The following is a 288,358-nucleotide window of genomic DNA, read 5'->3' as shown; positions in this document are numbered from 1 at the left end:
GTATCATTTTTATCGGGAGACTTGGGGGAACGCTGGGTGGAAGGAAATTTGTAGCTCCTCTCAGATTCCAGAACTTTCTGCCACAGAAATGTGAGGAACATGTGTTTTTTTAGCCAAATTTTGAGGTTTGCAAAGGATTCTGGGTAACAGAACCTCGTCCGAGCCACACAAGTCACCCCTCCTTGGATTCCCCTAGGTCTCTAGTTTTCAGAAATGCATAGGTTTGGTAGGTTTCCCTAGGTGGCGGCTGAGCTAGAGGCCAAAATCTACAGGTAGTCACTTTGCTAAAAACAGCTCTGTTTTCTGTGATATGTCCACGTTGTGTTTTGGGGCATATCCTGTCGCGGGCGCTAGGCCTACCCACACAAGTGAGGTATCATTTTTATCGGGAGACGTGGGGGAACGCTGGGTGGAAGGAAATTTGTAGCTCCTCTCAGATTCCAGAACTTTCTGCCACAGAAATGTGAGGAACATGTGTTTTTTTAGCCAAATTTTGAGGTTTGCAAAGGATTCTGGGTAACAGAACCTGGTCCGAGCCCCGCAAGTCACCCCTCCTTGGATTCCCCTAGGTCTCTAGTTTTCAGAAATGCACAGGTTTGGTAGGTTTCCCTAGGTGCCGGCTGAGCTAGAGGCCAAAATCTACAGGTAGGCACTTCGCAAAAAACACCTCTGTTTTTTTCCAAAATTTAGGATGTGTCCACGTTGCGCTTTGGGGTGTTTCCTGTCGCCGGCGCTAGGCCTACCCACGCAAGTGAGGTATCATTTTTATCGGGAGACGTGGGGGAACACTGGGTGGAAGGAAATTAGTAGCTCCTCTCAGATTCCAGAACTTTCTGCCACAGAAATGTGAGGAACATGTGTTTTTTTAGCCAAATTTTGAGGTTTGCAAAGGATTCTGGGTAACAGAACCTGTTCCGAGCCCCGCAAGTCACCCCTCCTTGGATCCCCCTAGGTCTCTAGTTTTCAGAAATGCACAGGTTTGGTAGGTTTCCCTAGGTGGCGGCTGAGCTAGAGGCCAAAATCTACAGGTAGTCACTTTGCTAAAAACAGCTCTGTTTTCTGTGATATGTCCACGTTGTGTTTTGGGGCATATCCTGTCGCGGGAGCTAGGCCTACCCACACAAGTGAGGTATCATTTTTATCGGGAGACGTGGGGGAACACTGGGTGGAAGGAAATTTGTGGCTCCTCTCAGATTCCAGAACTTTCTGCCACAGAAATGTGAGGAACATGTGTTTTTTTAGCCAAATTTTGAGGTTTGCAAAGGATTCTGGGTAACAGAACCTGGTCCGAGCACCGCAAGTCACCCCTCCTTGGATCTCCCTAGGTCTCTAGTTTTCAGAAATGCACAGGTTTGGTAGGTTTCCCTAGGTGGCGGCTGAGCTAGAGGCCAAAATCTACAGGTAGTCACTTTGCTAAAAACAGCTCTGTTTTCTGTGATATGTCCACGTTGTGTTTTGGGGCATATCCTGTCGCGGGCGCTAGGCCTACCCACACAAGTGAGGTATCATTTTTATCGGGAGACGTGTGGGAATGCTGGGTGGAAGGAAATTTGTAGCTCCTCTCAGATTCCAGAACTTTCTGCCACAGAAATGTGGGGAACATGTGTTATTTTAGCCAAATTTTGAGGTTTGCAAAGGATTCTGGGTAACAGAACCTGGTCCGAGCCCCGCAAGTCACCCCTCCTTGGATTCCCCTAGGTCTCTAGTTTTCAGAAATGCACAGGTTTGGTAGGTTTCCCTAGGTGCCGGCTGAGCTAGAGGCCAAAATCTACAGGTAGGCACTTCGCAAAAAACACCTCTGTTTTTTTCCAAAATTTAGGATGTGTCCACGTTGCGCTTTGGGGTGTTTCCTGTCGCCGGCGCTAGGCCTACCCACGCAAGTGAGGTATCATTTTTATCGGGAGACTTGGGGGAACGCTGGGTGGAAGGAAATTTGTAGCTCCTCTCAGATTCCAGAACTTTCTGCCACAGAAATGTGAGGGACATGTGTTTTTTTAGCCAAATTTTGAGGTTTGCAAAGGATTCTGGGTAACAGAACCTGGTCCGAGCCCCGCAAGTCACCCCTCCTTGGATCCCCCTAGGTCTCTAGTTTTCAGAAATGCACAGGTTTGGTAGGTTTCCCTAGGTGGCGGCTGAGCTAGAGGCCAAAATCTACAGGTAGTCACTTTGCTAAAAACAGCTCTGTTTTCTGTGATATGTCCACGTTGTGTTTTGGGGCATATCCTGTCGCGGGCGCTAGGCCTACCCACACAAGTGAGGTATCATTTTTATCGGGAGACGTGGGGGAACGCTGGGTGGAAGGAAATTTGTGGCTCCTCTCAGATTCCAGAACTTTCTGCCACAGAAATGTGAGGAACATGTGTTTTTTTAGCCAAATTTTGAGGTTTGCAAAGGATTCTGGGTAACAGAACCTGGTCCGAGCCCCGCAAGTCACCCCTCCTTGGATCCCCCTAGGTCTCTAGTTTTCAGAAATGCACAGGTTTGGTAGGTTTCCCTAGGTGGCGGCTGAGCTAGAGGCCAAAATCTACAGGTAGTCACTTTGCTAAAACAGCTCTGTTTTCTGTGATATGTCCACGTTGTGTTTTGGGGCATATCCTGTCGCGGGTGCTAGGCCTACCCACACAAGTGAGGTATCATTTTTATCGGGAGACGTGGGGGAACGCTGGGTGGAAGGAAATTTGTGGCTCCTCTCAGATTCCAGAACTTTCTGCCACAGAAATGTGAGGAACATGTGTTTTTTTAGCCAAATTTTGAGGTTTGCAAAGGATTCTGGGTAACAGAACCTGGTCCGAGCCCCGCAAGTCACCCCTCCTTGGATCCCCCTAGGTCTCTAGTTTTCAGAAATGCACAGGTTTGGTAGGTTTCCCTAGGTGGCGGCTGAGCTAGAGGCCAAAATCTACAGGTAGTCACTTTGCTAAAAACAGCTCTGTTTTCTGTGATATGTCCACGTTGTGTTTTGGGGCATATCCTGTCGCGGGCGCTAGGCCTACCCACACAAGTGAGGTATCATTTTTATCAGGAGACGTGGGGGAACGCTGGGTGGAAGGAAATTTGTAGCTCCTCTCAGATTCCAGAACTTTCTGCCACAGAAATGTGAGGAACATGTGTTTTTTTAGCCAAATTTTGAGGTTTGCAAAGGATTCTGGGTAACAGAACCTGGTCCGAGCCCCGCAAGTCACCCCTCCTTGGATTCCCCTAGGTCTCTAGTTTTCAGAAATGCACAGGTTTGGTAGGTTTCCCTAGGTGCCGGCTGAGCTAGAGGCCAAAATCTACAGGTAGGCACTTCGCAAAAAAAACCTCTGTTTTTTCCCAAAATTTAGGATGTGTCCACGTTGCGCTTTGGGGTGTTTCCTGTCGCCGGCGCTAGGCCTACCCACGCAAGTGAGGTATCATTTTTATCGGGAGACTTGGGGGAACGCTGGGTGGAAGGAAATTTGTAGCTCCTCTCAGATTCCAGAACTTTCTGCCACAGAAATGTGAGGGACATGTGTTTTTTTAGCCAAATGTTGAGGTTTGCAAAGGATTCTGGGTAACAGAACCTGGTCCGAGCCCCGCAAGTCACCCCTCCTTGGATCCCCCTAGGTCTCTAGTTTTCAGAAATGCACAGGTTTGGTAGGTTTCCCCAGGTGGCGGCTGAGCTAGAGGCCAAAATCTACAGGTAGTCACTTTGCTAAAAACAGCTCTGTTTTCTGTGATATGTCCACGTTGTGTTTTGGGGCATATCCTGTCGCGGGCGCTAGGCCTACCCACACAAGTGAGGTATCATTTTTATCGGGAGACGTGGGGGAACGCTGGGTGGAAGGAAATTTGTGGCTCCTCTCAGATTCCAGAACTTTCTGCCACAGAAATGTGAGGAACATGTGTTTTTTTAGCCAAATTTTGAGGTTTGCAAAGGATTCTGGGTAACAGAACCTGGTCCGAGCCCCGCAAGTCACCCCTCCTTGGATCCCCCTAGGTCTCTAGTTTTCAGAAATGCACAGGTTTGGTAGGTTTCCCTAGGTGGCGGCTGAGCTAGAGGCCAAAATCTACAGGTAGTCACTTTGCTAAAAACAGCTCTGTTTTCTGTGATATGTCCACGTTGTGTTTTGGGGCATATCCTGTCGCGGGCGCTAGGCCTACCCACACAAGTGAGGTATCATTTTTATCGGGAGACGTGGGGGAACGCTGGGTGGAAGGAAATTTGTAGCTCCTCTCAGATTCCAGAACTTTCTGCCACAGAAATGTGAGGAACATGTGTTTTTTTAGCCAAATTTTGAGGTTTGCAAAGGATTCTGGGTAACAGAACCTGGTCCGAGCCCCGCAAGTCACCCCTCCTTGGATTCCCCTAGGTCTCTAGTTTTCAGAAATGCACAGGTTTGGTAGGTTTCCCTAGGTGCCGGCTGAGCTAGAGGCCAAAATCTACAGGTAGGCACTTCGCAAAAAACACCTCTGTTTTTTCCCAAAATTTAGGATGTGTCCACGTTGCGCTTTGGGGTGTTTCCTGTCGCCGGCGCTAGGCCTACCCACGCAAGTGAGGTATCATTTTTATCGGGAGACTTGGGGGAACGCTGGGTGGAAGGAAATTTGTAGCTCCTCTCAGATTCCAGAACTTTCTGCCACAGAAATGTGAGGAACATGTGTTTTTTTAGCCAAATTTTGAGGTTTGCAAAGGATTCTGGGTAACAGAACCTCGTCCGAGCCACACAAGTCACCCCTCCTTGGATTCCCCTAGGTCTCTAGTTTTCAGAAATGCATAGGTTTGGTAGGTTTCCCTAGGTGGCGGCTGAGCTAGAGGCCAAAATCTACAGGTAGTCACTTTGCTAAAAACAGCTCTGTTTTCTGTGATATGTCCACGTTGTGTTTTGGGGCATATCCTGTCGCGGGCGCTAGGCCTACCCACACAAGTGAGGTATCATTTTTATCGGGAGACGTGGGGGAACGCTGGGTGGAAGGAAATTTGTAGCTCCTCTCAGATTCCAGAACTTTCTGCCACAGAAATGTGAGGAACATGTGTTTTTTTAGCCAAATTTTGAGGTTTGCAAAGGATTCTGGGTAACAGAACCTGGTCCGAGCCCCGCAAGTCACCCCTCCTTGGATTCCCCTAGGTCTCTAGTTTTCAGAAATGCACAGGTTTGGTAGGTTTCCCTAGGTGCCGGCTGAGCTAGAGGCCAAAATCTACAGGTAGGCACTTCGCAAAAAACACCTCTGTTTTTTTCCAAAATTTAGGATGTGTCCACGTTGCGCTTTGGGGTGTTTCCTGTCGCCGGCGCTAGGCCTACCCACGCAAGTGAGGTATCATTTTTATCGGGAGACGTGGGGGAACACTGGGTGGAAGGAAATTAGTAGCTCCTCTCAGATTCCAGAACTTTCTGCCACAGAAATGTGAGGAACATGTGTTTTTTTAGCCAAATTTTGAGGTTTGCAAAGGATTCTGGGTAACAGAACCTGTTCCGAGCCCCGCAAGTCACCCCTCCTTGGATCCCCCTAGGTCTCTAGTTTTCAGAAATGCACAGGTTTGGTAGGTTTCCCTAGGTGGCGGCTGAGCTAGAGGCCAAAATCTACAGGTAGTCACTTTGCTAAAAACAGCTCTGTTTTCTGTGATATGTCCACGTTGTGTTTTGGGGCATATCCTGTCGCGGGAGCTAGGCCTACCCACACAAGTGAGGTATAATTTTTATCGGGAGACGTGGGGGAACACTGGGTGGAAGGAAATTTGTGGCTCCTCTCAGATTCCAGAACTTTCTGCCACAGAAATGTGAGGAACATGTGTTTTTTTTGCCAAATTTTGAGGTTTGCAAAGGATTCTGGGTAACAGAACCTGGTCCGAGCACCGCAAGTCACCCCTCCTTGGATCTCCCTAGGTCTCTAGTTTTCAGAAATGCACAGGTTTGGTAGGTTTCCCTAGGTGGCGGCTGAGCTAGAGGCCAAAATCTACAGGTAGTCACTTTGCTAAAAACAGCTCTGTTTTCTGTGATATGTCCACGTTGTGTTTTGGGGCATATCCTGTCGCGGGCGCTAGGCCTACCCACACAAGTGAGGTATCATTTTTATCGGGAGACGTGGGGGAATGCTGGGTGGAAGGAAATTTGTAGCTCCTCTCAGATTCCAGAACTTTCTGCCACAGAAATGTGGGGAACATGTGTTATTTTAGCCAAATTTTGAGGTTTGCAAAGGATTCTGGGTAACAGAACCTGGTCCGAGCCCCGCAAGTCACCCCTCCTTGGATTCCCCTAGGTCTCTAGTTTTCAGAAATGCACAGGTTTGGTAGGTTTCCCTAGGTGCCGGCTGAGCTAGAGGCCAAAATCTACAGGTAGGCACTTCGCAAAAAACACCTCTGTTTTTTTCCAAAATTTAGGATGTGTCCACGTTGCGCTTTGGGGTGTTTCCTGTCGCCGGCGCTAGGCCTACCCACGCAAGTGAGGTATCATTTTTATCGGGAGACTTGGGGGAACGCTGGGTGGAAGGAAATTTGTAGCTCCTCTCAGATTCCAGAACTTTCTGCCACAGAAATGTGAGGGACATGTGTTTTTTTAGCCAAATTTTGAGGTTTGCAAAGGATTCTGGGTAACAGAACCTGGTCCGAGCCCCGCAAGTCACCCCTCCTTGGATCCCCCTAGGTCTCTAGTTTTCAGAAATGCACAGGTTTGGTAGGTTTCCCTAGGTGGCGGCTGAGCTAGAGGCCAAAATCTACAGGTAGTCACTTTGCTAAAAACAGCTCTGTTTTCTGTGATATGTCCACGTTGTGTTTTGGGGCATATCCTGTCGCGGGCGCTAGGCCTACCCACACAAGTGAGGTATCATTTTTATCGGGAGACGTGGGGGAACGCTGGGTGGAAGGAAATTTGTGGCTCCTCTCAGATTCCAGAACTTTCTGCCACAGAAATGTGAGGAACATGTGTTTTTTTAGCCAAATTTTGAGGTTTGCAAAGGATTCTGGGTAACAGAACCTGGTCCGAGCCCCGCAAGTCACCCCTCCTTGGATCCCCCTAGGTCTCTAGTTTTCAGAAATGCACAGGTTTGGTAGGTTTCCCTAGGTGGCGGCTGAGCTAGAGGCCAAAATCTACAGGTAGTCACTTTGCTAAAAACAGCTCTGTTTTCTGTGATATGTCCACGTTGTGTTTTGGGGCATATCCTGTCGCGGGCGCTAGGCCTACCCACACAAGTGAGGTATCATTTTTATCAGGAGACGTGGGGGAACGCTGGGTGGAAGGAAATTTGTAGCTCCTCTCAGATTCCAGAACTTTCTGCCACAGAAATGTGAGGAACATGTGTTTTTTTAGCCAAATTTTGAGGTTTGCAAAGGATTCTGGGTAACAGAACCTGGTCCGAGCCCCGCAAGTCACCCCTCCTTGGATTCCCCTAGGTCTCTAGTTTTCAGAAATGCACAGGTTTGGTAGGTTTCCCTAGGTGCCGGCTGAGCTAGAGGCCAAAATCTACAGGTAGGCACTTCGCAAAAAAAACCTCTGTTTTTTCCCAAAATTTAGGATGTGTCCACGTTGCGCTTTGGGGTGTTTCCTGTCGCCGGCGCTAGGCCTACCCACGCAAGTGAGGTATCATTTTTATCGGGAGACTTGGGGGAACGCTGGGTGGAAGGAAATTTGTAGCTCCTCTCAGATTCCAGAACTTTCTGCCACAGAAATGTGAGGAACATGTGTTTTTTTAGCCAAATTTTGAGGTTTGCAAAGGATTCTGGGTAACAGAACCTCGTCCGAGCCACACAAGTCACCCCTCCTTGGATTCCCCTAGGTCTCTAGTTTTCAGAAATGCATAGGTTTGGTAGGTTTCCCTAGGTGGCGGCTGAGCTAGAGGCCAAAATCTACAGGTAGTCACTTTGCTAAAAACAGCTCTGTTTTCTGTGATATGTCCACGTTGTGTTTTGGGGCATATCCTGTCGCGGGCGCTAGGCCTACCCACACAAGTGAGGTATCATTTTTATCGGGAGACGTGGGGGAACGCTGGGTGGAAGGAAATTTGTAGCTCCTCTCAGATTCCAGAACTTTCTGCCACAGAAATGTGAGGAACATGTGTTTTTTTAGCCAAATTTTGAGGTTTGCAAAGGATTCTGGGTAACAGAACCTGGTCCGAGCCCCGCAAGTCACCCCTCCTTGGATTCCCCTAGGTCTCTAGTTTTCAGAAATGCACAGGTTTGGTAGGTTTCCCTAGGTGCCGGCTGAGCTAGAGGCCAAAATCTACAGGTAGGCTCTTCGCAAAAAACACCTCTGTTTTTTTCCAAAATTTAGGATGTGTCCACGTTGCGCTTTGGGGTGTTTCCTGTCGCCGGCGCTAGGCCTACCCACGCAAGTGAGGTATCATTTTTATCGGGAGACTTGGGGGAACGCTGGGTGGAAGGAAATTTGTAGCTCCTCTCAGATTCCAGAACTTTCTGCCACAGAAATGTGAGGGACATGTGTTTTTTTAGCCAAATTTTGAGGTTTGCAAAGGATTCTGGGTAACAGAACCTGGTCCGAGCCCCGCAAGTCACCCCTCCTTGGATCCCCCTAGGTCTCTAGTTTTCAGAAATGCACAGGTTTGGTAGGTTTCCCCAGGTGGCGGCTGAGCTAGAGGCCAAAATCTACAGGTAGTCACTTTGCTAAAAACAGCTCTGTTTTCTGTGATATGTCCACGTTGTGTTTTGGGGCATATCCTGTCGCGGGCGCTAGGCCTACCCACACAAGTGAGGTATCATTTTTATCGGGAGACGTGGGGGAACGCTGGGTGGAAGGAAATTTGTGGCTCCTCTCAGATTCCAGAACTTTCTGCCACAGAAATGTGAGGAACATGTGTTTTTTTAGCCAAATTTTGAGGTTTGCAAAGGATTCTGGGTAACAGAACCTGGTCCGAGCCCCGCAAGTCACCCCTCCTTGGATCCCCCTAGGTCTCTAGTTTTCAGAAATGCACAGGTTTGGTAGGTTTCCCTAGGTGGCGGCTGAGCTAGAGGCCAAAATCTACAGGTAGTCACTTTGCTAAAAACAGCTCTGTTTTCTGTGATATGTCCACGTTGTGTTTTGGGGCATATCCTGTCGCGGGCGCTAGGCCTACCCACACAAGTGAGGTATCATTTTTATCGGGAGACGTGGGGGAACGCTGGGTGGAAGGAAATTTGTAGCTCCTCTCAGATTCCAGAACTTTCTGCCACAGAAATGTGAGGAACATGTGTTTTTTTAGCCAAATTTTGAGGTTTGCAAAGGATTCTGGGTAACAGAACCTGGTCCGAGCCCCGCAAGTCACCCCTCCTTGGATCCCCCTAGGTCTCTAGTTTTCAGAAATGCACAGGTTTGGTAGGTTTCCTTAGGTGGCGGCTGAGCTAGAGGCCAAAATCTACAGGTAGTCACTTTGCTAAAAACAGCTCTGTTTTCTGTGATATGTCCACGTTGTGTTTTGGGGCATATCCTGTCGCGGGCGCTAGGCCTACCCACACAAGTGAGGTATCATTTTTATCGGGAGACGTGGGGGAACGCTGGGTGGAAGGAAATTTGTAGCTCCTCTCAGATTCCAGAACTTTCTGCCACAGGAATGTGAGGAACATGTGTTTTTTTAGCCAAATTTTGAGGTTTGCAAAGGATTCTGGGTAACAGAACCTGGTCCGAGCCCCGCAAGTCACCCCTCCTTGGATTCCCCTAGGTCTCTAGTTTTCAGAAATGCACAGGTTTGGTAGGTTTCCCTAGGTGCCGGCTGAGCTAGAGGCCAAAATCTACAGGTAGGCACTTCGCAAAAAACACCTCTGTTTTTTCCCAAAATTTAGGATGTGTCCACGTTGCGCTTTGGGGTGTTTCCTGTCGCCGGCGCTAGGCCTACCCACGCAAGTGAGGTATCATTTTTATCGGGAGACTTGGGGGAACGCTGGGTGGAAGGAAATTTGTAGCTCCTCTCAGATTCCAGAACTTTCTGCCACAGAAATGTGAGGAACATGTGTTTTTTTAGCCAAATTTTGAGGTTTGCAAAGGATTCTGGGTAACAGAACCTCGTCCGAGCCACACAAGTCACCCCTCCTTGGATTCCCCTAGGTCTCTAGTTTTCAGAAATGCATAGGTTTGGTAGGTTTCCCTAGGTGGCGGCTGAGCTAGAGGCCAAAATCTACAGGTAGTCACTTTGCTAAAAACAGCTCTGTTTTCTGTGATATGTCCACGTTGTGTTTTGGGGCATATCCTGTCGCGGGCGCTAGGCCTACCCACACAAGTGAGGTATCATTTTTATCGGGAGACGTGGGGGAACGCTGGGTGGAAGGAAATTTGTAGCTCCTCTCAGATTCCAGAACTTTCTGCCACAGAAATGTGAGGAACATGTGTTTTTTTAGCCAAATTTTGAGGTTTGCAAAGGATTCTGGGTAACAGAACCTGGTCCGAGCCCCGCAAGTCACCCCTCCTTGGATTCCCCTAGGTCTCTAGTTTTCAGAAATGCACAGGTTTGGTAGGTTTCCCTAGGTGCCGGCTGAGCTAGAGGCCAAAATCTACAGGTAGGCACTTCGCAAAAAACACCTCTGTTTTTTTCCAAAATTTAGGATGTGTCCACGTTGCGCTTTGGGGTGTTTCCTGTCGCCGGCGCTAGGCCTACCCACGCAAGTGAGGTATCATTTTTATCGGGAGACGTGGGGGAACACTGGGTGGAAGGAAATTTGTAGCTCCTCTCAGATTCCAGAACTTTCTGCCACAGAAATGTGAGGAACATGTGTTTTTTTAGCCAAATTTTGAGGTTTGCAAAGGATTCTGGGTAACAGAACCTCGTCCAAGCCACACAAGTCACCCCTCCTTGGATTCCCCTAGGTCTCTAGTTTTCAGAAATGCATAGGTTTGGTAGGTTTCCCTAGGTGGCGGCTGAGCTAGAGGCCAAAATCTACAGGTAGTCACTTTGCTAAAAACAGCTCTGTTTTCTGTGATATGTCCACGTTGTGTTTTGGGGCATATCCTGTCGCGGGCGCTAGGCCTACCCACACAAGTGAGGTATCATTTTTATCGGGAGACGTGGGGGAACGCTGGGTGGAAGGAAATTTGTGGCTCCTCTCAGATTCCAGAACTTTCTGCCACAGAAATGTGAGGGACATGTGTTTTTTTAGCCAAATTTTGAGGTTTGCAAAGGATTCTGGGTAACAGAACCTGGTCCGAGCCCCGCAAGTCACCCCTCCTTGGATCCCTCTAGGTCTCTAGTTTTCAGAAATGCACAGGTTTGGTAGGTTTCCCTAGGTGGCGGCTGAGCTAGAGGCCAAAATCTACAGGTAGTCACTTTGCTAAAAACAGCTCTGTTTTCTGTGATATGTCCACGTTGTGTTTTGGGGCATATCCTGTCGCGGGCGCTAGGCCTACCCACACAAGTGAGGTATCATTTTTATCGGGATACGTGGGGGAACGCTAGGTGGAAGGAAATTTGTGGCTCCTCTCAGATTCCAGAACTTTCTGCCACAGAAATGTGAGGAACATGTGTTTTTTTAGCCAAATTTTGAGGTTTGCAAAGGATTCTGGGTAACCGAACCTGGTCCGAGCCACACAAGTCACCCCTCCTTGGATTCTTCTAGGTCTCTAGTTTTCAGAAATGCACAGGTATGGTAGGTTTCCCTAGGTGGCGGCTGAGCTAGAGGCCAAAATCTACAGGTAGTCACTATGCTAAAAACAGCTCTGTTTTCTGTGATGTGTCCAGGTTGTGTTTTGGGGCATATCCTGTCGTGGGCGCTAGGCCTACCCACACAAGTGAGGTATCATTTTTATCGGGAGACGTGGGGGAATGCTGGGTGGAAGGAAATTTGTCGCTCCTCTCAGATTCCAGAACTTTCTGCCACAGAAATGTGAGGAACATGTGTTTTTTTAGCCAAATTTTGAGGTTTGCAAAGGATTCTGGGTAACAGAACCTGGTCCGAGCCACACAAGTCACCCCTCCTTGGATTCCCCTAGGTCTCTAGTTGTCAGAAATGCACAGGTTTCGTAGGTTTCCCTAGGTGCCGGCTGAGCTAGAGGCCAAAATCTACAGGTAGTCACTTTGCTAAAAACAGCTCTGTTTTCTGTGATGTGTCCACGTTGTGTTTTGGGGCATATCCTGTCGCGGGCGCTAGGCCTACCCAAACAAGTGAGGTATCATTTTTATCGGGAGACTTGGGGGAACATAGAATAGCAAAACAAGTGTTAGTGCCCCTTGTCTTTCTCTACATTTATTCCTTCCAAATATAGGGGTGTGTGTAAAAAAGACATCTATTTGAGAAATTCCATGTAATTCACGTGCTACTATGGTCACCCCGGAATTCAGAGATGTGCAAATAACCACTGCTCCTCAACACCTTATCTTGTGCCCTTTTTGGAAATGCAAAGGTTTTCTTGATAGCTATTTTTTACTCCTTATATTTCAGCAAATGAATTACTGTATACCCGGTATAGAATGAAAACGCACTGCAGGGTGCAGCTCATTTATTGGCTCTGGGTTCCTCGGGTTCTTGATGAACCTACAAACCCTATATATCCCCGCAACCAGAGGAGTCCAGCAGACGTAACGGTATATTGCTTTCGATAATCTGACATTGCAGGGAAAAGTTACAGAGTAAAAAGTAGAGAAAAATTGATGTTTTTTTCACCTCAATTTCAATATTTTTCTTTTTCAGCTGTTATTTTCTGTAGGAAACCCTTGTAGGATCTACACAAATGACCCCTTGCTGAATTCAGAATTTTGTCTACTTTTCAGAAATGTTTAGGTTTCTGGGATCCAGCATTGGTTTCATGACCATTCCGGTCACTGACTGGAAGGAGGCTGAAAGCACAAAAAATTGCACAAATGGGGTATGCCCCAGTAAAATGCCAAAATTGTGTTGAAGAATTGGGTTTTCGGATTCAAGTCTGCCTGTTCCTGAAAGCTGGGAAGCTGCTGAGTTTAGCACCGCAAACCCTTTGTTGATGCCATTTTCAGGGGAAAAACCACAAGCCTTCTTCTGCAGCCCCTTTTTCCAATTTTTTTAAAAAAAATGAAATTTTCAGTGTATTTTGGCCAATTTCTTGGCCTCCTTCAGGGGACCCCACAAAGTCTGGGTACCTTTAGAATCGCTAGGATGTTGGAAAAAAAGGACGCAAATTTGGCTTGGTTAGCTTATGTGGACAAAAAGTTATGAGGGCCTAAGCGCGAACTGCCCCAAATAGGCAAAAAAAGGCCTGGCACAGGAGGGGGAAAAGGCCTGGCAGCGAAGTGGTTAAACGAAATGAAAGCGAAACACAATGCTATTTATCTTACTGGCATCCTGTTATTTGTTGTCGTTTTCTACAATACTATATATTCTTGAACGTGCACACACAGAAAGAAACAAGCAGACACGCACACCCAAAGCATTCCACACAGTCCTCCTTAAAGTGCCATGATTCTCTCTCTTTCATTCGCTTTTCTCTCACACAAAGACACACACATACCAGCAGGCACACATACATAAGCAGACCCTCGTTCAAGAGACTCAGGTGGGATCAAAGCCATTTTAAACTTTCCTCCCATGGCTTTCTTAGTTGTCACTGTCAGCGGGGCTGCCTCAATTCCTGTGTTTACACAAAAGCACACGAGTGTGTAAATGTGATTGACAGCACAGGGTCTGAATGGACCCTGTTCTGTCAAACGCAGCATGATCGTGAATACCCAGACATTAGGCACATAATCCCGTCAGTTTAGGGCGACAGAAGCACCTTCGCTGTCAGAGGCGGGTTCAACTCTGACAGCCTAGTGCTCACCAGCACTAGCAGCTAATGAGCCTACCTTTCATGAGTACTGGCACTCTCCTTGGCAGCAGAGAAGTGCCGGTACTCAGAGTGAAAAAAATAAGAAGTGCCGGTACTCAGAGTGAAAAAAATAAGAAGTGCCGGTACTCAGTACCTGTGAGTACCGGCCCATTTAAAGAACTGGTTTAACCGAGAAACGATGAACCAACTGTCAGCTTTAAAAAAACACAAAAAAAAAAAACACACAGCTCTGAACTAAGTTATTTGAATAACAGGAGCCAATGTAATCTACAGACAGATGCAGCTCTTGCTTTTTTGCTTTTAAGTACATAACAGCAAAAGAAGATAAAATACCTCACCATCGAAAGAAAAACGTCTAGCAGAATTGAACATTTCACCTACAGCACAAACCCACATAAGTGTGTCAGTCCACACATGGCATCAGGCTGAAAAGGAAACTAGCAGCGTGCAGGGCATCCATTATTAAATGAGTGATTGGAATTAAAAAAAAAACGCCACCAACATTACAACATGATAATCTACCTCAATTTAGCGAGGCTTCTTCTGAACACGAAACTTCAAAATGGAAACCACCAGCTGGACCTATGTACTCAGACAACAGATATGTCTCAAAGTTCCACACACATAGGCATATATTAAAACAAATGGATATAAAAACTGTCTGTATTATTCAACTAGCCATGGGTGAGGTGATCCAGTCAATGCGCCTTGATGCCGACCAGTAAGGACATCCCAGTTTTCTCAAAGACAAGAGAGGAACCCTAGGAAGGCATTACATCAAGTGAAGTTTGCAAGGTTTACAGCAAATCCTGCTCATTGCAAATTTGGCAAATCTGAGCTCCAGTTACAAGAACACATTCTGGGAGAAAATTATGTAACCAAAGTTCAGAAACTTCGAGGTCTTTTAGAAATATTAATGCCTGCATATGTGTGAGAAGTGTGATCGCTTGTGGTCGTGGCAAGTTTCTGCTCACGCTACTGTCGAATTATGTTTATTTCGGATTAAGCACGTCCATATAAGCATCATCAAATATAAAACATTAAAAGCAGAAAATCTAAAACAAGCAAAAGCCACAAAGTGCCTATCAATAATAACACCTTTGCTGATAAAGGCATTTGCTGAACAGCACCGCATAAAATCGTTACTATTAAGTACAAGGAAGCAGATGCAATAAGCAATATTACTTAATATAGATTGAATAAAGTGCAACAAGCTAGGGTCACAAAACTAAGTGGTTGCAAAAGCTAACGTTCAAGGTATGCCACCTAAACTACGACCATTTACATTATCGAGGCTTTATGTCTGATAGTCCACATCCAACTCAAAGACTTTGCAACAGCACATGCATACAAAGGTCTAGAATCAGACCTTAAAAGTATTTAGGGCCTGATTATGACCTTGGTGGATAGGATACTCCGTGACAAACGTGACGGATATCCCGTCCGCCATATTACAAGTTCCATTATGTCCCATGGAACTTGTAATACGGGGGGGGGGATATCTGTCTCGTTTGTCACGGAGTATCCCATCCGCCAAGGTCATAATCAGGACCTTAGTGCCCTTATGTAGTTCCTTACTCCTAGGGATCAACAGACTGGCCTAATCCAGATCTTTCTCAGGCGAGAGTATACTGTGCAAACAAAATGGTGAGCTACATTTTCTTTATGTTTTTTTACAACTCCAACAAATCAGTGAGTACCCTATTTACGTTACCCAGTTAGCAGTTAATGTCTTGAGTGGTAAGGAGCCTAACCTGAACTGGATATATAATTTCCTATCAACAGGACTGGTAATATAGTACAGGTATTTTTCAGCACTCTTGTGCTTTTTTCAGCATCCTTTTGAGCCACCCAGTGCCAATACAATTTCTTGATTTGTTCTTTAGAAGGAATCAGCCCAGGGTCTGTGGACTCCCAGAGCCTCAACAGGCTTAGGGAAGGCACCTCCTTTCTGATGGTCTTACACCACTCAGTTATGTAAAACCCATCTAGCCTGATTGCATCCTGGAGGGCCTCTGAATAATTAGCTAGTTCGGGGATGGTTTTAAGTATCTGCTAAAACAAGATAGGCCTGAGCCTTGCTTTGTCAGCGATTGGCTTTCTACCCATATCGAGGTCGAGTGGATATGAGGGTGTGTTAGGAGGAAGAGGGACCAGGGTACTATTAATAATAAACTTATGTTCAGATTTAATCATATCAGAGAGATTGCTAAACCCCCATATTTCTGCATCATACAACACCGCTGCCACTGCTTTAGAATCATAAATCTGCATTGGGGGCATTAGTGGGTTTGCTATGTGAGGCATGATGCTCCTTCAGGATGGAATCTGTTATTTGCTTGTGTTTGAGGGTTTCTTTGTCTATGTGATGTTTTCATGACATTCTATGTGAAAGTTTGATACTCACATACTCAAAAGCATCCACCGTTCCTGTTCCTCTCCACCAATAAATATTTTCCCTCTAGATGATTTATGCACGTTTATTGACAAAAAAATAGTTTTAGTTGTATTGACCTCGAGACCTGGTGCTGAACAAAACTCCTCAAAATTAGATAACGTTTTAAGGCCTTTGGTGTTCAGGAGAAAAGCAAATTGTCAGCAGCGAATAGTAAAGTACAAACCTTCGTGTTGGCCAGGGATGAGTGTAAGGAAACGCCTCCTTGGCATGGTTACCCCCTGACTTTTTGCCTTTGCTGATGCTATGTTTTGAATTGAAAGTGTGCTGAGGCCTGCTAACCAGGCCCCAGCACCAGTGTTCTTTCCCTAACCTGTACTTTTGTTTTACACAATTGGCACACCCTGGCATCCAGGTAAGTCCCTTGTAACTGGTACCCTTGGTACCAAGGGCCCTGATGCCAGGGAAGGTCTCTAAGGGCTGCAGCATAGCTTATGCCACCCTGGGGACCCCTCACTCAGCACAGACACACTGCTTGCCAGCTTGTGTGTGCTGGTGAGAACAAAACGAGTAAGTCGACATGGCACTCCCCTCAGTGTGCCATGCCAACCTCACACTGCCTATGCAGTATAGATAAGTCACCCCTCTAGCAGGCCTTACAGCCCTAAGGCAGGGTGCACTATACCATAGGTGAGGGCACCAGTGCATGAGCACTGTGCCCCTACAGTGTCTAAGCAAAACCTTAGACATTGTAAGTGCAGGGTAGCCATAAGAGTATATGGTCTGGGAGTCTGTCAAACACGAACTCCACAGCACCATAATGGCTACACTGAAAACTGGGAAGTTTGGTATCAAACTTCTCAGCACAATAAATGCACACTGATGCCAGTGTACATTTTATTGTAAACTACGCCCCAGAGGGCACCTTAGAGGTGCCCCCTGAAACTTAAACCAACTACCCGTGTAGGCTGACTGGTTCTAGCAGCCTGCCACACTCGAGACATGTTGCTGGCCACATGGGGAGAGTGCCTCTGTCACTCTGTGGCCTGTAACAAAGCCTGCACTGGGTGGAGATGCTATCACCTCCCCCAGGCAGGAGCTGTAACACCTGGCGGTGAGCCTCAAAGGCTTACCCCCTTTGTTCCAGCACCACAGGGCACTCCAGCTAGTGGAGTTGCCCGCCCCCTCCGGCCACGGCCCCACTTTTGGCGGCAAGGCCGGAGCAGATAATGAGAATAACAAGGAGGAGTCACTGACCAGTCAGGACAGCCCCTAAGGTGTCCTGAGCTGAAGTAACTCTAACTTTTAGAAATCCTCCATCTTGCAGATGGAGGATTCCCCCAATAGGGATAGGATTGTGGCCCCCTCCCCTTGGGAGGAGGCACAAAGAGGGTGTACCCACCCTCAGGGCTAGTAGCCATTGGCTACTAACCCCCCAGACCTAAACACGCCCTTAAATTTAGTATTTAAGGGCTCCCCTGAACCTAAGAATTTAGATTCCTGAAACTACAAGAAGAAGAGGACTGCTGAGCTGAAAGACCCCTGCAGAAGAAGCCAAGAAGACACCAACTGCTTTGGCCCCAGTCCTACTGGCCTGTCTCCTGCCTTCTAAAGAAACCTGCTCCAGGGACGCTTTCCCAAGGACCAGCGACCTCTGAATCCTCAGAGGACTGCCCTGCTTCAAGAAAGACAAGAAACTCCCGAGGACAGCGGCCCTGCTGCAAAAAAACTGCTACTTTGTTACAGAGGAGCAGATTTAAAGACCCCTGCAATCCCCGCAAGAAGCGTGAGACTTGCAACACTGCACCCGGCGACCCCGACTCGACTGGTGGAGAACCAACACCTCAGGGAGGACCCTCCGGCGACTCCGAGACTGTGAGTAACCAAAGTTGTCCCCCCTGAGCCCCCACAGCGACGCCTGCAGAGGGAATCCCGAGGCTCCCCCTGACCGCGACTGCCTGACTCTAAAATCCCGATGGCTGGAACAGACCCTGCACCCGCAGCCCCCAGCTCCTGAAGGAACGGAACTTCAGTGCAGGAGTGACCCCCAGGAGGCCCTCTCCATTGCCCAGGTGGTGGCTACCCCGAGGAGCCCCCCCTTGCCTGCCTGCATCGCTGAAGAGACCCCTTGGTCTCCCATTGATTTACATTGGAAACCCGACGCGTGTTTGCACAGTGCACCCGGCCGCCCCAGTGCCGCCGAGGGTGTACTTTTTGTGTGAGCTTGTGTCCCCTCCGGTGCCCTACAAAACCCCCCTGGTCTGCCCTCCGAAGACACGGGTACTTACCTTCTGGCAGACCGGAACCGGGGCACCCCCTTCTCTCCATTGAAGCCTATGCGTTTTGGGCACCACTTTGAACTCTGCACCTGACCGGCCCTGAGCTGCTGGTGTGGTGACTTTGGGGTTGCTCTGAACCCCCAACAGTGGGCTACCTTGGACCCAAACTTGAACCCCGTAGGTGGTGTACTTACCTACAAAACCTAACAATACTTTACCTCCCCCAGGAACTGTGAAAATTGCACTGTGTCCACTTTTAAAACAGCTATTTGTGTTGTATGTGAAAAGTATATATGCTACTGTAATTATTCAAAGTTCCTAAAGTACTTACATGCAATACCTTTCAAATGAGATATTACATGTAGAATTTGAACCTGTGGTTCTTAAAATAAACTAAGAAAAGATATTTTTCTATAACAAAACCTATTGGCTGGATTTGTCTCTGAGTGAGTGTTCCTCATTTATTGCCTGTGTGTATGTACAACAAATGCTTAACACTACTCCTTTGATAAGCCTACTGCTCGACCACACTACCACAAAATAGAGCATTAGTATTATCTCTTTTTGCCACTATCTTACCTCTAAGGGGAACCCTTGGACTCTGTGCATACTATTCCTTACTTTGAAATAGTGCATACAGAGCCAACTTCCTACATTGGTGGATCAGCGGTGGGGTACAAGACTTTGCATTTGCTGGACTACTCAGCCAATACCTGATCACACGACAAATTCCAAAAATTGTCATTAGAAATTGATTTTTGCAATTTGAGCTATTTTTCTAAATTTTTAAAAGTCCTGCTAGGGCCTTGTGTTAGTCCCTGTTAGCATTTATTTTAGAGTTTAAAAGTTTGGTAAAAGTTTGAATTAGATTCTAGAACTAGTTTTTAGATTCTTAAAAAGTATTCCAACTTTTAGAAGCATAATGTCTAGTACAGATGTGAATGTGGTGGAACTCAACACCACACCTTACCTCCATCTTAAGATGAGGGAGCTAAGGTCACTCTGTAAAATAAAGAAAATAGCAATGGGCCCCAGACCTTCCAAACTACAGCTCCAGGAGCTGTTGGCAGAGTTTGAAAAGGCCAACCCCTCTGAGGATGGCAACACAGAGGATGATGATAGTGACTTGGAGGGAGATTCCCCCCTACCAGTCCTATTTAGGGAGAACAGGGCCTCTCAAGCCCTGACTCCAAACATAATAGTCAGAGATGCTGCTTCCCTCACAGGAGGGACCAACATCTCTGAAATCACTGAGGATAACTCCAGTGAAGAGGACATCCAGTTAGCCAGGATGGCCAAAAGATTGGCTTTGGAAAAACAGATCCTAGCCATAGAAAGGGAAAGACAAGAGATGGGCCTAGGACCCATCAATGGTGGCAGCAATATAACTAGGGTCAGAGATTCTCCTGACATGTTGAAAATCCCTAAAGGGATTGTAACTAAATATGAAGATGGTGATGACATCACCAAATGGTTCACAGCTTTTGAGAGGGCTTGTGTAACCAGAAAAGTGAACAAATCTCACTGGGGTGCTCTCCTTTGGGAAATGTTCACAGGAAAGTGTAGGGATAGACTCCTCACACTCTCTGGAAAAGATGCAGAATCTTATGACCTCATGAAGGGTACCCTCTGACCTGTTTTTGGTCCAGAGCTCGCCCCCCACGTCCGCAGCACCAACCTGCTGTCTCCTGCCTCTGACCCCCGCCCACGCTGCTGCTAGCGTGTTCGAGGCCCTCCTCCACCCGCAGGCTTCCTCCTGCGCCTCATCCCTGGTGTCTAGTGGGCTCTAGTAAGCTTCACTTGACCCATGTGCCGCTTTCCGCCGTCCAGTAAGTGTTTCTATTTTTTCAGCGCCTTGCCTCCTTGCTCTTCTGCCCCGGTCGTGCCCCTTCTGATTGTGCCACTTTTCGCCGTCTTGTAAGTGCTTTCTATTGTTTTTTTCAAGCGCCTTGCTTCCTGCGCATCTGCCCCCGTTGTGCCCCTCTGATTGCTGTACCCCGACTGTATTTTGTGCCATTAGTGTATTTTTGTGACTGTTTTTTTCAATTTGTGCCCGACTTGTTTCTGCCTTGCTTTTCTTGTTTTCGCCACTTGTGCGCTCCCCCTTGCAGTCCTCTCCCTGCTGCTGCCTCCCTGCGGCCCGCCCCCCTCGTGCCCCCATTCGCCGCTCCCTCCTGCCTCCCGCCTCCCAGCTGCTCCTCCCTCCCCCCTACCCCCTCCCTTCTTAATGGCTGGCGCTGCGCGTCGCGAGTGAGCGACCTCTGACCTGTTTTTGGTCCAGAGCTCGCCCCCCACGTCCGCAGCACCAACCTGCTGTCTCCTGCCTCTGACCCCCGCCCACGCTGCTGCTAGCGTGTTCGAGGCCCTCCTCCACCCGCAGGCATCCTCCTGCGCCTCATCCCTGGTGTCTAGTGGGCTCTAGTAAGCTTCACTTGACCCGTGTGCCGCTTTCTGCCGTCCAGTAAGTGTTTCTATTTTTTCAGCGCCTTGCCTCCTTGCGCTTGTGCCCCCGTCGTGCCCCTTCTGATTGTGCCACTTTTCGCCGTCTTGTAAGTGCTTTCTATTGTTTTTTTCAAGCGCCTTGCTTCCTGCGCATCTGCCCCCGTTGTGCCCCTCAGATTGCTGTACCCCGACTGTATTTTGTGCCATTAGTGTATTTTTGTGACTGTTTTTTTTCAATTTGTGCCCGACTTGTTTCTGCCTTGTTTTTCTTGTTTTCGCCCCTTGTGCGCTCCCCCTTGCAGTCCTCTCCCTGCCGCTGCCTCCCTGAGGCCCGCCCCCCTCGCGCCCCCATTCGCCGCTCCCTCCCGCCTCCCGCCTCCCAGCTGCTCCCCCCTCCCTTCTTAATGGCTGGCGCTGCGCGTCGCGAGTGAGCGACCTCTGACCTGTTTTTGGTCCAGAGCTCGCCCCCCACGTCCGCAGCACCAACCTGCTGTCTCCTGCCTCTGACCCCCGCCCACGTTGCTGCTAGCGTGTTCGAGGCCCTCCTCCACCCGCAGGCATCCTCCTGCGCCTCATCCCTGGTGTCTAGTGGGCTCTAGTAAGCTTCACTTGACCCGTGTGCCGCTTTCCGCCGTCCAGTAAGTGTTTCTATTTTTTCAGCGCCTTGCCTCCTTGCGCTTCTGCCCCCGTCGTGCCCCTTCTGATTGTGCCACTTTTCGCCGTCTTGTAAGTGCTTTCTATTGTTTTTTTCGAGCGCCTTGCTTCCTGCGCATCTGCCCCCGTTGTGCCCCTCTGATTGCTGTACCCCGACTGTATTTTGTGCCATTAGTGTATTTTTGTGACTGTTTTTTTCAATTTGTGCCCGACTTGTTTCTGCCTTGTTTTTCTTGTTTTCGCCCCTTGTGCGCTCCCCCTTGCAGTCCTCTCCCTGCCACTGCCTCCCTGCGGCCCGCCCCCCTCACGCCCCCATTCGCCGCTCCCTCCCACCTCCCAGCTGCTCTTCCCTCCCCCCTCCCTTCTTAATGGCTGGCGCTGCGCGTCGCGAGTGAGCGACCTCTGACCTGTTTTTGGTCCAGAGCTCGCCCCCCACGTCCGCAGCACCAACCTGCTGTCTCCTGCCTCTGACCCCCGCCCACGCTGCTGCTAGCGTGTTCGAGGCCCTCCTCCACCCGCAGGCATCCTCCTGCGCCTCATCCCTGGTGTCTAGTGGGCTCTAGTAAGCTTCACTTGACCCGTGTGCCGCTTTCCGCCGTCCAGTAAGTGTTTCTATTTTTTCAGCGCCTTGCCTCCTTGCGCTTCTGCCCCCGTCGTGCCCCTTCTGATTGTGCCACTTTTCGCCGTCTTGTAAGTGCTTTCTATTGTTTGTTTCAAGAGCCTTGCTTCCTGCGCATCTGCCCCCGTTGTGCCCCTCTCATTGCTGTACCCCGACTGTATTTTGTGCCATTAGTGTATTTTTGTGACTGTTTTTTTCAATTTGTGCCCGACTTGTTTCTGCCTTGTTTTTCTTGTTTTCGCCCCTTGTGCGCTCCCCCTTGCAGTCCTCTCCCTGTCGCTGCCTCCCTGCGGCCCGCCCCCCTCGCGCCCCTATTCGCCGCTCCCTCCCGCCTCCCAGCTGCTCTTCCCTCCCCCCTCCCTTCTTAATGGCTGGCGCTGCGCGTCGCGAGTGAGCGACCTCTGACCTGTTTTTGGTCCAGAGCTCGCCCCCCACGTCTGCAGCACCAACCTGCTGTCTCCTGCCTCTGACCCCCGCCCACGCTGCTGCTAGCGTGTTCGAGGCCCTCCTCCACCCGCAGGCATCCTCCTGCACCTCATCCCTGGTGTCCAGTGGGCTCTAGTAAGCTTCACTTGACCCGTGTGCCGCTTTCCGCCGTCCAGTGTTTCTATTTTTTCAGCGCCTTGCCTCCTTGCGCTTCTGCCCCCGTCGTGCCCCTTCTGATTGTGCCACTTTTCGCCGTCTTGTAAGTGCTTTCTATTGTTTTTTTCAAGCGCCTTGCTTCCTGCGCATCTGCCCCCGTTGTGCCCCTCTGATTGCTGTACCCCGACTGTATTGTGTGCCATTAGTGTATTTTTGTGACTGTTTTTTTCAATTTTTGCCCGACTTGTTTCTGCCTTGTTTTTCTTGTTTTCGCCCCTTGTGCGCTCCCCCTGGCAGTCCTCTCCCTGCCGCTGCCTCCCTGCGGCCCGCCCCCCTCGCGCCCCATTTGCCGCTCCCTCCCACCTCCCGCCTCCCAGCTGCTCCTCCCTCCCCCCTCCCTTCTTAATGGCTGGCGCTGCGCATCCACGCGCCGGAGGCGCGCCAGAGGCAAGCCCGTCTGCGCCCGTCCGCGCCTGGACCACGCCCAGCGCCACCCCCCCCTGGCCCTCACGCCCCCCGCACCCCATGCCTTCGCTACTCGGCCAGCGAACTCCTCGCCCTCAACCCTGGCCCCTCCTCAGAGTGCTTCCTGGCCACCCCGAAGCACACCAAAGGACCTTTTTCCTGCCGCACCTGCAACTTCACCTGCAACAAAACAACGAAACCAGCAACAACCAACACAAACCACTTGCACTGCATCCTCCTCAACACACGCTCCGCACGAAAGCACGCCATCGAACTCTGGGACCTGCTCGACACCACCGCCCCAGACGTAGCCTTCCTGACCGAAACCTGGTGGAACGACTCCTCGGCCCCTGACATCGCCATCGCCATCCCTGACGGCTACAAGATCACCAGAAGAGATCGCACCAACGGAATCGGCGGAGAAATAGCCATCGCCCACAAATCTACCCTTAAGATCCACACCCACACGGACGACACCCTCAAGACAGCCGAACACCTCCACTTCCAGATTCACACAGACCCCAACACTACCCTCAGAGGAACCCTCATATACCGCTCTCCAGGACCTAGAGCCCTCTTCAGCGACGCTGTCTCCGACCTCGCAAGCACCCACGCCCTCGCCTCTTCAGACTACATCCTCCTGGGAGACCTAAACTTCCACTTGGAGAACAAGAATGACGTCAATACAGCATCGCTGACCACCAACTTCTCCAACCTCGGACTCCGTCAGCTGGTCAACACTCCCACCCACATTGCCGGCCACACCCTTGACCCATTCTTCCCTTCAAGCAACCACATCTCTTTCAGCCACACCTCCGAACTCCACTGGACCGACCATCACTGCGTCCATTTCTCCTTCAAGAAAAACACCGAACACCACCGCACTCCTCTCCCGCGCACCGCCGCTGGGGAAAAGTCACCGAAGATCAACTTACCAACACCCTCGCCAAAAACCCACCACCCGACCCCACCGACCCGGACTCCGCCGCCATCAACCTCCAACAATGGATCCTCGACTGCGCCAACATCCTAGCCCCGCTCAAAAAACCCACCGCCAACCAAGAAAAGAAAAAACCAGCCTGGTTCACAGACGAACTAACCACCTCCAAACGCACCTGCCAGAAACTCAAGAAAAAATGGATCCTCGAGCGCACACCCGAGAACCTCGCTACCCTCAAGGAAGCCAACCGTGAACACCACCAACGGATCCGACTCGCGAAGCGCTCCCACTTCACAGAACGCCTCAACAACAACGCTCACGACTGCAAGGAACTCTTCGGCATCGTGAAGGAACTCGCCAACCCCAACGCCATTGTCAACGACATCCCTCCATCCCAGAAACTCTGCGACGATCTCTCCACCTTCTTCTACCAGAAAATTGCAGCCATCCACGACAGCTTCAACACCTCACCTCCGCCAGACCCCACCCCCAACAACTCCTCCCACGCCGACCACATCACCACCTGGACCCAAGTAGATGACGCCGAAACCCTAAAAACCATGAACTCCATCCACTCAGGATCTCCCTCTGACCCCTGCCCACATCACGTGTTCAACAAAGCCGACGTCACCATCGCCCCCGCACTCCGAAAGATCATCAACCTCTCCTTCAACACCGCTACCTTCCCGGACAGCTGGAAGCACGCAGAAATCCAACCCCTCCTCAAGAAACCTAAGGCTGACCTCAACGATCTCAAAAACTTCAGACCGATCTCCCTCCTCCCTTTCCCAGTGAAAGTCATCGAGAAGATCGTCAACGCACAGCTCGCCCACTACCTAGAAGACAACTCCATCCTTCACCCCTCCCAATCTGGCTTCAGACGAAACCACAGCACAGAGACTGCACTCCTCGCCGCCACAGATGACATCAGACTACAAATGGACAACGGCGAAACCTCAGCCCTGATCCTCCTAGACCTATCAGCCGCCTTCGATACAGTCTGCCACCGCACCCTACTAACCCGCTTACACAAAGCCGGCATCCAAGAAAAGGCCCTCAAATGGATCTCCTCCTTTCTCTCCGGCAGAACCCAGAGGGTCCGACTCTCACCTTTCCGCTCCAATGCCACCAACCTCATCTGCGGCGTACCCCAAGGCTCCTCACTAAGCCCAACGCTGTTCAACGTTCTACATGGCCCCCCTCGCACAACTGGCCCGCCAGCACAACCTCAGCATCCTCACCTACGCCGACGACACCCAACTCGTCCTCTCCCTGACCAAAGATCCTCTCACCGCTAAAGCCAACCTCCACGAGGGACTGAAATCCATCACCGAGTGGATGAACAACAGCCGCCTGAAACTCAACTCCAACAAGACGGAAGTCCTCATCCTCGGGCGCACCCCCTCGGCCTGGAACGACTCGTGGTGGCCCATCGCCCTGGGCCCCCCACCCACCCCAGCCAGCCACGCACAAAATCTCGGCTTCATCCTCGACTCCACCCTCACCATGTCCAAACAGGTCAACGCAGTCTCATCCTCCTGTTTTAACACCCTCCGAATGCTCCGCAGGATCTTCAAGTGGATTCCTACAGGAACCAGAAAGACAGTGACCCAAGCCCTCGTCAGTAGCAGACTCGACTACGGCAACGCTCTCTACACAGGCATCCCAACAAAAGACATCAAACGACTCCAACGCATCCAGAACGCATCCGCCCGCCTGATCCTCGACATACCCCGCCGATGTCACATCTCCCCTCACCTGAAGGACCTCCACTGGCTCCCCGTGGACAAGAGGATCACCTTTAAACTCCTCACCCACGCACACAAGGCTCTACACGACACCGGACCCGCCTACCTGAACACCAAACTCAACTTCTACGTTCCCTCACGTCAACTACGCTCTGCCAACCTTGCCCTCGCCATCGTCCCCCGAATCCAGCGCAAGACCTCTGGCGGCAGATCCTTCTCCTACCTCGCCACCAAAACCTGGAACTCACTCCCGACCTCACTACGCCAGACCCAGGACCTCCTCATCTTCAGGAGACTCCTCAAGACATGGCTCTTCGAACGATAGCAGCACCCCCCGCCCCCCCTAGCGCCTCGAAACCCTAACGGGTACATAGCGCGCTTTATAAATTATTGATTGATTGATTGATTGATTGAGGGCTTTGGATTCTCCACTGAGGAGTATAGGATTAGATTCAGGGGGGCTCAAAAATCCTCGAGCCAGACCTGGGTTGACTTTGTAGACTACTCAGTAAAAACACTAGATGGTTGGATTCAAGGCAGTGGTGTAAGTAATTATGATGGGCTGAACAATTTATTTGTGAAAGAACACCTGTTAAGTAATTGTTTCAATGATAAACTGCATCAGCATCTGGTAGACCTAGGACCAATTTCTCCCCAAGAATTGGGAAAGAAGGCGGACCATTGGGTCAAGACTATGGTGTCCAAGACTTCCACAGGGGGTGACCAAAAGAAAGGGGTCACAAAACCTCCCCAGGGGAAGGGTGGTGAGACAGCCAAAAACATAAATAGTAAAGAGTCTTCTACAGGCCCCCAAAAACCTGCACAGGAGGGTCGGCGCAGAGCCTCTTCACAAAACAATTTTGGGTACAAGGGTAAAAACTTTGATCCCAAAAAGGCCTGGTGTCGTAGCTGTAATCAGCCTGGACACCAAACTGGAGACAAGGCCTGTCCCAAGAAAACAACCACTTCTAACTCCACTCCAGCTAACACTGGAATGGCTAGTCTACAAGTGGGATCAACAGTGTGCCCAGAGCAAATCAGGTGTCACACTGAAGCTACATTAGTCTCTGACGGTGGGGTGGATTTAGCCACACTGGCTGCCTGGCCTCCTAACATGCAAAAATACAGGCAGCAGCTCTTAATTAATGGGACAATTGTAGAAGGCCTGAGGGATACAGGTGCCAGTGTCACCATGGTGACAGAGAAACTGGTTTCCCCTGGTCAATACCTGGCTGGACAAACGTATCCAGTCACCAACGCTGACAATCAGACTAAAGTACATCCCATGGCTATGGTAACTTTAGAGTGGGGAGGGGTCAATGGCCTGAAACAGGTGGTGGTCTCCTCAAATATCCCAGTAGACTGTTTGCTTGGAAATGACCTGGAGTCCTCAGCATGGGCTGAGGTAGAACTGAAAACCCATGCAGCCATGCTGGGTATCCCTGAACTGGTGTGTGTTAAGACAAGGGCACAGTGCAAGGCACAGGGTGAACAAGTAGAGCTGGAGTCTGGAAAAAGGGCCCAGCCTACCAAGAGGAAAGGAAAGTCAGCTGGGAAACCAGCTGCAACACAACAACAAAAAGAGAACCTCTCTTCTCAGGAAGAAGTTCTGCCCTCTGAGGGAACTGAGCCTATGGAGTTAGAACCTTATCAGGTTGAGCTCTTAGGCCCAGGGGGACCCTCAAGGGAGCAGTTGTGTAAGGGGCAAGAAACCTGTCCCTCTCTTGAAGGCCTTAGGCAGCAAGCTGCTGAAGAGTCCAATGGCAAGAAAACTGGAACACATAGGGTCAATTGGGAAGATGGGCTCCTGTACACTGAGGCAAGAGATCCCAAACCTGGTGGCACTAGGAGAGTGGTAGTGCCTCAGGCGTTCAGAGAGTTCATACTGACCTTAGCCCATGATATTCCCCTTGCTGGGCATTTGGGACAAACCAAGACGTGGGAGAGGTTAGTCAACCACTTCTACTGGCCCAACATGTCCCAGAAAGTTAAGGAGTTTTGTGTCTCCTGTACCACCTGTCAAGCCAGTGATAAAACAGGTGGACATCCAAAGGCCCCCCTCATTCCACTTCCAGTGGTGGGGGTCCCCTTTGAAAGAGTGGGTGTGGACATAGTGGGTCCACTCGAACCTCCCACAGCCTCAGGAAATATGTGCATACTAGTAGTAGTGGATCATGCTACTAGGTATCCTGAAGCTATTCCCCTTAGGTCGACTACTGCCCCTGCAGTAGCCAAGGCCCTCATTGGTGTCTTTACCAGAGTGGGTTTCCCTAAGGAGGTGGTGTCTGACAGAGGTACCAACTTCATGTCAGCATACCTGAAACACATGTGGAATGAGTGTGGAGTGACTTATAAATTCACTACACCCTATCATCCACAAACTAATGGCCTTGTTGAGAGATTCAACAAGACATTAAAGGGCATGATCATGGGGCTCCCAGAAAAACTCAAAAGGAGATGGGATGTCCTCCTGCCATGTCTGCTCTTCGCTTACAGAGAGGTGCCTCAGAAGGGAGTAGGATTCTCACCCTTTGAACTTCTGTTTGGCCACCCTGTAAGGGGACCACTAGCTCTTGTGAAAGAAGGCTGGGAGAGGCCTCTTCATGAGCCTAAACAAGACATAGTGGACTATGTACTTGGCCTTCGCTCAAGGATGGCAGAGTACATGGAAAAGGCAAGTAAAAACCTTGAGGCCAGCCAACAGCTCCAGATGTTTTGGTATGACCAAAAGGCTGCACTGGTTGAATTTCAACCAGGGCAGAAAGTCTGGGTTCTGGAGCCTGTGGCTCCCAGGGCACTTCAGGACAAATGGAGTGGCCCTTACCCAGTGCTAGAGAGGAAGAGTCAGGTCACCTACCTGGTGGACCTGGGCACTAGCAGGAGCCCCAAGAGGGTGATCCACGTGAACCGCCTTAAGCTCTTCCATGACAGGGCTGATGTGAATCTGTTGATGAACCTCTCCCTGATCTTCTCTCATCAAACCCTAAAGATGGCTCAGTTGATGGAGTGATCTACTCAGACACCCTCTCTGGCCAACAGCAATCTGATTGTAGGAGGGTCCTGCAACAGTTTGCTGAGCTCTTTTCCCTAACCCCTGGTCAGACACACCTGTGTACCCATGATGTGGACACAGGAGACAGCATGCCTGTCAAAAACAAAATATTCAGACAGTCTGATCAAGTTAAGGAAAGCATCAAGGTGGAAGTCCACAAGATGCTGGAATTGGGAGTAATTGAGCACTCTGACAGCCCCTGGGCTAGCCCAGTGGTCTTAGTCCCCAAACCTCACACCCAAGGTGGAAAGAGAGAGATGAGGTTTTGTGTGGACTACAGAGGACTTAATTCTGTCACCAAGACAGATGCCCATCCCATTCCTAGAGCTGATGAGCTGATAGACAAATTAGGTGCTGCCAAATTCTTAAGTACCTTTGACTTAACAGCAGGGTACTGGCAAATCAAAATGGCACCTGGAGCAAAAGAAAAGACAGCATTCTCTACACCTGATGGGCATTATCAGTTCACTGTGATGCCCTTTGGTTTAAAGAATGCCCCTGCCACCTTCCAAAGGTTGGTGAATCAAGTCCTTGCTGGCTTGGAGTCGTTTAGTGCAGCTTATCTTGATGATATTGCTGTCTTTAGCTCCAACTGGCAGGATCACCTGGTCCACCTGAAGAAGGTTTTGAAGGCTCTGCAATCAGCAGGCCTCTCTATCAAGGCATCCAAATGCCAGATAGGGCAGGGAACTGTGGTTTACTTGGGACACCTTGTAGGTGGAGGCCAAGTTCAGCCACTCCAGCCCAAGATCCAGACTATTCTGGACTGGGCAGGTCCAAAAACCCAGACTCAAGTCAGGGCATTCCTTGGCTTGACTGGGTACTATAAGAGGTTTGTGAAGGGATATGGATCCATTGTGACAGCCCTCACAGAACTCACCTCCAAGAAAATGCCCAAGAAGGTAAACTGGACTGTAGAATGCCAACAGGCCTTTGACACCCTGAAACAAGCAATGTGCACAGCACCAGTTCTAAAAGCTCCAGATTACTCCAAGCAGTTCATTGTGCAGACAGATGCCTCTGAACATGGGATAGGTGCAGTTTTGTCCCAAACAAATGATGATGGCCTTGACCAGCCTGTTGCTTTCATTAGCAGGAGGTTACTCCCCAGGGAGCAGCGTTGGAGTGCCACTGAGAGGGAGGCCTTTGCTGTGGTTTGGTCCCTGAAGAAGCTGAGACCATACCTCTTTGGTACTCACTTCCTAGTTCAAACTGACCACAGACCTCTCAGATGGCTGATGCAAATGAAAGGTGAAAATCCAAAACTGTTGAGGTGGTCCATCTCCCTACAGGGAATGGACTTTATAGTGGAACACAGACCTGGGACTGCCCATGCCAATGCAGATGGCCTTTCCAGGTTCTTCCACTTAGAAAATGAAGACTCTCTTGGGAAAGGTTAGTCTCATCCTCTTTCGTTTGGGGGGGGGGTTGTGTAAGGAAACGCCTCCTTGGCATGGTTACCCCTTGACTTTTTGCCTTTGCTGATGCTATGTTTTGAATTGAAAGTGTGCTGAGCCTGCTAACCAGGCCCCAGCACCAGTGTTCTTTCCCTAACCTTTACACAATTGGCACACCCTGGCATCCAGGTAAGTCCCTTGTAACTGGTACCCCTGGTACCAAGGGCCCTGATGCCAGGGAAGGTCTCTAAGGGCTGCAGCATAGCTTATGCCACCCTGGGGACCCCTCACTCAGCACAGTCACACTGCTTGCCAGCTTGTGTGTGCTGGTGAGAACAAAACGAGTAAGTCGACATGGCACTCCCCTCAGGGTGCCATGCCAACCTCACACTGCCTATGCAGTATAGATAAGTCACCACTCTAGCAGGCCTTACAGCCCTAAGGCAGGGTGCACTATACCATAGGTGAGGGCACCAGTGCATGAGCACTGTGCCCCTACAGTGTCTAAGCAAAACCTTAGACATTGTAAGTGCAGGGTAGCCATAAGAGTATCTGGTCTGGGAGTCTGTCAAACACGAACTCCACAGCACCATAATGGCTACACTGATGCCAGTGTACATTTTATTGTAAACTACGCTCCAGAGGGCACCTTAGAGGTGCCCCCTGAAACTTAAACCAACTACCCGTGTAGGCTGACTGGTTCTAGCAGCCTGCCACACTCGAGACATGTTGCTGGCCACATGGGGAGAGTGCCTTTGTCACTCTGTGGCCTGTAACAAAGCCTGCACTGGGTGGAGATGCTATCACCTCCCCCAGGCAGGAGCTGTAACATCTGGCAGTGAGCCTCAAAGACTTACCCCCTTTGTTCCAGCACCACAGGGCACTCCAGCTAGTGGAGTTGCCCGCCCCCTCCGGCCACGGCCCCACTTTTGGCGGCAAGGCCGGAGAAGATAATGAGAATAACAAGGAGGAGTCACTGACCAGTCAGGACAGCCCCTAAGGTGTCCTGAGCTGAAGTAACTCTAACTTTTAGAAATCCTCCATCTTGCAGATGGAGGATTCCCCCAATAGGGATAGGATTGTGACCCCCTCCCCTTGGGAGGAGGCACAAAGAGGGTGTGCCCACCCTCAGGGCTAGTAGCCATTGGCTACTAACCCCCCAGACCTAAACACGCCCTTAAATTTAGTATTTAAGGGCTCCCCTGAACCTAAGAATTTAGATTCCTGAAATTACAAGAAGAAGAGGACTGCTGAGCTGAAAGACCCCTGCAGAATAAGAAAAGAAGACACCAACTGCTTTGGCCCCAGTCCTACCGGCCTGTCTCCTGCCTTCTAAAGAAACCTGCTCCAGCGACGCTTTCCCAAGGACCAGCGACCTCTGAATCCTCAGAGGACTGCCCTGCTTCAAGAAAGACAAGAAACTCCCGAGGACAGCAGCCCTGCTCCAAAAAGACTGCTACTTTGTTACAGAGGAGCAGATTTAAAGACCCCTGCAAACACCCCGCAAGAAGCGTGAGACTTGCAACACTGCACCCGGCGACCCCGACTCGACTGGTGGAGAACCAACACCTCAGGGAGGACCCTCCGGCGACTCCGAGACTGTGAGTAACCAAAGTTGTCCCCCCTGAGCCCTCACAGCGACACCTGCAGAGGGAATCCCGAGGCTCCCCCTGACCGCGACTGCCTGACTCTAAAATCCCGACGGCTGGAACAGACCCTGCACCCGCAGCCCCCAGCTCCTGAAGGAACGGAACTTCAGTGCAGGAGTGACCCCCAGGAGGCCCTCTCCCTTGCCCAGGTGGTGGCTACCCCGAGGAGCCCCCCCTTGCCTGCCTGCATCGCTGAAGAGACCCCTTGGTCTCCCATTGATTTACATTGGAAACCCGACGCGTGTTTGCACACTGCACCCGGCCGCCCCAGTGCCGCCGAGGGTGTACTTTTTGTGTGAGCTTGTGTCCCCCCCGGTGCCCTACAAAACCCCCCTGGTCTGCCCTCCGAAGACGCGGGTACTTACCTGCTGGCAGACCGGAACCGGGGCACCCCCTTCTCTCCATTGAAGCCTATGCGTTTTGGGCACCACTTTGAACTCTGCACCTGACCGGCCCTGAGCTGCTGGTGTGGTGACTTTGGGGTTGCTCTGAACCCCCAACGGTGGGCTACCTTGGACCCAAACTTGAACCCCGTAGGTGGTGTACTTACACCTCCCCCAGGAACTGTGAAAATTGCACTGAGTCCACTTTTAAAACAGCTATTTGTGTTTTATGTGAAAAGTATATATGCTACTGTAATTATTCAAAGTTTCTAAAGTACTTACCTGCAATACCTTTCAAATGAGATATTACATGTAGAATTTGAACCTGTGGTTCTTAACTAAGAAAAGATATTTGTCTATAACAAAACCTATTGGCTGGATTTGTCTCTGAGTGTGTGTTCCTCATTTATTGCCTGTGTGTATGTACAACAAATGCTTAACACTACTCCTTTGATAAGCCTACTGCTCGACCACACTACCACAAAATAGAGCATTAGTATTATCTCTTTTTGCCACTATCTTACCTCTAAGGGGAACCCTTGGACTCTGTGCATACTATTCCTTACTTTGAAATAGTGCATACAGAGCCAACTTCCTACAATGAGGCATCAGCGGGTACAGTAGAAAGAAAATGCACTACCTCGTTCAGCCAAAGGGAAAACAGGGTAGGAGCAAGAACACATCCCTGTCGGACAGTGGGCGACAGTGATTGGGTTTGTAAGCTGGCCCTGCTCCCCAATGTACTCTGGCATAATTGCCCTCAAGGAGCCGAACGATGATTGATATTATATAAGGGGGCATTCCCATCTGGGGTAACACTTGCCAAAGCTTTTGCCCGGGGACCAAATCAAACACAGTCTTCAGGTCGACGAAGGCCACATATAACTGTCCCTTGCCAATTAGCACTGTTTTCCAATACAGTAGGAGAAAATAAAAAAAACCTGAACAACAGTGTTTATTTTCTCCCTGAAGCCTGCTTGGAATGATGATATTTTTTGTTGTTTTCAATTCTACTTTCCACGACCATGTCCTCAACACATTGCCATAATCATAGACCAATCAAAATGTATTCAATACGGCTCTTGTGGTGAAGTTTATGGCAGGTAGCTGACTACTTTCCAAGTGACTTCTACCATTTGCTGACCTTAACCCATATTCTAAGGTAAGTGCTTTCAGCTGCAGAGCTGCTTGGGTCCACTTTTTAACTCGGGAAAGGTCAAGATGGGGAATAGCCCATCTTTCATCTTCCTCACAAACCAGCTTCATATCTTCCCTATCCAAGGGTTCAAATGTGGTGTTGAAATTGCCTACTACAATGATACATGCTGGACATTTCCTGGATTCCCAAAAAATGTTCTAACTTTTGTACTGTATCCGAGGACTTGCCTCCTTTCATCCTCCTCACATATATATTGTAAATTTCAACTGTTGGGTTCTTAGCAGTACTTGGAAATAATCCTACAATATCAGGGGAATCTATCTCGATTTTTTTCTATTTTGCAGTTGGCAGAAAGCCTCACCCAAACTGCTATGCTCCAGAACACTGCCCTCACAAATTTGTTATGGCAGGAATAAAAAAAAAGTTTAAACAACCATCTCTAAATACTGTGGATGTACACCACGTCTCCTGGAATAGGCAGATATCAAACCCATTGACAAAGAAGTTCCAATCAGATAAACTCACTTTGGAAATGAAACCTGACACATTCCAGGAGACAAAAGAAACCCAATCAGAGTCTACTCTATTCAGTCTATCATTCGGCCCACTATACTGTTTGCAGGGAGTGGAGAAAGGATTAAATAAGGTAAGAAGCAGGGTAGGTTGCCGTCACGGAACTGGATCAAATCTGTTAAATTAAGGGGGTCATTCTGACCCTGGCGGTAAAATCCGCCAGGGCCAACGACCGCGGGAGCACCGCCAACAGGCTGGCGGTGCTCCCATGGGCATTCTGACCGCGGCGGTACAGCCGCAGTCAGAAACGGAAAACCGGCGGTGTACCGCCGGTTTCCCGCTGCCCTGGGGAATCCTCCATGGTGGCGCAGCTTGCTGCGCCGCCATGGGGATTCTGACCCCCATACCGCCATGGAACAGGATGGCGGTATGGGGTGTCGTGGGGCCCCTGGGGGCCCCTGCAGTGCCCATGCCAATGGCATGGGCACTGCAGGGGCCCCGGTAACAGGGCCCCACAAAGATTTTCAGTGTCTGCCATGCAGATGAACTCTCCAAATTCGGAGCCGGCATCCTCATGGAAGGGTGTTTCCCGCTGGGCTGGCGGGCGGCCTTCTGGCGGTCGCCCGCCAGCCCAGCGGGAAACCCAGAATACCCGCGGCGGGCTTCCGCCGCCGGCCGGGGTCAGAATGACCCCCTAAAACTCTTATTGGGGGCTTATAGTTCTTTGCAATGGTTCCCCAGATGCATGCCTGGCCACAGGGGGGGAAATGGTCTCAACATTGTCAGTCTAGGTATCCCAGGGTAGAACTTGTGTCTGGATGAAAGTGTGCCACAAGGTTCAAGTTAGGTACATGCATGGCAATCCCTCAGTACTAGAAATGAATTGGAGAATCATTAGGGAACAAGTTCTTACTTCAATCGCAACTAAGCGGTCAGCCATTCTTCTGTTTGCAAGTGTAATCTCTACCAGATCAAATCTGGATCTGCGAACAGAATGTCTTTTAACACTAACAATATCCTCCCTAATGACAGGCTCGCAATCACTAACATGGCAGATCCAATGAATTACCTTATTTTTTTTAGTAAGTCTTTGCATTCATAACTCAAGTACGTCTTGAGTTTGGGGACATTTATCATAGAAAGATGCGGAGTAAGGGTGTAATTCCTCTGATTGTTAAATACCTCTGGAGCCCCCCCTTCAGGCGAGTGCATTGCAGTGCCCACTTCCCATCAGCCTGCTTTCATGTGAACTGAAGCCTGATCTAAGTGGCTGCCATACACCACTAGTGCCCAGGTGTCTGTTCTCCGGCCTACTACTGGATAATGAATGGGGCCCTCACTGGTCTTTGTGCCGGTCCTCCAGATTCCCTTGGATTAATACGTCTTGCTTTTGGCCTCTCGCAGACACTCTCCTCCAACCTTCCCGTATTGGTGCTAATTATTTCTACTGTTGCCCCCAGTAGCCGTTTCACCAAACCTGATCATTTTAAGACCATCGTTTTGAGGACTTCTATTTCTTCTTTAATATTTCGGACTGACCCCAGTAGAATATTAAAGTGAGGTGGCATTAGTCACTAAACAGACTGTGATCACCCTGCATTGGTGTAATTTCGCATGTAGCAGAAATCTCCACAACCGTTTGCCGAGGCCCAAACCTCTTACTACATGTAACAATGGGTACCAGAGGAATGTCCCGCGAGTGATCTGTGGGGAGTGATTCTTCTGGACGGGCTAGAGGGCCTATTTCGCTAGAAATTAGATCCATGTGGGGATCGTTGCTAGCTACTTTCTTTTTGAACATGCTAGATAGTGTTCGCACAGCAGGTTTCGGTTTCTTAGCTAATCCTTTCTCGGTCTTGTATTGTGGACTTTTCTTGCCAATAATCGATTCCAACTTCTCAATCAAAAAATCAATGTAATTTAAGGTGCAATTATTCGCTTTCTTCATTGCTTTGCTGTGCTTGGACATTCTCTGAGTGGCTTCCAAACATTACGTTTCCCCGTACAGTCTCTTTAGCATCTTTATGCACAGTATATCAACATGACCTTAAAGAGGTATGAATGTTTAGCTTGATCGTGGCACACTTCAATTACAAAAGCATTCACACACAAAGGCACACTGGGTAAAGGATCTTGAACAGTAAGCTCGATATGTATCGCTAAAATAACAACATAATATACAAGCCTTTTTGTGCAGTAAAGCAGATGATATATGCAGGGGCAGCTCCTCCACTAAGGCAGAGGAGCGCCGACCCGCTGCTTTTAAGCAGAAGGGGAAGGAAAAATAAAATGATAATAACGAAGCGTTATTGTCATTTTAATTTTCCTGGTAGGTGGGCTAGGCAGGGCAGAGGGGGCCGCTAGAGGGCTGAGTGGAGTGCACTATAAGCGCGCATGTCTGGGCTCGAAAGAGATATCTAGTGTCACCAACACACGTTTACCGTAAGTAGTTACAATTTGTAGAATGATTTGCAGAACCGTATAAAATGGGTGTAGGGCTCCTCCTAGCACAAGGAAGAGTAAGGTGCACACGCTCCTCCCAAAGTGCAGCTGAACCATACACAGCCCTTAAAACCTTCTCTTGGATTAAACTCACTGCAAATCCCAGAGCCAGGGGAAAATGGTGTGCCTAGAAAGAGCGAGGATATCCATATGATAGGGACAGGCAGGTTCAAGAAGCAGAGCCAAGAGGGGTGGCCCTGCCCCTACGGGAGCAGGACGGGCCTTGCCCTGGGACGGCCCACGCAGCATGCCCTCTCAATGCGCTGCATAGCTCTGGAAGGAACAGCAGCTGCAAGCGATGAAGGGTCTGCCTCCTGTGGCCCACGGAATCCCGGGAACATAGTCCCAACCAACAGTGCTCATACTACATAAATGACTGTTGGGTCTGGCCCTTTTTGCAGGGTCTCCCACCAGATTTTTGCTTGCTGTTGCTGAACCAGTATTTACTAGCATTAGAACCCTGTGTATTTTTCCCTGTTAACCAGTGATAAAGTGTTTGTGCTCTCTCTCTCTAAAACCTGATACAATTGGCATTTACCGGATTGGTGCAATTAATGTCCACATAATTTCCTTGTAAATGGTGCTACAAGTACACAGGGACTGTACATTAAATGTTACTAGTGGGCCTGCAGCCCTCTTTGGGCCTCCCACTTAAGTAGCCTTTTAAAGCATGTCTGAGGCCTGCTACTGCAGCTTGTAGTTCAGTTTCAAACTGTCATTTCGACCTGGCACAATAAACATTTTGTCAGGCCTAAACCTTCCTTTTTAATACATATAAGTCACCCCAAAGGTAGACCCTAGAGGCTCATAGGGCAGGACATGTGGTTTTAAGTTTAACATTTTCTGGTAGTGAAATAATCCTAAAGTTGTTTTTCACTACTGTCGTCTTTCTGTCCTATTGACCAACACAGAGTTACCTTAATACATTCAATAAGTGATAACTTTTGATTAGGAGCAGATAATGCTATGGTGTTTACACTCAAATTATTGTAATTTAAAACTCGATTTAGTGGTAAAGTCAGATTTTAAGTCACAATTCTGAAAATGCCACTTTTAGAAAGTTGCCATTTTCTTGTCCTAACCATTTGTGCCTTCTTCCAGAGTCCTGGGCCACATGCCTGTGAATGGTTCTGATGTTGAGCTTTGTGTATTCCTCCTAAATAGTGAGACAAAGAGGGATTTGATGTGGGCAGGATGAGCCATCCTGCCCGGATGGCTGAGGGTGGAGCTGTGCCTTGCCCCTCTCCACTTTAAAGGGCTTGCCTCCTGCAAACCCAAAGGAACCTGACACTAGTTTTGTCACCCCAGACCTCTTGAAGACTTGACAGGGGAAGAGAAGAACTTTCAAGAACCGGATGTGGGGGTAGTATAGGGATCTCCCCACTTCAGAGGCTGGGAAGAGGTATAAAAACGGGATTACTAGAACCACTGATCAGTACACACCTGGACCTGTGGACATTACAAAAGAAGGACGACCTTGCTCCTCATAGGACTGCCTGCTGCTTGAGACCTTCCTTGCTCTCTGAGAAGGAAGCCCTGCTCCCTTCATCCCATGCTAACCTGAGTGACTTTAAGGGTCAGTTGGCTGACCTATCTGAACTACAGGGTTACAACAAGCTTCAGAGGCCTCCCTGCAACTGGCCAGCTGACCTGCTGTGCTGGGCCTGCCTGAGCCCTGTTGGCCTCTTCTGGAATGAGTTCCTTATCCCCAAGAGGTGCTTCCCCAGGTATTGGACACTTGGCTGGCATCAGTTAAGAGCCTCCTGTGAAGACAGGTGAAATTCTGAAGTTTTGGGCTCTTTGCAACTGCAAACCGGCCCATTCACGTCAGAACTCTGCCGCACTGAAGAACACCAATATAAAGCTTCAGTAAACCTGACTCTGCACTACGGTGACAGCCGCCATTCTGAGATCTGCACTTTGCGCTACAGAAAAACAACAAGCTGCAGTGATGCAAAGCTACAGCAACAACAGCCCGCAAAGTCAAGCTTGTCCTTCGTATTACATTGACTAACATCTGACACACTCTCACTGGTCCTTGCAGCTTCCTCCACCGCAAATGGAACTCTTCGCAATTGACTTAGGGAAGGTAACTTTTTTAGCAAGACTAGCCTGGTCCCTGAATCCAGCCCACAGTCCATCATGGTCAGCCTGAACTTGTGACTTCCCCCAGTCTAGCACAGCAAGTTGACAGTTGTTTCTAGGCGCTATATCTCCTTAAAACTATAAAACTGAATATTTCTGGTTATACTGATTAGCTTTTTGTCATTCTGGTATCATTTTTATTATTAAAACATGCTCTGGATTTTTCTTGTCTTGTATGTGTTTCCTATATTACTGTTTGTGTGCTGTACTAGTACTTTACACTTTGCCTCTAAGTTAAGCCCAGCTACTTTGTGCCAAGCTACTGTGAGCGCGTCTGGCCTTATTGGGTCTTTTATAATTAGTTGATAAGGGGACGCCTTAGAGGTTCGATGGACCTTTTGACTATGCTTAGAGGAATCTCACCACCATAAGTGAAAACACTGTGCATGAAAAGATCAACATTATCACAAAATACGCAAAATCATTCTGTTATCAAAGACTTGAGTCAGTAATCTTCCCTCACCATGACCCATTTGGCCATGAAGAACCACACCTTTTTATTAAAAGTAGAAAGTTTATTTCTCTATATTAACAATGTTAACAATACGTATATTAGTCTCAATACCAGTTGATAAACATAAATGAATAACACTGGCTGACCAAATCTTCTAAAGAACCTCAATTTAACTAAAGCATTAATAATTAAGCCTTCAAGCGTTATGGTACAAATCAATAGTAACAATAACTGCACAATAGAAATGACATACATCTGGTCTCAGCAGGTGAACAAGATAAATTCTCAATTAGTAACATTCATCAGCATTTGGATTTCTCACTCCCCCACTAATTAGAATAGCACGTTTGGACTTCATGCAAAAACAATTTGTCAAAGTTAATTTGGAAAACATTTGACTATGGCTCTATCAAAATAGTGGTTGGTAGCTAGAAAGCAATGAACAAAACCTACAACAAAGATAATAACATTCTGTGATACCGCTCCTTATATGGATCGGCAAGCTGCAATTCTCTTCGTCAGTTGGACATCCGTCTGGTCAGTGTCAACAGGGGGACAGTGAAAGGAATGGCTCAGCCACATTGGGGCTCTAAGTTAGCAGAACAAATACACAGGCATTAAACTAAGGAATCAGCTTTTCAGACTCAGAAGAAAAAATGTGGAACACACGGTGCTCCACAAAAGGACTGTAACAGGAATTGGAAGATGGGGTTCAAAGGAATCGGGATAAGAACTCGAAGGCATCAGGAAAGGGTCTGATTTGTCTGAAAACGATCAGGGTAAATTAAACTCCCATGAAGTATCTTCTTACAATGCATTGGTCAGCGAATCATATGTTTACAGTTAGCCCAATGGAAATTAATGTCTATATCTAAGATATAGCTAAACAGTTTTTGACACATTGATGATTGGCTCCTCTCCTTCGGTTCCCATCATCTGGCTCATCAGGTATCTTCTTTGTTGCCGTCCATACTCTAGTCAGTGCGTCTAATGTTGAACCATGGGAACATCGATGTCTCATGCTTCAAGCTTACATTTGTATCTTTTCTAGTACAATATGATTCTACACATGGTTCTCATGAGAAGGTAAAAGACATCTGCAAATCATTTGGTCAGCACAGTGTGAACAATGGAGTTAGAAATTCTTTGGTCAGTCATTTCCCACTATTTTATTAAACATTGCAGTTTGACATTAGACCTCGCAGACTAGGCCCAAACATTGCCAATTTGTGGCCTATAGTTAACAAATCAACAACATGGCATAAATCTGTTAAGGTGATACACTAGTACATTTTTCTCTACCTATGCACTATGAATAATAATAATATGCATTCACTAAAACATTTATGTATTTTATGGCGACCACTCAAGTGGGTACATTTTCCAAGTCACACATTATTTTCAATGTTAGCATAATTCCATACAAATTCTTAACCCCTAATAAATGAAAATCATTAGTAGTTAATTATGCTCTCACAATCCCTCCTCTGATGATTAAATATGTCATAACACTTTATACCATTTTATACAAAATTTTGGTTTATCAAAATGTTGAATCCCTGCAATTATTTATTTCCTTTCCCTGTTTTGAGTTTTCTCTAAAGTACCTTTACATTTCAATTTCTTCCCTCCTCTGATCATTTTTCAGCTCCTTCATTTTAATCACACGGTACAATTTATAAATTCCCCTGCTCCAATTAAGCAAATCACAATAACCAATATTATCTGTACTATTTTCAGAATTATACCTTTCCCTAGGTTGCCTACCCAATTTCCCACAGAAGCAAAACCTTTTCCCAAACTCCAGGTTCCTTCAATTCTGTTAAATCAGAGCTAGTACTGGTAGGTTGTTAATAAGGTCTCTAATTTCTTTACTTTTGTTCGGTATATATGTGCAACAATGTTGCGTTTTTACTAACTTGAAAACTCCGCCCTCTTTTGCTAAAAGGATGTCTAATGCAACGTGGTTCTGAAGAGTCATAGATCTAACCGCAGCCATTTCTGTATTCATTACGATCACAGCTCCTGAAAAACTAGTCAACATGTCATCCACAATAGTAGACAACTTTCTAATTTTCACTGAATTCAAATTAACTCCCACTGAGTGAATCATTGCTCCAAATCTCCAACTACGCTATCATAGAATTCTGTCTTTGGTCTAGCATGCTATAACCCTTTCTGGTTCTCAAGCTGATAAATCTTTGGGAAGACTGTCCCCAAGTAACATGTGCCATAACATCCCCTTGGAAGACGGTAATATGCATTTGGTCCACAAATGTAATAACCCCCTGGAATTGCTGGGTCTTGTCCATTTAACATAAAAGTCTATTTACTTTGGAAAAGGAACACATGTCTACATTCACTCATTCCCACAAACAGTGTTGTCAGTTCCAGAGTTAGGCCTATATAAACAAAGCTTCCCTACATGTTGCACATCTAAAGCTAATTTCCTTTGTGTTTTGATATTATTAAATGCATAGTCATTACTAGATGTCCTTTTTTAACTTCTCCTTCAGTGTCTTTCTCCAATCATCAGTCTGATCTAAGAAGCTTTTTTCTACTGGTGTTAGCAAGCATATCAAGTTGTTGCCGTGGGTATAAGCGTCCCAAATGTTAACGCAGGCTTAAAGAATCTTCTCACTAGTTCTAAATTATTCTCTTTAGCTACTCTACTCTAAAACTTAATCATAGGAACAAATGAAAACAATACATCATGATTTGAAAAGAAATATTGAATACACTCCTTGTTATAGACTCTTGTTAGTAAAAGACTGCAACTAATCCCGTACGTTAGTGGCAGACTATGATAAGTAACTCCTCCTTTTACTAATGAAGGAATTTGCATGCACACATAACACTCACATTTATCGTCTCAACATATTAATTTAATAAGCGATAGAAGACATTGGAAGAAAGATCTCCTTGTGAATGATCTAAATGTAGATATTTCTCATCCCTCTTAAACTTTTATAATTCTGTAAGTGTAGTAGCTGTCTCTAAAGCAATAGCATTATTAACCATAGTCCTCTCAATAAGACTCACACTCACAATCAATATCAAACATGCTACCAGGCAATCGATCACTAAGCCTATACCTATGTACCTACAGTATCTACTCTCTCTAACTTGCTTATTAGGGGAGTTCATGGTCTGTAAAGAATTAGAAAGTAAAAAAATAAAAATTATAGCTATGCAGCAAAAAGCAAACCGAAAATCTTTAATCTTTTGTAGAAGTTATTTACAACTTTCAGTCTTTTCTTCCAGAGTTTTTTTGGTCAAAATAGGTATGTTTTTCAAAATTGGCAATTGAACAAAATCAATCTAGAAGCTTGTCAAGTCAGGTTGTTTCAAAAGTCTCTTCCGGTTTTCAATAGTTTCTTTGCACTTCTCTTAGTTTCACAAATTTTACAAAGTTCAGTTTATTGATCCTCTTCACGTGCCAAAATATTGACGGGAATTTCTCAATCAAAACAAAAAGACGAACGTTTCCTTTGCCATTAATTTGTCGTTGTATACGCCCATTCAGCACCTGCGTACCTTCTGTTTGCAATTCTCTTTCTTTTCATTCTTCGATCTCCATTTAGCTCTCCATCACTCAAATCTTCTTTTCTTGTGGTGTCTACTTCTTCTTCAATTGTTGATACTGTGATTGATTCTTTCCTCTTGGTTTGTGATTTCGGACACTTATCTCCTTTCACTGGACCCCTGGTCCATGCCCTTTTTAGTGTTGGACTCTCAACTTCTTCTAATTCTGCAGGGTTGTGACTTGATGTACCTGCGTTTTCTGTTGGAGGAGTCAGATCGTTTTGAGTTTTACCTGCCTCAACTCTTTCCACTTCTTCAGAGCCTGTTACTTGCACTGTTTGTCTTTCAAAATCGTTTGCTTCTGGGAGAGCCCTCCTCTGACTAGACTTTCCTGCTGTTTCATATGAGGTTGATTCTAAAATTTTGCTAAACAGTCTTTCACACATTGATGATTGGCTCCTCTTCTTTAGTTCCCATCGTCCGGCTCGTCAGGTATCTTCTTTGTTGCCATCCATACTTTAGTCATTGCGTCCATTGTTGTAACCTGGGAACATCGCTTCAAGTTAACATTTGTATCTTTTCCAGTACAACATGATTCTACACGCAGTTCTCATGAGAAAGTAAAAGACATCTGCAACTGCAAATAGTTTGGTCAGCACAGTATGAACAATGCAGTTAGAAATTCTTTGGTCAGTCATTTCCCACTATTTTATTAAACATTGCAGTTTGACATTAGGACTTGCAGACCAGGCCCAAACCTTGCCAATTTATGGTTTGTAGTTAACAAATCAACTACATGACATAAATCTGTTAATGTGATACACTAGTACATTTTTTTGTACCTGTGCACTATGAATAATAATAATATTCATTCACTAAAAACATTTACGTATTTTATGACGACCACTCAAGTGGGGATATTTTCCAAGTCGCACATTATTTTCTATGTTAGCAGAATTTCATACAAATTCTTAACCCATAATAAATGAAAATCATTAGTAGTTAATTCAGCTCTCATACTACCAGAGGCTTAAAAACAGGTTATTTAATGACTTTTGTGATTTACCCTGGCAAAGATTGTGGTTGTTGCTTCAGTGGGGTTTTGCAAACTACTCAGCCAATAACCCGATTTCTTACAACTATGCTACAACAAGCACTACTCAGGAGGAATTTCCCAAGCAATGACACAAGTTAAACATTTTAGGAATAATAACCATGGAAAAAACACACAACAATCTAATCTAACTCTGCACAGATCACTCATGGTTGATGTCAGCACAGTTGGTTGAGTAGAATTCCTGCAATGCACAAGTCTAGAAGCGACAAAATCATCTCGTACACCATCCAACAGAGTATATATATTTGCAGCCAACAGAAGCTTTCACCTAAGAGGGTCATGATATATTCCTTCATGGAAAGTCACTCATGGTCATAAGTGATCACCATGCTCCCCTGATCACTGATGGAAATCCAAAAGCCAAAACACCACCTAACGTTGAGAGCCCAGAGATCAGTTTGGTTTGGTACAACTTAAGAAACGTTTCTAAGGCAACCGGCTAGTTACATGGAGAGACATCCTTTGCCATTAAGTTATTACCATTCAAATAGCACCCACCACAGTCAAAGAAATATGTTGTGATTTTATTGTAATTTAGTGACATTTTTATAGTGTTTTCCTCCCCTTGTAAGGCCCAAAGTGTTTTCCAGGTGGACCAACGAGTATCTATTCTTTTGTTATACATTGTTGCAAGAGTGTTCATCGTGGTGTTGCCTAGGAATGACAGATATCAGTGGCAAGGGTGAAGATTAGATGTGTGTTCCAATTGTAGTGTAGCAGGCAAGGTACAACACAAAATTGCATGTGTTGTAGTAACAATGGTGAGTACATTAACCATACCAGAATATGCCCACTAGAAATTTCTATGTGAGAAAAAAAGGTACTGCAGCATGAAGAACTTTTTGATGCTGGCCAGTCTTACATCATAGTCCAAAAGGGCTAACACCAACAACCAATCAACACTGCTCATGGGCCACAAAGAAAGCAACAACAGCATCTCTCTGGCTTCATCATTAGAAGTCTTTAAAGGCAAATGTGATGTCTCAGATCTTCAAAGCATCTTTACGGCCTGCACTACAATGAATGCCAGAATTACCCAGTGCAGTGTAGCAATGGTTTCCTACTGACCTCTCAGGTCGGGAAAATTCATGGTTGTGGCCACAGATGAACATCTAATGTTTCCGTTGTTAGTACTGATAACATGAACAGCCTCTTTGGATTTCATTCACAATTTAGGTAACCCTTCAATTTCTTTCCTTTTTACTTAAGGTCTAAGTCAATCACAATTTAGGTAACCCTTCCATTTCTTTCCTTTTTACTTAAGGTCTAAGTGCTTTGAATATTGCAAGGGTTAAGAATCAATGTAAAAAACTGTACCAATACACATTTTGTACTCCTCTTTTAATAAAGCAAGGTGTTGTAGTTTGACTCTTGCTCTAGACAAGACTGCTGGTTTAAGGATGACAGTACTTATGTTTGTAGGCGACTATGCCAATCCTACAACAAGTCACAACTGCCGTCCCAATCCTCCCAGCTCACAAGCAGAACTTCAACAAAAACCCAAACAGTAGAAGGTGATTTGTGGCTGACTTTAGGCATGGACTCAAGAGTGTGACATCTCAGGGAGTGTCGTGGTTAAATGGAGATTATCCCTTTCTCACATAAACACCATGTCTCAATCAAACACAGGAAAGAAGATGAAGTAAAGTTGCAATAGGTTTTATTTAGCAAAACTGCAATCTGCGATACGTTGCATGGGCTGCAATGATTAGGATAATGAACAGTGCAAGAAACAGAATGGTAAAGACAAGAGTCATTATAACAAAGACCCCCACCATCTTGCAATATAATGTGATGACATGGTGTGTAATATGTCCTAATAACCTAGCATAATGAGCCTAACCTCTAACCTAAAAGAGAGCTAAGTGTGATATCAAATCAAGTCAAATCATTAACATTTATAAAGCGCGCTACTCACCCGTGCGGGTCTCAAGGCGCTAGGGGAAAAAGGGGGGGTTATCGCTGCTCGAACAGCCAGGTCTTTAGGAGTCTCCGGAAAGCGGAGTGGTCCTGGGTGGTCCTGAGGCTGGTGGGGAGGGAGTTCCAGGTCTTGGCCGCCAGGAAGGAGAAAGATCTCCCACCCGCCGTGGAGCGGCGGATGCGAGGGACAGCAGCGAGTGCGAGGCCAGAGGAGCGGAGGAGGTGGGTGGGGACGTAGAAGCTGAGACGTCTGTTGAGGTATTCCGGTCCCTTGTCGTGGAGGGCTTTGTGTGCGTGGGTGAGAAGTCGGAAGGTGATCCTTTTGCTGACTGGGAGCCAGTGCAGGTGTCTCAGGTGTGCAGAGATGTGGCTGCTGCGGGGTATGTCGAGGATGAGGCGGGCCGAGGCGTTTTGAATGCGTTGCAGGTGATTTTGGAGTTTGGCTGTGGTCCCGGCGTAGAGGGTGTTGCCGTAGTCCAGGCGGCTCGTGACGAGGGCGTGGGTCACGGTTTTTCTGGTGTCGGCGGGGATCCAGCGGAAGATCTTGCGGAGCATGCGGAGGGTGAGGAAGCAGGCGGAGGACACGGCGTTGACTTGCTTGGTCATGGTGAGAAGAGGGTCCAAGATGAAGCCGAGGTTGCGGGCGTGGTCTGTGGGGGTCGGTGCGGTGCCGAGGGCCGTGGGCCACCAGGAGTCGTCCCAGGCGGACGGGGTGTTGCCGAGGATGAGGACTTCCGTTTTTTCAGAGTTCAGCTTTAGGCGGCTGAGCCTCATCCAATCTGCGACGTCCTTCATACCCTCTTGTAGGTTGGTCTTGGCGCTGGCGGGGTCCTTGGTGAGGGAGAGTATAAGTTGGGTGTCATCGGCGTAGGAGGTGATGATGATGTCGTGCTTGCGTACGATGTTGGCGAGGGGGCTCATGTAGACATTGAAGAGTGTCGGGCTGAGTGATGAGCCTTGGGGTACGCCGCAGATGATCTCTGTGGGTTCTGAGCGAAACGGAGGGAGGTAAACTCTTTGGGAACGGTTTGAGAGGAAGGAGGCGATCCAGTCCAGGGCCTGGCCTTGGATTCCGGTGGAGCGGAGGCGGGTGATTAGGGTGCGGTGACAGACGGTGTCAAAGGCAGCCGAGAGGTCGAGCAGAATGAGGGCGACTGTTTCACCGTTGTCCATCAGGGTTCTGATGTCGTCAGTGACTGAGATGAGGGCGGTTTCAGTGCTGTGGTTGGTTCGGAATCCGGTTTGTGAGGGGTCGAGCACGTTGTTGTCTTCCAGGAAGGTGGTCAGCTGTTTGTTGACGGTCTTCTCTATTACTTTGGCTGGGAAAGGCAGAAGAGAGATGGGGCGGAAGTTTTTCAGGTCGCTCGGGTCAGCCGTAGGTTTCTTTAGTAGGGCGTTGACTTCGGCGTGTTTCCAGCATTCGGGGAAGGTAGCAGAAGAAACAGAAGAGTTGATGACGGTCTGGAGGTGTGGGGCGATGATGTCGTCGGCTTTGTTAAAGATGAAGTGCGGGCAGGGGTCCGAAGGGGCGCCGGAGTGGATAGAGTTTATGATGGATTTGGTTTCTTCCGTGTTGATGTGGGACCAGTTGTTGAGGGTGATGGCCGTGGATGCCGGTTCGGTGGTGTTTGGTTGGGTCTGGTGTCCGAAGCTGTCGTGGAGGTCGCTAATCTTGCGATGGAAGAAAGTGGCGAGGGATTCGCACAGATCCTGTGAGGGCGTGACGGCGTTGGTGTTGGCGCTGGGGTTGGAGAACTCCTTGACGATGCTGAAGAGTTCTCTGCTGTTGTGTCTGTTTTTGTCCAGTCTGTCGGTGAAAAAGTTCCTTTTGGCGGCGCGGATCAGGTGGTGGTGTTCGCGGGTTGATAAACCTAATCTGCCAATTCCATGTCCATGAGAAGAGCCCCCCAACCCTCGTTACCTTGGAATGAAGTCTCTAGCTCAGACTCCGTAGGGACAAGAAGACTGGGTCAGTGTCAAGGCGATGTGCAGCAGTGATGGCATCTGGTCGGAACCCCTCTTACTATCTGTTTAAGTGAGGACTATTTATACAGATCTGCTTGGACCCCCTGACATAGATCTGTTCCCAAACAATAGATAACAAGACATGCCTGGGACGGTGATTTATATTAACAATTCCCTCGAAAGCGTGAAGAGGGAAAGTACCTAATGTGAACAACTACAGTTTGTGTATCTTTGTCGCTTCATATTGACGCCTTAGCGCAGTGGCACTGATAACGCAAAACTAAAACATGGGCCTAACTAAAACAAAGCAGCCACCTTAAAAGATTTAATTTAATAAATGTGCTAAAACAGAGCAAGCTAACTAGGGTAAAAGTCACTAGGTGATGGGGACACGAGTCTGCAATCCAAAGGCTAAGCTAACTCCTGTATCCCATTAAAACAAACTAGGATTTACTACAAAGGTCGAGTGGAGCACTGCTGGGTCTAGTGACTTCTTACTTGACCCATATATCTAGTAAAAAAAAAATATTTTTCAGAAAACGTAAATAGATAGTTTAGAAAAAAAAATTAAGCACACAAAAAATTAAAATGGCATGAAACACGTAAGCACAATGTTAAGTACTCAAAAAGAGAAGGTAACTGATTATTTAGAATGATATACATAAAGACTTATTTAAAGTAACCATCTAAAACATAATTCTATTAGAATGTTTACAGATGTTCTACATGGCTTGGGGATTTATTGTCTTAAGTTTTTCAGAAGTTTTTAAATGCCTTTAATAGAACTATAATTCATTTGATAAAATATCTTTATGGGTTTCCTATTCTAGCAAAATCCATTAAAAAAACAAATTAGTGAGATTACAAAACAAGATAATTTGCTAATTCCATTACATTTCTTTTTTATTAAAGTACAATTTAAATTAAATCCATTAATTTAATATATGTTGTCATTTTTAATGCTGGTATCAGAATAGTGGCACTGGTTATGTTTCGACGTACTTTAACTACATAACAAATACTCAGTTTCAGATTAAGGGCTTGATGAAGGGGGTTGAGTGATAGAGGTTGAAGTAACTAAATAGACTTGGTTTGTGGACCAAAGAACTGAGGAGAGCAGGACCGACAAAGAGTTGTGCACATCTAAAAGAATAATCTATGTACAAAACTCACAAAAAACACTTGCCATGGAGGAATGGATGAATGAACACACAAGTTATAAAATGATATTATGTAGGAGAACCGAAAAGTGGGCAAATGTGAGGCATGTTTAGCCAAGAATGCAGGCACATTTACCTCAATGATTAAAAAAAAAAAAAGAAATTAAGTCACCCTTCACCTTAGCCCTATGAGTGGAGTGTGTGTCACGTTTATTTTCTCTGATTCCTTAGCACACCACCAATATCAAAACGAAAAGTATGTTATCTGCAATTGAGACTCTATGCAGGATTCAGAATATGAAGAGACGAAAAACATTCTACCTTATCCATAAGGTACCATATTGCTAAATGCAAGGCTATATTCCAAATGTTGTACCTGGCCCTTTTTACATGGTCATCCCTAAACTTTTTGCCTTCCCCCTCCTATGTTTTCTGACCTCTTGTTGTTGGCTCTAGGACTCTGGGCACTTTATCACTGCTGATCAGTGCTTAAGTGCAGGTGATATCCCTTATAAAGGTCATATGATTAGCTTACACCTAATTGGCACACTTAATTTACCTATAAGTCCATTGTACAGTGGTATCCCTATGCCCAGGGCCTGTAAATTAAATGCTACTAGTGGGCCTGCAGCGCAGCTTGTGCCACCCACAGAAGTAGCCTTTCAATCTTGTCATAGGCCTGCTAGTGCAGGGTCTGCATGCGTAGTTTACTGCCACAGGGACCTGCCATCTAAATTTACTTGCCAGGCCTGGAACCTTTACTACAATTAAGTCACCCCTAAGTTAGGCCCTACCTAACCCTATGAGCAGGGTGCCTTTGCATGTAGAAGGCAAGATATGTGCCTGGTTGTGTGGACTGTCCTGGTAGTGACAAACAGCCTATTTGGTTTCTCACTGCTGTGAGTGCTGCCTTGCTCATAGGATTGCATTGGAAATGCCCTACCTTAAATCTAGAAGGTATTGTCTGATCTATGAGGGGTAGCATAGGCATGTTTGATATGGTTGTAATGGTAGTGAGAAATGCTGCTTACTGGTGTAGGTTGATTTTTTATTACCTTTATAGAAATGCTACTTTTAGAAACTGGGCATTTCTTTGTGCTTATGACTCTGGTGTTTTGCCACCACGTCTGGGGCAGAGTGACAGCTGGGCTTTGTGCAAACTTTTCAGACATCCTGTAGGGAGGGTGGAGGTGTCACAGAGGTGCATCTACATATTGAATGGTCTTCCTGGGCTGAGAGAAGGAGAGGCGGGGCACACCTGCATTTGTAAAGGCTGTGCCCTGACCTCACACAAAGGGCTTGTTTACCCCTCTCCCCCACCCACTGATGTCTGGAGCCTGTGCTGGGGGAGAGAAGGGACATTCCTAGAACAAGTTAGGACTGGTTGGAACCTTTTCTCCCCCATTTGTAAAAGCTTGTGTAAATCTGAGTATAAGTACAGGGGGTTTTCCCCATTTTGGAGAGTCACTAATTGACTACTAAACTGGACACAGGATGCTTTCCAGGACTCACAAGGAACCACCTTGGACTGCTGCAGTTGTGCTGATCTGTGACCTGCTGGGTCACTAGGAGGAACTGCCACTGACTGCAACTCTTTGTGCTGGCCTACTTGTTGGGCCCTGCTGCCCTGTGCTCCCTCTCACTGTCTCCAGGGGCTGGGTGCTGAGGCCCCTGTTTCCTGCTTTGCAGCGCTATCCGAGCGCTGCATTCTCTGCTTCCCCAGCATAAGGGAAGCACAGTGTTCTGTTTGCTTCAATAGCGCAATATTTGATTGCTCCTAGGTTGGAGTATAGCACAGGAAGAGCGCTGATGGTTGTGCCTTTTTCTTCTACTTGAAGCATGCAAAGAGCGCTGTTTTAAATTTCCTGGCAGAGTGTGGAATCACCGCCATGACACGGGTTGATCATAAGAAACGAAGCCAGGAGCGATCATGCTGCGTGGAGTGACCCTGGTACAAGGAGAGCTGTGTAGTGCTCCCCGGGGTTGTCCGAGGGTGTCGATTCCTCACGAGGAAAGGGGGGGCCCTGGAGGGCTCCTGGCATATGGCCTCATTGACGCGGCGCCCGAAACAGAGAGGAAGCAGTCGCACTACACTATTGCGAGCAACTGCCGGGCCGTCTCTTTCCAGTTCAGAAGTGAGCAGCTGGCCTGCAGGAGTAGGGAGTGGGGGGTCCCCCCAAAGTAGGACTCCCTTTCCATTTAGGAGTAGATATAGCAGGCCGGGGTATCAACCTTCAAGAGAGGTCCCCAGTCTTTCCAACGGTAACCCTGCATTGCCACAGGTATCGGAGCATAGCAGATTGGGACACGGACATCCCCGTTTTCGCCCCCATCATTCCTTGTTGTGGCACATGGGGTGGACGGCAGATCGTATTCACATGCCTTTTTAATGCCTTTTATGATACTGTCTTGGCCTATGATTATGTGCCTATTGAGCCATGTGCATTCTTGGTGAGGTGTCATCTTATGCTCATCCATGATAAGGTTTTGGCAGTTATGATCATATGTTTTACCATGATACATGGATTCTAATGACAATGTTTACCTGACTACTACTTGTGTTGCAGAATAACCAGTAACCTCTGTGTTTTATATGACTACTGCTGGCTTTTGCAGATTACTAGTAACTGAGTAATTTCCAACAACTGCTTGTGTAGCAGGGTATTACTGACATGTTGTGTTTGGTCTAATAATATTTGGTACAATACAGTTTATTTTTATATAACTTGGTGTTGTGTTTCTATTGTGGTGTAAGTAGTGCATCATGTGTGTTGTGTGTGCTTTGAAATCACTTTACACATTGCCTCTTGGATAGGCCTGACTGCTCGTGCCAAGCTACCAAAGGGGTAAGAGCAGGGGTTATCCTGGGTGTGTGACTCCCTCCCCCTGACTAGAGTGGGTGGGTTCTGCCTGGATTAGGTGCATACCCTAGCTAACCAGAAATACAATTTCTAACGCCCAAGTTCTTCTACTGTTTTATGGTGTACCAAAGATGTGTCTTTTTTGCATAACCAAATGATAGAAAGCTTCACACAACCCCCATTTTCTAGTTGAAAACTTGGCACAGCTTACCACATCTACTTTACTGATCAGGCACCTAAATCGTTATTAATGCTATTGTAAACTATTTCTAAATAGCATCAGTCACCATAGTTTCTTGGTGCTACAAGAATAGGAATTCACACGAGGGCACATGGAATTGTCTGTATCTGCTTGCTAAAGAGATATGTCTTCAGATCCTTTTTACCCATCAAGAAAAGGGACTCCATGTAAATATGGGGGAACAGAATGCAGCTATGAGGAGGCTCTGCCACCCACTGTGACCAATTTAACAGGTGAAATGAACAGGCTTGGTTTATATCACTTGAATTCGGATGCAAAGAATCTATGAGATTTTTTTCATAGTTGGTACTATGAATGATTAACGGAACCTTGAACATTTTTCTTAAGTGGAAGCCAATGCAAGGCTTCACGGTTACATGAAATATGGTCAAACATACATTCAGCATTTTAAACTAGGGGCTGCCACACACATAGCCTGTTGCCATAATCTAGGAGACTGTGTTAGGGCTTCTATGATTGTGTTTACGGAAATGCAGATCCAGTAAAAGTAGAACACCTCTCAGTGGAAAAATCAGGTATAATAACAATACAGCCATCTGTGTTTCTAACACAGTTCCAAGCTTTTTCTCATCTTTAGAAGGCAAAGGACACCGTCCCATCGATGAAGGAATGAGACAAGCATCACGATCACGTAGTAGAGAGGTGAGGAGTCGTTGTTCCAGTGAAACTAAATTCAATTTAGGTATCGTCCATATACATGTAAAACGTTTTATGAAGTAAATGTAAAAATGTTTGATTATCATTAAAAAAAGAAAGGCAGATAGGACTGGGCCCTCGAGGACAAACATCTCAAAAAGTAAGGATTAGATTTCAATAGTAGGAAGGCAATCTTTTTGAGCTCTATCAAATTGGAATCCATTTAACTAATCAAGGGTAGTATCTCTTATACTAGCTTAAGTACACCTCATAAACCAGGAGCTTGTGGTTGACGGTGTTGAATGTTGCAGACAGGTGTAACAGATCTTGCACTCTTGGCCATCAAATTCATGCCTTAATGAGATCCATCAGTGAGAAAACCACCAAGTTATTCCTTACGGCAGGGCGGAAGCCCATCTAAATAAGTGTCAAACAGATTGTTGTTTTCAACAAAAGATTGTGTTTGAATGGCTACTACAGTTCCCATGAGCTGAGCATTAAATAGAAGTAGTGGGATAAGCCAGAACTTGCTGGGATACCTACCTCACCTGCTTATCGTGGCAAATAGTGGGACCCACAGAGCCTCCAACTTCATAATGCTTTTCCATCTTAAGTACATCAAAATGGTATTTCAGTATGATGAGGGACTAGTCAAAGAACTACAGAGCGGACTCAGATAGTCACATAGCCCCACCTCACAGCTATCAGGATATAGGGGACATCATATGCGAAGAACACTTTACCAATAGAACCATCATGGCTCTCAACAGCTTCCAATGCCTTGGCGCACTAGGAACTAGCTAACTGTCCTCATAATTGTAGACAGTGTCAGACCTTTGCCAAAAACGTGTCATCTCAATTTCAGACAATTGCTATTAGAAGATCAGGTTACCATCAATTAACATATTTTTCTATTAATCCGCTGCCTCACTGTCCGTACGTGAGGTGCAGAGCGTCCACCTCACCGCCAAAGGAGCCACTATTCATAGTAGAAATCACTGCTTCTGTCTGGAAGACCATGTTCACAATCTCCTTCCATTTGGAAAGTCCTTGAAAATAATGCTGTTCCAACACTTTCTTCCCTTCATTAAGGCCATGCTTTACACGGTAGCTCCAGACAGTGCTTTGAGAACAGCTGAGCAATGGGCACCCTTCCAAACCCTTAAATAAATCCCAGTTTCAGACTGTAAGTTTGTTTCAAAGGCTCATGAGTTTGAAACGTAAACAAATATGGTATCATATTTAATATTTCTTTTAATGAATACATTACTATGTGCTAAAACGACTGCATAAGATGCCATCTGCACTTTTTCACTGAATCTATAATGAAATGAAAAATGAAAATGTACATAAAACACAACATATGTTAATGTGATTTGACTTGGGTTCATTAGGGAAACATTCTTCATTATTCCGGGCATGACTTGATTCTACCAAATGTCAATATCACAGTCTTCTTTCATAGTCTTACTGCAGTCCCTTTTCATAGTTTATTAAGTGCTTTAGAAGAATACCAAAGATCTATGTACAAATAACAATAAAGGGCAGAAGGCATACATAATCTACTATGTCCCAGATGCCTCTAATTTCTATGGAAAATGTATGACCAATTTAAGTTGGCCATGTCTATTCCTTCACCTAAATTGGGCGTGCTGTAATCTGAAAAAAACTTTGAAAAACTCTCATTGTGCTGGTCAGCACCAAGTGTCTCAGTGAAGGAATCATTATCAATAGGAGCAAATCCTTGCAGTTCACCAAGATCGTGGTCAGGGTCCTCTGGTTCAGATGTTGTAGGAATACTGTCGGGAAAGCCAAGGCTAATATATCCCAGACTCTCATCATTTGGAGACTTAAGCAAACTAAAATCTAACACATCATCTTCCACTTTTGGAGGGGTTATGCCGGGCAGCAAAGAAAGCAGCATAGAAGTTGGTGAAAGTACTGTTGCTGCATGTTTGCATGGTGTGGATGTTGACACTCCTTCGGGGACGGCCATCTGGCTGGGCGTTTTAGAAGGAGAGATTAAAACATTCACATAACTTGACTGATTAGTTGGGCTTGAATTCATAGGACTCATTACATTCAAATTGGTTTCTGAAGATGGGCAGCCAATGTGGCGCTGGTGGCACGATCGAGGTTTCCTAGTTCTTCTGTATTCATGTCTCCGGGCCCTGTATCCCTTCCAACGCTTAGAAACAATCCTTTGTGGTTCAGTGACTTTCCAAGTAGTGGCTTCCAAAACAGACGTTTCTTTGACTGGCTGAACAAAACGTTCTGGGTAAACATTTTGATTTTGGAGCAGAAACGGAAGCTACAAGAAAAACAATAGCAATTCAATATTAAACATCATATGGAATTCTTATAAAGTATACTTGCATGCCCTTATTCCCATATCTTGAACTATTTCTATATTTTGCATTTGTGTTCTTGAAATATTTCAAGAGGGTTATGAATATACATGCTATATTCAACTTAAGAGACTCTGAAATTAAGTTACTATACCCACCACCTTGACCACAAGGATGTGAATGGTTCAACTATTTGTGATATTCATTTCAGACTGGAGATTACCACAACAAATATAAATCACACACACTCATCACAACAATAGTGTCAAATATCAAATAAAACAGAATACATTTCCATATAATAAAAATAATACTGAGAATAATCTATATTACAAAAAATGGGGTATCCTCATTACAGCATAGACAAGGAGAGAACTCTGCTACACCACACTCCAGCTGAGTACCAGAGAGAGGAAGAAATACAAGGAATGTACAAAGATATACAGGGAGTTGTATGAGACAGAAAGATCAAGTGGTAAAAGTTAAATTCTGGGAGCAGAAGGAAGAAGTACAGAAAAGTGTATAAGTCAGAAGAATCGAAAAGGCAGCATAGGAAAAGAGCTAAAAGAGCAAAGGCGAACCATAGAAGGAACCAGGCACACCTCCTCTCCTTCACAGGCTCGAACAATCTTGTACTGAATAACAGAGCAAACGTAATGTGACCAATGGACCTTAAGTGCCTCTATTGGATTAGATATTGGAATAGATAGGTATAGGACCTTCTTAACACATTTAGACCCCCAAGAGCACAGCCAACTATTTTAGTGTTGCCTGTGGGTTAGACACCGACTCCAAAATGAGTTTGTAAATTTTAAAAGTGGCCCCCTTAGTTGAGAGTGTTGAAAACTGGTTTTCACCCATTGTCCAATCTGGGCATTTTGTAAGTGTCTATTTCTCAAAATGGAAATCTTATTAACATTGTGTAAAGGATTTAACAGTAGCCTTCTGTAACATATTGGTGATGAACCTACAGCACAACTATTCTGCCATTTGTCAAAGGGGCTGCTATAGGAAGCTGGGGTAACATCAGAATTAGAACGGATTGGCATATCACAATGTAAAGACAATGCTACCTAGCCTCATTGCAACACTGTCCCAAATCATTAGCGCCGCCTTCACTGGTGTGCTAAGATGTTCATAGGGAGAGGCACAGCCCCTTTCTCATCCAGATGACATGCCACTGTTGCTTCCCCAAAATTGCTTTTTCTAGGTGCTGTTACAGTTGTCAGACCCTGTTGGACCAATCAATAACTACTCATATTTAAGCTGTATGATAGTAGGCAGAGCAATCGGCCAATGCTGCCCCTCCTCTCAGTTTGGTACACTAGAGTAGTTTCTTTGTGACCCTTGCCTTCGCCCCCTTCCATGCAAAGTGGGAAATACTATGCTACAGTGTATTGAAAAGATAAGTTTCCACTCCCAGCAGAAGTCCCTGAAATAGATACAAAGTCTATGGCAGAACATTCATCTTGACAACATCAATTCTTCCTAACTAGGAGATGATGAGAGAGGCCACTTCACTAAATCTTAATGGAAGGAAGGAGGAGTAATTAGCCTGAACTAGAACCTGTTTATTTGGTACAAGACTTTTGAGCTGGGGGCTGTCACAGTTAGCCATAACAGCTTTAAGAGCAATGGGGCCTACAGTCATGCAGTGAAAGGTTTTCTCGGCATCAAGGAATACCAATATTGCCAGAACCTTCTTCCTGTGCCTTTTTTTATCAAATGGACGACATACTGACTATTATTGTGGACCTGCCTCTCCTTGACAAATCCTGATTGATCAGGATGGATCAAATATTTTTTGACTGCATAGTCCTAAAAATTGTTTCCTCTTTGAAAAACAAAGGACAGAATTTAAACAAGGCATCTTGAGTACAATGGTCATGTGCTAGCTTCCAATGGAAATTGGCTAGCTTCCTTTATGGATATCACAAATAGTCATGTGCTAGCTGCTTCCTCAGGCCAACAGTGTAGACTCTGTCCAACCTAACCACAGTCAGGACCATCCCCCAGAAGTGAAGAGAACAGATCCAGGCAAAGGCCTGAAGGTCCAGGAACTCCAAACATTCCACCAGACACTTACTCTGATATTTTCTTTTCATACGCAGTTTCCCAAGTTCCTTGCATCTCTGAAGGCCAATAGCCACTGCATTTCTCAAGGTGCCCTGGTCTTGTTCTTGGGAACACGCTGACTTATGCACCCATTCCAACCTGGCTTCCATATCCAGCACCCTCTGCATCAGGGGGCAAACATCCTTCCATAAGGTTTCCAGCTTGGGGGCCAACTTGTCATGGAGTGCTTTTTGGCCTTTTTTCAGGTCTCTGGTTATTTCTTCTTGGAGCTCCTTTTTAAAGTCCACCAATCTGTTCATCAGGACTGCTATGGTGAGGAACATGGGTGACATTTGCTGTCACCTCTCGCTAAGACACTTGCTAGAAAATACTTGCTTTTCGGGGGTCTTTCTGAAGCCTAGCAGATCTGTCTGCATCTTTTTTTACATGCAATTTCTGGCAACAGCACCATCCTGTATGAACTAGATACATCTGCAGGACCAGGTCAAGGACCCAGGGGCAGCTAGTACTAAGCCCAGACCAGTACTATCACTCTCGTTTAGGGGCAACATTCAGATTTCCCACAGGGTGTCAGCATCCATATGTGTGAGTGTTCTATACTTAAATGATGTGGGCTGCACATATGCTGTAGAAGTTCTTGTTTAGAGCAGTACCCCTTCAGTGAATCGTCTCCCTCCCCATGCCAAGGAAGAGTCATGATTCTAGTCTGAAATCCGAAGAGACCCACTACTCTTGTGTCAAGGTGCTATTAAAATGCCTCCAGATATGGTCCTCACCTTCAATTTACATATTCTGGAAATTGTATGGGCCTTATTCCCGACCCCTCATTTCTCATGGCCTCACATTGCCTCCTGCACTCCATGTGACATACACAGTCTAGCTGGATAGGTGCCAGAGAACAGCTTTCTCTCTCCCGGCCCAACAACACCCCTGGATGGGCAACATGGCCACAACTTTGCAGTGTCAGTAGTGGCCAACGTGAAGTCAACATTCCTGTCCCTAGGTGCACCACTCACTCATGTCTCCCAGGTTATTGGTTCAGAGAATGTTCCCGGATCTGCCCTCTAGACCAGTCACTTTGTCTCCATCTGTTTTCCATTGTTAGCAGAGCGCACACCGGGTGTCAGAAGGGGGGTTGGGAGCACACTGTCACACATCCCAGCACAGTTCACCCCTTTGCATCAAGGTAAATGCAGTGCACAATTAGCACTTACTTCAAAATTAGCTGTAGTTTTTCACCAAAGTTGGTGCAGACATTGCTGTATATCTCTAGACACGTGTTTCTGGGTTTAGCCCTTCATCAGTAAAGAGGAGAAGTAATAGAGAGCAAAGGAAAATCATCTGGGGTTGCTGGAAATACTGCCAAATTCCTCTCAGTCACAGTACCACTCACAGGCACACAGGTGCATCTCCAAAGCTAGTCAGCTTGCTGGCTCAAGGGAGCCTTTTAAACAGACAAGTGTTTGAGAGCACACTGCCTCACATCCCAGCACAGCTCGCCCCTTTGCATCCTGGTAAATGCAGTACACAATTAGAGCTTACTTCAAAATGAGCTGTAGTTTTTCACCAAATAGGTGTCGATAGGCTGCCAGGTCACATGAGTGAAAGTGAAGCTGGCTCCCAGCCCATTTCAGTAGCGATGCAGTATACTGGATCTCTCACTTGTATACTTTAGATGCTTTCAATTGTAGTTAATGTTTGTCTGTCTCCAAAATATGAAATTCGAGACAAAATTTTTGCCTAATTTTCAGATGCCACTTTGAGAAGCCAATGTATCATTTTCTTTTTTGAAAGTCATTACAAGACAAAACCCCCAAATCCCAGTTCCTCAGTTACACTAGTGAACTAGTAGATCCAAAGGGAGCTCCAGCACTAAATACTGGTCCCTACAACATATTATGGGTGCTAGCCCACTTTAAGAATCGGTGTTCCTCCGTTTGAATTTTGATCTTAGAAGATCAACTGGAGAAGTGAATGGTCTCCTGTTGGAAAGTGCCCAATACCTATTTCATGTCACAAAACCACACAATCTTGGTACTATCATTAATTGGGAAATGGAACTCTGACTTCTGAACTCTGACTTATTTGGCACCCTACATGCATCCATTTTATGCGCATGAAAATTCCATTCCACTTTCAGGTGGTGGATTTTAGGATGTGCAAACCTTACTGAGAGTGAAACTGAGCTGGGATCCACTGAGTTGTCGCACCCCACTGAGTTGTCCCACACCCTTGAATCAGGGACCACTAAGAAACAGAAACAAAGGCTGACCTTTGATAGCTTACCTGGTGCATTACAACGTTCTGCCTACCACATTTGTTTAGATGGTTGCCGACTACAAACAAAGCTATGCTAAAATATTGCTAAAATATCTTTGATTCATTTTTTTTTTTATTAAAGCAAACATTTCAAGAACCTCCTTATAAATAAAGGCTCATGCTATTTCAATTGCAGAGTCAATGAAATCAGGTTATTAGTTGAAAGGGGTGGAAGCCCCATTCAGACAACAACCACAATCCTTGCAGGTTGAGCCCCCAAATTAACAAAATTAACCTGTGCTTAACCCTCTGATAGCTCAGCACAAAGCAGTCAGGCTTAATTTAGAGGCAATATTTAAAGCATTTATCTAGCATACAAACGTACAAAAGTGTAAACACACCACAAGAAAAATACCAAACAAATTTAGAAACATAGACTATATTTTAATAAATAAAATAATACCAGAATGAACATAATCCAATTAGTAGAGCTGGAGATACTAATCTTTAAAGTTATTAATTAAAAATAGTGCCAAGAAGCAGAAATCACAAATCATGGTTATCTGGCCATGCTAGACTGAGTGAAAGTTCACAAGTTCAAGTCAACTGCAATGATGCCCGGGTTGCATTCAGTGACCGGATTAGTCCCGCTGAGTGGTCACATCATGAAGCCTGGCGTGAAGAGTTCCATTTACATTGTAGCGCACCGTGAGGAGGAGTCTTTCTGCGTGAGGAGGTTAAGCGTCACAGACCGTCGTTGCTGTAGCATGAAGAGCAGAAGCATTGGTCATCACTGGAGCTTTGCCCTGGTTGATCGTATAGGACAGTCCACGCGAAGTGCAGGTCTTGCGTTGCTGGTCTCATGGATGGTTGCTGTTGGCATGAAGAGCAGGTCCACTGGGCTTTGCATTTGCGGACATCACAGGCGGTCAAGTCTTGGTGCAAAGAGTGTGAGGATCCCAAAATTCATGATTTTCACATTTTCTTGATGGCTTTTCACTGATGTCAGCCATGGGTCTAGGATCTGGAGGGCACCTCTTAGGGATCAGGACGAACTCCAGCAGTGGCCAGCAGTGGCCAACAGCAAGGCTCATGCGAAACCAGTTGGTGCTGGACAACTGGGCAGTTGCAGGGAGGTCTCTGGAAGCTTGTTGTGTACATGTAGCTCATAGAGTAGGACAGCCAACTGGCCCTTGGAGTCACTCTGGCTAGCCTGGGATCAAGGCAAGCAGATTCAATCTTACTTCTTCAGACAGCAAGGCAGCCCTTCCAACTCAGTGAAGTCCTTCTTCTGAATATTCCACAGGTCCAGGAGTGTTCTGAAGAATGGTCTGGGGTACTGTTTTTATAACGGTTGCCTGCCTTGGTGAGTGGGAATTTTGTGCGCTACTCCCCTGGGTTTGGCTTCAAACTGTCTAGGGTGACAAAAAGAATGGAGTCAGGTCCCTTTGCATGAGCTGCAGGCCCAGCACTTTGAAGTGTAATCAAGGAAGGATACAGTTCCTCTCCAGCTACCCTGTCAAGAATACCCACTCTCTTCACACCTATGCCTTCCTTGTGCGCATGTCTGGAAGCAATGCACAAACCTCAAACAGCAGGCCATTCACAGTCATGTCACCCAGAACACTGGCAGAAAAGCACAGTTGGTTTGGAAAACAAAAAGCCAAATTCACAGTAGCATTTGCAAAACTGTAACTTAAAATTCGACTACAACATTAAAGATGATTTTAAATTACAATTCATTTGAGAGTAAACAGCATATCTCTATCTGCTCCCAATCTGAAGATAGCACTTATTAAATGAAATAAATTAATCCAGTGTTAGTTTATGGGAGAGACAGGCCTTAGAGTAGTGAAACATGACTTTAGGAATGTTCCCTACCAGGGCATGTAAAATGTAAATGCACATGCCCTCCTTTTTAAATACCATGCCCGCTTCCATTTGAGTGGTTACAGCCCTCCTTAGGGGATACTTATAAGTTTTAAAATGAGGGTTTAGGCCTGTCAAAAAGTTTATTTTGCCACGTCAAAAGGTCAGTTTAAAACTGCACTAGAAACTGCAGTAGCAGGCCTGAGAAATGTTTTAAAAGGCTGCTATAGTGGGCCACACTATGAGTGCTGCTGCCCACTAGTAGCATTTAATTTACAGACACTGAGTAAAAGTAGTAACACATAATAAGGATTTACAAGTAAATTAAATGTACCAATAAATTGCCGGACAATATTCAAAAAAATTCCAGGGCAAGTACAAGCACTTTACAACTGATTAACAGGGAAAGAGTGCAGAGAGTCCTAAAAGCCAACATTAACGGGTTCAGCAAAGGAAGGCAGATGAAAGCAAAAATCAGGTGCAATCCTGCAGAAAGGGCCAGTTTCACCACAGAGCCTTGTGCCATTAGTGTTATAAAAAAGTTTGAGGTGCACCCTGGATACCAGAGAGTTGCACAATAGTATGTTATTGTGTAGCATTTGTTATTTTAGCTTCTGTCGATTTCTAAATTAAATTACAAAACGAATTAGAATTCTTTTTTTAAAAAAAAATAGTCAAGTTGGATATTGAGTATATTGTGTTGTTATTGTACCTTATCACTCTCAAACTGTAGCAAACTCTCTTTTCTGTTAACATCCCTAGCATATTCACCTTTTTATGGATTTATGTAGCTGCTATTGCGATTCTGGGCGCTATACAAAGCCATTCGTTGTCACATACTTATTTAACTTTGCAGTAAGGCCATGGCAAGCTTGAGCAGGAAAGGCACCAATGGCGTGGAAAGTTAAATGGCCAGCGCCAGGAAACCCTATTTGGGTAGCCGTTTGCGCGTTACAAGTACCCAAATCAAATCAAATGGCATATGTGGCTGCTGTGTATATTTACACCACAACACGTTAGTTATACGTGTTGTGGTGTAAATATGGCTCCAGAGAACACTACTGCGTCCTACACAGTTCTATAATGGTGGACGCATATCTTTACACATTAGATAAGTCACATTAAGTGTGCCCTGTAAGCACATTGAACAGGGAGCTTAATATTTAACCATGGAACACATTAAATATAGAAAAAGTATGCACCATTGGTAAAAAGGTGGCAAATTATGTTTATCGCAAGAAGCCAAGTTACATTTTCCTTGAACTGAGCTTATCATGAATAGAAATCTATTTTGTTTTTTTACAGCTCAGCCTGGGAAAATAGTAGAAGCTTACCTGAAAGTTATTATAACAGTTTAAGCGCAATCTAATTCAAGGACGAAATTATATTTTGGGTACCTATATTAAAGAGGAGGCATTTAAAAAGTGTATTTAGCGTTGCCTGCAAAACAAACAAAATGTAACCAGTTTTACTCCCAGCGCTTGCATTACGTATCCCAATTAAGCAGAAGTGCTTGCCTGGTAGAGAACATTAATACCTTTTCTAAAGGTCCACAGTTGAGCAAATACCTCCCACTGGCCTAGGATGGGACATCTACGAGGAGAAGGAACGGATAACATTACAAAGAAGCAAAACAACCTCCACTGTCACATGAAAATGAGTGACTCAAAGAAAGAAAAATCCTCAGCTAGAGAGGTCGCCTATTCATTCATTTATTTCCACATCTGGAGGTGAAGGTGCTTCCAGAACAGCGAGAGGGTGTCCAGAGGGCCTGACCTGGGAGGAACACACAGCTCCTAAGAGGGGAATGTGGCTAGTGCCATCTTGAAGAAGAGACTGTGGGAAGGGTTAAAGTAAAGCGCTAAAGGATGTTCTGAAACTGGGGGTTGAATTTTGGTGAACAATCTGCCAGACTCGATCAGAGCAACGCCTCACCATCACCTCCTTCTCGGAATGCTCCTAGACGTGGATAAGCACATGAAGAATGACTGCCAGAGAAGGAAGCTGAAGGATTCTGCATCTCCAGTGGCACCTAGGGACCTGAAGTGATCTCCAAGGTTCATTTGGATGAGATTCTGTTCATTGTGACAGGAACGCAAACAGGAGAGAATGAATCCAATCCTGTGAAGAAGGTCCTGCTGGCCAGTCGAGGGTGCCCTACACAAGTCCTTGTGAAAGGCTTGGCTGGTGCCAAGAGTCCAGCCCTTGTTTCCTGGGTTAGCTGAAGAGAAGTTCCCAGCATCAATAAGTATTGGGACTCTCAGGTAAAGAAGGTCAGTGAGGCCTGTCTCATGATCACAGTGGGACTACAGTCTCCCAGAGTAGCACCAGCAGATATTAAGCATTGAAATTTACCAGTGCTGAAGATTTCCCGACCTCTGTGAGGCAGAACAGTTTGTCTCCATTTCTGGTGCAAGAGCAGACTCTTGTTGCGGTTGAAGCACACAAGGTGGCAGTGCCTTTCACATCTTGATAGTTCCTATGCATATTTTGACCAAGTTTGCATTCAATATTTAATAATCATTTGAATAATTTTGCTTAGTAAATAATTCTTGATGTTTGTAAATTGGCTTGGCATGTTTATTTTGTTATCTTCTCAACTTTGTCAATTGGTACTGCTCGAACTTCACTTGCATGTTTCTGCAAATCGCCAGCTGATGTTTTTCATTTAACTGTGATGAGATCTTACCAGATTGTGTTAATTGAGGTGGCAGGGTTACCACTGTCTCAAATTAAGAACCTAAATTGCGTCATAAATCTACAGTTGCCTTCTGCTCCAAGCCTAAACTGATCAATCTAGGTGCCCTTAGTTTAGGGGCCTCCAACCTTTTCTGTAATGAGGGCTACTTATGTTCAATGAAAATCATAACAAGCTACTAATATTACTAGTATGATAGTGAGCACAACAGACAAGATGGCCACCCCATGCAAGATTACCAGCAGTGAATCGCCTCAATTCATCAGGCAAGATTGATAGCATTGTTGTTCAAACATCAGTTTGAGTTTTAAAAAAATATATGTATTTTTGTCTCCAATACACATGTTTCAATTTTGGGATGCATATATTAATTTAAGCAAGCAAACATTTTTAATTTATTGGGCGTAGCGGCACATAGAAGAGTTACTTACAGGTAGCTAGAGAGCTAACAGTAGCTCACAAGCTACTCGTTGGAGAAGCCTGCCTTAGCTGGTAAAGGGAGAAATAAAATGATTAAAACTGTAAACTATAGCTAGAGTCCTTTGACAAAAGCAGTGGAGTAACGAAGCTTGAGCAACTCATCCCCCTGCAAAGTACATGGAGAACCCCCCTTCAAACTAACTCAGGAGCTCTCAGGCCAGGGTACTGTGCTGAGGGGGCCCCTGACGATCGCCCCCGCACTGGGTGGTGCTGCGGAGGCCTTTGTTACACCAGTGTACTTAATTAGTAAACAGCAACCACTGTGGATGAAGCCCAGTGCCCACTGACTGACACAGAGAAAGGGCCTCACTTTATTCATGATACTGGCATGAAAGAACTCAACATTAGAGAAGCCGTGCACCTGCTTTGTCACTTACTGCTGATGAGTGCAGCAAAGAAACAGGTGTTAGACAGGTATGGTTAATTGTTCATAGAACAGACAAACTAAATGTACTAGAGAACTACAAAACTGATGTTAATGTAACTAATAAATAATTGTCATGCTGTGCAAACCATAGACCACTTTTAAACAAAAATGATATTGTACTACATTAGTACCCAATATATTTTTACTTAAAGTATGGCAAGACATCTGTAAAAACAATATTATTAATAAAGCACACATACCAAAAGGTGAAATTAAAATACTATGCTACACTGTATTTGAATGATATGTTAATGATAGTTACATTAAACATTTATTGCATTAATAAATAGATTACAATTTGTGTTATGGTATTACATCGTCACTAGAGGATAAGCTGGACTCTATATACAGAGAGTTCAACCCGAGTGTTTCAGTTTCTTGTCCATTGTTGATCAGTGAGCCATTTCACACCATTTGGATCCTCCTTTGATAAATCATGTTTAACCAGAGTCAAATGATTTATAGAAATTGAATCAGTAGTTATGAAATATATACATATTACCTAGTGGCGGTCGCCACTAGGTAGTTATCGTAGGAACCTAGTTTCCATACAAAAAGCATTTCTTTACTTGCTTATATCTTTGGCGCTGCTTGACGAATCTTCACAAAAGTTTCCAAGAAAATTTGCCAGTTACGTCAGCTGCTGTCTGGAAAGTTTCAGGGTGATCCGTCCAGGGGGTACAGGGCCAAAGGGGAGGGTGTCCCAAAAAACCTTTTTTTCCCTTCATTTTCCCATAGGGATTTTGAACAGTGATAGCACCAAAACTACTGGATGGAACATCAACAAATTTGGCAGTAAGGTAGGTCCAGAAAGCAACCTTTTTGTGTTTTGCTGTGAATCTGTTCAGTGCTTTTTTGGGAAAAAATGTTTGTATATATTGGGACGCAGATCCATCATGCATCCGACACGAATCTGCGAGCCACATGGAGGAGTGTGATTGGCTGGGTGGAAGCTGTTCAGAAAGTGGCAGCTGCCATTTTATCAACCAGAAAGCTCAGAAAGTTGTTGCTGCCATTGTATCGACCAGCAATGGTCCTGGGGGATGGATTTTCTTTGAGAAACGGGTAAAAGGGGTCAGGGTAGAGGTACTCTGACCCCATGGGATAACATATGGGTTTGTGAGGGATGAATTAAGAGTTTAAAAAGGTTAAAACCTCCTTTTTTTTTTTTGGATGATGGTGGATTCGCGACTCTATTGCGGTGCTCAGCGTAGCCCCCCATGTAACACCGCAACGGAGTCGCGAACCCTGCCGATGAAAGAAAAAAAATATCTAAACACATACTGTCACACACACTGTCGCACCCATTCACAGATCCACTCAGACACATACGCACCCACTTACAGCCCCAGTTAGACATTCACACACCCACTCCCAGACCCACTCACAGACTGTCACACCCACTCTCAGACCCACTCGCACACTTATGCACCAACTCCCAGACCCACTCAGACACTAATTTACCCACTTACAGACACACAAAGACCCTCAGGCACCCATTCAGAGACCCAATCAGAACCTAGCACACCCACTCACAGACCCACTGACACACCCACTCCCAGACCCTCTGGGACGCTGATGCACCCACTCACAGACCCACTTAAAGACTCTCATGCCCACTTACTGACCCACTCACACACTCGTGCACCCACTCACAGACCTACTCAGACTCTCATGCACACACAGATCCACTCAGACCCTCATGCACCCACTCACAGACCAACTAAGACAGTCATGTAGCCAACCACAGACTCACTCAGACACTCATGCACTCACTCACAAACCTACTCAAAGACTGATTCACCCACTCACAGACCCACTCAGAGGCTCATCCACCCACTCACAGACCTTCTCAGACAGTCATGCACACACAGATCCACTCAGCCCCTCGTGCACCCACTCACAGACCCACTCAGGCACTCACAGACCCACTCAGAGACTCATGCACACACTCATAGACTCTCTCAGACAGTCACGCACCCACTCACATACCCACACAGTCATGTAGTCACATACAGACTCACTCAGACACTCATGCACCCACTTACATACCCACTCCGACACATGCACCCAATCACAGACCCACTCAGAGACTCACCCATTCACTCACAGACCCACTCAGACACACACTCATGCATGCACTCTCACAACCAGACAGACACTCTCACAGCCACTATCACCTCCAGATACACCCTGTCACACCTATATTCACACCCAGAGAGGCCGCGGCCAACTCCCGCTGCACACGGCCAAAGGGTCATGTGCAGTGTGAGGTTGGGTAGTTAGGGGGATTGGCCGCAGGGTCTGGCTGCAGGCTATGTGTTGCAGGCAACCTCTGCTGCACATGGGCAAAAGCCATGCACAGTGCAAAGTAGGATGCTTAGAGGGAGTTGGCCTTAGGGCCTGGATTAACGTTTAGTAATGAAAATTACTATACGTTAAAAAAAACATAGAAATTCACTGAAAAAAACAAAACGTAACAGCGATGTTATAGTTAGGAAATAGAATTTTAAAAAAACATACAAATTCACTGAAAAAAACAAAGGTTACAGGGATGTTATAGTTAGGCTCACATTTTAAATGTACAAAACCATAGAAATTCAACAGTTATCGTTAGTTATCTCAAGTAAGTATAACTCGTGCCCTAAGGTAACTATAACTCGCGCCCTCGCCATGCACCCTAATTATTCCACAAATTACGGCACTCATGACATCTTTGATAACATCATTGATAATATCACTGTAATATTTGTAGTAACATTTTTGACGAAAAACTGTGCATGACAGGGGCACAAATTATACTTACTTGAGATAACTAACTGTAGCGGTTGAATTGCTATGCGTTTGTATGTTTAAAATGTGAGCCTAACTATAACGTCCCTGTAACCTCTGTTTCAGTGAATTTCGAATTATACATACACAAATGTTCATTACATATTGTTGTTAATTGTGTAAAATATTAGAAAGGAAGATGTTTTTATTCTTTATGTTTCTATTGTTTGCAATCTTTTCTGCACCCATTAAAAAACCTTTGCTAAAGATTTAATAACTTTAAAAGCCCCTAGGAATTTCAGAACAATGGTGGGAATATAACGCATAGCAAAACATCTATTTACCAAGATCAAACAGCATGGCACTGGCTACTTTTTATTCGTAACCTCAAGCAAAACAAGTGTTATTTATTAATTAATTTATTTTTTAAGAATGTTGCACTCCAAATTCTAAGTATGTTTCATACTAACCAACACCACGTCAGGGGTAGTAAGCGCTCTATAAATACGATTACAATACAATACAATACAATACATGGGAAACAGGTTATGAGTCAATAAGAGCTCCGAACAGTCATTGTTTGCACACATGCATGATCTCACCGTCTGCATAAGGCGGCATCCACCTTACTTTTCCCCAAGAGGTGGTGGGAAAGACAGTCATATCCAAGGACAAGAGAATGGGAGGACGAGTGTTCTGGAGCTGGCATTAGAAGGCAGCTTTGTAATGGCACAAGGGCCAGAGTGGTGCATGTGCAACTTATGATAAAAGATTCACAAGCGGAGCAAGGACAGCTCAACTGGTGCCAAATGTCTAAATCTAAGCCAAGAAAAAAATGGCATACCCCACATGACATATTGCAGGCTTTTCAAAGCCAGACTTTCTAACCAAGAAGGAGCTATGAATTATGCCCTGAAGCGTTGTCACAAAATGGAAGCAACGATGGGAAGATCTGGCCTCGTGTAGTATATGCATACACACCATTCCAAAAAGCAGGACTGAAGACTATAAGTACTGCAGCAAATGATCTATCTAGTGACAGTAGACTATGAAGGCAAGAAAGAACGAGGTCTAGAAGACCCCGAAGTCCCCCTCCTTGCTCATATGAAAGATCAGCAGAACCATTTGAATAATGACTGATACATCAGAGTAAGGTCTAGAGAAACTGCGCACATGGAGTTCCCAACCGCTTCTGCCTGATAAAAAGTCACAAGGAAGCCATCTTTTAAGAGATAGGAAGAGATCAAAGGAGACCTTAGGCTTGAGAAGCTGTGCAGGCAAGCAATCTGAATTACAACTATTGCGTTCAACCTGGGTTAAAACTAATTCCAGGGGATCAAGGCTCACAAGATGAGGGAAAGGAGCGGAAAGCAGTCTGTGTTGTTGCTCAGAGTTGAGATGTAGACTCTGGAATAATCAAGATCCTTTTTCTTGAAAGCTAAAGAGAGCATATGCTGACCAGAACAGGCAAAAACATAGTGATGTAATGAGGAGTAACTTCCGTCTAAGTCTGCATTTGGTTTTCTAGAAGAGTCGAGAAACCAGGATCTGAAACTGAAGACAAACAAGTGCACTTAGACCAGTAGTTAGCAATGTACCCTAAGGAGCCGGTTTAATCCCCATATAGGACACACAGATGGAGGCACTGGGTCTTCTGCTGGTTGCAATGAAGAAGACCTAAGGTAGAGCTCTGGTATGGAAGATCTAGCATGTTTGAGACTGCATGTATTGAAGCATCACACAAGGACACAATTGAAGCACTGAACGTTTTTAGTCTGGGTATTTAGAGCAATATGTGAAAATATTTACCTGGATACTTCAAAATACAGCAGTAGGTAAGGCTGGGGCAGGTTACAGTCCAAACTATGCAAATGAAAACATGGACGTTATGTGGGGCTGAACCTTCGGCATGGAAGTGCATATGCACACTATAATTGTTTTGTTACAATTTGAGATAACAGTTTCTGATTGGTCTCCGAGGGGGATCCTGGGCTAAGTTGCAGATAGGATGAAGAACACTAGATCTGTGTAATCAGAATGTACAGATGTAACCGGGCCATGGACCACAAGTACATATTTTTACCTTTGGGGCAATCAGAGCGGGTCTGGCCTTTTTCAATTGCGCAGATTTCTGAACATTAGCTGATGCAAGAGGTGGACCAACGAGAACTGGAATCAGGACAGCTGCAGATCCCCTGGGAAGGATTGGTTTGATTCGTTTCTCTGAAATAAAGTGAAAAAGATTACCCCGTTAATAGGTATTCAGTTTTCATTCTGAATGCTTCCAATCAAACGAAACCTATTCTAGGTTTCTAAAACACCAAAATAATCTTGAAGTATATCAATTTGCGGAATAGCGCAGGAACCCCAAGGCAGCTTCAGTAAATACACAACACAGCCAACGTTCCATGTTAAACAAACTCCACCTGACATGTTTGGAGTGTGAAACACCCAGTGATAAAAAATAAATGAGGACGTTGTTTTCCAAAGTTAGATTATGCAGTGACCTAAAGTGACTCACAACCTCAAACACATTAAGAACACGTATTTTATAACTGAATTCAACAGTTTTCCAGAAAAGGTGCAAGCAAGGAATATGTGCTAGGTACCTGTGCATTCGAGTGTATACCTAAAACAGTAGCCCCATCTACACTACATGTAATGAAGAGCCCAGTCCTAAACCTCTAGAACATCGTGGCCTTGCTTGTAAGGCCACAGAGCATCCAAGTTATAACCACCACAAAAAGGAGGGTTGGGTGGTCAATGAAACTCCTGCACTCACCTGGCCTCATCCACCCTTCATTCATTCATCACCTAAGCAGTTTTTGTTTCCCATCACCCACCTGGGTGGAGGGACAGAGACCCAAGTCTTCTTTGGATGTTCTCTTTTTCTTTATTCACACCTGCCACACCTTCCCAGACTTGCCTCAGAGGATAAAGGAAGAAGATTAATAAAATTGTGAGCGCATCCCTCACTATATTTAGTACTCACAAATTCTCCTGGCAACACCCTCTCACCTGCCCATATGTGGAATAGGCCTTGCACAGCTTAGGCCATTGATATGGGATTGCGCTTAGTGAAGTTTAGCTTTACAGAGTTTTTTTTTTTTTTAGTTAGTGGCACAATGAGGGGACATCCACAAAAACAGTGCTTCTCTGAATCAAGTACCTTATGTTCACCTTGGTCAACAGCAAAGAATAACTGACTGTTAAATTATCCATGTACATGTTCTTTCCATTTAAACCTACTACTAATATGGGACTGAAAGGAGCGTAGCTTTCATCACTATAACCTCGTCCACGAAGATGCCCTTGTTGTTAAAGCAGTGCTGGTAGAAACTGCTCCGCTCTGCCTCAAGTGCCACCTTGAAGATTCCCAAGTATCATGTATTCCACTCAGTAGTCCAATGAGCCCTCCGACGGGTTCAGCCTGCCACTTTTTTTTTAAATCAGGTACTGGAACTCATGATCCTTTACGTAGGCCACAAATATGGGAGTGCTCAGGACTGGGCTCCAGGATTGTCTATGGTCTGCAGGGTGTCCGTTGCTGGAGTGGGGGCACCAAAGAGTGTCCAGACGCACACTCCTGCGTGACCCAGACCCAATACAGCCAAGTAAATAAGGCATATGGCCAGAGTTCCCCCTGATGTCTTTGGTTATCGGGGGGGGGATATTCCGCTCCACGTCAATATTCAGTTGCCTTTCTGAGGCTGCACTGCTACATCTCTACCCAACCAAGAACCTGTGCCACTCCCAGCCCCAACAATTAGACTCAAGAGCTGACAGGCGGGGCAGGAGTTTAAACAGATTTTATAAAAAGGCAGTTGGAAGTCACTGGAGGAGTGATCATCAGTTTTTACCAAGCCATGGTAACCTCAGGATCAGCAAAATGTCACTGACATGGGAGCCTAGTTGCAGTATAGCAGCGATGACTGGTGGCCTCAAAATGACATTTAATGGGTACAGATTAGCCCCTAAATGCTCTCCCATGGCAAGACTGAGGAGGAACCTGTCGCACAAGCATCAGATTTAGCCTCATGGCCTCAAAGCTGCAGCAGCTCAATGGGGTATACACATGCATGAGGCTTTTTTTTTTTTTTTTACTATTAATTTACAAAAACAGCAAAAACATTTAAAATAAACAATGGGAGAGATAAAAGGTCTGGCATTGGCTGCCAGCCTTTTGGCTTTGCCAATGCTTGTTTTGTTATGGTTTTATTAAAACTTTATTGCTATGGAAGCTGCTGTCCCCTCACCAAAACAAAAATATTTGTGGGACTCAAAAAGCACATAATGCCATATTAGTTCTTGGCACTAAAGGGAACTACTTTGTGTGTGGCTGTACACCTTGTGAAAGAACAGAATTGTCACTCATGGCGAAGTTAACCAATAGCTTAAGTGGGATGACCCTCTGCCGCATACTGTAAGTTGTAGTGGATGGAAGAAAAATGTAAATGACACAGCAACAGACAAATGGCTGCAGAGGGATTACGGTAAAGTCCATTTTAGTAAGTAATTTATCAATACCATTTTAACTGAATCAAAGGATCTAATGCAAGACATTTAAAAACACACAGAGAAAAAGAGAGATATAGATCAAGAGAGAGAGAGAATAAGAAGGGGCTGGGGAGCAATGGAGTCAACACCAGGGTGGGAGCAACGGGGAATGAGAGGTTTGAAGGGGAGAGGGCACCATTAAAGGCATTGGAGGGTGGGGTGGAGATACGATGAGCTAGCTGCACACAGAGAAGAGATCTAGAAAGCACATGCACTCCTATTGTATGCTGAAAATGAAAGAAAAGCTGTTCCTTGGTGTAGAGCAGTGAAAGGGTACAAGTCATCCATTCGAAGGATGACCGAGGTGCTATGCTCCAGGAAATGGCAAACACAAGAAAAGGAAGGAAAATCTTCTAATACGATGCAAGCAAATGAGATTTACCAGAAAGCCAACCAATTGTTAGCAATAAGCTTAGCCAAAGAGCACTGGAAGTATTGGTATTGTCCACAGTAAGTCGAGGACAAAAAAGAAAAAACACAGCTAAAAGCGGCCTAGAGGCAAGACGTAAAAATAAATTCTGGTATCACTTTCAATGGGCATAAGAGCGGACACATGGGATATTGGCAGCATAAATAATGTAGTACACATTATGGCGTGTTAGCCAAATAAGCAATATAGAGCATGGAATGCATGCTCAAAGCAGCTTGTCAACTATTGAAAAATCATGCACATACCTCTTTTTTCTTCTTTATGCGACTTTTTAGATTTCTGTAGAAATATATGATAAAAATATTTTGTTACAGACAGTTCACACTTCTTTTACTTTTTACATAGACAGCTTAACATTGCCACTTTAATAATTTAGGTTGTTACTAAACCTTCAACGTCTCCAAAACTTGTGTTTTAAGTGGTGTTTATCACAACCAGATTACGTAAGAATTTTTGGCTATGCACCACACCTGCCTCTAATTTTTAAATCACTATCTAAAGCACCCCAAGAATAAAAAAAAAAACAATTGGAAAACTGCAATATTATGTGAGTGTCATTGAAAATGTCTAATGGGCAGGTCAAAGATTGTGATGATATTTCAGGTAAATAGGCCCCACAGTCCACCTCACCCGCATGATCATTCACCAGTGTATCTATATCGCTTGAAGAAATCGAAAGGTAGTTTCAGGGTGCCTGCTTCACAGGTAAAGATGATGCAAGGGGATATGCTGGCAGAAGACAGGAAGGAGTAGGTGTGTAGGAACAGGTTGTACACAATGTACATGTAGGATACTGTAGGAGGGCGCCGCAAGAATCTCAATCCTGGCGCTCCTCGAACGCCTCGCCAGATCTACAACCCCGTCGTCATGGAGACGCGTGGGGGAGGAGACGGAAGTCGGCCCCGGAGTTCCGGGTTGCCGACATTGAAGAAGGACGCAGCGGGACGGGACAGCACTCCTCCTCGGAACGCGATACGGAGGCAGAGGGAGAGACCATACGACAGCGCGAGAAGGAGAGAGACGCCGAGCCAGACCACGCAGAAGAAACGGAGAGAAGCGCCAAACCGGACCGAGAAGGAGAGACGGAGAGAAGCGCCAACCCGGGACACCAAGGAAGGGAGAGGGAAGAAAAGACTGAAGAGCCACCCCGAGAGGAGACGGAGGACGCGACAGCCCGCCACGGCCCAGGAGGGTCGTGGCTGGACAAGGTACGTGCTCTAGTAAAGGGCCGCAGCAGAACCCAGGGAAGGGGAAGGGTAGGAAGCGAGGGGAGGATTAGAAAGGGGTGGAAAGGGGAGGAAGGGAGACAGGGTGACTATTTCTAAAAGGGGAGCGTCTGAGGTGGGATAAGTTCCCTGGGCACCATAATAATCACGTATACTGTGTTGACACTAGGAAAAAGAAACCCACTCACCTCCCCACTAAAAGAATAGAGTAACCCCTCCATCACCCCCCCCCCCTTTCGTATTTCACCTCCTCTCACATACCCCTATATACAGAAACAAACAAGTGCTTACCCTCCCCACTTACCGGCTGCCACCTTGTTTGTGTTCTTCCGAGGAAACCTGCCGCCAGGATACCGGAACACGCCATCTGGAAAGGAAAAGAAAGGGAAGAAATAAACAACCCCATCTGAGACGGATAGAGACCAGAGCGGGAAGAGAAGAAAAGGAAAAGGAAACTCAGAACCATGAGTTACTAACAGACTATTCTAGGTTATTTTCCCTTTACGGCCACCAAGAACAATAAAAAGCACGTAAACCCCTGAAAAGGGTAGTTAACCTCAGTGTTTGTGTCCTCTATCACCCCTACACCACACCCATCGCCTACAGATACAAAGAACTGCCAGCAAGCACACCCTTCCTCAAGGGCAGGATCTTGGGGACTATACACAATGCAAGGTTATTTATAACAAAGGAGAGCACCAACATTGCCTCAGATATCAATCAGTAAGGATCTAACTAAAAAATGTTGTGACTTGCCTTAATCTGAACTAACCAACTTTTTTCTTTTTAACCTCTTAAGTATCGTCATTGGTCAATGGTCACAGTACCGCCCCGGATCAGGTGTCGGGCATTGGCCGACACTACTTAAAGGCCCCTCTGGTGCAGAGATCTCTATTTTACTTTATCCTCAGGATGCTTGGAAAGAGCTTCCTGGGAAGTCTGTGTTTTTTATTTTTTTTTATTTTTTTACTGTAGTGACGACATAATTGCACTAGAATAGAAAGTAAAACAAGCCCGTGGGCTTGTTTTACTTTCACTGAATCAGTGCTCTGGTGTATATCTCAGCCCTCAAGCACTGATTTCTTTGAGAGAGGTATTGTTGTAAAGGGGAAAATCTCTCCATTCCAAAGCTACCTCTGCCCAGTGGATCCCTGCTTGGGGATTGCCAAATGAGAGCAATCCCCAAGCAGGGATCCACACACTAGTCACCAGGGGTAGGAGGATCAGCCCCTTGGGCAAGAGCTTGTTCTCCCCCATGGCAATCAAATAATTGTCTTTCTGACACACCTGGGGGGGGCAGATGTGGCAACTGCCCCTGATCGGCCCTCCACCCTAAGGGGCAGAAAGCCCAGTAGGAACTAGGGATTGACTTTTAAATAAAATGATAGGGGTGGGGGCTGCCCAGTGGCCATGCCCCCACCCCTAGCGAATGGGCAAACAGTATTGTTGCCCCCTGGAGGTCAGATGGGGTAATTACCCCTTTCTTCCAGAGCACTTGTTTTCCTATTTTTCCCCCAAAACTCAAAATATAGCTATATTTTGACTATTTCTCGATCCCCTCCAGGGAAATCCACAACTCCTGGGTTTCTTTAGAAGTCCCAGGATGTTGGAAAAAAGGAGGTAAATTTGGTGTGTATACCTCATGTGAACAAAATGTTACAGAGGCCTAAGCACGAACTAACTCAAATAGCAAAAAATGGGCTCAGCAATGGAAGGGAGGTGGAGGGGAGGGTTTGGTAGTTAAGGGGTTAACGGAAAATAGTATTTATTTATTTATTATGTAGGAAGGATCTAGAGCCCAGTTGGTGAGGGAGAATACAACAGCCTTACATTCTTCAATGACTAGTCCTAGTGGTTGAACGTTCAGTTATAGGGAAACACAGAACAGTTCTGTTTACAAGTAATGACACATTACACATCAGAAAGAAATAAACAATTGGCAACTTCTGAGAAAGAAGACTCCTCCTTCATCGGGGTTCTTGTCCGGCTGACTTACCAACTACTCCCTGACAAACTTATTAAAAATTACAGCACACGCCGTGAACCTACCGAACTTTTATGGGATTTTACAGAATGCAGGCTGCTTAGCTGTTCGCCTTGCAAGGGAAATGTTTTCTGTAAAAGAGAATTTAAATGTAAAGGAGTTTTAGAAAATAATATGTTGTTTGCAATTCACAGACTAGATTTCACTCCTGACACTACAACGTAAACCTCAAAATGCATCAGTAAGGTCAGAATAGCCTAAGAAACCTGCAACACTACATTTGTTGTCAAAGGCCTCGTTCGTCTGGTACTGGACTTGGCACACCCTGAAGACGCTAAAGAGCACGGGGACACTTACCCAGGGCGGTGCCCGCGCAGTCTCCTCGGGAAGATTCATCTTCCCAAGGGAAACGAATGCAAGCTCGTGTGGACTCCCTCTTCACATGGAAGGATCCGTACCAGTGCCAATCCCCATTGCATCACTTTCACCCACACACGGTCACACAAAAGTGTTTCCTAAAAACTCAGCATATACACCTGTCTCCAGGCATACACGTTACATTCACAGTAATTACCTACGAAACATCAATATTCAAAGAAACAGTACGAAAATACACAACATGCACCTTTTGGCTGTGGGCCATCTGGGACCTACACCCTGTTAAAGCAGCTCATGTTCGTTATTTGTACGGAATAGTAGCTCCCATAAAGCAGTGCTTAGAAGATGAATAAGGTCACGGAGCAGGAACAACCTAGAAGGAGGTTTCCATCCCAAGAAAATAAATTGAAAAAGGTGCATACAATAAAGATATTTATCTTAGTAGTAGTTTATTTCGGTTTCGTCCTGCTGTGACGTTAATCCTAGCTAGTGGCACTATATGAAAAAACACTGGCAAACCAAACTTTTTGGCTTGATGGAAGTGAAAATTCTTGGCCACCTTTCACTGACCCACAACATGGGCAGGAGGCATGCAAAATCTCACAGAAGGAACGACAATGGCGCCTCTACCGTGGCAGCACTGACAGCCCGTGCAGCCACTGATATATATATATATACACACATATATGGCTTTTCTATAGCGCAAACCAATCCAAAATGCTGCATATTCCCCATTCCCAGAGGTGCTAGGTGGTTAGAAGCAACACTGACATGGGGAGGGTGGGTGGTTAGAGGCAACACGGACATGGGGAGGGTAGGTAGAAGCAACATGGACATGGGTGCTCACAGAAGGCATACAGACATTAGAAGTAACACAGACATAGGGCAGATGAGTGGGTAGAAGCAACACAGACAGAGCAACACAGAGGGTGGGTAGCTAGAAGCAACACAGACATACGGCGGGTGGGTGGGTATTTAGAAGCAACACAGACATTTAGAAGCAACACAAACAATTAGAAGCAACATGGACATGGGGTGGGTGGGTTGTTTAGAAGCAACACGGACATGGGGCGGGTGGGTGGTTAGAAGCAACACGGACATGGGGAGGGTGGGTGGTTAGAAGCAACACGGACATGGGGAGGGTGGGTGGATAGAAGCAACAAAGACATTAGAATTAACACAGACATAGGGTGGGTGGATCGAAGCAATACACAGAAGCAACACAGACATAGGGCAGATGAGTGGGTAGAAGCAACACACAGAAGCAACACAGACATAGGGCAGATGAGTGTGTAGAAGCAACACAGACAGAGCAACACAGAGAGGGTGGGTGGTTGGGCTAGAATCAACAGACATAGGGTGGGTGTGTGGGAAGAAGCAACACAGACAGAGGGCGGGGGATGAGTAGAAGCAACACAGACATTTAGAAGCAACAAGGACAATTAGAAGCAACACGGACATGGGGTGGGTGGGTAGGTAGAAGCAACACGGACATATGGTGGGTAAAAGCAACATGGACATAGGGTGGGTGGGTAGAAGCAGCACAGACATGGGGCGGGTGGGTGGTCAGAAGCAACACAGACATTGTGCGGATGGGAAGAAGCAACACAGACATTTTTAGAAGCAACAGACATCAGGTGGGTAGAAGCAACACAGACATAGGGAGTGTAGGGGGGTAGAACACGAACATAGGGAAGGTAGAAGCAACATGGACATAGGGCAGGTGGCTGGATAAAAGGAACATTGACATAGGGCTGTGGGTAGAAGCAAGACGGTCACAGGCTGGGGAGGTGGATAGAAGCAACACAGAGATAGGGCGGTGTGTGGCTAGAAGCAACATGGACATCGGGTGGGTGGGTAGAAGCAACACGGACATTTAGAAGCAACACGGACATAGGGCGAGTGAGTGGGTAGAAGCAACAGACATAGGGCGGCTGGGAGGGTAGAAGCAAGACGGACATAGGGCTGGTGGGTGGGTAGAAACAACACAGACATATGGCGGGTGGGTAGAAGCAAGATGGAAATAGGGAGGGTAGGTGGATAAAAGCAACACACACATATTTAGAAGCAACACGGACACAGGGTGGGTGGGAGGGTAGAAGCAACACGGACACAGGGTGGGTGGGAGGGTAGAAGCAACACAGACATGGGGCAGGTGGGTAGAAGGGACACAGTCATGGGGCTGGTGGGTGTATAGAAGCGACACGGACATTGGGTGAATTAGTGGGTAGAAGCGACACAAATAGGGCGAGTAGGTCGGTAAAGCAACACTGACATTTGGAAACAAGACTGACATGGGGTGGGTGGGCGGGTGACAAATTATAAATGACATGGACATGATAGAACCGACACGGACATGAGAAACAAAACGAGCAAAGGATGGGTGCGAAGAAGAACCACGGGCAGTAGAAGCACCACGGGCAAAGGGCGGGTGGATTTTAATGGGAAGAAGCACCATGGGTATAGAAACATCATGGACAAAGGACGGATGGTTGGGGGAGAAGCACAATGGGCAAAAGGCGAGTGGGTGGGGAAGAAGCCCCATGAGCAAAGGGTGGGTGGGTAAGTAGCACCATGGGCAAAGGCCGGATGGGTGGTAAAGTAGCACTATGCGCAAATAAAGTAGCACCATAGGCAAATGGCCGGGAGGTGGCAAAGTAGCACCATAGGCAAATGGCCGGGAGGTGGCAAAGTAGCACCATGGGCAAATGGCCGGGAGGTGGCAAAGTAGCACCATGGGCAAATGGCCGGGAGGTGGCAAAGTAGCACCATGGGCAAATGGTGGGTGGGTGGTTGGGAAAGTAGCACCTTGGGCAAATGGTGGGTGGGTGGTTGGGAAAGTAGCACTGTGGGTAAAGGGCAGGTGGGTTAAGTAGCACCATGGGTAAAGGGCGGGTGGGTGGGAAAGTAGCACCATGGGTAAAGGGTGGGTGGGTGGGAAAGTAGCACCATGGGTAAAGGGCGGGTGGGAGGGAAAGTAGCACCATGGGTAAAGGGCGGGTGGGTGGGAAAGTAGCACCATGGGTAAAGGGCGGGTGGGTGGGAAAATAGCACCATGGGCAAAGGGCGGGTGGGTGGGAAAATAGCACCATGGGCAAAGGGCGGGTGGGTGGGAAAATAGCCACTTGGGCAAAGGGCGGGTGGGTGGGAAAATAGCACCATGGGCAAAGGGCGGGTGGGTGGGAAAATAGCACCATGGGCAAAGGGCGGGTGGGTGGGAAAATAGCACCATGGGCAAAGGGCGGGTGGGTGGGAAAATAGCACCATAGGCAAATGGCCGGGAGGTGGCAAAGTAGCACCATAGGCAAATGGCCGGGAGGTGGCAAAGTAGCACCATGGACAAATGGCCGGGAGGTGGCAAAGTAGCAGCATGGGCAAATGGCCGGGAGGTGGCAAAGTAGCACCATGGGCAAATGGTGGGTGGGTGGTTGGGAAAGTAGCACCTTGGGCAAATGGTGGGTGGGTGGTTGGGAAAGTAGCACTGTGGGTAAAGGGCAGGTGGGTTAAGTAGCACCATGGGTAAAGGGCGGGTGGGTGGGAAAGTAGCACCATGGGTAAAGGGCGGGTGGGTGGGAAAGTAGCACCATGGGTAAAGGGCGGGTGGGTGGGAAAGTAGCACCATGGGTAAAGGGCGGGTGGGTGGGAAAGTAGCACCATGGGTAAAGGGCGGGTGGGTGGGAAAGTAGCACCATGGGTAAAGGGCGGGTGGGTGGGAAAATAGCACCATGGGCAAAGGGCGGGTGGGTGGGAAAATAGCACCATGGGCAAAGGGCGGGTGGGTGGGAAAATAGCACCATGGGCAAAGGGCGGGTGGGTGGGAAAATAGCACCATGGGCAAAGGGCGGGTGGGTGGGAAAATAGCACCATGGGCAAAGGGTGGGTGGGTTCCAAAATAGCACCATGGGCAAATTAACACCATGGGCAAAGGGCAGGTGGGTGGTAAAATAGCACCATGGGCAAAGGGCGGGTGGGTGGGAAAATAGCACCATGGGCAAAGGGCGGGTGGGTGGGAAAATAGCACCATGGGCAAAGGGCGGGTGGGTGGGAAAATAACACCATGGGCAAAGGGCGGGTGGGTGGGAAAATAACACCATGGGCAAAGGGCGGGTGGGTGTGAAAATAGCACCATGGACAAAGGGCGGGTCGGTGGGAAAATAGCACCAGGTGGGAAAATAGCACCATGGGCAAAGGGCGGGTGGGTGGGAAAATAGCACCATGGGCAAAGGGCGGGTGGGTGGGAAAATAGCTCCATGGGCAAAGGGCGGGTGGGTGGGAAAATAGCACCATAGGCGTAAAATAGCACCATAGGCAAAGGGCGGGTGGGTGGGAAAATAGCACCATAGGCAAAGGGCGGGTGGGTGGGGAGGAAAGTAGTACCATGGGCATAGGCGAAGAAGCACCATGGGCAAAGGGCAGAGTGGGTGGGTAGAAGCACCATGGGCAATATAGAAGCACCATGGGCAAAGGGCGGGGAAGTGGAATGAAGCACAATGGTATAAATGGCGATGGGTTTCTTAGAAGTACCATGGATTGAATGGCGAGTGAGTGGGAAGAAGCACCATGGGCAAAGCGCAGGTAGCTGGTTTGGAAGAAGCACCACAGGCAAAGGGAGGGTAGGTGGCAAGAAGCACCACGGGCAAGGGCCGGGTAAGTGGCAAGAAGCACCACGGGCAAGGGGCGTGGGTGACAAGCACCACCACAGGCAAGGGGCCAGTGGTTGGGAAGAAACACCATGGACAAGGGGCAGTCAGATGCATCATGAACAAGGGGAAGGTGGGTGGGCAGAAGCACCAGGGACAAAGGGCAGGTGGACGGGAAGAAGCACCATGGACAAAGAGAGGGTAGAAGCACCACGGACAAGGGGTGGGTGGGAGGGAAGAAGCAAGAAGGAAAAAGGGTTGGTGGGATTGAAGAAGCAAGAAGGACAAAGGGTGGGTGGGAGGGAAGAAGCAAGAAGGACAAAGGGTGGGTGGGAGGGAAGAAGCAAGAAGGACAAAGGGTGGGTGGGAGGGTAGAAGCAAGAAGTATAATGGGCGAGTGGGAGGGAAGAAGCAAAGATGACAAAGGGCGGGTGGGAGGGAAGAAGCAAAGATGACAAAGGGCGAGTGGGAGGGAAGAAGCAAAGATGACAAAGGGCGGGTTGGAGGGGTGGGAAGGAAGAAGCAAAGATGACAAAGGGCGGGTGGGATGGGTTGTTTCCCTAGTGGGAGGGAAGAAGCAAGTAGGACAAAGGGCGGGTGGGAGGGAAGAAGCAACTAGGACAAAGGGCGGGTGGGAGGGAAGAAGCAACTAGGACAAAGGGCGGGTGGGAGGGAAGAAGCAACTAGGACAAAGGGCGGGTGGGAGGGAAGCAGCAACTAGGACAAAGGGCGGGTGGGAGGGAAGAAGCAACTAGGACAAAGGGCGGGTGGGAGGGAAGAAGCAACAAGGACAAAGGGCGGGAGGGAGGGAAGAAGCAACCAGGACAAAGGGCGGGTGGGAGGGAAGAAGCAACCAGGACAAAGGGCGGGTGGGAGGGAAGAAGCAACAAGGACAATGGGCGGGTGGGAGGGAAGAAGCAAGGCGGACAAATAAGAAGCAAGACGGACAACAAAAGAATCAAGACTGATGACAGGAGCATGGGAGATAAGAAGCAAGACAGACAACAGGTGGGTGGGAGGTAAGAAACAAAATGGACAATGGGTGGGTTGAAGGGAAGATGCAACACGAACAACAGCATAAGCACATGGACAACAGTAGAAGCAGTGTGGAAAACAGCAGCAGCAGCATGGACAAAAGCAGTACCAACAAAGATAATAGCAGTAACAAACTGGACAGAAACAGAAGCAACGTGGGTGGATGGACAACAAGAGAAGCAACACGAACAATAACAGAAGCAATATGAACAGCAACAGGAGCAAGGGGTAGTGGGAGTGAAAAGGCAACAGGGAAAACGATGACAACCAACTGGAGAAGAAAGAAAACATAGTACCTCAATCACAGTGCGAGCAGGAGATGGACACTGATCAAAATGAAGCAATCAGTACTTGGTTCATGCACCACACTAAAGAAGAGGAAGTGAACTGGCATGCGCTGGCCAATTAAGAGGCAGCAAATATGACAATGAAGCTAATGACTGATAAGCAATGCTCAGGCTCTTAGCCCCTTATCCTAGGCAAGACCTAAAAAGTGAGCAGTAGTGGAAATTTCAGAAATACAATTTTTGATCACCCTGAAAATAAACTTTTTAAAACAAAGCACTAGGACCCACGTTGCAAACAATTACTGCCAAAACAAACATGCAAAGACAAATACAAAACATAATGGTGCAGTGTGTCACTGGAAAAGTTAAAAACAACTTAACATGTTAGGAATGATGGATTTATTCTGCCATGCACATTACAGAAATACATGAACCTCTTCTAATTTTTAAAGAAAATGCAACAGTTAAAACCTACCTGCACACAGGGAGACAGTTTTAGATATACTCTTGTCAGAATATGTCATAACATATTTGTGTTTTACTCAGTGGAAAAACTATACTTTAAAAAAAAATATAGACGCACAATAATTATTGGATGCAAGACACTGTAAAATCATTAAACAACTTAGGGGTAGCTAAACAAATTAGCCGTACCTCTGAGGAGACAACATGACAATTCATGGTTGGCTTTACATTAGAAATAAATATTGTACGTACAAAGTGTGAACTTACGACACGGGTCTAGCATACTTGCGTGGGGGAACCCGGCCTTGCGTGTATATTTAGGTTACAGTGTTGTACAATATCTGCTTTTTCACCCGATTTAGTCTCTTCTGCTCGAAGCAAAGTTGATCTTTTCCAATCAAGGTAATGATGCTTAGGGTCATTCAGAACAAGGAGCTATAAACGTATTTAATACTGCCCAATACCTTGGTATACCTATTTGTAAAAGAAATGGGGAAAGGGGATGCCTTTTCATAAGTAGTTATTGTTATGTGGCCAGACTATTTATTAGAACTGCCATACTTTGAGTTGTAATGAGACATCTTGCAACTTCAGTGCCCTCTTTTGGCCATGTGGCACACACTCGCCCATGGTAAAACAAAGGATTATTACTACAAGATTTGTTACACAACAACAAGAAAATGAAGCTTTGGAACTAAAAGATAATCCCTAAAATTGTTTCCAGTTCACTTGCCTCCTGGATATTGAACAATCATTTTCAATAGCTTTGAAGGTTCTAGGGTCTGAAAAATCGTAGTGGATGAGAGTTTAGAAAAAGTGATGGCCCCTGGAATGATCCCCCATAAATATTAAAATCAGAAGACATGCTACTTGTACTTGATTCTAAATATTATGAAGTGCAGACCAAAATCTAACCACACAGCCCTGATGGACACCCATATTGGTTCTATTAGCCAAAAACCTATATTCACGTTTAAAAGGACAGCCTGTCATGGATCCAGGGCTTGCATCACCAACCTTCAGATAAAATACAGAATTGTTTGTAATACTTTTATAAAGCATAGCACAGTGATAGAAGGCTGATTTTTTTCTAGACTTACAATTTGCGAAAGATTTGAATCCGAATGTGTTTTTAGTGTCCAAAAGGTAACCTTTTCATTCTCTCCTGTTTCTCGAACAAAGATATCACGCGTGGATAGGGTGTGTCGAATAGAGTTCTGCACAATATTAATAAAGAAATGTAAATAAATTCCAATAAAACACAGAGGATTTTAAAAAATTACAACAAAAATATATAAAACACATTGTAAACAAAAATGCAAAAGTTTGGTTTATAATCATATCTACTGGATGTGCCTACTTGCATTGGCAAGCTTATACACTGCATAAATTATGTCTGTCTGTAATTTGAAATAGGGTCTCTCAAATAGCTCTTTAATAAATTACAACTGCTACTATTACATTCAGCAATTACAGCTAAAATACAAATTCAGAAATATAGTTAATTGTAAGTGAAACTACAACAAGCATTTGCAATGCAATGGGTCACACGTTTGCTCAAGTTAGAGCTACTAGCGTTGTAAATTCCCAACTGGTCTTTTCTTGCCACACAAACTGAAAATAAAAGGTAAAACAGTGGAAATAAGCAAGCCGATTCAAATGCCGCCAAGAGCACAAAAGGGAGGGACAAAAGGAAAAAGAAGTTTGCTCGCAGTCAAATTTATCGGCAAAAGTGCAATTATCCATGTAACAGGGTCGATGACCAAGGTGGTAACAAAACCACCCGAAGAAGGGACAGACGTAAAGCAGTTACCAACTAAAAGAAGGGATTTTTGAAGGGCAAGCCCATGAACGAGTGATGGTGATGGTCGTGAGGTGGGCGTGGTTAAAAGCCCAGATATATACCAACACGCCAGAAAAGCAGCGCTTGTGCTCTGCTATGCTCGACCTAAAAAACATATTTTATGGATCAATTTGTTGAGATGGATCCAAGCCTTTAAAAAAATGTATCTGCTGTGAAAATAATGGTTTTGCTCTCCCCACAAAATCCCAAGTACAATTAGGTAAACATTTAGCAAGTTCTTAAAAGTTTAAGTCTTACAAATGTAAAGCTTTTGTATTAGGTTAAAATAAGGTGTGCACGTCAGATAATAAAGTGAAACCACTTCAACCTCTTCACCAGTTCGGGTACATAGCACACAGCATGCAACACCTCACGTAACATTAATGACAGGACATTTGACTTAAGAATGGAGATTAGACATCAGAAGCACAGTGTATCTAGTGTGAGATTGCAGATACGGTTGCAGTCTCTGTAACTGCAGCCCAGCAGTAGAAGGAGCACAATAATAACCAAAATCGCCATAAAGAGATACACAGTTAGTATCATACCATTCACAGACGTGCATCATTTACTTTAGTGGCCAGTCACCACTCTACTTTAGGTAGACAACTCACCTAACAACTGGTTTTGCCTCTCTGGGCTTTGACAAGACTTGCCTTAATGACCAGAAAGCATTTAGATTGGACATCCACTTATTATTTGCTGTATCAATGATATTGTCTTTCACTTCTGATTTCCAATACAGGCTTTATTATTTTCTTTTCACTAGTAGCAGCATTAAAGAGTTCAGGTTATTTTCAGAACACATGATTCAATTCTTATTGCCAATCTTTTATCCAAGGATTTTAAAAAAAAGACGAAAAAGGTGTGAAAAATGAGGCAGGTTAGGGAAGATATTCTCACCACATTGGTGGTGTCATTTATGGGACATGTGATGCATTAGCAAAGGAAAAGATTACAGGGACCTGGCTCCTTTTAATGGAGAGCATTCAAAGTCTTTTGAGATGCTGCTCTAAAATCTTAATGATAACCTTCACTCAGTGGAGTGTCTTACTTTTAAGCAATGCACTTAAACAGCAGGATGAGCTGATAGATGTATGCGACAAGAGAAACTATTTCATGAAATACACAAACTATGTAGAGAAAAGTATTGGACTTAATTGCTTTTAAAAGGGGACGATAACTCATCCAAATCTGAGATTACTCATATTTTCATTCATATGCATCATGTCAGCGGAAAACACATTAATATCTACCCCTACCACTCTCGTGGTAAAGCAGCATTTAGCTGGGTCTTTCCATACCATTACCCCCTAGATCATAGTCAGAGGACCACAAGGACTAATCGTCACAGACATACTCCTGTCAAAATAGAGCAAAATAGATGCACAACACACACAACGATAACTTTAACCATTTCTACACCTTAAAGTACCATAAAAGCAAGGGATCTAATAGATTGCGTCACACAACTTGCTTACAGCAATGGCTCCCTGCATTTGGACTTTGATTTCCCAAAGCAAACCATTTTCCTATTTCCTGCAGAAATTCGGTAAAAATACCAAACATCCAACTTCAGCCATCCGCTTAAGCTCTTCAAAACGTGGTCCTCCTTTACTTGGAGGCTCTTCTACATGTATTGCTTTGGAATGAATGTTACATGTGTGGACTCAAAGCACACCCCTGTGAAGTAAATTGGCACAAGTTCGACTGTACTTGCCCAACACAACACTTAGCCCTTGCATACTGTCACACTGGAAACGTTCCCATATTTTCAATCTTTTTCTTTGACCAAGAATGTTTTTCTAACTTTCGACAGTACTGTCTGTGGATACCAAGGACCAGTGTCTCCTCAAGGACCTAATGTTCTGTCAAAGATTCAAAAGACAAAGATTTGTACACCCATCCTAAAAGAGTAATTTTTCAGGAACTTTTCCTATTGAGTCACTGAGTATGCAAGTCAAATAACAACAGCTTCAGGGGCATACAAACCACTAGTGCATTTAAAAACAATGAGCCGGGTGGGGTGGAGGGGTGGCCAAGATGGGAAACATGCTCTACAGAGCTCCTGTCTGATGCTGCTGCTGGACCACTCTACTGGGTGCTGGTGTGTTGGGTCAGCACAGGCCTGATGGGTTACCTAACCGAGCAGGAGGTGCCTGTAGAATGCTACTTTCAAGGCTTGAGGCATGAGTGGGACCCAAGCAGTCATGCCAGAGGGCAGCTGAGCCAAATGGCAGCCGTGGACTGACGAGCGGGCCTTAGTGCACCCTGTACACTGTGATCGCTGCAGCCTCCATAATCAAGAGCTCGCCCCCGCAGAGGCTGGGCAGGAAGAGCGCAAGACTTGCTATAAGAGGCTGGAGTCCCAGCGTGCACACCCAGTGCCAGGAGAATGAGGTGGAGCAGTGCTGCAGAGCGCAAGAATGAGGTTGGGTGGGTGCAGCCTCCCAGGGTGGGGGAGCTGCACTGGGCCTGGCCATCGTGCAATGCAGCAGTGTTGTAGAGGGGCTCAAGGGGATTAGAGGACAGCGTGCACCCCTCCTGGTAGGAGAGTGGGTCAGTGAGGGGCCCACAGTTTTCACCCTCGCTCCTTCCAGCACCCATCCTGCCCTGATGACAGGGCCTCCAGAAGTGTTGAGGCCAGGTACCCGGGGGGCACTGTTGGGCCCAGGACTTACGCAAGGAGTTGGCCTCTCGCCTTAGTCCGGACCCACAGAGTTATATCCAGGTGAGCGGTGTTGAGGCCTGTGGTGAGAAGAGACCACAGTTCAGCTGTGTAGGTCCAACTGCTTGTGCCGCCCTAGTGGGTCCCACTGGGCAAGTGGGTTGGAAGCCCTCCTTTGGGCAGCGGTGATGTCCCGCAAAGGGCGGATAGGTAGTGGAGTGGCTTTGGGCCCTTATCTGTACCAACACAACTCACATACAGTCGGAGCTACTGGCCCAGGCAGGATGGGCCGCGACAGGGCCCCACAGGCATAGGCCAAGAATACAGCACCGGGGGGAGCCCCCAGTGGTGAACACGGAGCTGCAACCCCACTGAATGGAGACAACACATCAGTTATCCTGCAGGGCATTCAGGAGTTTAAGGCTGCATTAGAGAATAAAATAGGGGTAGTTGGCCTTGATGTGGCCCTACTGTGCCAGGATCTCTGTGAGACCATGGACCGAAGCGGAACATAGGGGTAAGGATCTTCACGCAGGGCTCAGTAAAATTAAACAGCTTTTATTCCATCTGAAACGGACATGTCCAACTCCCGTCTATGCGTCCTTCAAATGCCGCCTCCGTGCTTCCTCCACTACATTCTTTTTTTCCCCCGGCATTCTAATTTTCCCCATAATGGTTCCTTAAAGAGGACACCAACAATTACATTACCTAAACACAACACATCTCCCCCCCTTAATAAAATAAAAAAGAAAAACATAAAAAACAAAAATAAATATCCTAAAGTGTAAATTTCTTGAGATGAAGAAAAAAAGTGCACTGATATACACATTCACACAAAGTCCACTAACTGAGAAGACACTTGTATTGAACGCCCCTCAAACTTCACTCTCGAGGCTATGGGATCTTCCTTCAGACATTCTTTCATACTATTCTCCTCATCACTCTCTCTACGATCAACATACTCAGTAATCTCGCTCCCATCAACCCTACTTTTTGTACCCTGCACACTTATATCCTCACAAACAGGTTTCACTAGTCTCTCATGCGCTATTGGTCTAGAAACATCAACATTTCCACTCAATGCATCACCATGTCCAGGATTACACTCAGCCAGTTTATTCACATTCCAAACTCTGCCATCTTGTGTAACTACTTTCTTTTTAAACACTTTTACCACCTTCACAGGTTTACCAATTCTTGGTCTAATTTTCTTTATCAGACCTGGTTTCCTCACTCTGACCCAATCTCCTACAACAAGCTTTGGCTCTTTCATTCTCCACTTCCTGTCATACACTTCCTTACTCTTCTCCTGTTTCACCTTCACATATTCTCTTATTTCTTCCACATTAACGCCATCAGACCCTTTACTATGTTTTTTTTTTTTTTAAACCACCAGGGACAAAGTTTGGACACAGGATCTCTACCCCTCAAAAGCTTAAATGGGCTGACACCGGTGGTGCTGTAGGGAGTGATACGGTAATACCATAGTTTTTCTCTCCCCTCCTCCTTCCAAGATCCTCCAAAACCCTGTACCCAACAAATGCATTCCTTAAGAACTCGATTGAACCTCTCAACCGGACCATTCTCTTGCGTTTCATATAATGAGGTGGTTATATGTTTAATGTTGCAATACTTGAGGAATCTTTGCATCTCCTTCGACACCAATTGGACTCCGTTGTACGACACAAGAAACTCTGGATACCCTTCTTTAGCAAACACCTCTTTAAAAAACTAATTGACAACGGCCGACGTGACTTGAGGTACCAGTTTCACTTCTGGCCACTTGGAATGACAGTCCACTAAAACCAAAGCAAACTGAGCTTCGTAAGGCAAGAATGGGAACGGACTAGAAATATCAAAGCCCAATTTTTGCCATGGAGAATCAGGCTATTGAACTAGACGTAAAGGAGCTGGCACTGTCCTCAACATCTTTTCAGCACTCACAAACACGCAACACTCCCTGACAGTCCTCTCTGCCATCTTATCCATTCCCGGCCACCAAAAGAAGTACGTATATACCTTTTCATAGATGACATACAAGGATGTCCTTCATGAGCCAAATTCAAAATGATTGTTTGCATGCCTTTAGGTGGAACACACTTTCCCACCTTAAATACCAGACCTTCTGAGCCCAGTTACAGAGACCTAGCAATTAATAGTGGTTGCCCAATTCTTGTAAAGGTAAGGACATCCTGCATCTGGGTAATCAATGGGGTTTGGCCCCATGCAGCTTGAGCTTTGTAAATAGAGCCCCAACTTCAAACATTTTGCCATATTCTAGGTGGCAAAAAGACAGGCACGGCTTGTGCACAAGTTTCTCCTCAAAGACACTAGGACATCTCAAAACTGTATTGACAAACCAACTCATTTCAGAAGCCTTGCTTCTTAAGGTGTCCTTGGATAAAGTCAATTTTGGGGTTCAATGCGCTCAAGACAGGCGGAAGAACCAGTACTTTCTTTTTTGAAAGTTGTAATTGCATGATCTGAGAAGCATTTAAGCAATTGCAGCTAAGCGAATGCTTTGATCACTGACTCAATTATTTTCAATATTTTAACGCCTGAATGCGTAGTATAATTTGGTCAGGATAACTGTTTTTCGTCGAGGGTTATGGTTCCGTAGATATAGGGGATGAGTTGAATGCTCACTCCCCTTTTTTTGCCATTTGTTTGTACTAAGTGACAGCCTGAGGAAGGACCAGGCCTAGCCTGAAACATATGTGGAGGCTGTGGAGGGCAATGTGAGTTGATGCAGCCTTATACTGTCTGCTGCATGTTTAAATTACATTTTGGAATAGAGGCATTATTTATTTTTTACTGAATATGGTGAGGTGCTGTATTCCTTTGCAAAACTCCACGCCAAGAGAATGGTTGTCTCTTTGATTTTAATGACCGGAACTTAATTGAAAATGGATTTTGTTTTTTAAAAGTCTATTGGACCACTACTGCAAAGCTGATCATTTCACTAAATTAGTTCTCCTATAGTGCATCAACAGCGCTCGATGAGGTGTGGTCTTTTGGTTTTGAAAGCGCGGACTAAGCACACATGGATCAATTTGAGATACTACAGTTTTAGAATCTAGTTGATGAGATTTTTTCCAACAAGAGAGTGACCACTAACAATTTGATGTAGCTATAAATTGCGGCTAGGTAATGACCCACTACTTTAGCAACTTTGAAGCCTGGCAAGCTATTTTTATTGAAATAAACAGCTTTTTCTGCAAAAGATGAAAAATAAATTAAGGGCAGATAAATTAGTAAAGAGCTTTTTCTTTCCGAATATAATTCCAGGAAATGTAATTTTAAGTGTAAGAAGGGCAGCATGTTATGAGTGAGAGCATATGATGTTGGAGAATTACCATAAAGGTCTGCAGGACAACTGGATTTAAGGATTGATGTTTTGGTAGTAAATATGGTCCAACCTGTGCCTAAATACATATCTGTAGCATATTATTGCTTAAGATCTCCAAATTGCAGACATTCCTCTTGGTTTTATCAGAGGTAAGGTATTGCTTTTATCCAGTGACTCACAATCATCATATAAGCCATTACAAAGAAAATAAAAACTTATAATCATGATGTGTTAAGACTAGTTGTAAACATTAGTGGGACATCACAGCATCAAAGGTAGAGTGGTAGGGGTGATTCTCCTTGCTCATCTGAAGAAAAATATCTCTCTATAAATGTCTGGGGACAGCACCAAACCACACGTCCCATAAAGTAATGGCCGCTTTGCACCAGACTGAGAGCTCACTGATCTATAGGAATACTTTACACAAAGTCTTGGGGATAGAGTATAACCTTTTCATAGAAAAGAATACAATTTCATGCAGATTGCCCGAAACCTGAAACTGAGTCCAAAAAAACTCACCTAATCTACAACATCTCTGTGTAAAATCATTATACCCCATTTATTAGCTTAAATAATTAAAAGGGCACCATAGATATCACCTTTTGTGGCATTACATTCAACAGATCTGAAATGTTGTGTAAAGTATCAGAATAAGAACTGTATGCCTGGCATTTTCAGGAAAATACACACAAGTAGGACACTATTCCAAATTTCAAGAAGCAGCCCTCTCCTCCCACTTCCCACTGCAATATTTGGAGGTCTTTCTGTATTTCAGCAACACTTCTAACCTCACTACAATGAATTAGCTTGCCCATTCTGGGTCCGAGAATTTGCTGGCTATAAAATCCAGACCGATATTTAAGATGACAATCAGATTTTATTCCAAGCCGCAAAGGCTAACATTATGAAATATCCTCTATTGCTTCTACTCACAGCAGCAACAAAAGAAAGAATTTAGAACTTTAACCACCATTCTAAAACATTCTTAAAACCCAGAAAATGCAATCCTCATCCTTTTATTGCTGCTGCACACAAGACAAGTACTTTTGCTGGTTTGGTATGCAAGATAGATGAACGTGCTTGGTTTTGGAATTCTGTGACTGGGATTGTCTTTATACAGTAAGTTGTATGAATGAATATTTAACCTTAATTATGAATTGGCTCAGTGTAACAAGAGAGTTTATAATTCTATGTCAGGACCGCAGGCTCAGATTATGCTATCGCTCTCTTTACTGATCCAAACAGCAGCCAATCAAATTGCAATAAATGAAAAAACTACACATCCCAGGATGCCTAACCCACAGTCACAAGGTCCAATCCCCAACTCTGATCTTTGTCCATAAATATCCTGACCCACGATGTCACTTCCTCTTTCTTTGCTGCTCCGCAGCAGTTAAGTACCTTTTCTTCTTATTCTCTACGGCATTATATGTACTTGGTATGTGTATTTACGGTGTTTAGGTTTTAATTGGCGACGCAATTCCGCTCGCTTATTGTGTACTTATTCAGCGCTCCAAGCGCTGTGTTGTCTCGGCTTTTGCTGTTTTTTCTGCCCTGTTTATTGTGGAGCGGGAGCTGACTACGTGCTGTGCATGTAGACCTTTTTTCTTTTCTACACTTCGCGCCCTCGCACGTCGGACATGAGCCGATCGTCTGTTTCCCTTCTTCTGAGAGATCGGCTCGTGTTTTTAGACTCGCGCTGTGCCGGGAACACATTTTTTCTGTCCCTCATTGCTCCCTGACGCCTAGTTATACAAAAAATAACGTGGGCTGTAAAATTAAAAAGGCTTTGCATAGAGTGCTTCACAGGCAGCTCCCTCCACACTCTATTGGGCTTTATTGTTGCCTGTTAGGGTTTTTTTCACTCCCCCTATTGTTCTAAACAGATTTATACAGAAAAGATTACATTTTTTCTGTTTTCTTACATTATCATGGCTCAGTGGAGTGATCAAGATGCAGGCTATTACCCTGAAGAGATAGGTAACCAACTGGAGGTTAACCTTGTGGAAGCCCTTTATACTAGGGTTCAACAATCTGTTAATGATGCCCTTGTGAGAGCCTTAGGACCTTTTTCAGGTCAGCTTTTTGACTACACCCGTTCCCAGGGTTGGCTTCAAGGACAACAATCACAACCCGAAGGGACAAAAGTAAAATCAAAATCAAAATCAAAGAATTTAGAAAGCTCTAATGCAGGTGCTGGAGATTTACACGCTGACGCTTTTGACAAATTGCGCAAAAAACGTGGGGCTGAACACAATTATAGTTCTAAAAAGGATACTTCTTTTTCCCCGACCTCCTTGGATAATGATTAATCATCTAATGACTCAGATGATTCGGATGGTCCGGGTCCCAGCAAAAAAACCAAAAGAAAGTTCTTTTCCTGTGTTGGATTTTGATCCTACTGAGATTGTGCACCCCAGAGCTTCCAATTGGATACCTTCTACTGAGGTGGCACAATATGTCCAGTCCAATATTAGAAGAAGCTTCGACAAAGAGGTACGGTCACGCCTTGGGGCGGAATGCCCTAGACCAGATCTAGAGGGTAAGGTCTCCGATACCCCTGAGATTGAGCCTACTATGGTCACGTTCATGAGAAAATTTGCTAAAGACCCAAAAAAGGGTTTGGATAGGTTGTGGCGTAGTTGCCAAGACAAGCTTCTGGACTTGACTGGTCCTTTGACAAAAATTCTTGAGATGGCCTTTATTGCTAAAGAGTCAGAAACCCCTGTGGACATGGATGTACTGACTTGACTGGCTGGGCCCAGAGAGCCATTTGCCCGCTTGGCAACACTAACTGCACTATTTCATCAGAACGCAGGAAGTCCATTCTGATGCGCATTGACCCTAAACTGTCTGATTTGGCTTCTTCTGAAGCAGGCCCTTCTGCCAATGGTTTTCTTTTTGGGTCTTCTTTTATTAAAAAGAGTTGGCTAAGTTTTGCTCCACTTTTTCTTCCTTGGACAAGGCCCAAATGTCACTTAAGAAAGTGTTTAGATGTGGCCTTTTTGTCAGGGCCGGTCCTTGTGGAGGACGCATGCCCGGCTGAGGAACTTTCAATGGTCCTCACAACTACTACCCCAGAGGGAGAGGGGGTTGGTATGGAGAGCAAGATTCCACCTTCTACCCTACGCGCTCCAGAGGAGGTCGTCCTAGATTGGGCAGAGGTCCCCGCAGGGGATAACAAGGAGCAATACAAGACACAAGTTACTCAGGTGAGCATTATTCCATTCTCCCAAGTGATTCTTGGGGCCAGAGTGGGATTGTTTTTAGAAAATTGGAAAAAGATTTCTGGGGATCCTTGGATTTTCCAGGAGGTTTTGGGCTTTCAACTGGAGTTTCTCGGTACTCCCAAACAACTAAGCCCTCCTCTCCTGATATGTTTTTCCCTTGCACATCAAAATTTTATAGACAAAGAGGTTCAAGCATTACTGGACAAAGGTGCAGTACAGTTTTCATCCCCTCATCCTTCCGGTTTCCTCAGCCCCATATTTGTAGTAGACAAAAAAAGGGGGAGGTCATCGTCTAGTCTTGAATCTAAAGGATTTCAACTATTGGATCCTGTACAGACACTTCAAGATCTAAGGGATCCACTAGTTAAGGGATATTCTATTAAAAGGAAATTGGATGATCCGCTTAGACCTGAAAGACGCATATCTTTCAATTCCAATTTTTCCTCCACACAGGAGATTTCTGCAATTCCTGTGGAAAGACCACTGTCTAGAGTTTTTTGCTCTTCCGTTTGGCCTCTCGTCAGCCCCCTGGTCCTTCACGAAGCTATTGAGACCAGTGATGGAATGGCTGAGATCGAAGGGAGTCCGATTGATCATATATCTGGACGATGTTTTACTGATGGCTCAGACTCCCCAATCCCTTCTAATGCATTTAAATTGGACCATGAACCTTTTGCAGGATTTAGGTTTCTTGATCAATGTGCAGAAGTCATTATTGAAACCGACTCAGGTAATAGAATTCCTGGGATTCCAGATAGACTCAGTCCTATGTCAACTTATTCTCCCCTCTCAGAAAATTTGTAGCATCAAGAGGGAACTGAGGTCTGTCCTTGCCAGCCTGACTGTATCTTTGAGGACCATTGTCAGAGTAGTGGGACTACTAGCCTTGTCTATTCAGGCGATCTTCCCAGCCCCTTTACACTATCGTGCTCTGCAGAGACTCAAAATCAGACTTCTTCGGCAGGGTCTGAGTTATTCGGGGCAGATTCCATTAACTGATCGAAGTGAAGTCGGAGATTCAGTGGTGGCTCCAGCACATGGAAGCCTAGAACGGCAGAGCTATTTTCGGGTCTTAACCAGAAGTGGAGATCGAGTCTGATGCCAGTCGTTGGGGTTGGAGAGCCCGTTGCAACTCTCCAGTGACAGGGGTCGATGGTCAGAATGGGAACAGACTCTACACATCAACTGTCTGGAACTTCTAGCGGGCTCTTTTGCCATAAGGAGTCTTTCCACGCAGAAGACAGATTGCTGCATTTTGTTACGGATGGACAATATCTCAGCAGTGAGATATGTCAACAAGCTAGGGGGGACGAAATCCAGGATTTTGGCAGAAATTGCCAAGGATTTTTGGCATTATTGTCTGACTCATTGCCTAGTTGTCCTGGCGGAGTACCTCCCGGGAGACCAGAACACAATAATGGATTGGAATTCCAGGTATCTGACAGATTCCAGCGACTGGAAACTGGATCCAGTGATTTTCTCTCAGATAATCAGGGAGTGGGGCGCTTGCGAAGAACTTTTTGCTTCTCGTCTCAACTTCCAGATTACAAAATTTTACAGTTGGTGTCCAGACCCTTTGGCACTGAAGACAGATGCCTTTCTCCAAGATTGGTCTCAGTTTCGAGGGTATGCTTTTCCTCCTTTTCTGATGATTGCCAGGTTACTGTCCCAGGTGCGGAGACAGAAGGCAGAAGTTGTTCTGGTGACGCCATTTTGGAGAGCTCAACCTTAGTTTCCAATAGCTCTACAGTTAGCTTGTGCCTCTCTGCTTCTCATTCCTCCTCGTTGGAATCTTCTGTTGAATCCGGATGGCCTTCAACATCCAATGATCTTATCAGGGAAGTTGACTCTGTTGGCCTGGATGATTTCAGGACAAGATGGAGTACCCCAGGCATTTCGCAGCAAGCTGCGGACTTCATTAAATAGGCTTGGGCCTGTAGCACTCACAAAAGATATTCCTCAGCCTGGCGCTGATGGAATAGTTGGTGTGATGAAAGAGGTGTCAATCTAGTGGAAGCACATATTGAGCTGATTGTTAATTTCTTAGTGGAATTAGCAGGCTCAGGTGTGGCTTATCGGACAATCAATTTCAGATCAGCCATCTCAGCAGGCCATATTCATATAGATGGTAAACCTGTTGGGGAACATCCTATAATCTGTAAATTGTTGAAGGGTATCCGTGTATCTAAGCCACCTCAAGCAAAGTACTCAGTGTTGTGGGATGTTAACATTATTTTGAAATTTTTTGATTCTTGGCCTGTCAATAGATATTTGTCTCACAAACAGATTTCAGCCAAGCTGACCATGTTATTATGTCTGAATTCTTGTAAGAGGGTTTCAGATGTTAAAGCTTTGGACTTAGCTGGTAGGGTGTATTCCCCCAAAGGAGTTACCTTTTCTATTACCAGAAGGACAAAAACGAAATGCAGGTCAGTATCATATCCAATGTATCCAGATAATTCGAAATTATGTGTAGTTCAATGTTTAAAGGAGTATGAAGTAGTTACAGAAGAATTTAGACAAGATATTAATGGTCAATTATTGATTTATTTGCAAAAACCTTTCAAACCTGTTACGTCAGCCACTTTATCTAGATGGATGAGATGGTTAATGAATGAAGCGGGTATAGATACCAATCAATTGGGGGCTCATTCTGCTAGAGGGGCCATGGCCTCCAAGTCATATGCTTTAGGATCTCGTCTAGAAGACATTATGAAGGCTGCTGATTGGTCTTTGGAGTTCACTTTTCATAAGTTCTACTACAAACCTGTGGTAGACGTGGCTACTGTGGTAATGGAACAGCTTTAAACGAGCATAATCTGAGCCTCCGGTCCTGACATAGAATTAAAAAAATTCTAGCTTACGCGTCAAGAATTTTCAATTCTATTAAGGACACGGAGGCAAGGATTATCCCGCCCATGGGAAGGTAGTGTATTCTTTGCTCAAAAGATTTGTTGTAATTTGATTGTATTTTGTTAATATATGTTACCCACCCGTTTTGCTTATATGAAATGATTATCAGTATTATGAACAGTGTTCAATCAGCAGGGTATTATCTACCTTTTTCTGTTATTATATTTATAGGTCCTTATCAGAAGACGTCCTGAATTTCATCTCTTCTTGATGATGAGGATTCCTTTATGCGATTTCTTATCCTTGGAGTTTTTTCTCTGCAGGTTTGGGCTCCTGTTGAGCTCTATTGACGTTTCATTTTGATTTTCCAGGCTCATTGATCCTACGACTCTGTAAGAAGTTTCGTTTCGTATATTGACATTATCTGACTTTATCAAAGAAAGAGGAAGTGACATTGTGGGTCAGGATATTTATGAACAAAGTTTGGAGTTGGGGATTGGACCATGTTACTGTGAGATAGGCATCCTGGGATGTGTAGTTTTTTCATTCATTGTAATTTGATTGGCTGCTGTTTGGATCAGTAAAGAGAAAGCATAATCCTTGCCTCTGTGTCCTTAATAGAATTGAAAATTCTTGACGCGTAGGCTAGAACATTTTTTACTATTAATCTATCGTTGTAGGAGGCCGAAATGTAGCTTGGTATATTCTTGAACTATATTAGAATCGTCATGATCTGCTGCAGAGTAAATGCTGTTTATCATTTACTGCTCCATTACTGGTTGGATAACGTGGGGACAGTTGGATTGGGCTTTGTTTGTGTTTGACTGGTTCAGTACGAGAGCCGTTCGGAATGGTGTTGATTCTTCTGCTCGCGAGAGGTCGGCGCGAGAGGAGTGAGAATCACAGCATTGTTGATTGCGTCCTTTGCTATGGAGGAAAGAACATCCAACAACTTTGCGGGACGTGCAAAGGCAGGAGGACACGCTGGAAAGCCTGTGTTAATTCTCAGTGGGTCCATTAGATTAAAGATTTCAAGAAGGGAAGTTTGTGATGTCCCACGCATGTTTCAGCCACTTTAGATGTTTGGGAATGAAAACAGCTATACAGGGCTTTTCTATGACAGTTGGGAGTCATTTTTGTAGCCTACTGATTGCATGTTATTTGCAATTTCGGATTGTCAGTCAAATTGGAAGATGTTGGATATTAATGAGGAGCAGACCATGGGGGAAAAAATAGATTCAATTTGAATAAGGCGATAGGGAATTTTATGAGCACCATCGCAGATATGATATAAAGAAAGTTTGAAAGCTTATGGCTTAATATAAGACAAAAAGTGGTGAAGTCGTCATTCGCAAAGGTTTTGGATGGTGATGAAGGGACAGGTTGTAGTAGATGGTTAGGAAGGATTAACATGGAACAGAGTTCTTTCAATCCAAAATCGGAGATACCGCAAAAGTGAGAATTGTGACAGACAAAAGGTTGGGAAATTCCGTGGAGTGCTTCTGCACTGATGATGGGCACATAAAAGACCTGAAAAAAGTTTCAAAGAGTACTGAGCCTGGTATGGCCTCAGAAGAGGCAGGGATTGATGTAACTTGTCTATCCGGTTTTGATTCGTACACTCATATAGTGGAAATAAAATAAAAGGGAACTATCGATGAAGCAGGTCTCGAAGGTGAAGGACGAATTAAGGGATTCTTTCTGGTGTGAGATTGTTGTGAAGATTCTTTTAGTTTTCAGGTTGGGCACCCCTGTCTTAGCTTAGTTTCACAGCTTGCGCCTTATTTACTTCTATACACGCTTTTATTCATGATTGAACAAAGCTGCTTTTAGCGAAGGCTTTTACACATTTTATCAGCCGCTTCGTTCTAGGAAGGCAGGGATCATGCTGCACATTTAATCAGCCTTTGCACCACGTATAATCTGTACTTTTGTCCAAGGCTGCTACATGCAGTACGTGATATGCTAAATCATGTTGCCAGTCCAGGAGACAGCTTCTATCTCAAAGACACAGCATTACATCAAAACTGTGTCCAAAACAAGGCATGGGTTATTATATAAACTACACATTGACCCAAGGGGGACAACAGCATTCCCGTCATGATCATCCTGGGATGCGTACCACACGACAGAGAGCCTTGCTGGTGCTGACTTCTCAGCTTCCCGAGAGGATTGTCAACAACAGGCAGAGCCCTACTATTCTATTAAGGCAGGGGGCTGGGCTAATCCCTTAGTTTGGGCCAGGCTGAGGGCTACAACCACTAGGCTCTCAGATGTAGGGTTAGGTAGGAACCCTTTAGAACGTTGTACTGCCATTTGATGGAGTTTGTTTTGACCAATGACTTTGTGTTTCACCACTGCGCATATTAGTTGCTCAATGTTCACCAGTAGCACATGGTATGTTTTGTTCAGTTTAGCCACCTATGGGCTTTGACATGGCATTAGCCATTACTTTCTGTATTCAGTTTAGCCGCCTATGGGCTTTGACATTGCATTAGCCATTACATTCTGTATTCTGCCTATTGGCTTTGACATGCTGTATCCAGTCTAGCCGCCTATTGGCTTTGACATTGCATGCCTATTGACTTTGACATGATGTATTCAATCTAGCTGCCTATTGACTTTGACATGCTATTAGATATTCTGCCTATGGGCTTTGACATGATATTATATATTGCATTTTGTATTCAGCTTAACTGCCTATTGGCTTTGACATGATATTATACATTACATTTTATATTCAGCTTAACTGCCTATTGGCTTTGACATGATATTATACATTGCATTTTGTATTCAGCTCAGCTGCCTATTGGCTTTGACATGATATTATACATTGCATTTTATATTCAGCTTAGCTGCCTATGGGCTTTGACATGATATAAGACATTGCATTTTGTATTCAGCTTAGATGCTTATTGGCTTTGACATGACACTAGACATTGCATTTGATATCTAGGTTAGCTGCCTATTGCCTTTAACGTGGAGTTAGATCTTGCAGTTGAGAATCCAAGCTATTTTTACAAGCTGTGTTTTTGCACAAGATGAACCAAGATGTTTTGTTCTCACAGTAGACTAGACCTGATAAGAGAGGGTACATGGTGTTGTTCTCTCTGCTTGAGCTTGGGAACAGGAGTAGTCTTGGAGACCTGGCCAGTCTCCAAAAGGCTTGCTCAGTTCCCAGGTCTGAGAGGAGGGGGCACACCTTTGTAACGAATGTAACAGGCTGCAGAGGGTCAGATTCGAATCTGCCGGACCTCGTGCTGGAGCTAGGCGCCAGCTGCCAGCAATCCCGTGTGGGTAGATGAATCTCTTTCTCGCGGCTGACAGGGGTCATCAGCTTGCAGACCTTAGAAAGATGAAGCTGTAAATAGTTCCCACACGGTGAAGTATTTGTTTTGCTTTGCATTCAATATCTTATAAATATAACCTGCTGTGTATATTGCAAACGGATATATTTTGTTTGATTAACGCGGACTTGAAAGCTACTAATTCGTCATTCATAAATATTGTGGTTGGGGAAGAATTAACAACAATAAAAGTCTTCTTTGACCTCAGAAGTGCATTTCTGTTGGTTTACGTATGTGCTTAGAAACTAGACAAGAGGAAAGCACTACAAACGTCTAGAACCACACAAAATGGAGGGGTTGTTTATCTCTTCACTTCCATCATGATGTTGGTTACCTTGCTTTGTTTCATGTGCCTATTTATAGGATCACATGCTTTTTATACAAGGCTGCAATCGCTTCAAAGAAATGCTTAGAAAATCTATTTAGCATCTTGTGTCTCACCTTGGCATGTGTGAGTAACTGAATAAAAGGGGCACAATCTGTTTCCACAACTTCCCTGAAGAGTCAGAGTGTCAGGTTCAGGATGCCACAATCACCTTTCACCATGACAGGTTTGGAGGTTTGGGTAAGGCACTGCGAGCTAGCCAGGAATTAGGCCAACAGCTACTAACAGTGTGGGTTGCATTCATTCTCCCACACTCGGCAGTGCTGCAGTCCTAAACACACAGTTCTATTACCAGGAACCGCATAACATGGCGCCACCAACGTCTCAAGGTCAGGTACTTCTTTACCGGATCTGCTAGTAGTTCTCTCTCATATGCCTAAGGTGGCCTAGTCACCTTTATAGGGAGATGTCCATGGTGTTAGGGATATATCATCCTCCGCTCTATAGGGAAACCCTATATTTGTCTGTAGGTTGTTCAAGCTTGAACCCTTAAAAAGGATACCCCACTTTGGTGTTTTCTTCTCTGAATTAATATTTAAAGTGGCACAACCAGTAGTAATTCCAGTAAATTGTAGACATGCTGTCACACAACACTTATTTGCTAATGGGCTCCCCAACGGGGGTGGAAATGTTACGTTTGTGGTAGAAGCACACAATGCGTACAAAACAGAAACATTTTATTTGTGGGTCAATTTTCCGGTATGCGATGCTAATAAAAACACATTTTACACATACACAGTGGCTAATGCACCAGCACAATACAGAGCATACAATTATTTAGAAATTCCACTATCATATTAAGAACACCAAAACTGGTTTGAAGGCGCCCTTCCACACGTAGTTGCACACATTAGATCAGTTCCTCTCAGCAGTGAAGGACCAACATGCCCTGTATTGGCTGCATATACACCACATCCAAATGTACAAAATCTGCAGGTAGCGGATTTACAACCCTTATATAATAACTTAGTAAGCTTATACAGACGCTTAACACAATTTGTAATGTGAACACTAAATACTGCCTCAGCGAGGGCTGCTCAAGCCGGTCAACAACAATTGCCTACACCAGGGTAAACCAAGTAACTTTTAATGCAATCATGGGAAAAATTCCAACCAAATGAGAAAAAATTCTGTTTTGGACTGCACAAAAAACAAATCAGCTGGAAGCAGTGTTGCCCCACACGGGACCCCAGGATAAACACAGAATTCTCACAATATGCTCTCCATTGGAATGGTTCCTTCAATAGATGACTGTGCCACTTGGTGAACAATATTTTCTGCAAGATATACCATAACGCATGTTACACCATCTTTGTCAGTTCTCCCGGAGGTGTTGAAACAAATCCAAAACGATCACTGGGGTGCCCTGGCCCTGGACTTGGGGATGAAAATAATGGACAATTTTGCCACGATATCCTCAATTAATTTAAGAAATATTGAAGGGGAAGCAGTAGCATTGGAGGTATGGCAACAGCTCGCACAAGTTCCTCAGATAGATCAGGAACGCAAGCTACCACAAATAATCTCCAAGACTTATTCTAGTATAGGTCGGGATAATTTGGGGGCCAGCCCAAATAAGCCACTGCTTAAGGGTAACTCTGAAAGGATAACACCAAGCAAGTGTAAGAGTCTGCTAAAAAATGCTGGGACAAACGAAAATTTAATAAAGACAGAATGAATTCAAGAGGACAATCTCCGGAGACCTCAAAGAAATGCTACAATTTATATAATTCTGATAATTTGAAGCCCCCTGTCAAGTATCAGTAACTTGATACCTGCCCTTCTCGTACCTTTCAGGACTCATCCTAAAACGAAAAACAGACAGAGGTGTGGGCAGTCAGAGCACAGACAAGGAGATTACGTGAAACCAAAGAAGAACTCGCAATGCTCGTCTGACATAACAGTGAAAAAGGAAGAGAAAGTTCCACAACAAAAACCCCAATTTAAAAAGAAGGTTGTGAGGATTTCACCTAAATATGCAACACACATTACCGAAGAACAGGACAGGGACAGTGACCCTGCTTGACAGCACAGCAGAGGTCACAATAGTTTGTCAGAATCTTCAAAAGTGTCTGGAGTGTCTGGATGTGAGAGCAACAAATGGCTACATAGAAGTCGAAACCCCACACAGGCTTGTCACTCCTCCAGACTGCATTTACAAATTAAACATTCAAATTCAGCTATAACATTCTCCTGGCAGAAAAATATTGGGCACCAGAGTTTGTTAGAACTCTCCCATAATGAGATGTCATTTTGCCATCTTTGTCAGTCCTAGTTCCAGAACCTGTAAAAGAAGCCTATGCTGCAGATTGGGCTCTAGCACATGTACCAGCACTGTACCGCAACCATGTGGGCTGGGATGGGACTCTCCTTATCACATTATACCTATACAGTCCAGCCTGCAAGAACAACTACAGTATATAACACATGAAGAAAAAGCCCCTGTGAGGGAGATTCTCTCACAACTAGAGTACCAGGGAGTAATCGAACCCCGTGTACCACCAAGGAACAACCCTATGTTCCCAATAGCTAAGTCGGACAATTCTTACAGAAAAGTCTTGGATTACAGACAGCTGAATAGTCACATGCACATTTGCAATTGTTCATAAAAAATACAAAACCTTAGATATTGCCAAAATATAATGCTTGAAAGCAGGGATTTGACCGCCTTCTTAGCGCTCGGTTCCGAACACTGATTTTGCTGACTCCCAAAAGGGATTAAGAATAGTCCGGTACTGTTCTCTGCCTGTATAACATCAATATTACATTATAATGATCCTGAGGCACTGTCCTATGTAGATATTTATCTGACAGATGATGACCTGAACACACACCTGGCTAGGGTAGATCTCACTGTATTAGGATTTGCTGAAAATAGCAATTTGCTGAAAATAGCTAAATATTTGATTTTACAAAAACAAAAATTGCTTTCCTCAGTGTCCTGTTTCTGGGACACAAGCTTTTAAATGAGTGGAAGAGTCTGGTACCACATTTCTTTGAGGTGTGTGAACAATGTGTGCACAATTACAACTACTGAACAATATATTTAAAAAATTACAATTCTTGTTAGGATTCTTGAACTTTGAGACAACGTACATTACAAATTATGCACAACGCATAAAACCACTTTATGACCTGATACGTCCAGATTTTTCAAGCAAACATTGGACACCACAACACACAAATTCTCAGGTCACTGCAAACAGACATGCTCAAAGCAAAACACCTACACACATGTGAAAACAAAACAAATTTGGACATCCGGATAATTCTGGGTGCTATTGGCTTTACCTATGCAACATTCATAAGGGTGGCACAGTCCCAATTGCATATAAATATTGCATCTATACTGTATTGCAGAAAAGTGTTTTGGGTCCACTGAAAAAATACTGAGTGCAGTTCAGATGGCTGTTATTAGGCAGAGACCATTGGCATGAGGAAAATTCATTATTGCTGTTGCCCCAGTTCCAGCCCTGAAGGCTTTTACAAAGGCTAGCTTTCCGTACGCAAAATCCCTACAACCACATTGGTTATAGTGTGCCACCTCCTTAACTACCACTGATGTTGATTGTTTTTTTGACTCAAAGTTGCTGGCTGAAGAATTTCTCCAATACAAACTTGAGCACCCCATGCCCACTAATATCGTGCCTCTAGATCAGTACAAATACATTATTTATACTGATTGGTCAGCTCAACCTGCTGTAAGTACAAAACATAAATGCTCTGCGGCTTGCGCAGCTGTTTCGGTGATGAGGGATAGAAAGTGCCACTCTCAGCAAACCTTTACACAGTCCTTTGTGGACTGCACAGCACACCATGATGAAGCTCAAAGCCATTGATTTTGGCCCTGTAACATATGAATCCTGAATTCTCCACACTTATTGTGTGCAATTCATATTATTGTGTCCAGTCTTTCAATGATTATTTGCATTACTGCACCTTAATGGATTTGGGGACTCCAAAGGAAACACTACCAAGCATAAAATGCTCTGGGGGGGAGGTGGCAGAATTTAAAGACAGACTGCCACAGGCTCATTAAGTTCATACATTGGGCCATCAACGTGTTGGCATGCCTTTACCAAAAGCATACCCAACAAAATATTCCTACCACATGAGTGCTTATGTAACAATACAAGGGGTGGGTGACCAAGTTATTGACAACCAAGATCATTGCTTCTGCCCATGCTGGTGTGGCAATTACTATTTCACTTTAAAAAAAGTACTACAAGTGGCATACTCTATAAAACAGACCAAATAGGATGTCCTTAGTTGTGACATCTGACAACAAATAAAAGGTTCCACCATCAAGCGTCCACCGCAGACAAACTCCTTGCCCCTTAGAGGCCAACAAGCTTATGCAGTGTGTGTACCTAGATCGTTGTGGTCCTTTAAATTCAGATGCTGCATACAAATACATTCTGCTAGCAGTAGACTCTTTCTCCAGATTCCTTTGGGTGTGGCCACAACGATCAGCTGATGCTCTCACGGTTATTAAAGATTTGCAAGTCTTCATTGAGACATATGCAGTTGCTGCATTCTAATCGGACCAGGGCCCTGCCTTTGCCTCTAAGGCTTACAGGGATACCAGAGGAACGTTGGGTGTAGCAGTGCTTTATTCTACCCCTATCATCCTGAGAGAAATTTGATAGTGGAAAGAAAAAACTGAGACTTAAAGCAATCTTTAACAGCTAGAGTATTAGGTTCAGGTCCTAGTTGGATCCATCACCTATATGGGGTTCAGAGAGCATGAATTAATCTGCAGAGAAGGTCTTTGGGAGGCCACACCCCATATGAAGTTCTGTCTGGCATTCCAATGTATGTCCAAAATATTGATGGTCATGGTGCAGTGGTGGCAGAAACCCCTTTTGACATGAATGAACGTCTCACTGTCTTACAGGAATTACAAAAGTTCTGAGATGAACGTTCCACCACACACACCTCTACTTTGGGAATGAGGGATTCAACAACTTCTACAAACTGGATTCCAAAACTTGTGGATGTGGTTAGAGAGACTGGTCCTGTTAAGAAGGAGTTTGACTATCTTACCGTGCACTAGTGCCTGTTCTTGGAAAACAATGTACCAGAACTGTGAGTCTGATTCCAAAGACAAACGTTTGGTGGTCATTATGACATTGGCGGTGACAGTTGAAGTAGCGGTAATACCGCCAACAGGCTGGTGGTAATTATTGCCAAATTAAGACCATGGGTGAGAACTCCCATAGATAGCATATGTACCACACCATCCGCCAGGGCGTTACCACACACACCACGGTTGTAACCACCACCAGCCAGGTGGAAGACAAGGTACCGCCCACCATATCATGACACTGCAATCCTCCACGATTTCCGGGGCGTACCAATGCCATCAAAAGTCTGGTGGAAATACTGCACAGAAGACGAAAGACTCACCATCAGAAACACGGAGAAGAACAACGCCACGGAACCGGAACTGCAAGTCTGCCCGATGCTCTTCTACGCCATGTTCCACCTGGAACACCAACGCCGACGAAGACGACAACGGTGAGTACAGCCGCCTAGCACACATGGGAGGGAGGTAAAGGAGAATGACACACACACACACACACACACACACCAGACACACAACCAGTTGCAGACGAAAAACAATGGCACACAATACACGTCATAATAATGCAAGGACTACAGTAAGACAGTACTGAGAATGTATTGAATAGGAACAGCCACCAAATGAACCAATTGGATAACAAAGAGATATGTACAATCGTCCACAAAGGGCCAATGCCCAGTCCAAAGTACAAAGGGCCCACATGGCCACAGTCCAAGGCCCAACTTATTTCCTGACAACATCCGCACAGAACCTTACAGTGGCATCATTTTGGAAGTGGGCAGGCACCTCGGGGGAAGGGAGGGGCACCTCAGCTGATGTAGAGAACTTGCCCACTGGTTCTGGAGGGGTCTCCAGGCCCATTATCCTTTGCTGGGGACTGCAAGGTCACAGTCCCTCAGGTGGGGTACTTGCCCTCTGCTTCTGGAGGGGGCTCCATGCCCTTTGCTGGGGAGTGCAAGGTCACAGTCTCTCAGGTGGGGAACTTGCCCACTGGTTCTGGAGGGGGCTCCATGCCCATTATCCTTTGCTGGGGGGTGCAAGGTCACAGTCTCTCAGGTGGGGGACTTGCCCACTGGTTCTGGAGGAGGCTCCAGGCCCATTATCCTTTGCTGGGGACTGCAAGGTCACAGTCCCTCAGGTGGGGTACTTGCCCACTGCTTCTGGAGGGGGCTCCATGCCCTTTGCTGGGGAGTGCAAGGTCACAGTCCCTCAGGTGGGGGACTTGCCCCACTGGTTCTGGAGGGGGCTCCTTGTACAGCAGCTCCTGGGGGGCAGCCTACATGCCCTCTGCTGGAGGTGAGGACTGCATTGTCTCAGCTGGAGGTGAGGGCTCAGTGACCACTGGTGGTGGTGGTGTTGGTATCCTGCCAACCTCGGCAGGAGGTGAGGGCTGCTGTGTCTCAGCAGAGGAAGGGGCCTCCTGGGTAGCCTCTGTTGGAGGCAAGAGCTGCTGTGTCTCAGCTAGAGGCGAGGGCTTCTTCTCTTTCATGGCAGGAGGTGAGGGTTTCTTCCCTTTCCTGGCAGGAGGTGAGGGCTTCTTCCCCTTCCTGGCTGGTGGAGTGGGTTCCTTCCCCTTCTTGGCTGGTGGAGTGAGTTCCTTCCCCTTCCTGGCTAATGGAGTGGGTTCCTTCCCCTTCCTGGCTTGTGGAGTGGGATCCTTCCCCTTCCTGGCTGGTGGAGTGGGATCCTTCATTGTCTTGCCTCCACAACTAGGAGGTGCCTCCACTGTCCCCGTGGACTATTTGGCTGAGGTGCTGGGCTTGGTCATTGGGACCCTGCTCTTATGGGCAGGATGGGGGATGAAGGGGGAGGGAAGAGGTCAAGCTGGGCAAGGAAAAGCTTCTTATCGACGGTGGGGCGGGATGAGGGAGGAGGAATGGGAGTGGAGGTTGAGGGAGTGGTTGTTGGAGAAGTACGTCTGCTGAACCTGGGTGCAGGTGCATGGGCAGTGTGCTGATGTGAGGTGGACGGCTGTTGGGTGTATGAGTGCCTGCGTTTGTGTCCTTTAGGATGGGGCAGAATGGGTGGGAGACGACAAAGGGGACGCGTGGATGGATGTTGTGGAGGTGTCTGCTAGTGAGGTCAGTGTGCTGCTTGGTGTGGTGATGCTGGTGGTGGATGTTGAAGCAGTGCATGCAGGTGTGAGTGTGGACGTGACTGTGAGGGAGGTGGAGGAGACGGAGGGGGAGACAGTGGAGGCAGCTGATATGGTTGTATGTACAACTGCCTGGTGTTTGAGTGAGTGCTTATGGACGGAAGTGTGGTGCCTGTGTTTGACTGAGCCACTCTTGTGTAATGTCTTGTGTGCATGCTCATCTGTATGTGTGCATGAGATGGGTTGGGGCTGAGGAGACTGGGAAGTGGTAGTTGGAGGGGGGACAGTAGGAAAACGGACAATGGCTGCCATCAAAGAGGAGGCCAGAGCCAGAATCGATCTCTGTTGGGCTGCCAATCCACTGTGGGTGCCCTCCAGGAATGCAGTGCATTGCTGCATCTGCTTCTGGGCACAGTGTCTCAGGTCCTCCCACCTTTTCTGACAGTGGGTGCTCCGCCTGCTGTATATCCCCAGGGTACGCACGTCCTTGGCGATGGCACGTCACAATCCCTTCTTTTGATGGGCGCTGACCTGCAGAGGCGATACAGATGGGATGACACCATTACACATATAATCCAGCCTCCCACACATATGGCGACCAATCCCGTTTCCATCATTACTGGCACACACATCGCCTGGCGCTCACCATGTACACTACTACCAGACATCCGCCACTGACAACACGATGCTTGCACACACATCTCCATGCATCCTTCCCACATGCATCGTGCCCAAGGTGTACTCACCTGTTGGTCTGGAGGCCCATACAGCAGTCCATACTGGGGTAGGACCCCATCCACCAGTCGCTCCAACTCCTCCATGGTAGGTTCCAGAAACAGGTCACAGCAGCACATGCAGTGTAGGTGTTGTCCTGTGGAAAGTCAGGAAACAAGTGAGGATTTACATAGAAAATGGTCACGCCCATGGCGGTGTACACTGTCACCGCCGGCGCTGATCCCCATTGGCCACTGTACTCCATAGCGCCCCATGTTAGCCAATGAGGAAATTGCACGGTGATGAAAGACCGCCTTCTGCCAAGACACCCAATGTCGGCTGAGTTACCTCACTTCCACCTGTCCCTATATACAGGACAGGCTGTCGCGATTTCATGGTGGTGGACAACGATCAGATTATCCATAACTGCGTCATTGACTAGAAATGCACATACATTGCCATTCCCTCTGTCCCATCACATTGATGCTGTATGTACACTGAGGTGGAGGAAGGATGGGAGTGGAGGTTATGGGAGTGGAGGTTAAGGAAGTGGTTGTTGGAGGAGTAAGTCTGCTGGACCTGGGTGCAGGTGCATGGGCAGTGTGCTGATGTGAGGTGGATGGCTGTTGGGTGTATGAGTGCCTGCGTATGTGTCCTTTAGGAGGGGGCAGACTGGGTGGGAGAGGACAAAGGGGACATGTGGATGGATGTTGTGGAGGTGTCTGCTAGTGAGGTGTGTGTGCTGCTTGGCTTGCTGATGCTGGTGGTGGATGTTGAAGCAGTGCATGCAGGTGTGAGTGTGAACATGACTGTGAGGGAGGTGGAGAACTGCATTGTTCAAATTGTGACAGCCTACTCGCTCTTGTGTCCCTTAGATACCTACCGCTGCAGATGAATAGGAGGAGGAGGAGACAACCCCTGTGTACAGACTCCTTGTGGACTTGGCTACACTGGAGGACCGGCACATTATACTCACCTATAGACTGGACAGGGCCACAATCACAGAGCTGTGTGCCCAATTGGATCCTGACCTGATATCAGCTATCCGTCATCCCACTGGGATCCCCCTCTTGTGCAAGTGCTATCAGTGCTCCATTTCCTGGCAACTAGTTCTTTCCAAGTGACAGTGGGCTTGGCAGCAGGAATGTCACAGCCAATGTTCTCAATCGTGCCAGCAATGGTATTGTTTGCCTTGGTGAAACACATGTGCAGCGACATTGTTTTCCCCCAGGTGAAAGATTTGACAACTGTGAAGGCAGGATTCTATGCAATAGGCATATCCCCAATATTATTGGGGCAATTGACTTTACACATATTGCGTTTGTCCCCCTGCCAGAATGAACAAGTGTTCAGGAAGCTGAAGGGTTTCCACTCACTGAATGTGCAAATGGTGTGCCTGGCAGACCAGTACATCTTCCACGTCACTGCCAAGTATTCTGGGTCAGTGCATGACGCCTTTGTCCTGAGGAATAGCAGCATCCCAAATGTGATGGCCCAACTACAGAGGCACAGGGGGTGGCTAATAGGTGAGCCAGAGTCCCCACCCACTGTATGTCAGTGTATGCCTTCAGGTGTTATCCCCATAGCACTGTGTTACTTGCAGGTGACTCTGGCTACCCAAACCTATCGTGGCTCCTGAACCTTGTGAGGAATGCCAATACAGGGGCTGAGAACCGGTATAATGAGGCACATAGGCGAACCAGAAGAATAATCTAAAGGAGCTTCGGCCTCCTGAAGGCCAGGTTCAGGTGCCTCCATCTGACAGGTGGATCCCTGTGCTACTTACCCGCAAAGGTCTGCCAGATAGTAGTGGCATGATGCATGTTGCTCAACCTGGCCCTCGGACAACATGAGCCTTTTCTGGAGGAGGAGACTGGAGATGTCCCTGTGGCAGCAGTGGACCCTGAGGACAGTGAGGATGAGGATGTGGACAACAGAACATCAGTTGTACGTCAATACTTCTAATGACACACAGGTGAGACAGTGGAACCGATCATCGCTCTGACTATTGATTTCATCTGTGTGACTACAGCATGATGGAATTCACTTCCTTTGCATCTCAACGTACTGTCACCTATGGCTTGTCATTTTACAGATGTTGGTGATATGAAAACAGTGTCCTGATGTGATTACTACAGACAGTTACAGGTCATTAATTGTATGCCATCACAGTGTTCAGATTATTTGCACTAGATGTGACTGTTCCCCTAAATGCACATTCTCAACACATAGAATACTATCAGTCAAGTTGTGTTCAAGGATGTTTATTGTGGTGCTATAAAATTGAAGGAAAAGTGAAATGGAATGGGGTGATGGTAGAGGGAAGTCCTGGGTATTGTTTCAGTCAGTTTTGTAGCACAGGTCCAGTGTCTAAGTGGCCATAGGAAGAGGAGCAAAGGCAGTTCAAAGTCGACAAGTTGACAGGGTAGGACACAAGGGGGACAATCAGGAGAGTCTCATTTCCTGGTGGTGGTCTTAGCAAGTGTCTCTGGCTTCTGTCTGGGTCGCAGGGAACGTTTACGGGGTGCTTCACCTTCTGCAGGGGGAGGGGTGCTGGTGGCCTGTGGGTCCTGTGGCAGGGCATCCTGCCCACTAGCTGCAGAGGAAGTGGAGAGCTGGTCAATAGACTGGCGAGTGGAAGAGGCCCGCTGGTGTGCTGTTGATTCCCTCATGATGCTGGCCATGTCTGCTAGTACCCCTGCTATGGAGATCATGGTGGGTGTTGAGGGCCTGCAAGTCCTCCCTGATCTCCTGATGATGTTCCTCCTGCAGCCACTTGTTCTCCTGCATGTTGTCAAGGATCTGGCCCATAGTGTCCTGGGATTGCTGGTAGGCCCCCAGGATCTTGGTGAGTGCCTCTGTAACCGGGTGTCAATCGCAGCGGTTACGAATGGTAGCCCCGGGCCGACGGAGTCGTACCCCGGGGGTACTTACAAAAGAATAGCTGACCCGGAAAAGCTCGCTGACCCGGATATCTGGGATTCGACAGCAGCAATAAAGGAACAAGGGAAATCAGAGGGGGTGTGTCCCGATGCACCCGGAGTAGAAAGTCCTAGAGGAAATAAAAGCCCTGTCATTCTCCTCACGGGGAAAAGAAGAAGACAAGAACAAAGACATTTCCACTTAACATTAACCCAAATAAAAGAAATTGTGAAACCCAGGTCGCTACCTACAGAGTCATTTGCACATCCAACCCTATTCAGAGTGGGAACCCACTACAGCCTCCTGGCGAGTCGGTTCCCTGGGCCTCCCAGTGTCCCTGTTCCCCTGTGCCCCTGAACGGTGTGCCCATTGCCACTGACCCCAGGTCACTGATTGTCTTGGGTGTGAGGTGTGGACTGGGGTCCCTGTACAGGTGGACACACTGCTGATTGACGTGTCCTAGGGACAGAAGTGTGGGGACGCTGGGTGGGTGCTGTGGTGTTGGATACTGATGGGGGAGGCTCTGTGGTGGACTGCGAGTGGGCTGGGGTGACGGACTGCCCAGTGGGCCCAGATGGGCCAGGTTGTTGATCCAGATCCTGAAGCCCAGAGTTACTGTTATCACTCAGGGCATCTTCTGTTGGGTGACTGGATAGTCGTGGCACTTCCTCTCTGCTGATATTGGTTGGGGCACCTGTCAGGATGCAAGTGATATATTATACTTCATTCCTGTGACATACTGTACATCCCTAGCTTCCCCTCTATCATTGCTGTTGCCCTGCCACCTTTGATTGTGTATTGTGATGTACTGTGGGATTGTTGGTTCCCGTATTCTGTGCATGCTTTGGTGATGGGTGTCCATGCAGGGCTGGGAGGTCTGTCCATGCATTTGTGTAGGGTGCAGGGCTTGGCATTAGGGTTAGTCATATGTGTAGGTGCAGTGTGTGGGATGGAGTGGAATAATGGGAGTAAGGGTGAGGGTGTGAGATGGCATGCAAGTATGGGGGTTGATAAGTAGTAAATGTTGACTCACCAGTGTCCAGTCCTCCGGAAACTTCAGTGAGTCCCTCAGGATGCAGTAATACCAGGACTTGCTCCTCCCATGCTGTGAGCTGTGGGGGAGGAGGTGGGGGTCCACTGCCAGTCCCCTTTATGGCAAGCTGGTGCCTTGCTGCTATGGAACGTACCTTCCCTGTATGTCGTTCCACCTCTTCCTGATGTCATCCCCTGTTCTTGGATGCTGTCCCACTACGTTCATCCTGACCACGATTCTCCGCCATAGCTCCATCTTCCTGGCAATTTGCTGTAACTGTGCTCCAAACAGCTGTGGCTGACTATTTCCTCCACCATGACCTGCAACTCCTCATCTGTGAAACAGGGGTGCCTTGGGGGGACATACGTGTTGTGTCGTGTGTGTAGGTGTGTGGGTGTTGGGTACTGTGGTTGGGTGTGCGTAGTGGGGTACGTGAGGGATGTATGGGTGTATGTGGTGTGTGTGTGTGTCTAGTTGTCGCAGTGGTCTTGGTGTCAGTCTGGTGACAATAATTTGTATTCATAAAGGTTTGTGGGTGATGTCAGTTTGGGTTTTAGAGTGCTGTGGGTTTGTGCGTGTGGTGTGTGTTTGAGTGTCAGGTGTGTGTTTTGGGTCTTGGCCAATGTTGTGTGGTTTAGTGTTTGGCTGTCCATTCTGAGCGCGCCGGTGTGTACCGCCAATGGTTTATCACCATTGAATGTCCACTGTGCTGGTTTGTGGGTCATGATGTAGTGGGTGTGGTTTTGTTGGCGGAGCGGTATGGGTGTTGGTACCGTCAGTTTAACACTGACCTTTGGACTGGCGGATTTGTGTATGTGACAGTATTATGTCAGATTGGGGTGTGTGTCATAATGTGGCAAATGGATATTCGCCACCGCAGCAGTATGTTGCCGGCCGTCACTGTGGCAGTAAGCGGGATTTACTGCCAATGTCATGATGAGGGCCTTTGTCTTCATTGATCAAATTAAGTTGCATCACGTGGCCAATCCTGCTTAGTAGACCACAAGAATTCCTTAATAGTTACCTTTTCCCTTTCACTATCATACAGGAGATGCCTCTTCAAGCATTAAACAATGCTGACATTGTTTCCCCTAGGTTGGGGAGGGCAGAGAATGAACTTTTGTTGATTTCGGTTACTGCTACACGTACAAGAAATTTCCAAAATGTTAATTTACAATACACTAATGCATCACAAATTAATGGCATTGCTTAAGATGATCCACTGTTACAGACATCTACAAGTTCTCGTTCTCCTGCACTGCCTGCTGTTTTTGCACAGACTGCTTCTGGTTATTTCAACGACATAGACGACGTTTATTCATCTTCAACTACCACTTCAGAACATGGTATACATAAGCTTTTCAACTGGCTTAGACACATCTATTTGATTTGTCCATGGTATTACCAGTAGACTATATTGCTTGCTTTTGTCCTATGGATTGGATTGGTCATTGTTTTCTTTTTACTATTACATGGGCACTGGTGTAGTCTAACCTTTAGTAGAGCCCATCTTGTCAGAAAGGTCATCAGAATGTGACAGTTTATGCTTTATGTTAATCGTAGTTTTAACAGCTAAACGTAGAAAGCTGCATTGAAATGCATTTTAAATGTGCACTTGCTTGTATTTCAGAGTTAGACTTAGATGGTATTTGAATTAAATAAAGTTAGAGGAACAAAACTTATGGTAAAATGTAATTTAAACTTTAGGTTGACAGTGCATATAGAAACAATATTGAATTTCAAATGATTGAGTTTAAAACTATTTGCAAAGTGAGAGAAGTGCAGTTCTCTGTTGTACTTAATGAACGCAGTAACAAAGCTTTCCCATTTGAAATTAAATGTATTATTCCTATTAATGGAATATTATTATTGCTGAATTTACATGTTTGCACATTACATGTATTTTACTAAACGTATTAATTATTTGCATTTTTATATTTTCTCTATAGTCATTTAGCATGACTGAGGCCTGTTTAAACTTGCAATTTGCGACTGTGCTAAGAAATACTTTATTTCCTAACGTGAACTTTCTTCTATGTTGTGTTCTCATGAGAAGTTTAGCTAGTTGGTAATAGGTTTTATTGTTTAAGGATAGAAAGAATGTAACATAGTGTTCTTGATGGAAGAACAGTGTGAAGCATGGAGTGGTATTGTATACAATTGTTTCAAACATGCGTGGAGTCACACAGATGGAAGATGTTCCCATGACAGACCTGAGAAGAAATTGAACTGTTTCAATTTGGAGTCATACAACTAATTCCCACTGAATGATGCCCATTCAACGTGACATGAACTGATACCTTTGACAAATCAGAATGGTTTGTGAATTCAAAAATACTGATCGACATTTGAACTTTGAGCAATTCCAAGCAGACCTTTGCAGTCCCCAGATGCTGTTGTGATGTTTGCAGATCCTGATCCCTTGCTGATGAAGATTCCCTGAATGCTGTATCCCTTGGAGAGGTATCTTCCTTGCTGCCATTTGACCCTTGAAATGCTGTTTTAGATTTAGAAATCCTTTTATTTTCCGCTTCAGAAGACTCTTGACCGAGCTTCTGAGATGGTGACACTTTCCCTTTTTACTTATCTTTTGCCTAATTCAGTTATTAATCTGCAATCTGAGATTATCTTTTTCCAAATTATTGTCCTTTTTATGCTTTTTGTCTTCTGCCCGCATGTGTTTCTCTCCACACATGTAGTTCCCTGATTTGGTTAGTTGTATTATTGACTCTGCTAAATTTGTATTGACCCATGATTCTTAACTCTGGGCAACGCATTATCTCAGTGTCTTAGATATTCTTATTGATGTAATGTATTACTCTTCTTGAATGCTTAGTTTTATTAATGTTAGTTTGCCTAAATCTATTTTGACGCCTTGGGCAACCCTTAGTGATTACAGATCCAACGTACAACCATTACAGATTGCAATTCGCAATTTGCATTTTTTTGGGAGTCGTGAATTGCAAGTCGCAATCTGTTCTGTACAACAGTGTCTGACACACTGTTAGCGATTCCAAATAGGTCGCAAAGGACCTGCCTAATTCAAATTCATGAGGCAGGTCGCAATTTGCTACCCATTTGGGAATGGCCGCACTCACAGGGATAATGGCCCACTGCAGTCAGCAGAACACCATGTCTGTGACTGCTTTTTCAATAAAGCAGTTTTTTTTAAATGAAACCCGTTTTGCTTAAAAGAAAACAGGATGCATTTCAAAAACAGAAATTAAAAGTTTTATTTTCATTTTATCAGAATAGGCAGTGAGTGGTCCATGGGATTACTGCCTGCTCTGTAAAATCATTTTTGCTACCATTCACAAAGGGGAATGGGTCCTGTGGGGAAATGGGTTTGCAAATGGGTTAACACCAATTTGAAATTGGTGTTAACTGCAATTGTTCAGCGATGGCATTCACAGTCACAAAACAAACATACATGGGTCTGTGAGTCACGCTTAGGAAGGGACAACCTTGGAACGCCCCTTCCTAACTGCGAGTCGCAGGCCCTATTTTGCGAGTCGGTAACAGGATACTGACTCGCGAAATCAGGATGGTACATTCGCCTTTTGAGACGGTAAGATTGCTTTGTACATCTGGCCTTATGTATCTTAATAATTTGTTTTTGCTATTGTCTAAATGACTTTGAGCCTGTGTCTGTAATAAATCTTTCTGATGGAGTTTTCCTTCTGTGTCCACATTGGTCATGGTATTTAAATTGTTTTGGTTGTATTGTAATTCTGTTGATGGTTCTACCACACTGCTTAGTGGGTCTAAAGATTCATCCACCTTGATCAGGATTGATTCCTGCGAAGAATGAAAATGATATAGCAGCATTATCTTACAGAAAGTTATGCTGTTGATCTGGTTTTAAAGCCTTATTTGTCATTGTAGAAGGTACTGAGAGACTTGTCCCTGATGAACATTTCTGCTGTTCCAGTTCCTGATAAGATAGTTTAGGATGAAGTTCTTGGTCGTATGGAAATGATTCAAATTCCATATAAATTCAATATTCTATGAATGACGTAATTATACTTGGTGTTGTGTCTGATGACTGGGATGTGAAAACAGTTGATTGTGTGCCCCCTGAGCTCAATTAATATACTGGATTTGAAAGTGAAGATATATAAATTAACTCTGCAAACTAAACCGAAATGTTCAGATACCATTATTATGGACACCATTACCTACACAGAGCTAGGACCCACAAACAGTTTTTAATTTTACACAATGGGAACAATATCCAACTCCACCAGTAGGGAGATCTAAAACATATGCAGATAAATTTATGTATTTTTCTGGGCATGATGCTACCAACCCAGAGTCATATGATTTAAAATTACCAACAGTTAGAGCACAGAAAACCCTTCTCACCGACACAGAATTGATTTATTCAAATGTATTTGTTTCCCAGTTAGCTATACAAGTCTATGAAATATTACAAAAAAACAATTAACTTAAAAACAGTTTGGGGAACAACAGATTGGAGGCACAAGGCATAGATGCCTTATTCAAAGCATGCTTAACCCCTTCGCTGCCAGGCCTTTTCCCCCCTCAGGTGCCAGGCCTATTTTAAGCTATTTGGGGCAGTTTGTGCTTAGGCCCTTGTAACTTTTTGTCCACCTAAGCTACCCATGCCAACTTTGTGTCCTTTTTTTCCAACATCCTAGGGATTCTAGAGGTACCCAGAGTTTGTGGGTTCCCCTGGAGGAGGCCAAGAAATTAGCCAAAATACAGTGAAAATTTCATTTTTTTGTTAAATGGGAAAAAAGGGCTGCAGAAGAAGGCTTGTGTTTTTTTTTCTCCTGAAAATGTCATCAACAAAGGGTTTGCGGTGCTAAAATTGCTATCTTCCCAGCTTTCAGGGACAGGCAGACTTGAATCAGTTTTGTGCTTTTACCCTCCTTCCATTTAGTGACTGCAATGGGTGTGAAACCAATGCTGGATCCCAGACAGCTAAACATTTCTGAAAAGTAGAAAAAATTCTGAATTCAACAAGGGGTCATTTGTGTAGATCCTACAAGATTTTCCTACAGAAAATAACAGCAGAAATAAAAAAAAAATGAAATTGCAGTAAAAAAAAAAAACAGCCATTTCTCTCCATGCTTTAATCTGTAACTTTTTCCTGTGATGTCAGATTTTCATAAGCAGTATACTGTTACGTCTGGTTTCGGGGATATACAGGGCTTGTAGGTTCATCAAGAACCCTAGGTACCCAGAGCCAATAAAGGAGCTGCACCTTGCAATGGGTTTTCATTGTATACCGGGTACACAGCAATTCATTTGGTGAAATATACAGAGTGAAAAATAGGTATCAATGAAACCCTTGTATTTCCAAAATGGGCACAAAATAAGATGTTGAGAAGCAGTGATTATTTGCACATCTCTGAATTCCGGGGTCCCCATACTAGCATGTGAATTACAGGGCATTTCTCAAATAGTCGTCTTTTTTTACACAATATCTTACATTTGGAACAAAAAAATTTATAGAAAGACAACGGGCAATAACACTTGTTCTTCTATTCTGTGTTCCTCTAAATCTCCTGATAAAAATGGGACCTCACTTTCGTGGGTAGGCCTAATGCCTGCAACAGAAAACTCAACATGGACACATCACATTTTTACATTGAAATCTGACATGTTTTTTGGAAAGTGCCTAGCTGTGGATTTTGTCCTCTAGTTCAGTCGGCACCTAGGGAAACCTACCAAACCTGAGCATTTTTAAAAACTAGACACCTAGGGGAATCCAGGATGGGTGACTTGTAGGTCTCTTACCAGGTTCTGTTACAGAGAATCCTTTGCAAACCTCAGAATTTGGCAAAAAAAAACCCACTTTTTCCTCACATTTCGGTGACAGAAAGTTCTGGAATCTGAGAGAAGCAAAATATTTCCTTCCACCCAGCATTTCCCCAACTCTCCCAATAAAAATGGTACCTCACTTGTGTGGGGTAGGCCTAGTGCCTGTGACAGGAAATGCCCCAAAACACTACGTGGACACATCAAAATTATCAAATACAAAACTACCTGTTTTTGTGGGGTGGGGGAGGACACCTGCATTTTTGGTCCTGGACTAAGCAGCCAACTAGGGAAACCTACCAAACGCAGACATTTCTGAAAATTAGACACCTGAGTGAGTCCAGGGAGGTGTGACTTGCGTAGATTCCTCAGTGTTTTCTTACCCAGAATCCTCAGCAAACCTCAAATTGTGCTAAAAAAAAACAACACATTTTCCCCACATTTCTGTGTGGGATCACTGCACCGGCACAAATTTCTTACCACCCAGTGTTCCCCTCAGTCTCCCGATAAAAATGATACCTCACATGTGCAGGTGGGCCAAGTGCCTGTGACAGGGAAGAGCCAAAAACATGTCAAGATTGAGGGGGAACCAAAACGGGTCCAAAAGGGCAGTTTGAAAAAAAACTTTTTAGGCTGACAAGTGGGGCAGAATTTTTATCGGTATAGATGCGACAATGCTGGGTGGTAGGAATTTTGTGGATTCCTGCAAATTCCGGAAGGTTCCATCACAAAAATGTGGGGAAAATGTGTGATTTCAAGCAAAGTTGGAGGTTTATAGGACATTGTGGGTAAGAAAATGGTGCGGGTACATGTGAAGCACGCCACCCTTGACTCACCCAGATGATTAGTTTTCAGATGTGTCTAGGTCTCATAGATTTTTCTGCATGGCAGCGTCCCAAAGTCCAAAAAATGCAGCCCTTATCATTCCAAGTGGGACGATTTTGAGAGTTAGCCAAGCTCCCATTGCCCAAACGTAAAACCAAACCCCAAAATAATCGAATGTCCTCTTGCTTGCCGTTGGGATAAGATCTTTTAGTGTGCGGGGGAGAGCTGAAAGACTGTTACCCCCTTCAGTTGGGGTGGGGGCATAACAATGCCCATACTTGTCACGGGCTACTCGTCATTTATGTCTCTGGCCAACTGGAACTGCAGAGTGGTCTTGATCCTTGTAGGTTCTGCCTTGACCAAGGTAAGGGTGGTCCTTTCTGGTAGCAGTGGTGCTGCTGACAAAGGAATGCCAAAAGGCAGTCCATGCCCTTCAGAAGGAAAAAAAAAAACAAAGGGAATAACCTCTATTGCAGGAACTCCCTGGAACAAAAAAGAGGCAAAAAGGTCTTCCAACAATAAAACAATACCGAAGAAACTGGAACAAACGAGGGAAAAAAAACTGGAGAAAAAAACAACAGGAGCGAAGATCACCACCAGAGGAAGTGTTGCAGAGCAAGGAGAACAAGAATCACACACCTTATATACCCTAAAACAGGAATTGACCAAAAGGAAGAAGAAAGACACCAAATTGGATTGGGAAAGAATCATAGGAGAATATAAAGGAAAGGCGCCATTTTGAAAAAGGGTCCTAAGGCATACAGGGAAAAAATAAGGCATGCTGGGAGAAGGAAGAACATGGCTGCTAAGTGTAAAAATAAGAAAAAGAGGAAAAGGAGAAAGAAGAGAAAAAAAGAAGAAAAGAAGAAAGGAACAGGCTGGACCAGGTAAGTGAGGGGTTGGTGGGAGGGTGCTCATGTATAATATTGAGGGGGCGCCGTGCCCAAAACTCGCTGAGGCCCCATGCCCACTTTGGGGACTCATGAGAGAAAACAGAGAACAGAAGGGGCGCGGCACGCCCGGTCGCCAGGAGCCACGGCCGTGCCCGAGCCGAACGCTCAGCTCGCACTGTGGTCTGCCGCAGCACGACAATACTGGTTGGTAGCCACCACCCCACTATTTTTTTTTTTTAATTCCCTTAAATCTAGTAGGCTTTCTGCCCCCCCCCCCCCCAGGGAGTGGATTAGGGGGTAACAGCCCCATCTGCCCACCGATGGGCAGAACAACTTTGTCCCCATTTATTTGGGGTAGGAGTATGGCCATTCCCCTCACCCTCTTTTAAAAAAAAAAAAATCTTCCCTGGTATCTGGTGGGCTTTCTGCCCCCCTTGAGGGCAGATGGGCCTTACAAAAATAGGCCGATCTGCCCCCAAGGGGGCAGAAATGGCCAATAGTAATCTGCCCCCATAGGGAGCGACCCTTGCCCAAGAGGCTGCCACCTCTAAACAAAACACACACACAACAATCCCTGGTGCCTAAGTGGTTAATAAATTTGCTTCCCAGGGGAGTGACCATCGCCTGGTGGTTTCTGCTCTCCTTGGGGGCAGATCGGCCTAATTAAAATAGGCTGATCTGCCCCCATGGAGGGCAGAAATGGCCTAAAATAAATTTGCCCCCCCAGGGGAGTGAACCTTGCCTAAGGGGTCACTCCCCTTGCGTGAAATTGACCTAACAAAAAATCTCTGGCATGTAGTGGTTTCTGCCCCGCTTGGGGGCAGATTGGACTAATAAAAATGGCCTAAAAACAATTTGCAGTCCAATCACTTCAAGATCCGGCTGCAGAAATGCTCAGAGACATCAAAGCCTCTCTGCCTGCCCCCTCCCACCAATCGGAAGAGAAATGCACGCATTTCTCTTCCGATCACGCTGGAAGCTGTGGCGCCAGCGCGATGGGGGCGGCCTCTGATGAGGTCAGCCTGCAAACGTGCGCTGAGGTTATCAGATGTCACTTGTGGGGGAGGTGGGGATGGAAGGGGAAGCGATTCTCCTTCCATCCCTGCCCCTTGGCCATGAGCCGGTCGCAGGACAAAATGGTTACACCCTTGGCGCCTCAGCGCTGCAGCCAAGGACATAACCGTTATGTCCGGGGCAATCAGGTGGGTTAATACCATCACAAATGTTATTATTCTGAATGAAACTGTTCAACAAACAACTTGCTTTGGGTTAGCGAAAGAGATGAACATGCCTAGTGATCCCTCAATATTAAAATTTGAGAATTGGCAAAATGTTGTGAATTTTATAGAAGACCAGCTCAATGGCATGGTTCAGAATGGTACATTCAAATCCACACTTTCAGGACCCAAATGTGGTTATTGTGGCCAGAGAACATAAATGGCTGCCATGTACATTTTATTAACTGTACACTGGGTTTTACAGCAAGCAGACTGGACCCTCCTTAGGTCACCACACAACATACCTGTATAGTCACCACATATAGTGTGGGCAAACTATGTCACAACTGTTTGCAACACTCCACATTGGCAACTGTTAAAGAACACCTCTCACCTCTCTCTCCTCTCTGAGGAGGTAGGATCTGCAACATTTCTTGCGAGGTTCAAGAAAATCACATTCTAAAAGACTTTTATATGCAATGTACAACGAAATATGGAAGCTTTCACAAATGGAAGCTGACGCTCGTTTAAGGCAAATAGATCAGGAGAACTTCGAGAAAGCATTAGCCGTTGTTGAGCATGATATGAACACATTGTTCACTGGCATTTACACATAACATTGTGTCATATGCAATTGACATTATTCAAAATGATATGTCATTTTTGCAACATGGCCAAAGTCAGTTCAGGTCCATTATGCAGTTGAGTTGGATTTTACAGGTTTTGAAGGCGAACTGAGTGCCTTGGATGCACATGAACTTGAAAGAGTTGTTTGCTTCATTCAACCTTACATGCAAACAACAGATAATGGCAAAGAAAGAAGCTAGTTACACCATGCTTAATATGAAGAAATAAGAAAAGTTGCCCTATCAGTGTGATTAGTACATGGGGTGATAGCCCTGCTGATATCAACCTTCCAATTTACATCATGTCTAAAACACTTTCCAGTTGGCTAGTTTGAACATTTCGGGGAGAATTTTATTCACAAGATGTGGGAACTGCCTTTCGATTACAAGTATATGAGTGGAGAAAAATACGTTTTTCTTAGCTGAAGCAACTGTGAGACTTATGTAAGCCATCCAAAGATTTGTAAACAGGTGCCATTGCACAGCCTGCTACTTGAAGGGTATTCCAGTCACTTTGATTCGCCCAGTGTTTTAGTTACATTCAAATGGAAGTTACTTGATGCTGAGTGATAAAGGCTGTTGAAGGATTGGAGGACAATGATAGGACTGAAGCATTGCAGAGCTCACAGGAAATAGCAATCCGAGCAAGGTTTCGGTTCAAACAATTAAGAATACTACACAGATCTTACTACTGCAGGACCCTCCTGCACAAAATTAAGAAGGCTGACACACCCATAAGCCTTCGAGGTTGTGGGCAGCAAGGCTCCGTCTTCCATGTCCTATAGCATGCCCAGTAATACAATCCTACTGGAGGGCGGTCACCGACAGGATCTCTCAGGTCCTGGAGCATGCCGTCCCCATGAATGACAAGTGGACCGTAGTGCAAAGAACGGGGGATGAACCATGGACAAAATATTTGAAAGTCAACATTGGTGGTGGGGGTCGTCAAACGAAACATTGCACGGGCATGAGGCAAACATACGCCTCCACTAATAAGGGATTGCAAATCAGATCTAGAGTGGTGTCAGAAGGCAGAGAAGGTGGTTTATTAGCGCCAGGGATGCCCCAACACATAGGAGTTAGTTTGGGGTCATTGGTGCAACTTTAGAGGATTCATGGACATTGGGTCATAATAACAAACAAATAAGTTGCAACCATGAGGACACAGTGGTTGCCATTTTCCACCAGGCATAAATACAAGCCATAAAAGTGCTGCTCTGTCATGGATCATACATTTCTTTATGGATAGTAACTACTGCTGTTGTTACGTTTTCTATGCAAATGTCTGCTGTATTAGTGTATACTTGCTGTACCATGAGCTCTGATTATATAAAAAGTTTTCTTTAAAAAGACTGTTGTGAGATGAGAGCAGGAGTCTCATATGTGATTTCTGTTTCTTTCTCAAATAGTGACCTGCTGTTGAAATGTAGTTTTCCCATCCACACACGCAATAAAAGATGCAAATTTGTGGCCTCGCATTGCTACTTTAAATGTCAATTTCGACCAGCTGAGAAGACTAAAAGCACTTTTGTTTTAAGAACATGTGGCGCTTACAACTGCCTGTAAAACCTTTGATCTATAAGTAGCAAAGTCATCAGCAGAGATACAATCCCCTTTAATTAGCTACTTCCCAAGGTACATCGGTGAACTGACGAGACGCATGTTTAATTTATCCTACACTGTGGGGGTTGTATACCTTTTTAAGGTCACAGGGTCTGGATTTGTAAGTACATTCCAGACTGTTTTTGGAGTAATACCATGAGCCATACGCTTGGTTTTTTCGCGTATTTTTGGAGGCATCAGGATAGTATTGGCATTAATTGGCAGTATCCAGCTGTTGCTGTTTTTGCTTTGCAATGGCTGCCCCATCTCAAAACAGAAGAGTGTTGGAGCCAACTGTGTTGTGATCATATGATGCAGTACTTTGAGGTATCAATGTTGGAGGAACTGAACAACAGGTCCCTCTCCTTTAGACCAGAGTTTTGCTGCATGCAACCTGTTTTCTGTTGCTTATGATGCCCCTTTGAAAATGCAATGGAAGTGTGTCTTGTCATCAACAAGTACTTCCTAAGGATATGTCCGTTAACAGTTAATTCCCAGGGTTCTTCTATGAGACGATGGTTGCTCCGTGACTCCTTCTATGAGCCGCCTTACATGGACAAGGCTGCCACAGCTCCAGGAGTCCTTTCATCTGGCATGGCACAGAACACTGCCCCCTCGGCTGAGGCTTCGGCTCATGTGTGATCCTTTGACCTTTTGGATGAGACTTCGGTAGTGATATCGTCCGCAGAAGTGGGGTCCCTCTTGGATTCCATCTCAACTGATGTTTTCGATGACCTCATGCAGGATTCAGATTAATTTAAATTCGGTCCTTTCTTCAGATGACAAAACATTTATATCTTAAATTGACCGTCTTCTTTTTTGGATTGCCCTGCCTGTCCGCGTGGACATTTTTAATAGTTTTTAGAGAAGTTTTTTTATCCTTTTTGGTGGATATTAAAATCTGGACTAGCAATTAACTGGCAAGGGGAGGGTGTTGTGAAGACCCTTTTTGTGCCTGGGTTGGGCACCCTGACTTAGCTTACTTCCAAGCTTGTGCCTTATTTGCATCTACACATGTTTTTATTGGTGATTTAGCAAGACTGCTTTTAGTGATGGGGGTTACATATTTTATCAGCTGCTTCATTCTAGTAACCATGTATAATCTGTACTTTTGTCCAAGGCTGTTACATGCAGTACATGATATGTTAACTCGTGTTGCCAGTCCAGGAGGCAGCTTCTATCTCAGAGACACAGCGTTACATCAGAACTGTGTTTGTTATATAAACTACACATTGACCCAAGGGGGTAGAGGGCATTCCAGTCATGTTCATCCGAGGACCCGTAGTACATGACAGCCTTGCTGGTGCTGACTTCTCAGCTTCCCAAGAGGATTGCCATCTACACAACAGGCAGATCCCCAACTATTCCATTCAGGTAGGGGGCCGGGGCTAATCCCTTAGAACAGGCCTGACAGAGGGTTATAACCACTATGCTCTCAAATGTAGACATGTTGGGGTTGTTTATATTCTTCGCTTTGATCATGAAGTTGGTTACCTTATTTTGTTACATCTGCCTAATTATGGCAGCACATGCTTTTTATACCAGAATGCAATTGTTTCAATTAATGCTTTTAAAATCTATTTAGCATCTTGTGTCTCACCCAGGCATGCGTGAGTAACTGAACTAAAGGGGGATGATCTGTTGCCATGATTGCCCTGAGGAGCCACAGTGTCGGGTTCAGGCTGCCACAATCACCTTTAACCTCCACAGGTTTGGAGGTTTCGGTGAGGCAGGCCAGGAGTTAGGCCGACAGCTACTAATGGTGTGGGTTGCATTCATTGTTCCACACTAGGAAGTACTGCTGCCCTAAACACGCAATCCTATTATAAAAGTAGGAACCACATAACAAGATGTTTGGTTAATTCCTAATTAAACACCCTTGGCTCCATCCCCACATGTAGCTCAGTATGTGGTGCATTGGTTGTGGAGAGAGAGATATACCTATAGAGGTACGGACTAGATTGAGATTTGAGTGTCCAAGGCCCCACTTTGCCAGATGAAATGCCAGAATTGGATGCTAAGGTCTTGGTGTTTAAAAGTAAGAATAGAAGAAATCAACTAAAAGATCTGGACAGAGATTTAAGGTCCTGCTAATATCACCTGCTTGATATTGCACAACGTCTAACAAACATATTTGAGATGGTGCAGCAGACCTATGTTACTGGGGATACTGTAGATCCTGAGTATTTGTGTCAGTTGGTGCAACAAGCCTTTTGAAATACTAAAATGTCATCGTTCAAACAGAGAAGGAGGAGTATTTTGTTGAAAATGGATCCAAATTTATCCAAGTTAGCTAATAAAGAAGGGGGTGCAGCATCTAAGGGCTGTTTCTTTGGTGACTGCTTTATTAAGGGCATGCAAAGTATGTGGGTGTTTTCAGCTCCATTCAGAAGTCACAAAAAACATCAAGAAGGTTTTTAGAGATAGAGTTTTTGGTTGGGCCGGGAGAATGTGGTGTAAATTCCCTGGTCAAGAACATTCTATATCTAGACTCTTTATGGAAAGAGGGTTTAGACCCTATGGATTTGGCACTTTCGGATTGGGAACTACCAGAGTTTTTTTTCCACAAACACAAAGAGCACAAGGAAAATGAGGAAGTTCAGCAGGTGACTGTAGATTAAGACCTTTAAGGTATACCTCAAAGGTTGGGTGGCAAACTAGCCACTTTTTATTTGGGATTTGGAGAAATATAACTCAAGATGCTTTAGTATTAGCTGCATTAAGAGGTTTCAAGATTGTGTTTACAGTTTTAAGGTTTCAGGAGAGAATACCAGGCAAAATACATTTTGCGGAAAAGGAGATGATTTTGGTAAGCAAAAAAGTGGAAGAATTGGTTGCAAAATGAGCAATAGTGGAAGTGAAAAATGGATTCCTTGGATTTGGAAGCAATATTTTCTTAGTGGAAAAGAAGGATAGGGGTATGTGAACAGTCATAAACTTAAGAGTTGAACAACTGGGTGATGTATCATATTTTCAAGAAGGAGGGTACACATCTCTTAAGGGATGTACTGAGGAAAGGTGGTTGGTTGACAAGATTGGATTTAATGTGGATGCATGGAATACAAAGGCACTTTTTGGAGAGGAACCAGAGTTACTTATAGAATCAGAAGCAATCCTGGAAGGCTGGGGTAGGAGATTAGCTGCAGGCGGCCGATGAACAAATCAAGAGAGGAGATGCATATCAATTGTTTAGAATTACTAGAAGGTTTGTTTGTGTTGCATTGTTTCACTCAAGACAGGGTGAAGTGCTCAGTGATGCTTCGTATGGACAATGTGTTGGCTGTGAGGTATGTGAACAAAATGGAGGCCCCACTGGTGAAAGGTTTAGCAGATCTAGTGAAGGTTTTTTGGACTTATTGTTGGAGCAAAAGGATTATAGTTATGGGACACATACCTGGGTTAAGCTATGGCGTTGTGGATTGGTTTCCAAGGAATTTCAGGGACTTGAGTGATTGGATGTTGAACATCGATGCAAGTCTGAGATTGGAGGAAGTCTAAGGTCCTTTAAGGGTGGATCTATTTTAGACCTGGGCTGAACTCACAAGTTTCACTCTGCGGAATTCCACAGAGTTACATAAAAACTCAGTGAGATTCAACGGAGTTCCACAAGCACTGATTTTTAGCACCGGGAGCTTGTTCCGTGCTGTTAAATCAGGACAAAAGGCACCATGTGGTGCACCAGCAGGCTCTGCTTCTGTCTGCCACTTTATTTTCCACTCGAGTAGCAGCTTTCTCAAAGCTAACAGTCGCAATCTCCCGCAACTTCCCACGTTGAGAAATCTCACTGGGAGGTGTTTTAGCGACAGAAAATCATGCTAGGGGTCGCAAATTCTTGCTCCCCAACTTAATGTTAGCAAGCCATGCATGAGAAAAAGCTCCGCCACACCACAGTTGGCAGTGTTTTGCTGGAACTCCATGCTCCAAGTAGAACAAAGAGTGGATAAAACTCCACAAACTCTGCCGGAAGAGCACAATTTTTCACCCACCCCTAATCTATTTGCGAGTAGACTGAACTGTCAATTGGAGAGATTCTTCAGTTGGAGAATGGACCCAGAAGCATCCTCTTGGGTGTGGAGATTTCTGCTTCTTAGAATCTGGTGGAGATTGTATCAATCTTTAAGAAGGGTGAATACGGCCCACCCTGGAAGCTACAGGCCCATCAGTCTAATAGGTTGTTTGCAAAACATTTTTTGTAAACAAATATTGGCGCATCTCCAGGAGTGGATTTCCGAAGGAAATATCCTGTCTGATTTTCAGGTGGGGTTTTGCACCAATATTAGTGCCTTGGACCAGGTTTTCTGTTTTATTTGTATCTATTGCAAAGAAGTGATATTAAATAGGGGTAAACTGTTTATAGCATTTCTGGACTTACAAACAGCTTTCGATTTGGTGCCTAGGGGTAAACTCTGGAAGCTGCTAGTCGAGATGGGAATCCCTGCTAACTTACTGATTATTATATGGAGAATACAAGTAGATAATATGGCCCAGGTCAGGTGGGGGAGAGGATGGACAACTCACTGAGCGTTTCAAGATCAAATGTGGAATTAGACAGGTTGTGTCCTAGCCCACACCTTGTTCTAGTTATTCATCAATGGGGTTGTGGGCCACTTGGATAGAGATGGGTGTGATGCCCCTAAGGTTGGGGGAAGAAGGGGCTCCAACCCTGCTCTTCACCAACGGTACCCTATTGCTATCAAAATCACCCCAAGTTAAATTACACAAACACCAGTACATGGTTTTCTATAATAGTGTTCTGAAGCCACCTTTGAGATACATGTGGTTTGGGGAAAACCCTATTGAACTGGTTTCATCCTTTGACTATCTAAGTGTTAGGCTCATCCCAAATTTGTGCTGGGCTCCACATCTTGAGAAAGCACATCTACTCCTTATCTAGCAAATCTCTAATATAATAAAGATTCACAGAAGGACAGTCTCAAGAAAAGTAGCCCCAGCACTTGAAAGTCATAACACCAAAACTCTGGGATCAGTTATGTGTAGAGCAGAAATGTGGGTATGTGGATGACCAATAGTTTATCTGTAACTGAGCATCATTTCATAAGATCCTTACTCAATCTTCCAGCGAGCACTCCCTAACTCAAGTTTTTCTAGATTTGGCCCATAGGAAAATTGCAAACAAAATGGAGCGTTGGCTTCCAATGTTCTGGCATCGGTTGTAGTCTATGGATGCACTTGATCCCTATTGGTTGGGTCTCATGGACCTTATCCTGTCCCCATGTGCTAGTAATATCCCTTGGCTGTGCTCCCTTATGGCACTTATGAGGAGATTGGGGTTGGAATTATACTGGAAAGATCCACAAAGGCTGTCCCAGATATAGAGACGATTAAATAAATCTACTGGGAATCTATCATGGTGGAAAGTGTGATCAAATCCAAGGGATCGCTTACATCAGAGCTCATAGATTTCAAAACCTACCCTCAATAGGAACACATTTGATGAGATTGTTCCACCTACGGTGAGGAAATGGTTTCTTCAATTTAGGTACAGATCACTCCCTACTAAATTGTTTTGCAGCAAATGGTGCACTCAAGCTCCCTTGATGATCAGTGTCCAGAGTGTGACGGAGGACCGGAATTCTTGGTAGAGTTATTATTCTTTTGTCCTCATTACAATTTTTTGAGGCCTAAGTGGATAGTGCCTTTTCATATGAGCATTGGCTCAGACACCATCTTGAGGCACTCAGAATCCTTAGCACCGATACAAGGAGAGTTGTGGTGTTTGGAATAGCACAATTTTGATGACCCTCTGGACTAGACGCACAAAGTGCATAGAGTGATGCTACTCACACAACATTATGTGATGGTTTTATTATCATATTTAGTGATTTGTATGCTTTATACGTTTTAGGCACCAGGCCGCTTTCCTATTAAAACACCTATATCTGAATCGGGTTCTAAACTCTATTGTTGTTGTATTATGTTGTCTATTAGGTCCCCCGCACCCATCACTCTAGAAAGGCAGTCCTGTGTGTTTGCTTACTTTTATTCCAATGATGGCATCCAGAGTGGATGCATTCCCGAAAAACTGGAGGGGGTTAGCGTCATACTCTTTCTCTCCCTTTCTCATGTTGCTGAGATAATTGATTCATGTTCGCAGGGAGATAGTGGCAGTGACATCACCAGTTTGGAGAGCACAGGTTGATCTCTCCGTTATGATGGAGATGTCTGTGGATTCACAAAAATATGATGGACGGAATGCTGAACATTGTCAAACCTTTACCTCCAGTCACAGATCTGGGTTAACTTTATCTTTTTTTTGTTCAACATGTCACCCCAGTTTGGACTCAGCCATATGCAAATCAGTCTTGACCATGCGCTCCATAGTGGCAGTCCAGCCAAAACTGCCAGGCCAGATCATCCCTGGACCGAAAACAAGCATCCTGAGTCTAGTTTCAGTTATTACCCCTCATCAGCCAGGCTAGCTTCAATCCAGTGGCACAGTGAATATACCATTCCCACTTAGGGCAACAACAGCAGCACAAAAAGACAATGGACGGAATGCTGAACATTGTCAAATATTCACCCCGTCACAGATCTGTTGTTTTTTTGCCTATCATGCCACTCCAATTCAGACCCAGCCATATACAAATCAGTCTTGACCCTTCCAGATATGTTTTCCGAGAATCAAGGATCTGATTTTAAGCTATCTGGGGAAGTTGCACAACCTGACGGAGATGGGGTAAATGGCTTTGATGGAATGGAGGATTTCTGGAGACAGGATGTCAGGCCTTTCAGCAGAAGCTTTTAGACTAATCAGAGTCCTGGGCTTTGGGAACCTAGAGTAAATGGGTTTGTTGGTGTTTTCGATGGGGTTTTGATCCTGTTTCAATGGATTTAGTGAACAGACCGAATTACCTGATGGAGTTGTTTGAGAAGAGTTTGTCCTATAGAACAGTCAGTGTCTATATGTCTCAATTGCAGCTGACCATACCTTGTTGGCTACTGGTGTTTTTGTTGGACTGAGTTCAGTGGTTAGGAGGATTATAAGTAGTATGAGAGTTTTGATACCACCAGTCTCAAGGTATTCTACTATGTGGAAAGTTTCTGCAAGGTTGAGAGTTATGGATGGCTGGGCAAGGGTGGTAGCCTTTTGAATATGAAACAAATTACTTGGAAGCAGACTATGTTACTTTGTTTAGTATCTTTCAGGGGAACACCTGATGTATAAGCTATGGATGGAAGTAGAGCTTTGTAGCCAGATTGTTTTCTCTATAAGAGAAGAACAAATACTTTGTCTAGAACTATCTTCTATCCATATTTTAACAATAATGTTAGACTGTGAGTGGTGAGGTCTCTGAAGGAGCATGAGAGTAGAACTGTAGGCAAACCTCCAAAGAGAGCAGTAATAGCCCCACAGGACCGAGGACCGCACAAGCGACAACAGTCAAACAGTCTTAAAAGGGTTACGCTTCTCCTCAGAGTCCTACAGCGCATGAATCCTGACCATTTGTAAATCAATCCCAACCAGCATTGGGAGCACTGCAAATTTCATATAAATAATTTAGTAGTTCTTTATAACTTGTGTCAAAGTAGTGCAAGAGAGTCTGTCAGGATAGATGATTCTTCATTGAGTCCATTAATAGACAGGAGCCATAGTGTTGAATCCCAAAGATTTTTTCATTCATCAAACATTGCACCATTTTTGGATGCTTTTGTAGAAGTCACGCAGCACATTACAATATGGGATACTAAAGGGCCTACATTAAAATATTGATCATATGGTCCTTAGTACATGATGGTCAAGATGCTATTTGTAAAAAGAATATTGAGATATAATGACAGAGAAAAAAATAAAACTTTTCATCCCTGAGTAAGTCCTCCTGAAAGGACGAATCTCATTGGCTGGGCTGAAAACGGATGCTAGAGGGATAAAAATATCTTTGGGATTTAATATTGTGGCTCCTGTCTATTACTGAACTGAATTTCAGCACTTGCTCTCCCAATGTTGGTTGGGATTGATAAACAAGTAGAAATGTAGGGGTCAGAAGCGGTGAACTGCACAGTTACTTGCTTCATATAAGCCTCCTTGCAGAACGGTTTTCTCTGCTACTTTGGCTAGGTGGGTGAAATAAGTGAAGAAGGAGGTGGATGTGGACACCAGTGTGTTTGGGGTGCATTCAGTGAAGGGTGTCTCTGCATCTAAAGCAGACGGAAGTGTATAAGATAGTTTGAGAGCTGCAGCTTGGTCTAATGAAAGCATGTTCAGAACTTGTTACGTTAAGCCAGTTGTGAGTGTTATTAAAAATGTTTTAGCAAGGCTTTGAACATGCATAATATTACCGTCCCTGGCTTGACAGAAAATGTTGATTTTGCACAGCTTGGCGGGCAGAAGATCTGAATTTTATAAAAGACATGGAGGCTAAAATTATCCAATCATTCTGTTTCTTAACCTGCCCATAATGTTTGTTTTATCTGCAGATTGAAGAATTAATTTCGAGGATAACTCGGAGGAAAAGGTGATGAGTTGCTCTTTTCTTCAAATATAAGACATGTATGGACTGAATGAGTTCTGAATCTTGTTTGTAGCATTTAATTAAGGATGAGGACTGCATGTTCTGGCTTTTTATAAGGTTTTAGAATGTTGGTTAATGTTCTAAGTTATTTATTTTGTTGCTGTTGTAAGAGCCAAAAAGGTTATTGCATAATCTTAACTTCCATGTCCTCAATTAAAAAAGGAGGGCTAAGCACACACATCTGCTTAGCGCCAGGATTCCCGCGTGTGTGAAAGTTTGCTTTACAAATAGGCATAACATGAAGACAGCTGCATGAAATCACTTGTGGTGAGTTGTGTTGAAAGGCAGACTGATTCAAAAGCCTAGGAATCTATTAATAGGGAAAATGCTGCTCCATGGTCCTTGGCAGAAGCAATCACAGTAAAGCAAACAAATGCTAAAGGGGATTATATAAGCACCACTACAAGTGAAAAATTAACAGTTGGTTCAAATCAAAACTCTGGAGAGCATCCAAACAAAAAATGTGCATATTAGATGTGAACCTCAAGCCACCCTCAAGTGAGCCAAGACACAGAACTGACAAGAAACATAAACAAACAATGAACCAACACACATTTTTTTGTATCCTGCCAGCCTATGTTGATCATTCGTAGAGGGCAACCATATGTCAAATCAGTGAGGCATAGTAACGTTTGGTAAATTAATAGAAGAACACTTATTAAATTAGTGGGATCTAGATTTAGGCACCCCACTACAAATGATAAACTCTCAGAGAGTGCCTGTAAACCCTCAGAGAGTGTTTGTGAAAATCGTTGTGTGTCAGGCATTGATCTTAAAATGAACAAGAAATGTGTTGCCATTGAAAATAAAACCATTGAGAAACTGAGAAGTTATCAAGGAAGGAATAGGGGACCTCAACTTTTCTCTCAAAAGCACTTAATAAATCAGGATGTGAACCAGGCAAAGAGGTCCTACACCAATGTTACATTAGCTAACCAGAAGCCTCAGTCTACAGGAGAAAGAAGAATTACCAACACACGTTTAGAACTTAAATGAAAGTAGGGGAAATTGAAAAACATTTTCAGCAGAAATGGGGCCCTAGCTATGCAATACATATGGGGGTAAAAGGTGTTGGGAGAAAGTGTCATAAGGTAACGCCACGCTCTTAACCATTTTTAAAACTATCACAATTTTTGAAAACAGAAGTACACATAACTTAAAACATATAGGCCCGACCGCCAGGGCCATGGGGGCAGTCTCACCGCTGCGGGACCAGCGGTTCAGACCGCCATATTACAACAGCAGCAGTTTAGCCACTGCCAAACCACTGCATCCCCACCCGTCCTGCCGCTTTACCGCGACCTGCTGGGCTGGAGGTTTCCACCTGCAGCCTGGCGGGAGTCGGATGACCGCCAAGGCCATTCAGACTTGGGACACCGCCACCACTTTCCTGGCAGCCTCATCGCTACAAAATGCTGGCGGTAAGGTATCCAGGCAGCAGGAACTTGCGTTCCTGTCACTGGGATACCCCCCTCGCCACTTTCACACACAGACACACACGCATGCACAGACACTCCCCCCTCCCCCTCATTCATGACACGCATACACACACTCATTCACATCCCCCCACCCCCCTCCCCTTGCGGATGGCACTTACCTCGTCTGACGAGGTGCTCCTCCGTTAGGGGACGGGCCAGTGCTCCCACTGCCGGCACCGCCACACCACCAGAAGACCGCCACACAGAATTACTGCTTGTAATTCTGTGGGCCATCTTTTTTCTGGCATGGCGGTGCCGGCGGTGGAGCCGGCTAAGCGCCGCCTACCATTGTAATGAATGCCGCTGGATATCGGACCGCCGGCAGTGTGGATATCCGGTGGCATTCATAATATGGTGGTTGGAAGACCACCAGCACTGGCGGTCTTCTGGTGGCTGTGGCAGTCTTGGCAAAAGACCACTGCAGTCATAATGAGGGCCATAGGCTTTGTGGAATGGGAAATGCAAGAAATAACCACATGCTAATTTAGAAAAGAGATTAAGACTTAAATAAGACTGGCTAGAGCTAATTTCACCCCTCAAACCTGACTACAGCAACCGGAAGAAGGTGTGCTGTTAAGTTTAGTTGGTTTGGTTCCCACTCAAAAGAGACAAGTGGGAAAATCTGTTTATCTGGGATTTTATGAGTTTAACAAACTACGTATTTTTAAATATGTACTGTTTAATCTGATAATCAAGGGCAATGCTTCTCCTGTCCTGCATTGGTTTCTCCTTCAGGAGGGTTTCGTGGCGGATTTCTTTTCCTTACACGCATTCTGCAAAAAGTGTTTTGATTGACTATTTTTTCAGTTAAATATATTTTCTCTGGAAATGTTTCTGAAATGAAGCATAAGCCTCAGCTTCACATCAAGGGCCACCACAGCCGCACTTACAGTCTCAGCCTGGTTCAAGTTACCTACCCCAAATTAAGACCCTAATACCCTAAGGTGATTTCACACTGCTCACAACCACGCCATTGCCAAGGTGAATTTTAAAGATGCGTACATGCAGTTTCAAACCAGACAATAAACCATCATACAGCAGCAAAGCAAAATCACAACAATTCCTCTTTTTCTTGCAGAATGAGTCACCACCAACAATGAAGATGATTATGGAACCATGATCAGAAAGCACATCCTGTTCATTTATATTTTGATAAATACATAAAATGAATGAACAAGAGAGCTACTTGGCATGTAGAAAGCAAACCTCAGACAATTCATCCCCCAAAACCCAGAAAGCATATTTAAATATTCAGGATGGAAAATCAAAACTACTACTACAGGGTATGTCTACCGAAGAAGCAAACAGCTAAAAGGCGAATTTTCCTTTTTCCATGTGGGCAAAACAAAGCATGATATTTTGATCTCACCTTCCACCCTGGCTTGGCACAGTCTCTGTAATAGGGAAAATGGTCTTCCACCCAAGTGTAAATCTGCTTCAAGGTCATTCTCTTGGCCTGCGAGCTGCTGATGGCAAGATGTATTATTTCAGAATAAGATTTGGGTGGTCGCTCTTTTGACTGAGACCTACAAGTTTTAAAAGACTAAAAGAAAACAAATTATTTTGAAAACTGTCAGCAATGTAATAGTAAGCACATATAATTTAGTTACTGAGTACCACAAACAGAATGTGTTACTTCTATTAGCATGGCATTATCATTAATAATTACATATACAGCATACCCAACACAAACAACTGTCCCTACCCATATACTATTGCTCAGCTTAATGAAACCCACTTTGTTAAACGCTGGGAAATTGAAGGCTAGGACAAGCCAATGAAGCAATATTGGGTTGTAGGTCACTAATGTGTCCAAAGTAGATGCTATTGAAAAGGTTCAACCCTTTCTAGTAATGATCCAAAAGGCACCAAACTAGATTGTTTCAGAAAAATGTTTCTCAAAAGTTCTGGGAGCATACACTTGGAAGCTGTGATACCTAATCAATTTCTAAGTCTCCTTTCAAACAAACGATTTTCTATTTTAGGGAAAATGCCCTAAATATTGTCAAACCTGTTTCATTTTCACCATGAAATTAGAGGGAATCAGATGGAACAGGTAAGCTGGCAACTAGCAACTGTTGGCCGCAGAGCCATCATCAGGGCTGTTTTAGTAAAACTGGATTAAGCACATTAAGATAAAAGCTTGCACACCTCGCATGATTTGCAAAATATGCCTATTATTACTTCTTTTGTCTACCAAGTGTTACCATTCTTGGTTTGATCACTACATTTACCAATGCAATAAGCAACCCATCTTGTTGCTTATTTCATTGGTGGCACTTTCTCTTTAATTCAGAGACATGCTTGAATGATTTACCCAATTCTATTATGGTATGGTCATACTACTGTTTTTAGTTTAAGCTGGATTGATAAATACATAAATTTAAGTTTCTGGTTCAATTAAATGTCAGAATGCTACACTCAATCACTAATTTCTTTAAAAAATACAGCTTAAATAATTTCAACTGATCTTAGTGAGGGGGTCACATTATAGAGGAAATATAAGTGACAGCAAATTACCACTCAGGTGAAATTATTCTTCTCATGTCCAATCAAGCTATATACTTGCTGTAAAGATTTTAAAACCGTGTTATTGTCTTAAAGGTAATGCCATGATCACACTGAAACTCTACATCTTTCTCTCCTAATGTATTTTTCAGCTTCTACACAATTCAGTTTTAAGTTATAAGCACACAATTTGCTTCATCACTTTAAAATAATAAATATAATCAAAATTGGCGTTTTAGCTAAATTCACCACACAGGAGAACTACAAAAGCTCTATACAATGTCTTAAACTGGATTTGGCTTACAGGACAAATTCTCCAAAATGGCCTCAATTCAGTTGATATGTGTAAGAAATTAGAGTTTTAGTTGGGGAGAACGGGGGGGGGGGGGTAAGAGAATCCAACTCAAACAATCACTATCGTTCTCAGAGTGAGCTACAAAACTCACTGAATAAACCCATGCTTAACTCTCTGGTAGGTTGGTGCACAAACAGCCAGGCTTAATTTAGAGGCAATGTGTAAAATCACATATCTATTCGGAAAAAGTAGAGTAAATTATAATAAATAAAATGACAGCAAAACAACTAAAAACTTTCAGTAGAACCGAGTAAATTTTTTTTTTAATGCTACAAAACATAGCACCTACTGCAGGCAGGCGGTTGCCCTGGACTTGGACAAAGTCACAAGTTCAGGCTAAGATATCCACTATAGGAAAAGCATTATTTTATGGTCAAGAAATGTTTTCCTAGAGCAGCTGACTTATCCTGTTGCAGACATCCTCCCTGAGATTCCTTGAAGCCATCTTTTATAATGGCCTTGTCATGAGGCACAAAACACTCAGGAGACACCCGTTTATAACTCAAATTTAACTTCATAAATAGCATCTTTATATAATCAAATCAAGTGAGGATGCCCGATTGTGGGAGAGGGGCAACCTGTTATAGATTCTAGCAATTAGGTGATAAATATAAGGTGGCAAGGAAATATTAGTTGGAAAGGATGCCCTGCATCCTTAAGAGACAGGATAATATTTAATACATGGAAACCTCTCAGATTACATACCACCCTTCCTAAAGGCCTTCATTACGAGACCCCGGAATTCAAGTGCAGTAAACTAGATCGCCAGAATCTTCGATTCTGTCTGGTATCTGCTCCTCTAAATCTGAAATTGCAAGTTACTTCCTTTGGAATGGGGAATAATCCATGGACCCAGGAAAAGCAGGTACAAATATTTGTGTTTTTCCTCCTTCTGCCGTAAATCAAGCCTGGAGTGAGTGGTAAATGTCTGTGAAGGCGTTTGAAAGGCTCTCTCTTCAAGTGAAATGGGGTAAGGGCAACAGAAGGAGGGCAAGTCAAGTGAGGAAGGACCATTTGCTACCCCCTCTCAGAGTCAGATAACAGGCGGGGATCAAGTGTAACAGATGCCCGAGCTCTCACAACTATGCTCATGGTACTGGTCTAGTTTCTCCACGCCATGAATTACCAGGTCCAGAGTTGCAGACCCAGTCATTCCAGGTCTAGAGAAACCAGGAAACACAAAATGATTGCTTCAGGGCACTCGTAATGATGTCTTACGTAAATGATCACAGTCTAGTTCTGATATCACTAGTCTCCTAGAATTAGACAATCACAACTCTACTGTAGCAGGTTACTGATGTTGTTATGACTTAAGTGATTGGCTCGTTCTAAATGTGTGGTTTGGTCCACGTAGATATTATTCAAATTCCATGTTGGAATCTTTACATCTGAAAGTCTGGCAGTTTTGAATAGACTTTGTCACATGGTCCTGCTGTCACAGGTCCAGAGTAAAAGACAACCTTACTTGTGATAAGCTGTTGACTTACTGCAGGTGAGATCTGGCCTCACCAAGCTCACACACTAATGCTAATGCCAAATATATGATATTGGTGTGCCATCCTCTATTCGGCGACTCTGAGGACGCTGGCAGCACATATAATGTGCATCATTCCATGTCAATGGGTCTGAGACAGTGGCACTCAAACGTGCATGCAAAGAGAAGAGGAGCTAGTTGGGCACAAGTCTGTATCGAAGGTTAGGCGGGCCAGGCCCCATTCTAGATGTCAGATGCCTCCTACGTGATCACGGTTCACGGATAGATTAAAAGTGGAGGAGTAACCTGGAATTTAGGCCTCATTTCTGCCATGTGAGGACCTATATAAAGTGTAATCATCACCACAACCTAACAGTGCCAGTTAAAACATCACGTAGCGCATGTATATGTGTGTCACCTCTTATGTTGTTTGTTGTTCTTGTAATGTCAATCTAGACTGACTAAGAAAATGACAGACACCATTTGTATCCTGAAATAAGGTTGTGAAAGTGAATCAAACCACTAGGAGAGGTGAACAGCAGACTAGGCACAACAACATGTTCTTCTGTAGTCTACTCAGAAAATATTCACAGAGTGCCAAAGATTGGGAGAACAAAAATATTATCTACACATAAAAGTGCAATTAGATAAATCATCATTGGAGAGTAGACCTTTGACCCAACACCCACGACCTTTTTCAAAGTCACCAGAAGATCCACGGATACTCTGGCCAGAGTGGTCCAAGCCTTTATTATATACATTGTTCCAGCAGATGCTCACTATTTTAGACCATGTAGGAAAGGCTCATACTTGAGCATTGTCTAGGCAAACGGGAAGAGAATATTCACATGTCTACCTCAAATTGCACCGGCTGAAGGGTAAGTATTATTTGAATATAATGAAGCTATCAAAAGACTAGAGCAACATTTTTCCACATAAAAAAGTTTTGTGTCTGGAAGATACACACTTTTCACCAGAGAGCAATGGGCGACAAAAAGTGTAGACATACATTTAGCAATAGTAAGAAATCGACAGCACTGTACATGTGACAGTTTTAACAGAATGTTTGATATGAAATTGACTGGTAGTAGTTTTTTAAGCATGTTCTTATCAAAACATCTTACTATCAAGCAAGAATCCCAATTTACAAGAACCAGTTGATATGCTAAAAGTTCTCGAGGTGAAAAGAGATAAATCAAAACATTTGTGGGAATGTAGCAGCATTGAAAAGTGCTCTCAAACTACAAAGTACAAAATCATGGCTGAATCAATGATGGGGATATAATGTTTGCTCCATAAGATGCGTAGCCAGTTCCAAATTGTGCTTGGGCATAATTGTATTACCTTAGGTAATCTCGCTAAATGGTGCAAAATGTTTAAAAAATATCAAATTATGGGTAGTTGAGGAATGAGATGAAGACAAAATTATTTCAAGAGTGAAGTCATGAAAATATGTGGCCAGAGCAATCAAGGAAACGTTTGGGATGTTAATACGAATATCATTCTTGAAAACATTTATTCATGATATTATTGATAACATTACTGATCAAGTTGAATGATGATAGCTGTTAGAAATGGGGTCTCTGGTTGGCAGTCAGTTTGCACTCTGTTCAAGCAGGGACAGTCACTCTAGTCAGGGCAATGGAGAAACACTTAGATAATCCCTGCTTACCCACTTGGTAGCTTGGCACAAGCAGTCAGGCTTATCTTAGAAGCATTGTGTAAAGTATTTGTACCAACACACACAGTAATACAGTGAAAACACTACAAAATGGACACCACACCAGTTTAGAAAACTAGGTAATATTTATCTAAATCAAAAAAGACCAAAATGACAAAAATCCCACATACACAAGTCAAGATCTGAATAAAAATTAAAAAAAAAGAGAGTCTTACTCGATAGAAAACAATGGAAACGTTACTACACAAAGTACCTGGTTTGCATCAAAAATAAAACTGGAAAAATCAGCGATGCGTTGATTCCTTACTCGCAAGTGAGGCCGGGCGTCATTTCTTCTACGGTCGGGTAGGCGATGTGTCGTTTTTCTCCCTCATAAGAGAGCGATGCGCCGATTTCCGGACGGGGAATCTCAAATCCGCGCAGGTTCATGATGACTTTGACGGCAAGGGACGACGTGTGAGAAATCGAGTCACACGTGTTAGAAAACTGCGCTGCCTGGGGTTTATATCGTTATCAGTAGCAGCAAGCGGGTGTTGCATTGTTCCTCCAGCCGCGGTGCGTCATTCTCCCAGCCACGATGCAGGTGGAGTGTGGATTTCAGCTGCGAAGCGGGTGGTGCGTTGTTTATCACCCACGTTGTAGATGGTGTATCAAAAATGTCCTGCACGGCGTTCTGTGCGTGGATTTCAGTTTTTGTTCTGCCAATTTCACCTTTCAAGGGCCCAGGGACTGGATAGGGCACCACTTGGCAGGGCAGGATTCTCAGGAGAGAGTCCAGGTGCTGGCAAAGGAAGTCCTTGGCCCTGAGTCTTCAAAACAGGAGGCAAGCTCAGTTCAAGCCCTAAAGATTCTTCTCAAGCAGGAATGCACAACAAAGTCCAGTCTTTGTCGCATTTCACAGGCAGAAGCAACAACTGCAGGATAGCCCACCAAAGCACAGTCACAGGCAGGGGGGGGCACTTCTCCTCAGCTCTTCTCCTTGGCAGAGATTCCTCTTGGTTCCACAAATGATCTAAAGTCTGGGGTTTTGGGTCCAGTACTTATACCCCTTTCTGCCTGCAAGCACAGCCCATTCAGGTGTAAGTGACCACTCCTCCCTCCACTCTAGCCCAGATGGCTCATCCAGCTATGCAGGCTACACCTCAGCACCCTTTGTGTCACTGTCTAGAGGAGATTCACAAACAGCCCTACTATCAGTCTGAACCAGACAGGGAATCCACAAACAGGCAGAGTCACAGAATGGTTTAAGCAAGAAAATGCCTACTTTCTAAAGTGGCATTTTCAAACTAACAATCCAAAAACGTCACTAAAAGATATATTTTTAAATTATGAGTTCAGAGACCCCAAACTCCAAATTTCTATTTGCTCTCAAAAGGAAACTGCACTTTAAGGATATTTAAAGGGAGCCTCCATGTTAACCTATGAGGGAGAAAGGTCTTGCAACAGTGAATACCGAATTTGGTAGTATTTCACTGTTAGGACATGTAAAAAACATTGGTACACGTCCCACCTTTAACATACACTGCACCCTGCCTATAGGGCTACCTAGGGCCTATCTTAGGGGTGCCTTACATGTATAAAAAGGGAAGGTTTAGGCCTGGCAAGTGGGTACACTGGCCAAGTTGAATTGTCAGTTTATAAATTGCACACACACACACACTGCAGTAGCAGGTCTGAGCCATGTTTACAGGGTTACTAATGTGGGTAGCACAACCAGTGCTGCAGGCCCACTAGTAGCATTTGATTTACAGGCCTTGGGCACCTTTAGTGCACTTTATTAGGGACTTACTTGTAAATCAAATATGCCAATCATGGAAAAGCCAACTACACATACACTGTACACAGGAGCACTTGCACTTTAGCACTGGTCAGCAGTGGTAAAGTGCCCAGAGTACCAAAAACAACAAAAACTGAGTCCAGCACGCAGTCAAAACATGGGAAGCAGAGGCAAAAATGACAAGGGAGACCACGCCAAGGATGCCAGGTTTAACAATAGCGTTCAACCTCATGACAGATTCAGGAGCCAAAATAACTATTCTTTCATGAAAGGCATTTGGAAAGGTGTAGAGGGAGTTGAAATTCATGGATATGGTGTCTATGTGGATGTCAGGCACAGGTAAACCTACTGAAGGCAATAAGTATATGTGAAAGAAAGGAAGGAGACAATATTTTAGGTCTACTCCACAAATGTCTATTTGATACTGTAGTTACACCAGGAAAAGCAGTCAGGTAACTGTAGAACAATCCAAGGATGCAGGTGTTAAATTGATGAATGGGAAAGATTATGGGGAAGAAGAACCATGCACTTTTGATTAAATGGCATTATTTATTTAATAAACATTGTAGAGGTAAACTGTGATGTGGTTGATGAGAAACTGAGGGAATTTAAGCAAGTGTAGCATATGAACAAATTAAAAGAAGAAGCTGTACCTGTGAAAGGTAATATATTTGCAGAATGTACAGTTTGTTAGAGAGGAGTTCAATCAATCACACAAAAGGTGGTAGAATGAATGCTATCAATTAGTCGAATCACTGGCATTCCGACCTACTGTCTGTCACCAACTGTGCCACTCTAAAGAAAGCCCTGACTTATGCAAATCAGTGCTGACCTTGCTCCTCATGGGAACAGTCCATCCCAAACTGTCAGGCATAGCTCCTTCCAGAAGGGAACACAAGCATGCCCAGACCAGTTTAGGCCCTGTTTGGCCTCATCGAATGTGGATTTTAGGCTCACTGCATTACTGGAACCAAGCTGCACCCGACTGAAGAGGCCCAACTAGGCCGAAACCGGAATTGAGTTGCTTGTGTTCTGAAACAGGACCTGACTTTGCAAATCAAGCTAAACTATACCAATTACAGGGATCGAGGCTGATCTGCATATGGCCGAATCTAATGTGAGGTGGAATAGCGGGCAAAAAAAACAATGGGTTATAACGCTACTCTAAATGGGTTGTTTCAGTTTAAGTAATTACCATTTGATCTGGCCTTCACAGCAGGTGTGTTTCAGGGTACCATGCTAAACGTTTTTAGAGACAAGTTGGGATTTTTGGTGTTTCAGGATGGCAAACTTTTTTTTTAAAGGGATATGGTTAAACATATTTTGAGAGCTGAATAAGCACTTGTTATCTTAAGAAAAAATGGTCTGTGGTTAAGGAAAGAGAAATGTATTTGGAGTTAAACAAGTTAGGTATCTGGAACAGATTATAATGCAGGGAGTAAGACTTTTGAAGGTTGAAAGAAGCAGAATAAGCTCCAGAATGGGAAAGCAGAGTATTACATAATTTTCTTAAGTGGGCAACACCATGCCTTATATAATACTCTCTTTCCTAAAACGTAACAAAAAATACATGTGTTTTGGCAGTTATATCATCCTTTTTTGTGTAGCACACATATCTCAGGATATCAGAGTGTGGTTTGCTTAAAATACCCATCAAATCATGGTCCATTATCATGAGGGCCACGGTGTGTTATGTTTTGCTTCGTTTACTACTATGTAGGGGAAACGGCCTTTAAAACGCGACCGGAGCCACACAGGCCGAACCACACAAATGCTTGGTTAAGGTACCATGCATTTGCGTGGTTCAGGCACACAGGAGGAACAGTCGGACAGGGTGGGGTAGGTTTTAGGGTTCAGGGCGGGGGCAGGGGTTCGGGGTAGTTTTAGGTTAGGGTTGGGTAGGTTTTAGGGTTCAGCGGGGGGTTGGGGTTCAGGGTAGTTTTGGGGACAGGGTAAGGCTTTAGGGTTTAGAGCAGGGGTCGGGGTAGTTTTTAGGACAGGATGGGGTAGTTTTTAGGACAGTGTAGGGTTTAGGGCTGGGGAAGGGGTTTGGGTAGTTTTATGAACAGGGTGGGGTAGGTTTTAGAGTTTAGGGTGGGGTGGGTGTCAGGGAAGCTTTTAGGACAGGCTGGGGGAGTTTTTAGGACAGGGTAGGTTTTAGAGCAGGGTGGGGGTCGGGTTGTTTTTTGGACAGGGCAGAGTAGGTTTTAGGGTAGGGTGGGGGGGTCGGGTCGTTTTTGGGACAGGGTGGGGTAGGTTTTAGGGTGGGGTGGGGGTCAGGGTAGTGTTTAGGACAGGGTGGGATAGGTTTTAGGGTTTAGGGCTGGGGCAGGGGGTCAGGGTAGTTTTTAGGACAGGGTAGGTTTTAGGATTTAGGGCAGGGTAGGGGTAGTTTTTAGGACAAGGCGGGTTAGGGTTCAGGGCTGGGAGTCGGGTCGTTTTTAAGACAGGGTGGGGTAGTTTTTAGGACAGGGCAGGCTTTAGGGTTTAGGGCAGGAGTGGGTAGTTTTTAGGATAGGGTAGCTTTTAGGGTGGGGTAGTTTTTAGGAGAGAGTAGGTTTTAGGGGTTAGGATGGTCAGGGTAGTTTTTAGGACAGTACGGGTAGGTTTTTGGTTTAAGGGGAGGGGGTCGGGGTAGTTTTGAGGACAGGATGGGGTAGTTTTTAGGACAGGGTAGGGCTTAGGGCAGGGGTGGGGGTTGGGGTATATTTTAGCTCAGGGTGGGGTAGGTTTTAGGACAGGGCATGTACCTTTTAGGATTTGGGGTGGGAGCAGGGGGTTGGGGTAGTTTTTAGGACCCAGCAGGGTAGGTTTTAGGGTTTAGTGCGGGGGTTTCAGGGTCGGTTTTAAGACAGGGTGGGGTAGTTTTTATGACAGAGTAGGGTTTAGGGTGGGGGTGAGGTGGTCGGGGAGTTGTATCACACAACCACGCATGGCGTTACCAAATATACTTTTACTAAGCATGCTTTTACAATGAAATTCGTTGCAAAGGCATGCATGGTAAAGGCATGCATGGTTAAGACACGGTCGTTGTTCTGACTGCGTTGTTAAGCCTTGCGTGGTTCTGCCATACATAGTTCTGTCATACAACCCTATGTAAGTCTTGTGTCCAGGCCCATTTTGCTGTTTTCATCAAAGTGTTAGGGTACCCTTAAAAGATTTCAATTCTAATAGCAGACTTATAGACGGCAGTTCATGTATCAGTGCACCTTAATAACAGATCCTTATTAATGGTGTCTTATTTAATAAACTGTAACACAATCTGAAGTGTGTAGCAAATTGCCTAGCTGGCAAAATAGTGCCATATAGTGAGGCTCTAAATTAAATATTAAAGTCTTTTGATTAATGTGTGTCAAACATCTCCATTTTATAGAAAGCCTTAAAGGTACTAGAGAATGAGCTCTTACAGCAACTGAAGTTAATAATTATTTTCTTACACATCTTTTATTTGATTTTAGCAACTATGCAATGCAATACACATCCATGACCTCATGCACCATTGGGTCAACCATGAATATGTAATAGATACACCACCACTAACCTTCACTTAAATTTATAATTTCTAACTCTATTATTAAAATTCCTTTTTCCCCTCATTCCCCTATACTCATCCTAGCCTCTTGTGCTGTATGGAAAGGCAGTAAAAGATTCTTCCATGGGTCTCATTTTTTTTCTCCAAATTTGCTAGTGCAACCCCTATTTTCTTTTGTCATCATTTTTGCCTCCACACACCAGTCTAAAGGCCTGAGTTGAAGTTTGGTGGACAGGGTACTTGATCGCAAATGCAGTGGAATATCTTGTTTGCCAAACTGACTCTCCCACCTACCCTATTTAGGGCTGGGAGGACCGCCACCTTTTCATCCATGGAGCCCTCTTTGGTTCCATCGGCAGAAAGCTTCCTCAGTGGGTCCGTCAAGAGAAAGACCTTACACCACCCACCATATTCAGGGTGGACAGTGTAATTTTTCTTCTCTGTCCATCAGTGGGAGGTAAAACCTGTGAGGGACAGAACAAAACAAATAATGACATTCAGATCGAGGGACAAACTCACTGGGTGGGGTCATACGTTTTTTTTTGTCTTGTAGTAACATACTTCTGGATGGGAACTTTAAAAAAAATTTTTTATAAACTTTGTAATAGGTTCATGGCCGGCCATTAGAGGAGATCGCCGCAGTCCAAGAAACTATTTGCAACTTGACAAGAACCGCCATAACGCCGGTTCTTGTGAAGGTACAAAGATTATCACTGGGATAAGGTGATCTATGAATTTTGTGGAAGGCAGTCCATCTGGGTGGCAGGTGATAGTCAGGCTAGCAGACAACATTTCCTCCACCACACTACTAGGCTGAGTACCATATGCCAAAGCTTAAATCTGCCTCTAAGACTTAATAGTTGCTGCCCATACACTGCACCAGTATTTTCATGTCACAATAATTAATGCCAAATTGACACAATTCATTGCTAGATCATTTCAGATCCCATATTGTATCGGCCAGAGGGGGACAATATCTTGGGCTTGTCCCTGGCCTTATGAAGCATGCCTACTACTCTATTCCAATAGTCCTGTATTGCTGGGCACAACCGATTAATGTGACAGAATGAGCAGAATGTATCAGCTCCGGCAGGAGAACAAAGTAACTGTTTGCAAATATTCAATGGCCAGTCTAGTCTACCACCTGGTAGACTTCGAAGTCTGCAGCAGTAGAAAGAAGCTTTATTATGCCAGTCTTCAAGTGCTCCAGGATGCTGTTCTACATTACCTCCCGTGTTTTCAGAGGAGCTGTTCCTGCAAAGTGAGATCATCACTATGGGCCTCATAATGAGTTTGGCGGGAGGCCGAGGCCGCCCGACAAACTCATACTGCCATCAGGCCGCTTTTGCCGCAGGACCATTGTGCGGAAACAGTCTTTCTTCTGAGGGCCTTAACATTGCAGCTGGCTCCTAATGGATCCGGCTGCAATGTGGTGGTGCAGCGGGTGCAGCAGCACCCGTTGTGCATTCCACTGCTCATAATTCAGGCAGTGGAATGAGTGACAAGGCTGTGCATTAGCAGTGCAGGGGCCTCCAGGGGCCACCCCATATCCCCCATTCCGCCAGCCTTTCCACGGCGGTGTAAACAGCCATGGAAAGGCTGGCAGATGGGGACTTGTAATCCCCAGGGCAGCGCTGCCCTGGGGGATTACCACCACGGGGACCGCCAGGTTGCAGGCTGGCGGCAGGTTGGCGGTGTTGGCGGTTGGACAGTGGCGGCTCTGCCAGGGTCATAATGTCACACTCGGACTGCCACTTTGGCGGCGGTCCGACCGCGACCGTGACCCTGGCAGTCTGGCCGCCAAGGTCATGATGAGGCCCTAAGTTTTGGCCAAAATGTAATAACTAAATTCCAGTTGTGTGCAAGAATACCAAGTGAGCTTGGTCCAATTACAGTAAGAGCATAGCTTTCACTACATGTATGAGTATACATAGAAGTAATACCAGAGTGGGCAGCTTAAGCTTCTTTGAAAAAGGTAATAGCTTAATGAGGATTACAAGGATAACTCCTCCACTTCCAAGAACATATCACTAAACCAGGCTTCTCAAACAATTAGTATGTGAGCTAATACTAGCTCTCCAGCTTTCTGTAAGTAGCTCTCTAGCCCAGTACACTAAAATAAACATTTTTGCATGGTTGAATTAATACTTGTATACCAAAATTGAAAAGCAAGCATACAAGACATGAATGTGTGTATTATCAGAACTCACATGTTCATGTTTGTAGAAAAATGGTTGCATTTCCAAAATATATTTGAAGCATTTGAGTGATAAATCTTATCGCATTGAGCGGCTTATTACTCATATTATTACCTTGGTGCCTGCCAGAGGTGTTGCAGCTGTGACTTTGTTTTACCCAAGTAACCGAAGAGTTTTAACATTACAACCGGCAACCCTGTCTGATGCACTGAGGTGAGCACTGCCGGTAATGGTGCATGGGAGGGCCACTAATGTAATCTTGTCTGATGCGGTTACCGTTGCAACTCTAATACTATTAGTAGCTGAAGGTGATTTTCATTGAGCATAAGCAACTATTATTACAGAAAAGTTTGGAAACCCCTGCTCTAGACCATCAGCATGTAAAATACAAAGTTACTGAACTATAACTTCTACCAAAGAACTCCTTTGCATTGCATGAAATCCACCTACCAGTAACAAAATGTGAGCCATCAATAAGCTTGGCAGGAGCAAGCTGAAAATTAGTTTGAGGTCTGCATGCCTCACTTTATATATTACGCAGAGCGAATTCAGGCTTGGACTAGGAGCCAGTACACAGCAAGATGTGCCTCAGAAACAAGATCACATTTTCCCAGACCATAAATCAGTGGGGCAGCCATATTGTGACACTGGAGATACAAGAGTCTGGAAGGCCCAAGTAGTTGGCACTGCAGCAGTCTAAACAATACAGTGTTAATGCACCCATCACCTAGCCATGAAATTCGAAAGAGAAAAAAGGAACAATGTTCCTCAGCATACAAAGAATGAACAGGCATGATGACCATACTTTATGGATCTGGTAATCAAAAGACAAGGGGGGTCATTACGACCCTGGCGGCCGGCGGTAAGCTCGCGGTAACACCGCCAACAGGCTGGAGGTGTTCCGCCAGCTATTATGACCGTGGCGCAATAGCCACGGCCATACCGCCGGCCCCTCCAACATACTGCCAGGCTTCCGCCTGGCGGTCATAATCCCCAGGGCAGCAGTGCAAGCACCGCTGCCCTGGGGATTATAAGTCCCCGACTGCCAGCCTGTCCGTGGCGGTAAACACCGCCATGGAAAGGCTGGCGGTAAGGGGACTTGGGGTGCCCCTGGGGGCCCTGCACTGCCCATGCACTTGGCATGGGCAGTGCAGGGGCCCCCAGGCATAGCCCCGTCACGCATTTTACTGCCCGAATTTCGGGCAGTGAAATGCGCGACGGGTGCTACTGCACCCGCTGCACATCAGCATTGCCGCCGGCTCTATTACGAGCCGGCTGCAATGTTGATGTGACTTTTCCACTAGGCAGCGGACGGTAACACTGTTACCGTCCGCTGGCCCAGCGGAAAAGTCATAATAGGGAGCCAGGAATACCACCGGCAATGGCGGTATTCTGGCTCCCGCAGCCTCGGCGGTCTTTTTGAAAGACCGCCGAGGTTGTAATGAGGCCCAAGGTGTTATCGATTGAAACACCAAGATTATTCACTTTGGGAGCAGGGAGAGGGTGAGTTCCTAGAAATGGTGGCCAATTCAGTGGTTCTCGTCCAACAAAAATGAATTCCGTTTGATTCCTATTCATTTTAAGATAGTTTTGGCCATTTTTCTGTCAACTGTCACTAAGCAGATCCTATGCGCAATGCCAATTTCGGATTGAAGAGGAGAGAAAGAGTGGAGTGTTAGCATATGAAAGTGCCTAACAACTGAAACTCCTAATACTCTTTTCTAAGGGCTACATATAGATGTTGAATAGGATAGGCAAGAGGGCTGACCTCTGAGGGACCCAACAACCGACAAGCTTTGGGGCTGAATGGCATAACACCACAACCTGAGAAGGGCCTTGCAAAAATGACTGGAATCATCCAGTAAAGCAGTTATTGGCTAAACAGTGCATTAGAATGTCACAGTTAACCAAATCAAAGGCTGCAGACATATATAATAGCAAAACTCCCACCCATGTCATATCCTCTCAGGACTTCTAGAGTTCATCTGGGCTGTTTCCATGCTATGCCCTGCTTGGCATCATGCCTGTGACCAATCAAGTGTAGCTGAGGGAACTAGATGTTGCACCAGACATTTTATTATATGTTATTCTATCAATTTCACGAAGGCATGAGGATGTGTGATGGGGAAATAGTTCTTCAACACAATCTGTTTTCTTTAGCAGGAGTGCTATCTTACTCACTTACAAAAATCTTGTACAACACATGCAATCTGAGAGTCAATGATAGCTTCGCACAAGAAGGTGCAAGGACGAGCATTAGGTTTTTCATAATGGAAACAAGACCAGGTCAAAAATGGTTCCAGAAGTGACCATGCTGAGAGCCACCTACACCTCCTCATATGTCATATGATGGAATGAAGGGAATAAAGAAATCTTGGGTACTTGGACAGCCAAAGCTACCATTGCAACATAGGTACTAGCGTAGTGGCGGGCCTTGATGTAGGTGTAGATGTCCACTATTCTTTCATAAAAAATGGAGTTAGCTCTTCACATAGGGAAGCCAAGGGTTTGATAGCAGGAGTACTGCACAGCGGCATCAGAAATGTCACATTGAATATTGTCTTGGTAGCGCTCACTGACAACGCCATTTCTGTGGTCTCTGGAGGCAGATTCGAAAGAGTCTGAGCTGCACTGAGTAATAATGGTGCTAACTCCTCTTGGCATGTCTTGCAGCTGAACGTATAGCTACCAGTATGGATACCAGTTCCAATATAAATCAGTAACTATGGTCCTGTCACTCCAAGAGGTCGTAGTGTGACTGGGATTGGGATGGCGTGTTTGAGAGGAAATATATGTCTCATATAGTCAATTCAACATATGATGAGCTCAGCCATGGTCGGCCCCTACTCTCATCACTCTTTTAAAAGTTTGCAGATCAATTAGGGTTCCTTCAGGATAGAAGGCCCTTCCTACCTTCTATTCGCTCAACAGGTATGAATGGAATTTACGTGGAACCATATGCCATAGCCTTAAAAGGAACAAAGTGATGGTGTGTTCATCCAAGTTGGAGGGCCACAAGAGTGGAGAATGCCTGTGAGTTGGCAAAGAAAATAAATTGAGCACATGCCCAACAACATGATTCCGTCGCTAGACTACTTGCCTCAAACCCAGAGGTTGATGCATAAGATAAACTTGTGAAATTTAGGAAATGTGTTACTACAGCATGTAAACTGAAGTTGCCTGGAATTATCAAATTGGAAGAATGAGTCAGGACTTCCTCTATCTCAGTAAAAGAGTCCAGCCATTTAGGAGGATGATAGGTCAAGAAAGTAGTTCAAGGTTAGGTTCAGAAGGTGGTGGATCTGAATACCCAGGTGTCTGAGAGTAAAGCTATAATATCCCCATACTATAACGGGTTAAGGATATGATTTAGAAAGTGGAAAAAAAAAAAAAATCAGCAAAACTTTCTGCCAGTTTGCCCACTCTGTCTTTCCTCATCATCCCCAGAACCATGGCGATGGCCAGAGAGAGTGCTGGAGTGTTTCACTCACTCAACCAGGTCCCTGTCACAAAGAACGGGTCAAGTTGCCGATTGTCAAGCAACTATGGCACTTTCCAACAGAGTTTCAAGACAGAGAAGGAATTTAGGGGACCACATCATAGTATATTTAATCTGTGACTGCCATGAGTTGAGTAGATTTTGGGTAGTTCCATCTTGACTTTGTGGTCGTGGGTTAACTTTTGTGGTGCACCCAGTACTGCTTGAAAATAACTCTGGTGTGTTGTTTGAGTGAATTCTTACCCTAGTCAAACCCAAATTCTATAGTCACTGCATCGTGTATCATCAAGGATACTATTGGGTCTTACGAACTGATGGATGATCTGGGTGACATACAATGTCCTTTAATGACATGCAGTCCCAGCAGAGTTTTACTCTGGACATTACTTAAGCACGCCTTTGCTCTAACAATAACTTGAAAACCGATACAAGGAGTTAAATTACATTGTTCCTTGTATCTTTTGCTTAGTGTTCAGTGTTGTATGGCAAATTGCAAGCATCAAATGTCTCTCTGTCTTTGAACATTTTTAATAACATGACATGTATGTATAGAAGATTCCGGAAGTGGCATAGTGAGGAGAATGAAAAGTGCCTGGTAAAGTTGAAAGCACACAGGTTGGATGGTGGAGACAAATTACAGGTTGAAATTCACAAGTCTGGTATCACAAGTTGGGAGGGAACATATAAATTACAGCCAGCTTCCTGCATGACCCAACAATATTTACAGTACAAACGTTCAGTCACAATACCTGTAAGCAATTGTCACCTTTTAGGAAAGACTTCTTGGTGCACCTACTCAAACTTAGGACAATCTGCAATGCTCATTTTCCAAAATGCCTCAGAAGGAAAAAATTGAGTCTCAAAAACATATGTAAGAAACTTCATTATTACCTTTGTCTCTGTGCAATTAATCTCTAACTGGGGAATCAAACCCTTGCAAGAAAGTTGACTTAGCCATTTGATATTTGTTAAGTATTCATCAAGCTCAGTTTTTCCACCTGAAACAAAAGAGAATATAAGAAGGAATGCTAGCTTCAGTTAAGATTTATCCAGTCCATTAGTAACCACGTTCACAATAAATACCAAGTAAGGCAATAATAGTTCAGAAAAATAAGCCCAAATCAAATACGTTCCTGGGTGTAAACTTCAATGCATACTTGAAGACGGTGCAATGTGTGAATGTCAGACCTTTGCAAGGTTTCAACTACTGGTATCCTTCTGGGAGTAAGAGCAAGGTACACAATTGGCACAGGTGGAAACAGCACATGTTCTTTCAGTGTATGGGCAAATACCGCCTGAGTTCAAGTCCCATTTAGATCATAAATTGGAGTGTTCACCTTAAAATTTCCCCATAGACATAATAATCATAACCTTAACAGTGAATTTCCACAATGCAGGTTCAAGACATAAACAGCATGCTTTTCAAATATACTGCTTGAGGTATATCACAGCATCATGTTTATTTTCTCATCTTTTGGTCCTATAAAGGTTCAATGGCACATTTAAGTCTTATTATTTCTTTTTCTTAGTCCCAGTTTTAGTCTTGTTAAGGGTTGCGGATGACCTCCACACCTACTGGCTTGGGCCAATAATCCAAATTTTAACTGTATGTTAAGATTAAAGAAAAACAAAGACATTTTAGAAAATTATCTCACTGTTGACATATTAACCTTATTGAAGCACAAAAACATACAAACCAAACATATATTTTTCTGTAGTATACCAATTATTCAAACTCTAATAAAACATTTAAGGATTGAAATAATTTTGGACAAGTTTCACTTCTTTCCTTCTTTGGGAAACTACTTTAGAAGCGTATTTCTCTCAGACTTTTTTTGCTGAGAGCAACTAGCTATCCAACTGATTCCATGGGGGATTCAGACCTCACAGGAGCAATAAGTGGGCAGTCCTTGCAGAGCTCAATGATCTATGGAAAGTAGTAGATGATGGTGCTACAGCCTTCAACATTGTTGTCCATGCCAGCTTGAATACTAGACTAACTGAAGTAGGTTTTTCATGCTAGGGCTTAAACCAGCTGAAATATTTTCTAATGTAGAGAAAGCAGCATCATCCATCAGCTCTGGCCATCGCGGCCTTAACTGTGGTGGCCCACATGGGTGGTTCTTTTTCCCTTCTTATTCAATATACGCTGCAGCCCATGTAAAAGTTACTCCATCTAGCAGGGGAGTGTCCTTAAATGATGCCAATGCACCAGCTAGTTTTCAGTCTTCATCATCCATTTAGGACAGAAGCCCAGCTCTCATAATCATCTTCTTTAATAAATGATCTCTCCTTTAGCTTTAGGTGAATGTTGACTACTTGTCTAAATCCCATTCCTACTAAAATGGAAGGGTTTAATCAGATAATCTGTAGTCTCCTGTCAAGGATCATCTTCCAATTCCAAAATAGGCAGTCTGAAATCTAAGAATCCAACAAATCTTAGAAATTCTAACTGCTATTGTGTCCAACACATGTTTATTGTAGCTCATAGCATTCAGTTTACATGGTAATACTGTTGTACAATCACACTTGGCCTACGGGTTGCCTATGCACTTGGTAGCCACACAGATGCTGCTAAACCATCTTCAAATGCCACCTATTACATGTCTCCTATCTGCACAATCATCTATCTAAACATTATTACATTTATTAGCTTTGCCATTGCCCCATTGGCTACCTATTAGGAATATAATCCCTTTTGAAGGCAATAAGCAATGGGAGACCACAGCACACAAAGGTACAACATAATCAAATAACATGGACTAGTGTACCTGGTAAGTATGATGTGGATGTAGAGAAATGCGTAGATATCCCAAGTTCATTGAAGAAGGTTTCTTTAATTGGAGACACAGTTTGCTTCATATAAACAAAGTGTTCATCAAGAACACCCTTTTTAAGGCAATACAATAACTCATACCTATAAATACATGTACGCTCTGTAACAGTGTTTCCCAAACTGAGGGTGTTTGGTGGGTCGGGAAATGGAGCAATACACAAAGGTGCCTTTAATTCTGTGTTTACCTTGTCACAGTTGCCAGTGCTCAAAGACAGATGTCAAATATCAGGCTATATCTTGTGACAGAATGCTGCTCATTTTAACATGGGGATCAGTATTTACATGTATTTTTCTCAATGTAAACTGAGAGGAATTTTTAAAGAGAATTATTTGACAATCTTGCTGAAGTAAAGGGAGTGTGAAAGGAAAGGCTGCATGATGTTGTTTGTTTGCAGCACATACCAATATGTAAATATCTCTAATTGCAATGTATGTATCCAGCAGTTAAAAAGTAAAAATGAAGCACTCTTTTGTAAATCTGAAGAGTGCTGGAAATAGAGATGCTGCATATTCAGTGTTTTCCCAGGGCACATTTCCCAAGGGAAAATATGCTCAAAAATTGGGAAAAACCTGCTGAAGTTGGGGTACAATACACTGATTACCCTTGTTATGCCTCATTCTCATGATGCCAACTCATGATAGATTCCTGCACCTTAAATTATGACTTCCACTGCTGTTGGAAATTACTGGGTGTGGAATTTCCCATCAGATTATGGAGTTAATCAAAACGAGCTCCTAAGTGCTGGAATTCCCTCTCTCCGTCTTATTACTTTGAAACCGCTCTATTGAAATTCAGGAAATCTCTCTAGGCCAGGTTATGAGTACATCAGTTGTTATGTTATGTAAGGACATCTTATGTAGTGCATAGCCCCCCAACAATGGGGCTTCCCAACCAGTAACAAAGGTACAACCACTACGAACACCTAAAAGCAGAGAGAATGGGAGAAACCTAGTTGAAAAAGAGCCAGATCTTGAGCAATTTTCTGAAGTGTAGATGGCCCTATGTTTTCCTGAGTAGAAAGAGTTGTTTGTTCCAAAGAGTAGGGGCCAGAGCTCGGAAGGAACAGCCTCCTTGACTGGAGGAACAATGGCCAGATTAAGGTCTGCTGAGTGAAGTGGGCTGGCTGGTAGGTAATAAGAGATACGATTTTTAGGATGGGGGGCCCCCCTGCGAGTGAAGAATCTTGTGGGCGATACACAGGGTCTTAAAGTGTATACTCTTGTCCGCAGGGAGGCAATGCAGTTTATGGAGAAGCCAGAGGTGGGGCAACATTTTGGCAGTGAGTAGTGCAGCCTTGTCGCTGTATTTTTGACAGTCTGAAGTCTTATGGTGACAACTTGTTCTGCTATTAGGTATAAGCCATTGCAGTACTCGAGACAGGACAAAATTAGAGCTTGAACAATGGTTTGCCTGATGAAAGGAACAAAGAAGCCAATGATGAGTTTGAGGCTTCTCAGAATTCCGAAGCAGGTGCCAGTCAGTTCTTTGCCATGGTGCTCAAAGCAAAAGAATCGTCCATCCAGACTTCATGGTTTTTGATAGTTGGTTTGTGTTTGGGGGTGGACCCAGAGTGGCTGGCCACCAATGGTCTCTCCAGCAGTTAGAGTGCTTGCCCAACAAGAGAATTTCCATTTTGCTGGCATTTAGACTTAAGCAGTTGCTATTCTACCACTTGGCCACTGCAATCATTCCTTCTTGAAAATCAGCCTTGTCTTGTGTTCTGTTATCAGAGAGAGATCAAATCAGCTGAGTGTTGTCGGCGTAGGATACCAGCGTGAGCCCAAATGATTTTGCAACCTGAGCAAGTGGTTGGTCATATATATTGAATAGGGTAAGGCTCAGGGAGAAGCCCCTGCAGGAATTGCTGGTGGGACCCAATGGGGAGGGGAGTACCCAAAAAGAAAGCTGACTCAAAAAGGAGGAAAACCAGGTTAGAGCAGACCCCCGTATTCAGATGTTATAAAAGCGCTGTAGGAGCGTTTTATACGAGACCATGTTGACACTTAGGTTTAACAAGACTAAGGCCGATGACCTGCCCTCATCTAGCGGTCTGCAGAGTTTTTCTACTACTGCTAAAAGAGCAGAATCGGTGATGTGGGCTGGCCTGAAGCCGTTTTGAGAGATGTCCAGAACACGGTGTTCTTCCAGAAACTCTGGCAGAACGCTGTTAACATATTTCTCCATTGCCTTCACCAGAAAAAATAGAAGGGAAACGGTGCGATAGTTCTCTGGTTTAGTGGGATCCAAAGATGTTTTTTTTTCAGCAGGGGAATGACTTTAGCATGTTTCCAAGAGCACGGCACTGAGGCGGATATTCGAGAGAGATTGATGGTTTCTAGGAAAGATGGAAGTAGAAAATTCTGAAGTTTTTAAATGAGCTCACGTCTGATGGGATCACTCTCAGTCTCTTTTCAGTGTAGTTGATGTTATGTTAATCTCTCTGGCATAGCCCTGAAGCACTGGTTAAGAAATGCATAACATTGTATTCATCATAAAATTAGGGGGATGAGAGAGAGAGGGAAAGAAAGAACGAGAGACAGAGACAGAAATGGACACTGTCTGTGGATTGTCTGCAAATAAAGGTAGAAGATGAGACCCCCCCACTGCCCCCCAACAGGACCAGGAGCCAGGAGACCCCCCAAACACTGTGGTATGGAGTTCCAAATGTTTCACCCATGTAGAAGGTAGTGACTGCAGATCATCTTAAAGGCTGATCCCGGTCACCAGTAGACACTTCTTTGTGGTGATCTGTGTTCACTTAATCTTGTGATTTGATGCTATTGTCACAACTATCCCTCATTTTTCAGAAAAGCAGTCAACTTTGATAAGTCTGGATGAGCAGACAACCAATAACGGGCACTCTTTGTGCTAGTGGGGACAGAGGGGGTCATTACGACCCTGGCGGTCATGGACCGCCAGGGCCGGGGACCGCGGATGCACCGCCAACAGGCTGGCCGTGCATCCAGGCCAATTCTGACAGCGGCGGTAAAGCCGCGGTCAGAAAAGGGAAACCGGCAGTTTCCCGCCGGTTTTCCCCTGGCCTGAGGAATCCTCCATGGCGGCGCTGCAGGCAGCGCCGCCATGGGGATTCCGACCCCCTTACCGCCAGCCTGGTTCTGGCGGTTTTGACCGCCAGAACCTGGTTGGCGGTAACGGGTGTCGTGGGGCCCCTGGGGGCTCCTGCAGTGCCCATGCCAATGGCATGGGCACTGCAGGGGCCCCCTAACAGGGCCCCACCAAGATTTTCAGTGTCTGCATAGCAGACACTGAAAATCGCGACGGGTGCAACTGCACCCGTCGCACCCTTTCCACTCCGCTGGCTCCATTCGGAGCCGACATCCTCGTGGAAGGGGGATTCCCGCTGGGCTGGCGGGCGGCCTTCTGGCGGTCGCCCGCCAGCCCAGCGGGAAACTCAGAATTACCGCGGCGGTCTTTTGACCGCACAGCGGTATTCTGACGGCGGTACTTTGGCGGGCGGCCTCCGCCGCCCGCCAAAGTCAGAATGAGGCCCAGAGTCCCATGCAGACATAGACAATAATGTACATCAAAGACAACAGACAGGGTTAGACTGGGAAGAAATGTTCAAGAGTCCAAATGCAGAGGTAGGACCTAAGTAAAGATTTAAAATGTAGATTTTTTCAGAAGATGGAGAATTAGCTCAAAGGACAGCTATATAATATATTTAAAGAGAAGTTTCCACATAAAACTTGGAAAAACTCTTTTGAGTTTCACCTTGCTTTACACAGACCTGAGATGGGCTACACCTCTTTACATCCCATATATGCTGTTTTGAATTTACATTTGGAGTTTATGGGACACTAGCTGCGTGCATGGAAGAGTTATCATACAAACAAAGCAACAGGTGGCAGTGATTGTCCAAGTCGCAGCATGTTGACTGCTTTTAGTATTTTGGGAGGTATAGTAATAGAAACCAAAGAAGGCATTATTTTTCAGCAGCCACAGTTGGCATTGTTGGTTTTCGTAAGGTTTCTGATCTGCAGCTCTGGGTGAAAATCCTGCCTCAGCATTTAGTATGGGTTTAGTCGCAATCCCAACCGATGCAGGTGGTGTCTTCCAATTCTGTACCAAACGTAGAAGAAGATAAGGTGAGAAAAAATAATTTATCTTGTGGGTTGCACTTCAGGTTGCATTGCACCACACAACCTGTATGTTTGCGATTTGAAAGATGTTGATGTGATTTTATCCTCCTACTTTGATATAACTCTAATTATTGTCATTATATTAATGGATAGCAAGACCCATGTTGCTCACAACCTCACTCAGTGACTGTGTAGGCTTTAAAATTTATGGGATACAGGGATGAGCTTCAGGGGAACTCAATACGCTCCTGGAACTGGGGCAAGGAAGAGTCTCCGTTCTTCACCAACTGGGTGCAGGGTTGTTTGTGACGTGTGCCTTAAAAACCCAAAGATTCTTTTATGAGATTTAGCTACAGCAATGAAAGTATTCCAGGTAGAATAACGGATAATAATGGTGCATGGAAGGCTTAACCATCCAGCAAACAAGTCAGGTGTTTTGTCTAATAAAGTTCGATGCTCCGGCCATAAAGTATCAGTTTTTGGGCAAGAATTCACAGATTCCTGCGACAAAAACTTAAAAGCAGTTTGCACTTGCCTAGTGGTTTGATCTGGACTGATGAAAGTAGATCAGAGCTTAAAAGCGGGATCCCTAGCTCACTACTCTTGACATAGCACAGTACCTTTCCTATGGTTGGTGCCTTGTCACGGGGATGATACCTAACTTATTTTAAGGCTTGATCAACCTCAACGGGAGATGCAAGAGGATCTAACAGGGTGCCTTTGATCAACAGTACACTGGATGAATCTCCTGAGATTAAATGGATCCCAGACTGAAGACTCATAACTAGGCAGATACATTTCCTAGCCCCATATATACGGCCCTCCAACCTTGGTTCTCCACCTGTACCCTTGCAGAAAGTAAAATAATCTGTTTCTTGCTTGAAAAATAACTTAAGTTGGATATGCAAATACATTATGTGTTTTCTCATGTTTCCTACAACTTAGAATTTTAAAGAAATCTCTTCATTTTATCCCTTCTCATCTCAGGGCTGTGCTGGTTAAGTCAGCCATCAATTCACATCTAGATTCTATAAACACTTGCAATCTGGGACTTCCGACCAGATGCCTGCACAGGCTAAAGATGGAGCAGAGTTTTACAGTACATTCAATGTAAAGATTAATGCAACTGCTTCAAACCGTATTATACATCCAGGCCTTGTTTTTTTCACACTTTGGTGTCTAGTAACATTTTCTGTCCTTCTATTCGATCCAGAAAGCATTGACTGGTCGATGCTTTGGTAAGGCAAGAGTTGGACCTCAGGCCTTCATAGTTCTCTCTTGACTCTGTGGAATGCTGTCCCGCGCTCTTCTTCACCTACCGAAAAATCTTTAATCTTTTACAAAGGCCTTGAAAACTCATTTATTCTTCTCAGGGTCTAGAAGCTGTGGGCTGGTTCTCAGGTATTTCAAGCGTTATGAAGCCCCTGGGCTCCCATCGCGACGCACAAATACCTCCATTCATGTATTTTAGATCAAACTCATGTAAATGTTCACCCTAGCTCCCAAACACACTTAGAAACTGAAAACGTAATGTCTCTGCTAATAACATACAACAAACACCAACAAAACAACATCCACTAACCTATGTGATATACTGAAAAAGGGCAACATGTGGCATGGAATGAAATATAATAATTTCCTTTTATAGAAGGTAATCGTCTAGAAAACAGAATGCAGAGATTGTGTATAATTAGTGGCACATGGGTGTTTCTGTGCAAAGCCATAAAGAGGTCAATAGTTATTTTTTTTAAATGTGGGGATAAATGTAACATGGAACATGAAATGAAGAGAATTAATGAAAACATATGTTGATGTTGTTTATAATTGTGTCTTTTCTCTTCGGCTTTATATGTTGCATTTTGTGGTCTTTATGTTTTACGTATTCTTGATGGAAGATTAAATGAATTAAGGTTCTAAAGAAGGTGGAGTGATAAAAGCCATAGAATAGCATTGACCATTTTATGTCGACAATTTGCACATGATGTATTAATTCGTAATTGTACAGTTACAATATTGTCAGAGTGGAATGATTCTTAAAAAACATTTTTTTAATTACTCCAATTGCTATGGAATGTATAAGATATGAATTTAAAATTTCCTGACTGCAATGTATATTTCTGTTATTGACAAGAATGTTTATCTTTTTTATAAAATATTTTAATGTTTTTCGCAACTAGAAAACTTATACTTTTCAGACTGGTGACGAAATAATAATGTTTTTGCACTGGTTACACACAGTGAGTGTGAAAGGACGGGTTAGTCTGTTTATCTTCCATGATTTACACTTCTTGTGTTTTCTGTATTCTGGTGACCTAACCCTGCTCCCCCAGACTTAAAGAGATTACTTTCTTTTCAATATCATACATTTTGCCCACACACAACATAACAAGCGTTTGCAATGTAATGGGTCTTGCATTTGCTTGAGTTAGAGCTTTTAGCGTTGCAAATTCCTAACTGGACTTTTCTTGCCACATAAATTGAAAATGAAAATTAAAACAGTTGACAGATGAAAGCCGATTCAAAGCCACATGGCCGCCATGAGCGTGAGAGCGAGAGTTATTGTCTCCCTGTGTGAATGTCTCAAAAGGATCGCGCCTGAGATGAAAGAAAAAACGAAACCAGAGGCAGAGCCATCACAATCTGTAACAAGGGAAGCATGATGTACTGTGATGTTCAACAAAAATCTTCACTTAGTGAAATCACCTAGGAGGGAACTCAACACACAAAGGAGGGACATTTCACAAAATGTACCAATAAAAATGAAGCATTTAAAACAAGCACAACAAAAAATAAATAGCAAGAGTGGGCGTGGTTAAAAGCCCACAGAGAGATTACAACAGGCCAGAGCGCTTGCGCACTCAACCCTAAAAATATATGCCTTTAGGCGGTACCTGTAAAGGTCTCACTTTCTTCATGGATTGTGGGGTGCATATCTTGAAGCCGATTCAAATGCTGGCATCCATTTTCTATAGAATGTGTATAGTCCTCTTTGGAAAAGTATTTTTTACCATCAATGGTACTAGTAGTTGGTTGATCCACATGCCGGTTTAAGAACTCTGTGTCCTTGTCCATGAATATAGCGCTTTTTGCAGTTCACTCAAGTAATGTGTGCAATACAAGAGCTGCAAGTCAAAAACATCACAGTATCACTTAGTAAGGTGAGAGTCTAGAAACATTTGTATAAGGGGGAAGGAAATAGACTACACAGTCCACATGACACAAACTCACAAGTCCCCCTGACTGGAAGAGAGGAGAAAGCCAGGCTGGTTAAGATTTCTTAGGGTTGGTATTTTCTTCTGAATTCATCACACCTAATATCTCCGTCTGGATATTCGCATCTTAGAAAATGAGAGATTTTGAGGGCCCTGCCAAACAGAAAAAAAGACATAAGTCATTAAAACAAGTTTAAAGCTGCAGCTTTCAAGTCTGTATTTACTTGCCCTTTTTTAACAGCTCAGGAACCAGGTTATCTATGGAACATTTTCACGTTAATCCATTTTTCTTCTTAGACCGCCAAACACAGGGTTAGAAAAGTGCAAACCCCTCACGCATAGGCACGAAGAGAGGTTATCGCCATTTCAACCCTCTGAAAAAGTAGGCTGTTATTGCCTTTACAGGTTGACATCTACCAGATTACCATATTAATTTACAATCTGGGAGTAGACAAGTTATACTTATGCCCTGGTTTAAGGATCATCTCACCCAGAACCATGAAAAGGAAACTGTGTCCTAAGCAGTCTGAGCTCAAGAACCTGTAACAACAAGGAGGACTGAGGTAAATGATAGTTTTAGACGTCTTGTGTGTACAGCGCTATTCAGAATGATTTAAGAAACGTTTCTATAGCAAGTGTGTTCAAAGTACACCATGAAATTTCTTGTGGTCAGAGTTGCATGGCAAATGATCCAAACGGAAGAGTCCAAGAATGTGTAGCGGCGCAGAACGTGTTTAGTATGTTAAATGAGGAAATTATCATATACTGGTGCCTGACTATACTGAAGTGTTAATGGTCCTGCTCTTACCCGTATGGAAGAGCACATCCCTACTCTGGTTGTAATGCAGACATTCCCTTTTAAGCGGAGCATATTAATTAATGCTTTTGGTGTATGAGATTTCAAGTCCAACTTACTTCTCTATCCTTGGATTAGAAGTACCCAAATGTATAGCTAGGTGGAAGCACAGAGTAATGAAAGTTAAGTGAGCATTTAGGTGGTCATTAGGAGTTTGGCGGTCCTGCTCCGCCACGCCGGCGTTGGCGGTAACTCTGCAGACAGTGAATCTTGCAACGAGGCTGGCCAGGCGGGCCCCCCCACTGCCCATGCCATGTGCATGGGCAGTGCAGGCCCCCCCTGGGGCATCCTGCACCCAGTCTCCGCCAGCCTTTACATGACGGTGCTACTGGCATGTAAAAGCTGGCCGAGAGGAGGGGTCGTGATTAGGACTGCCAGCCCCTCCTGTGGAGGGAAACTGGCGGTGCCGGAAGTCCGACCACGGCACAACCGCCAAAGTCATAATGTGGCGGTCACACCGCCGACAAATCGTCCGGCCATTGCTTTGGCTGTGGGCAGACCGCCACCGCGACCCTTGTAATCAGGCAGTCAGTGTGAATGATCAGTAAACAAGGTAAATGCCCAGTTCATCAAGAAATAGCAGAAGTGTCGTAACAGGCCATCATCATTATTAGTTTGTAGAAAAATCTTGTTCAAATGGTGACTACTTCTTAGGATGGGTGGCTGCACCAGGGGGAACTGAACTGGTTTGCTTGGCAGCAGGGTAGAGCTGTGGGCTCTCCATCTTTGGAGATTAAATGGCATGCAATGAGAGAAGAGAAAGAACGAATATGATGTCAGGCCATAAGATAAAACAAACACAAAACTACTCTCTTATAACCTGAAACACTTCAGAGAATGTCCACTTACGCAGGCAGTGGCAAGGTCGATTATTTGCAACAGAATATTCTGTATTTGCAAAAGGTTGTCTCTGATCTGGATCAGACCCAGTGTCCCCTTCTCTGCCTCCCAGCTTTGGGTGGATAAAGAGGGAGGAGGCTTGTTGGTGTCCGGTAAGGTTGATGGATATGAGGTACTCCTTGGCTGTGTCTACGTACTAAGCCAAGATCAGCTGGCATTCCTCGATAACCTATCCCTGCAGATGAGCAAGAAGACAGATAGGTGGAGATTTCAATTGTGTTAGCAATTTGCATTTGGACTGTTCCAGACCTCCAGCACTTGGAGCTCTGTCCATAAAGGAAAGGACACACAGGGATTCTCATCCTGGATTAGAGATTGGGACCTTACTGATGTCTGGAGTTTGCAGCATAGTATGACTAAAGGTTACTCATTCTACTCCAGCTTGCATGGCGTTCATGAAAGACTAGAGAGAGTAGTTTGCTCCAGATAAGTGGGTCCCTTTATGGCATGATCAGAATTCATGTGTAGGACACTATCTGACCACAACCCCACAGTGGTAAACATACCTTAAACATAGACCCCTCCCACCTATGCCTGCCTAGATGCTGCAACCAAATGCATTGTCCCACCTCTGTTTCAGGAAACTCTGAGGTCGGTCATCGTACAATACTTTGAACAGAACCAAGCTCATTGCCTTCAAGCCCCATGTAGAGTGGGGGACATCCAAAGTGATAGTCAGGGTCACTATCTGAGGAAAACAATTGGGGTCGCACGAGAGCGGATGGCACAATGAGTATTGCTGGATAGCAAAATTCATGACTTAGACCTGAAAGTGGAGGATAACCCAGCAATGACCACAAACCTTATTGAAAGAGAAAGTAGAGAACAATACTCTCTGTCGCACCAACAGGGTGCAAGAACACTATGGTAAACCAGATTGAATCCTGGCAAGTGTGGTGCACCCAAGCCCAGATGAAGCGCAATTACTCAGATTTCCCAGCCGGATGGGAAGCTAGTTTACCTATTCTAGGTGTGAACTCACAGTGAATTTAAGGCTGAGTCAAGCCACTTCAGCAGAAGGAATGCAGTGCACTGGCCTTGGAGAAGTTTTCTGGGAAAACATTGGAAAAATGCATTGGGAAGTCTTGAACAAACCATCAGTACCAAACAACCACAAATGTATTGCCTTTCGGTTATGGAAAGACTGATACACAAGATGTCTTCTAGTTTGTCCATTAGTTATTGAATTAGTCCAGCTCCTAAGAAATTTCAGAGAAAAATCTTTTTGGTTTCCCATAGGATAGATTTCTTTGAAAGACAGTCAGTTTGGTATATATCAGGGAATCGAATATTGTTGGAGAGGGAACAATCAAGCAAGATAGTCACAACTATAGACTACAATGACATTGAAGTAGATGGAGGGATAATTGAAATGGGGAATTAATAAACAGTACATGAGCTATTGAGAGGTGGCCAGATCATCATTGAGTTCAAATAGCAATATTGTTCATTGGTATAAACTAGAGGCTGGTCTAGAATTCTGGATATTATTAACATACAACTCAAATTGTATCTATCAGTGTATAATAAGGATTAAGGTCAATTAAAAGACAGTGCATGAACCCTAAGAATTTACTGAACTGTGAAGCTTTTGTGACTTTCCACCAATCAACACAGAACCACAATGAACCATCTCACGTCAAGGCCATTACAACAGTGGAATTCCAGGCAGTCCAAAAATGCTTAATGATACCAGACTGAAGGATATATTGTATTTCTCATTTGATTCTGCTTCAATAAGCTCAAGCAACACAACAAATTTCTGTAAATGTGATATTTTACTAACAAAGCTCTTCTGGGTAGCTGGGAGTGCATGTGTATGTCTCAAGCGCTAGGGTTTTGCTAAAGAGAACATGATCCTCTTCACAGGAGATAGTTCCTGGGGTTTCAATGAGAGACCTGTTACAATAACACAAGGTACAGCCCCACCTTCCCATTCATTTTTTCAACAAATGTGTACATTAGATTCCTTTGTTCCTATTGTGTCATCATTAGAATATTTTACGGGGCACACTATTTTGTCAAGAGTTTAGTTGAGAAAGGGGAAATAATTTATCCATCTTGATAGTCCCTGGGTATATTTGAAGTCAGTAATCAGTATATTGGCATAGAAAGTATAGATCTTTCTATACTTTTAGTATTGAGATTTTGGAGAGTATCTAGTTGATCCTGTAGCTGGAGGGATGATTTTAGCAACAGCTTATCAGATGGTATTTGATGCCTGAATATTGATGATGATTTAATACTTTATTTTGGTATTCCGCCATGAAAGTCAATTAAAAACAATACATTCACAAACCCTCCAAAAAAATACAAAGCTTAAGTACATATAAAAGCAATAAAAACAAGAATCTAAAAATCATTAGCAGCACTCAACCTCCTTCCCATCAAATATAATTCTGGAACAGAAATAAAAATCATTAGCAGCACTCAAACCCCACCCCATCAGGACATAAATTCAAGATAAACACACCAAGATAAAAATTAACAAACAGTAAGGAAGCAGCAGGGAGATGAAAGAAACCAAGTGGCACATGATTATAAAAACCTGAAGCCACAAGGTATTCCTGACCATATGTTTAGGCTAACTGAAGGCCCCCGTCTTTGCTTGCCACCAGAAAACGTGATAAGGCAAAAAACAAGCATTGTCAGGGGTCAGTTTTAAAATTACGAAGGGCGAATTGATAATACCTCTCCCTTAACATCCGACACACAGGAATTCTCCACTTTCTTCAATCATGGGTGAAGGCCGGACAAAAAAATAAAACATGCACCTCCGTATCTTTGGCTGCCTCACACAAAACATGGCAGGTCTCTGTTTATTTGCCCAAGTGCCCATAAAAACTGCAGTAGGCAGTGTACTGTATCTAAACTGCAAATAAAAAGTTTCCTTGCCTATGGGTGCTCAATCTCATCCAGAATTTGCTCAAACCTAAAACTATCCTTGAATTGTAGAAAGGATTAGAAAGGATTGTGTCAGGGTACCAGAAACAGAGTGGGCATACAGAAGGCCCTTTTTTACTTCCAGTACAACTTTTTTTAAAGTTGTTTTGATAATACCAGCAGCTACCTCGGGCTTGGTCCACAAACCACCACACCCCATATTAATTAAGGTCTCTTTTACATAACTTAATCAAGGAAAATTTCCTGAGCCTGGAAGGCTTAACACCTCCTTGAGGCCCTCTCAAAAAGTAAAAACCTCTGGAGAGGCCCACAACCTTCTCCAAAAAAGAATGGGCCTTAGTCCCGCTTCCACCGTAATAGGCTTCAGGTCCAAGTCAAATTTGAGAGGAATTAACGGGGTACTAGCTGGGAGGCACACTAGCTGACGTAGAAAAGAATTCTCAATAACAATATCTCAATACCCCAAAGCTCCACCCCATAAAGAGCCATCCCCATTGCCTGCAATTTATATGTTTGAATAACAGGGGAAACTGGGTGAAAACAAGACTTTCTATTGGCCCTCATGAGTACCCCTCCCCCCCGAACATAGCACAAATTTACGCCTTTGTTTTTTCAACTGGCGACGCTAATCCAAAGTAACAGTAAGAGTCAATCCCAAATAGTTATATATATTCACATGATCTAGGTGAACTCCTGACAGCTTAGAATTAGGCCTCGAAGTATGACCCAAATTCAATATCATAAATTTAGTTTTGTCTACATTAACTTCTAGGTCCTTCATTACACAAAAACTCAAAGCGATCCAAGATTCTTTGCAATCCCATCAACGATTTGGACATCAAAAGTTTGTCATCAACAAAAAGAAGTGCGTGGTCTTGGAGATGGCCAGCCAGGGTGCATCCCCATCGCACAGGTTCAGGTGGCTTACCAAATCATTAACAGAATAGAAAAAGGGCAATCATACAACCCTATCCAACCCCACGATCCACCAAAAAAGGGTCCATCAACTCCCCCTGAGAGATCCACACTGAACATGTGCAAAGTTATTGCTATGGATTATAATTAGCATGTTCAACAAATCAGCAGGGACCCCCAAGTATACCAAAGTAAGCCATAACTTTGCACAAGGAACTAAATCAAAAGTGGAACCCAAGTCAACGAAGGTAACAAAAAGACTACCACCTCCCAACGCCACCGTTTTCCAGTAGATTAGCTGGAATCTAAAGACCAGATCAATTGTGCTTATGCCTTCTTTAAAACCTGCTTGATGGTGTATCAGAATTTCATTTTCTTCCATCCATACACGCAACTGATCAAGAAGGATGGAACTAAATATTTTCTGGGAACAGTCAAGAAGACTAATTGGCCTATAGTTGTGAGGGTCTTCTGGGGAGCCCTTTTCGTGGATGGGGATAATGTCAGCACCCAACCAGGTTGGGTGGCTATCTGCACCAGCCATAATGTTGTTAAAAATGACCATAAAATAGGGGCTACAGATGTCTGAGGCATTGAGAAAGAGGTTCCCTGGGTCTTTATCCAGCCCGGGCGCTTTATTGGGGTCTATTCAGGCAATAGCTAGTTGGACCTCCTCCTCTGTGATTGGGGTAGATGACTCGCCATTATTAAGGACAACCATCCCTTCCTCTGGCTTCCTGTCCAGTGAAGGTTGTTCAAGGGGCATTTCCCCCCCTGCTCAGGGAATAGAAGTTGAAAAAATGGGAAATTGAATGAGCCGCTGGGACTGTTGCCCCTGCAAAACATGCCCCCTCCTTCTTGCCCACCGAGACCAGATCCCACTGGGTCTCCCTTTCTCCCTTCCTAACAGTGTCTAACAAACTGCCACTTAGACATTTGCCACTCTCTTTTGGCAATAGTTTTTTTTTATATATATATATATATATATATATATATATATATATATATATATATATATATATAGAGAGAGAGAGAGAGAGAGCCCTCTGTACTTGATTCCCACCCCTGTCCTGTTGCTTGATTGCAGAAATCAAGGCAAGCCTGGCAGTCCAACAGGCTTTATTAAACCAAGTATGGGAGATCTATTGCTGCTGCAAAAAAAAAAAAAAATCTTTAAGTTGATAAACAAATTAATATGGATAAAACTAATTCCATCCCTCTCAGCCCCATTGGGAGGTCCCACCTCCCCATCACAAGATCCCCAATGTTATCTGCGACCAAAGAGCAGACATCCCCAATGATCCCTCGGAGTTAACCAAGTTAGTCCATTTCACTTTGTGCATGTTAATAGTGATCATAAAACACAATCAGAGGGCTCTTATCTTCACGGGGGATAACAGACATATTTATGAATGACAGCCACAACCTTCTATCCACTAAAATATAATCAATAAGACTAGTGCCAGATGCTCGAAAAAAAGTGTGGCTCCCCTCTTTGTCTGACCTCATTCTCCCATTCCCCACTCGAAGGCCCCGCTTCGGGCACTGATTTGCAGAGCCAAGGCGTGCCATTTCTTAATAGGTGTCATACTCAACTTGGGAATTCCCCAGACATCCTCTTCCTGAGTGATGGAGGTGCCACTATTATCTAGGGTTTCAAACTGACAATTACAGTCTCCCTCACATTTTAGGAATGTCACCTGGGACTTCTGACATATGCAAATGTAATGTCTCGGTTGTGGGAGACTCATAATCAACTCCACCCAGCCTGAGGTACACATTATAAATACAAAGAGTTTGGGAGGCTGAGCTTAGGGCAACACATAAGATATCCGGATAGGGCACCACAACTTCTTTGACTTGACATGGTAAAATGGTATGCACCCAGGTTGTTAGTCCCCCAGAGGGGTGCCCCTTCCTGGAAGCCCCAGCAGCTGGATGTGCGCTGCACGGAGGGCCAGAGCCATCGATCATACCAGAGCTAAGCTCAGAGATAGAACCATGAACAGCCACCTGGGATTCAGGCATTGCTATTGTGACTGAAGGTTATCCTGGGAAACAACCAAGACGTAGCACTTTTCAATGTCTTCCAACCTATCAAATAAAGATGAAAGCTCCTTATAAAGAATGTCCTGGATTTTCCCAAGCAGAGACTGCATTAGGGGCTCTGCCCAATAGAGAACATAGCCAGACTCCCCCTGAGAGGGCTTATCACTGGCCATGGAACCCACAGTGGCACTAGCTCTCACTTTCAGTCTCCCTTCCACTGGATGCAGTCTGGGTCTCCAAGAGACAGGCAATGTTTGAGTGTGAACTTTTGGACGCACACCTGCGGGAGTGGAAGCTGGCCTGCAGTTGCCCTCCGTATCCAACTGCCGTCCATCGAACTTCATTAGGTGGGCGGGGGGAGGGATGGGGCGGACTACCCAGTAAACTCCCATCCAGAGAAGGGTCATTAGGGCCACCCAGCAACAGGCGCCTTTCTGTAAACTTAATTTCTGTTGAAATAATTCCCATAGCCCCCTTGATAGAGCGGTCCGTAGTAATAATTTACCTGTGTTCGGACGCTCTTTAGGCCGATGAATCTTTTGACTTAGTGGGAACTCTTTGTACTCTTAATCGATCAATCTCATCAAAATCAATAATCAATAACGAACATAGGCAACACCTTGAACGACATAACACTTTACAATTAATCCAGAATACATTTCGGCGAACCCTGACCTTTCAGTCAGGAATAACCACACCAGTTTATTGCAAAGTTAGTGAATTTATTTCCCTATATTAACAAAGCTAGCACAATATAAATGTGTCTCAACACCAAATGATAAACATATATGAACATTAATAGCTGTCCATAACGACGAAACAAGTGCAATCTATGAAGCATTTGAATCACTAGGCATTCGATAATGGCAATGCAAATCACTAATACGATAATCTGTAATGAACTAATGGCATACATTTAGTCAGCATAACAAGATCTCAAATTGCATCGTGCGACATATGGAATCCTCATCTAACCTCAAATTAGCATCAGCATGTGGGACTTCATGCAAAAACAATTTAGCAACACATTAATTTAGAAAACTCCTAACTAGGGCTCTTACCAAAATCAGCAGTTGGTTACCTAAAAGAAACACAATGCAATTTTACAATTTCTTTTCATATTTACCAATTACGATCAGCACACAAGGAAGTCTTCGTCTCACAGGTACCGTTCTTCGGTCATCATGGGTACCGTTTCTCGATCAGCAAGGGACGGGACAAAGGGGCAGGGGTGAACGGGGCAATTGCCTCACGGCGGCAAGGTAAAACTACTACTTCATGCAAAGGAATCAAATCAAAGTTACAGTCTCTAGGGCAAGAATCATTTAAAGTCTCTTTCTCTCGATTAGAGAAAGAATCAAAGTCTCTCAAAATGGCGTCGCAGCAAAGTGGGCCATAATAGCTACGAAGTCAAAATGGCGTAGTGTCCGGGTAATGGCCGATAATAGCTCAATGGCAATCATAGCGCGTAATGGCTGTAATGGCTACCTTCTTCTCGTGCACCTGGTTTTTATAGACAACAGTTCAAGTCCAGTAGGGTCTTCCATTGGAGGGTTCATAGGTTAGCTTCAAATTGACCAATCAAAAACGACAGTTCTCAAGCTTTTACTTAAGCATACATTATCCTTGGAGATGGGCACGCAAGTTGCAACATTGTCTCCCAATTAGCTCACTTTCAGAGCCTCCATTGTCCGCACCTGCAAGTCGACCTTGAATTAAAGAGAAAATATGCCAGGCTGGCACTAACTTTAAGATAAGCATGTGAACAGTTTCTGTGGAAAAGTACAGCTTCAAGCAAAAATACACGTTTATTAGAACAGTGGAAAAATACGAGCATCTAAACCGTGAGACCAGGCAACTAGGCCAAAGCCTCCGCTAAAGTAATGCTAAGCTAAAACATTTCAAACAAGCAAATCATAGCACACGTTTATGATTATGTCGGATTAGTGCAATTCTAATACACCATGTTATATAAAGCACGCGTATAAACGTTGGCAAACTACTCTGAGGGCACATTTTGTCCCCGTACAATCTTTATTAGTTCGGTTAAAGTCACACATGATTATTTCAGCACTACGTTTAAGCGTTAATAAATCAAAACTTTCATTTTCTGCTTCATCACCCTGTAGCATTGTATTTATACTGGTGGATTTAAGCAGGGACTGCACTTTAGAGGAACAACCTGGAGTATTTCTTTTTGCCGATTATCTTCAAGAGGGGACTTAGGCTCAAGCAGAAAGCAGCACAACAGAAATCGGGTACCGGCTTAGGGTGGACAGTTTGTAAGCTGGCTGTTAGTTATAGAGTCTTATGAAAAGAGTAAATGTAACATTCACCCCGAGGTGCAGAGTCAGCGAGTGGGCTCAGCCCGGCCTCCTCCAGGCTCTGGAGAGCGCAGATGGGCCCGCTCTTGGCCCAGTCTTGGCCCGGGCACACGGCCGGGTGTGTCCCACGCAGCAGGATGCAGAGCCGGCATTAGGAGCATCTCCAAGTGCATTGGTGACGTCACGGCCCCCTGGCAGTGCTGGGAGTTATGCTCCAAGTCCCCCTCCTCTCTGACAAGCGTCCCGCGCAGCAGGATACAGAGCCGGCATTAGGAGCATCTCCAAGTGCATTGGTGATGTCACGGCCCCCTGGCAGTGCTGGGAGTTATGCTCCAAGTCCCCCTCCTCTCTGACAAGCGTCCCGCGCAGCAGGATACAGAGCCGGCATTAGGAGCATCTCCAAGTGCATTGGTGATGTCACGGCCCCCTGGCAGTGCTGGGAGTTATGCTCCAAGTCCCCCTCCTCTCTGACAAGCGTCCCGCGCAGCAGGATACAGAGCCGGCTTTAGGAGCGCCTCAGGGCTCGTTGGTGACATTGTGGCACCCTGGCAGTGTTGGGAGTTATGGTCCAAGTCCCCCTCCTTTCTGAAAGCGACCCTGATACTTGAATCTTTTTTATGCAGATGCAGAATTGACCAAAGAGTTTTTGAAATGAGTTTGTTAATCAGAAATAATTAACTGATGCAAGTCCTACTTAATTAAAATTATGTTAACAGCTGCAATCCTTCAGGATTTTGTGATTTTGCAATACACCAAAAAAATGGCAAAATCATCATTTTTCCGTCACTCTGAACTACTGGCAAAATGTCCCGAATCACAGCACTGCTGATTTACCTAATAAAAGGAGGGCCTGCTCCAGACAATCGGGGTGTTAATATTTTATTTCCTGCCTGCTGCCTGAGGAGTCATAAACAAATACCTCTGACATTTGTCTGCAGCCTTGCCCTAAATATGTCGCAGGCCAACATATGTTGCACACCTGTGACACAAATTATTTGCAAATGTGGGTATCAGGAAGAACGTCTCAGGGCGGACCAGGTGTGTGACAAAGTACAACTGGGAACACCCCAACACACAGAATGTACTTTAAATATTCAGAGATGGGACCCAACTCTTCTGGCAGAACAAGAGAATGTGTGTCCCTTGTGTGTCCTGGACGGGAAGAACTATAAATCATTTTTGCAACTACCTATGCTCAGTCTCCTGCTCTGGGTTATGAGAGCCCTGCCTGTCTGACAAGATCCCTAAAAGGCATACCAGAAGGGCTGATGACGGCATCTAGCTCCTGTGCTGAGATCACTGCAAAAATAATCGTTTGCTTGACAGGTCTACAGCTCTGCCTCCCATGGCACAAAATATCAAAACCTCTGTGGAATTAGTCACTCTGTTTCAATGGCCAATTTCTGTTATGAAAGGGAGTCAATTACCACCTTCTGTTGCCTGGAAAAACGTGTTATTATATTTTGGGAACAGTAAGAAAAGTTGTGGGTATGGAAAACTGTGAAGACTATTGCAAAATACATTCAAAGCTGAACATCAAACGTGATTAAATTAATAGTCTTCTGTAGCGGGGACGCATGCTCATGTCCCAGCCTCCACTCTAGCAGCCTACTTTAACATCCCTACTTGGTACTCGCATGCATGTCTGTTTATCCCAGAAGCAACATAACAGAAGGGATGATGGAGGTGGCTGTCAAAGTAATGCATCCCCATCACTCATTTGGACTGAATCCCTCATCATGTGTGACAGACATGCTTAAGAGCTGCTGCATGGAGGTTATCCTCACTAAAATGGAGCAAATTAATTCCACATGGGGAAAGTTATAGTTAATTTGGTGGGTATGGGGCTATTTTGAAGTTGAGGGGAGGAGGAGTAAAGAAAACAGGTTTTACTCAATTTTGAACGGTGGAAGCAGGACAAAGTAAAGTGCTGCAAAAATGTCATAAAAGCAATTTGCAAGCGACACAATTTCAATATGTGTTACCACAAAATGTGCTAACCCATGCTACAGTATCTTGGGGGTCTGAATAGAGGCTATAGTGAGGGGTCTGGCCTTCCAGTATCTTCTTGTATAGTTCACCACAATTAGGACTGATTTGTTGCTCTCAGTATGCGCTACAAAAGACCATAGCAAATCCATTCCTGCAACTTCGAATTTCAGGTAATGGTTGCAACAGGGCCTAAGTTAAGAGTTTGGAAATGTCAAACCATACCCCTTATGCTAACATCTTCAGATTTGGCACTACCATTTCTCAAGATCATTGGTAGTAAAATGAACCAATAGGGTCGGGATATCATTGCTACTCACTCTGGACACAGATGATCCTTGTGCCAATATTTTACTGACATTCCTTTTCTGGTGCCAGGAGCACTTGGTCTAGGGTCTATAAATACTTAGTGGCTACTAGGCTCTGGCAGATTTTCCAATCAGTTTTAGGAGCTTACAAAACTCACTAGATCTGTCAATTGTGTGGTTTCTGAGGCCCATGGGTTCTGCAACCCAATGGAGGGGACTGTGGGCAATATAGTCTCACTCATCACACTAATAACCCGGGGGTCTCTATGGTACAGCTGAAGGCGGTCCCATTTATAGATTAGGAAATGGTACACAATTAAAACACTTGAGGTTTTTGAACTGTAGGTGTCACAGATTTGACTCCCAAATCTTTGAGGCAGTAATAGCTGGCTCTTGACTTAGTAAAATGACTACTTTGGGGTTTCCTGTTTTAACACAGTGATGGGCAACCTCTACAAAAATGCAGTTTTGCAGTTACACTTTCAGGTGCGGATGTGCCCATCTTTGATTTGCTGCAGACAAAGTCTCAAATTGCTCCAAGTATATTTAGGATTTCTCATTTGCAATAGCAATATTAGTTGGAAACACGTGTCTCCAAGATTTCTGAAGCAACAGTATTTAGGCTTTTGATGTTTAAAAAGCACTCTGCACAGAAACAGATAACGTAGACTTTATCCTCTAATCCAAAATGTTCAAGGATCACACTTTTCAGATCCATATAAAGGACTGATCATGCAGAAGAGCTTACTGGAATGCACCAACAAAAAGTGGCATTGCGTATTATTCCCAAAACTAAACTGTATGTGCATAGCTGGTGGCTACTCTCTCAAACTCCATAAGGAAATATGTACGATCATCACTATCAGTTGCTGGACCCAAGCAATACACTAGAGAATCATCTTGCTGTAGAAAATGGTCTATAGTCAACTAGGATGTGGGTAGGCTGTTGAAACTGGGGCCCTTGTAGTGAATGACATAGTTCATTGTTAAAGGGCAATCGATAAATGGTGCAGTCCCTAGGTTAGTTATCAAAAAAAGGCCTCCATAGCTTTCCTTGGCATGTATCATATTGTGAAAAACTCTGGATGTCAGGGTGTTGTGATGGTGTTTGGGAGAGTTGCTGCATACAGGTTCCTCTTTCTTTCTGACAGTTACAGGGCTACATAAGGTAAGGTTTAAGGTAACACCATAAATCACTTTAATCAGCTTTCTGACTGAGGGGACTACGGGTTATTTCTATACTTCAATCAATCAATCGGGTTTATTAAACTGTTTAAAAAACTATCATAAAACCTCTTAAACATTGAAAGAACATTACTAAAAAGGATGATTTTAATAAAAAAAAATAAAAAAAGTTTAGCAGTAATATCAATCCATGATTTCAAATTTACGGACAGTTCAAAAGTTAAGCAGATTATGTTTACTTAAAACAGCTTTCAAAAAACATCCCACAGAATAACATATAATTTGATTAGGTAACATGCGTACAAAAAGCAGGGCTGGTTTGTATTTATAAAATACATGTGATTCAAGAATGGGTATGAAAATTTTCTTCTTAAGAGGTACATAATATTTGGGAAAAATGACAAAGTGGACCAAGGTATGAACAGATATTTTGTCACAGGGACAAATCAAAACAGATGCGGTATCCTACTGACCAAGGGATAAATACAGGTTGCTTCTGATGGTCCCCAGGTGAAATATGGTAAGAAGTAATATTTGCCTCGGGTGCGTAACCCAGGTGAAGTACGGTTCTCTGTCATTAATTGTTTGAACAATAGAATAGTTCAGCAACATGAATTTTCCTATTTCCTTCTCTTTTCTGGCCACGTTAAAATTCTAAACTTAATTGTTTCCACACTACAAATATCGGCCTTTGTAAAAAGATGAGGGGATGTGTACAGATCTGGTCTGCCAATGGCTTCGGAAATAGCCTCAATATATTTGAACCATGGGATTAGACGGCCCATATAACATAACATGGAGTCAGCTCTGGTTTCTTGATTGAACACAGCATGTTTGTAACCCCATATTGATGTCCAAAACAGCAATGGTGCTAACTTAATTCGATCTTCCACGTATCTAATACCTAATTCCTCAAGTTAAAAAAATGTGGCATGGAAAGTGGTAGGCCTAACAAGAGCCTACAGAATCGATTATCCTCGACCTGCACTTTGGTGACATCATGGTATCCCTAAATGCCCGCTCCATAGGTCAATACAGGTAGACATTTTCGTTCACAGATTTTTAAAAGGGGCTACGTTTGTTTACTGTTTACGCTGCTGGGAAAATCAAATAGCGCACCCACTGAATAATTAAAGCGCAAACATATATTCAAAAGGCAAGACAACCACGAGCTAGGGGGATTCAAATATCACCCGTAAGTACGGGAAATCGTTTACCATCTCAGTTCAATTTTCCTTAATGCAAATGGGAAGTATTTTCTTTGGCTTCAAACCACACACCAGGTACTTGGTTTTTGAGTTAATCATTTTTAAGTCTAAGTTATCCATTAATTGCACGAAGTTTTTTACTAAGCCTCTCAAACCATTAGAATTGCATAAGAGGAAGAGTGTTGTGTCATCATACAGTAAGGGAGGAACTGATCGTAGGCATATCCTTCTCAGATAAGATCAAACAAGCGATCAAGGCAGTTATATAAAATGGAAACAATACTGTCACCAGGATGCACCCTTGGTGAACACCTTGTGCCAAAGGAAAGGATTTGGAGTATTTTCCCCCATCTCAAACCTAACGGAGTCTGTGAGTCTGTAATGGAGTGCCCTTAGTAAATCTACCAGATCCTTGTCTAAACCTATCTGGGTTCCATAATTTACCTCACCTGACCCCACTAAAAGTAGTTTTGAGGTTCCTAAAGGTGAGACGCAGAATTCCCCTTTTTGCAAAGGCATATTTGTTAATGATCAGGTGTAAATTGTTCCTAGGTACCAAGACCTTCCCTAAAGCAATGTTGCACCCTGGAAATTGTCTTGGTCTCTTCAACTGAAGCCTCTATTCTATCGAGGGCAATACGCCCTACGATTTTAACTATTGCATCGCACAGTGAAATCGGCCTGTAACACCAGGGATCTTGCCTGTTCCTGTTTTTTCATAGGCGGGGACAATCTTGTCCGAATGCCAACAACTGGGTAAATTGGTATCGACAGCACAATTTAACATTCTGTAATTATGAGTACCCAGAACTCCGTATCCTCCTTGTAAAGGTCCACTGGGACCCCATCAGGGCCAGGGGCCTCTTGCGGTGGTCTAGATTTAACAGCCTCAAACACCACATGCAACTCGGATCTGATGCATAAGGGGAAAATTGGTTCGCCTTCCAGCAAATTATCTTCCTCTTCCTTCATAAAGGAACAGATAACTTTAAAATGTTTAACCCATGCATCCTCACTAATATAAGCCCCAGGGCCATCTGTCTGGCTATTGGGCAATTTAGGCCAACTTATTATTTTCGAAAACATCTGGTGTCCTTAGCTACAGTGGTGCATCCTTAATATATGAAAGGACTGCTAACGGTGGTTCTGCAGAGTGAGCCAAACATAATGTGCTGAGGAAAATCCATTGCTTGTAAGGGTAGCGTTAGCAGTCTTCCTTCTATTTATGACTTCTCCTTAGTTATTGTGTTGTTGATATTGTTACAGGAGGCCTACATCTCCATTTCTAGAACCCAGACACACAACTCATGACTCACAGGGAAATGATTGTGCTCCAAACTACAGAAGTTTCTTAAGGAGGCCCTCAATCATCAATAAATAGCAGTCATCGTACGACTGCTTCATTCTAAAAATGGTGTTTAAAATTCAGTTAAACATCAGACATCAATCAAGAGTTTGGCACTCTAGCACGGTCACTCACTTTCAGGTAAGCCAATGACTGAAGTGGCCCGATCTTGTCTCACATGCTGCATGCTGTGGTGGGTGGAAGCCAAATGAAAATGAAACTGCAGCAGACCAACAAATGAAGACAGCTAACTGAAAGCCCCTGTGTAAGGAAATGCCTCCTTGACATGGTTCCCCCCTGACTTTTTGCCGTTGCTGATGCCAAGTTATGATTTGAAAGTGTGCTGAGGCCTGCTAACCAGGCCCCAGCACCAGTGTTCGTTCCCTAACCTGTACCTTTGTCTCCACAATTGGCACACCCTGGCATCCGGGTAAGTCCCTTGTAACTGGTACCCCTGGTACCAAGGGCCCTGATGCCAGGGAAGGTCTCTAAGGGCTGCAGCATGTCTTATGCCACGCTGGGGACCCCTCACTCAGCACAGACACACTACTTGCCAGCTTGTGTGTGCTGTTGGGGAGAAAATGAGTAAGTCGACATGGCACCCTGAGGGGAGTGCCATGCCAACCTCACACTGCCTATGGCATAGATAAGTCACCCCTCTTGCAGGCCTTACAGCCCTATGGCAGGGTGCACTATACCATAGGTGAGGGCATAGGTGCATGAGCACTATGCCCCTACCGTGTCTAAGCAAAACCTTAGACATTGTAAGTGCAGGGTAGCCATAAGAGTATATGATCTGGGAGTCTGTCAAAAACGAACTCCACAGCACCATAATGACTACACTGAAAACTGGGAAGTTTGGCATCAAACTTCTCAGCACAATAAATGCACACTGATGCCAGTGTACATTTTATTGTGAAATACACCCAGAGGGCATCTTAGAGATGCCCCCTGAAAACATACCCGACTTCCAGTGTGGGCTGACTAGTTTTACCAGCCTGCCGCACACCAGACATGTTGCTGGACACATGGGGAGAGTGCCTTTGTCACTCTGTGGCCAGGAACAAAGCCTGTACTGGGTGGAGGTGCTTCTCACCTACCCCTGCAGGAACAGTAAAAAAGGGGGTGAGCCTCATAGGCTCACCCCCTTTGTTACAGTGCCACAGGGCATCCCAGCTAGTGGAGATGCCCGCCCCCTCCGGCCACAGCCCCACTTTTGGCGACAAGGCCAGAGGAGATAATGAGAAAAACAAGGAGGAGTCACTGGCCAGTCAGGACAACCCCTAAGGTGTCTTGAGCGGAGGTGACTCTGACTTTTAGAAATCCTCCATCTTGCAGATGGAGGATTCCCCCAATAGGATTAGGGATGTGATCCCCTCCCCACCGGGAGGAGGCACAAAGAGGGTGTAGCCACCCTCAGGGCTAGTAGCCATTGGCTACTATCCTCCCACACCTAAACACACCCCTAAATTGAGTATTTAGGGGCGCCCAGAACCGAGGAAGATAGATTCCTGCAACCTGAAGATGAAGAAGGACTGCTGACCTGAAGCCCTGCAGAGAAGACGGAGACACCAACTGCTTTGGCCCCAGCCCTACCGGCCTGTCTCCCCACTTCGAGACAAACTGCAACAGCGACGCGTCCCCCAGGGTCCAGCGACCTCTGAAGCCTCAGAGGCTTCCCTGCATCTAAAAGGACCAAGAACTCCAGATGACAGTGGCCCTGTTCCAAAGAAACTGCAACTTTCCAACAAAGAAGCAACTTTTAAAGACCACACGTTTCCCGCCGGAAGCGTGAGACTTTCCACTCTGCACCCGACGCCCCCGGCTCAACCTGCGGAAAACCGACACTACAGGGAGGACTCCCCGGCGACTGCAAGCCAGTGAGTAGCCAGAGTTGACCCCCCTGAGCCTTCACAGTGACGCCTGCAGAGGGAATCCAGAGGCTCCCCCTGACCGCGAATGCCTGCTTCAAAGAGCCCAAAGCCTGGGAAACACACTGCACCCGCAGCCCCCAGGACCTGAAGGATCCGAACTCCAGTGCAGGAGCGACCCCCAGGCGGCCCTCTTCCTAGCCCAGGTGGTGGCTACCCTTAGAAGCACCCCCCTTGCCTGCCTGCATTGCTGAAGAGACCCCCGGGTCTCCAATTGAATCCTATTGCAAACCTGACGCCTGTTTGCACTCTGCACCCGGCCGCCCCTGTGCCGCTGAGGGTGTGCTTTCTGTGCTGAATTGTGTCCCCCCCGGTGCCCTAAAAAAAAACCCTGGTCTGCGCTCCGAAGTCACGGGTACCTACCTGCTGGCAGACTAGAACCGGGGCACCCCTATCTCTATTGGAGCCTATGCGTTTCGGGCACCACTTTGACCTCTGTACCTGACCGGCCCTGAGCTGCTGGTGTAGTAACTTTGGGGTTGCCCTGAACCCCCAACGGTGGGCTACCTTGGACCCAACTTTGAACCCTGTATGTGGTTTACTTACCTGCAAAACTAACCAATACTTACCTCCCCCAGGAACTGTTGAATATTGCACTGTGTCCAATTTTAAAATAGCTTATTGCCATTTTTGCCAAAACTGTACATGCTATTGTGATGATTCAAAGTTCCTAAGATACCCGAGTGAAATACCTTTCATTTAAAGTAAATCGTGAACCTGTGGTTCTTAAAATAAACTAAGAAAATATATTTTTCTATATAAAAATCTATTGGCCTGGAATTGTCTTTGAGTGTGTGTTCCTCATTTATTGCCTGTGTGTGTACAACAAATGCTTAACACTACCCTCTGATAAGCCTACTGCTCGACCACACTACCACAAAATAGAGCATTAGAATTATCTCTTTTTGCAACTATCTTACCTCTAAGGGGAACCCTTGGACTCGTGGAATACTATTCCTTACTTTGTAGTAGTACATACAGAGCCAACTTCCTACACCCTGTAAATATGCATAGCATATATAGTTCTATTAAAAACAAAAGGGCTTGGTTAACACCAGACCTAACAAAACTCATCCTGTAGTAGAAGAAATGCCATGCTATTCAGTCCTCGTGGCACTAGAGTTGTTGTCTATTGATAAACTATTTAGTACAAAAACGACACATCCACAATCCTAAACCTTTCAGAAATTCATTAAAACGTCTGTGACTGCTGCAAAGTCCATGGGATTACCTAGAATTCATTGGTAGATCCTCAGTGCAGGAAAGGCTTTGTTCTTCACAGAACATGGTGCCCAGTTCATAACTCTCTATTAATGCTGATCCTCTAACCTAGACCAGGGCTTGTAATAGTAGCAATAAGTACCTCTAGTTCTTGTTTCTCAATTTTGAGTGCGAGTCCCCAGTATTGTAAGAGCACTGGACAAGATGCAGGTCCTCTGGGGCTTGCACCAGGCTCTGTTTTCACCTTCCCATTCCCCCAAACTCTCATCAATCTGCCCACATCAGCAGTCAAGCAGGGACAGAATAAAGGGAAGAGGAGATGTCCCATACCAGTTCCATTCTAACTTCAAAAGACAAACAATACTCATGCCTGAATAACAAAGCTGGAGGATTTTCTTTGGCAGAGCTTGCTAATGAGCTGCAGGCTTTACAAAAACAGATCTGATTCCAGTAAATGAAATCGGAAGATTTTAAAAAGTGTGTAAAAACTCATCTTTTGTAAACCTCCAGTTGAGCTTTTTCTGGTGATGAGCTAAGGATTGCTGTCCTCCCCCTAGAGATCCTCCCATCTATTAGGTCTTATATGAATGTAGTAACTTGAAGTTGTTATGGTTGAGCACTCACATTGACAACACGCTGTTGGTACATCTGTTTTGCTTTCACTAATGACCGAGCTGACAAAAATCTCTGGAATGCACTTCTTAGTTTAAAGAAGACATTTATTATTACTTCACCACGAGGTTCCTGAGAGAGGAGATTAGTAGGTTGGAGGCACATGTTTAAAAATAGTCACAGCAATGAAAGGAAAATATATCAAAGTGATTCTCAACTGCAATGTACACAGCAAATATATGTGATTATATTACAGCATAACTGCCAAGCAAAGAATAAAGTCAAAATTCATCACTGTAGGGCCTATCACTGCTCTTCATCTTTCTCATGCCAGCAAGTTGATGACCCCTGTTCAACTGCGAGAAAGAGATTTTCCACCCTCACGGGACAGGTCAGGCAGTTGACATCCACTCCTGACTGAAGTCTCAGAAAATTCCCCCTCACTGCTACCCAGGGACTGCTTGTATAGATTAAATAATTGAATATTCAAAACATGCTCGCTACTGTAGGTCAGAGTTGGAAGAAACAACGTCAAAGTTGGCCAAGTTTTCAAGGCTGTCTCTCCCAAGGCCGAGTCCTTCCCTGCACTAAAGAAAAACACAAAATATGCGCTTCCTTATCATGCTATCGTGTTCGGTAAGAGAAAATACGAAAAACACAAGCTTAGTTTACCATGTGGAAAAACACAGCTCATCTGCAATGTCTCAACGGCAATGTCTAATGCCACGATAAAGCCAATAGGCAGCTAAACTGAATACAGAATGTAATGTCTAATGCCACGTTAAAGCCAATAGGCAGCTAAACTGAATGCAAAATGTAATGTGCTACTGGTGAACATTGAACAACTAATATGCACAGTGGTGAAACACAAAGTCAATGGTCAAACATATTTATTTTTAGTACAACATCCTGATTAGAAAATGCTTTGTTAAGGCAGCTTTGCAGTACTGCTTAGCACCTACATAACCTTACTGTTCGTTCCACTCGACCCTCTAACCCAGTCCAAATATCTACCACAGCCAATAACTCTGGGCACCAACCGGGGGCATGAGAGGAGATAAATCAGGGGACACATACACACTCACTTTCCTCTTCTCACTTAGTGGCTACTCTACTCCTTAATCATTCAGCGGTAACCCACATAGGACACATATTTTTTCATCTGCTTTTTCATACAGAGGCATAGCTGCTACTGATCTTCACACACAAGTAGCCCTTGTGCTTTTCTTCTTAAGTCTAATGTAGTCCATTCCCCCAGCTAAAATAAATCCACCATTTCATATGATATGAAAAATGCAAAAACATTCCTAATTAATGCTTGTCAATCAATAATCCTGACAGCCACCAACTCCTCTCTGCCCTTTCAAACAAGGAAGAAAACACTATAAGGTACTCTACTGGATGAGAGAGAGAGAGAGAGAGAGAGAGAGAGAGAGAGAGAGAGAGAACATTCCTCACACTGTAACACTACACTCCATGCAGCGTTCCATTGCATGCTGTACTACACTCCCTGCAGCATTTCTCTCCATTAAGTATTCCTTTGCATAAAACATGCCTCTAAAAGCTATTCTCTGCAACATCCCACTTCCTGCATAACATTCCACACTATGCAGTAGTTCAACCTGTACAACATTAGATGTGGAGGTAAGACGAGTCCTTGATTTCTTCTGAAGTTGGCTTAGTTCAATGAGCTACCTTACCAGCACATACACTTGGCCAACAGATACAGCTGTTAAAAGCGCTCAATGTCCATATTCATCCTAATGCACATTCTCTCATGGTCCAAAACATGCAAAGCAAAGTGTTACCTGTCCACCAAAAGTGAGTTGGTACCCTGTAGGGAATCTGAAGTGCTATATAATATACAATTACATCTTCAATGTGACCTTGTCCCAGTGTTTATTAGTTGTTGTGGACAAATCTCTCCTCAAACACCATGTGACATTTCAAACCTACCTCCCTTGTCTTCTCCTCCTTTCCCCAAATGCAGACGTATTAGTTGGAGTCAAAAGTGGAGGAGGACAAAGTAGTTTCCTCTTACTTTTGTCTACGTTCTGCAGACAACCCACTTAGGTGGACCTGGTCCACCTTCAAACTTGAAGTAAACTCTGGGTAGTTGGGCTCCCATGAGGATAATTCCTTTTTATGTCTGATTTAGTATTGATGTTTTTTGTTTGTTCAGTATAATTTTCTTGGACTGCATCTGAAAAGTGTCTGGCTCCAGGGTAAGTATTTCTGTGAAGCCGGGCACTCTGTAGTGCATCCAGGAAACATCTGTATATTTCAATAGACGGAAGAAATGCTCTCTTCCACAATTCTCACTCAGTATCTGTTTCTGGGTGAGTGATTCTGCAATGTCAACTTCTGGTGGGTGGAGCCTAGCTGCAAGAAAGTTATGTTTGTCTGTATGATCACTGTTACACAGAGATTCTGGCAAGTACAGAAAAGAGTGGGACACTGTGCATTTGAAGCCAGGCACTCTCATATGTTTGGTTCTTCTTTGTTAATCAGAAAATATATGTCAGTCCCTGGCAGAGCAATAAAATGTACAGCTGATCTGTACAGAAAGGATATTTAAGACTAGCTTCCCTTCATTTCTCGAATTAATGTGTTCATGTTAAAAATGCGATTGTAGAAGAATCTCACTTACAGAGGTAAAGGGACTGTGTTATTAAATATTAAGAAGTATGTCTGACCTACTTTTGACTTACCTTCTGGTGCTGCTCAATTTTGGAGAACTGCACCTCTCCTTTATTTATTTTGCAGTTGTTGAGTAAGCTACTTATAGGGCCATGTATGGCTATGTATTTTAACACCAATTGTCAGACTGTCTTTGTTCCAGTTGCATGTAAAGGTCAAACGTTAAATCAAAAAGTACGCATCCAAAAGGTGGCAATCACAGGAGAAAAAGCTCCTCCCAGCAACCAAAAAACTGATATTGACACTTCTAGTCTGCCTTTTATGTTAGATAACTTAGAAGTCCTAGGGCCATATGTATGAAAACATGAGCTTGCGAATCGCAAATAGCGATTATTAAGAAATTGCTATTTCCGAGTCGCAATTGGCCATGTAACTAAATTGCGATTCGGAATTAGCGATTTCTTAAAAATCGCTATTTGTGGTTTGCGAGGCCCATTTACCGAATCGCAATTTGCATTCTCGCAAATTGCAATTTGTTTGCGATTCGGTAACAACAACAAAAAAACGCAAAATGCGAGAAAGTTCGAGAATGCACACCTGGAGGAACCTGATGACATCACCAACAGGAAATGAGTCATCCCAGGCAGTTTCAGGTGCCACACCCAAACCAGCATCCTGAGAGAGAGCAGCCCAGCCACACAGAGCAGCACTCAGCAGGAGCAGAAACACCTGAGCCAGGATGGAGACCGCAGGCCTAGCACAGGAGAAGGCTGAAAGGAAGCGCAAGCTTAAATTCAGTGAACAGGAGCTTGAGGTCCTGACTGAGGAGGTGGTGAGGAGCCATGACCGCCTGTTCGGAAAAAGCTCACTCCAGGTTCCTGAGAGTGAAAAGAGAAGATTATGGCTGGACATCCAATCCAAAATCTGTGCAATTGGAGTGGCACAGCGCTCCATCGAGGAAATACAGAAAAGGTGGTACGACCTGCGCTCCCGTGCAAAGGAGAGGGTGGCAAGGAGACTTGCGGAGGCCAGGGGTACAGGTGGCGGACCACCAACAGAAGCACCATCCATGCCATTGGAGGACCTGGTGGAATCCACACTCCTCCCTAAAGCTGTGACACAGAAATCGACACCTCCGGCACACCGAGTACCAGCCAAGGTAAGTGCAATGATGTTTAGGATCCCTATATGTGTATGCACAAAAGCCCCTTAGGAATTAGCATGTAATGTGAAGCAGTGTGTGAAGTAGTCCAGTCCACATCTTAGAAGCAGCACAACAATGCATTATGGGAGTGGCAGTCCACAAACTAGTACAGACTGTAGCACAACAATGTAATGAAGTATAGTGACACCCAAGGTAACACAACACCGTGTAGAGTAGTACCTGTACCTTTATTGCCATTTTTTGACAGATAATGTAACATACAGAACTGACATGCTGCATATTGTTGTTGCAGGTGGGCCAGGCCCAGCAGCCACATCATCTCCATGTGTAGGGGAGACGGACACCCATCAGCCCTCGGACACAAATACCAGTGGGTCCCTCCACATGTCCACTGTCCGCCGCAGGCCCAGGGCACTGCCACTGCCAGAGTTCAGCGGCAACTCTGATGAGCACTTGGAAGGGCCAAGCACACTGTCAGCACCAGACAGGCGCTGCCAGATTCTGGAGGGCAGGGGTCATCCAACACCAGCACCACGCAGGATTGCGACAGAGTCCCAGCAACAACATCATGAGGCAGGTGAGGGTCCGTCCTTATTCGGGGGCCTTGAGGCTGCTATGTTTTAGCAGCAGCATCTGCAAAATAAGCGGCTCCTCAGTTTAGACCGAAACCTACGAGTACACAACTGCAACATGATGGGCCTGCATCGCCAACTGGATGCACTAAATGGCAATATTATACAGCTGCGTGAGGGACAGGTGGAGGCTTCAGAGGACACCAGGGACCTAACAAGTGCTGTCCGTGACCTCTGCCAGGAGCTGCGCCATGAGAGGGTTAGCCGGCGCAGACAGGAGCATAGATTCCGGACAATGTTTGGCAGCTACTGCAGGTCCTCCAACAGGATGGCTAATTCCACAGCATTAATCGCCCGTCGCGCAGTGGCGGCACAAGTGGAGGCTGCACATTGCAGCAGGGACGTTATCCAGGGACTAGTTCAAATCACAAATGTGATTTAACACATAATGGGACAAAGATCTGCCACTCCCAGCGAGGTAGCCTTGGGGGACACTGAGGACAGTTCAAGCCTCAGTAGTGTTGCCGTACCAGCAGCAGACACCAGAGGGCGCAGTGCCAGGCGCAGCACTGCCACTGAGGGTGACAATCGAGGTGCCAGTGACTTAACTGGGCACCCGAGTGGTGTGCGTGGGAGAAAAAAGTGACTCTTGACGCCATTACACTGCTGTAGCCACTATGAGGGAATAGTGCATGACTCTGTTCATTAGTTTATTTGTGTTTGTGACATCACCGGTTTCATTTATATCTCATTCAAACATTACCTGACGTAAGGTAATAAATTTATATCAGCACAGGTACAGTTTTCAGTGGATTCGTGTCATTCATACTCACGTCTGAAATGGTTGTGTGTGATGTCGGCACGCCTTTGCCTTCCCTCTGCTGCACTGGTCCTGTCTGCTGGCTGTAGAGGTGGTATGGGATCGTCATCCTCATCTGATTCTGTGTCACTGATTTCTATAGGTATGCCCCTGGTTGTAGCTATATTGTAAAAGATTGCACAAGTAGCCACTATTCTACATGTGGTCTCTGGACTGTACTGTAGTTCCCCTCCACTTTTGTGGAGGCAATGGAAGCGACTCTTCAGCAGCCCAAATGTGCGCTCCACCACGTTGCGGGTTGCCCTGTGTGCTGCATTGTATCTCCGTTCTGCTGGTGTTGTGGGATTGAGGTAGGGCGTCATCATGTAGGTGCGCAATGCGTAGGCACGGTCTCCTGGAAGGGACAGAGGGTGTAATAAGTAACTGAGCCATCTGACATGGGTTCACCATCTATGCACCAGTGCACAGAGTGACATTACCTAGTAGATATCCTTCACCAAACTCCCCAGCTAGCAGTTTTGTGTGAATCCCGCTGTGGCGAAAGATGTAAGAATCATGTGTGCTCCCTGGGTACCTGGCCACGAGATCAGTTATGATATAGGAGGCATTGCATATCACCTGAATATTCATGGAATGTTGGTATTTATGGTTTCGGTACACATACTCTGTGGCTGATGGTGGACAGATTGCCACATGTGTGCCATCTATGGCACCTAGGACGTGGGGGAACTGTGCTATCTGGTAAAACTCTATTTTTGTCTGCTGTATTTCCTGTGGGGTGTGGGGGAATCTGATGTACTGCTGGAGTTTGCTTAGCATGGCGTTGATAAATGCAATGAAAAATTTAGAGAGGGTACTCTGTGAAACCCCTCCAGCTGCTGCTATGACCCTTTGATAGCTCCCTGAGGCAAGTAGGTGTAGGGAGCATAATACCTGCACATGGGTGGGTATGCTGTTAGTCCTTAGTGTTGTGTGCTGCAGTATGGGTTGTAGCTCATCTATCAGATCAAGTATCATGGCTGAGTTCAACCTATACCTGTCATACACTTCCTCCTCTATCAGGTCAAAAAGTGTAATGCGCACTCTGAAAATGCGCTCCTGTCTCCTCCTCCCTCTCCTCAAACCTGCCAAGATCCTCATCCTCCTCGCCATGACGTAGAGTGCAGCCATTGTGGAAAAGAGTCTGAGGCATTCTGGGCCTCTTTATATAGGTTGCACCTGGTTACCACCTGGTTTCACTTAGTGGTATTTTGCATGTGCAAAATGCCATTCTGCGAAAAATCGCAATTTGCGATTTTTTGAAGCATCTATTTGCGACTTGGATTTTGCGAATCGCATTTTGCGCCTCGCAATTTCCCACTGGACATACCGAATCGCAAAATGCGACTTGCAAAACCAGGTCGGAATGCAAAAAAAAAATAATCGAAATTTTTGCGATTTCTTTTTTTGGTCTGCGAATGCCTTTCATGCATCGCAGACCACGTTTTTGCACTCGCAAACGGGCGATTTTTGCGATTCGCACCGTTTGCGAGTGCAAAAACTTTTGATACATCTGGCCCCTAGTCCCTCCCTTTTAGACATTCCCCAGCTGGATAGAACCTCCTGGTGGTTATTCATTCTTGCTCATTCTTTTCCTCTGAGTCTTCTCCTTGTTCCATTTCATGCTGGCCATCCGTAGAATATAAGGAGTAATCTCCTTATCCTGAACTCATTCCCTTGGAAAATCTGCTCAGGAAACTGAGTTTCCTGCAGTATTTAAGTACGAGGCAGAAAATCTTCAATTACACTTTGAGAAGAAACTTCCAAGCACTACAACAGGACTGTTTCGGCAGCCGGTTCCTCCTACATCTTCCAATTTTGAAGAGGCTTATTTACCCAGATTTCTTTGAAAACTTTATCAGGCAGCAAATGGTGAGTTGGATCTTCCTGGTGCAGGTGGAATGGGACTCATATTAGTTATTCTGAATGGTCAATTTCTTTAGGTCCCATAAGAGGTTTTGTTATCAGATCCATTGAAAAGAAGAGTTTATACTGCCCTTAGGAAGAGTTATGGAGGGTTGAATTTGACTAAGGGAACATGAATTTACGTAGACTAATCATCTCCATTTTTTGGGAAAGACTTCAAGCAGCAGTGACTGCTGCTCAAGCATGTAAACACTGTTCTAACCTTATGGTAGAAATGCAAAAATGTTGTTTGGCATAAACCGTGACATCCTAAAAGCATCAGTTTTTTCTACTGCATCCAAATCTGAAGAATGGCAACAAATCCAACTTCAGCATTGGAAAGCAGACTCCTAGAAGGCAGGTGTTCTCAATTTATCATTTAACAGATCTTAACTCTTTAGAAATGAGTTATAGCGGCTCCTGCATTTAGCATTCAAAAATCAGGAACATGCTCAGGCCTTGAAACCAGTCAAAATTAGCAGACCCTTCTCGCTTTCCCTTTCTTAATGATCCAAAACACTGTCTCGCTCCAGATGGGTGAGGAAAGTTTCAGTCTTCCTACTTTCAATCCCAACATGGTCAATGATCTAATCCTTCCTTACCAAAATCTAAACAGAGGTTCTCACTACGCCACCTCCCTCATCTAGGTAGGAGGAGGGAAGCCTCTCTTAATCTTTTAATACATTTTGAAAAATTCCGTCACAAATGCCTCAGAGGTGAGCACGATTCATCAAGGATTTCAGTTTGAATTTTGGGAGATCCCATCAGATTCTACAATTCCAAAAGCTCGGCCCAGGCATCCTATTCAGCATCAAGTAGAGCTGAAAGGAATCTCAAAGTAAGCTCGGAAGTTGGCTATTCTTCTTGTCCCTTTAAATGAGCAAGGCAAGGGAAACAACTCCTCAATGTTTCTCATGTTGAAGGCTTTAGGACAATTCAGACTAATTATCACTCTGAAAGGTATGAAGACCACGTGGACTGCGCTTTCACACTGGTGGCTCTCCACGTGTTCGGTATTGTTCCAAGTCTCTGGTGCACAGCAACACAATTCTATTTGCATTTAAAGAGCTTATCACATGAATTGTTTCAACAGTTTTTCCAACTGGCATCTTAAGATGATGTTTCTTCTGACTGGCCACTGCCTGATTGTACACTTCAGTAATCCCTTTACCAATATATTTCAGATTGAATGTGCTTATCTCACCCAAGTTACAATGTGATTCTCTCATCTAATTTCTGGCAATATGTAACAACTCAGTTTTCCAAGGAAAATGAAGATGAAATACTCCTTAGAAATGAAGTTCAGGTTGTTTATTGAGTATCAGCAAGGACCCCTGACCGCAGTCTCCTCCAGCTGCCCAAGCCACATGGAATTCCATTCCCCACCACATTGTATGTTCCATAGCTTGTCAGGATCAGTACAACGACACCAATACATAGAAACAGATTTATGTAACATGCCACACGATCTAACACATCCCCCTTTCCATAAATTGAAACAATCATAACAATAAAAAAAACTATGATACAAAAAAATAAATGAATGAACTTTCAACATAGCAAAAAAAAAAAAAAAAAAAAAATATTTACAGCTTGGTAAGAATGCACGAAAAGAATGCACATCTTAACCAATCTATGAAGAATACTATGAACACACAATCACCAGGTTTCTTAGGTTTCATCCTAACACGATTAGATGTTCTATTTTCAGTGATAACAGTTGCAGCTTCCTTAGTTCGAAAGAATTGTCTCACTTCAATTTCACTGCACAAAGTAACCTTCCTCATGTTCCACCATTTTCCATCTGACAATCTCACCCTATTCCCTTTGGCTTCAAGAACTTCTTTAGGATCTGACCATTTAGAAAATCCTTTCATGAAAATTTCCCCTGCACGCACACAAACTTGCATTCCCTTTTCACATCTTTTCCTCCTTTTTAACAACTTTTCATTATGTCTTTGAAAATACTGGTCTTGGTACTTCCTAATGTTTTCTTTCATTACGCCTACCTTCAGTCCTTGTCGATTTGTCCTTTACTTTCAAACAGGCACCGCCACTGTGCATGACACTCTAACTTTCATTAACATGAATGGAGTTTCCCCCCATCTTACATACCCTGGCAAAGTGCCCTAACTTTTCACACCTAAAACACTTTGCTTTATCAGCAGGGCAATTACTCGCTTCCACTGTGTGTCTTACACTTCCACACCTATAACAGGTCTTCCTTCTGTCCTGTGATTTCATCAAACCATTTTCAAACTCTCCGTTACTACTAGTGCGTATGGTTTTCTTTATCGCATTTACCGCTGCATTTTCATTTTCATCTTGCTCTATTTTTTCCTTGAATGCAATGCTGCTCATTTCCTTCACGTAATGTGAAGTGTTTTCCATACGTCTAGCTAAGTCTATGGTTTTTTCAAATGTGGGATTTTTCAAATTAAACAACTTCTCTTGAATCTTAATAAGATTGGTTCTATTAATCAACTGATCCCTTATTATTTCATCATGTATATCTTTAAATTTACATGAAATGGACAATCTTCTCAAAACAGCAACATACTGCTCGATAGTTTCACCATGCATATGAACTCATGAAACAAATTTGTGTCTTTCTACCACAATGCTTACTTTTTTCCAACATTTTCCTCCAAAGCCTTTAAAGCATCTGCATACTCATCCTCTACTGTCTCATCTGCATCTGAACCTGCATTCTCATCCATATACTCACCAACATTTATAGGTAACGTTCTCAAAACTCTCCTTCCTTGTACACCAAAACAATACTTCAAAATGGCCAGTTTCCTTTTTTAAACAAACATATCCCCCTCCATGGCCTCCAAATGTGCTTCAAACATGTCTTTCCAATCTTCCCACGCTATACTAGGAGATCCTGGTTCTTGCAAGAACACTGGCGGTGCAGGTATGGATTGTTCTGCTTTAGTTACACAAATTATTTAGGTCTACCTGTTAGAAATGCAAGGAAATGCCAACATTTCTTGCTAGATAACCTATCACAATTACACCTAAATGTATAGGCCAACTCCTTCTAATAATCAGATTAGTCCAAAATAACCTTGTGAGGTTAGTTTGAAATGTCTCCACTAGATGAAGCTCTTGCTTCAAATGTCATCCAAGTATTTCGACTTCTCTGCTCCAATTCTAAATCACATGGTACACTTCCTTGTCATTCCTTAACAGGAGTCTGATATTGTTCTAGACGCTGTCCATGTCTACGTTGTGACGTATGCTAGCTGTGCCGCTTCACAAAGGAATGTTCAGATGCCTACGATTTTACCAGTGCGCCCCAAAGAGTCTTGATTGTGCCCCCGAACTTCAATGTTGGCTGAGTCTTGAATTTGCCTCCGATCACCACACACCATGAAACTGCAACTGTAAGTACGATGTTCATGTGGCCGTGTAATTAATATGGAGTTTTTTTTTGTCTCAGCATCTTCAAGGCAATCCCATGGCGTACATTCCACACTTTAGTTCCGATCACGCGTTCACAGCGCTCGAGCAGCTTTTCCATTATGGTTCACGTGCTTCACAACGCAGTTCCTGTGCAATGCCGACAGTTTAATAACTATAAAATTAGCTTATGAATGCCCTTGTTTCAAACTTCAACAGTCATGCAGGACAAGCAATCTGCCGTCACAGTCCAAACTTCCCTGTACGATTCAAAATATACCAACGGTCACGGCACGGTAGGTCCCCAGCTCAATCCTTCATGCACATTAGTAATCAGCTGGGTTGTGTCAGACAGTAACTCAAATTTCAAAATACTGGCTGCGATTGATCTAAGTACACCGGTAAGTACACCAATCTGTTAAAAAGTGTTTTCAGGGGTCCAATATCCTCGAATGGTTTCTACAGGTTCCAATCACAGAGTGCTAACATCCATATCCTATCCTCATCACCACTTTTCCAAGTAAAATGAAGATGAAACATTCCTTAAAAATGAAGTTCAGGTTGTTTATTAAGTATCAACAAGGACCCCTGACCGCAATCTCCTCCAACTGCCCAAGCCACCTGGAATTCCATTCCCCACCATGTTCTATGTTCCATAACTTGCCAGGAGCAGTACAACAATGACACCAATACATAGAATAATACATAGGAACATGTTTATGTAACATGCCACAAGATCTAATACTAAGGCCTATATATAAGCTTGTCCAGATAATGATCCTATTATGTAAAAACAATCGAATCAGCGTCAACCTTAGATACAGACACTTCCGTGCATTAACTGACTGTGAAATTGAGGAGCTGTACTATTACTGATTTCATCATGTAACAAACATTGCACCTTTAACTCATATGTATCATTACACATGAGAGAAGAAGGTTCTTCTTTGAAAATTGGACCCCAAGTTGGCTACCCTGGAGTCAAGGCCAACAGCCTTTTGTTTGGAGATTCGTCTATAAAAGAATTAAGTAAATATGTGACCACCTTCGCCTCCATTTACAAGTTCCCCCAAAAAAAAAAATGTTTTCAGCCCAATGGGTTTTTGCCATGGCCAGCAGAGGAAGTAGCCGCTTTGCTGGTCGTGGTTCCAGAGGTCAAAATGTCAGAGGCTCCAATACCTACAAAACCCGGGAGTTTAGACCACAGTTCTATCCCCAGAGAAGTCAGGGTATCCGAAACAGGGGACAAAGGAGCATCTGCGCAGCAAACCCTTTAGGTAAGTTCTTACTCCATTCCTATTTCAGTAGGGGGTCGGCTAAACGTCTTCTTCAACAATTGGCAGTCCATCACCACAGATCCCTGGGTGCAGGATTCAGTTCAAAATTATTTAATACATCTCTTTTCCATACCTTTTCAATCTCAAACCCCAGAACCCCTGCATTTTTCCTCAAGAGATGATAACGTTAACTCAAGAAGTAACTTCCCTCCTTCAGAGGAACACTATTCAGGAAACCTGTCTCCATCCAAAGGGATTTCTAAGTTCCCTCTTTCTAGTTTAGAAAAAGAAAAAAAAATGAGACCAGTCATCAATCTCTAACAGTACAATCAATTTGTAGTCTATCACCATTTCGACATTGAGACCATCATCCATCTAAAGGATTCTTTGTTACAAAACTATTGGATGGTCCGTCTACATTTACAGGATGCATACTTAACCATTTTGATTCACCCTTCTTCCAGAAAATACTTTTAGTTCCAATGGCAGGGAAAGGTTTACCAGTTTATCTCTCTCCCTTTTGGTCTCTCTTTAGCTCCTGGGTGCTTAACCAAGATATTGAATCCTGTTGTTGCTATTCTCAGGTCTCAAGGAATAGGTCTTACCATTTACCTGGACGATGTTCTACTCATGAGCCAATGTCTGTCAACTCTTCAGTCCCAACTACACAGCACTTTCATTCTATTACAAGATCTGGGCTTTCTCATCAACTCAGAGAAATTGATTCTCATTCCCTCTCATCAAATGAAGTTCTTGGGATTTCTAGTAAATTCAGAGTCAGCTACTCTCCACCTCCCAATGTCCAAAGTCAAAGCCTTCAAAACCAAAATCATACACACACTTCTCTCCCCTTACATTTCTCTCAGGAAGCTTGCCAGGATTGTAGATCTTATATCTTCGTTGAGCCAGGCAATCTATTCGGGACCCTTTCATTGTCAGGCTCTCCAAAGACCCAAAATTCACCACCTTTGAAGGAGTTTGGCTTTTTCAGATCTAGTCCCTTTGAATCCCAAGTCTCATCTAGAGCTTCAGTGGTGGATAGACCATTTAGAAGAGTAGAATGGCAGGACAATCTTTGTCTCAGCCATGGATCTTCTATTAAAATCAGATGTGTTGGTGCGCCTGGTGCTTAATAAGTAAACTTGCAGGGGGACGCGCGTAGGTCGATGAACCTTTTGATTTGCATGGAGTATCCTAGCCATGATGTGACCAATGTTTCCCAATAATCAATACACAAAATTCAATAACCATTAGACAAGTCATTAATCAATGAAGATAATAACAACACACCATGCCTTTGCAGCCATTAATAACCACAACTCAACTTTATTTCCCTATTAGTTACAGTACTAAGTCATGAGATTAGAATGAATTTAATTCAATTCAAGCAAAACCTGCATTAATTCATTAGAAGGTGCCAAAACATAACCTAATGAATACTTGCATCAGTGTACATTCTAAAGCATGAGCATAGGTCAACAAATGAATCAAAGGCAATAAGTCAAATGTGGTCATGGAGTTCAGCAAGTCAGTCTGTCAAACCATTTGTCTCTGTAATCTGTCAATCGTCATAGAAGGAAAACCCTCACCTAACCCAGATTAGCATCAGCATGTGGGACTTTATGCAAAACAATTTAGAACAAGAATTTAGAAAACATCTAGCTAGGAAAGCTATTAGACAGCGCAGTTGGTACCTAGAAAGAAAAGGCACAAAAATATAATTCAGTCACATTGTCATATCTACCTATCCTCAGTATGGGTCAGCAACAGAGTCAGTCTTCGTCTTCAGGTCATCAGTTGATCAGCATCACACCAGGCTCTCAGAGAGCATGAGCCCAATGACAGAATCTTGAATCACCTCTTGCAGACTATCCCCTAACATCTGATCTCTCTTTCCTCTGTCACGAAGTTATGTCAAAGTCACCAAGACTATCCCCCATTTCCTAATTGGTCACTTAATCATACGTTTTTCTCCTAACCAATAAAGTTTGTAAACCAAATCTATGAATTCTAATATTTCACATGTCGTTGATCAGTCCACTTTATGATGTCCTCATTATCTGGCTCATCAGGTATCGAAAATGTTGCATCTTCTTCTCCAGTCAGTGTCTTCATTGTTCGAGTCCTGAGAAAGTACATCCAGTGCGGCGCTTTACACACCAATCGTTACATTTCTAATTCCATCATCTCCTGTCCTTGGGTTCCCATAGAAGCTTCAGCTAAGCAAATTTTATTAAACAATGAGCAGTTCACGGTTAGTTCATCTTGTCAGCGCTTTTCATTAGATGTTAAGAAATACAGCTTCTGCATGAGACCTGGCAAGACTAGGCCAAGACACTCGCTAAGTTAAGGCCTACAATTATTGCAATGCATAGGTTATATCTTTCAATATGACACATTACTACGTTAATCTATTACATTTTCAATATTTCATATATGTTATTTACTTGTTTAATATAATTTGTGAATTCTAGTGGCCATTCTCCAAGGTCACAATTTCAAACATGCACATTATTTTCCTACATTAATCATTTTCTACCAATTTCATTATTCAAAATACATAAACATTCATTAATAATTTCTATTTAAGACATTTGCGTTAACAGATGCAAGCCGGACAGGTTAGGGTGCCCGGTGTGGACAGACCTCGACTGAACGCACATGATCCTTTATGGAGTCCAAACTGCACATAAGTTGTTTAGAGCTGCTTGCAGGCTCCTTTGCAATTCAGAGCTTCACCAAGGACAGAGCAAGATGTTCCATCCTCCTTCGCATGGACAATCTTTCCGCAGTCAGTTACATCAATCACCTCGATGGCACTCGGTCAAAACCTTTGACAGAACTGGCAAAAAGTCTCTGGGAGTTTTGCCTCCATTGCAACATCTCAGTTCAAGCAGAATATCTCCCAGGCAATCTCTATTCCATTACCGATTGGCATTTTTGTTTTCTTCCCTATTCCAGGGACTGGTGATTACATCCTTCCATTTTCAAGTCTCTCCATCTAAAATGGGGTCCTCTTCAAACAGACCTATTTGCTTCCAGACTCAACTCTCATCTTCCTTAATACTTCAGCTGGAAACCGGATCTGGTAGCGCTTGCAATGGATGCTTTTCTTCAGGACTGGTCCTAGAACATCAACTATGCCTTCCCTCCTTTCATTATGATCACCAGAGTGCTGGCCCAAGTTCGTCATCAAAGAGCCACTCTAATTCTAGTGGTTTCCTTTGGCAATCGCAGGTTTGGTTCCCAACCAATGTTCCGCGCACCCTTCCTTCTCCCACCGCGCAGGCCTCTCTGCCAAGCGCGTACGATGTTAGTCACATCACAGTGCATCACATGTCACTGCCTCACGCGAGAGAGCGAAATTGTACGTCAGTGCTACGTTTAAAAATAGAAACAACACAAAAACACAGTCACTCTCTTCGTGGCAGATTGGCGTAGGTTCAACACCACCAATTTACGGTGATGCTGCAGTTCTGACAAACTGTACATTATCCTCTGATGAATGCAACAGCTTCATTAATGAAAAGTAATCTGCTCCTTATGTCACCACAGGTTTTGCTCACAAAAATGGAGAGTGATTTGCAAAGACCATTGATTATTAAGTTGCTCTTTGAGCTTTGAAAGACTGACCAGAGTCCAAGGGATAATCAGGATTGTCAGAAGTCTTTGTGAGGCCTGAGGCAAAGCATAATGGGAACCTTGTGGACAAGTATTACTGAAAATACAATCCAGGCAGAGAAAACGTGGCTTCTAGTGCCATCTTGTGGTAAGGACATTCACGCTGCCTCTTTACTAACAAAGATGATATGCCTGCTTTCATTTGCTAGAAATCTATTGTTTTAGTATTGCTGAAACCGCGCGGGGACCGGAGGCGAACTGCTCTTGTTGCCCTCTCCCTTCTGAAACTCTGAATATAATCAGGAAACCGGGCCAAACCCTTAATGCAACTGTCACATTCAATTTTCATTCACCTTCCTCTACAATCAGTACCACTCCCCCATAAGACTTTGAGAAAGACCCCACCCACCCTGTTCACCTACACATCACTGTACATATCTGCCCATCTTGCCTCCATGGCGTGCTGGCTGTATCCTCTCTCTTTCAAGTGGGAATCACAGTGGAAACGGGTTTTGAGGTCAGTGAATGTCAGCATTTCTAGTTCTGTGTTTCTCAAGTACAAGCCCTTGGATGCTCCTGGATGATCTTAGACCCTTTGGCATGGTCAGCAGTGTTCACTGTATGCCCGTAGGTCACTCAGGAGACTTCAGACAGCATCAGTACCCTGCATCCAGTGCAAGCGATGGGCAGCTTCCCTGTCACTCTCTGGTGGATGGATGCTAAAGACCCCAACTCAGTCGGGCACATCAATGGATATCTTTGCATGTCCCTGAAAGCATAGTCTTCTAGCGGCAATAGGCCCTCTGTCAGCAAAGGGCACAACCCGCACAGCCATCTGGTGGCAGAGCCCTGTGGAAGTACTCTTACATCATGGTCTACACTCTTTTGCTATTTGGGCTCCTGGTTCTCCGGGCAGCCAGGCATCATGGCTTCACCGCCTTGTGAGGCATTCTGACACACTACCTTCAACACTAAGGCCATGTAAAGGTTGATCTAGATGTCATGGTTATCAGTCTCACGTCATGCATCTCACTGGATGTTGAGTGTCTGCTCACATGCTTTTATATTTGCAGATGCCCTTTATAGCCATTAAGTCCCTGTCAAAATTGAGGGTGTTTTTCATAATGTTAAAGGCATATGTCTGATATCAAATATATTTTTAGTGGTTGTGAATGAACACAATTGGCCTCTCTCTGCTACTTTCCTGAGGTCAATTGCCTTGTAAAGTGATAGAGATCCTCTGAGCTACCTCTGAGAAGCATCAGAGGAAAGCCACAAAGAGGTGTCTGGGATAGCAGTTCCTCCATGGCCCCTTTCCAGAACTAGCATCTGATGCAAAAAAAGCAGTCACACTCTGAAGACCACCAATAGCTGATTTAACTTTTCTTGAAGTCTTCGTCATTAAGGAACAAAATGTTTTTTTTCTTCCATTAAAAATACTCAGAGGGATAAATCTACTAACAAAATATAGATGCAGTTATTAGGAGTCCCACTCACACCACATTACTGGTGAAAAAAGTGTGTCTCAACTGAAAGAGAATAAAATGAGAAAAAAAATGAAATCCAACACCAAAACTAGTTGGGAAACTATTGTTATATAGTAAAAAGTATAGAATATTATGTATAGGGACAAAACAATGTTTTAAAAAATTATTTATTTTGCCAGTATACTGAGAGAGTAGAAACGAACTGACAATGACAATATGTTTGCCTTAATTTGCAAATACATGCTAACATAGGCATGCAAAAGTGTACACAGACTATTTCTACTTCCAAGCTGATTCCCTTTGTTTGTGACCTATTTTCTGTCCCACCACCGTGCAGAACTACTTGGCACCAGCAATGAAAGCTTACAGAATAAAAGCAGCAACCACTACTTGCATGCATTAGCACATTCAAGCCAGACTGTTGGCTTTTCTAGTCATTTTTGTCAATGTGTTTAATGTCCCTCAAGTCTACTATTTCCATCTTCAGTTTAACAAGATGACAGCAAGTTAAGGACAGGATTTTGAAAGAAATGAAGAAGGTCCTATTGTGGATAGGAAGGTGCAGTGTTTTAATAGGTTGTTGTCCAATTATTTGGCAGGTTTCTTAGTACTCATAACGCCAAAAGTATTAAAATACTTATATATTGTGATCACATTAGTAATGTTGTAGCTCGCAGCTGAGTTGTACTACTTTCATACAACAATAGGGGGCCACATTATGTAAGACCACAGGCAGTAAATTCACTTTCTGAGGTACCTGCTGAAACTTCCACTCCTGAGTGAAAGACTGTGAGTTATCACATCTATGTTTTAGAGAAGGTAGTAGTGCTCAGAGAAGGCATTAAAAGGAGTCTCTCATTGGTTTCAATAGGTCTCTGGAACCAGAGTTTGTCTAAACTGAAAACCCATGTAACTATTCAATTGCTCTGGAACTGTCATGCATAGTGTTTTTGTAACTCCTATAACCTATGCTAAATATCTTCTTTCCAATTACAGACAGTCAACATTTGGATTTGAACAGACAGACCCGAGTACCAAGGAAGACCAGGTAATTCTGCAGACATTCCACATGGGATTAAGGGTCTCTAGATAAATCACGTTCATGATCCACACCTTTGCTTCTATTACAGGTTTGACGGGCCGAGCAAGTTATAGATTTGAATGGGCCGACATGCGCAGAAGCATAAGGACCATGCAATTACATGGTAGGTCCCCCATCTGGCACATTGTAATATGGCAACATACTGTCACCAACTGTTAACCATCTTTTCTTTTGTTGCAGTTATCTCAGACAGGACTGATCCTAGAGGAAGACGGAGTAGCAGCAGAAAGAGCAGGTTATTTTTTGCTAGTTTGTCCTTCTGGTGAATATGAGACATTAAAACAATCAGGTGCTTTAATCAATTTGTCCTCTTTTACGGGCATCTTAGACCCTGCTACACATAAATTTGAACAGCCACACGTGAGTAGAAGGAGAAAGACAAGGTAATAATTTTGCAAAGATCGCAGGGGACTTTTCTACTGGGAATAAATGGAGTGATGGCTGGAAGCTGGACTACTTGAAACGCCATCTATGTAGCAAAGTTCATGAATCTGCTTTGGTGACCGTAAGAAATAAAAGTGCAGCTGTCAGGCTGGGTTTTGGAGTGCGCACCATGCTGATGGAAACCACCAGTGACAGCGCAAACAGACTAGAAGTGGTTGAACGGCAAAGATTCTCATCAACGATGTGTTGCTAGCAGTCAAAATTAACACTTCAATGTTATCTGTTCAAGACATCCACGACCACGTCGCATTGTATGTGAAGATACCAGACAGCTGGAGTTTTTGGAGGCAATCAACAGCGTGATACGCTCTGACTTCATGGCAGATCTGCGCTGTGCTCGGTATCACACATTGATAATTGATGAGAGCACAGATATTTCAGTTACAAAATTGCTCATCCTCTACTTCAAATTCCAATCTGTAACATCAACAGAGCACAAAACAGTGTTTGGGGGAATTGTAACTACGAGTACATGCAATGCGGAGGCTGTCACTAAAGCTGTAAAAGACCTCTACACTGCCAATAAGCTGGAGCTTATGAAAATGGTCATGTTTACATCACATGGTGCATCAGTGATGCTGGGTAAGAACAATGGTGTTGCTATCCGCCTCAAACAATCCATTCCCCATCTAGTTGAGCAGCACTGTGTTGCCCACAGAGAAGATTTGGGAGTTGATGATGCCAGGGAAATGGAAATATTACTGAGGGCTGTCTACACTGTGATCTCCCGCTCACCTATAAAGAAGTCCAAGCTGAACGAAATTGCTTTGGTCACTAAATGTAAAGCAGCCTCCTTTCGGCCACTCAATGAAGTGCAGTGGCTTTCAAGGCATTTTGCTGCTGGTGCACTCTTGCGTAATTATGAGGTTGCTCTCTAATACTTTGATCATGAAAGAGTTGAGGAGAATGACCCAATTGCTGGATATTGCTATAAAAAGGTATCTGACGCCATCTACCATATTACCTTTGCAGCACTGAATGACATTCTGGGTGAACTTGCATCTTTGTGCAAGTTGTTTCAGAAAAGCTCTTTGACCTCTGCTGAAGCTGTACAATATGCAAAAGCAAAAATTGGTCAAATAAAGGAACAGTATTTGGGCAACACAGTCTTTTGGAACAACACAGTAAGAGATCTGATGGCTTTGTACAGAGAGGACCGAAAGTATGATAGTGAGCCGATGTTATTTTTCATTAAACTTCTTTGTGAGCACCTGTAAAGAAGGTTCCCAGAAGATGAATTGAAGGAATGGACAAGCTTTGATTTCCATGCAGTAACAAAACCATCACAGTTTGATTTTGGGACTGAGAATGTACAAAGACTTGTTGAAAAGTATAAGAAGTTCTTGGTCCTGGGTGATGGTGACACCCCGATGATGTTGCTCAGCAATACAGAGATAATAAGTATGTGGTGGCAGAACATATAAAAAACTGATTGTTTAGGACCTTTCAAGACATGGTGAATTTCACTCTGCGGAATGCTGCACAGTATAGTGTTGTATCCCAGCTTTTTGATGTCTGTGCAGCTTTCCAGGCTCCAACTGCAGACTGTGAAAGGGGATTCAGTCTCATGAATGCAATCAAGTCCAAATTAAGAAACAGTCTTGAGGAGAGTCACCTAGATATGCTCATGAGGACAAAGGCCTACCTCTCAAATTGGAAGGCTGACTTAGACCGAGTTTATCACCACTGGAAGAATGGCAAGGACCGGCGAGAGAAACAAACATGTCACACATCTAATGTTGGCACCTGACTTGTCTAAACTCTGATGCAGCTACTACAGTCCATGTTTAGCTTGGGTAAGAACATTTCTCAGCCTGTCTCTTGGCAGGAGCCTCCTGGCATTTATCAGTAGTGTTTTCATCAAATTATAAATGTTAACTAATTGTACAACTTGCTCTATTTGATGCGCGTGGCCCTCTGTAGAAGAGAAAGTTTCATAATGGTTCACCCTCCTGATTTCTGTTTTCTCTAACTGGGGTGTAGGTGGCACTCAACAGGTCATGTCCTTGGGGTGTGCCACCAGGTCACAATACTGCCATAATGCCCCATTACATGGAGCAATGTTTATACAAATATCCCATTTTTGCTTTAGTGGTAAAACAAAACTTTGGAGAGGCAAATGCCAAAGATCTTGGTAGTTATGCGCTGCGCTCGCATAAGTGGTCAATTTCTTGGCGCACATATCCCTGGCTGCAGCGCACAGAGACCTTACACTGCTGCACCCAGTGGAAAAAAATTAGAGGGAACATTGTACCCAACCCTTACAGAACTAGCAGTAAACATCTCTATTCTCCTTCCAGTCTTCCCGGACCTTCTCTTGGATCTAAACAAAATCTCATCCTCAACTACTCTCTTACGTTATCAACCTGGAAGGTAGCAGGGCAGCCCAATCTCATCCAAACATTTCGGCAGAAGCTAAGGACTATATCAGCAAATCCTGGGCTCCAGGCACCACAAAGGCTTATAAGTCAGCTTGGGCTGCATGGACAAACTGGTGTTTGGGAAAATCAGTCGACCCCTTTTCAGCAGATGTGGTGAACTTTTTGGCCTCCCTCGCTAGTGGGGGAAACTGTATTGTACAGTCAATTTGTACAGATGAGCGATTTATGCTAATCATTCTCACATCGCTAAAAAAAAAAAAAACAGCTGGAGAACATCCAATGATGTCTGTTAAAGGGAGTATTGTAATCTTCCTCTTTCAAAATATAGTCAATTATGGGATGGTAATCAGTTTAACTTCTGTGTTTACCCTTTCTTTCCCGATCATCCCCAATTATGTGTAGGAAATTGTTTGAAAGTGTATGACCAATGAACCAGTAATCTCAGAATGTCTTCTGATTCCCAACTCCTCATTTCCATTCAAAAAACCTCATAAACCAGTTTCTTCTCCTACCCTGGCTCGGTGGGTTAAATGGGTTATGTCCTTGGCTGGGATTAACACCTCAATTTCCAGTGCCTACTCTTTTAGGGGAGCTATGGCTTCCAAGGCCTTTCGGGCGGGTTCCCGTCTGGAAGACATTCTGCGATCTGCTGATGGGTCAAATGGTAATGTTTTTCAAACGTTTTATTGTATTCCTGTAAATACTGCTTCTTCAGTGGTAATAAATATGCTTTGAACAAGCATAATAAGAGCCTCTGTGACTTGCCATAAAATCTAGACTTTGCTAGTGTTATGAAGGAAAGTCTTAATTTTAATAAAGATACAGAGGCGATAATTATCCCACCGCAACATTTTTTTAACAATGTGTATTTCACCACCCTATAGTTTCCGGTGCATCAACATCCACAGCTACATGATTGGCCTGCTACACCTTGCGTTTCCACGATCAAAGTTGATTTTCTGACAATGTCCACACTCAGCAGAGGCCCATGCTAAATTTACTTACTGAATACAATCAAGCGCACTAGAGAGGTGTCAATATTACTCTTTCAGGCAAGACTAGTTCAGCACTCTTTTTTATTACATTTTAGTGCTTTTAAGTTTTTTTTTCTCATTATTAATACAGAACATATTGATAAAGAACAAAAAGGATCCACAGGATGAGTTGTTCACAGCAGGCACGTAATAACTTGAAACTCTCTGTAATCCCCAGTACAGTCTAGTACAATGTTATTTATTTATTTAAGGTTTTTTTATATAGTGCAAACATGACCAATGGGTATCAGAGCGCTGTCCATATGACTGGAAACAGAAACAAAAAAAATCTAATATATAAAAAGAAAGCACATAAAACATAGCCTGATAACTTAAAAGCTAAAGCAGGATATGTTATGTTGTAACAGAGTTTTTACAGAATGTCTGTCTTTCCTATATGAAGCACTGAGACAGATTCTACAAAATGGCTTTTTGAGCCTGCTCTGAGTCCGTTTAGATCTAGGTATCCAGGGGAACAGTGTTTGTTTGGAGATTATGCTGGGATGGTTGTGCTTCTGCCCTGTAATGGTATTGATGTAAATTGGGGAGACCACATGGACAGGCAACCCGATAATTTATTATAGGAATCTGTTCATTATAATTTTTTTGTTATGCTACATATGGTCAGAAGAAGGTCGAAAAGCCTAAAATAGGTTATTTTCCTCTGTACTGTGAGCAGAGTTTGGAAGATCATCAACTCAATATTATAAAAAAAATGTTTGACATCTAAAGTCTCGGGTGGGGTGGTTCAATGTGACAACAGAAGTACATATCTGCATTAACTCTGGATTACGAGCACATAAATACCTCAGGTAGAAAAAAAACGTGATACAAGACTCACTTTCACGCACCTGTAAGTACAGCAGAGAACTCTTGTCACTCTACCAGTCCCAAAACACATACACATAATTTCTAACTGAGCTTCCCGGGACAATAATCGAATGCGGACCTTTAACAGGCTGGCCAATCATTGAGTCCGCTGCGCGTAGGCTAAATGTAAAGCTAGAGCGAGAAACAAAATGTTTGTGAGGATGGCTATAGAGTGTAGCCGCCTCAGATTAGATAATCTCCCGCTGTTGTATTACGAGCTATTGTTAAAAAAACGCTTAAATGTAATGCTACTCGTTTATGTTTGTGAAAGCATTGAAGCTTGATAATTCCATATGACATAAGTGTGCTATTTGTACTTTATAAATTGTAAAATTGCATTACATATCAAAATATGTAGGTAGTATTTCCTTTAAGTAGGATTGCATTTTGATGGGCTTTTCTAATGTTTTTGGCTAATGCAGGCATCAGATCAAAGTATAAATACCCCATTTTATGATGGCAGATGTGTCGAGAAGCGACTTCCTGGATTCTCAGCCAAGCAAGTACACTTGCCCCTTTTCTATTTTCACACTACCTTTGAGCTTAAGTGAGGCGGGCAAGAAAGCGGCAAAATCATTCAATGTATTATCTCCAGGGAAAACAACTGAACAAGCCTCATGTTTCTACCAAACCAATCCTGGTAACTTTCCTGGGCGTCCTCTTATTGTCCTGGAGTAGATCCTGTAGTACGTCATTCCTTTCACACTCAAGTCGCTGTGTAAGAAAAAACTAAACATAACAGAGGAATATCAAATATTAAAAGCTTTACAATGTCTCCCAGGAACGTTTTATTTTGCAGCGTCGCTCTCTATGTACAGATGGTACAGATTTTGTATTGTATTGTAATTGCATCTATATATTAGCCCTGCCGAGGCGGCTTTGAGGTGCTTTACGCCGGGCTGCAAGCTAGTCTAGCCCCCACGTCTGGTGGTTTAGTCCAGTGTTATTGGGGGGGCCACTCGAATTGAGGAGCAATTTATGTGGTATGGTTATGCGCCATGAAAAGGCAAATTACCTCTTCAGAACAGGGAAGTCTGGACTCAGTAATGACATTACCGGTAAGTAATCTATTACCTCTTCGTACCCTTCCTGTTCCTTTCATTACAAAATGAGACATTCATGCGTAATAATCGGGACAGGGAAGTCTGGACGCAGAGTAACGACATTTCCGGTAAGTAATCTATACATTATGCTACACGTTTTGTGATAGTATTACTTCATTATTTTGTAATTTTTACCGAGGTTAACACGGTCAGTACAAAACCTCATCAGTACCAGTTGAACATCCACGGACGGCAATAAGCACCAGAAAGGGGACCTGTCAATCTTTGCAAATGGCCTTAAAGTGCACAGCAATATGTGTTGATTGTTTTTTTTAGTGGCTTTTGGTCCCTGTAGGCTATAAACAACGTTTTTGTTTGTTACAATCTGAAGCTTATGCAGCAAATGCTGTATTATGTAGAAAATGGAGCCAATCCACGATAATGTGGAAAGTGCCACAGCTGCAAAATCATATAATCACAATTGCGATGGTCATTGGTTATTGCTGGGTATGATTAGTCCATGAATTCACTCCGGTTTCTTTGGGGTACAATAAATTAGTAGGAGTTAAGTGTTCTTAATTTGAGGTTGAAGGATATGTGAATGTATGCAGATGTATGTAGGGTTAAGGAGACAGAGAAGATTAGGTATTGTTAGAGAGTAAATGCGAAATTTCCTAGCTATCGTGAAGGAAAGTTTCAATTCTATTAAGGATACGGAGGCGAGGATTATGCATATCTTTCTTCACTTTTTATTCAAACAGCAAGTTCAAAGTTAAACAAAAGAAACAAAAAACAGCAATGAGCTCCACGAGACTGCCACCATGGAAACCATTGTCCAATGAGGGTCCAGTGTTGCCGGCAGTATATATATCCACAAGCCTGTCAACCTTCCTCGACTTCGCTGCGAAAGGAATTGTAGATGTCTCAAGAGGCCGTTGTCTCTCATCCTATGGGTAGATATGAGAGGTTAAAGTAGACTGACCAATGATGCTAAATATTGAGCAACAAATAGCCTGTATGTCCATAAGATCTTAGCTATTGCAGAAAGAATACAAGTCAAGAACCAATGCAGAAAAATCTAACCATTAAACTCGTTAAAGAAAACATACAATTATGTATATATGTAAAAATATATATATATACCACCTCAGTACGAGGAGACGTGAAGTTCGGGTGGGAAAACACGTGTCCAGTGTTGGGTGGGATAATCCTCGCCTCTGTGTCCTTAATAGAATTGAAACTTTCCTTCACGATAGCTAGGAAATTTCGCATTCTATGTCCGGACCGGAGGCGAGGATTATGCAAGTTCAAAGCTTACTTACCACTAGAGATGCTGCATCGTGTATCTGTTTAAAATAAAACTTTTTAAAAGTAGATTCTGAAGGCCAATCTGCTGCACTCATAATGTCTTCCAGTCGACCCCCAACTTGGATGGCTTTTGAGGCCATGGCACCCCGAGTGGAGTGTGCACCGAACACCTGTACATTGACACCTGCTTCAGATAAAATCCATCTAACCCACCTGGCGATGGAGGGGGATGAGACTGCCTTAAAAGGCTTCTTTAATGAAATTAGAAGTTGATTCTCCCCCGGAGGTCTAAGTTCCGTTGTTACCTCCTCGTAGGCCTTGAGGCAACGTAATACACATAACTTAGGAGCGCTAGGGAAAGCGGGGTAAGATAACGACCTTGAATTATTCTTAGTTCTTCTAGAAATCGTAAAAGTTACTCCTTCTGGAGAAAAAACTCTAGCAGAGATATCCAAGGCCCGTATATCCGATACCCTTTTACATGAAATGAGGCATAAAAGAATGGCCAGTTTTGCTGACAACTCCTTCCTTGACAGGTATTGATTATCCTGCCACGAGGATAATAAATTAAGAACTAGGTTGACATCCCAGAGCTCCGAATATCTAGTACCTTTAAGAAGTTTACATATCCAAGGATGTTCCCCGATTGGTTGATTATCAAGAGGAGGATGACCCGCTGAGATGGCTGATCTAAAAGAGTTTATCATACAGTAAGCCAAACCTGACTCCGCTAGTTCTGCAAGAAAATTCATGATGTCGGTAACGTGGGCCCCCATGGGATCGAAATGTTTGTCCATACACCAGCGAGACCATCTATTCCATGCGGACCTATACCGCTTACCTGTCCCAGGTGCCCAGGCTTTTGCAATGAACTTCCTAGCTTCTTGTGAAAGTGGGCAATCTTGCCAGCGATACCTGAAATCTTCCACGCCACCAGAGATAAGTATCCTTGGAAAACCAGGGAGATGGAATACGCCTGCTGGATCTCGGAGAATCGAGGGGAAGACCGGAAGGCGGATTGGAGCTTCGCATGAGAGCTCCAGAAGAGTTGGAAACCACGCCTGGGATCTCCATAGCGGGGTTATCAGAACCACTGTCGCTCTCTGGCGGCGAACTTGAGACGAAACCCTCGGGATAAGAAGAAACGGGGGGAATGTATATCCTAGATGCGGTTCCCAGTTCTGGAGAAATGCATTCACTGCTGATGCTTCCGGATCCGGGCGCCAGCTGAAGTAGAGGCAAGTGGGCATTCCATCTGGATGCAAACAGATCCACTGAGCAAGGACCCCATCGATTCATTATTGACTGAAAAATCGAGTGGTCTAGTTGCCAGTCGCTGGAGTCCGTTAGGAAACGGGAACTCCAATCCACTACGACGTTCTGATCCCCCGGGAGATACTCCGCCGTGACGGATATCTGATGCTGAAGGCAAAAATGCCAAAAATCTTTCGCTAGATCCACTAGAGCCTTCGAACGTGTCCCCCCCAGGCGGTTTATGTATTGAACCGCTGAGACATTGTCCATGCGTAGGAGAACAACACATGAAATTCTGTCCCGTGTTAGGGACTTGATCGCAAAAGAGCCCGCAAGAAGTTCCAGGCAATTGATGTGCATATCGAGCTCCCGAGGGGTCCAGCGTCCCCTGAATGAGATGTTCCCGCAACGCGCTCCCCAACCATGGCGACTGGCATCCGACTCTATCACTGGGTCTGGGGAGGCTCCGAAGATGGCTCTGCCATTCCATGTCTCCATGTGGTCCAGCCACCAATGTAACTCCGTCTTTGCCTCCAGAGAGAGGGAGATTAATTCGGAGTATGTGACCCTGCGTCGAAGGTGATAGGCCTTGAGACGTTGAAGGGCCCTGTAGTGGAGGGGACCCGGAAAGATGACCTGAATCGATGATGAAAGCAGACCCACTACCCTGGCCAACTGACGCAATGAAATCCTGCCGCTTCTTAGGACCTTCTTTAATTCCTTCTTGATCTTGGAGATCTTCGGACTCGGGAGACTGAGGGATGCTGACCGGGATTCTATAAGGAACCCTAGAAAAGTCATGGTTTGAGAAGGGAGAAGATCTGACTTCTGTTGGTTGATCACAAAACCTAGATTCTGCAGAAGCACAATAGTTGTGTTCATATTGGAGATAAGCTGAGATCTGGATTGATCCATAAGAAGGATGTCGTCCAGATAAATGATAAGAGGAATTCCCTGTGACCAGAGAACCTCCCCTACTGGTTTGAGGAGTTTGGTAAAGCACCATGGCGCCGATGACAGACCGAATGGGAGAGAGGTGAACTCGAACACCTGATCCCTCCACTGAAATTGTAGAAACCTGCGGTGAGACGGAAAGATCGGAACTGTGAGATAGGCATCTTTGAGGTCCAGGCGGACCATCCAGTCCTTTTTCAGTAGGAGATCCCGGGGCAAGTGAATGCCCTCCATTTTGAAATGCCTGTATGTTACCCATTCGTTGAAAGACCAGAGATTGATGACCGGGCAAAACCCTTTGTCCTTTTTCCCCACAAGGAAGATGTTGCTTAAGAAGCCTCTGGGATGCAAGGACGTGATGCATATGGCTTCTTTTTGGAGGAGATCCTGAACCTCTGTATCTATGAGATTGGACTCTGCCATTGAAAAGACTAAAGGAATGGGTAGAGAGTCCTAGATTGGGGTTCCCCAAAATTCTATTTGAAAACCGGAGACTGTAGCACCCAAGCATCGGAGGTGATACGTTTCCAAGCGTCCTTGAAGATGCGTAACCTCCCTCCAAATTTTTGAGGGGAAAAAGGAGTAAGCCTTACCAGAGGGTCCTCCCGGGGCATTACTTGCTCCCCGGGCGAGTCTATTCGCTCTGCCTTTTCCTCTGCCTCTGTTGGGGTACAAAGTTCCCTGGCGACCGTCACGCCAACCGTTGTTTCTGTAGGAAGCGGGCCTTGTTGGAAATGGCGGCCAGAAGAGTGACCCCTACCTCGTCCGGCCCCTCCGAAAACCTTATTTGGAAAGATCTTTTTAATAGACGTCTGCGCCTTATCAAGTGCTGAAAAGGTGGCCACAAATTTTCCCAACTCCTTCACAAAAGGATCACCAAATAAGTTTCCTTGGGCAATAGCCCCTGCCTCCGAGTTAGAAAGTTCCCCCAACTTAGGGTCAATTTTTATAAGCAATGACCTGCGCCTTTCAGCCGAGAGGGCACAGTTTGCGTTGCCCAGGAGACATACAGCTCTCTGGGCCCACCCCGCTACAACATCAGTTGGATGGGGTGAGTTTGACTGTTTGGCACGTTCTGCCAGTTGAATTATTTGAGTAAGAGGCCCTAACACATCCAGGAGTTTGTCCTGGCACGTCCTCCAGGATCTATCTATACCCTTCTTAGGGTCCTTCATGTACTTGGAAAAAAAGGTACACAACTTCGGATCGATATCCGGCTTGGCTGCTACCTTGTCCACTAATGTTGGACGTGGGCATTACGCTTTCAACCGGGAGCGCACCTCTTTATCAAGAGGTTTTCTAATTTTTGATGCCACGTACTCAGCCACCTTGTGGTCTGGTATCCATTCCAAAGAACGAGGATGATTAATTCCTTCTGGTTCAGACATGTCTGATTCAGAATCATCTGAATCGAAAGTTTCTTGCAAAGAAGCTCCAGGACGCCAAGGGTGACCGGTCTCATCGTCCTCTACAGAGGAGGAGTCCCCATATGAGTCACCAGTGATGCCTCTCTGAGACCCAGCATCAAGGTCCAATTTGTGGTGAAGCTTTTCACCCATTACGCCGGGTAAAAAACCCTCCCGGGAGGTTATGCGCTTTTGCGCACGCACACTATTACTGAAGGCGCCAGATAAAAGCAAGACGTCTTCAAGGTGCCCCGCGTCGCGCTTGCGCGATTTCTTGGGGACTGAAGAGGATATCCCTTCCATCCCCGTCGCGCCAAACATGCCCGTCCCTTTGGAAACTTGTTCCGTGAGCTGCGCTACGCTATCTCTAAGAGGAGCGAGGGCTTGAGATATGGCCTGAGAAAACAACATATCCATTCCTGGGGGAAGGGAACAGTGAGATGGGCCTTCACCTGGGGACATATTGGCGATAGATTCATTGTCCTGATTGGACTGCATCTTGTGACTCATAGGATTTGACAGAAAAAACACCCAGAAAAATCTACAAAGGGTAAGAAAACCCCCTATCCAATTCTGTCAGCAGCCAAAGGCTGTAAAAGTATTGAAAAACGAAGAGTCCTCCCAAATGGGGTCAACAACTACCGTAAAAACGGTGTCCGCTGGATGGGGAAAGCCGAGGCTTAATTCTTTCCTCGAGACTGAGAAAAAATGCGTGTTGAGGGCCGAGGCGTCTCGAGCGCTGAACACGCGAGTAAAATATTTGAGGAATGCGAAGCGCGCCCTCTAGAGGGCCCGACGCGTCTCCTGAAGAAAAATGCGCTCGGGCAGAAACCTGCTGCGCTGAGGAGACGCGTCGAAATAAACACTGTATACAGGGAAAGTCAACAAGGCAGAACGTGCGCAAGCAGTAACGCGTTAGAAATAAAGTGCGTAGTTTAATTAACGCTCAAAGGCAGAAAGGCACTTATCTTGTCCTGAGCAGTGAAGAAAGAGGAAGATTGACAGGCTCGTTGATATATATACTGCCGGCAACACTGGACCCTCATTGGACGATGGTGTCCATGGTGGCAGTCTCGTGGAGCTCATTGCCGTTTTTTGTTTCTTTTGTTTAACTTTGAACTTGCTGTTTGAATAAAAAGTGAAGAAAGCTATGCATAATCCTCACCTCCGGTCCTGACATAGAATCAGACATGCTTGTAATTTACAGAAGGTTGATATCAATTTAGCAACTTCATGGAATTCTCTTTCTCTCCTTTTTTACACCAAAGATAAATGCCTCGTCTTCAGTTCTTGGCACATGAAGTTAGCTCATGGGTGGCAAGCAGTTGCCACCTGAAAGCTCGACTTGTTTTGTACTTAAGGGTCCTAGAGGGCTTCCAGCTGAGCTTTCAGTGGCTAACCCACTTTTAGTGCATGTCACCATTTAGAAAGATTGAGATTTGAAAACATAAACCAGGGAAAGTATTGCCCATTGACAGACATGCATTGAAATGGAGGCAGTTTTAGGCTACAGAAAAGTAAAATAAAGTAATTTTCTTCTTTTAGAAACCAGGAATCCCTTGACTGAATCCACTTACAAAATTGCATGTAGATGCATCTGAAGTAAAGGAATAAGTGCATAGTGTTATGCGAAGGGCGGAAAGGGTTCATTGTTCTTATTTGTGACATTTCCATGTATTCATAGGGCCTTGTGTGGGACACTTTATCACAAGTATCACGTCAGTCATTTATGTATGTTGTTCCTTGTGCCTGCTCCATATAATAAGATAAATATTAAGGATTATTCTCTTTTGTGCAATGCGAAGGTCTAAAGACTGCCGTAAATAAGATGTAATACTCCTGAAGTGTTTTATGTTTTTATGTTGTACGAATTTGTAGAGTGCAAAGAGCTACCCTGAAATGGTGTCCTGACGCCAAACAGGTATTCCCAGTTATGGAGACTTGTTAGATAAAGGAATTGAACAAAAGCTTTTTACGAGGCTTCTCAAAGCTGGGGAAACTGGAAAGCTAGGTGAAAGACTAGTCCTCTGTTCTGGAGTGAAAGATCCTGAGAACGATTGCTAGATTTAGATAGCCGATCATACCCTTCAAGTAAGAGTGTGAAAAGAAATGTCATTATTCAAGTAAGAGGATTCCATGTTGTTGGGTGCCTTATGGGCAGAGCAAGGAGTTTTGAACAGTAGGTCTCTCAGTGGGAAAAGTGGACAGAAAAATTAAATATCAATTGAGGTGCAAATTTCTGGGTAACCTGGAGTCTGTGCATTAGGGATGATGACATCAGGGCCATTCCTGTAGTCTAAGTGGTAGATGGCAAGTGCCTGAATCACCATTTTTTGAGTTCCATTTGGGAGTCGAGGTCAATCCTTACATAGTATTATTTTCAAAGTATCAAAGCAGGAGGCTGAAAGTTGATTAATCTTTATGTAAGGTCACCAACCTATTCTCTTTTTAACATGGCATGGGCCACAGAAATGTTCTCCCCACTACATACTCAGGCCCCCTTCTGATGAAAAAAAATGAACCAGGACAGGTTGTACGTGACAGTCAAAGCCTGGCATCCAAAATAAACATGCACAGTAGCATTCAATGACTGCCTGCTGTGGCTGGCATTTAGTGGTATTCAGTACACCTATCTGAGAAACAACCCTGTTGGGTAGTACTGCATGTGTATCCTCCCTTCAGTATGGTGTTGTATAATATACACTACAGCCGTGTGATATAGAGTGTAGCCAGAGAGGGCAGTTCTGAATAATTCATTCTTCTAGTCACAATGTGTGGCTGTCAGACTTGTGTGAAACTGTTCTGAATCGAAATATTGATTCATACAGGGACTACTCTTCTATTTAGCTGTGGCGAGATCACTGCATTTGTCAATGTCCAGATAAGTTCGATTTCAGTTTTGTTTTCTGCATCTATTTAGAGCACTGAAGGAAAGTGCTGCATCTGCTCTGCTTTCTTTAACAAGATTAAAGCTTGACTTTAAATCTTCTATGGCACCAGTCAAGGTTGGCAATTATGTTTCACTGCTCCTTTTACTACTATCTTAGTGTCAGTAAGCAGTGCTTTGTTCTTGGGCAACTAATAACACGTTTGAAAAATGCTGACAATTCTTCTCTTCAACTTTCTTGGTTGATTTTGTAAAACAAGATTATTTATCGTGTGTCTGCAATGTAGCATCCATTTCACTTATTTTCTGGGACCTCAGGATTCAGTAAATGGAAATTACTCTAAAAATGTTACAGATCTGTGCCTTGTGACTGCTGTTTTCCTCTCCACCACAACTCTGGTCCTGCAGATTAAACATATACATCGACCTTGATTTTTGTAATTTAAAAAATCATTCTCAGCCACTTAGTGGCAGATGAAGAGTTCCTTTGCCCTGGAAATGGATAACTGGGTTTGGGTTTTCACTAGTAACTGGGATGGAATAAGTGTATTGCAGCCACATTAAAAACATACAACAAAGCAATCTCTATCATTTCAGTGAGAAACCCGACTCTGCCAGGACTCCACCACTGGCCTGTAGTCTGGGATTTAACCTTACATGGTAATGTAGATTTTCCTAGTAAGTTATGACGGAAAGTCTTAATTTTATTAAAGACACGGAGGCGAGTATTATGCTTAGTCTTTTCTTTATTTTCAAACAGCAGCTGCAGTCAAGAAAAAACTACAAAACCCATAAGGCAAAAAACAGTAGCCAATGGGAAACGAATAATAGTTCACCAAAATACACCAAGGCCATCGAGCTGACCCAATAATATGTACCTTGACTGAGAACAGCCCTCTTTTCTTGCGCGAGCTTAATAAGTAATGAGTAAAGGAAAAATTGCACAACAAATACATATAGTCAGATAACATCTCCTGAAGAAGCAACAAAGGTCCAGCAACAAAGTCCGCAAGTGTCTGTGGTTGTGAGAATTGAGTGTTCTAGGGGGAAGGAGAGAAAGGAATCCCAGCAGGTGGAGAAATGAAGAAGAAATCCTTAGACAGAAGTCTGTTGAGTCGTTGAGGAAGCTGGAAGGAAGGGAATAAAACAAAAGCGTGAGAATTATAGAGGTGAGATAATACTCGCCTCCATGTATTTAATAAAATTAAGACTTTCCTTCATAACTTACTAGGAAAATCTACATTTTATGGCAAGACCAGAGGCACCTATTATGCTGTTTTAAAGCGAATCAACAACATTTAATGAAGCATGATGAATTGGTTTTCATTAAAATACTCTAAAGACATTATCATTAGACCAGTCAGCCGATCTGAGAATGTGCTCAAGACGAGAACCTTCCAAAAAGCTTTAGAAGCCATAGCTCCTCCAGCTGATTGGGCACCAAAAGTAGAGATATCAATACCAGCAAGGGACATAACCCAACGGACTCAACGAGCCAAAGTGGGAGAGGAAACAGGATTGGACGGTTTTCTAAAGGATATGATGAGTTGGGAAGTAGAGGAATTCCTCAAATCGTCTGTCTGATGTTCATAGGCTTTCAAGCACTGGCCTACACATAACGTAGGGTGATCAGGGAAAAAGGGATAAAAAACTGATGAAAGGTTAGTTTTGGTACGTCTATAAACATTAAAAAGAACACCTGTTGGAATAAAATGACGAGCTGTAATATCTAATGCTCTAACATCGGATAAACTTTTGAAAGAAACGAGACATAATAACATGGTAAATTTGGCGGGTAATTGTTTTAAGGAAAGCATTGAATTATCAGGCCAGGAAATAAAAAGGTTTAATACAGCATTTACGTCCCAAAAAGAACTATATTTGGGTTTCGGAGGATTAGAAAATGTTACTCCCTTTAATAAACAGCAGACCAATGGATGTTCTCCAACCGGTTTTCCATTGATGTAAGAGTGAGAAAATGTAATTGCTGATCTGTACAAATTGATAGTACGAAAGGAATTACCTTTGCTGGCTTCTGCCGCCAAGAAATTGACAATCAAAATTATATCTGTTGTAAAGGGATCAACGTGTTTTTCCACACACCAGCTAGGCCAGAGCGACCAAGCTGATCTATATGCCTTTTTTGTTCCTGGAGCCCAGGCCAGATCGAGGAAGTTTGAAGCTTCTGTCGAAATAGGAAACAGGTGCATTTTTAAAAATCTTTTTCCCTTTTCTTCTCAAACATTCGACATTAAGAGAGAACGAAAATAAACAGTGGGAAACAATACTGAGAAATAAATGCTGAGGGACTTCAATGAGTAGTATCCTCATATGTTGATGAAACTTCCATGCCGCTGCTCAATTTTCTACGTTGCTAGAATACTGTTTTTTTGTTTTGTTTTGTTTTTTGTCCCACTGGATTATACAAAGAACTCTGCCTGCTCTTTCTTCTTGGTGTCCTGCGGTGCTTCAATACTCACCTCATTTTTTCTGTACAAAGGATTCTACCTGAGTGCGCAAGTCCTAACTTTCTTCTTCATGGATCGTCACCATCTCTGGTTTTAAGGATCTTGCTGAGGTGCACCTTTTTCTTCCCCAAAGTGCACAACTTTCTAGCATGTGACTGACGCACTTGAACTATTAACTTCAACTGGCGTCTGTTATGTACATTGTGAACCTTTGTAATCTGTTCATTGTTAGTACCTCCTGCAACTCGTACATATTTTCCTCATTATGCAGAACGTACCAGCACCTCCATTTTTCCTCTCATCTCCTTGGGAGCCGCCCATTAAATGGGCTAAGTGGAAAAAAGGTTTTGAACGGTATGCAAAAGTTTGTGGAACCTCCTTGAGTGCTGAAAGGAGAACGGCCCTGTTGCTTCACTGTCTAGGCTCAGAGGGGCAAGAGGTGTTTGACCATTTGCCTGACATTCCTGACAGTGAGGCAATAGATCTTAATGAATATGAAACTTGTATACGCAAGTTGGATATCCATTATCTTCCCAAGGTCAGCACAATTTTAGAGCGTTACTACTTTGGGAAGCGTTTGCAAAGAGAAGGTGAATGCATTGAAAATTATGTTACTGATCTTCGTCGTCTTGCTTCTTCCTGTAAATTTGGAGTTCTTACAGACGAGAGAATCAGGGATCAATGTATGTTGGGGTGTCACATTGAAAAAATACGGGAGGAGCTATGGCTTAGAGATGATCCTCCTCTTGAAGAAGTGCTGGTTATCGCTAAAAAAATAGAACATTCCTTAAAATGTGTAGATGCAATCAAGAGTGATGTTTCCAATCAGGTGTGTGTGGTTACGAAAAACACTGGTAACTCTTTGGGTGTTAAACAGAGATATAACAAAGGACCTACTAAAGATAAGAGATGCTTCAGGTGTGACAGGGTGGGCCACTTTGCAAATGATAAGAGCTGTCCTGCTATTAATGCGACATGTACTTTTTGTAAGAAACGGGGTCACTTCTTCTCGGTTTGCAAGCTAAGAAAGTCTAAGCAATCGGTATATGAAATTAACACCCAAGATGGTGGAGAAGTGTCCCCTACGGATTTCGACTGTGGGCAAATTATCTTGCAAATAGAAACTGGCAAATGTGTTGGTCCCCTGGATTTCATTCAGGTTGAGGGCAAAAGAATCAACGTTTTATTTGATTCTGGTGCCAAAATCAAGATTATTTCTAATTATTTTTTCCACCTTCAGCTAAAAGACACGGTTTTGTTACTAAAGCCTGATATTAAATTACGTGCCTGTGGAGGTGAGCTTATACCATTACATGGTTACTTCATAGGCTCAATTGAATATAAGGATCGCCACATCTCTGGTCAGATTTATGTGTCAAAGAAGGGCAATAGCATTATTAGTTGGTGGCACCAAAGAGATTTAGGAATTATGTTAGATCCCACTCTGGATAATCCCATTGTGTTGAAAGAATTAACCCCTGTCAACGCAGTTACACAGCAAACAGATTTGGACTTACAACAAGCCCTACGTTCTGAATTCCCCAAGGTTTTCAAATGTGAACTGGGTTGCTTAAAGGGTTATAAACACAAAATTAAAATTTGTCCAGGTTCTGTGCCGGTTTGTAGCAAGGTAAGGAGTATTCCAGTGAACTTACACGAGGAGGTTCAGACGGAACTACACAAGCTCAGAGATCAGGGTATCATTCAGGAAGTGGAAGCTACCGATTGGTTGGCCCCTGTGGTTACTGCTAGAAAACCCAAGGGATCTCTTAGATTATGCATTGACCTTAGACAGCTCAATAAGTGCGTTGTGGTTGACAAGTACCCTCTACCCAATATTTCTCAACTGCTCATGATGTTGGGGGATGCCAAGGTATTCACCACCATTGACTTGGCATCTGCCTACAATCAGATTCAACTTGATGAAGAGTCTATGGATCTCACTGCCTTCATCACCCCTTTTGGCACATTCAGATACACTCGCCTCTCTTTTGGCCTAATTTCAGCTGCCTCGGTTTTTCAAAGGGTCATGGAAAAAGTGTTGGCAACCCTAGAAGGGTTTTGTGTTTACCAAGATGACGTTTTGGTACATGGCAGTAACAGGAATGAACACGATGCAAGAGTTCGGCAGGTTTTGAGGAGGTTATGTGACCACAATTTAACTGTTAAATTTGAGAAGTGCAAATTTGGCATGGAAACCATTGACTACCTTGGCCACACAATAACGGGTGAAGGGGTCATACCCAAATCAGATTTGGTTGACACTATTCAAAACATGGTTTCCCCCACCTCCAAAGAAGAACTTATGCGTTTTCTGGGGATGGTGGAATACTATCATAAATTTGTCAAGAACTTTGCTGAGGTCACTTATAATATGAGGGGTTTATTGTGAAAGGGCACAAACTTTCTATGGAGTGAGGAGTGTGAGAAGGAATTTAAAGTGATCAAGAACAAGTTAGCCTTGGCCCCTAAACTTAAGAATTTTGATCCAAAGAAGAAATCCATAATTACTACGGATGCCAGCCTAAAGGGCCTGGGCGCGGTCTTACAGCAAGATGGGTGTGGTCAAGACAACACCATTATGTTTCTGTCTAGAAGTCTTAAAGGTGCTGAATCTAGATATTCAGTGATTGAAAGAGAAGCCCTTGCGGTACATTGGGCTATTAAGAAACTCAAAACATTTCTAAGGGGCACAGAATTCATAGTTAAGACTGATCACAAACCTTTGTGTGAGGTTTTCAATAAGAGAGGCATTGATTCCATATCTTCTAGGATATCCAGATGGGTGATTGACTTGCAAGAGTATAACTTCGAAGTGAGATACATTCCTGGTGTGGAAAATGTGATTGCTGATACCTTGTCCAGGTTAGTTGATGAGAGCAAGAGCAATGACACTATTGAAAACCAGTTTGATATGTGTGAACTTGACCAGTTTGATGTGTGTGAACTTAGTACTGAAACTATTTCAAAGGATAGATGGCTCGAAGAGGTCCGAGGTGATGCCACTATACAAAAGGTCATTGATCTAATAAGTCATGGATGGTCGCACAAGGGTCAGGGAGGAGATCTGTGCAAGGGTTATTGGATGGTTAAAGATCAACTGGCCTCTAGGGAGGGTCTTCTCCGTGGAACGAGGCTGATTCCCCTGGTTAAGCTAAGATTAGACTTACTCAATATGGTGCATGAGGGTCATTTGGGTATCTCTAAGACAAAGGAGAGACAACGGGCTAGCTATTGGTGGCCAGGTATGGATGCCCAAATTGAACGCCTGGTAAGAGAATGTATGCAGTGTGCCATAAGTGAGAAGAGCAGTAAGCCCAAAGTCCAACCAATGGTGATAAGAGATTGCCCTGACAAACCATGGGAAGCTATTGCTTTGGACGTTTTAGGGCCCAAACATAATGGCGGGCAAGAAATCTATGTCATTGTTGTAATAGACATGTTTTCACGTTGGCCAGAAATCTGTTTCTCCAGAGGAATTGAAACTGGACAAGTTGTAAAGTTTTTGAAAGATCTGTTCATGAGGGAGGGCATTCCTGAGACATTACTTACTGATAATGGGGTGCAGCTAATCTCTAAAGAAATGGAGTTGTTTCTTGCTGAGTGTGACATACGGCACAAGACGTGCGCCCTATATCATCCAGAATCCAATGGAATGATTAAGAGGTTCAATAGAGTGCTGAAGGAGACAATTTCCTTGGCGAAGGGTAGTGGTAGGGGTTGGCAAGATGAGGTTATCAAAAGAGTAGGCGTATACAGATTCACACCCCATCCTACCACAGGTTTTTCACCGTTTGAGTTGTTTAGGGGTAGACGCCACAATACTATGCTTGAGCCATCGTGGGTTAATGTATTCTTGGGAAATGAAAATGTAACTTTTGATGATAATATCAGAAAGGCAAGAGAAAATGTCAAAGCGAATAACTGCAAGATATATTTTGATCATAAACATTCTGTAAAAGTGACCAAGGTAAATGTGGGGGATTGGGTCATGATTAAGCGTCCAGGTTTTCAGTCTGGTGGCAACAAGTTATCTAAACCAATGAAAGCCATTAAAATCTTCAACAATGCCATCAGAACGGACGATCACCGTGTATGGAATCTTAACCGTGTGGTTCCATATAGAGGAAAGGAGATGCGTGATGCAGAAGATGCAGCAGAGAATGACAACTCAAGTTTGGGAAAAGACAACAGCTCCACTGATGACTTCTTAAGGAGATCTGATCGGAAAACGTGAAGACCTGTTTATCTAAAGGACTACATGTAACTTGTTTTTTTATTTACTTTGTACCATCATTTGTCATTATGTATATAATTTGTGTAGCATACAAAGGGGGGGGGTGGTATTCTGATCCACTGCATTCCAGGGTGATGTCAACCCTGACGTGGCTGTGGAATGCTGAGGATGGAGAGTGGAGAGCAGCAAGAGCAGTAGTTGGTGGCTCCGTGTTATGGCTGAGCTTTATTATATTGTAACTTAGCAGCAATAAACAAGTATCCTGTGTTTCCTGTGCCTCTGACTCCCTTTCCTTCACCCTTCCTGCGTTCATGAGTGATTGCCGAGTTGGCATTGCCAAGGAGACATAAAGCACGCTGAGCCCACAGCGACAATTCCATGGGATCAAAGGTGGCGTGTTCCAAACGGGCTGATTCAGCCATGTCAAAAATACGGGTCAAAGGCCCTACAATGTCCAAGAGTTTATCTTGGCAGGTAGACCGAGGTTTGTCCACTCATTTACGACGGTCCTTCCCAAATTTTGTAAAGAAAGTAATCAGGGATGAGTCAACAGTAGGTGTAGAGGTAATCTTAGAGGGTAAAGCAGGACGTGGACATTCAGACTTTAGTTTTGCTCGTATTTGCTTGTCTAAAAGGGTACGCAACCTGGATGTAACATAATCCGCCACATGATCAGCAGGTAACCACTCAGTAGAGTGTAGGTGTTGAATATCGTTGGGGTCAAACATTGGAACCCCCTCCGCATCCATTATTTTGCATGACCCAGAGAGCTCATGGCTCTCATGTTTAGATTTCTTGTGAGGAGGAGGTTAGAAAACATCTCCGTTGTCCTGAATGACGATCATGCAATTCATCATCTATGTCAAGAATTTTTGTAATTATAATTGGGGAAGACACATGTTTAGATTTTTTGACGCACTTTTTAGAAGGTCTGGATAATGTCAACCCCTCCTCTAATGGAGGCCTTTGAGGAGCCACATCCTCTGTCCTGTGTGAGGAAACCTCACTTCCCAATAGCGTCGTTTTTAAATCTTTTGAAGTGCCAGGACGCTTTCTGCTATCCCCCGCAGATTGGGCCAGCATGGTTTTTTAAACCAACTTGACAACAGAGTTCTCTAAATTCTTAGATAATTTCTCCCAAGAAGCTGAAACAGCTTGTTCAACTGAAAAATTAATAAAATCATTTAAATTGTCTTTAAGGACTTCTTCCTCCTCCTTCTGGACAAGCTGGGAAATAGGGGAGCTGTCCATGGTAGCACAAATTGCAGTATTGGTCGTTTAACAGGAAGAAAACAGGATGGAAGGGGTTAACTTCCTCACAACAGTGAAGAAGAGAGGCTACGCCCCGCCTAGGGGCGTGTACCAAAGGTTAGATGAAAGCCGAGGATCGTTTGGATGAAAAGGCACACTCGGCTGTCGAAGGACATGGAAAAAACAAGGGCAACAATGGTGAGGCGCTAAGCTGGTCATACGTTTCCCCTCAGCTGCCGGTCAAAATGGCCACTGCGCGTTGAGGGGAAAACCGTTGAGAGAGAAAAAGGAGCATGCGACGGGCGGGTGAAACGGTGAATGCGGCTACAAGCCGTCTAATGAAAAACAAACGCACAAAATGCAAAGCGCGTGTTAACAAAACAAACGCAGAATGCAATACACATCGTAAGTTTTGTGAAGTAAGGGAAATAATACTTATCTTGACTGCGAGCAGCTAGAAAAGAGGGCTGTTCTCAGTCAAGATACGTATTATTGGGTCAGCTCGATGGCCATTGGTGTATTTTGGTGAACTACTATTCGTTTCCCATTGGCTACTGTCATTTGCCTTATGGGTTTTGTAGTTTTTTCTTGACTGCAGCTGCTGTTTGAAAATAAAGAAAAGACTAAGCATAATAGGAGCCTCCGGTCTTGCCATAAAATTCTGATAGAGTTGTTCAGATGGTCATCAGTCAGATGTGTTCGAAACTTAAATTTCACAAAATTCATATGAAAGAAGGCTGATAAGTGGAGCCGAACAAAGAAAAACTTTCATTGCAGCTGGCTGAATTTTCATGTACTTTTCAGCATCCACAAGACTCTAGTAATTTGTGGCAGATTGCCTTGTTTTGAGTTCATTGATATTTCGAAGAGTGACAGTCTCCATTGTGGCATAGCCATGGATAAACAGCATACTAATTTGTTCAGAAGTGCCTTTAACATCCACTTCCCTGGAGGGGTTTGAAGTACACACTATACAGGGCCTCAATTGCTCAAAATCACTAAACTGGTCGTTGAACTCTTGATTATCCCTCATCAGCAGGCTTAGGTTTTATATCCAGGAGCTCAGCCTGATCTTTTTTTCTGAAAACATATTGAGCACTGCAAGAAGATTTTGAGTTTTGGCAGTAGAGAAAGGAATTTACACAGTATATTCACTCTTCTAAGCTGTTGGATTTGAATGTGCAGTAATATATCACTATACGTGGCTGATATTTCTTTAGGGAATAGCTTGTGCTTCTTTGGCCTTTGCACAAATTTGCACAAGTTGAATCAATAATTTTAACAACGAGAGTTGTAACATGATTGAGCCCATTACTTTGGCAAAAATTGCCTGTTGAAAAAGGATAATACAGTGGTAGTTCAAGAAAGAAGGGAAATGTAGGTCTAATATACAAAGAAACCAGAACGACTTCCTGTCATAGTGAGTGCACGATCAGTTGTTGCCACTAAATTTTCCAATGGATTATTTACTTTTGCAAAATAAGTCTTCTACTCATTGTAGAAGTCAGCTCACCTGGTTGTGGTTTCATAGGCAATAAAGATAAACAATCATATTTATGGACAAAATCTTCAAAAACCATTCAAATGAACATTGCCAGCTGGCAGTATCGCTTACATCAATGGAGTCATCACACTAAATAGAAAAATCTTTGCAAGTCTTTAAATCCTACTGACTGCTCCATCATGTTGGTGGTTAATGCAGATACCCTTCTTGGCACAGTATTGGCTCCTAATTACACTTCTGAAATGGCAAACATAATCCAACTTTGAATAAGGACTCTGCCATAAGGTTCATAAGTTCCTGCGCAATAACCCCACCTGAAAATGTTGCTTTGTTTTTATCAAGTATTTGATTAAGGGATGAGTAACTTTGAAAAATGCTTCAGTTGTGGCATTAGCTGTCTTGGCTCATTTAGTAAAAAAAGATTGCTGTGTGTGCAGTGCAGCTGTTAGTTCACTTAATTTATTGTGACCTCAATCTGATTCATTAAGGGTTCCTTCATAATGCATTTGCACTGTTGAAAAAGGCCTTTCAGCTTTGTTCCTTTTCTCACTTCTACGTTTGCTCAACAGATTAAACATACAGGGCTGTCTTTAATTTTAGCTAAATAAAAATGTGTTCTTCCTGGGATGGAAATAGTATGTCTTACTTTTTTGCCTTTTGGGTGGACCTGGCTTTTCATCCATGACTACAATTGTTAAAGCTGTAAGTAAGAGTAGATATGTCGATGATGTCACCATCAAATGCACATAAGGCATGCATACCGTGTGAATACTTTAAGTGAAATTGTTGATTAGCAGCCGGTCTGGTTATTGAAACACAGCAGCTGGAAAAATGACACCTGACATGTTTATGTTTTTCCCAAAAGTAGAATTATGAATTAAATCAGCATCATCCTAGAAGAGCCAATCACTATGGGTTATGTAGACAGACAAAAATGAATCTACACACATAAAAAAATAAAGGGTGGTGCTCACTCATATGTGGCACCATATAGTGCAAGGACCTGTGAGAAGCCTTGTCATGTGCTTGTACACTGCAGTTACATAGACTGGCCTCTGTATTCCTTTGCATTGCACAGGGAGAGGCTGCTGGCACCCTAAGACAGACAAGTCAGGTAATGCACTGAATGAGTATCTTGTTTATGAAAGGGGCCCAGGATTCACTTCGTGCAGGTCGATTTGGTATCTCAATGAAAAAACAAAAGCAAGGGATCACTGGGAAAAATCTATGTGGCTTGTAAGCTTGAAGAAAAACGAAATGAAAACCCCAAGAAGAGCTTGTTGATTTTACGGTCACTCGGTAGGGGACTCCTCAGACAGAGCGGACCACACAAAAGGGAAGGTAGCCTGGCCCAAATCAGAAACTGTAGAAAATCCATGACAAAATATTTTGTATCCTATCTGAAATACAGAGACACACATAAGCAGCACACATACATTTTCATCCTATTCCTAGCTTAGCAGTAAATACATAGATTGCAGATGATTTCACATGTAGTGTGCTCTTCTGAAATGTACATTCCCCAGTATCAGAGTTCCTTATGGTAAAGCTTGACATTTCTAGCAAGCACTGGCAGTACATTTTCAAATTGAATGCACAAGTAGGTATACCAAAAACACCCAAGCACATCACTCTGAGTTCTCAAGCAGCGCCCAGAAGATCATCCGTCCCTGGTTAGTAATTGTGCATTGCTGATCTAAACTTGCAGAAAGAGGTTAAAATGCTTTTACTAACTGAAATGCATAATCAATGCTACCGCTTTGATTTTTACTTTAATATGACCAATAAAGAATTTTGTTCACAGCACTGCACATATCATCCTCACTTTTACCTTGAAAACAATGCTGGTATGTAGGGTTGCCATATCATGACTATTGTACAAGCCTGACCAGTATTTTCATGCCAAAGCATATAAAAGAAATCCAGAAAGTAGTTAAAATATACACTATTTTCCCCTTTTAAGTATAAACCGAAAGTAACAAATAGTGGTAACGATGAATCTGCCAGTTCATGGAGGGAGCGCTAAATCCATGTGATAGTCCACTTGTGGTATTTCTTGCACCATAGGAATTGAATGAGAAGGAAATGCCCCCAGTAGATTCTCAAAACATAAACATAGGTTATGCTAGGAAAATCATCAAGTGAATGTATTCATATAGTTATGAATTCACTAGAACAAATTCTTAGTAATGTACAATCACAAAATTGTAGAGCATAACGCATAGACACAACTGTAGATGCTTGAACCAAGTATGTATTTTTAACAAACATATTTGTACACAGAGACCTATCTGTCAAACAAAATAGTGCTTCGAGTGGTGGCGCAGTGTATAGTGAAAACTAACGTGCCAAAATAAAGTAAATAAAAAGTGAAACAGTAGAAGTATATAAAATATGTACAAGGAAAAGAAGGTCAAGCCCATTAAAGGAAGTTCACATGATTTAATCAGAGAAATCCATAGATCATTCAAATGTCCAATTTGAATCTACAGGAATTGACCATATGTAAGTTGACGTTTTGACCCTTAATGGAATAACATTTTCTGAGGTCACATTAGCAGACTTAAAACTTGTCAGCTATGTGACCTCTTTGGGTGACTTGTTGCCTGGGCATATTGCAACACTCCATACCACTGTGTTTTAGTATGACATAAACTACCCCCAGGGCCACTGGAAATATGCGGCAGGAGAAGGCCAAATTATGCAGGAGGGTTGAGTAAAATGTGGGGCACGGCGAGGCACAGTTTGAAATAGTATTACATCATTATGCTGTCATTTTTAATCTTGGTAACACTGTATGAGCACTGGTTGCACCTCATTAGTACCAGTGTAACACCTTAATATAGCATTAAGCAACAGAAAGGTGACAGTCCAGTTTTGCAAAGGGCCTTCCTTCCATCAACACTTCACTACATTTTTTGTAACTTTTGAACCGTCTGAGTGAGAAACAATTTTTTTTGTTAAAGTCTGCAGATTATGCATCAGATGATGGATTATATGGCAAATCTATAATTATGCAAAAATTGTCGCGGCTGCACAGTCACAGAATTCCAGTGGCACAGACCATACTTCTCCATATGAAGCACCATTACATTTCAAATATGAAAAATATGGTCTTTGTTTTTAAATGGGAGATATTTAAAGTGAAGTGTTAACTTTATGTCTCTCATTCCATAAAGTTAACACTTTATTTTAAATTTCCTTTAAACTTCTTGTATTAAAAAAAAAAAGAATCTCACTCCAAGTGACTGGTAAAGTTATAAATCGGAACACACTCACATTACTCTTGTTTTAAAAAGTATTCCAGTAAAGTAAGGTGCAAGCATGGTCCCAATCCTATCAATAGACTGCTCCTGCCTCCACATATCACTGCCGCACCCAGGGGCACAAAATGCCTTCAGTACCTTTGTGGTATAAAGCTGAGCCAGGAGCCTTCCGTAGCACCATTATAGAGACTTTTACAAGACTTTGATGCCAGGATTGAAACTGGTTGCTTCTTTGGCTCAACGACAGGGCTGTGTGCCAGGTGCCTCCTCCAAGACAGGATTGCTGCTTGTTGCCATGATCCTCAAGCTGGAGCCTGAAAAGTGCTGAAGGCACAGTTGAGCAGTGTGGCCCAGAGCATGTTTTCATGCGTCAGCCACCCCGCCTCACACCAACTGAGCTCAAACTAGTCAATCATGCCAGCAGCTGGTATCGGTGAGGGCAAGCAAAACTCCTCCTCTCATTTGCAACACTAATGAATGACTGCCTTGGTAGTGAAGCAGAAAGTCTGAGAGCTACTCCTCGGTTGTTGGCGAGATAGTAGTAGCTCTCAGTTGCCTGGATGGAGAAAGTTGCGATAGTTGATGGGCAGCAGAAGTAAGAAGCCCCAGGTTCCAGCTGTTGACATAGTCCACTCTGGACATAAATGGGACATAGGGACATCAGCAGTGCTGACTGGGCTATGTAGGGATGAATTGGAGGACCTTTCACAGTTTTCTCATCGGAAGATAACAAGATGACACAATCAATATAACCTGAGGGACTAGATTAAGATACCTGTCTGCCCAAAGACCTAGGCTGTTCACCTTATCAGAAGTACAAGGAGTGTCTCTCACACAGGCTGACCACAAGTCATGACACCATGAGGAATTCAAGATGAGGATTAGTACCTCAGTCTTAACAGAATAAAGCTTAAGGACGTGTTAGTCATCTAGAAATAGGCTGAAGAGAGACAGGAGTTGATGTTATCACAAATTCCCTCGCTGGTTTATCAAATCTCAGAATAAATAAGTCATCAGCGTAAGATATTGATTTGAATCCAAAGGTCTGAATAATTGTAGTCAGGGTGGCAATAGGTATGAAAAACAGTTGGTGAGAGAGAGGAGCCCAATGGGACTCCATTCTTGGCCCAAAGTGACCTTGACTGAAACAGATAATGCAGTAAAGATTGAGTTTTATCAGAAAGAGTCCCCCCGTTATTTGGCAGACCTATGTGTACCTTCCTCCTCAGTTTGATGGCTCAAGATTGAGTGGTCATGTTATCAAATGCTGCTGAAAGATCCATCAGAAGAAGGCAAGTGGCAAAGTGTTCACCCAAACTCAACCTCAGCTCATTACTAGCATCAAATTGGTGCTGATTCCACACCTAAGACAACCCTAAACCCCATCTGACTAGTATTTAGCAACTGGTCTAAAAATCTAGAGATAATATATTTCTCGACAATCTTGATGACGGCAAGTGGAAGCAAGATTGGCCTACAATCTGCTTCAGTGGCTAGAGACTATGGGCCTCATTAAGAGTTTGGCGGAGAGGATTACTCCGTCACAAACGTGACGTATACCGTCCGCCTTATTACAAGTTCCATAGGATATAATTTAACTTGTAATACAGCGGTGGGATATCCGTCGCATTCGTGACGAAGTAAACCCCTCTGCCAAACTCGTAATGAGGCCCTATGTGTTATGTAATTATGCGCTTCTCCATCGCCACCTCTTCCCATTTTTTGGCACACATCCCAAAGAAAAGGAGGTGTTAAAGATAGATGTAAGGGCTGGTGCCATAACGTAAACAATTTGAAGACTTTCAGGGGACTGGTATTATCAGGAGAATGTGATTTAAAGATAGAGAGACTGATGGAGACCTTGTCATGAGAAATTAAAAGGTAAGACCTTCAGAGAAACAGTCAGAAGTAACGTCATCCTGGAACCAATCTAAGGCACACTACATACTGCTTTGGATATCTTTAAGCTTCTTCTGAAAAAAAAGTAAAATTTTCACATACAAACTGCTAGGGAGGAGTCTTAAAAGGTGCAATTGGGATTAATGAGTTTAGAAACCACCTAAAAAAAAGCCTTACAGAGTTGACCTCAGCCTGAGTCATTAAAGCTGAACAATGGGGGGCGTGGCCAAGGGGTCAAGATGGCGGTCGCACTTTCATAGTGCTCTGGACCTCTCCGTCATCCGCCTCCTGTAAGGAACACTATCCGTTCCCATCTGCATCGTCGTTGTTCCCCCCGAGGCTCTGCTGCCCCAACCAGGAACAAATAGAGAGCTTCCCGACCCACCTGGCCCGAACACGAGTGGGTTTCTGCCGCGGCTGCCGGAGACTAAGATGGCGGTCAGAGGATGAGGCCGAGGCGTGGACTGCCGGGGCTGGGGCGCGGCGGTAACTCGGACGCGCCCGCGCGCCCTGCTGCGGCACTTCGGTGCAGCGAAGCAGGGCGCCTCACTGTCAGAGGCGGGCTGCGACTGAGATCAGCCGGAAGAAAGCCGAGACCTGCGGCATCATCGCCCCTCCCCCCCACCCCACCGGAGCAGAGAAGACGGGGGAGAGAGGAGAAAGGATTTCTCAGGTCCGTGGTCCGGACGCGGGCCAAACAACAGTCCGGAACTGCCAAAGCCCTGGTTCCGGGCTATAAATAAGCGCCTCGCCGCGGGGACGCCCGAGGCGCTGCTGAGACCAACACGCGCTCATTAGCCTACCAAGACAGAAAGGGAGTCGTGCCGTCGCTGGAGACTGAATCAATGGGCAGCACTGAATAGAGGTGAGCCGTGGGCTGGGGCGGCCACCAAGGAGTCGAGACACAGAACCAGCACCGATGGATGGGAGAGGAGCACCCTTGTGATCTTCTCCTCTCCCCCCTCTCATCGGGGTGGGAGCCCGGCCTTGGAGGACGGCACGCTGCTGAACCGCAGGGACTGGCCTTCTTCTCCCCCCCCCCTCTGGTTTTCTCCCCTCCACCACATCCCGCCCAAGTGTGTGACTGGCCCAGGGGGGTGATTCAGAGCACCGGCGGAGACGGCGTGATTCCTGGAGTGAGCCAACCACCGGAGGGGGGACGAACTGGCTATTGGAGGGCTGCGATTTTTCTGAGCCCTCGAAGCTGTTCGATTGATCTGCGGTGTATGGAACGGCGCGGCAGAACTGGAACTGGATCCCAAAAGAACTCACTCCTGGCCCTGAACTAATGTGCGACGGCCTCACCGGGCTGCGCTGTTGACCCGGCAGCTGAAGCTCTTGTGGGGCTGGAACTGTGGCCAGACGCCATGGGCAAGGATAAGTCAGCGCAGCGTCATTCCTGGCCACATATTTGGAGGACTGATTCCGCTCCTGGATGCCGGCTGACCGCCTCACGCCATGGTTCGCGATCGAGCGAGCCCACAGGTCACTGCGGTCAAGACCCCCGCCAGGCTCCCAGGCCAGTAATAATTTGTCTCTTTAATTTTAAAGACAGAGATGCGGTGCTGCAGGAAGCGCCTTCCAGAGGGGACCTTCTCTGCAATGGAGCGAAGGTCCTCCTTTTCCCTGACTACACGTATGAAGTACAACAACAGCATCGCTCATTCACCGAGGTGAAACAGAAACTGAGAATAATGGACATTCAGTACCGCCTCCTGTTTCCGGCAAGACTCGGTGTGGTCTACAGTAATAACACCTATTTCTTTGAACAGCCGGCCGCGGCGTGGACCTGGCTGACAGAGGAGGTCCCGCTGGGCACACATAGGCAGGGGTCAAGATCACTGCCCAAGGCACTGGCAAATCACCGGCGGGGGCAACAACCCGACCGACGCCAGCGTACGCGCTCACGCCGCCGCAGGGTGGGACGCGGATCCCGCTCAGAATCCCCTTTGGAGACCCGCCAGGTGGAGCTGCGGAGCCCATGACCACTGGAGAACTCTGAAGACACTCAGGGGAGCCAAGGCCCGCAGAGTGTGACACAGTCCCAGCTGGGGCCCCTGGAGGACACAGACTTATCCCGCAGCCCGGTACTGTGATCCCAAAAATGAGAAACATTTCTGGAAAAGAAACAGACTGTCGGGAGGATAAACACTATGCCAACTCTAGCTACTTACCGTTTACTGTGTATCTATACTTGATCCGACACCATGGAGCGGTCCACCACCACTACCACTGCCCTATCAGTTGATGGTCCACCGCACCAGTTCTAGAAGTGAGGTGCTATAGATGCTTCTGGGGGGAAGTATGGGCAGGGGTGGGAGTTGGGGGGCAAGGGAGTTTAGGCCTGGTTTCAAAGGCCAATGTTATGGTTTTTATGCTAGTGCAATGTTTATGCTTGTTAGTTAGTACACAGAGCAGGGGACACGGAGACACAGTCGACACAATGGGGACACGCGGTCCGCGGCGGCAGGGGCAGAAGACAGGTTTTTCGAAGTTTCTAGGCCTAATAATGAAGAGCTGTGGTAGCCACTATGAGAATTTTCTAAATCACCCACCCCCATGAATCAGACACAGGTTATCTTGTGGAACGTCAATGGTCTCCTTGACAAGATCAAACGTACCGCAGTGTTTGCCTTCATACATAGATATCGACCAGAAGTACTCCTGCTGCAGGAGACACATCTCCTGGGAGATAACTGCCCCTTCTTGCCCTGCCGGGGTTTTGATAGGGTATATCACGCGCGGATTAAGGGGGGTAGCCATATTACTACACCGTACATTCCCCATGACAAACATCCAGATATGGAGGGACAGACAGGGACGCTATGTGGCCATCACCGGCAAAGTTGAAGGGGCCACAATCAACATGGTCAGTGTTTATGCTCCTCCCTCCTTGATCAGTAAAACTCTCCAGGCCCTCACCAAGCTACTTTCAGACTTACCCCCTGGGCTTACTATGCTGGGAGGCGGCTTCAACGCAACCCCAGACCCGACCTTAAATGTAGCCGGTACACTCTCCGTGTATAGACACACATCAGCAGCGGGAATCACTGGATGGCTCTCTGCGACGGGACTCTGTGATGCCTGTCGGATATGGCACCCTAGACGGCGACAATTCACTCACACTTCAGCGGCCCATGGCTCGCAATCCAGAATAGACTTGGTGCTACTCCAAAGTACGGACTGCACTGCCCTTTCACACATTGAAATACTAGCTAGAGGAGTCTCTGACCACGCCCGCTCTGGTTCATTATGGGCCCACTCGGTCTCGGTCCCGTCCTATGTGGCGGCTAATTGCGTGGTACCTCCAAGATAAAAGCTACACTGAGCAGCTGCAACAGGCACAAAGAGAATACTTTCAATTGAATGAAGGGACAGTGACCTCCGTGGGCGTTCTATGGTGGACGGGCAAGGCGGTGTTGCGAGGCACGGCTAAAAACCTGATACGGGACCAGGAACGCACACAAAAACCCAGCAAATTGCACAGTTAGAGCTCCGGGCAATATGTCTGGAAAATGAGAGTGCAACAAATCCAAGCGAGGGGGTGACGCGACAACTCCTCCTAATCCGAGAAGAAATCCGAGATCAATCCCTGGAGGCTGCGAAACACCTGTGGAGGGCCAGCACGGCAAAAATCTACGGGTGGAGGGACAAAACCAGGAAAATGCTGTATTGACTGGTGTCCCACCATCATGCCTCCAGGATTGTCCCCGAAATTTACGATGGGGAAGAGAGCCTCGTTGTGAGACACCCCGAAATAGCGAACACCTTTGCCCGATACTACGGTGCACTGTACCAGGCATCTGCACGGGTCGACCTGGATCAGACCTGTCGATTATTGGATGAGGTTCCCCTCCCGCAGTTACCCGCGGTGGAGGTGCAGATCTTAGAAGAACCTATTAGCACAGAGAAAATCGGGGTAGCCATCTCTGCACTAGGTACGGGGAAGATGCCGAGTCCCGACGGGTTCCCCTCAGAGTATTACAAAGCATTTAGAGAAGACCTAACTCCACACTTGATGCACCTCTTTGCAGAGAGTTAGACACCGACACGATTGTAGTGCTCCCAAACACCCAACCCCCCTCGCTACACTGTGCGGATTATAGGCGGATATCGCTGATTAATCCCGAAATTAAAGTTTTCGCCTCCATCCTTGCCGCTCGCCTCAAGATGTTTCTGCCGCAACTAATCCACCCAGACCAATGTGGGTTTATGGCAACCCGCAGTACACAACACTGTATCCGTTGACTACATGTGGCTCTGGCGGAGCGACGCCAATTGCCCCGAGACCTTGCCCTTTTACTTATTGACTTTGAAAAGGCCTTTGACTCGGTTGACTGGGGGTTCCTCTTTTTGTGCTCCGACGCGTTGGCCTGGGACCTGGATTATGCCGTCTGGTCCAGGCGTTATACACCAACCCTACGGCCTGCATACTGGTCAACGGGGTCTTATCCTCTACTTTTGAGGTTCACTGGGGCACGCGGCAGGGATGCCCCTTATACCTCCTTCTATTCACCCTGGCCATTGAGCCTCTGGCTCAGATGATCAGGACAGACCCAGTATATCGTGGCTGGAAATGGGGCCCCTCCCAAGAAGACAGGATAGCGCTATACGCCGATGACGTCCTGTTATACATGGAAGAACCCAGTATAGCGGGCCTGAGAAGTCTCTGCCTCTTACGGCGCTATGAACAAGCATTGGGGCTCAGGATGCACTCTGCCAAATCAATTCTGATCCCACTGGCTAATTCACGCGACTGCTTTGACTGGCAAGACACAATACCCCTACGCAGGCTCAGCTTTAAATACCTGGGCATCTGGGTGTCCCTCCTACCTGAAATGACGTGGCCAAAAACCTATCTCCGTTGCTAGCACACGCCAAAACGAACCTGCAGAGATGGCAAACCCTGCCGCTAAATGTGATGGGTCAAGTGGCCCTATATAAGATGATGATCCTGCCAAGGCTCCTATACACATTTCAGAATGTTCCCCTCCCAATCCAATCCCGCACTACTGTTTCAGAACTCTCAAAAGCATTACGGGACGGTTCCTCTGGAGGGGTGCGAGGCACCGAGGAGCGACACAATACTGCCGAAGAGGGGTATATGACGGGGGCCTGGATTCCTCTGACCCCTATCTGTATTATTTAGCCACCCAATTGATTGTGATCCATGATTGGTTCACCGGGGGATGGGATGACCCGGCTTACCTGATAGAATTGGAGATCCTGGGCTTCCCTCGTATTCTTGATATGCTATATGGAGCACCACTTCCCCGAGACATGGAAGAAATAACTAGGGTGTTTTTTTTGGCGTGGCGCACAGCATTACGGTATACCCGCTGGAACGCCGTTGTCATCCTTCAGACCCCATTGTGGAGGGGGAAATGGTTAAGTGCACCTGCAGCGCTGGAAGGATTCGCAGAATACGACCTGCTGGGCATTTCCTTGGTGGGAGACGTGTGGAGAGGGGAGGCTATGAAATCATTTCAAGATCTGCAGGTAGACTTTCAGCTAACTCAGACACAATTCTTCAAATACCTCCAACTGAGACACGCCCTGAGGGTCCACTTGCCCACCGCAGGCCCCATGCCAAAATTTAATCCACTTGAAGCCAAACTGCTTATGGGGAACCTGGAAGGGAAAGGTATCTCTCAAATCTATAAAATGCTAATTAACAATGCCCCCGGTAATTTAAGCTCAATTAGAACCAGATGGGAGTCATGGGTTGGGGCCCTGGAGGAGGCGGAGTGGAGGGAGGCCTTGATGGCACGCAAGGTACTGGCGGTGTCGGCTAGACTTCATGTAGTGCAATTCTATTATTTATACAGAGCGTATCTGACACCGTCCAGACTGCACAGGGCGGGACTCCGCCCCTCTGCCAAGTGCCCACGATGCTCGAGTGAGCCTGCACATTTTTTCCACATGGTCTGGACCTGCCATGTGATATAGACGTATTGGGACAAAGTGATCCAGGAACTGGGAGGGGCACTGGGACAAGAGCTGCAGAAATCCACAAAGTTAGTCCTGCTAGGGGTGATGGAGGAGATGGGAGGAACACGTGCAAAGCGCGCCCTGGCTGCCACAGCCATGCTGGTCGCCAAAAGAGACATTGCTGCTGCTTGGAACTCACTCCGGAAATGGAAAAGGGGTGTTGATTGGTGTGCAAACCAAGAAGAATTGGTATATGAATCCAGGGGCTGCCCACGGAAATTTGAGAAAATATGGGGACAATGGATGGACTTACTGCCATAGTGCCATAGAACTGCCATAGAACAAAGAAAGAGCACGGAAATGAATGCTGTAACAAGACCCGAACTGTTGGATGCTTTATGGTCCGCAATGCTGTCGATTGTTAATATTGATGATGGGTTGAAGATGGAACTCCATATGTCGTATGTGTCTTCTGCTCTGCACCTTTCCTTCCCTTTCCCCTTTCCCTTTAATACAATAAAAATTGTTTATCAAAAAAAAAAGCTGAACAATGGATTTGTAAAAGAACATGGTTTTAGCCATAATGAGGCAATATTTAAAAATTCTTAGCTAATGTCTGAAGTTCAAATGAACTTCATCAAAACAAGTATGACGTTTGCTAGTTCAGGAGTCTACCAGGGGGGTTTGGTTTCATCTTAATACAGTATATAGAGACTTGAGGAAGAAAGTGATCATAAACATCTGTGAGGCAGGTATTAAACCTGTCCAAAATGTCATCCATGTCCCCTCCTTCTATATATGTAAATTCCATTAAAAAAACTTACCACTCCAAGTAGACTCTAATTGACTACAGGGTCTCAAAAAAGACTGAGAATTCTGTGTCTGATTCCTGAAACAATAGTGAAATGTATGATCAAATGCTCAAATAAAGGTAAATAAGGGAAAGAAACTGAAGAAGCTTTAGTATACCTTTGGAATAAAATTTAAGGTCTAAAGTGTAGCCTGCGTTGTGGGTTGACCCTTTGTGGGTGAGGCCAGTGCACCTGTGGGAATGTTTATTGGAAGATGGGGCAAGTCTAGACATGGATTTTTAAATGTACCCACCCAATACTGTGAGCCACTTGCTGTGGATACTTCACTCCCTAGGCTTCCTAAGCCTCTAGCATTGTGGCATCTTTGATTTCTCAGCCCTGATTTTGGCTACTGGGCTGCTGGTCCCTGCATATCTTTATAGTGAAGTATTTTGACTTGAATACTGTGACCTCTTTTGTGGTGGAGGTTTTTCCAAGGTGGCTACCTTTCCCGCATTTGCCTGCTGGTACTTCTATGGTTGTGTTTGGTCGCTACACAATCACTGGGTATTTGGCTTCCAGTTTTTCTTTGAAGCTTGTTCATTCAAAGTACTGGTCTCCCTTGATTTCTTTGTGTCATTGGGGCGTATGCTTACACTGCTCTTCCTTCACATTTGGATGGCCTTTGACTGTAGACGTCTTTGTTCAACCCCTATGTATGGGCTCACAACTCCTCCTTAAAGCCTGTTCAGTGCTCCTAGGAAGGACTGGTCTCCCTTGGTTTCTCTGTGTGGTCATGGGGCGTTTGCCAGTTCCTCTCATTATTTCTCCTGAACTGCTGTTTCTAAAGGTTGGTGGTCAGTCTCTAGCTTACTTTGGTCTAGTCTTTTGTAGTAATGGACTTCACTCTGGTCCAGGGGTTCTCTTCCTCCTGCAGGTATTTCATCGTTTTGAATCCCAGGTGATTCTGTAGGCAGATCCTTTGCTTAACTATGGTTCTTCAGCCCTCTTGTAGGTTTAGCTTTGTAGGCCATACCTGTTTCTGGCTGTTTTCATGCCGAGGCTTCCTTATTGGTTCTTTGCTCTGGCCCCCTCCTGTAGTTTCTCACACAGGTTGTCCTCATTGAAAGTTTGGTATTTTGTGTTACTTCTTTTCAGATGCTCCTTATATGTCTTTTCTCTATTTTGTGTGGGTTTTCATAATGCTGTTCTCCAGGTCTTTTTGGTCTGGTTCTGGTATGGTCCGGTCCTACTGTGCACTGCAACTTTTTAGTGTTCCAGTGTCTTCCTCACCTTGGTTTATGGTTTATACAGCTCTTGGATACTCCTGGACTGCTTTATGTAGCCTATGATTATTGGCTACTATTGGGTTAATTGACTTGCTTTCTATGTCCTTTCACTCCCTATTAATTGTAGCGATTGATGTTCTGTTTTGGATGAGGTCCTTGAACAGTGACTCTCTGTCTTCCATGATCTGTGTGGCCTCACTTGGTAGTGTACTTGGCCTGGGGCTGAGCCTGTTTAGTCCTGCGACGATCTGCTTGTAGTTATCCAATGTTCCTCCGATTGCATCATCCCTGCAACTATATATTCCGGAGGCATTTTGGCCATTTCTCTGTCTGTTTTCTGTATGAGTCTGGATTTTGTGATTGACTAATATGATCTGCTTCTCGTGCTCCTCCAGTCTCTCTTTCAGAGCCCTGTGCCTCTAGTCTTCATGCCAGAGCTGGTGCTTCCTTTGCTGAGCCTTTATTGTTGGTGGTCGTAGATCTTTGTCTGGACGATGCTGTTGTCTCCTGATGGTTGGTCCATCGATAATCTACCCCATGGCGTTGAAAGCTGGGCTGCCGCTGCCTGTTCATTCTTCCTGTTCACCCACTTGTCTGTAGGTTAGACGGGCAAAAGCTCTTTGGGTACAAGAGGCAGTCCAAGACAAGCCTGTAGCCTCCTTCTCTAGTATGTGCAGTGTGTCTGACCTGGCTAGAGCTGCATCTGACCTTTTTTTCCCTGGGCCTGTATGCGCCTAATGATTCTTCTGGGCATCTATTTGATTTCTGGGTTACCTTTGATCCCTTTGGAGTGGTGATGATTCCCTTCTGGCAGTGCCATAGTGTGATCTGTGTCCTTTTAATGAGGTTTACTTGGGGCCCTATGTAGTGATCTGCTTGGCTGTCTTTCTCAAACTCGGGTTTCCAATGCTGGTGATTACAGTTTTCCTCTTGGTTGTGCTGGTTATTCATTACCCGGCTTTACAGATGCATGGCTGGTCTGAGTGTCCTAGTGTTCTATTCTCTAGGTATGGTTCAGATAATCTGGGTTTGTGCTGACTAGTGACAACTATTTGTCTAGTTCTAGGCCACTGTTCACTCTATTTTTCCTGGCCTTTTAATACAGACATTAAGGAATTTTCCTTTTTGGCATATTATTCATCTTTTGCCCCAAATGACATTAAAGATTTGGCAGCATGTGCCACCATTAACCTGTCAAATGCCTCCTATTTAGCTTTAAAAGAAAAATATCAAAAGTAAATATGATTCATAAACTGTTTGTCAATTTCTGTTAAGATCTTTGCCTTCATGACACCTAAGAGCAGATGTTTGGACAGGAATACTCTGTGTATTGTACCCACTCCCTTAGTGCCTGACTGCATGCAAAAAAAGGTACCCTGACTTTTCTTTTGACTACAATGTGGAACTAATCTAGAATGTGCACTGGGACCTAGGCCTGTCCCTGTTAATGTGAGGTCCAGGATCTGTCAAGTGACCTGGAGGAGTGTACCAAGTGTGCGATCAGAGAAACAGTGGACTGTTATTCCTGCCGTGGGTGTAACATCTCCCTCATCGGGTTTTCCGCCAAGTCCTGGAGAAGGCCATCTACCTCCAACTCACCGACCACCTGGAGAGAAAAAACCTGGTAGACTCCTCCCAATCAGGTTTCAGAGCCAATCACAGCACCGAGACAGCTCTCATCACCGCTTTATTACTAGGCCTGTCCACTGCCTTAAACACCGTCTCCCCAAACACTCATCAACCGAAGCACACCATCTGCTTAGTCCCACAAGGATCCTCACTCAGCCCCACCCTGTTGAGCATTTACATGATTCCACCAGCAGACATTGTGAGAGCCAAGATATGCACATCGTCTCCTACACTGACGACACTCATCTGGACAAAATGAAGGTGCTGATCTTTGGGATAAACTCAACTGTCTGGAACAACTCTTGGTGGCCAGGAAAACTGGGACCGGCCCCAACCCCGAAGGACCACACCCGGAACCTAGCATAATCCTCAACAGTGAACTCTCGATGAGACAACAAGTCAACGATGTCTCCTCTGCCTGGTTCCACACACTCCGCATACTCTGCAAGATCTTCAGATGACTACCCCTCGAAACAAGGAAGACAGTCACGCAAGCCCTCATCACCAGCTGCCTAGACTATAGCAATGCATTGTACGCAAGGACCAACACCGAACTCCTGCAGAGACTCCAAACAATCCAGAACCCTGCGGCCAGACTACTCCTCAACTGACCTAAGAGAACACACATCACCCAACACATGAAGGATCTCCACAGGCTCCCAATCCACAAGAGATGCATGATCAAGCTCCTAACCCACGCCTACAAGGCCCTCCACAACGTATGACCCTCCAACCTCAACTCAGGCCTGAACCTCCACCAGCCTCCCAGGAACCTCCGCTCAACACACCTCGCCCTTGCAAAAATCCCTCGAATATGACCCTGCCGCACAGGAGGATGCTCCTTCTCCCTCCGCGCCACCAAGGCCTGGAACGCTCTCCCCCCTGCACCTCTGCACTGCATCATCACTAACACACTTCAGAAAAGGGCTGAAGACCTGGATCTTCGAATAACACCAGCAGCAGAAGCCTGGATACCCACCTGGGTGACATGCCACGCTATACAAATACTGAATGATTGATATCACATAAGTCAGTGGTGGCAGCATACTGTGCTTTGTGATTTATAGTTTGACTAGATCTTTTTCTCTGTGACAGTGTGAGTATGGTGTACTGCCCCCTCATGTAAAGTTCTGCTGTTATGTAAAACCAAGAATCTTGCACTGACATTCCATGTGCATGTTGAGTGCATGTGTGTGTACAGTGAGGGTGTGATATCTGCATGATAATACAATTCTGTGTGAGTCTGAGTACTGAGGCCAGTGGGATCTACTTTGGTCACCCCTGATTTGGCATGACACATAATGGATGAGGATAGCTTCCGCAGACGGTGGAATTGTACTACCTGCACTCCTGTGGTTGGAGAGAAAAGATCTAGACATTGAAGTGAGAAGGACGAGGAGGATGGTTGCAGGGCTACCTTCAGAAATTCCATGAAGACTTTGTAGCAAGAGTCTACTGATTGGTTCTTCGTTAAAACTGTTTTTTGTTTGATGGGGAGGGTGAAAGGTGGGACTGCAGTTTCTGTTGTTCAAGGCGAGGAAGGCTCTTTAGCAGGCCTGCCCTTCTGTCTGTCTCCAATTGTTGCTTAAAGAAGGTTGATGACAATCAGGCACAGAGATCTCATTCTTCATTGTGTCCATTGGGTACTCCTTTCTTATATTCGGACCCTTTGCTACCTGCTTTGAGAAGCGTCACTTACACACAGTCTGGAAATGACATTTGAAAAAGAGCCAACCCAAATCGTCTCTGAAGTACAAGACAGTGGTTCCACATCTCCTGACTGAAAACATGTGTAAAGGTGGGATCCAAATCACACCATTTTCTTCAAGTTCCACGTTCTTCAGGAGCAAGGAAGGAGGGCTCTAAAGAGCACTTTAAAGGCTGCAGTGTGAATAGGGATTGTAACTACCTGGCAGCCAGTCTCCCAGAGGTGAGGGACATCACCTAAAGTCTGCAATTCCTGCTTGATGAGCTGACGGTCTGCTTAGTGCCTTGAACTCTGCCCGACCCTGCGGAAGGAGAGACTGTCCAAAAGAAACTCAGCATGTAACTGGCACACGGAACACCCTGAGAAAGTGGCCTAAATGACATCCATGATGATTTTGTGTGTTTGCTCCCAGTGCCCACAAGAATACATACATCCTCTTGGGCCATCATTGCTTGTGCGCAGGGAGTCTTCTCTCCAAGGGGCCTCTCAGGGAAGGGGGAACACTTGTTCTGAGTTCTTGAATTTTCAGGCACAGGATTAGATAAAAATATATCATGACCAAATGGCACTTATCTTTTCTGATTCCTTAACTGCCAAGTGATCTCATGTCATGTGTGACACTTTCTGTCGGTCCAGGTTTGATAGCCACCAACTAATTGCATTTGGGTGTTATTGTTTCACTTTTCACATTGTGTGTATGAACTTAAGAATTGAGCTCTACAGAAGATTTTAACTGAAATGCAATCACTGGAAGAATGTGTCAAATGTGAAGGGTGCGGGGACCACTTGGCATCATGACATCTGTAATTACCCACAAGGCTGGGGTCAGATGGCTGCCCTGGGGAATTATGGCCTGCAGCCACCCACTCCACCCACCCACCCCTCTGTCCCCCACTTTTTCTTATGGTCCAAGCAGGCTGTGAGGTGCAAGGGCTTCTTTATTTTGAAGGAATTTCACCTTTATGTTTTTAGCATACATTAACCCAGTTCCCAATATGAGACCTGCGGGAATGAGTTTACAGCCCACTGGAGTTTATATAAATGCCTCACTTAAAGGTCCACCAGCACACCGTTTGTTCCTTCAGGCTGGGAGCTACCTGGAGTCTAACACCTTCATCCCTATGCAATGTAGGGAAACAAAGACACTCAGCTTGTTATCCCCTCGCAAGTGCCTCAGAGACAAACTGTGGGAGGCAGACTTTTGATTTTTCCAATCTAATTATGTAAGAGACACATATACACTGTGACAGGTGTATCAGTTTCAATATGTACACTAATAGCCATTTCTATAGCATTTGCTAATATATTTGTTTTATTCAATTTCTTTTACAGAACTACTCAACCCAGTGTAGGGCGCCAAAGGTCTTCATATCACATATATATACTGGTGCAATAGATCATACAAGTTTGTCAACAGTTAAAAATATTGCATGTGACAAGGAGGGTCACAAGTTGTAGGCATCACATCATCCATACAGAGAGCCATTACAAAAGGCAACAAGGTTCTTGCAGTTTGCATGCAACTCTTCATGGCGGGTTCATAACTAACTATTATATTAAAAGCACTGACAGGTATGTCCTGTATGAACAAAATGAGTTTTGCAACAAAAGCTTTAACCCTCTGAGCTATCTACATAAAATACAAATTAGTGCTTTGCGGGGAGCACATTAACCCTCAACGCTGTAGGCCCAATTGTCCAAGGGCCTCCGCCACGGCAGGGACCCTGTGTTTTTGACTGGAGGGCACATGGATCTCTCCAGAAAGTACATTAACCGCCAGAGTATTCTTACTGTTATACTCCTGGGCGCATAAAGACCCCTACAGCAGGTTCCTTAAACCTATAGGATATTTAAAACGCAGCCTGTTTGTGTAAACCAGAAAGATTCACTTTCACATTAGTTGTTGCTGCCAATTTTTTGGAGCAGAGTTTTTAAAAACTAAATGTACACATTTATTGTCATGCTCTGTTCCCAGGACTCTAGTCCTCTTGACTCCACTCCCTTTTTGCTCCACACCTTGATCCCCAATTTATGGAGGTTTCTGGTCCCATTTGCTGTACAAGGGAACCAAAACCTCCACAAAGTTCACAGTTAGTATCCATTTATTCAACATTAAGTTGGAAATCTGGTCTAAAACCACTAGATGGTGCTATCTGTCTTTTAGATGGAGAGTTGATTTTTAGGTTGTCCTACTACTACCTAGGGCTGTGCACAAGCGCACAATTTTGCAGCTGAAAATCAAGTATACTCCGAGGAGCACCAGTATTAGAATATACACAATCCACGCTGACAGCTGGTGATTTTAGAAGGGGTGGAACTGCCTAGGACTGCAGCGAGCGAGCCCAGCTTCTTCCGGGTCGTTGAGGTTCTGAAAGGATTTTCTTCCTGGAGCCAAACAGTTCCCTTTATAGCACTATTGTCTATAAATTTGTTTAAAAAAGAAGGTTCTGAAAATACATGAAATATGCTAACTCGTTCATGGTGTACCAGACAAGACAGACCCCTCACCTCAGGGGTTTTGAGTGCTCACACATCATACGCAACATTTAAGGAAAGAGTGGCCCACTTGCTGTAAAAATGTTAAAAATCATTTTTAGAGAAATTGTGAGAAGCCCATAATCCGGAAAACAACATTTTGCCCAAAATATAATTTTTCTTAGCATCTGTCATCATTTCAGATTAGATGCACAACTGTTTCTTCAGTACTTGATGTATCAGCTTAATTTGAAGGTAGGTGGTTACATTACTAATGCTGAAGCAGTCTTTCTGATTGTAATTCATTGTTTCAACCTTTTAACCACAAAACATCTGTTGTCCTATTGGGAACCAGTATTTTCTGTAAAAGAAGTCAGGCATTCAGAAAAACTCATATAAATTTAATCCAAGTTTAATTAAAAAAAAAATAGGCAGCAAACATAAAAACATTAAGGGGGTCATTACAACCTCGGCGGTCTTGGAAAAAGACCGCCGAGGCTGCGGGAGACAGAATACCGCCATTGCCGGCGGTATTCCTTGTTCCCTATTATGACATTTCCGCTGGGCCAGCTGACGGTAACAGTGTTACCGTCCGCTGGCCCAGCGGAAATGTCACATCAACATTGCTGCCGGCTCGTAATAGAGCCGGCGGCAATGCTGATGTGCAGCAGGTGCAGTAGCACCCGTCGCGCATTTCACTGCCCGAAATTCGGGCAGTGAAATGCGCGACGGGGCTATGCCTGGGGGCCCCTGCACTGCCCATGACAAGTGCATGGGCAGTGCACCGCTGCCCTGGGGATTATTGGTGGTATGTTGGAGGGGCCGGCGGTATGGCCGTGGCTATTGCGCCACTGTCATAATTGCTGGCGGAACACCGCCAGCCTGTTGGCGGTGTTACCGCCACCTTACCGCCGGCCGCCAGGGTCGTAATGACCCCCTAAGTGCTAATTGCCATTTCAGTAGAGCAGCAGGCTGCCATCTGATCAGTTGGAGCACATTATGCTAAGTCCTTTGCTTTTCGGTGCTACATTTATATCGTTTTTCCCAGTGCAATAAACGGAGGAAAGAACATGTGGAGAAACAAAAACGCCATATATGCTCTAACGAGCAGGTGGCAGGCAATTCTTATGGGAAGAATTTGAGAAGATCTTGAGGAAGTGATACAAGAAGCTATGGTAAAACGCTCACTTCACTAAATCTGCAGTTCTCACTTCATTGTGCCAACCTCAGAACAAGACTATGATTACTTGAATAGTCAGCCTAAGTGGGAATTGTACAACACGCGGTAACAAAATGGAAGTGCATCTAAAATACGTGTAAATGTGCAATATTGTTAAGTCTTTAGTGAGCTTTACGCAAGTATAAACACAAATTCACAGCTGTTAATACAAACAGTTTGGTAAACAGCAAATTATGTTCCCAGGGCCTCTTTTCCATTATGAAGTGGAAACTCAAAGTAATTCAATAGTATACAGCCTGAATAGTTCAGTTTTGTATTCCTCGCTGTTACATTTTACATCATCAGCAATATTGAGTGGATAAGCATGGGCATAACATTTATTTTTGCTCCTTTGTTGAATATTGCATAAACTCAGTAAATTCAAACTACAAAAGGTCGACATAGCAGGAATTACTGCTGTTACTATTGCAAAAAACGTCATTACCCATTTCCCGAATAATCCTGTTATCGAGGACCTGATACTTTTCCAGTTGAAGTGTAAGTCACTCCCTCTTGCACTGTTCCGAACATAATCTATCTGTTCTTGTTTACAGAGGAAGTTGTTAGAAATATGAGTGCAACATTCTGACCCTACTGAGCAACCCACACCCCAACCCCCTTTGGCCACTAGAAAATAGTCCAGCACCATTCTGATTCTGTAATACAATGGTTTTCCTCTGTCCAGCTGATTAGTAATCAGAGCTAAAGATTTGGTGGTGGCATTTGCTACTTCTTCCAGTAAGTTGGCATTGTGTCTTGTTTCTCTTATGGCCTGCCCTATGGGGTACAAAATGAAGCAAATCTGTTCGTTTTACAGACCCCCTAGCACCCTCACAGCTGTTGATGGGGATGGATGGCACAGACCATGTAACCAGATATAACAGATCCCAGCCTAATCTCAGGGAAGCCAGATATAGGCATTCTTGTGCAGATGAAATGCAGATATTCCTTTTGATGACAAAGTTTGTGAAACAACATATAGGGGATTGCATCATGATATATGCTTTCTAAGACGGTGTCCCATTCATTTTGGAGCACAAATATATATAGTCCAGTTAGTAGTTTCCCACTGTTGAGAAAACTGCCTAATTCTGAGTGAACAGGGTAAGTAATGGCAGACAAACTGGTGGGATTGTTGTAATCTTCTAGACCTTGCCAAGATCCAGGCATGGTGCCATTGGTAGAGTAGGTCTAGGCAAGTTTCTGTTTTCCGGAGGGGCACTCTGATTAAAGGCACAACCCCAACACATCGGCCAACAAATGAGTGTAAATCCAGCATTAAGGAAGATTTATCATTTGGCAAATATTTCTCAAGCAACAGAAAACAGCAGCTCTTTTCTACGACAGTTGCAGTGCACTTTGCTTTTCCACCTAATCCTCAATCCACACCCAAGAGGTATCCCACAATGAAGAGCGGCAGCCAAATGAGCTCATTGTTTTTTGACTTCGAAGGCTTGCTCCTGTAACAGAGACACAATCATTTAGGGAGGATATGGGAAATAATTAGGCTTGTGCAACATACATAGCAGCATCATTGGTTTGAGCAAGGCAGTCTCTGAAGCCAAGGAGTCAGCAAGGGCATTTCCTCAAGACTCTTTGGGCCAGATCTATCAAAGGGTTTTACCCATTCTGTGTCTATGGGAAAATGTGTTCGAACATATGGCCTTTTGTCTTGAGAACTCTGGTGTGCAGTGCAAAGACGTGCATGACTGCAAAAGCACAATTTGAGTCTACAACACAATTACAACCATATTCTCAACAAGGATACAGGCTCAGCAAAGAGCAACAGGTTTGGCAACTTGGGTAGATGTCATATTAGTCAAGTTGCGGACTTTGATAATTTGATACACTTTACGATTACATTCAGAATATCCTGTAACCAGCTCACCATAATCATTTCCAAGACAAGATCCATTCACAAAATACACTAATTCACAGTTCGCTATTGGTGTGCCTGCAAGATAAATGTGGGGCTTTGTTACGTGCTCAGTTACCGCAAGACAGCCATAACATTCTCCCCCAGCCGTAGCATTCTCCCCCTTTGCTGGTGAGCATCAGAGATACAGGCTTCCGCATGGGGCAGTGGATTAAGCTGACAACAGAATTTCATATTGTTGCGATCTAGAAGTGGAATGGTGCTGAGCCTCACGGTAAGGAAAAGAGCAACAACAGAGCGAGAAAAAGCAACAAACAGGGTTGAGCTCAATGCAGTATTTTCAGATGCTTTGACAAGGTGGGCAGCAGTGGATACAGAGCAGAGGCATGGAGGAAGCTTCGTTGGTACAAGTCTACTGCCAAAGAATTCAATGCTGTGGTTTTTTTCTGATCATCAGGATCCTGTACTAGTATTAGTATTTCAAGGACAAATCCATCACATTCATGATAATACAGTGTAAACAGCTTTGCTTAACCAGGGAGCCCTGGGTTTGGTACAGAGGCAAGAGCTTGCTTTGTATGTACAGCTTATTAGAGCACTGCAAAGGCTCAGGGGGTGCCCTTTTAAATATACTTTTGCAGTGGCTTTGCCAAAAGAGGCTACCAAAGAATTCAATGTCTGCAGCACAGACCATACTCAAGAAGGTTCATACCAGGGAGATTTTCACCGGATGGTGTAATTTAGAGATGGATTCAATTAATTCTGCTGCTAAGTGGCATTTTCCAGAAGTGATCTCATTAACAAATAACACTCATAGAGAAGGCAAAATGGAAGTTTCTTATTTGAAGCCTTATGCCCTTTCTTAGTTAGTTCATAGAGGAGGTTGATTGAGTCAGCCAACAAGGTGTCCAAATATTTCTTTAAGGCTTGGGAACAGATCAACAGAGGCATTGTAAATCCTTGAAAATGTCTCTGCCATGCAAGCTGAGGTCCATCGAATGAGAACACAAAGACAAACTAATTCACTTGACGGAGAGGTATGGAAAAAAAGGCTTAACATGAATGCCGGAAAGGATGTTAGTAGGGGTTGGGACCACAGGGAAGCTAGGGATAATGGCATCCATGTACAGCATGATTTTGTACGCATTGTTTTTGCCACTTTCTTGATAGAAGAATGGGCCTATTACATCTGCTAGCAATTGGCACCTAAACACTGTTTGATCAAGGCCTGCTGTAATACCTCAAATCGCTGAAATAGCAATTCCTTAAAATTGCAACCCTGTTTAGAGAGTCAATCAATCAATCAATCAATCACAGACATTTATAGAGCGCGCTACTTACCCGTTAGGGTTCCAAGGCGCTGGAGGGGGGAGGGCGTGAGATTGTTACTGCTCGAAGAGCCAGGTCTTGAGGAGTCTTCTGAAGGCGAGAGGGTCTTGAGTCTGTCGGAGGTAGGTAGGGAGCATGTTCCAGGTCTTGGCGGCGAGGTAGGAGAAGGATCTGCCGCCGGAGGTGCTTCGTTGGATGCGGGGGACTGTGGCGAAGGCGAGGCTTGCGGATCGCAGTTGGCGGGTTGGCGTGTAGAAATTGAGTCTGTTGTTGAGGTAGGTGGGGCCGGCGTTGTGGAGTGCTTTGTGTGCGTGGGTGAGGAGCTTGAAGGTGACCCTTTTGTTGACGGGAAGCCAGTGGAGCTGTTTGAGGTGAGGGGTGATGTGGCTGTGGCGGAGTGCATTGGTGATGAGTCGGGCTGAGGCGTTTTGGATGCGTTGAAGTCGTTGGAGGTGTATTGCTGGGATTCCCGCATAGAGTGCGTTGCCGTAGTCCAATCTGCTGCTGACGAGGGCGTGGGTCACTGTCTTCCTGGTGTCGGTCGGGATCCACTTGTAGATCCTGCGGAGGGTGCGGAGGGTGTTATAGCAGGAGGAGGTGACGGCACTGACTTGTCTGTCCATGGAGAGTGCAGAGTCGAGGTGAATCCCAAGTTGCGGGCGTGGTCGGTGGGCGTCGGGCCGTCCCAAGGGTGGTGGGCCACCACGAGTCGTCCCAGGCGGAGGGGGATGTCCCGAGGATGAGGATTTCTGTCTTGTCGGTGTTGAGTTTCAGGCGGCTATTTCTCATCCAGTCGGCGACTGCTTTCATTCCTTCGTGGAGGTTGGCTTTGGCGGTGGCGGGGTCGTTGGTGAGGGAGAGGATGAGCTGGGTGTCGTCGGCATAGGTGATGATGTTGAGGTCGTGACGGCGGGCCACTTGTGCGAGGGGGGCCATGTAAATGTTGAACAGCGTTGGGCTCAGGGAGGAGCCCTGGGGGACGCCGCAGATTATGTTGTTGGCTTCTGAGCGGAAGGGTGGGAGGCGGAAGGTCTGTGTTCTGCCGGAGAGGAAGGATGAGGTCCAGGCTAGGGCTTTTTCCTGGATGCCGGCTTCTTGGAGGCGTGATAGTAGGGTGCGGTGGCAGACCGTGTCGAAGGCCGCAGAGAGGTCTAGGAGGATGAGGACAGAGGTCTCGCCGTGGTCGAGTTGGCGTCTGATGTCATCTGTGGCGGCGATGAGGGCAGTCTCCGTGCTGTGGTTGCGTCTAAATCCGGTTTGTGAGGGGTCGAGGACGTTGTTGTCTTCCATGTGGCTTGTCAGTTGAAGGTTGACGATCTTTTCTGTGACTTTCGCTGGGTAGGGGAGGAGGGAGATGGGGTGGAAGTTCTTGAGGTCCTTGGGGTCGGCTTTGGGTTTCTTGAGGAGGGCGTTGATGTCTGCGTGCTTCCAGCTTTCCGGGAAGGTGCCTGTTTCGAAGGAGGCGTTGATGATCTTGCGGAGTTGGGGTGTGATGATAGAGTCGGCTTTGTTGAAGGTGTGGTGGGGGCAGGGGGCAGTCGGTGATCCGGAGTGGATGGAGTTCATGATTTTGCGTGTTGCGTTGTCGTCGACGTTGGACCAGGCGGTGATGGGGTTGGCGATGCTTGGGTTCGAGGTGGTGACGGAGGTGGGCGTGGTCGGAGAGTTGAAGCTGCTGTGGATGTCGGCGATCTTGTTGTGGAAAAAAGTGTCGAGGGAGTCGCAGAGTTCCTGGGAGGGCGGGATGTCGTTGGCGCTGGGGTTGGACAGTTCCTTTACGATGCGGAAGAGCTCTTTGCTGTCGTGTGCGTTGTTGTCTAGGCGGTCTTTGAAGGAGGATCTCTTGGTGGTCCTGATGAGGTGGTGGTGTCGGCGGGTGGCGTCTTTGAGGGCTACGTGGTTGTCCGGTGTACGTTCTTGGAGCCATTTCTTTTCCAGTTTCCTGCAGGCGCGTTTGGAGGCCAGGAGTTCGTTGGTGACCCAGGAGGCTTTCTTGCTGGCGAGGTTGCTGGGGGGTTTCTTCAGTGGGGCGAGGATGTTGGCGCAGTTGTTGAACCATTGTCTGAAGTTGCAGGCCGCGATGTCTGGGTCGGTGGGCTCATTCAGTGGGTTCTGGGAGAGGGTGCTGAGGAGTTGTTCTTCGGTGACTTTGCCCCAGCTGCGGCGGGGGAGTTGGCGGCTGTGGTGGTGTGCGGTGTTTTTGTTGTAGGTGAAGTGGATGCAGTGGTGGTCGGTCCAGTAGGGTTCGGTGGTGTCTTTGAAGGTAACATGGTCGCTGGTGGAGAAGATGGCGTCCAGTGTGTGTCCGGCGGCGTGGGTTGGTGACGGGATGAGTTGTCTGAGTCCGAGGTTCGTGAGGTTGCTGATCAGCGTGGTGGAGTTGTGGTCGTTGTTGTTCTCGAGGTGAAAATTGAGGTCCCCGAGGAGGATGTAGTCCGTGGCGGCGAGTGCGTGGGTGCTTGCGAGGTCGGCCATGGCGTCGCAGAACTGGGCCCGTGGTCCGGGGGGTCTGTAGACGAGCGTTCCTCTGAGGGTGGTGTTGGGGTCAGTGTGGATCCGGACGTGTAGAAGCTCTGCGGTGTTGAAGTGGTCGTCGGTGTGGGTGGTGATCTTGAGGGTGAATCTGTGGATGATAGCGAGTCCTCCTCCGTAGCCGTTGGTGCGCTCCCTGCAGGAGATCTTGTATCCGTCTGGGATGGCGATGTCTGGCACGGATGAGTCGTTCCACCATGTCTCGGTCAGGAAGGCTACGTCCGGGGCGGTGCTATCGAGCAGGTCCCAGAGTTCCACGGCGTGTTTGCGTGCGGAGCGGGTGTTGAGGAGTATGCAGCGGAGGTGGTTCGGTCTGGTGGTTGTTGGTTTGGAGGTTCGGTTGCAGGAGAAGCGGCAGTTGCGGCAGGCGAAAGGTCCGTGGGTGTGCTTTGGGGCGGCTTGGTGGCAAATTGCGACTCTCTAAATAAGAAATCGCAAATAAGGAATCCTTATTTGCGATTTCTAAAGCACACGTAACAAGCAGTTCCTTAATGCAAATTGGGTATTAAGGAATCGCTATTTACCACCAAGTTGAACTTGGTGGTGACCATGTGCAAATTTTAAAAATGCATTTAAAATGCATTTTTAAAATTTACATGTAAAGCACACATGCCCTTTTGGCATGTGTGCACCTTACATGTTGTAAAAAAATATCTTGGGGTGCAGCAGAGGGGGCCTAAGGCCCCCAGCACCCTGGACTTTGCATTTCCAAACATTATGAATTCCAGTTAAGAATTCACAATTTTGGAAATGCAAAACATTTGCAGATATGGGCACATAGGTGTGAATGGGGGCCGGTATCGCAATTTGCAATTCGGTAATAGCATTTGCGATTTTTAAGAAATCACTATTACCGAATCGCAAATGTGATACATTGCATTTTGCGAATCAGAAATAGCGATTTCTTAAAAATCGCTATTTCCGATTCGCAAAAGGCCTTTTTCATACATCTGGCCCCAGGTTCGGTGAAAGAAATCAGACACTCTAAAAAGCTTATAAAAGTCTAATGCACATTAAATACAAAAATATTTACCTTTCAACCTGCACCCTCAGCCCCTTGTAGTCCTCTGGCCAGGGCTCCCCATCCGGTTCCCTTTGCACTGTTTTTGCATATTTTGTAGTTTCAAAGGCATCAGTTTAGATCCAGCACACTTCCTTTGGTTCTTCTGAGGCAACACGAAGGTTCATGGTGGTTACTAATTCAGCCAACTTTGTTGTTTGCCATTCAATACAAATTGTAATTATCTAACTGTATACGTTCAATAACAATCCCTGCAGGAAAGAAGCCCCTTCAGCTTCCTGTGCCATCACTATTTGACGGACAATACCAAAATATCGTACAAACACATCTTCAGGCCTGCTGGTGATTCTCCTGTATTTTCCTTTTTCGAAATTTTACTCAATTTGTTTGCCAGACAAACACCTGGAACTGCACTCAACAAGGTATACTTTGCCATGTTTAGGGCCCATTGTTCTGGTATACTGCATTGGCCAACCTGACCTCTCAGCCAATCGATCCCTCACTTCACTCAGTACCATGAGACCCAACAATTGATTCACCTCATCTCAGTTAGGTCTTCACATTTCAAACACACTTTGTAATTTTTCACAGAATTTTAATGTTGGGGAACTGTTCCATAATGCTCATTAGATCAGAAGGGGCCAAGGCAACATGACTGTGACTCGGAAGGAAGGCCGGAACGTGTCAGACCAGGTACAGCCAGGTTTTAATAATCTGTGTCGCTAGAGTAAGAAGAAACCTCTGTTCTCTCTTAGATTCCTGTTCCCAGCCAGTTCATTTGATGTCCTCCTAAGCTGTCTTGTGTAGCAGTGGGGCTGTGTTCCAGGGGATGTCTGTGCCCAGCTAGGATTAAACTTAACTCACTGCTGGTGTAGACTGCACAACAGTATTTGAGTCTGCATCTCATGTGGGTACTCATGCGTCTCTGTCTAGCTCCATATCGTCAGTCGCCGTTATCACTACGCTGCTTTGCACAGTACCTCATTGTGCTCCATGCACCACTGGTGCTGCTGGTACTGCTTCTTTTCTAGGTCCATGCCGGTAAGCTGGGGAAAACATCCTGCCAAACTTCCTCCTTTGGGTCCTCACTCACCTCTTTTTCTTGTGGCTTAGTGATCTGGGGAAATAAATAGGGAGGAGACAAGGCAGAAGGAGCACAGACCCTAACTCTGTCCCTATGGTGGTTTACTTGGTATTCCAGTTTCTGCTGGGTCTGTTGCACACCAATGACTTGGAACCTTTTTGGCTTCCTCATGACAATTTAGAAATGTGGGCCATTGAAACGATTTTCTCTCATCTCAGTGAGTACCACCCACTGTTCTTGAACTTTGCATGCAACTTTACGGTACTGGTGGTACTGAGCATGGCAGGATCCTCTCTTGGCAGGGTTTGTTTGCTTGGATTGTTATAGCCCCATTACTTCTCCCTCATTCATACATGGAAAACAAGAAGGGTTCTGCCAACCTTGTCTCCAGAGCTCATTCCAAGGAGAGGGATGGGTGTTAAACACAAAGTAGGGTAAGCACTCCTTCAAATGTTTCTCTATCCGATCTCATAGAGGTAAGAAGGAAAGGTATTATATACTCAAACCCAAAGATCACTTTGCATTTAGCCTTTCTTCAGTGGTGCACCCATAGGGGCTAGCAAATTGGTTGTTACGGCTGGATCAGAGGGCTTCTTTCTCACACACATTCATCCGTCAAGAGTTTGTGCTTTGGCTCTTAGCACTCCTGCCTATCTTCCAAATTATCTGCGCGATTTTCTAGAGCCCGCTCGCTCTATGTTATGGATTACTTTCATACACACATCCTTACTATAGGACTCCTCCCAATCATGCCTACCCAACCAGTCTATTACCCCATCGTAACCTACCAGGGCAACATTTTCTGTGCACTTTAATACATTACAAACATCGTGAAACAGTACATAAAAAGTAAGGCAAAGCAACAAATGACAAACATCGTTAGATGTCACCTCAGTTTACTTCAACATGCTTATGCAGTCCAGAAGCATCACTAGGTCTGCCAACCCATACTTCACGCCAGCACCCCTGGAGAAATCTCTTGCTTACCTCTAGTGCCTGCAGTCATTGTGCGGGGTTCACTCAACTACCTGGTCTCTTCAGTCTACAAGCAAACGAGTTTCTCAACACACAAGAAATCAGGGGCCAGATGTATCAAAGCTTTTTGCATTCGCAAACGGTGCGAATGCAAAAAGCCATTTCAGAATGTATCAAAGACATTCTGAATGCATTTTTAAGGAATCGCTGAAATAGCAATTCCTTAAAATTGCAACCCTGTTTAGAGAGTCAATCAATCAATCAATCAATCACAGACATTTATAGAGCGCGCTACTTACCCGTTAGGGTTCCAAGGCGCTGGAGGGGGGAGGGCGTGAGATTGTTACTGCTCGAAGAGCCAGGTCTTGAGGAGTCTTCTGAAGGCGAGAGGGTCTTGAGTCTGTCGGAGGTAGGTAGGGAGCATGTTCCAGGTCTTGGCGGCGAGGTAGGAGAAGGATCTGCCGCCGGAGGTGCTTCGTTGGATGCGGGGGACTGTGGCGAAGGCGAGGCTTGCGGATCGCAGTTGGCGGGTTGGCGTGTAGAAATTGAGTCTGTTGTTGAGGTAGGTGGGGCCGGCGTTGTGGAGTGCTTTGTGTGCGTGGGTGAGGAGCTTGAAGGTGACCCTTTTGTTGACGGGAAGCCAGTGGAGCTCTTTGAGGTGAGGGGTGATGTGGCTGTGGCGGAGTGCATTGGTGATGAGTCGGGCTGAGGCGTTTTGGATGCGTTGAAGTCGTTGGAGGTGTATTGCTGGGATTCCCGCATAGAGTGCGTTGCCGTAGTCCAATCTGCTGCTGACGAGGGCGTGGGTCACTGTCTTCCTGGTGTCGGTCGGGATCCACTTGTAGATCCTGCGGAGGGTGCGGAGGGTGTTATAGCAGGAGAAGGTGACGGCACTGACTTGTCTGTCCATGGAGAGTGCAGAGTCGAGGTGAATCCCAAGTTGCGGGCGTGGTCGGTGGGCGTCGGGCCGTCCCAAGGGTGGTGGGCCACCACGAGTCGTCCCAGGCGGAGGGGGATGTCCCGAGGATGAGGATTTCTGTCTTGTCGGTGTTGAGTTTCAGGCGGCTATTTCTCATCCAGTCGGCGACTGCTTTCATTCCTTCGTGGAGGTTGGCTTTGGCGGTGGCGGGGTCGTTGGTGAGGGAGAGGATGAGCTGGGTGTCGTCGGCATAGGTGATGATGTTGAGGTCGTGACGGCGGGCCACTTGTGCGAGGGGGGCCATGTAAATGTTGAACAGCGTTGGGCTCAGGGAGGAGCCCTGGGGGACGCCGCAGATTATGTTGTTGGCTTCTGAGCGGAAGGGTGGGAGGCGGAAGGTCTGTGTTCTGCCGGAGAGGAAGGATGAGGTCCAGGCTAGGGCTTTTTCCTGGATGCCGGCTTCTTGGAGGCGTGATAGTAGGGTGCGGTGGCAGACCGTGTCGAAGGCCGCAGAGAGGTCTAGGAGGATGAGGACAGAGGTCTCGCCGTGGTCGAGTTGGCGTCTGATGTCATCTGTGGCGGCGATGAGGGCAGTCTCCGTGCTGTGGTTGCGTCTAAATCCGGTTTGTGAGGGGTCGAGGACGTTGTTGTCTTCCATGTGGCTTGTCAGTTGAAGGTTGACGATCTTTTCTGTGACTTTCGCTGGGTAGGGGAGGAGGGAGATGGGGTGGAAGTTCTTGAGGTCCTTGGGGTCGGCTTTGGGTTTCTTGAGGAGGGCGTTGATGTCTGCGTGCTTCCAGCTTTCCGGGAAGGTGCCTGTTTCGAAGGAGGCGTTGATGATCTTGCGGAGTTGGGGTGTGATGATAGAGTCGGCTTTGTTGAAGGTGTGGTGGGGGCAGGGGGCAGTCGGTGATCCGGAGTGGATGGAGTTCATGATTTTGCGTGTTGCGTTGTCGTCGACGTTGGACCAGGCGGTGATGGGGTTGGCGATGCTTGGGTTCGAGGTGGTGACGGAGGTGGGCGTGGTCGGAGAGTTGAAGCTGCTGTGGATGTCGGCGATCTTGTTGTGGAAAAAAGTGTCGAGGGAGTCGCAGAGTTCCTGGGAGGGCGGGATGTCGTTGGCGCTGGGGTTGGACAGTTCCTTTACGATGCGGAAGAGCTCTTTGCTGTCGTGTGCGTTGTTGTCTAGGCGGTCTTTGAAGGAGGATCTCTTGGTGGTCCTGATGAGGTGGTGGTGTCGGCGGGTGGCGTCTTTGAGGGCTACGTGGTTGTCCGGTGTACGTTCTTGGAGCCATTTCTTTTCCAGTTTCCTGCAGGCGCGTTTGGAGGCCAGGAGTTCGTTGGTGACCTAGGAGGCTTTCTTGCTGGCGAGGTTGCTGGGGGGTTTCTTCAGTGGGGCGAGGATGTTGGCGCAGTTGTTGAACCATTGTCTGAAGTTGCAGGCCGCGATGTCTGGGTCGGTGGGCTCATTCAGTGGGTTCTGGGAGAGGGTGCTGAGGAGTTGTTCTTCGGTGACTTTGCCCCAGCTGCGGCGGGGGAGTTGGCGGCTGTGGTGGTGTGCGGTGTTTTTGTTGTAGGTGAAGTGGATGCAGTGGTGGTCGGTCCAGTAGGGTTCGGTGGTGTCTTTGAAGGTAACATGGTCGCTGGTGGAGAAGATGGCGTCCAGTGTGTGTCCGGCGGCGTGGGTTGGTGACGGGATGAGTTGTCTGAGTCCGAGGTTCGTGAGGTTGCTGATCAGCGTGGTGGAGTTGTGGTCGTTGTTGTTCTCGAGGTGAAAGTTGAGGTCCCCGAGGAGGATGTAGTCCGTGGCGGCGAGTGCGTGGGTGCTTGCGAGGTCGGCCATGGCGTCGCAGAACTGGGCCCGTGGTCCGGGGGGTCTGTAGACGAGCGTTCCTCTGAGGGTGGTGTTGGGGTCAGTGTGGATCCGGACGTGTAGAAGCTCTGCGGTGTTGAAGTGGTCGTCGGTGTGGGTGGTGATCTTGAGGGTGAATCTGTGGATGATAGCGAGTCCTCCTCCGTAGCCGTTGGTGCGCTCCCTGCAGGAGATCTTGTATCCGTCTGGGATGGCGATGTCTGGCACGGATGAGTCGTTCCACCATGTCTCGGTCAGGAAGGCTACGTCCGGGGCGGTGCTATCGAGCAGGTCCCAGAGTTCCACGGCGTGTTTGCGTGCGGAGCGGGTGTTGAGGAGTATGCAGCGGAGGTGGTTCGGTCTGGTGGTTGTTGGTTTGGAGGTTCGGTTGCAGGAGAAGCGGCAGTTGCGGCAGGCGAAAGGTCCGTGGGTGTGCTTTGGGGCGGCTTGGTGGCAAATTGCGACTCTCTAAATAAGAAATCGCAAATAAGGAATCCTTATTTGCGATTTCTAAAGCACACGTAACAAGCAGTTCCTTAATGCAAATTGGGTATTAAGGAATCGCTATTTACCACCAAGTTGAACTTGGTGGTGACCATGTGCAAATTTTAAAAATGCATTTAAAATGCATTTTTAAAATTTACATGTAAAGCACACATGCCCTTTTGGCATGTGTGCACCTTACATGTTGTAAAAAAATATCTTGGGGTGCAGCAGAGGGGGCCTAAGGCCCCCAGCACCCTGGACTTTGCATTTCCAAACATTATGAATTCCAGTTAAGAATTCACAATTTTGGAAATGCAAAACATTTGCAGATATGGGCACATAGGTGTGAATGGGGGCCGGTATCGCAATTTGCAATTCGGTAATAGCATTTGCGATTTTTAAGAAATCACTATTACCGAATCGCAAATGTGATACATTGCATTTTGCGAATCAGAAATAGCGATTTCTTAAAAATCGCTATTTCCGATTCGCAAAAGGCCTTTTTCATACATCTGGCCCCAGGTTCGGTGAAAGAAATCAGACACTCTAAAAAGCTTATAAAAGTCTAATGCACATTAAATACAAAAATATTTACCTTTCAACCTGCACCCTCAGCCCCTTGTAGTCCTCTGGCCAGGGCTCCCCATCCGGTTCCCTTTGCACTGTTTTTGCATATTTTGTAGTTTCAAAGGCATCAGTTTAGATCCAGCACACTTCCTTTGGTTCTTCTGAGGCAACACGAAGGTTCATGGTGGTTACTAATTCAGCCAACTTTGTTGTTTGCCATTCAATACAAATTGTAATTATCTAACTGTATACGTTCAATAACAATCCCTGCAGGAAAGAAGCCCCTTCAGCTTCCTGTGCCATCACTATTTGACGGACAATACCAAAATATCGTACAAACACATCTTCAGGCCTGCTGGTGATTCTCCTTTATTTTCCTTTTTCGAAATTTTAGTCAATTTGTTTGCCAGACAAACACCTGGAACTGCACTCAACAAGGTATACTTTGCCATGTTTAGGGCCCATTGTTCTGGTATACTGCATTGGCCAACCTGACCTCTCAGCCAATCGATCCCTCACTTCACTCAGTACCATGAGACCCAACAATTGATTCACCTCATCTCAGTTAGGTCTTCACATTTCAAACACACTTTGTAATTTTTCACAGAATTTTAATGTTGGGGAACTGTTCCATAATGCTCATTAGATCAGAAGGGGCCAAGGCAACATGACTGTGACTCGGAAGGAAGGCCGGAACGTGTCAGACCAGGTACAGCCAGGTTTTAATAATCTGTGTCGCTAGAGTAAGAAGAAACCTCTGTTCTCTCTTAGATTCCTGTTCCCAGCCAGTTCATTTGATGTCCTCCTAAGCTGTCTTGTGTAGCAGTGGGGCTGTGTTCCAGGGGATGTCTGTGCCCAGCTAGGATTAAACTTAACTCACTGCTGGTGTAGACTGCACAACAGTATTTGAGTCTGCATCTCATGTGGGTACTCATGCGTCTCTGTCTAGCTCCATATCGTCAGTCGCCGTTATCACTACGCTGCTTTGCACAGTACCTCATTGTGCTCCATGCACCACTGGTGCTGCTGGTACTGCTTCTTTTCTAGGTCCATGCCGGTAAGCTGGGGAAAACATCCTGCCAAACTTCCTCCTTTGGGTCCTCACTCACCTCTTTTTCTTGTGGCTTAGTGATCTGGGGAAATAAATAGGGAGGAGACAAGGCAGAAGGAGCACAGACCCTAACTCTGTCCCTATGGTGGTTTACTTGGTATTCCAGTTTCTGCTGGGTCTGTTGCACACCAATGACTTGGAACCTTTTTGGCTTCCTCATGACAATTTAGAAATGTGGGCCATTGAAACGATTTTCTCTCATCTCAGTGAGTACCACCCACTGTTCTTGAACTTTGCATGCAACTTTACGGTACTGGTGGTACTGAGCATGGCAGGATCCTCTCTTGGCAGGGTTTGTTTGCTTGGATTGTTATAGCCCCATTACTTCTCCCTCATTCATACATGGAAAACAAGAAGGGTTCTGCCATCCTTGTCTCCAGAACTCATTCCAAGGAGAGGGATGGGTGTTAAACACAAAGTAGGGTAAGCACTCCTTCAAATGTTTCTCTATCCGATATCATAGAGGTAAGAAGGAAAGGTATTATATACTCAAACCCAAAGATCACTTTGCATTTAGCCTTTCTTCAGTGGTGCACCCATAGGGGCTAGCAAATTGGTTGTTACGGCTGGATCAGAGGGCTTCTTTCTCACACACATTCATCCGTCAAGAGTTTGTGCTTTGGCTCTTAGCACTCCTGCCTATCTTCCAAATTATCTGCGCGATTTTCTAGAGCCCGCTCGCTCTATGTTATGGATTACTTTCATACACAAATCCTTACTATAGGACTCCTCCCAATCATGCCTACCCAACCAGTCTATTACCCCATCGTAACCTACCAGGGCAACATTTTCTGTGCACTTTAATACATTACAAACATCGTGAAACAGTACATAAAAAGTAAGGCAAAGCAACAAATGACAAACATCGTTAGATGTCACCTCAGTTTACTTCAACATGCTTATGCAGTCCAGCCGCATCACTAGGTCTGCCAACCCATACTTCACGCCAGCACCCCTGGAGAAATCTCTCGCTTACCTCTAGTATCTGCAGTCATTGTGCGGGGTTCACTCAACTACCTGGTCTCTTCAGTCTACAAGCAAACGAGTTTCTCAACACACAAGAAATCAGGGGCCAGATGTATCAAAGCTTTTTGCATTCGCAAACGGTGCGAATGCCCGTTTGCGAATGCAAAAAGCAATTTCAGAATGTATCAAAGACATTCTGAATGCATTTTTAAGGAATCGCTGAAATAGCAATTCCTTAAAATTGCAACCCTGTTTAGAGAGTCAATCAATCAATCAATCAATCACAGACATTTATGGAGCGCGCTACTTACCCGTTAGGGTTCCAAGGCGCTGGGGGGGGGGAGGGCGTGAGATTGTTTCTGCTCGAAGAGCCAGGTCTTGAGGAGTCTTCTGAAGGCGAGAGGGTCTTGAGTCTGTCGGAGGTTGGTAGGGAGCATGTTCCAGGTCTTGGCGGCAAGGTAGGAGAAGGATCTGCCGCCAGAGGTGCTTCGTTGGATGCGGGGGACTGTGGCGAGGGCGAGGCTTGCGGATCGCAGTTGGCGGGCTGGCGTGTAGAAATTGAGTCTGTTGTTGAGGTAGGTGGGGCCGGCATTGTGGAGTGCTTTGTGTGCGTGGGTGAGGAGCTTGAAGGTGACCCTTTTGTCGACGGGAAGCCAGTGGAGCTCTTTGAGGTGAGGGGTGATGTGGCTGTGGCGGGGTGCATTGGTGATGAGTCGGGCTGAGGCGATTTGGATGCGTTGAAGTCGTTGGAGGTGTTTTGCTGGGATTCCCGCATAGAGTGCGTTGCCGTAGTCCAATCTGCTGCTGACGAGGGCGTGGGTCACTGTCTTCCTAGTGTCGGTCGGGATCCACTTGTAGATCCTGCAGAGGGTTCGGAGGGTGTTGTAGCAAGAGGAGGTGACGGCGCTGACTTGTCTGTCCATGGAGAGTGCAGAGTCGAGATGAATCCCAAGTTGCGGGCGTGGTCGGTGGGCGTCGGGGCCGTCCCAAGGGTGGTGGGCCACCACGAGTCGTCCCAGGTGGAGGGGGATGTCCCGAGGATGAGGATTTCTGTCTTGTCGGTGTTGAGTTTCAGGCGGCTATTTCTCATCCAGTCGGCGACTGCTTTCATTCCTTCGTGGAGGTTGGCTTTGGAGGTGGTGGGGTCGTTGGTGAGGGAGAGGATGAGCTGGGTGTCGTCGGCATAGGTGATGATGTTGAGGTCGTGACGGCGGGCCACTTGTGCGAGGGGGGCCATGTAAATGTTGAACAGCGTTGGGCTCAGGGAGGAGCCCTGGGGGACGCCGCAGATGATGTTGTTGGCTTCTGAGCGGAAGGGTGGGAGGCGGAAGGTCTGTGTTCTGCCGGAGAGGAAGGATGAGGTCCAGGCTAGGGCTTTTTCCTGGATGCCGGCTTCTTGGAGGCGTGATAGTAGGGTGCGGTGGCAGACCGTGTCGAAGGCCGCAGAGAGGTCTAGGAGGATGAGGACGGAGGTCTCGCCGTGGTCGAGTTGGCGTCTGATGTCATCTGTGGCGGCGATGAGGGCGGTCTCCGTGCTGTGGTTGCATCTAAATCCGGTTTGTGAGGGGTCGAGGACGTTGTTGTCTTCGATGTGGCTTGTCAGTTGAAGGTTGACGATCTTTTCTGTGACTTTCGCTGGGTAGGGGAGGAGGGAGATGGGGTGGAAGTTCTTGAGGTCCTTGGGGTCGGCTTTGGGTTTCTTGAGGAGGGCGTTGATGTCTGCGTGCTTCCAGCTTTCCGGGAAGGTGCCTGTTTCGAAGGAGGCGTTGATGATCTTGCGGAGTTGGGGTGCGATGATAGAGTCGGCTTTGTTGAAGATGGGGTGGGGGCAGGGGTCAGTCGGTGATCCGGAGTGGATGGAGTTCATGATTTTGCGTGTTGTGTCGTCGTCGACGTTGGACCAGGCGGTGATGGGGTTGGCGATGCTTGGGTTCGAGGTGGTGACGGAGGTGGGCGTGGTCGGGGAGTTGAAGCTGCTGTGGATGTCGGCGATCTTGTTGTGGAAAAAAGCGTCGAGGGAGTCGCAGAGTTCCTGGGAGGGCGGGATGTCGTTGACGTTGGCGATGGGGTTGGACAGTTCCTTTACGATGCGGAAGAGCTCTTTGCTGTCGTGTGCGTTGTTGTCTAGGCGGACTTTGAAGGAGGATCTCTTGGTGGTCCTGATGAGGTGGTGGTGTCGGCGGGTGGCGTCTTTGAGGGCTACGTGGTTGTCCGGTGTACGTTCTTGGAGCCATTTCTTTTCCAGTTTCCTGCAGGCGCGTTTGGAGGCCAGAAGTTCGTTGGTGAACCAGGAGGCTTTCTTGCTGGCGAGGTTGCTGGGGGGTTTCTTCAGTGGGGCGAGGATGTTGGCGCAGTTGTTGATCCATTGTCTGAAGTTGCAGGCCGCGATGTCTGGGTCGGTGGGCTCATTCGGTGGGTTCTGGGAGAGGGTGCTGAGGAGTTGTTCTTCGTGACTTTGCCCCAGCTGCGGCGGGGGAATTGGCGGCTGTGGTGGTGTGCGGTGTTTTTGTTGTAGGTGAAGTGGATGCAGTGGTGGTCGGTCCAGTAGGGTTCGGTGGTGTCTTTGAAGGTAACATGGTCGCTGGTGGAGAAGATGGCGTCCAGTGTGTGTCTGGCGGCGTGGGTTGGTGACGTGATGAGTTGTCTGAGTCCGAGGTTCGTGAGGTTGCTGATCAGCGTGGTGGAGTTGTGGTCGTTGTTGTTCTCGAGGTGAAAGTTGAGGTCCCCGAGGAGGATGTAGTCCGTTGTGGCGAGTGTGTGGGTGCTTGCGAGGTCGGCGATGGTGTCGCAGAACTGGGCCCGTGGTCCGGGGGGTCTTTAGACGAGCGTTCCTCTGAGGGTGGTGTTGGGGTCGGTGTGGATCCGGACGTGTAGAAGCTCTGCGGTGTTGAAGTGGTCGTCGGTGTGGGTGGTGATCTTGAGGGTGAATCTGTGGATGATGGCGAGTCCTCCTCCGTAGCCGTTGGTGCGGTCCCTGCGGGAGATCTTGTATCCGTCTGGGATGGCGATGGCGATGTCTGGCACGGATGAGTCGTTCCACCATGTCTCGGTCAGGAAGGCTACGTCCGGGGCGGTGCTATCGAGCAGGTCCCAGAGTTCCACGGCGTGTTTGCGTGCAGAGCGGGTGTTGAGGAGTATGCAGCGGAGGTGGTTCGGTCTGGTGGTTGTTGGTTTGGAGGTTCGGTTGCAGGAGAAGCGGCAGTTGCGGCAGGCGAAAGGTCCGTGGGTGTGCTTTGGGGCGGCTTGGTGGCAATTTGCGACTCTGTAAATAAGAAATCGCAAATAAGGAATCCTTATTTGCGATTTCTAAAGCACACGTAACAAGCAGTTCCTTAATGCAAATTGGGTATTAAGGAATCGCTATTTACCACCAAGTTGAACTTGGTGGTAACCATGTGCAAATTTAAAAAATGCATTTAAAATGCATTTTAAAAATTTACATGTAAAGCACACATGCCCTTTTGGCATGTGTGCACCTTACATGTTGTAAAAAATATCTTGGGGTGCAGCAGAGGGGGCCTAAGGCCCCCAGCACCCTGGACTTTGCATTTCCAATAATTATGAATTCCAGTTAAGAATTCACAATTTTGGAAATGCAAAACATTTGCAGATATGGGCACATAGGTGTGACTGGGGGCCGGTATCGCAATTTGCAATTCGGTAATAGCATTTGCGATTTTTAAGAAATCACTATTACCGAATCGCAAATGTGATACATTGCATTTTGCGAATCAGAAATAGCGATTTCTTAAAAATCGCTATTTCCGATTCGCAAAAGGCCTTTTTCATACATCTGGCCCCAGGTTCGGTGAAAGAAATCAGACACTCTAAAAATCTTATAAAAGTCTAATGCACATTAAATACAAAAATATTTACCTTTCAACCTGCACCCTCAGCCCCTTGTAGTCCTCTGGCCAGGGCTCCCCATCCGGTTCCCTTTGCACTGTGTTGCATATTTTGTAGTTTCAAAGGCATCAGTTTAGATCCAGCACACTTCCTTTGGTTCTTCTGAGGCGACACAAAGGTTCATGGTGGTTACTAATTCAGCCAACTTTTTTGTTTGCCATTCAATACAAATTGTAATTATCTAACTGTATACGTTCAATAACAATCCCTGCAGGAAAGAAGCCCCTTCAGCTTCCTGTGCCATCACTATTTGACGGACAATACCAAAATATCGTACAAACACATCTTTAGGCCTGCTGGTGATTCTCCTTTATTTTCCTTTTTCGAAATTTTAGTCAATTTGTTTGCCAGACAAACACCTGGAACTGCACTCAACAAGGTATACTTTGCCATGTTTAGGGCCCATTGTTCTGGTATACTGCATTGGCCAACCTGACCTCTCAGCCAATCGATCCCTCACTTCACTCAGTACCATGAGACCCAACAATTGATTCACCTCATCTCAGTTAGGTCTGCACATTTCAAACACACTTTATAATTTTTCACAGAATTTTAATGTTGGGGAACTGTTCCATAATGCTCATTAGATCAGAAGGGGCCAAGGCAACATGACTGTGACTCGGAAGGAAGGCCGGAACGTGTCAGACCAGGTACAGCCAGGTTTTAATAATCTGTGTCGCTAGAGTAAGAAGAAACCTCTGTTCTCTCTTAGATTCCTGTTCTCAGCCAGTTCATTTGATGTCCTCCTAAGCTGTCTTGTGTAGCAGTGGGGCATTGTTCCAGGGGATGTATGTGCCCAGCTAGGATTAAACTTAACTCACTGCTGGTGTAGACTGCACAACAGTATTTGAGTCTGCATCTCATGTGGGTACTCATGCGTCTCTGTCTAGCTCCCTATCGTCAGTCGCCGTTATCACTACGCTGCTTTGCACAGTACCTCATTGTGCTCCATGCACCACTGGTCATGCTGGTACTGCTTCTTTTCTAGGTCCATGCTGGCAAGCTGGGGAAAACATCCTGCCAAACTTCCTCCTTTGGGTCCTCACTCACCTCTTTTTCTTGTGGCTCAGTGATCTGGGGAAATAAATAGGGGGGAGACAAGGCAGAAGGAGCACAGACCCTAACTCTGTCCCTATGGTGGTTTACTTGGTATTCCAGTTTCTGCTGGGTCTGTTGCACACCAATGACTTGGAACCTTTTTGGCTTCCTCAAGACAATTTAGAATTGTGGGCCATTGAAACGATTTTCTCTCATCTCAGTGAGTACCACCCACTGTTCTTGAAATTTGAATGCAACTTTACCGTACTGGTGGTACTGAGCATGGCAGGATCCTCTCTTGGCAGGGTTTGTTTGCTTGGATTGTTATAGCCCCATTACGTCTCCCTCATTCATACATGGAAAACAAGAAGGGTTCTGCCAACCTTTTCTCCAGAGCTCATTCCAAGGAGAGGGATGGGTGTTAAACACAAAGTAGGGTAAGCACTCCTTCAAATGTTTCTCTATCCGATCTCATAGAGGTAAGAAGGAAAGGTATTATATACTCAAATCCAAAGATCACTTTGCATTTAGCCTTTCTTCAGTGGTGCACCCATAGGGGCTAGCAAATTGGTTGTTACGGCTGGATCAGAGGGCTTCTTTCTCACACACATTCATCCGTCAAGAGTTTGGGCTTTGGCTCTTAGCACTCCTGCCTATCTTCCAAATTATCTGCGCTATTTTCTAGAGCCCTCTCGCTCTATGTTATGGATTACTTTCATACACACATCCTTACTATAGGACTCCTCCCAATCATGCCTACCCAACCAGTCTATTACCCCATCGTAACCTACCAGGGCAACATTTTCTGTGCACTTTAATACATTACAAACATCGTGAAACAGTACATAAAAAGTAAGGCAAAGCAACAAATGACAAACATCGTTAGATGTCACCTCAGTTTACTTCAACATGCTTATGCAGTCCAGCCGCATCACTAGGTCTGCCAACCCATACTTCACGCCAGCACCCCTGGAGAAATCTCTCGCTTACCTCTAGTGCCTGCAGTCATTGTGCGGGGTTCACTCAACTACCTGGTCTCTTCAGTCTACAAGCAAACGAGTTTCTCAACAAACAAGAAATCAGGGGCCAGATGTATCAAAGCTTTTTGCATTCGCAAACGGTGCGAATGCCCGTTTGCGAATGCAAAAAGCCATTTCAGAATGTATCAAAGACATTCTGAATGCATTTTTAAGGAATCGCTGAAATAGCAATTCCTTAAAACTGCAACCCTGTTTAGAGAGTCCATTAATCAATCAATCACAATTATAGAGCGCGCTACTTACCCGTTAGGGTTCCAAGGCGCTGGGGGGGGCCGGGCGTGAGATTGTCACTGCTCGAAGAGCCAGGTCTTGAGGAGTCTTCTGAAGGCGAGAGGGTCTTGAGTCTGTCGGAGGTAGGTAGGGAGCATGTTCCAGGTCGTGGCGGCGAGGTAGGAGAAGGATCTGCCGCCGGAGGTGCTTCGTTGGATGCGGGGGACTGTGGCGAGGGCGAGGCTTGCGGATCGCAGTTGGCGGCTTGGCGTGTAGAAATTGAGTCTGTTGTTGAGGTAGGTGGGGCCGGCGTTGTGGAGTGCTTTGTGTGCGTGGGTGAGGAGCTTGAAGGTGACCCTTTTGTCGACGGGAAGCCAGTGAAGCTCTTTGAGGTGAGGGGTGATGTGGCTGTGGCGGGGTGCATTGGTGATGAGTCGGGCTGAGGCGTTTTGGATGCGTTGAAGTCGTTGGAGGTGTTTTGCTGGGATTCCCGCATAGAGTGCGTTGCCGTAGTCCAATCTGCTGCTGACGAGGGCGTGGGTCACTGTCTTCCTGGTGTCGGTCGGGGTCCACTTGTAGATCCTGCAGAGGGTGCGGAGGGTGTTGTAGCAGGAGGAGGTGACCACGCTGATTTGTCTGTCCATGGAGAGTGCAGAGTCGAGGTGAATCCCAAGTTGCAGGCGTGGTCGGTGGGTGTCGGGCCGTCCCAAGGGTGGTGGGCCACCACGAGTCGTCCCAGGCGGAGGGGGATGTCCCGAGGATGAGGATTTCTGTCTTGTCGGTGTTGAGTTTCAGGCGGCTATTTCTTATCCAGTCGGCGACTGCTTTCATTCCTTCGTGGAGGTTGGCTTTGGCGGTGGCGGGGTCGTTGGTGAGGGAGAGGATGAGCTGGGTGTCGTCGGCATAGGTGATGATGTTGAGGTCGTGACGGCAGGCCACTTGTGCGAGGGGGGCCATGTAAATGTTGAACAGCGTTGGGCTCAGGGAGGAGCCCTGGGGGACGCCGCAGATGATGTTGGCTTCTGAGCGGAAGGGTGGGAGGCGGAAGGTCTGTGTTCTGCCGGAGAGGAAGGATGAGGTTCAGGCTAGGGCTTTTTCCTGGATGCCGGCTTCTTGGAGGCGTGATAGTAGGATGCGGTGGCAGACCGTGTCGAAGGCCGCAGAGAGGTCTAGGAGGATGAGGGCGGAGGTCTCGCCGTGGTCGAGTTGGAGTCTAATGTCATCTGTGGCGGCGATGAGGGCGGTCTCCGTGCTGTGGTTGAGTCTAAATCCGGTTTGTGAGGGGTCGAGGACGTTGTTGTCTTCGATGTGGCTTGTCAGTTGAAGGTTGACGATCTTTTCTGTGACTTTCGCTGGGTAGGGGAAGAGGGAGATGGGGTGGAAGTTCTTGAGGTCCTTGGGGTCGGCTTTGGGTTTCTTGAGGAGGGCGTTGATGTCTGCGTGCTTCCAGCTTTCCGGGAAGGTGCCTGTTTCGAAGGAGGCGTTGATGATCTTGCAGAGTTGGGGTGCGATGATAGAGTCGGCTTTGTTGAAGATGTGGTGGGGGCAGGGGGCAGTCGGTGATCCGGAGTAGATGGAGTTCATGATTTTGCGTGTTGCGTCGTCGTCGACGTTGGACCAGGCAGTGATGGGGTAGGCGATGCTTGGGTTCGAGGTGGTGACGGAGGTGGGCGTGATCAAAGAGTTGAAGCTGCTGTGGATGTCAGCGATCTTGTTGTGGAAAAAAGCGTTGAGGGAGTCGCAGAGTTCCTGGGAGGGCGGGATGTCGTTGACGTTGGCGCTGGGGTTGGACAGTTCCTTTACGATGCGGAAGAGCTCTTGGCTGTCGTGTGCGTTGTTGTCTAGGCGGTCTTTGAAGGAGGATCTCTTGGTGGTCCTGATGAGGTGGTGGTGTTGGCGGGTGGCGTCTTTGAGGGTTACGTGGTTGTCCGGTGTACGTTCTTGGAGCCATTTCTTTTCCAGTTTCCTGCAGGCGCGTTTGGAGGCCAGGAGTTCGTTGGTGAACCAGGAGGCTTTCTTGCTGGCGAGGTTGCTGGGGGGTTTCTTCAGTGGGGCGAGGATGTCGGCGCAGTTGTTGATCCATTGTCTGAAGTTGCAGGCCGCGATGTCTGGGTCGGTGGGCTCGTTCAGTGGGTTCTGGGAGAGGGTGCTGAGGAGTTGTTCTTCGGTGACTTTGCCCCAGCTGCGGCGGGGGAGTTGGCGGCTGTGGTGGTGTGCGGTGTTTTTGTTGTAGGTGAAGTGGATGCAGTGGTGGTCGGTCCAGTAGGGTTCGGTGGTGTCTTTGAAGGTAACGTGATCGCTGGTAGAGAAGATGGCGTCCAGTGTGTGTCCGGCGGCGTTGGTTGGTGACGTGATGAGTTGTCTGAGTCCGAGGTTCATGAGGTTGCTGATCAGCATGGTGGAGTTGTGGTCGTTTTTGTTCTCGAGGTGAAAGTTGAGGTCACCGAGGAGGATGTAGTCCGTGGCGGCGAGTGCGTGGTTGCTTGCGAGGTCGGCGTTGGCGTCGCAGAACTGGGCCCGTGGTCCGGGCGGTCTGTAGACGAGCGTTCCTCTGAGGGTGGTGTTGGGGTCGGTGTGGATCCGGACGTGTAGAAGCTCTGCGGTGTTGAAGTGGTCGTCGGTGTGGGTGGTGATCTTGAGGGTGAATCTGTGGATGATGGCGAGTCCTCCTCCGTAGCCGTTGGTGAGGTCCCTGCGGTAGATCTTGTATCCGTCTGGGATGGCGATGGCGATGTCTGGCGCGGATGAGTCGTTCCACCATGTCTCGGTCAGGAAGGCTACGTCCGGGGCGGTGCTGTCGAGCAGGTCCCAGAGTTCCACAGCGTGTTTGCGTGCGGAGCGGGTGTTGAGGAGTATGCAGCGGAGGTGGTTCGGTCTGGTGGTTGTTGGTTTGGAGGTTCGGTTGCAGGAGACGCGGCAGTTGCGGCAGGCGACAGGTCCGTGGGTGTGCTTTGGGGCGGCTTGGTGGCAAATTGCGACTCTCTAAATAAGAAATCGCAAATAAGGAATCCTTATTTGCGATTTCTAAAGCACATGTAACAAGCAGTTCCTTTATGCAAATTGGGTATTAAGGAATCGCTATTTACCACCAAGTTGAACTTGGTGGTGACCATGTGCAAATTTTAAAAATGCATTTAAAATGCATTTTTAAAATTTACATGTAAAGCACACATGCCCTTTTGGCATGTGTGCACCTTACATGTTGTAAAAAAATATCTTGAGGTGCAGCAGAGGGGGCCTAAGGCCCCCAGCACCCTGGACTTTGCATTTCCAAAAATTGTGAATTCCAGTTAGGAATTCACAATTTTGGAAATGCAAAAAATTTGCAGATATGGGCACATAGGTGTGAATGGGGGCCGGTATCGCAATTTGCAATTCGGTAATAGCATTTGCGATTTTTAAGAAATCACTATTACCGAATCGCAAATGTGATACATTGCATTTTGCGAATCAGAAATAGCGATTTCTTAAAAATCGCTATTTCCGATTCGCAGAAGGCCTTTTTCATACATCTGGCCCCAGGTTCGGTGAAAGAAATCAGACACTCTAAAAAGCTTATAAAAGTCTAATGCACATTAAATACAAAAATATTTACCTTTCAACCTGCACCTTCAGCCCCTTGTAGTCCTCTGGCCAGGGCTCCCCATCCGGTTCCCTTTGCACTTTGTTGCATATTTTGTAGTTTCAAAGGCATCAGTTTAGATCCAGCACACTTCCTTTGGTTCTTCTGAGGCGACACAAAGGTTCATGGTGGTTACTAATTCAGCCAACTTTTTTGTTTGCCATTCAATACAAATTGTAATTATCTAACTGTATACGTTCAATAACAATCCCTGCAGGAAAGAAGCCCCTTCAGCTTCCTGTGCCATCACTATTTGACGGACAATACCAAAATATCGTACAAACACATCTTTAGGCCTGCTGGTGATTCTCCTTTATTTTCCTTTTTCGAAATTTTAGTCAATTTGTTTGCCAGACAAACACCTGGAACTGCACTCAACAAGGTATACTTTGCCATGTTTAGGGCCCATTGTTCTGGTATACTGCATTGGCCAACCTGACCTCTCAGCCAATCGATCCCTCACTTCACTCAGTACCATGAGACCCAACAATTGATTCACCTCATCTCAGTTAGGTCTGCACATTTCAAACACACTTTATAATTTTTCACAGAATTTTAATGTTGGGGAACTGTTCCATAATGCTCATTAGATCAGAAGGGGCCAAGGCAACATGACTGTGACTCGGAAGGAAGGCCGGAACGTGTCAGACCAGGTACAGCCAGGTTTTAATAATCTGTGTCGCTAGAGTAAGAAGAAACCTCTGTTCTCTCTTAGATTCCTGTTCTCAGCCAGTTCATTTGATGTCCTCCTAAGCTGTCTTGTGTAGCAGTGGGGCATTGTTCCAGGGGATGTATGTGCCCAGCTAGGATTAAACTTAACTCACTGCTGGTGTAGACTGCACAACAGTATTTGAGTCTGCATCTCATGTGGGTACTCATGCGTCTCTGTCTAGCTCCCTATCGTCAGTCGCCGTTATCACTACGCTGCTTTGCACAGTACCTCATTGTGCTCCATGCACCACTGGTCATGCTGGTACTGCTTCTTTTCTAGGTCCATGCTGGCAAGCTGGGGAAAACATCCTGCCAAACTTCCTCCTTTGGGTCCTCACTCACCTCTTTTTCTTGTGGCTCAGTGATCTGGGGAAATAAATAGGGGGGAGACAAGGCAGAAGGAGCACAGACCCTAACTCTGTCCCTATGGTGGTTTACTTGGTATTCCAGTTTCTGCTGGGTCTGTTGCACACCAATGACTTGGAACCTTTTTGGCTTCCTCAAGACAATTTAGAATTGTGGGCCATTGAAACGATTTTCTCTCATCTCAGTGAGTACCACCCACTGTTCTTGAAATTTGAATGCAACTTTACCGTACTGGTGGTACTGAGCATGGCAGGATCCTCTCTTGGCAGGGTTTGTTTGCTTGGATTGTTATAGCCCCATTACGTCTCCCTCATTCATACATGGAAAACAAGAAGGGTTCTGCCAACCTTTTCTCCAGAGCTCATTCCAAGGAGAGGGATGGGTGTTAAACACAAAGTAGGGTAAGCACTCCTTCAAATGTTTCTCTATCCGATCTCATAGAGGTAAGAAGGAAAGGTATTATATACTCAAATCCAAAGATCACTTTGCATTTAGCCTTTCTTCAGTGGTGCACCCATAGGGGCTAGCAAATTGGTTGTTACGGCTGGATCAGAGGGCTTCTTTCTCACACACATTCATCCGTCAAGAGTTTGTGCTTTGGCTCTTAGCACTCCTGACTATCTTCCAAATTATCTGCGCTATTTTCTAGAGCCCGCTCGCTCTATGTTATGGATTACTTTCATACACACATCCTTACTATAGGACTCCTCCCAATGATGCCTACCCAACCAGTCTATTACCCCATCGTAACCTACCAGGGCAACATTTTCTGTGCACTTTAATACATTACAAACATCGTGAAACAGTACATAAAAAGTAAGGCAAAGCAACAAATGACAAACATCGTTAGATGTCACCTCAGTTTACTTCAACATGCTTATGCAGTCCAGCCGCATCACTAGGTCTGCCAACCCATACTTCACGCCAGCACCCCTGGAGAAATCTCTTGCTTACCTCTAGTGCCTGCAGTCATTGTGCGGGGTTCACTCAACTACCTGGTCTCTTCAGTCTACAAGCAAACGAGTTTCTCAACACACAAGAAATCAGGGGCCAGATGTATCAAAGCTTTTTGCATTCGCAAACGGTGCGAATGCCCGTTTGCGAATGCAAAAAGCCATTTCAGAATGTATCAAAGACATTCTAAATGCATTTTTAAGGAATCGCTGAAATAGCAATTCCTTAAAATTGCAACCCTGTTTAGAGAGTCAATCAATAAATCAATCAATCACAGACATTTATAGAGCGCGCTACTTACCCGTTAGCGTTCCAAGGCGCTGGGGGGGGGAGGGCGTGAGATTGTTACTGCTCGTAGAGCCAGGTCTTGAGGAGTCTTCTGAAGGCGAGAGGCTCTTGAGTCTGTCGGAGGTAGGTAGGGAGCGTGTTCCAGGTCTTGGCGGCGAGGTAGGAGAAGAATCTGCTGCCGGAGGTGGTTCGTTGGATGCAGGGGACTGTGGCGAGGGCGAGGCTTGCGGATCGCAGTTGGCGGGTTGGCGTGTAGAAATTGAGGCTGTTGTTGAAGTAGGTGGGGCCGGCGTTGTGGAGTGCTTTGTGTGCGTGGGTGAGGAGCTTGAAGGTGACCCTTTTATCGACGGGAAGCCAGTGGAGCTCTTTGAGGTGAGGGGTGATGTGGCTGTGGCGGGGTGCATTGGTGATGAGTCGGGCTGAGGCGTTTTGGATGCGTTGAAGTCGTTGGAGGTGTTTTGCTGGGATTCCCGCATAGAGTGCGTTGCCGTGGTCCAATCTGCTGCTGACGAGGGCGTGGGTCACTGTCTTCCTGGTGTCGGTCGGGATCCACTTGTAGATCCTGCGGAGGGTGTTGTAGCAGGAGGAGGTGACGGCACTGACTTGTCTGTCCATGGAGAGTGCAGAGTCGAGGATTAATCCCAAGTTGCGGGCATGGTCAGTGGGCGTCGGGGCCGTCCCAAGGGTGGTGGGCCACCACGAGTCGTCCCAGGCGGAGGGGGATGTCCCGAGGATGAGGATTTCTGTCTTGTCGGTGTTGAGTTTCAGGCGGCTATTTCTCATCCAGTCGGCGACTGCTTTCATTCCTTCGTGGAGGTTGGCTTTGGCGGTGGCGGGGTCGTTGGTGAGGGAGAGGATGAGCTGGGTGTCGTCGGCGTAGGTGATGATGTTGAGGTCGTGACGGCGGGCCACTTGTGCGAGGGGGGCCATGTAAATGTTGAACAGCGTTGGGCTCAGGGAGGAGCCCTGGGGGACGCCGCAGATGATGTTGGCTTCTGAACGGAAGGGTGGGAGGCGGAAGGTCTGTGTTCTGCCGGAGAGGAAGGATGAGGTTCAGGCTAGGGCTTTTTCCTGGATGCCGGCTTCTTGGAGGCGTGATAGTAGGGTGCGGTGGCAGACCGTGTCGAAGGCCGCAGAGAGGTCTAGGAGGATGAGGGCGGAGGTCTCGCCGTGGTCGAGTTGGCGTCTGATGTCATCTGTGGCGGCGATGAGGGCGGTCTTGGTGCTGTGGTTGCGTCTAAATTCGGTTTGTGAGGGGTCGAGGATGTTGTTGTCTTCGATGTGGCTTGTCAGTTGAAGGTTGACGATCTTTTCTGTGACTTTCGCTGGGTAGGGGAGGAGGGAGATGGGGCGGAAGTTCTTGAGGTCCTTGGGGTCGGCTTTGGGTTTCTTGAGGAGGGCGTTGATGTCTGCGTGCTTCCAGCTTTCCGGGAAGGTGCCTGTTTCGAAGGAGGCGTTGATGATCTTGCGGAGTTGGGGTGCGATGATAGAGTCGGCTTTGTTGAAGATGGGGTGGGGGCAGGGGTCAGTCGGTGATCCGGAGTGGATGGAGTTCATGATTTTGCGCGTTGCGTCGTCGTCGACGTTGGACCAGGCGGTGATGGGGTTGGCGATGCTTGGGTTCGAGGTGGTGACGGAGGTGGGCGTGATCGGGGAGTTGAAGCTGCTGTGGATGTCGGCGATCTTGTTGTGGAAAAAAGCGTTGAGGGAGTCGCAGAGTTCCTGGGAGGGCGGGATGTCGTTGACGTTGGCGCTGGGGTTCGACAGTTCCTTTACGATGCGGAAGAGCTCTTTGCTGTCGTGTGCGGTGTTGTCTAGGCGGTCTTTGAAGGAGGATCTCTTGGTGGTCCTGATGAGGTGGTGGTGTCGGCGGGTGGCGTCTTTGAGGGTTACGTGGTTGTCCGGTGTACGTTCTTGGAGCCATTTCTTTTCCAGTTTCCTGCAGGCGCGTTTGGAGGCCAGGAGTTCATCGGTGAACCAGGAGGCTTTCTTGCTGGCGAGGTTGCTGGGGGGTTTCTTCAGTGGGGCGAGGATGTTGGCGCAGTTGTTGATCCATTGTCTGAAGTTGCAGGCCGCGATGTCTGGGTCGGTGGGCTCGTTCGGTGGGTTCTGGGAGAGGGCGCTGAGGAGTTGTTCTTCGGTGACTTTGCCCCAGCTGCGGCGGGGGAGTTGGCGGCTGTGGTGGTGTGCGGTGTTTTTGTTGTAGGTGAAGTGGATGCAGTGGTGGTCGGTCCAGTAGGGTTCTGTGGTGTCTTTGAAGGTAACGTGGTCGCTGGTGGAGAAGATGGCGTCCAGTGTGTGTCCGGCGGCGTGGGTTGGTGACGTGATGAGTTGTCTGAGTCCGAGGTTCGTGAGGTTGCTGATCAGCATGGTGGAGTTGTGATCGTTGTTGTTCTCGAGGTGAAAGTTGAGGTCCCCGAGGAGGATGTAGTCCGTGGCGGCGAGTGCGTGGGTGCTTGCGAGGTCGGCGATGGCGTCGCAGAACTGGGCCCGTGGTCCGGGGGGTCTGTAGACGAGCGTTCCTCTGAGGGTGGTGTTGGGGTCGGTGTGGATCCGGACGTGTAGAAGCTCTGCGGTGTTGAAGTGGTTGTCGGTGTGGGTGGTGATCTTGAGGGTGGATCTGTGGATGATGGCGAGTCCTCCTCCGTAGCCGTTGGTGCGGTCCCTGCGGAAGATCTTGTATCCGTCTGGGATGGCGATGGCGATGTCTGGCGCGGATGAGTCGTTCCACCATGTCTCGGTCAGGAAGGCTACGTCTGGGGCGGTGCTGTCGAGCAGGTCCCAGAGTTCCACGGCGTGGTTGCGTGCGGAGCGGGTGTTGAGGAGTATGCAGCGGAGGTGGTTCGGTCTGGTGGTTGTTGGTTTGGAGGTTCGGTTGCAGGAGAAGCGGCAGTTGCGGCAGGCGAAAGGTCCGTGGGTGTGCTTTGGGGCGGCTTGGTGGCAAATTGCGACTCTCTAAATAAGAAATCGCAAATAAGGAATCCTTATTTGCGATTTCTAAAGCACATGTAACAAGCAGTTCCATAATGCAAATTGGGTATTAAGGAATCGCTATTTACCACCAAGTTGAACTTGGTGGTAACCATGTGCAAATTTAAAAAATGCATTTAAAATGCATTTTTAAAATTTACATGTAAAGCACACATGCCCTTTTGGCATGTGTGCACCTTACATGTTGTAAAAAAATATCTTGGGGTGCAGCAGAGGGGGCCTAGGGCCCCCAGCACCCTGGACTTTGCATTTCAAAAAATTGTGAATTCCAGTTAGGAATTCACAATTTTGGAAATGCAAAAAATTTGCAGATATGGGCCCATAGGTGTGAATGGGGGCCGGTATCGCAATTTGCAATTCGGTAATAGCATTTGCGATTTTTAAGAAATCACTATTACCGAATCGCAAATGTGATACATTGCATTTTGCGAATCAGAAATAGCGATTTCTTAAAAATCGCTATTTCCGATTCGCAAAAGGCCTTTTTCATACATCTGGCCCCAGGTTCGGTGAAAGTAATCAGACACTCTAAAAAGCTTATAAAAGTCTAATGCACATTAAATACAAAAATATTTACCTTTCAAGTAGAATTTTCTGCAAAATACATTTACCTTCAAGTAATGTACTGGTTTACAATATGTTCATTTTATATTCCACATCCACAACTTTTGTCACCTTTTTCATTCTTACGTATGCTCAAAACACTTGATTTCACACCCCTTTACCAAGCATTCAAGTCGGCACAAAGAGTTGTAGTTTCACACAGTAAATTGTAGACATGAATATTTGTATTTTACACATATAACTAATACAATTAATATACAATAAAACCTGGTGTGATTGAAAGAATGATAAATGCAAACATGGAATAAACATGAACAAAGAAAAAACGAGGGACCACATATGTTGGCACGCACAACCATGCTTCAATAAGTCTATTTGTTGATGTATAACTCTAAAGAAGATTGCATATGTCTGTCTTTGGGCACTGCAGGACTGTTGATTTTCTCAGTGTAGGTAAGAGTTATTTCTCTATCCACTGTTCTTGTCTTTAGAATTATGAACTTCCTACGAATGATTTTCAAAGTGTATCGACCCTTTGGTAGGCTGAGATTAGCAGGGCCTTTGTCAGAGGCATGTCGGTTTCCCTTGTCACTTCCATTTTGATTTTCTGCTTGACTGGTCTATGCTGTCAAAAATGTTTATTGTTTGTATGGCTAGCCTTCTGCCGTGGCTGGATTGGTTGACTGTGACAAGGGCAGTGCATAATTTGAGCCGGTGGTTTCCTGTGGGCGGCACTTATTTTTTTGCATCAGGCATTTACTGCGGTCCAAAGACACATATAGGAAAGATGGAGGAAGAGAAAAATGAAAAAGCGTCACAAAGGTAGAAAGCTGCAAGAGTGATCTGAAGGGGCAGAGATTGGCTGTAAATAGATTAGAGGCCCTAGATGGCTTTAGGATTACACTGCCTCAGTATTCGAGGCTCGTACATTTAAATGCAGCAGCCGCGGGTTTCGAAGGAAAGCCAGGGGCACCGACACGTTTGTATTTTCAAATTAAGCACTGCTGCGTGGCCATGCTGGAAAGGTAAAATACGTTGACTGAATCTAAACTAATGTCTTTACAAATTCAGTATTTTCAACAGACACAGGTGCTCATTTTGAGTTGCCCGCCAAACTCAACCCGCCACCTGACCGCTAGTGCCGTCAGGACACGGTCGGCCCTGTGCCGACTTCACCACCGGGCCGGCGGGTGGAAACAGTGTTTCCACCTGCCGGCCATGCGGTGAAGAGGGCCTTAACATTGACGCTGGCTCGAATCGAGCCGGTGCCAATGTGGCGGTGCAGCTGGTGCAGCAGCACCCATTGCGCATTTCGGGCAGTGAAATGCGCGACGGAGCTGTGCATGGGGGGCCCCTACACAGCCCATGCGAGGTGCATAGGCAGTGCAGGGGCCCCTAGGGGGCTCCCAGCGCCCCCATCCGCCAGCTTTTCCACGGCAGTGTGAACCGTCATGGAAAGGCTGGCAGAATGGAACTCGTAATCTGGCGGCCAGCGCTGCTTGCAGCACTGCGGTGGCGGATCAGAACTGCTGGGACTGCCAGGCTGGAGGCCGTCTCCAGCGTGGTTGTGTCGGTAGTATTACTGCGGCGTTTCGTTCACGGTCGGAATTTGGTGGATCGGACCCCCACTACTGCAGCGGTTCGATGGCCACCCCAAGTCTGGCGGTCTCAAGACCGCCAAACTCGGAATGAGCACCACAGTCTGTTATATGGGAACAGATTGGACAAGGAGGAGGATTGGCAGTCTGGAATAATGGAAGGCAGAAGGGGCAGCAAGCCTGCTCTGTCATCTTTTAATTGTGGTCAGTTAGGACATTGGAAGACAGATTGCCACTATTCTTCTCCAAACCGACCACCCTGAGTTTACGTAGGTCATGCAAAGTCTGTGTCCATTTTACTAAACCACCCGAGAGGTGCTGTGTATTGCATACCTTTAACAGAGTAGCTATAAAAATTAAATACCCCCCCCTTGAACCATACCTCTAATCACACTAGCATGTGAAGCAAACAAATCCAACTTTATTTAGGATAGTTCATATCACTCTTTCATTCTCCTTCCATTTATCCCTTTTATTGATTCATAGACTCACTGTTACATGCTTTTACCTTTCTGTCGATACATTCTTTCACCAGTCTATCGTTTCCCTTTTTTTTATTCCATCCTTGCACAATCTGTCCATTCTTCCATGCATCTGTGCATAAACCCTCTTACCTATTGAGCACTTCAATCTTTCATTCTTTCGTTCATGCTTCCACCTATTCTTCCTTTCACCTTCCATCCTTTAATCCTTACATGCACATTCCTTCATTTTACTCTTTCATCTTACCTTTCACCTTTTCTTCGTTCTTTACTAGTACCCTTCCTTCCTCTTCCTGCTAATTGTTTAATCTTTCCACCTATCCATCTTTATTTTTCCTGCTTTTTTCTTTGTCAACTTTCTCTCTCTCGCTCACTTTTTCTGTTTGTAATTCGCTATTTTCCCCTAGTTTCATCATTTCTCTTTCTTGAGTTCCTTAAATGTACATGGTAGTCTGTAGTCCACACTCTTCTTTCATGGTATTCCCTTAAAGTGGTATTTGTGAGCATTTTTTCTGCATACAGAAGAGGCCCATAAATGACTAATTTATGCATTGGTCCGACCCAGTTCACCAACACAGTGGCAGTTCCAGTGTATGGAGATGGGGAATCCTCAATCCACTAAATACCATTATCTTTTTTGATCAAAGTGACCCCTGTGTAAGATGTATGATTAATGGTAAGCCAACTTCATGCCTTATTGATACCCGGGTCTGCCAGTAGGCCATCAAAACTTCTGAGTTTCCTTGAATACCTAGCTCAGCGTTGTCTATTGCTGTCACTGGGTGCTCAAATCAATAGATTCCCAATCACGTCATTGATCCGCCTCTCTATTACATTGGATCACATTACTGTCAGACATGCCTTCTTGCTAAGCCAAACTTCACCTGTAAATCTGTTTGAAGACTTGTTGTATAACCTTAACCATACTGTTTTCTTTACAAGTGATGAGATATTCTTAAACTTCTCACAAACAAATGAAAATGAGGCAGTAGATGTGTTGTGTTAGTAGATGTGTTGTGCGAGCAAATTGTTAAATCTGATTCTCAAATGTCAGAGGGCTTTACTAAGCTGCTTGCACAAGTTCACTCCTCTCTGTGGTGTGCCTAGACAAATGAGGTTGAAAGCATTCTTTCCAACGTACCAGTTAAAATTAAGGCAAAAACCATGAAGAAATTACCCCACATGCAACAGTATCCTTTATGTACAGAATCTGAAGCTGGAATTCGACCCGTCATTGCCAGTTCTATTAAACAAGATGCCTGAGTACCCACTAAGAGCAGATGTAACACTCCTATTCTTTTCATTAAAAAGTCAGGGAAGATCAGTCTATACCATTTTGTCCAAGATTTCTGCACCATTAACTAGTGCCCAACTCTGAAACCATCCTTTCTTGTATCACAGCCACTGCCCAATAGTTAATCATGGTGGCTCTGCGTTCTGCCTTCTTCTCCATCCTCAGTCACGAAGAGTACATTTGTCTTTGCAGACTGATTCAATAGATCTCAGTTGATATGGTGCAGGCTCACTGAGTCTCCTTCCATCCTTTCTCAAGCCTTAAAATGAGATCGGAACCCCTTGGTCTTCTGAAAAAGTCTATATTGGTACAATATTTTGATGACTTGTTACTTGCTTCTGCCAGCCTAGAACAGTGGAAGGTAGATTCTATCTATTTACTGAATAAATAAGCCAAGGAGGTTCTTAAGGCTTCAAAAGAAAAGTTGCAATTTCTCCTCTACTGTGTACAATATTTAGCTAGTGACATTTCTGATGGAGAGCGCCATCTATAGCCTTACCAAACTGAAGACATCCCTACATTGCCTTGCCCTCGGACCATCTCTCAGATATTTACTTTCTTGGATTTAATGTGATAATGTGGATTTTGGGATTTGCTGACATGTTATAAACCCTCTAAAAGTATATAAAAAGCCGACACCCCAAGGGACGCAGGATAAGCATTTGTGTGAGTGAAGCAGACTCCGACCTCTGCAATCCACTTGGCCTCCCCGATTACAGAAAATTACAAAACTCCTTTTACATTGTATTGACATGAACACAATGGAAATGCTCTTAGGGAATTATTGCATCATCATGGGGACCATAAAAGACCCATTGCTTGTTATTATCCTTCCCTTGACCTGTGACTGCAGGTGTGTTGTGTTAGACTCCACAGTGATTGTTGCAGTTTTTCATTCAGTGACTTACTCTGCTGCTTACCACAAAAACATATCGCTTCACTGGCAGATTATCCCAATATGAGAATTTGTTACTGTCTGATTCCCATATCAGCTGAATCCATTGGTGTGACAATGGAGAACTTGTAGTTGGATATACTGTGTGTCTACATGAAGTTGTGGAAAGTTAACATTTGCACCATGTTCACTCGGCCAAAGTGGCTAAGCTTGTTGCCTTGGTTCACACCTGTATCCTGACCATGAACAAGATGGCTGCCTTATTTACTGACTCCAAGTATGCCTTTCAAGTTACTCATGACTTTGGTCTGTTACGGATGCAACAGGGGTTCCTAACCTCTGCAGGGACCCTGAGAAAAGATCGACGCGAATCCGATCGCGGCTGAGAAAACGACGCGACGCCGGTCCCGCAGCTGAGAAACGACGCCGCAGGAAACGCGACCGAAAAACCGACGCCCGGAGCAGGAGAAACGACGCGCAGCATCGCTGACGGAGGCTGAGAGATCGCACCCTGCGCCGCGGGACTTTCGGATCGTCGTGTGGCTGGCTTTTTCAACGCGCACCGCCGTGCCGAGTTGTTTTCGACGCACACAGCCGTGCAGGGTTACTTTCGACGCACACCGCCCGTGCGGGGTTATTTTTGCCGCAAACCAGGTACATTTTCACGCTAGCAGCGCTAGTGTGGTGTTACAACTACCTAAAGACTCTTTTTATTTTAAACCTTTAAAAAATCATAACTTGACTTGTGTATGTTGGATTTTTGTCGTTTTGGTCTTGTTTTGTCTAGATAAATATTTCCTATTTTTCTAAACTGGTGTTGTGTCATTTTGTAGTGTTTTCATTAAGTTACTGTGTGTGTTGGTACAAATACTTTACACCTAGCACTCTGAGGTTAAGCCTACTGCTCTGCCAAGCTACCAAGGGGGTAAGCAGGGGTTAGCTGAGGGTGATTCTCTTTTATCCTAACTAGAGTGAGGGTCCTTGCTTGAACAGGGGGTAACCTGACTGTCAACCAAAGACCCCATTTCTAACATTGGTGACCAGCGGTCGGGATTTGGACTTGTATTTGTACTTGACATACAGTAATTAAGTGTACACTACTGTTTTGATCTCAGACCACTACGTGACCACATACTACTAGTCTTGTGATTTTTGTTTTTTACTTGGACTGTTTTTCTCTGCATTCAGTTTCTTTTTTTTTCTCGCTGATCCCGTGATTGACTTTTCTGAAACTTCATTAGAGAACTTGCTTTTCTGTTTTTGGAACTGTGCATATTTTTTTTAACCTCTCATCATGTCTCAGTCTGGAGATGCCCTAGCTGAAGATGCTTTTGACTTGGAGAAATTGGAGAGCTACAAAGTGGCTCAGTTGAAGCAGTTTTGTAGTAATGTTGGCTGTCCCATTAAGAGCTCATCCAAGAAGGATGAGCTGCAAAAGGCGCTGAGGGCCTGGGTGACAGCCAAAGCAGCTGAGGGGCACACAGATGAGGAGCCAGAGGGGGAAGAGGAGTTGCAAGTCACTCACACTGATGTAGTGGGTGGGCCTGCTATGTCTCAGGGGAGAATCTCCAGGGCAGGTAGCAGTGTGTCCTCCAAGAGTCTGACACCTGGAGAGTTACAGGACAGACAGGCAGAGAGGGAGTACCAGTTGGAGCTGAAAAAGCTCAGTCTAGAGGTGGAACAGAGAAAGCTGACCCTTGAGGTGGAACAGAAAAAGCTCGATTGGGAGCTGGAAGAAAGGAGGAGGAACTTAGAGATTAAAAAAATGATTTATGCTTACGAGCTTAAATTGAAAGAGCTGGAAGTCATGAGGGCTGAGTCCAGCTGGAATGGTGGCAGCAACAATTGTATATCCAGTGATGCTGCAGAAGTGCACATGCCCAGAGAGGTGGTGCCCTACTTGAAGGAGGGAGTTAACACACGCCAGGAGGTTCAGGGGTATGAGGTAGCTCCAGTGATGCACAGGGTCCCTGAGGTGGATTGGGGAACTGGCATGGGGAGTCATATTCCTACTGATGGGAGGGACACTCTACTGACTCTAGGTGAGAGTGACAGGGAGAGGGGTTCCCCCCAGGTAGAAGTCCTGGTTATGGAGTGTGAAAACATCCCAGAAGAGTGTGGGTTGAGTGTCAGGGACAGTCAGGTACTGTCTCACCAGCCTCAGGAGGGTGATGTGGGATGCTTTGTCAAAGCAGAGTCACTGGATGGTTGGGTGAAGGGTACTTTGGTTAATTCATGTGAGGGGCTGAGTGATGTAATTGCTGGAGAGCATATGTCTAGTCCTTATTTTCCAGAGCTATGCCAACACCAGGTGGAGTGTGAGTTCTCTGACCCCAGGGAGCTTACAATGGAGGCAGACTTCTGGGTGAGTACCAGAGAGGCTGAAGAGGCATTTGGGGGTGCTCCTGAGAGGAGTGGTCTAGGTAGTTCCCAACCAGGTGAGGTAGGGAAGGATTGTAGCGTCCCAGGTAGGTCCCAGTGTAGTGGGATGGGTGAGGGACCCCATGTCCAGTCTCAGAGGAGAGGGAATGGGGATGGGTTGAGGCCCAAGGTGCCCGAGATCCGGTCCCAGGTCCTGGAGGGTTCCCTGCGGGAACACCAGGAGGGGAGCCTAGCCTGTACCATAGGGCCATCTGTTGAGGGAGACCCCACAGTGTCAGGAGAACTTGGGGGGGCGGCTGTAGCCAGCGTCCCACCAGTTCTGGTGTCTGGCAGTACCACTCCTAGTGAGGGGGGGCAGAAGTCCAGACAGAGGGTTGAGAGGGGGTTGCGGACCCCAGTGGAGAACCTGGAGGGTCAGGGGTCAGCTCTGAGAGCAGAGCCCCCCATGAATGACCTTGGTAAGACCATTTCTGGGTTGGGGGGAATCCAGACTCTGTCAGATGGGCAGAGGTCAGGAGACCTGCGCCAGCCAGACTCTTGTGTGGCCCTTCGGGACAGTGTGTCCCTTGAGGGGGGTAAGTGTGCCCCCCTGGAAGTCCTGGTGTGCCAGGCAATGGTTCAACCGCAGGGTGGTGACTCTGGGTTGAATGATCAGGTTCAGGGGGTAAACTCTGACCTGATGGGGGGTAAGTGTGCTCCCAAGGAAGTCCTGGTGTGCCAGGCAGTGGTTCAACCGCAGGGTGGTGACCCTGGGTTGGATGACCAGGTTCAGAGGGTAAACTCTGACCTGGTAGGGGGTAGGTATGCCCCCCAGGAAGTCCTGGGTTGCCAGGCAGTGATCCAGTCTGTGGGTACAGACCCTGGATTGGGAGGCCAGGTTAAGGGTGTCCCCCCTGACCTGGAGGAAGGGGCTACTGCTAACAGTGCCCCTACCATGTTGTCTTCTGGGGGGGCCGCTCCTAGTTGGGTGGTTCAGGACCCCAGAAGAAAGGGCAGGGGGAGGGAAGCCTCACCCCGGGCCCTGGTCCAACCTGAAGGTACAGACCCCAGGTTGGAGGATCAGTTGCAGGTTAACATCCCTGCACTGGTGGAAGAATTGTGCAGGACTGCTTCTACAAGCACCCTGACAGTTTTTGACTCTGGGGGTGCCGCTTCTGCAGGGAGGTTACAGAGCCCCAGAGGGGAGGACCAGGGTCAGGTTGTCATCCCTGACCTGGTGGAAGAGAGAGTGGTCAAAGGGTGCCAGGCACCTGGGGCTACCGCCCCCCCCTCTCCACAGTCACAGTGGTTAGAGAGGCCTGAGGTCGGGCTCTCATCCCTGACAGTTGTCTGGGGCCACTGTGGCTTGCTGTCCTGGTGGACAGAGTTGCCCCTGGGGGGGGGAGGACGAGAGTCACACCCCGGGGGTGGAGTGGGCAACACCACTGTGTTGGCCCTGGTGGTACTATCTGCCCATTGCAATACATCTGTGAGCAAAGTAAAGTTAGGTGTTGCACAGATGGTGTCTGTAGATGTGGAGAAGGGTTCCCCATGGGTTAGCTTAGTGGGCCCTGAGAGTATGGACAGAGGGATCCAACTGGAGTCAGGAAGGCGTAGAACTGGAACATGCCCCTGCTGTTGTGGGCCTGGGTCCCTGTTCTATCGCCCCAATCAGGGAAGTACATCAAGGTATTGATTGTTCTCCCCTGGCTTTAGGCTGGTAGGGGGTCGTGTTGGACTTTTGCTTTTGCAGGGTCATCCCCAGACTTTTTTGCCTCCTGCCTCCTATATTTTTCTGACATGTTGCTGTTGGCTTTTCAACTCTGAGCACTTTACCACTGCTAACCAGTGCTAAAGTGCATATGCTCTCCTGTTTAAATTGTATGTAAGTGGTTTATCCATGATTGGCATATTTGATTTACTAGTAAGTCCCTAGTAAGGTGCACTAGAGGTGCCAGGGCCTGTAAATCAAATGCTACTAGTGGGCCTGCAGCACTGGTTGTGCCACCCACATAAGTAGCTCTGTAATCATGTCTCAGACCTGCCACTGCAGTGTCTGTATGTGTATTTTTACACTGTAAATTCGACTTGGCAAGTGTACCCACTTGCTAGGCCTAAACCTTCCCTTTCCTTACATGTAAGGCACCCCTAAGGTATGCCCTAGGTAGCCCCAAGGGCAGGGTGCAGTGTATGGATAAGGTAGGACATATAGTAATGTGGTTTATATGTCCTGACAGTGAAATACTGCCAATTTCGTTTTCACTGTTGCAAGGTCTGTCTCTCTCTCATAGGATAATATGGGGGTTACCTTTAAATATGATTAAAGTGTAGATTCCCCTAGAGAGTAGATGGACAGGTGGAGTTTGGGATCCCTGAACTCACAATTTAAAAATGCATCTTTTAGTAAAGTTGATTTTGAGATTGTGCGTTTGAAAATGCCACTTTTAGAAAGTGAGCATTTTCTTGCTTAAACCATTCTGTGACTCTGCCTTGTTTGTGGATTCCCTGTCTGGGTCAGTTTGACAGTTGGGTTGTTTTTCACCTCACACCAGACAGTGACACAAAGGGAGCTGGGGTGTAATCTGCATTCCTGATTAGCCATCTCTGCTAGGAGGGAGGGGTGGAGTGGTCACTCTCATCTGAAAGGACTGTGCCTGCCTCTGACAATGCTGTCTCCAACCCCCTGGTGTGTGTCTGAAGCCTTGCCTGGGCAAGGCAGGATTTCACAAGAAGGTGTGAGTCCCCTTTGAAGGAAGGTGACTTCAAAGACTAAAATGGGTATAAGAAGGGCACCCAAACTTACAAACTTTAGAAACACTTCTGGAATCAAGAGGAACCTCTGCCTGGAGAAGAGCTGATCGCTGAGGAACAAGTGCTGCCCTGCCTGTGACTGTGCTTTGTGGAGCTTTCCTGCAGTGCTGCTTCTGCCTGAGTAAGAGGGCAAAGACTGGACTTTGTGTGCCTTCCATCTTGAAGAAGAAATCTCCAAGGGCTTGATGTAGAGCTTGCCTCCTGTTGTTGAAGTCTCAGGGATAGCAAAGACTTCTTCCTGCCAGCACCTGGAGTCTCTGGAGAGACCCCTACTCTGCTCTGTGGTGCCCTTCCAGTTCCTGGGACCCTGAAAGGAGAGGCTGGCAGCCTAAGGACAAAAATACACGCACCGCGCACCGTGCGGAGAAAAGATCGACGCGAATCCGATCGCGGCTGAGAAAACGACGCGACGCCGGTTCCGCAGCTGAGAAACGACGCCGCAGGAAACGCGACCGAAAAACCGACGCCCGGAGCAGGAGAAACGACGCGCAGCATCGCTGACGGAGGCTGAGAGATCGCACCCTGCGCCGCGGGACTTTCGGATCGTCGTGTGGCTGGCTTTTTCAACGCGCACCGCCGTGCCGAGTTGTTTTCGACGCACACAGCCGTGCAGGGTTACTTTCGACGCACACCGCCCGTGCGGGGTTATTTTTGCCGCAAACCAGGTACATTTTCACGCTAGCAGCGCTAGTGTGGTGTTACAACTACCTAAAGACTCTTTTTATTTTAAACCTTTAAAAAATCATAACTTGACTTGTGTATGTTGGATTTTTGTCGTTTTGGTCTTGTTTTGTCTAGATAAATATTTCCTATTTTTCTAAACTGGTGTTGTGTCATTTTGTAGTGTTTTCATTAAGTTACTGTGTGTGTTGGTACAAATACTTTACACCTAGCACTCTGAGGTTAAGCCTACTGCTCTGCCAAGCTACCAAGGGGGTAAGCAGGGGTTAGCTGAGGGTGATTCTCTTTTATCCTAACTAGAGTGAGGGTCCTTGCTTGAACAGGGGGTAACCTGACTGTCAACCAAAGACCCCATTTCTAACAGACCCCTATTAAAAAAGGGATGTGTGCGCAAAATCTGTTAAATGTAGTTTTGCTGCTGTTTAAAATAGGTATTGTGAAATGTGTGGTTCATCAAGATGAAGTTTCTCTAGGGAATTCCCCAGCGGAGAAAGGCAGCAATACCTCCTCATGGCAAAAGTGCTATGTGTGTTTTACAAATGTATATGTTTCCTTTGCCTACTCTGAATGATCTTTCTGTGGGGACAGCAGTAGGTATCCTATGATAAAAAACACTCCTGGATTAAAGAACTGTAAAAAGGACACAAAGGAAATTGGAGAAATTGCATCAGGAGAGCAATTGACCCAAAATTCTTACTCCCCAACTTAACATGCCTGTATCATTGTATTGGCCATGTTAGAAGGGACAGCATGATTCATTCTGCAGCAAACCATTGTCATTCACCCTTCTTTCCTCCTATTCCCCAGAACTGATGCCACTCCTGTGTCACTCGCCAAGCACACAACATTAGGAACATTAAGAAAGTGATCAAGACCACCTTTGCTGCCAACCCACCACCTTGGGGCCTTTTGTCTTTTTGTAGTTTTTCTAATTATACCAAAGCTTTAATCTTTGTTTTTTCATTGAAAATTCAGTGTTTTTAATGTTTTAATGGCGTGTTGTCCAGTGTAGTGTTGTTAAGTGGACTGTCATGGAGTGCAGTGGAGGAGATTGTTGAGTGTTGTGTCATAGAGTGGAGTCATAGAGTGGAGTGGCATGGAGTGGCATAGAGTGGAATTCTGTGTATTGGAGTGGTGTAGCATCAAGTGGAATAGAGCAGCGTGGAGTGGCCTAGAGTGGAGATGTATAGAATGAAGTGTCATAGACTGGAGTGGCTTGGAGTTGCATAGCATAGAGTGGAGTGGTGTATAGTTCAGTGGTGTACAGTACAGTGGTGTAGAGTGGAAAGTCATAGAGTGCAGTGGCGTAGAGTGGAATACCACAGAGTGGATTGTGTATAGTCGAGTGACATAGGGGGTTATTAGAACTTTGGAGGAGGTGTTAATCCGTCCCAAAAGTGACGGTAAAGTGATGGATATACCACCAGCGGTATTACGAGTTCCATAGGATATAATGGACTCGTAATACGGCTGGTGGTATATCCGTCACTTTACCGTCACTCTTGGGATGGATTAACACCTCCTCCAAAGTTGTAATAACCCCCATAGTGTGAAATAGTGTCGAGTGGAGTGTCAGACAATAGAGTGGTGTAAACTAGAGTTCCATGGAGTTGAATATTATACAATAGAGTGGAGTACCGTAGAGTAAAATGGCATAGAGTACAGTGGAGTGGCATAGCATACAGTGGAGTAAAGTGCCAGATAGTGGAGTGGCATGATTTGCAGTAGAGAGGAGTGGAGTGTTGAAGACTGGAGTGGCATCTCATACAGTAGAGGGGAATGATGTTGAATGGAGTGGCATGTCATTTCATAGATTGGATTGGCACTTGATAGAGTGGCGTGTTGTACAGTGTCTTAGAGAGGAGGGACATAGAGCGTAGTGGCATAACCTACAGTGGAGTAGAGTAGAGTGCCATGAAGTGGAGTGCATTGTCTAGTGTGGAGTATCGTAGAGTGGAGTAGTGTGTGGTAGAGTGGAGTGGAATACCATACAGTGTTGTAGTGTGGAGTATAGCTGCATAGAGTGTAGGTGCATTAAGTGGAGCAGGATGTTGTAGAGTGCAGTGGCATAGAGTGGTGTGGTGTAATGTAGAGTACAGTGGATTGGCATGTCATAGAGTGGTGTGTTAAACAGTGTCTCACTGTGGAAGTGCATAAAGTGGAGTGGTGTACAGTGTAGTGGCATGTCGTGCAGAGGAATGGTATGTTGTCAGAGGAGTGGAGTGGAGTGGAGTGTCATAGTGGAGTAGGGTGTTGTATATTGGAGTGGTGTGTCGTAGAGTGGAGTGCTGTGTCATAGAGTGGATAGCCATGCCATAGAGTATAGTAAAGTGGCATTACAGTGGAGGGGCATAGAATAGAGTGTTGTAGAGTGGAGTAGCATAGAGTGGAGTGTCATGTTGTACAGTGTGTTAGAGTGGAGTGGCATAGAGTGTTGTACTGTGGCGTGGCATACAGTGGTGTACAGTGGTGTGCCATACGGTGGAGTAGTGTAGTATAGTGGATTAGTGTGTTATAGAGTAGAGTAAAGTGGCATGAAGTGGCATAGAAGAAGTAGTGTAGAGTGTTGGAGAGTGCCATAGAGGGGCATAGAGTGGAGTAAAGTGTTGCTGAGTGGCATAACGTGGAGTACCGTGTTGTAGAATGCAGGAACGTTGTGTGTCGTACAGTGGCCTAGAGTTGTGTGGCTTGTCATAGAGTGGTGTGGAGTGTTGTAGAGTGATGTGGCACGTCACAAGGTGGCATGGAGTGTTGTATAGTGGAGTGAAATATAGAGTGGAGTTATGTGAGCAAGAGTGGAGTGATGTGTCATAGAGTGGTGTAGGGGGTTGTAAATTAGAGAGGCATACACTGCCAGGACATAGGGTGAACTAGAGTGATGTGTAGTGGCATGTCGTACAGTAAAGTGGAGTGGCGTGTCATAGAGTGGCATGTAGTACAATGTCTTACAATGAAAAAGCGTACATTGGAGTGGCGCAGAGTGAAGTGTGATGTAGAGTGGAGTGACATGTCATAGAGTGGAGTTGTGTGTTGTAAAGTGAAGTGGTGTGTCATACAGTGGAGTGGTGTAGGGTGGAATGACATGTTGTACAGTAGAGTAGAGTGGCATGTTACAGATTGGCGTGTGGTATCATGTTTTGGAGTGGAATGGTGTAGAGTGACCTAGAGTGAACTGGGATGTCATAGAATAGAGTGCTATGTGGTCGAGTGGAGTGGAGTGACGTCTTGTAGACTGGAGTGTCATAAAGTGGAGTGTTGTGGAGTGGAGTGGCATAGAATGAAGGGGCATATTTATACTCCGTTTGCGCCGAATGTGCGTTAAAATGTTTGACGCACAATCAGCGCAAACGTTGCCCCATATTTAAACCCTGACGCCCGAGCCCGCGGATGATAAAAATCCGCAGTGTGCGTCATTTTCTGGAAGCGCAACCCGCCCTGCGTTAATGATATGCAGGGTAGGCGTTCCCGTCCAAAAACGACTCACACGGCCGTGCGTCGTATTTATGCTTCCGGGCAAAAATGACTCTCGGCCGGGAGGCGGAGCAAAAAAATTACGCAAAGGCCGATGTGCGTCAAAATGTAACGCCTGGGTCAGGGCAGGCGTTAAAATGGGGCAAACACACCTGTATTTAATCAGAACACACAGAACAAACAACAGAGCAGCAGAGCAGCAGAGCAGCAACAGGGAGACATGGAGGTGATTTTTATCCAGCGTGCACGTAGACGCAGAGCCCTGCAGCAACAACAGCAGCTACAACAACAACAGCAGGGACCCCAAAGGCAGCGCAGAGGATATTCCACCCAAGAACAACCCTGCATGGCCTCAGGGAACACGACATCATACAGAGGTACCGGTTGAACTGGCAGGACATTCAGCAGCTGCTGAGAAATATTGAACAGCAGTTGGCCCCAACTTTAGTGACACCCCATACCATCCCAACAGAAACAAAGCTGCTTGCCGTACTTCACCTGCTGGCAAGTGGCTCGTTTCAGACAACTGGTGCCCTGGTTGGCGGAATATCACAACCATCATTCTCCACATTTCTGCCAAAAGTACTGGATGCCATCATTCACCTGACACCCCTCCACATCTGCTTCCCTAACACACTGCAGAAGCAGCAGGAAACAAAACAGGGGTTCTACGCCATCAGTGGCTTCCCACACGTCCTGGTGCAATCGACTGCACACACGTACGCCTTGTGCCACCTGCTGCAACAGAACACCTCTACCGCAACAGGAAGCACACACATTCAATCAACGTGCAGGCCATAGTCGATCACCAAGGATTGATCAGCAACATTGTGGCTAAATATCCTGGGAGTGTACATGACGCATTCATCTTCCGTCACTCTACCATCAACCAACACTTCCAGGATGGACGGTATGGCAATGGACTACTTGTTGGTAAGTACAAAAACCTACTTATATACACAGTGAATAGCAACCCTCTAGGACACACAACACATACACCACAACAGCAACACCTAGCCAGGAACACACTGAGGTCCTCACATCACTAGCCATGTTTCTTAAGTCACCATTGAACCTGTCACACATTGGAATTTACTGTACAGCTTAATGTGAAGACATTAATGAGTGTGGTTGCCTAAATGTCACCTTGCAAATTGTAAGTGTCACAATAACCTGTACATTAATACATTGCATAAGTCTAATGGTATGGGATGTCCAGGGTACTTTCATATGAACGTGTTAACTACACTTTCAATTTTAACTCTGCATGGAACTATCATCTCACCCCCAGTGAAGACACACGGACACCTGTATCACAAGTCACAATGCTAGGGAGGGCACACTGTACTGCAAATCCCAAAACATACTGCTGACAAAGGGTTAGCTAACAAACACTTGGTCAGCCAAGGAAAAAACTCAATGCAAAAGTTTTATCCTACAAGTATAGGTTGTCACATTAGTACACAAAAGAGTCACAGACAACCTCCTACATCTACATGATCCCATTCTGTGTTTTTCTTTCAGCTGATCAGGGGTATGGCATCCAGCCTTGGCTAATGACACCATTTGGGAACCCGACTACTGCTGCAGAGCGGGCATACAACGACGCCCATAAGAGGACACGCAGCATTGTTGAGCAGACCTTTGGGATCCTCAAGTCAAGGTTCCGCTGCCTTGACATCACTTGCGGTAGCCTACTATATTCCCCAGAGATGGTCTGTAGGATCATACTCACTTGTGCCATATTGCACAATATTTGTGTAAAAAGGAACATTCCCCTCCTCGAACCAGACCCAGACATGCCTGAAGACGAAGAAGAGGAGGATGCTGACCTGCAACAGGAGGGGGAACAACCAAACACGGCTGCTGGAGTGCGTAGGCGCCAACAGATTGTAAATAATTTCTTTTAATAATTTATTATATCACCACTTAATGCACAATTGTAAATAAACACAGATAACAAACACCACATCATGGTTTGGCCTATTCATTTCTGCCCACCTTTAGTTTGAAATTGCTGAAGAAGAATGTCATCTCATTGAGCAATAATGACATAACACTCATCACACAAAAAATATACACCACAAATGTCTGCACAGAGGCTATGATGTTTCATGATACATTACCATCCAGAGAGGCCAACAGGAGTACAAATGTGGCAATGACACATGCCTGATCCAGACACCTGAGACATTCTCTCACTCAGCACAAAAATGTAGCTCATTTGAAAGTCTCATTACACGTGTTCAGTGACAGGGTGGGACCATCCATGTATAGGTGACCATGTCCTCAATGGCTTCTCTCTATTTTTGCTACAAACAATGCCCAATTGGAACAAGATTAGCCGCCACTAACTCATGAGGAGACCTTGAAGTTACAGTGACAACATACACCCAGACAGTTGATAGTGGATCTACATTGGACCACACATATAAACATATGCCATCCAATCAACCAAATATTTGCAAGCAGCCGATCACAGTAGTGTCCCAGTTGGAACCTAGCAGGAAGAATGAAACATGCCACTAAACCAGGTAATGCATAAAGGGCCACATACATCAACAACCTATTTGTCATCAGCACATGAGGAACGCCGAGATTTAGCAAAAAATTTCAATGCAAAATGGTATGTCAGATTGCTCCAAATAATCAATAGGGCAAACGTCAAATGGGCAAATGGGATTATTGAATGGCTAACAGTGAATCATACCCTATGGCCTTCCATGAGCCTGCTGCTGCAGGTTTAGCATAACAGAATAAATGAAAGCCGTGGATAAATTAGCAGATCTGGAAGGGCAATCCCTAGGGTGCTGGGGGCCTAAGTCCACCTCTACCGCCCCCCAAATATACAAGAATTATGTACATGTGAAGTACACACATGCATAAGGCGCATGTGTGGCCTACATGTCAAATGTAAAACACATATAAGATACACAAAATCACCATTAGGACATGGTTAGCCCCATAAAAAGTGTAAGTGACAATTGCACTACCTGTTTGGACTATAGATAATTGGATTACCGTGATAAATGTGGACACATTGTTGCTAAGGAATACATCCTGGTATCCCATTCATCATTTGAAATTAGCCAGCAGCAATTACCCAAAATATGTGTACAAATATGGGTAATAACCATTTTGAGCAATCATTACTATTACACTGTGAATGCCTTCTATACATCCAATAAGGGACATGTGTCATAGCTAACCCCAAATGTGAATCACTTAGCACCGTTTGGTCATGACA

At 45.3% G+C, this 288,358-nt stretch overlaps 1 protein-coding gene across 1 annotated transcript; it reads right to left on the bottom strand.

Annotated features, from left to right (window-relative positions):
* Positions 1–53,892: 53,892 nt before the first annotated feature.
* LOC138283541 (forkhead box protein M1-like) lies at positions 53,893–189,687 on the bottom strand. Its single transcript, XM_069221481.1, has 10 exons — positions 189,596–189,687; positions 189,217–189,506; positions 150,822–150,928; positions 134,276–134,449; positions 83,523–83,639; positions 75,683–75,748; positions 73,938–74,000; positions 72,653–72,686; positions 69,504–69,643; positions 53,893–54,802 (listed from the first exon to the last, which is right to left on the bottom strand). Exons 1-10 carry the CDS (start codon positions 189,685–189,687, stop codon positions 54,074–54,076), a joined length of 1,812 nt encoding a protein of 603 aa, XP_069077582.1. The 3' UTR covers positions 53,893–54,073.
* Between the last annotated feature and the right edge of the window lie 98,671 nt (positions 189,688–288,358).

Source organism: Pleurodeles waltl, chromosome 3_1, assembly GCF_031143425.1.
Source record: "Pleurodeles waltl isolate 20211129_DDA chromosome 3_1, aPleWal1.hap1.20221129, whole genome shotgun sequence".
In the NCBI taxonomy this organism is placed as follows: Eukaryota; Metazoa; Chordata; class Amphibia; order Caudata; family Salamandridae; genus Pleurodeles; species Pleurodeles waltl.
Note: the sequence above shows the minus strand (reverse complement) of the source record. Positions and strands in the feature narration are given on the sequence as shown.

Excerpts from the sequence above, each read along its gene's own strand:
- LOC138283541 (XM_069221481.1), bottom strand. The coding sequence starts at position 189,687 with ATGGATGAGAATGCAGGTTCAGATGCAGATGAGACAGTAGAGGATGAG. Across the intron at positions 134,450-150,821 it reads TTAATTGCACAGAGACAAAG|TCTTTTAAAACTTGTAGGTC; the intron begins GTAATAATGAAG and ends GTTTTCTTTTAG. Across the intron at positions 72,687-73,937 it reads CACAAACAAGGTGGCAGCCG|AAATCTAAAAAGTCGCATAA; the intron begins GTAAGTGGGGAG and ends ATATTTCTACAG.